Source organism: Calliphora vicina, chromosome 5 (assembly GCF_958450345.1).
Source record: "Calliphora vicina chromosome 5, idCalVici1.1, whole genome shotgun sequence".
Taxonomy (NCBI): Eukaryota; Metazoa; Arthropoda; class Insecta; order Diptera; family Calliphoridae; genus Calliphora; species Calliphora vicina.
Window position 1 is genome coordinate 104811997 of NC_088784.1, and position 264201 is coordinate 105076197.

At 29.1% G+C, this 264201-nt stretch overlaps 3 protein-coding genes across 8 annotated transcripts; all 3 read right to left on the reverse strand.

The window, feature by feature from the left end:
* Positions 1-2604: 2604 nt before the first annotated feature.
* Positions 2605-184477, reverse strand: Epac (Exchange protein directly activated by cAMP). 6 transcript variants are annotated; one of them, XM_065511855.1, is made up of 20 exons: positions 184340-184477; positions 172085-172227; positions 171661-171752; positions 63438-63584; positions 52662-52718; positions 46030-46081; positions 37907-38010; positions 34816-34902; positions 33058-33199; positions 29560-29746; positions 26512-26657; positions 23202-23346; positions 19515-19691; positions 19187-19348; positions 12708-13069; positions 12307-12560; positions 12014-12184; positions 3267-3400; positions 2813-3162; positions 2605-2748 (listed from the first exon to the last, which is right to left on the reverse strand). In XM_065511855.1, exons 1-20 carry the CDS (start codon positions 184372-184374, stop codon positions 2621-2623), a joined length of 3075 nt encoding a protein of 1024 aa, XP_065367927.1. In that variant the 5' UTR covers positions 184375-184477; the 3' UTR covers positions 2605-2620. The 6 variants fall into 6 exon arrangements, with proteins under 6 accessions (XP_065367927.1, XP_065367928.1, XP_065367931.1 ...); XM_065511856.1 differs by lacking the exon at positions 52662-52718; XM_065511859.1 differs by lacking the exons at positions 171661-171752; positions 172085-172227; positions 184340-184477 and adding an exon at positions 138035-138195.
* Positions 184478-234319: 49842 nt separating this feature from the next.
* LOC135961518 (cytochrome P450 6g1-like) lies at positions 234320-235939 on the reverse strand. The gene is made up of 2 exons (XM_065513019.1): positions 234683-235939; positions 234320-234622 (listed from the first exon to the last, which is right to left on the reverse strand). The coding sequence occupies exons 1-2, from the start codon at positions 235937-235939 to the stop codon at positions 234320-234322; spliced, it is 1560 nt and encodes a 519-aa protein (XP_065369091.1).
* A 4315-nt stretch (positions 235940-240254) lies between these two features.
* LOC135961933 (cytochrome P450 6g1-like) lies at positions 240255-241910 on the reverse strand. Its single transcript, XM_065513582.1, has 2 exons — positions 240632-241910; positions 240255-240574 (listed from the first exon to the last, which is right to left on the reverse strand). The coding sequence occupies exons 1-2, from the start codon at positions 241883-241885 to the stop codon at positions 240266-240268; spliced, it is 1563 nt and encodes a 520-aa protein (XP_065369654.1). The 5' UTR covers positions 241886-241910; the 3' UTR covers positions 240255-240265.
* Positions 241911-264201: the final 22291 nt, after the last annotated feature.

The following is a 264201-nucleotide window of genomic DNA, read 5'->3' on the forward strand; positions in this document are numbered from 1 at the left end:
AGTGGCTCACAAAAAGAATATTTAATTTACAAAAATGAATATTGGCGCTAATTGTCTTCTTTGATTGCCGCACTAGAACACAATAAATATTGGTGTATTTTTAACCTTTTGATTGGTGCATGTTGCCTATCAAGCATTAACATGATTGCCGCACCAGGGTTGCATTTGATTGGGCCAAATAAGCACAATATTATTGTGATTTGACATATGAGCCAATAAGTTGTGAAATCACACGATTGACGTATAAAATAGACCAATAATTGGTGCATTGCGGCAATGGTGTGATCCTACCTTTAGGCTCAATAAATTTTACTTATTGCAATAATTTTCAATTACTAATACATGCAATTTATATTACATGTAAGTAGTTTAGTAATGGCTACATTTCAATCTGATATATAAGTGCTTATTTATTAGACATAGTCTAGAGCACATACGAATAATTTAATATAATTCTAATTTAGTTAAGAAGCACTTCTTAGACACCCAGATTATTATAACAGTAGAGGCTGTTTTTTTGGAAGTTATTTTTAATAACTTGAAAATGTCAATATCACTCTAGTTCCTGCCATGATACAATAATTGTAGAAGGTAGAATCACTAGGGAGAGTTTTCAATATTTAGCCCTATAAAGTCAAACTTTGATTTTGATTTTTTTCATATTTTTTTTATATTTTCTTTTGTTTGACGTTACAAGAATTGTATAATTGAGAATTTATTTTCTACTGGAATCATGTTGTATCATGGTTCCTGCTAAAAAATAAAAAAAGTTAGAGAGCTATCCTTCACCAAGGTATAATTTAAGATAAAGATTGAAACATTTTTGGTGAAACTAATTTTTAGTTAAAAAAAAATTTTGGTTGCAAAACTTTTTTCACTGTTTTGACTTATTGTCGGTCTGAATTCCTATGGCGTGGGAAAAGTCTTTGTCATATCAATCATTAAAATTCCATATTGTCTATATTAATGACTCTGAAATCCAGATATAAATCCTGATTAGGTAAAAAATCGAGGTGGTCGTAGTTTTTTGCTTATATCCCAACCATTTGTGGGTCGGTTTTCCCGAAATTAAGTGGCAACCGAACCGGAAGTATAGCAGATATATTGATGTATGAATCATGTATGTCAGTTATATGGGGGCTTCGTAAAGTTGATTTCAACATACAGACGGACAAACAGACATGGCTATATAGACTATAATGGAATGACAAACTTTTAAATACCCTTACCACTCACGGTGAAGGCTATAAAAATAGAACTACGACTCTCCACAAATAGTTTTAAATTATTTTTCAATCTGTTGATTTCAACAACATCTATATCGACTATAATAGAATGACAAACATATGGTGAATGTTCTAAAATATAACTACTTCTTTTTCACTTCGTTAGAAGTTACTTTCTTATTCTCCACAAATAGTTTTAAATTACTTTTCAATCTCTTTTGTGTTTTAAAATGTTCAACAATAAACTTTTCGTTAAAATAATAAAATAAATAAATTTAATTTTTCAATAATATATTAAAAATTTATTATAAAATGTTTTTTTTTTAAATAAAATAAAAATTTCTTTAAACTAAAAACTAATTAAAAACAAATATGAATTGCTTAGAAAATTTAAAAATTAAAATCATAATAACAATTTACAAAATGGATTAACTAAAAATATTTAAAGAGATAATTTACAAAATTTACACCATAATATAAAATGAAATAAAAATAATGATAAAATAGATAAAGATAATTTTGAATATAAGATAATAATTTTATAGCTAATAAAAGTTTTGTAAAGAGTTTAGAAAAATATATGCTAGATTATAAGATGGATTGTTTTTTATACAAAGAAAGTATTTACATAATTTTGTTTAGGTTTTAAAGAGAATAATACTAAAACGAAGGTTTGAGGAAAATCATGGATTTGTTTTGAAGGAGAAGAAATGAGTTACAATGTTTCTTTAGTGTATTTTTGTTAGAATTTCAATGAAAGCATAATTTAATGCCACACCCCTTTAAAAAGGGCGTAATAACATATTTTCGTTATAAAAAAGCATATTATGTTAAAAATTATAAAAATTCAAATTTTAACACAATGTCCAGTTATTTTTTAACCTAAAGTTATACGGAAAGTATAAATATAGTTATTTTTTTTTAAATTTTAAACAAATCCACTTTTAAGCCCCTGCCCTTTTACATTTAAGATTTAAGAAGTCTTGGAAAAGTATATCATAAATTAGTTTTTTTGTTTTGTTTTGCATTATCACATATAAATAATTAAAAATACATATTGATTTAATATTAATAATATTTTAAATTTATAATAATATTGACTAAATGACTAATGAACAAATACAATATTATTTATTATTTAGTTATCATAATAATAATAATTAAAAAAACACATCATAATTGTTTTTCAACTCTAAGCTATATTTTGTTTAAATATTTTAAACTTTTTTCTATCAAATAATAAGAAATATTTGCATATTGAGAGATTTAACAACAATTGAAAAACCTTAGCATACCTAAAGGGGTTAGTTAATAACCTAAAAGTATGCTGCTGTTTATTATTGTGGTTTTAAGTAATTAATATTGTTTGTTATTGTTATAATATAAAAAAAAACTTAGATTTTACGATTTGGTTCGATTTTTTGAGACATGGCTGTTAAAACCCGTTGATTGTCTATAACACGTAGACAGCTGATAAACGAACGTACCTCGCCCTCACTTTTGGGTGAAGGTGGTTCAAGTCCTGCAAATAAAATAAACATTATAAATACATATTTGTAAATTATATTTTTTTGTGAACTATTTACCCAAACTTCTAGAACGACAAAATCTCAAAGTACGCATTGTTTGTGCCATCATGTGCATTTTTTCAAAATTCACCAAACCATCCAAACTGGTCTTGTTGCCCTCATGAGCAAATGTCATATCCTTGAGCAATAGCGGCATGAAAGGTATTAGTGGCGGCTGTAGTTTACCCACAAATACCCGATAGGCCCTGTGATTGCGACTGGGATCGATGAGAGCCTCAAATTCTTGATAGAGTTTACGAAACTTGGAGGGTATTTTCTCCCAAGTCTGCTGTAAACGTGATACCGCCATATTCGATAAACCCATGACAATGGCAAAGAAAGCATTTAAATTTTGATATTCTTTGCAGCTAGAAATAAAAAAGGAAAGTTTTTTTGTTTAATTTAAATTAGGTTAAAGTTTTCCTTTTCATTTTATTTGATTTTGGTTTATATCTATATATGTATGACTTACTATGCTGCCAGTTTAATAAACTTTCTTAACAAACCCACACGTTTGCTCATGCTGGCGGCGGACACAATTTCCGTTACAATCCAATATTGCAATTCATTGAATCGTCTTAAAAACACATCCAAATTGGCCGTAATCTATGTGGGCAATAAAAAAAGAAAATAAATAAATCAAATTATTAGTGGTTTAGTTTTAAATTGAAATCAATTTAAGTTTTTTTTTGTTTTTTTTTAAGGAACTGGAACTGGGCAACATCAACAAAAAATCAATGCATTAAATTTAAATTTAAGAAAATTAACTCAAATAGCAACAACTTTTAAAAATGCTTAAATACAGCAACACTTTAAAATTTATAAACAAAATTAACTTGAAATTAGCAATAAAGCAAATCAGATAAGATTTTAGGTTGGAGTTAGCAAACATATGACATTACTGATTAACTTTAAAATGAGTTGTAGATATTGTGTACATTACTAAGAAGTAGTTTAGTAATGTTTGATTATTAAACTAATAGAAAGGTAATTATTTATTAGACATCTGCATTTTTATAAATCAAAATAAGTCCTGACACATAACTGTGCTTACAATATAATTCTATATAGTTCTCATTTAGTTAATAATATTTTACGTATATGAAATTAAGCGGAGACACTGCGATTTGCCATTACATCATTCCAATATCGTAAATGTCTTAATAAAATATTGAATCTTTATATCTTTCCTTTTCTTTACGAAATATATTTGGCTTTACTATAAAGGAAATTTAAATAAAATTATGAGCTGTATAAATTTGATCATCTCCAATGCCCCAGGATGTTCAGCTCGAATTACAATAATAAAGTTACGATCATTTCTAATCAATGGCCTACTCAAACATGCAACATTTTCAAACTCGCTTGTGATATTTACCTCTTAAAGTTAGCTAGTTCACTATATCTTGGACCGTCTTTTTCAGCATAATGGACACAATTTATGACCGATTAGATTCATATGAAATGAGTTTCAAAGTAAGTCCAAAAATAAATGATTTTTAATTTAAAAATTAAAAAAATTTTCCTAGAAAGAAAGTTTCTTTAAGAATTGATATTTTTATATTTTTCTGAAATTCAACAGAGGATAGTTTTACAATAGAAGGTCCTTTCGAATTTAACCTATTTTGTTTTTATCTAAATTTTGAATTTAGGCCAATTGTTTTAAAACAGCTTTGGAGGCAAAGAACGAATTAAGCCAATATCTGATACTCTGTTCCTAAGTGAAACGTATCACAGAGAGAGCGTTCTGCATCGGTCGAAACAAATTTAGTCGAGCGGATCAAGGTCTGGACTATAAAGCGGGTGAGGCAAAACTTTCCAAGCTCGACATTCTAAATACTTTTTAATAGGTATTGCAACATGTGACCGACCGTTGTCATGATGGAATATTTCATATTCTGGGCGTTTTTCAGTTGCGTTCGGTACAGGTTCCCTGTGATGGTCTGGTCAGATTTCAGATGCTCATAATAGATAGGACCCGTTTGCTCTCACCAAATACAGAGAATTACCTTAGCGCCACGGATATATGGCTTTAGTGTCGAATCGGCTGGTTGGCCGGGGTTCACGTACGATCTCTTACGCTTCGGTAATCGTAATGATTCATTTTTCATCGCATGTAATGATTCGATGCAAAAATTATTTTCTTTTATAGCGTTTAAGCTGAATTTCTGACATAAAAAATCGTCTTTTAAGGTCTCTCAGCTTCAATTTGTATGGTACCAAATTTCCCTGCTTTTGCATGAATACTGTTGCTCGCAAACATTTTGAAATTGATGCTTGAGTAGCTTGCAATTATTTTGCAAGCTCCCAATGATTTTGCAACAATCTTCATGGAGTAATTCCTCCAATTCTTGGTCTTCAAACTTTTTTGCCTGGCCCGGACGAACTTTGTCTTCCGTATGAAAATCATTACTTCTGAACCGAACAGACCGTCTCTCGCATGTTGAAACCTAGGATCACATTCACCATAAGCTTTTGGTGAATAGTATTACTAAGCCATTTTGAAATGGCTTACACAATACAATATTTTAAAGTTTGTTACCTTTAAAAATCAAATTTTGATCAGCACTATTGAAATTGACAAAGTTTTTTATGGTTTCAGAAGTTTGGGGTCATTTTAACTTCAAGTGCTATTAAGGGTTAATTTTAATTTTTATGCTGTTTTTGTAAATACTAGACTTTGTGCTATATTTTTCTTAAGTTTCATCAAAATCGTCCCAAAAATATAAAAATATTGAATATTGAAAATTTTGACCTTTGAACTTCTCGATTTAAGGTTTTCGATTTTAGTAAACCTTTCAGACTATATATTAAATTACCTGGACTATAATATTCTGAACAGGCTTTACTTGAAATTCATCACAATAAGGAAATTCAGCTCATTAGCCAAAATATGGCCAAAAAATTTGGTTTTCTCGAAAATCGCAAAATTTAAATCGCAGGTACGGAAAAACTATAAGAGGTATGTCGTACTTTTTTCATATTTTTATTCCCTATTATGTTGACAATAAATCCCAATGTGATGATCAAAAAATTCTGAAATTTGTTTAACAAAATTTTAACCTGTGAATAGGTTAACTGTATCCTATGAAGATAAAAACTCATATACAATTAAATATAGATATATTTTAAGTAAGAATAATAATGTATTAATATTTCTCAAAATATGTTAATGTTCTAGTGGCCTAAATTTTTTAACAAATTTTTGTCTTTTACTTCTTATTAGAACGAAAATTGCGTGCACATTTCGATTCTTTTAAATTAAATTGCAAAAGGAATTATTTAGTGGCAAAATTATTACAAAAACTGAAAAAATTGCATTTCCCCCTTGTAAATGCACCTCAAAACTTCAGCATCGTTGCGCCACCAGTTATCGTTATTCTATCATCCTAATATTTTACACAGCATGTTTCTACAATACATAGTAGGGGGACGGCCTTTACCATGAATTTTTTCGTTCATACAATCTGGGAGCAGTGTGCATCCATTTCTGTACAAATGAGGGTCTAAATTCTTAAATTTATTTTGCACTCCATTTACTGAACCCATTATTACGACACGAATTTTGCTACAGAAATCGGCATTTAAAAACCTAGTGCTTTTTAATTTACATATTCAAGAACCTGGTAGATATGAAAGTTTGCAATTTTGTTCCTGAGTTAGATTGCATTCAAGCAAAGGAAGGCCTTATGGTACTTTTTCTATATTAATATAAATGTACTTTTTTATTTATATTTATTTATGAATCTGGGAAATATAAAAAATCTGGCAATAATTGATTTAATGACGATTTTGTTTTTTCAGCTAGTACTTTTTCTTAATTTGTTACATATTGTTACGAAATTGTACTTGAATTCAAATATAACGATTTTAAGGGCTGATTTAAAAGTAGCATAATGCTTTCAAATAACAGTGCTGTAATAGCAAACTGTAACATATCTGTGGGCATTATTAAATAAAAGCTTTCAGTTGACCATTGATCGTAGGTTGGCAACGCTGTTTGAATTCGAATATTCAGTTAAAGAACATTGTAGAAAGTACACCACAGATGGCGTATGATCTAGAATATTCGAACTTTGACAGTTAAAGAGCAATCTAGAGTGCAGATGGCAGTGTTATAAATAGTGGCAGAGGTTGCAGTCGTGAGTGAGTTTTATCAGAGATGCTTTTCGAATAAACATCAACTGAGTGCCTTAAAGTGTGTTGTGTTTTTCAAGTAAATTCGTGTACATTATAAATTGTGTCTGTATTTCTGAGAATTTATAAACGTGTATAAAAAAACATTGAGTGGCTATTTAATTCAGTTGTTGTACATTTCAAATAAATAAAGAGTTGTTACAATTTTCAAACTACTAAATGGCTTTTATTTGCAATCAAAAGTATCCGGTTTATTTAAAGGAAATAAACTAACGTTTTGAAAAGGTTAAAACGTAACAATATTAAAGATCATTTGCAACATAAAAGATTGCATTGGTATGATTTAGGCAAATATTATCTTAATGGTACTGTTTCTTTACTCTAAAGGTACGTTTTTGATTTTACTAAATTAATGAATCTTGAAATAAGAAATTAGTTACATATTTCCTGAGTGTATTACGAAGTCAACAAATTGTAAATTTAGTACTTTTTCTTTATTCTGTTTGGTACTTCTTTGAAGAGAAATTGAGAAAAACTGTTTATAGTTGGAACATAGAGAAATACACATTGCGGAAACTAGAAAAAAAACTCAAATAAAAAATCTTTGTTTTAACATAGTTTTTCACATAGATAAATACACATAGATTGGAAACTCTCCTATCAAAAACATAACTCAGTTGTCAGAAACCTAAGTGATGAGATTGTATTAGTAAAAAAAACTATGTGAAAACAAAAACAACACTCGGTTGTGTGATTATTTTGACAACTGAGTTAGGTCTTTGTCGGGAGAGTTTCCCATCTATGTGTATTTATGTAAGGTTTGAAACAATTCCATATATTTTACTTAATTTGTTTAGTTTTCATTAAAGACTTTTTAAAATTTTAAAGTGTTGCTTATATTTTGTTTGCATAAAATTTAAAATTTTCCAAATAAAAACACATTAAAGTTTATAATTTTATAATAAATACAATACAATAACAATATCCTTTTGCAATACATTTGGTAGTTGCTAGACTTTCGTTGGAAAAAGGGGTTTGATGCTGGCATCCTTAACACATGGTTCTTGGTAGTTTGCATTCCTAAGAACGTTGTTGGCAAAACATACACATTGAGGAAGTGGAAATTACACAGGGAATTAAATATTATTCAATGTCATTGTTGTCCTGGTTACTTAATGAACAAATTCTACGAATTTGGTTTCACAAAACACATTAAATGGAGAAGAGACATTCGATTTTTGGCCAAAGACAAAACAACAGCACTTAAAAGGAAGACGACAGACACAGCATCCACAATTTCGGTAAAATGTTTGCAATTGTGGTTTGCATATCAAATTACACTGTACGATGATGATGATGATATTTTGTAATTTGTTGGCAGAAAACAAAAACAATTTACAAGAACAATGACAACATTTAAATGATAAAGAAATTAAATAAATCAACAAATTGGCTCTAAAATCACTTTATTAAATTAAAAAAAAACGAAAAAAACTAAAAACGTTTTGAAACTTTAGCTAAATTTGTTATAAAATAAAATTGGCATGTAATCTTAAAGTTTAGGGCAACTTGTAACAAATAAAAAAACACCATTAAACTAATGCTTGATAAGTTTAATTTTAAAATACAATATTGTTTTCTTGTTTTTTTTTCAATTCTCTTTGGCCACAACTAAAATTTAATTAAGCATTCAACTGTAGTTTTTTGGAACGAATGAACGAACGAACACATTTAGTTTGTTTAATTTAATACCATTTACAACTTACCACACGATATCCTGGCTAAAAATATTTGAATAGGGGATGTGAGTTTATTTTTATTTTTAGTTTTAATTTTAATTTTGTATTGATTTTTCGGTTATTTAGTTTTATTGTTATTAAATTGTAGTTTTCTTATTCTTTATTATTGCAGGTTAAACAAATAAATGTTTTGAAGGGCTTTAAACCAAGGGAATTAGGTAAGTAAATTCTGATTTCTTAGAAATAGGTTAAAAGGAAGACCTGATTAAGTTTCTTTGTTATATCTTTAGAAAGGAAATTGTTTCTTTTATGCAAAAATTTTTTAAAAAAATCTTTTACTCTCACGGTGCACAGTGGTACAGAAAAACAAGTAAGAGAGATATATTCGACTGTGCCGAATCTTATATACCCTTCACCAAATTATACTTCAAAATACAAATTTTAAAAATTTTTAGGTAAAGAAAATTTATTTATTTTCCATTGTTTTTTTTTAATTTTTTGTAAAAAAAAAAATTTCGAAGTGTTATTTTAAAATTTTTAAATTAATTTATTTTTTAAATTTTAAAAATTTATTTTTTTAAATTTAAAATTTTTTTTGTGAAAAAATTTCGGGTTAAAAACTATTTTTTCCGATTTTGACCCATTGTAGGACCAACTTACTATGGTCTCATATACGTCGTTGCAAAGGTCTTTGAAATATCTATCATTAGATATCCATATTGTCTATTTAATGACTTACTAATCCAGATATAATCAAAAACAGGTCAAAAATCGAGGTTGTCTTGTTTTTTTTCCACATATCTCAGCCATTTGTGGACCGATTTTGCTGATTTTAAATAGGAAACTTCTCGAAAGAATGTCTTACAGAATTATTGAAAGATTTGGATCCCGAAGATATCTGGGGTCTTCAGGAAATTGATTTCAACAAACAGACGGACAGACAGACAGACGGACTTGGCTTAATCGACTACGCTATCTTTAAGGATCCAGAATATATATACTTTATAGGGTCGGGAAATTATATTGTGGAAATTACAAACGGAATGACAAACTTATATACCCTTCTCACGAAGGTGAAGGGTATAAAAAAGGGAAATAAATCTGTAACTTCTAAACCCTTAGTTCGATTTGAATGAAATTTGACGTGCACAAAGAAGATGTGTTATCGAGGCCTACCAGGGGTGCTGCCAAAGGTCCCCAAAGTAGGACACCTCGGGTATGTTCAATTTTTAAAACGATCCTATTTCTTCGTTTGTGTTCCGATTTCAAAAATTACATATAGAATCTACTCGTCGAGCGCTACAAAAAGCCTTGTCGTAGCTATCAATTATCTCTTATAACTTGGGATATATTTGCATTTGAAAATTAAATTTTCAACATTTTTATCCACCCTACTCCAGTTTTTTGATAACTGCGGGTTTAAATATTTCCCGATTTTCTCCATTTTTGTTTTATTGGATTAATAATAAAATAGTATAAATAAAACAAAGAAATATTTTTTTAAATATCGTGACTGACTCCAAAGTTATATGCATTTGAACTTAAAAATTTAAAAAAAGCTATTTTTCACTAGTTTTTGGGAAGAAATTACTTTTTCTCTTTTTAAGTTATCTAAAAAATTTCTAAGAAGATTTATAGGACTTTATACTTTTTTTTGAAGCTAACTTTACATTAAATATTTTAAATGAAAACAAATATGAAAATTCTAAATACCGAGGGAACCAGAACCATTCAAAAAAACGGCTATTTTTTTATGCAAAATTCAACATCAGAAAAAAGTACTTTTCTTCTTTTTAAGTTATCTAAAAAATTTCTAAGAAACTGTATTAGGAATTTATACTTTTTGTGAAGCTAACTTAACATTAAATATTCTAAATGAAAACAAATTTGAAAATTGTTAATATCAAGGGGACCAGGTCCATCCAAAAATTGGATATTTTTTATCTAAAATATAACTTTAGGGCAAACATTTTCAAATCGCATAGTAGATATCAAAATAAAATAAACCATTTTAGATGGTGAAATATGTTCTTAATTATTTTGTAAATAGTTCCGATAGCGCCGCCCCTGGTATGGATATTATAGTCAAAAAACTAAAAAATCCCATTTTTGAGATTTTTCAACACTTTTTTTGGAAATTTGGGGGATTGCTGATTACAAATTTCAAAATTTGTTTTTATTTTTCCATTATTAATAGGTATATACATATATAACGAAAAAATAATTGTTTTAAAACCTTGACTGACTCCAAAGTTATATGCATTAGAACTTGAACATTTTTAAAATGTTTCCCTAGTTTAGGAAAAAAAGTACTTTTTTTCTTTTTAAGTTATTTTAAAAATTTCTAAGAAGCTGTATTAGGAATTTATACTTTTTGAAAAGCTAACTTTACATTAAATATTTGAAATGAAAACAAATTTGAAAATTGTTGATATCAAGGGGACCTGGGACCATCCAAAATAATGCCTATTTTTAATGCAAAATTAAATTTTAGTGCAAAAATTCTCAAATCGCATGGTCGATATGAAAATATAGTAACCCATTTTAGATGGTCAAATATGTTCTTAATTATTTTGTAAAGGGTTCCGATAACCCCGCCCCTGGTAAGGATATTATAGCCATAAAACTAAAAAATCCCATTTTTGAGATTTATCAACACTTTTTTGGGAATTACGGGATTGCTGATTACAATTAACAAACTTTGTTTTTATTTTTCCATTTTCAATAGAAAAATCTCTATAACTGTATAATTTCATTAAAAAATATTCATAAATACAAATTTAATTTAAATTTGAAAATTTTTTATCTTTGAAAAAACTCAATAAAAAGCATTTTTGTCATATTTTTTAAAAAAAGTGTTCCATGAATTTATTAATTGGCAAAATCTATTTATGTAAATTTTTGAAAATTGGAAAAAATTCCCTATTCACTGATATATAACATGTCTACCTTATGTGTTTTACGTGGCAAATTAATTAGGGAACACTTAACAACTCGCAGAGAATTTACTTTGCCTTAATGAAAGTTCCCAACAGTTCTGCTCACTGTCCCTAAGCCAATAATCTAACCTATCTTTTTTTTAGGTTTAGAATTGATATTGGAAGCTAAAATAATGTAAAATTTACCCTTATGGTTTTTTTCATCAAAATTACCAGATCCCTTGAAAATGTTTAAAAATACAAAAACTCTATTTATTGTTTAAAACTTTGAAAACCCTAATGAAATAAAATGTGATTCATTTACTCATGGTATGTTTGTTATTTAGTTGTGATTGACTAAACTCTATTTTAAAAATTCAATTAAAACTAAGTGTCATTACTAAAAGCCAAACATAAAAACTTACCTTTCCAAAATGATGGCGTCCGAAGGTGTGATACAACAGCTCATACTCATGTACCGCCCAAAATAGATCCCAATCAAAGGTAGTTATATAATACGCTAATTCTTTGGTACTCAGCAATTCCAAATCAATTTCAATAGCTTCCGTGGGTCCTTCTTGCTCCTGCAAAGGCGTCTACACAAACAGAAACAAATAGCCAACAACATTAATATTCAATTGCAGCAACATTAAGCAAATTGTTTTGTCATTCGTGACATGACTGAAATGCCAACAATGGCACACACGCACACACTCACCAGTGCATCCAGATGATCTTTAACGGAGACAAAGAGGCGTCCATTTAAACTCAAACCTGTGGGTATGCTGACATCATTATCCTTGAAAACAGAACGTTCACCATTCGATTTGACTTCCACCAAACACAAATCCTCCGGGCCACGATTCAATTGTAGTTTGTCGGCAGCACAGGCTTTAATTATTTCCGCTGTCGTATGCAATGGAAAACGCAGTGTGCAGTACGTGTGGTCAGCACAATAGACACGGAATATGACTGTTTTGGAAAATTAAAAATGAAAATGAAAATTGTATAATGTGAAAACTATACTAAATAAATGCCAACTTTTGGCTGTTTAAAAAGCTAATCGATTTTTAGTTGAATTTTTTTAGTTGAAATTGAAATTATGCTATTTAAACTTACTATCATCATCCGGCCTTATAACTGTTTTCGAGGGTGTTAAATTGCCACTAAATAAACAGATAGGCTGTCCATTCGGTGGCAGTTTCCATTTTTGTCCTGCATTTTGATTGCGATCATCTTGATAGCGTGCCATTTGTGTGAGAATATTGTGTATAATACTGGTTTCTTCCTGTAGCTCGGGATCCGCTTCCACTTCGGCGGCCAACTCTTCGATAAAATCACAGACACTGGGCTCATCGAAGGCTGCATGTCTGACAGCCATCACCCATTTTTGCATGAATTGTATAACACGCTTCTTGAAATTTACTATGTATTCCCGATCGTCGGGAGTTTGCGCGCCATCATTGGTGTCACAATGGAAAGTGCAAAGAAGTTAAGTTAACCATATGAATTTTGGTGTTTTATTTTTGTTAATAATAAAAGAAATAAAGTTTCTGGTTTGGATTTTAAAAAAGAACTGGTTTTTGTTTTGTAAGAATAAAGGCTGGTTTACAATTTCTTTTTTTTTAATCCTAATGCAAAACAATTTAAATGTTTTTAAATAGAATTTTCATATATTTCCTGATAGCACTGTGATACGTTAGCCTCAATCATTCCACCGCTAAGCTGGCTCAAATTTAATTGCCCAATTCACAATCGCTGTCGTAACGTTGTATGTCGTAAATATCTTTCAATCAAAAGATATTTACGACATACCACACCGGTTGTGAATTGGACAAATAATATTTATGTGCCTTTAAAATTGGGCTATTTTGGACCAGTTTTCCTCTATGACTTAAAAATTAAAAAAATATTTATAAAATTATCAAAATTTCAAAAAATATTAATTGTTTCGTTATATTTGACCACTACTTTCTCACCGACTGTTGTGGAAATAAATTAAGAACTGTATCCGAAATCAAGAATCAAAATTGAATCTAGTACGACAATGAATACTGTTACGAAAAATATAACGATTTTAACGGCTTTATTAACATTGAATAAAAGCTTTGAGTTGATCTTATATCGTAAGTATGGCAACGCTGAATGTTTGCTGCGATTCGTATATTCGAATTCGAAATTTACGAGTTTTGTCAGTTAAAGAACATTGTAGAAAGTTCACCAGAGATGGCGTGTGAATTCGAAAGCTCTAGACTTCGAATATACGAGTTTTGTCAGTTAAAGAACATTGTAGAAAGTTCACCAGAGATGGCGTGTGTATAAATAGTGGCCATGGTTACAGTCGGGAGTTCAGTTTATGAGAGACGCTATTCAAATAAACATCAACTGAGTGCCTTAAAGTGTGCTGTATTTTCCAGTGAATTCGTGTACATTATAAAGTGTGTCTGTATTTCTGCGAATTTATAAACGTGTATAAAAAGACACTGAGCGACTATTTAATTCTGTTGTTGTACATTTTAAATAAATAAAGAGTTGTTACAATTTTTAAACTACTTTTATTTGCAATAAAAAGTATCCGGTTTATTTAAAGGAACTAAACCAGCGTTTTGAAAAGGTTGGTATCATTGATGTTGAAGAACGTGACCCGTAATTACACTATGCGACAAGTGTAATTAAGATTTTCAAATCAATTGAAGAATTTTCAAGAAGTTGGTGGAATTATTGCGATTTGTTAAAAAACTCCTCAACTATGATCTTGAACCGATAATATCGCAGCCTTTACTTCATAATGATACCGTTCCATGAATTGGAAATCTATGAGTCTAGATTGTGGGTAAAGAACTTTGTCTACTTCTGCAATTGTTCTCTGCTAAGGTTTGTGTAGCCTTTGCTAAAGTTAGTGGAGAATTTTGGGCAATTAGTCTCTGCTAAAGTTTGAGGATAATCCTGAACCTTTCAAGAAATTTAGAATTTAGTCAATATTCAGTGAAGAACTTGGCCACCTTAAAAGATGGAATTTAAAACCTCTTGATAATTTAAAGCTTCAACTTCTGCGATTATTCTCTACAAAAGATTGAAGAAAAGCTCTAATTTCATAGAAATTATTTTCAGCGTTCTCCAATTCTAAAGCTTGGACATGTTGTCGAGGATAAATTTAAGATTCATTAGGGAAAGGGGAATTGAGCGTTAATTAGTGGACTTGGTGTTTGTCTCTTGGGTAACTCAATGGGATCACATACGGAGGGACTGCTAAAAGAGGGGCTGTCCACGGAACCCAAACTTAAATGTTGCTCATTTTGGATTTAACAGCTTTTCCAATAATCTAAAAATGCTTTATTGGATAGCAATTCTACCTACATGTGCTTCAAAAGACTCCATTGCATCCACAAAAGCATATCCTGTGGATTGACTATCGGGGTTGTCATAGAATCCCATCGTTGTCGGAATCGGTTTTGAAAACGCCGGGAAAAGTACATTGGTCTCGTGATCTAGTATTAAATTCTTTATCGATTAAACAAAAAATTAGATTGGAAGTCAAATGTATCTATTTTTGTCGTTTTCCAAACCGATTCCGACAATGATTGGATTCTATGACAACCCCGTATGTCCCGGTCATTTTTTTTTGCTATCTAGTCATGGTGAGAAAACTAGTTTTGGGCAGAATTGGATAGAAGCGTTTTGCTGATACACTCAGAGTCTCTGGTGGGAATACAACCCGCAACCCTCAGATTCATAGTCCAGCGCAACATCGTCTAGTCTATCGGGGTTCCAACAAAATGATGCCATATGTCTCACAGTTGGTTATAAAATTCATCTATTGAAGAGGGAGTTCGGTGATCATGTACACTAGAGAAATTCACCGCTCTAATGTGATTGAATGGAAATGTTGGATTTCTTTTTTCAGAGTTGCTTTAGGTTAATGCCAACAACGTTAGAGAAACTCAGAAACTCGAAATTTCCAACCTTGCGGCCGATATGTGTGTAAGAGTTGTGGAAAGTTGACTCCAAAGAATCGAGATCAATTTCATATTTGAATTCAACATGCTCTCAATCATTTTGTGTTTTATTTAAACACAAAATTGTTGTGAACTTATTGGACAATCCTCTATATGTCAGATATTCAATATACAAGATATTTAGCTGAAACTACAAAGAACTTGTTCCAAAATAACATATTCTGGAACGATTAAAAGCAGAACTACCCAATTGAGCATGAAACATTAGAGAACGAATATACAAAGCCACAAGAGAACGAGCTCCTAGATCTCAACCGTTGCGTCACACTGATGCAGGAAAGCTTTCGATTGCGAATCTTTGAAATATCAATTGTTAATTTGAAGCATTTTTCAGTGTGACAATTTCTAACAAAAATCACCGATGAAAGAACTAGTTCCAATGAATATATGTTTGATTCATTAAAGAACTGGTGTAAAACGCTTCTTTAAAACTAGCTGGAATTGAGAACTACATAGTCATGGCATTACAATAAATAATCCATCTAATGCTTTCAAAATCATTGTGAAGTATTTGGAATAGGATTACCAAAGTTATAGTACATAATAGCAAACAGATTATTTGTTGGAAGTTCTTGAAAACAACTTTCAAAGAACTGCAAAAATATGCTGCATATGCTTCTACTTTTCAAGTAAAGGAAATGTAAAATGAACTATTTGAATTTCCATTGCTTAAAAGAAAACCAAACCCAAACATTACCAAAAAATCGTTTGTTTCTAAATTGACTGTCAAATGGTTTGTTAGTTCCAAACTTTCAACAAAATATCATATACATCAACAAATTAAACTCATAAATACTTTAAAATCAGCAGCACGTGTAATGTATATTTTCAGTTTTCTCAGTTTTATTAAGGAAGGGGAGTGTGTTCAACACATTATTTGAAACAATTTGTCTCTTCCAGAATCTTGTGTTGTCTTGGGTGCACTGATGCATGTGAAGACCATTAAATTGATTAATACATTGTGAGCGAGTGAGTGTTTTATTAATCATAAATATTTACCATAATCTAGTTTAAGCCAACAGCAGCAGCCAGCCAGCTAAAAGGGTAATAAAGACAGAGCAAGTCTGTAAGTAAGTCAAATGAAATGTGCTTAAAATGCTAAAAGCTTAGAAAGGTAGCAGTTTTTCTTTGCCATCATAAATCTAAAACTCAAGAACACAAACACTTCCAACACTTGATGATTATACTGTTATCAGGCTAGACAACATTGAAGTTCCCTCGTGAAGAAAATTTAAAAAAAAAACAGAATATTTATAAGGCTAAAAAGTTAAGTTAAGTAAAGAAAGAATCTTTGGTCAGAATGAGCAGAATGAATTTTGTTTTTTGCCTTAAGTTATCTATGCTGCCACAAAAATAAAAGAAAATCTTACTTCAAAAGCCAGTTTCATGGGAGAATGAGTGTTTCAAACACGTATGATTGTGAAACTTTAAACACAAACACTTGTGCTTTCAGAGTCCAGGGTAGCTATTGATACAGCCGGTGCTGCTGTGTGCAAATTAAGGCTGGTTTCTTTAGGTTTTTAGGGGGAAGTGGGTTTAGTGGTTTATTATGGAAATACTTATGTAGTAGAACCATTTTACACGATTTGAATTTTAAATATTTTTCCTTGTTCTTTCCTTAAACACACTTCATAGATCGTCATTTAATATTGGCATAGAGACTTGTTGTTATCCTGCCGCAATGCGAGGGATTTTCTTAAATGAAATTCTTTGCAAGTTTAAGAAAACATTTAGTTTAAGAAATACATATTTGTATGAAAATATTTTTAATGAGAAACATGTTTGGAAAATATTTTCTTATTAAAGCAATTTCTTAATATTTCCTCGAAATAGAGGAAAGAACAGAACTAGAACTGAACTAGAACTGAACTAGAACTGAACTAGAACTGAACTAGAACTAGAACTGAACTAGAACTGAACTAGAACTGAACTAGAACTGAACTAGAACTGAACTAGAACTGAACTAGAACAGAACTAGAACAGAACTAGAACAGAACTAGAACTGAACTAGAACTGAACTAGAACTGAACTAGAACAGAACTAGAACAGAACTAGAACAGAACTAGAACAGAACTAGAACAGAACTAGAACAGAACTAGAACTGAACTAGAACTGAACTAGAACAGAACTAGAACAGAACTAGAACAGAACTAGAACAGAACTAGAACAGAACTAGAACAGAACTAGAACAGAACTAGAACAGAACTAGAACTGAACTAGAACTGAACTAGAACTGAACTAGAACTGAACTAGAACTGAACTAGAACTGAACTAGAACTGAACTAGAACTGAACTAGAACTGAACTAGAACTGAACTAGAACTGAACTAGAACTGAACTAGAACTGAACTAGAACTGAACTAGAACTGAACTAGAACTGAACTAGAACTGAACTAGAACTGAACTAGAACTGAACTAGAACTGAACTAGAACTGAACTAGAACTGAACTAGAACTGAACTAGAACTGAACTAGAACTGAACTAGAACTGAACTAGAACTGAACTAGAACTGAACTAGAACTGAACTAGAACTGAACTAGAACTGAACTAGAACTGAACTAGAACTGAACTAGAACTGAACTAGAACTGAACTAGAACTGAACTAGAACTGAACTAGAACTGAACTAGAACTGAACTAGAACTGAACTAGAACTGAACTAGAACTGAACTAGAACTGAACTAGAACTGAACTAGAACTGAACTAGAACTGAACTAGAACTGAACTAGAACTGAACTAGAACTGAACTAGAACTGAACTAGAACTGAACTAGAACTGAACTAGAACTGAACTAGAACTGAACTAGAACTGAACTGAACTAGAACTGAACTAGAACTGAACTAGAACTGAACTAGAACTGAACTAGAACTGAACTAGAACTGAACTAGAACTGAACTAGAACTGAACTAGAACTGAACTAGAACTGAACTAGAACTGAACTAGAACTGAACTAGAACTGAACTAGAACTGAACTAGAACTGAACTAGAACTGAACTAGAACTGAACTAGAACTGAACTAGAACTGAACTAGAACTGAACTAGAACTGAACTAGAACTGAACTAGAACTGAACTAGAACTGAACTAGAACTGAACTAGAACTGAACTAGAACTGAACTAGAACTGAACTAGAACTGAACTAGAACTGAACTAGAACTGAACTAGAACTGAACTAGAACTGAACTAGAACTGAACTAGAACTGAACTAGAACTGAACTAGAACTGAACTAGAACTGAACTAGAACTGAACTAGAACTGAACTAGAACTGAACTAGAACTGAACTAGAACTGAACTAGAACTTTAGCTGCAATCGTAGGTCGTTATTAAGTCTAATGTTAGCGTCAATTATAGGTCGTTATGTAGCATTATTTTAGCTTAAATCGTAGGTCGTTATACAGTCGTATGATAGCTTCAAAATCAGATATTGATATTTTAAATCCATGACTGAAGGTGTTGAAAATTTGCTTCTTTACAAATTGGAAAATTTCTATAATATTCTCCTACTTATTTATATAAAAACCAGCACTTTTGTTTAAAAAATATTTAAAATATTAATGTAAGTAAAATTTCGTTAGAAAAAGGATATTAATTAGCCAATTCATCCACCAATTGTACAACGGGCATAAAGACAATATGGGTCAGCAGGAAATCATCTAAGAAAGGATCCACACCGCTGACTTGCGTACCCAAACGAGTCTCTAATAAATGTTCCAACATCTTTGAAGGTGTACCCGACATGACAGTGTATCTACAAAAAAAGAAACGTAAACAACAAAATAAATGTAAATTAAACTTAAAGACAAAACATTTAAAACTCAAAAAAACTGTTTAAAAAACTTTAAAAGTTTCAAGCAACACACGTACAAACTCTCTAGCTCACGAAACGAAACAAAAGTTACAGTAAAATTACTTACTTAAATGCCGAATGTTGTCCTCTTTGTTTTGCAACACGTTCCAAAACTAAAACATCTTTACCATGCTCCTGTAATCTTAAAGTATTTGCCTCAACATCACGTAGAATACGATTGAAATGTTCTTTATCCACACGCAACAGATGGCAATTGTTTTCTTTCAAAACTATGGTAGCAGCTCTGCAAATGGAAAAAAAAACAATATAATTCAAATATATTTGTAGCAAAAAAGAAGAGGGATTAAAGTGAATACAAAATAAATTATAATTTAAATCCTTTTATTTAAACTTATTTGCTAGAATTTACTGGCTATTTAAATTCTTTTACAAATAGTAGGCGTATTATAGCAATTACACTTTAATAAAATATTAAGCGTTTTAAGTGCTACCAATTAAAAATTTAATTTGATATTGTGTTATTTGTTCCGGTTTATTTATTTATTTATGTATTTGTTTAATTGTGTTTTTCGGCTTTAGAAAAATGACCCTGGTTGACAATAAATGCAGCCAAATGCATTTTGTTAATTGAAATTTAATCCTTGTTTTATAAAATTTTTCTTTTGTATAGTAAACATTGCTACACTATTATAGAGGACCAGTGTATAAGCAGTGTTTTTTTGTGCCACATTCACTTTCAAAACTAATCCTGTTGTAAAACTCTTGCATACTCGTAAATTGGTTTGAATGTCTATTTACAGTAGAAAGTTGCATGTGACCAAACTATTTGTACCCTGTAGTTTTAAAGTTAGCAATTGCTAAGTTTACACTCGATTTAAATACTAGCTTCAATTGTATGTTCTTATATAGTATTGATTTTGTATAATATAATCCCAAATTAGCTTCACTCCTAGGCCTTTATATAGTTTCAAATTAGCTTCAATAGGAGGCCTATAAATAGACTCAAGTTAGCTACAATCGGAGGCCTTTATACAGTCTCAAATTAGATTTAATCGTAGATCTTTATATAGACTCAAATTCGCTACAATCGAAAGCCTTAATATAGTCTCAAATTACCTTCACTTGGATGCTTTTATATAGTCTCAAATTTGCTTTCGTCGGAGGCCTTTATATAGTCTCAAATTAGCTTCAATCCTAGGCCTTTATGTAGTCCCAATATTGATTCAATCGGAGGCCTTTACATAGTCTCAAATTAGCTTCAATCGCTGGCCATTATATAGTCTCAAATTAGCTTCAATCGGATGCCTTTACATAGTCTCGATATAGCTTAAATCGGATGTCTTTATATAGACTCAAATTACCTTCACTTGGAGGCCTTTATATAGTCTCAAATTTGCTTCAATGCTAGGCCTTTATGTAGTCCCAATATTGATTCAATCGGAGGCCTTTATATAGTCTCAAATTAGCTTCAATCGGATGCCTTTACATAGTCTCGATATAGCTTCAACCGGATGTCTTTATATAGTCTCAATATAGCTTTATTCGGAGGTCTTTCTATATTCTCTAATTAGCTTCAATCGTAGATCGTTATATAGTTTAAATTTAGCTGTAGTCGTAGGTCTTTTTATAGCCTTAAATTAGTTTTAGCCGGAAGTCATATTTAGTCTCGTATTAGCTTCATTTGGAGGCCTTTATAGTCTCAAATTAGCTTCAATCGGAAACCTTAATATAGTCTCAAATTAGCTTCAATCGGAGGCCTTTATATAGTCTCGAATCAGCTTCAATCGGAGCCCAATATAGTCTTAAATTAGCTTCAATTGGAGGGGTTTATATAGTCTCAAATTAGCTTCAATCGAAAGCATTAATATAGTCTCCAATTAGTTTCAATCCTAGGCCTTTATGCAGTCCCAATATTGATTCAATCGGAGGCCTTTATATAGTCTCAAATTAGCTTCAATCGGATGCTTTTACATAGTCTCGATATAGCTTCAATCGGATGTGTTTTTATAGTCTCTAATTAGCTTCAATCGTAGATCGTTATATAGTTTGAATTTAGCTGTAGTCGTAGGTCATTTTATAGTCTTAAATTAGCTTTAGCCGGAAGCCATATTTAGTCTCGTATTAGTTTCATTTGGAGGCCTTTATAGTCTCAAATTAGCTTCAATCGAAAACCTTAATATAGTCTGAAATTAGCTTCAACAGGAGGCCTCTATATTTACCCAAATTATCTTCAATCAGAGGCCTTTATATAGTCTTAAATTAGCTTCAATCGGTGGTCTTTAAATAGTTCCAAATTACCTTCAATTAGAGGCCTTTATATAGTCTCAAATTAGCTTCAATCGGAGGCCTTTATGTAGTGCCAATATAGCTTCAATTGGAGGCATTTATATAGTCTCAATTTGCTTTATTCGTAGATCATAATTTAGCTTCAATCGTGTGTCTCTTAAGTCAGCTTCCATCATAGGCCTTCACATAGTCTTATGCTAGCTTCAATCAGTCATGGGTCTTCATATAGTCCCATGCTAGCTTAAATCGCAGATCGTTCGTTCAATCGTCTCAAATTAATTTAGTGAGTAACTAGTGGTGGAGTTTATTTCACAAAACATTCCATGGGCTGCAGGTTACTTTCATTCATACACCTGCAGCCAGTCACACTTGCATAATGAATTTTTAACTTTGGGATTTTATTGCTTCTGTGTATGAGAGCCCACAAAATATAACTACATTTTTCGCCTACAGATTCTATGGGGAGGACTTCCATGTTAGCAAACAGCATTAGTAATCAATTTGCCAGTGTTGTTTTTAGTTTTTTTGGGTGGTTTATTTAAAGGTTTGCTTTCAACAAATGTACAGCTGACCTTAAATGTAGCTACTGCTTTGCAAGTTGATATAAATTTTGGTTGTGTAAATATAATTTTGAGTAATAAATCGTGAAAAAGTAAAATGAAAGTATTTTAAAACAAATTTCCTCTGAAGATGATCGTTCATTAAAAACATTTACTTTATGTATTTTGAAAAAGATTTTGGTTTATCTAGGGGTCAAAGGTAAAACCTGTTGGGTTCATGGAAATCATTTATTTTTCCATGATTTTTGCAAACAATTTTGAAATATTCCCTGAAATTTATATAGAATTGAGATTTATTGTTGGTTCAAAGGACAAATTTGTAAAGATTTAATCCGGGATCAAAGGTAAAACGTTCTCTTTACTCGTATATGATAACCTATGATGTTTTCTAAATTGTAAATAGTTTTATTTAACAAATATTTGTTGAAAATAAATTACAATATTGATTTACGATAGTTAAACTTATTTGGTTTAACAAAGTGAACGTACTCTCAGCATTATTACCAAATATAATTCAATCTATTATACAAAAATTTAAAACAAATCCAATTATTCTAAGTATCCATAATATGTCTATGCTGGTCATTATAAATTATAATTTATTAAAACATTTTCAAAATATATTTATATTTGCAATTAATTTATTCAATAAATTTAGCACATTTTAATGGACAAATAATAATTGACTGTATGTAAATAGAATACAACACGTGCTTTGTTTTTTTTACGCATTTTAAGAATTTTATTTGCTGGCAAATTTTATTTTGACAGCTGAAGCTGTTAAATAGTAATTAAATTGTTGAAATTCCGTAAAAGGTAAAAAACAATACAAAAACAATGTCATAAATATACATTCATCGCAAGGTCCCCAGTGCATTGAAACGTATAAAGAATAAAAAAGAAATTTAAAAAAGGCAACGGAAAGAAAAAAAAAACGTGAAACTCACCTGGGTGCGTCGTTAATCAAAGCCAGTTTACCAAAGTCATCACCACTCTTGAGGGTGGCCACAGTACCTTTGCCATGTATTACAACATCCACAGATCCTTTAAGTATTATATACCAAGAACGTCCCTCGTCACCTTGACTGAATACTGTTCGTGTGTGCAAGCAGGCAGCAGTCGATATTTATATGTATATGAACCGATGTGTACGAATTGTTTTGTTTTTTTTATTTTGTTTAACCAAGAAAAGAATAAAAGTTAAAAAATACGTTAACGAAAGAAGAAAAGCATTGAAAAGAATTTCAATCAACATTTTTAAATCATTCCTCTCCTCACCCCCTAATTCTTCTTTACATTTTGAGCAGTAGAATTTAACAAGTTTTGCATTGTATTTTGGTATTGTTCCTTGTGGTTGGTTGTTTGTTTGTTGGCGGGAATATTTTTTTATCCACAAATTAATTTACTACCTCTACTATAGTCTAGTACTTGTGGATTTTCTTCCTTAATGCTCTCTACTCTCTACTCCTGTTTTCTCTTCTCCGCCTCTTTATGCTAACTAAGTATTTACAGAACAATGACAAAGTTTAATTCTATTAAACTTAAATAAAGATTATTTCTTTAAGGTATTTAATTAACTATAAAACAAACTTTTTCCCTACCAACGCAAAGAAAATAAAGTTGGCGAAACTTTATATTTGCTGTGTTATAATTGGAGTTTTTTTATTCATTAATGAATTTATAAGGAAATGGTGGTTGGCTTTCTTATGATTTCTCAAAATGATAATTACTGGAAATATTTCTATGATTTTATGCAAAATTTATTACTTATTGTTACAGTGGGTGGAAATTGTAATGCAAAAAGTTAATATTTTAAATATATTTTGTGGCATTTGCAATACAATTAGGTAGGATTAGGATTAGGAATTGGTAAGTGCAATAAAATCAACTTTCCGAAGGTCTCGAATAACTTACGTCGATATTTGTTACAATCAATTACATTTTAGACAATTTTTGTTACTGGAAACCAACAACATTTTTTTATAAAAGGCTGAGATATGCACAAACACCAATATTGCCTCTTTTTTAATCATAATTTCTTAAAAAATCTAGTTTTAGAAGCTCTTCTAAGTATGACAGGTTATATTGTACAAAAAAGAGCTTTAACCAAAGTTTTCTCCAGAAATAGTTAAAAATTGCTTTAAAACAAGATCTTTCTAAAAAGCTTTTTCTCGATAAAAGTGATTTTCTAGAAAACTCCATTAAACATAATATTTTAAAAAAGAATTTTAATAAATTCCAATTTGTGAATAGCTTTTTAACAAAACAATTTTGTTTTTCACTAAAAAAAATTCAGAAAAATTTAATAAAAAGCTTTGAACAAAGAAAATTATTGTTTTCCTAGAAAAGCTTTTTTAATATTATTCCCAATAAAACCGTTTTTTTAACAAAAAAAGCTTTATAAAAAGGAAATTAGTTTTCTATTAAAAAAGCTCTTTTAAACATTCACTCTTATCGTGGTTGGCGTAAATGTCTTACGCCTACGACAGTTTAGTAGTAGATTAAAGAAACAGTTTGCATTTTATCTTTAATCTAGTACGAAACTGTCGTAGGCATTGGACGTTTACGCCAACCACGATAGGGGTGATTGTTTTCAAATACAGATAAAAGTATTTTAATTATTTTTCTTAAATATTTTCAAGAAAACAGATTTATTACGAAAAGAACTTGTATGCCAAAAAAGCTTTACCCCACTTTGACTCAAAAATAATTTATAAAGAAATGTTTTCGCTTATTAACGATATAAATATTATAAAAAAAAGCTTTAAACTAAATAAGCTTGAAAAATACATATTTTACATAGAGAGCTTTTTCCCAACAATGGAAAATTAATTTTAAAGGAAAATAAATTTTTCACAAGACATTGTTTTTACTACTAAAAGTGATCTTTAAAATAGAACTATTTTAACAAGAAAGCTTTAACCCATAAAGCTTTTATTTAATTAAAACAAGTTTTTTCCACAAGAAACTTTTTTCTTCAAAAATTTAAAAAAGAAAGCTTTTTCCTAAAAAAGTTTTAAAGCTTTTGCTCTAAGAAGGTTTCCTCTTTTTATAAAAAAGGAGAAGAGCTTTAAATTAAAAAAGCTTGAAAAAATACATATTTCTAGTAGAAAGCTTTTTCCCAATAAAAAAGTTTTAAAAGAAAATAAATTATTTCACAAGATGTTGTGTTTGCTACTAAAAGTGCTCATTAAAATATAACTATTTTAACAAAAAAGCTTTAACCCATAAAACTTTTATTTATGGACTTTTTATTTGCAAAAAAGTTCGAAGTTGTAAGAAGTTTTTACGAAAAATATATGAAACAGTTTTTTACTAAAATAGATTTGTAATTTTTTAATAATTATTCAAATAATAAAGCTTTAAATTATGTTTTTTACACAAGATAATTTTTTATTCAAAAGTTTAAAAAAGCTTTCTTAAAATAAAGCTTTTGAACTAATAAGGTTTCCATTTTTTTGGAAAACAGAGTTCGAATTGGAAAAGTTTTTTGTAATTTTTGAATAAGAAAGCTTTAAATAATGTTTGTTACACCAGCAACTTTTTTTCTTTAAAAACTTAAAAAGCTTATTTTAATAAAGTTTTCCTACTAAAAGCTTTTTCACAAAAAAAGTTTAATTTAACATAAATAAAGTTTTTAACATAAAAGCTTTAATCCTAAACATTTTCTTATTAAAAAACCTTTATTCACACAAAAAGCTTTTTAATTTTTTTTTTAAATAATTAAAAAATAGTAATTTTAGTATAAATTGTAAGAAGTTGTCTCACAAAATCGATATGTCCTCTACAATTTTTAAACCAGCTTTTTATGAAAAAATAGTTTTTAACCCCAACAAGAAGTTGGATGTTTCACAAATAGCTTTTATCCAAACAAATTTTTTAAGAATATTTTTCAGAAATCATAATTTTTTTTTATAAAAAAGCTTTTCTTTTGGCACAAAATAATTTGTTAATGAAATTTTTCACAAAAAGCTCTTCCAAAAAAATTTCCCATACTCAAGCATTTGCCCAAAAAATGCTTTTTCTCCAAAAAGCTGCATTTACAGCTTTGATATAAAATCAATTTTCTAGATACCCACTGTATCTAGTGCAGCATTAACAGATCAAACATTTTAATTATTCTTTATTGTATGTAAATTTTCCAACCACAAAATTCTTCTCAACATACTTTTCACTCATTCCTCACAAAGTATTTAAAAAAAAGTGCAACAACAATAAGAAGGGAAGGAAGGAAGCAAACAAAAGAAAGATACTCACAGATGGTTCCAGCTTGTGCATGCGATTCGAAAACAATAATCGATGATAATTCACGTTTAATACTTGTTGATAAATGCGATAGTGCTGCAATGTGTAAAAGTTCTTCAAATACCAATTCTAATTCTTCTGGTGTGCGTTCATGGGAGCTATAAAGTAGAAGCAAAAAAAGAAAACCATTAGAAATGCAAATCATAAAATTTTTTAATTTCTAAATATTTGAAAAATCTTCAAGTTATACATTAGAGTGACAGCCGATTTTTTTTTCTTAGATTTCAAAGAGTGCCGGGTGGAATATTGTGACACTAGGCCTAAATGTTAAGTGCTGAAAATTTGAGCCAAATCGGGCAACGATTTCTGGACGCGCATCGAGGTCAAAGTTCAGATATATGCAAAATTATACTATTTATATGGAATAAATAGGTGAAACTCGTTAAATTTCTGCATTGTTTTCTAGAAATGTATAGATTTATTTATATTAATGAATATTACATTAAAAAAAATTTTTTGGAAGTTAACCCTGCATCTCCTTTGGGTCAAAATGACCCAAAAACTGTATTATCGCCAAAATTCGGGAAAAATGCAAATTTTTCAGATATTTTAAAAATTTTGCTACTAAATAAATACTTTTGCAATTGAATGCAAAATAATCGAAATGTGTACGTAATTATCGTTGTAATGAGATATAAATGACAAAATTTGGTTAAAAAATTTTAAAGTTATTACAAATTCGCCAGACCATTAACGTGTTTCAGGCCACTTGAACATAAAATTTAGAAAAAAAATTAACATATTTCGAGAAAATTTAAAATAAAGGCTAATTTTTATTTAAAATATATCCGTATTTACTTGTGTACGAGTTTTTGTCTTCGTAGGATATCGTTAACCTATTCGCTGGTATGGCCAAAAAAAAATATTTTTTTTAACGGCCGTTTCGAATCTCCATTTTCAAATTTTTAAAAATTTTGTTAAAGAAATTTCAGAATTTTTTGATCATCACATTGGGATTTATTGAGATCAAAATAGGGAATAAAAATATGAAAAAATTATGTCAATACCTCTTACAGTTTTTCCGTACCTGCGATTTAAATTTTGCGATTTTCAAGAAAAACAAATTTTTTGTCCGTATTTAGGCGAATGAGCCCAATTTCCTTAATGTTATAAACTTTAACTAAAACCTATTCATAATATTATAGTCCTTGTAATTTTAAATATGGTCTGAAAGTTTTACTAAAATCGGAAAACGATAACCTTAAATCGTGAAGGTCAAAGGTCAAATTTTTCAATATTTGGAATTTCTAAAGAAAAGATAGCGAAATGTTATATATTTTTGGGCCGATTTTAATGAAACTTGAGCAAAATATACATTGGGGTCTAACATTTACAACAACAGTGCAAAAATGGATTTAGTCCTTTAAGAGCACTTGGGGTCAAAATGGCTGTGTTTTTCGTGATTTTAAATGTTGAGGGTAATTTGGACCCCAAGTGCTGCTAAGAGTTAAATTCCATTTTTGTGCCGTTATTTTAAATTCTGGACTTTAAGTTATACTTTCCTCAAGTCTCATTAAAATCGGCCCAAAAATATATAACATTTCGCCATCTTTTCTTTAGAAATTCAAAATATTGAAAAATTTGACCTTTGACCTTCACGATTTAAGGTTATCGTTTTCCGATTTTAGTAAAACTTTCAGACCATATTTAAAATTACAGGGACTATAATATTATGAATAGGTTTTAATTAAAATTTATAACATTAAGGAAATTGGGCTCATTCGCCTAAATATGGACAAAAAAATAGTTTTTCTTGAAAATCGCAAAATTTAAATCGCAGGTACGGAAAAACTGGAAGAGGTATTGACATAATTTTTTCATATTTTTATTCCCTATTTTGATCTCAATAAATCCCAATGTGATGATCAAAAAATTCTGAAATTTGTTTAACAAAATTTTTAAAAATTTGAAAATGGAGATTTGAAACAGCCGTTAAAAAAAATAATTTTTTTTGGCCATACCTGCGAATAGGTTAACGGTATCCTACGAAGACAAAAACTCATACACAAGTAAATACGGACATATTTTAAATAAAAATTAGCTTTTATTTTAATTTTTCTCGAAATATGTTAATTTTTTTTCCTAAATTTTTTGTTCAAGTGGCCTGAAACACGTTAATGGTCTGGCGAATTTGTAATAACTTTAACATTTTTTAACCAAATTTTGTCATTTATATCTCATTACAACGATAATTACGTACACATTTCGATTATTTTGCATTCAATTGCAAAAGTATTTATTTAGTAGCAAAATTTTTAAAATATCTGAAAAATTTGCATTTTTCCTCAATTTTGGCAATAATACAGTTTTTGGGTCATTTTGACCCAAAGGAGATGCAGGGTTAACTTCCAAAAAATTTTTTTTAATGTAATATTCATTAATATAAATAAATCTATACATTTCTAGAAAACAATGCAGAAATTTAACGAGTTTCACCTATTTATTCCATATAAATAGTATAATTTTGCATATATCTGAACTTTGACCTCGATGCGCGTCCAGAAATCGTTGACCGATTTGGCTCAAATTTTCAGCACTTAACTTTTAGGCATAGTGTCACAATATTCCACCCGGCACTCTTCAAAATTTTAACAAAAAATTTTTTCCATACAACTGATTGTCACTCTATTATACATATGTTTTTTACTTATTTTTGTGTTTAAAGTTTAAATTTTTTTAGCATAAATTTCTTTATTTTTATGATTTTCCATAAACTTTAATAATTTCCTTCCTTCCGTTTGCTGACATTGAGCAGAAAAGTTTGCTTTTTGTGGATATATAAACATTTTATGGTTTTATGGTTGTTCCTGTTGTAGGGTTTTTCTTTTAAAAATTTCTTTAAGATGATTTTAATATTTGCACTTAAGAGTTTCATAAAATATGCATTATTATATTTTATTATTTTTATTTTTTTAAAAAATAAAATTGTTTACAAGAATACTCTTATTTAAACAGATTTATAAACACTTAAACTAGAAGTTTTTGTTCAGTTTTACTTACGGTTTTCTTAAAATCATACGTAACGTAGCATCGGGTCCACGTTGTAGCAGGCTGCCAATAGAGTCACGTATATGTTCATTACTTGCATTTATATCGTCTGTGGAGGGGTGACCGCCAGCGGTACCTTCTTCATCAACACGAAATCGATATAGAAAACATTTATCCTTAAAGGGTTGTTCTTTGTTAACTGAGGAAGCGAAAAATTAAATGAATACATTACATTAAAGGATTACCATTTTAGCAAATGTGTGCAAAAAAAATAAATAAAAAAACAAATAAATAGAAACAAATAGCCCGGAAACGGAAATAAAAGAAATGATAAAAACTCACACACAAATAGCTGCTAAATTTAATCATAAAGTAAATAAATAAGTGTTTACAGGAATAACAATACGAAAATATAAAAATCGTAAACCTAATTTTCCTTTAAAATACCTATCAAAAAATATTTAATGCACTGTCGTAATTTTAAACGCAATTCTACAGAGTTGTGGAAACTGAAAAGTTTAAATATTTAGAGGAAAAACTCTTTAAAATAATCCTCCATTAGTCATAGCCAGAGTAGAAAATATCTTAGATGTCGGAAATTCTACCTGAGATGTCGGAAATTCTGATAGAAAAGTTGCTATAGAAAAGTTGCTCAGACTCTGACTACTTTTCCAACAGAAAACTTGCTCAGACTCTGACTACTTTTCCTATAGAAAAGTTGCTCAGACTCTGACTACTTTTCCTATAGAAAAGTTGCTCAGACTCTGACTACTTTTCCTATAGAAAAGTTGCTCAGACTCTGACTACTTTTCGTATAGAAAAGTTCGTCAGACACTGACTACTTTTCGTATAGAAAAGTTCGTCAGACACTGACTACTTTTCGTATAGAAAAGTTCGTCAGACACTGACTACTTTTCGTATAGAAAAGTTCGTCAGACACTGACTACTTTTCGTATAGAAAAGTTCGTCAGACACTGACTACTTTTCGTATAGAAAAGTTCGTCAGACACTGACTACTTTTCGTATAGAAAAGTTCGTCAGACACTGACTACTTTTCGTATAGAAAAGTTCGTCAGACACTGACTACTTTTCGTATAGAAAAGTTCGTCAGACACTGACTACTTTTCGTATAGAAAAGTTCGTCAGACACTGACTACTTTTCGTATAGAAAAGTTCGTCAGACACTGACTACTTTTCCTATAGAAAAGTTGCTCAGACTCTGACTACTTTTCCTATAGAAAAGTTGCTCAGACTCTGACTACTTTTCCTATAGAAAAGTTGCTCAGACTCTGACTACTTTTCCTATAGAAAAGTTGCTCAGACTCTGACTACTTTTCCTATAGAAAAGTTGCTCAGACTCTGACTACTTTTCCTATAGAAAAGTTGCTCAGACTCTGACTACTTTTCCTATAGAAAAGTTGCTCAGACTCTGACTACTTTTCCTATAGAAAAGTTGCTCAGACTCTGACTACTTTTCCTATAGAAAAGTTGCTCAGACTCTGACTACTTTTCCTATAGAAAAGTTGCTCAGACTCTGACTACTTTTCCTATAGAAAAGTTGCTCAGACTCTGACTACTTTTCCTATAGAAAAGTTGCTCAGACTCTGACTACTTTTCCTATAGAAAAGTTGCTCAGACTCTGACTACTTTTCCTATAGAAAAGTTGCTCAGACTCTGACTACTTTTCCTATAGAAAAGTTGCTCAGACTCTGACTACTTTTCCTATAGAAAAGTTGCTCAGACTCTGACTACTTTTCCTATAGAAAAGTTGCTCAGACTCTGACTACTTTTCCTATAGAAAAGTTGCTCAGACTCTGACTAATTTTCCTATAGAAAAGTTGCTCAGACTCTGACTAATTTTCCTATAGAAAAGTTGCTCAGACTCTGACTACTTTTCCTATAGAAAAGTTGCTCAGACTCTGACTAATTTTCCTATAGAAAAGTTGCTCAGACTCTGACTACTTTTCCTATAGAAAAGTTGCTCAGACTCTGACTACTTTTCCTATAGAAAAGTTGCTCAGACTCTGACTACTTTTCCTATAGAAAAGTTGCTCAGACTCTGACTACTTTTCCTATAGAAAAGTTGCTCAGACTCTGACTACTTTTCCTATAGAAAAGTTGCTCAGACTCTGACTACTTTTCCTATAGAAAAGTTGCTCAGACTCTGACTACTTTTCCTATAGAAAAGTTGCTCAGACTCTGACTACTTTTCCTATAGAAAAGTTGCTCAGACTCTGACTACTTTTCCTATAGAAAAGTTGCTCAGACTCTGACTACTTTTCCTATAGAAAAGTTGCTCAGACTCTGACTACTTTTCCTATAGAAAAGTTGCTCAGACTCTGACTACTTTTCCTATAGAAAAGTTGCTCAGACTCTGACTACTTTTCCTATAGAAAAGTTGCTCAGACTCTGACTACTTTTCCTATAGAAAAGTTACTCAGACTCTGACTACTTTTCCTATAGAAAAGTTGCTCAGACTCTGACTACTTTTCCTATAGAAAAGTTGCTCAGACTCTGACTACTTTTCCTATAGAAAAGTTGCTCAGACTCTGACTACTTTTCCTATAGAAAAGTTGCTCAGACTCTGACTACTTTTCCTATAGAAAAGTTGCTCAGACTCTGACTACTTTTCCTATAGAAAAGTTGCTCAGACTCTGACTACTTTTCCTATAGAAAAGTTGCTCAGACTCTGACTACTTTTCCTATAGAAAAGTTGCTCAGACTCTGACTACTTTTCCTATAGAAAAGTTGCTCAGACTCTGACTACTTTTCCTATAGAAAAGTTGCTCAGACTCTGACTACTTTTCCTATAGAAAAGTTGCTCAGACTCTGACTACTTTTCCTATAGAAAAGTTGCTCAGACTCTGACTACTTTTCCTATAGAAAAGTTGCTCAGACTCTGACTACTTTTCCTATAGAAAAGTTGCTTAGTATGATTTCTCATTTGTTTAAGATTATTTTATGGTATAGTTAAGTATTAAAGCAAATTCAATCAGTTTCTTTATTATCTCTGTAGCTTATATTTATCATTGTAATCTTTATTAAATCCCCCTATTTACCTTAGACTCTGGCGATTTGTTTTATTCAATAACAAAAGTAAGAAATATATTTGCAAAAAATAAAATAAACAGAAGCAACCAATACTTAAATATATACATATGTATGTAAAAATGTGTAATCGTATTTACATATTTACTTTTAGTTAAACAAATATTAGAGAGGTTCAAATTTGAAAATGTAAATTTCGAATCATTTTAAGATAGTAAGTACTGTGTTCCGTAAAACTTCTGTTTAAGCGAAACTCATTGTTGGTTAGATCTACAGAAAAGAGCCAGTTAGTTGGCTTTGCTGCTTCTTAAATTTAATTACATGTTGAAATGATTTAAATTGAACCAACTACGTTTCGGTATTCATATTCTACTGATGAACCTCTCTAATATCTAACGTATATGCTTATGTAAGTAACCGTAAAAGTAAAGTAAGTTACGAAAAAATAGCTCATTTATTTACCATGTGATAATATGCCTTCCTCCAGTAAAGCCTGAAACATGCCAGCCGCTTGGGCTCTTGTATGAACAATGGGCGCTGTATTCAACAACCAATCTACCAGTTCTGTACCGGGGGCACACTTACGTATGAGTTTGCCAGAAACCTAAATGATAATAAAACAAATTAAAAAAAGAAGTAAATACAACAATATAATGAGCAACATTTTGTGGCAAAAAGAAAAACATCATCATAAAAATAACAACATTATTCAAATGGTTAAAATTAATCGCACTCTCGTTTTCTTTGCCACCAACTCTACATATATGTTTAATGCGAAAGAAAGAGCTATCGAAACACAGCCAAACATTTATTTTTACATACTTTTGGAAACAAAAGAATAATGTATTCAAATACACAAATGTTTTTATTAATTAAAAGCTTCTTAAATGTTAACAGCTGGCTTTTATTTAACACCATATCTGAGCATTTGAATACATATACATACATTTTCCTAATTCCTGTTGCCACCTAATACTCCTCTACCAATTCGTCCAGTCAGCCATCTAAACCATTGAAAAGTGTTCAGAGTCTGAGCTACTTTTATATAGGAAATGTGTTCAGAGTCTGAGCTACTTTTCTATAGGAAATGTGTTCAGAGTCTGAGCTACTTTTCTATAGGAAATATGTTCAGAGTCTGAGCTACTTTTCTATAGGAAATATGTTCAGAGTCTGAGCTACTTTTCTATAGGAAATATGTTCAGAGTCTGAGCTACTTTTCTATAGGAAATGTGTTCAGAGTCTGAGCTACTTTTCTATAGGAAATGTGTTCAGAGTCTGAGCTACTTTTCTATAGGAAATGTGTTCAGAGTCTGAGCTACTTTTCTATAGGAAATGTGTTCAGAGTCTGAGCTACTTTTCTATAGGAAATGTGTTCAGAGTCTGAGCTACTTTTCTATAGGAAATGTGTTCAGAGTCTGAGCTACTTTTCTATAGGAAATGTGTTCAGAGTCTGAGCTACTTTTCTATAGGAAATGTGTTCAGAGTCTGAGCTACTTTTCTATAGGAAATGTGTTCAGAGTCTGAGCTACTTTTCTATAGGAAATGTGTTCAGAGTCTGAGCAACTTTTCTATAGGAAATGTGTTCAGAGTCTGAGCAATAATGTCATACATGCGAATATGGCACTTTTCCTAGTTCGTACATTGTTGTTATTATTTTTATTTATTTTTCCTTTTAACTAGCATAATTCTTTAATAACTGATTTTAATTGTTTGGCTGTGTGAAAAACACGCTTTCTGTCATTCTTTCCTTTTGATACTTCGGTATTCCCAAGCGACCAAACAATTCTCGAACAAAAATATTCTCAAAAATTAAAAAAAATTGAAATTGTAGAGAATCTTGAAAATAAATATCGATATATAATTGCTAATGATTTGTTATTGACAGCGTTCTAGAACCATTCAGGAAGAATGAGCAACAGCTGAACATATTGAGAATCGTTTGCGATAGTCGTTCTCGAATGTTTGTAAGAGAATTGCTGGATGGTGATAAAATACTTTGGTCATGAGGGAGAAATGTATCTTAACTTGTGTATGGGTGTTTCTAAGTATTATTCGTGTCTGTGCTAGTAGTATTTAATTGTGATATTTTATCACCACACTTAAAACCAATTAAATAATCATTAAATATCATTATTATTTCAGTGTTTTTTTTTGTTGCGTAGACTAACAACACTTGTTGTCATTCGGTTAGCTGCTCCACTTCTTGTGTCTGTTACTTACTTTTCTATCCTTTAAACAACTTGAGCTGTCAGCAACCAATAATGTACGTAAAGCCCATCCCATACGATTCATAGCAGGACTAGGAGACTGCGAAAGTAGAAATGTAAAATAGAACCAAACGAAAGTAAACAATTAAAATTATTGTACTTAAACGAAAATTGGATTTTCATAATTATGATGAAAACTTAAAAGGAGTGTGGAGAGGGTTTAGGGGTGTATGAAAAATGTAAATTACTTAGGTTTGTAAATGAGGAAAAGAGGTCATAACAAGTATTTAGGTAAGTGGAGCAAAAAAAGTGTTTGGTTTTATTATTTAAATGAAGGAAATTCTTTGGAATTTGAAATACTTTGATTATAGGGTTACAAATAAAGAAGGGTTGGAAAGATTAATTTATCATTTCTCAGTTTGAACTAAATATTTAAGAAAGTTATGAAAATTCCATTGACATTCTATAGATCCATAACAAAGGTACGAAAAATTAAGAATTAGTTCAGGAAAGAACGTACTTCAGTCTGAGCAACTTTTCTATAGGAAAAGTAGTCTGCAGTCTGAGCAACTTTTCTATATTAAAAGTAGTCAGAGTCTGAGTAACTTTTCTATAGGAAAAGTAGTCAAAGTCTGAGTAAATTTTCTATAGGAAAAGTAGTCAGAGTCTGAGTAAATTTTCTATAGGAAAAGTAGTCAGAGTCTGAGTAAATTTTCTATAGGAAAAGTAGTCAGAGTCTGAGTAAATTTTCTATAGGAAAAGTAGTCAGAGTCTGAGTAAATTTTCTATAGGAAAAGTAGTCAGAGTCTGAGTAAATTTTCTATAGGAAAAGTAGTCAGAGTCTGAGTAAATTTTCTATAGGAAAAGTAGTCAGAGTCTGAGTAAATTTTCTATAGGAAAAGTAGTCAGAGTCTGAGTAAATTTTCTATAGGAAAAGTAGTCAGAGTCTGAGTAAATTTTCTATAGGAAAAGTAGTCAGAGTCTGAGTAAATTTTCTATAGGAAAAGTAGTCAGAGTCTGAGTAAATTTTCTATAGGAAAAGTAGTCAGAGTCTGAGTAAATTTTCTATAGGAAAAGTAGTCAGAGTCTGAGTAAATTTTCTATAGGAAAAGTAGTCAGAGTCTGAGTAAATTTTCTATAGGAAAAGTAGTCAGAGTCTGAGTAAATTTTCTATAGGAAAAGTAGTCAGAGTCTGAGTAAATTTTCTATAGGAAAAGTAGTCAGAGTCTGAGTAAATTTTCTATAGGAAAAGTAGTCAGAGTCTGAGTAAATTTTCTATAGGAAAAGTAGTCAGAGTCTGAGTAAATTTTCTATAGGAAAAGTAGTCAGAGTCTGAGTAAATTTTCTATAGGAAAAGTAGTCAGAGTCTGAGCAACTTTTCTATAGGAAAAGTACTCAGAGTCTGAGCAACTTTTCTATAGGAAAAGTACTCAGAGTCTGAGCAACTTTTCTATAGGAAAAGTACTCAGAGTCTGAGCAACTTTTCTATAGGAAAAGTACTCAGAGTCTGAGCAACTTTTCTATAGGAAAAGTACTCAGAGTCTGAGCAACTTTTCTATAGGAAAAGTACTCAGAGTCTGAGCAACTTTTCTATAGGAAAAGTACTCAGAGTCTGAGCAACTTTTCTATAGGAAAAGTACTCAGAGTCTGAGCAACTTTTCTATAGGAAAAGTACTCAGAGTCTGAGCAACTTTTCTATAGGAAAAGTACTCAGAGTCTCAGAGTCTGAGTAACTTTTCTATAGGAAAAGTACTCAGAGTCTCAGAGTCTGAGTAACTTTTCTATAGGAAAAGTACTCAGAGTCTCAGAGTCTGAGTAACTTTTCTATATGAAAAGTACTCAGAGTCTCAGAGTCTGAGTAACTTTTCTATAGGAAAAGTACTCAGAGTCTCAGAGTCTGAGTAACTTTTCTATAGGAAAAGTACTCAGAGTCTCAGAGTCTGAGTAACTTTTCTATAGGAAAAGTACTCAGAGTCTCAGAGTCTGAGTAACTTTTCTATAGGAAAAGTACTCAGAGTCTCAGAGTCTGAGTAACTTTTCTATAGGAAAAGTACTCAGAGTCTCAGAGTCTGAGTAACTTTTCTATAGGAAAAGTACTCAGAGTCTCAGAGTCTGAGTAACTTTTCTATAGGAAAAGTACTCAGAGTCTCAGAGTCTGAGTAACTTTTCTATAGGAAAAGTACTCAGAGTCTCAGAGTCTGAGTAACTTTTCTATAGGAAAAGTACTCAGAGTCTCAGAGTCTGAGTAACTTTTCTATAGGAAAAGTACTCAGAGTCTGAGTAACTTTTCTATAGGAAAAGTACTCAGAGTCTGAGTAACTTTTCTATAGGAAAAGTACTCAGAGTCTGAGTAACTTTTCTATAGGAAAAGTACTCATAGTTTGAGTAACTTTTCTATAGGAAAAGTACTCAGAGTCTGAGTAACTTTTCTATAGGAAAAGTACGCAGAGTCTGAGTAACTTTTCTATAGGAAAAGTACGCAGAGTCTGAGTAACTTTTCTATAGGAAAAGTACTCAGAGTCTGAGTAACTTTTCTATAGGAAAAGTACTCAGAGTCTGAGTAACTTTTCTATAGGAAAAGTACTCAGAGTCTGAGCAACTTTTCTTTAGAACATTTTTCCTATCAAACAACTGTTAGCTGTCTTTGTGATGTCAATTGAATGGTTTGGAGTATAAATATGACCAATGTTATGCAGATAATGCAGAAACGATCGAGCCAGCCAGCTCTTAGAAAATTTAATTGAAAATATGAATTTATGTTACAGAAATACTAGAAATATTTGTTGTTTAAATTTTGTTCATTTTTAGAAAGCTCCGTCTCAAATAGATTCCGGCATATAAAACACTCGTTTTTATTGTTTTAATTACAAACAAGTGTCAACTTATTTTATGACTGTCTAGCAAAGTTGACCACCACAATATACACAAAAAGAAAACCGTCACAAATGTAATGTCTGCAACACTTTGTGTAACTTAGACAAAAGAAATATATAAAAAAACACTAACATTTACAGACAAAAAACCATAATAAATGTCATTTTAACTTTGAAAATGAAATGGAAACAAATGAAATAACATAAAAAAATACTTGTATTTGAATTTACCTCTGTTATTGGTAGTGCCGGATTTGGATGATCGGGACTTAATGGTCGTTTTGTGGGTGATGAATTTATTTGATGTTGTTGCTGTTGAATAGCAGGACCAAAACCTGTAGATAAAAAAAAGAAAATATATAATTAATTAAAAGTATTGAAATTCATACTAACTAAAGCTACTTAGAATAATATGAAATGTAATTAATAAAGTAAATACTTGTACATAAATATACAGGGAGAAAAACGTTTTCATTGAGAATTTTTAAGTTGTATGAGAGTTTCAACATATGTTTTGAAGAAAAAAACAAGTTAAAATTAATATTTATCATAGAAAATTTCTTTAATGTTTCTTGTAATACTGCTAATGGTGTCTATGAGAGGCTATTTCTGATTTAGCGTTGGATTCACAATTAATTTTTGTATATTTTGACTTTTGTTTTGCAAAATCGAAATTTTTTCCAAAATTGTTCTCAAGGAAAGCTTAGATATTTCCTTTAACACCTATTTGATCGCGAGTTAGATATGTATCAAAAAAAATATTTTTTTATACATACCATTTTTGACTTTTTTTTTGTAAAATCGAATTTTTTTTCCAAAGGAATTAAGCCTATGAATTAATTCATAATGAATTCATTAACGTAAAGGTTAGAAGATAAAATGTATTTTGAATTCGAAAATTGAATTAAGAATTAATTCTTTAGAACCTTTATTTGTACGCCAAAAAATATGAAAATTCAATATTTTCTCATGTTTCAAATTCAAAATTTGGACCCAAAGATATTGCTTTGAAAGTTTTTTCGTATGATTTTTATACCCTTCACCTTCGTGAGAAGGGTATATATAAGTTTGTCATTCCGTTTGTAATTTCTACATTTTTCATTTCCGACCCTATAAAGTATATATATTCTGGATCCTTATAGATGTCCATCTGTCTGTTGAAATCAATTTTCTGAAGACCCCAGATATCTTCGGGATCCAAATCTTCAATAATTCTGTCAGATATGCTTTCGAGAAGTTTGCTATTTAAAATCAGCAAAATTGATCCACAAATGGCTGAGATATAAGGAAAAAATCAGGACAACCTCGATTTTTAACCTATTTTTTACCTATATCTGGATTACTAAGACATTGACATAGACAATATGGATATCTAATGATAGATATCTGGATTACTAAGACATTGACATAGACAATATGGATATCTAATGATAGATATTTCGAAGACATTTGCAACGACGTATATAAGACCATAGTAAGTTGGACCTACAATGGGTAAAAATCGTAAAAAAATTTTGAAGCTGATTTTTTTTGTTCAAAAAAAAAAAAAAATTTAAAATGTAAAAATTTAATAAAATGTAAAAAAAAAATTTAAAAATAAACTAAATTTTAAAAAAATTTAAAATAACAATTAGAAAATTTTTTTTTCAAAAATATGAAAAAAATAAACATTTAAAATTTTTATTTTGAAGTATAATTTGGTGAAGGGTATATAAGATTCAGCACAGCCGAATATAGAACTCTTACTTGTTTTATTTATGGTTTAACAAACAGGAAATTTAAATTTGAAGAAAATCGCTCTTAAATTGTGTTCTATATTTTGAATATAACAGATTAAGAAATGATAAAATTGTTAAATTTTAATTTTCAACTGCTTTTAACTCACAAAGTATGTATAAATTTGGTAAATTCGTCAGTGGTTGCTAAGTATGGAGTATAAAGTAACGAAATGTTGGTTTTTTGTAACAGATCACATTCGCCAAAGAGGAACTAGTTCCAATAGCAGAGCAGACTAAGCTCAGTTGTGACAAACACTCTCTTTTCTCTCTGTGTGTTTGAAAAACAAACAAACAAAAATAATTTCATTATAAATAAGTAGCAAATAAATTTAATTAATAATTTCCCTATAAATACATTACATTTTTTGCATTTAAAAATTGAAATTATGTTTTCCATTTTAATATTTATTTATTCATGTTTTATGTTCTAAAAATTTAACAACAACTATACATGAATATGAATATTTCATATATAATTAAATTATTAATGATGATAAATTAAAATTGGATTTATTATTCAATTATTTATTTCTTTATTTCTTTAATTCAACTGTTATTTATACACTCTCAACTAAGTACTATTTCCAATTAACGGCTTAAATGTGTGACAATTGCAAGTTTTTACTATTTTTAATTAAATTAAATTTGAAAATGTAATAAAATAACTATTTGCTTGTCGCTCTTATTTTATAAACCACAAACATTAATTAATTAATCTACTAAATGTGTCTCTTTTACGCTGCCAAAAGTTTGACAACTTTAAATTTAAATTTGTAAGTATTTGAGATATTTTGCTTCTAGGGGTTTCTAGAGGTAGGTTTTTAGAAAAGTGAGCAGCTGGGGGGTGTCTGTGCTGCGGTTTTCTTCCTAATGATTAGTGTGTTTTAAAAAATTAATTCATTTTCAATTCAAGGTCAAGATTAGTGTGTTATTTTATTTGTTTTCGACTGCGGTTTTTATGAGTTTTTGTTTATATATTTTGTTTGGTTTCCAGAGATAAAGGTTCATTTACATTTTACATTGAAATTTAGGGTGGTTGCGTCTAACAAATTCAACAACAACAACAACCGTCATACAAATATGTAAATAAACTGATAATAATGGAAACAAAAATAAACTTGTAAAGTTTGAAAAAATACAGTTTTGTTAAGAATTAATAGCATTAGAAGAACTTGAGCACAAATAAATACTTTACAGAGGCTACACTGTTTCCAAAAGCGAATTATCAAACAATTTAAATTATATGTCTATTCGGCTGTGATGAAATTTAAATAACCTTCAGCTTAGCAAATGAAAGATTTTAAAAAGTTAAACAAAAAATTGCACTAAAAAATCAAATTAATATCAGAAATACAAAATTATTAAATATTTTTGGAATTAACAAATTACACCAAAGCCAAATATCCATGGCGCTAAGGCAATTCTCTGTGTATTTGGTGGGACCAAAAGGGTCCTCTCTATTATGAGCTGCTGAAATCTGACCAGACCATCACAAGGAACCGAATTCAATCGAATGCAAGAGCTTTGTTTTAAGCGAACATTGGCCTAAATAAGCCCAGAATATGCAGCCAGACACGAAACCGTAATATTCTATCATGACAAAGCTCGGCCACATTACGCAATATAGAATGAAGTAGTTGGGAAGATTTCCCTCACCCGCCTTATAGTCCAGGCCCTGCCCCGTCCGACTAAGCCAGGATTTTAGTCAAAATTCGTTTTTTTTTAGTGCAAAATTGGATTTTTATTATTTGTGACCTCAGAAAGTATATATATTCTGGATCGTTATACATATATAGCGGAGTCGATATAGTCATGTCCCTATGTATGTTGAAATCAACTTTCCGAAGCCCCCAAATAACTTACATACATGATTCATACATCAATATATCGGGAATTCTTCCGGCTCTGTTGCTATTTAAAACAAAAGAGACAATCGGCCCACATATGCCTGAGATATAAGAAAAAAAACCAAGACAACCTCGATTTTTGACCTATTTTGTATCTATATCTGAATTACTAAGTCATTAATACAGACAATATTGAAAGGCCTTTGCGATGGCGTATATAAGGCCAAAGTAATGGGTTAAATATTTTTTAACCCGAATTTTTTTTCACCAAAAATTTTTCATAATAATAAAATTAGATTTTTTTTAAATTAAAAAATTTTTTCATACAATTTTTTAAATTCTCATAATTTTTTTTAGTTTATGACAATTTATGACAAAAAAAATTTTTTAATGAAAAAAAATTTCGGATTAAATAATATTTTCCCGATTTTGACCCATTGTAGGTCCAACTTACCTTATCTACATCGTTGCAATGGACTTTGAAATATCTATCATTAGATATCCATATTGTCTATATTAATGGCTTAGTAATCCAGATATAGATCAAAAATAGGTCAAAAATCGAGGTTGTCCCGGTTTTTTGCTCATATCTCCTTTATTTATGGACCGATTTTGCTGATTTTAAATAGCAAACTTCTCGAAAGCATGTCTGACAGAATTATTGAAGATTTGGATCCCGAAGATATCTGGGGTCTTCAGAAAATTGATTTCAACAGATAGACAGACGGACATGACTTAATCGACTCCGCTATCTATAAGGATCCAGAATATATATACTTTATAGGGTCGGAAATGAAAAATGTAGAAATTACAAACGGAATGACAAACTTATACATATATACCCTTCTCACGAAAGTGAAGGGTATACAAATCAGCCAAATCGCTCCAGCCGTTCTCACGTGATGCCATTACATACATAGACCATTTCATTTTTATATATCACTAGTTGACCGTCCCGGCTTCTCCCGGTAGCATTTACTAATGTTAGTTCTTCAAGTATCTCCAACCCACACAACTGCCTGTTCTTATTTATTAGCAAATAAAATATCTAAATTTGTACTGCAGACTTTAGGGAGATTTTGTATTACAGTTGACTGGACTCAATTTTTTCCAAGTCTTACCCGGAATTTTTTATTGTTTTTTCTTTACAAACCATCTCCTGAAAATTTCGAATTAAAAAAAAAAAAAAAACAAGCCAAATCGCTCCAACTGTTCTAACGTGATGCCATTACATACATGGACCATTTCATTTTTATATATGGGGCATTTCATGTCAAGTGAACCAACTTTTGAAATCGATGTCTTCCGATCGGGATGAAATTTGCACCAAGGTTAGCTCTATTGGATAGTAACTCAGACACAATTTTTCAACAACATCGGTCGAGAACTCTCTGAGTTATAGGGGGTAAAATTTTGACAATTTGGTCAAACAGGGGTTTTTTCTTATCCATGTAACTTATTACCTATTGTTCTTAGCAAAATGTGTCCCAAATAGTATAGATAGCTATTTCTTCGATCTTTCGAAAAAAAATATTTAAAAAAAAAAATAAAAAATTTTTAATATTTTTTTTCCGAAATCAAAAACTTTTTTGACTTTTTTTTAAAATACGTCGTTTTTTTTTTTTTTTTTTTTTTTTCTTAAAATAAAGTTTAGATATTTTCCTTGAACACCTACTTGGTCGCTTAGTGGGATGCGAGTGGGATATCTATCAAAATAAATATTTTGTAACTCAAAACATAAAATTTTTGACTTTTTTTGCAAAATCAAAAACTTTGTTGACTTTTTTTTTTCAAAATGGACCCTTTTTTAATCTTTTTTTTAGGTCAAACAAAAGCTTAGATATTATCCTTGAAGACCCTTTTGGTCGCTTAGTGGGATGCGAGTGGGATATCTATCAAAATAAATATTTTTTAACTCAAGACTTACAATTTTTGACTTTTTTTTTTGCAAATACGATTTTTTTTCCAAATGGGCCCTTTTTTTAAAATTTTTTTTGTAGTCAAAAGAAAGCTTAGGTCCATTCCTTTAAGATATTTTTAGTCCCTTAGTGGGATGCGAGTGGGATATCTATCAAAATAAATATTTTGTAACGCAAGACATACAATTTTTTAATTTTTTTTTTTGCAAAATCAAAATTTTTTTCCAATATGGGCCCTTTTTTAATTTTTTTTTTTTGCTCAAAAGAAAGCCTAGGTCCATTCCTTTAAGATATTTTTAGTCCCTTAGTGGGATGCGAGTGGGATATCTATCAAAATAAATATTTTGTAACAATTTTTTAATTTTTTTTTGCAAAATCGAAATTTTTTTCCAATATGGGACCTTTTTTTAAAAATTTTTTTTTGCTCAAAAGAAAGCTTAGGTCTTTTCCTTTAAGATCTATTTTGTCACTTAGGAAGATGTGAGTAGGATATCTATTAAAATAAAAATGTTGTAACTCAAGACATTCAATTATTGACTTTTTTTTTGCAAATTCGAATTTTTTTTCAAAATGGGCCCTTTTTTAAAAATTTTTTTTTAGTCAAAAGAAAGCTTAGGTCCATTCCTTTAAGATATTTTAGGTCCCTTAGTGGGATACGAGTGGGATATCTATCAAAATAAATATTTTGTAACTCAAGATATACAATTTTTGATTTTTTGGCAAAATCAAAAACTTTTTTGACTTTTTTTTAAAATGGGCCCTTTTTGTAATTTTTTTTTTTGGTATAAAGAAAGCTTAGGCCTATTCCTTTAAGATGGTTTTGATCGCTTAGTGGGATGCGAGTGGGATATATATCAAAATAAATGTTTTGTAACTCAAGACATACAATTTTTGTGTTAAAACATTTATTTTGATAGATATCCCACTCGCATCCCACTAAGGGACTAAAAATATCTTAAAGGAATGGACCTAGGCTTTCTTTTGAGCAAAAAAAAAAATTAAAAAAGGGCCCATATTGGAAAAAAATTTTGATTTTGCAAAAAAAAATTAAAAAATTGTATGTATTGCGTTACAAAATATTTATTTTCATAGATATCCCACTCGCATCCCACTAAGGGACTAAAAATATCTTAAAGGAATGGACCTAAGCTTTCTTTTGACTACAAAAAAAATTTTAAAAAAAGGGCCCATTTGGAAAAAAAATCGTATTTGCAAAAAAAAAAGTCAAAAATTGTAAGTCTTGAGTTAAAAAATATTTATTTTGATAGATATCCCACTCGCATCCCACTAAGCGACCAAAAGGGTCTTCAAGGATAATATCTAAGCTTTTGTTTGACCTAAAAAAAAAGATTAAAAAAGGGTCCATTTTGAAAAAAAAAAGTCAACAAAGTTTTTGATTTTGCAAAAAAAGTCAAAAATTTTATGTTTTGAGTTACAAAATATTTATTTTGATAGATATCCCACTCGCATCCCACTAAGCGACCAAGTAGGTGTTCAAGGAAAATATCTAAACTTTATTTTAAGAAAAAAAAAAAAAAAAAACCAAGTATTTTAAAAAAAAGTAAAAAAAGTTTTTGATTTCGGAAAAAAAATATTAAAAATTTTTTATTTTTTTTTTTAAATATTTTTTTTCGAAAGATCGAAGAAATAGCTATCTATACTATTTGGGACACATTTTGCTAAGAACAATAGGTAATAAGTTACATGGATAAGAAAAAACCCCTGTTTGACCAAATTGTCAAAATTTTACCCCCTATAACTCAGAGAGTTCTCGACCGATGTTGTTGAAAAATTGTGTCTGAGTTACTATCCAATAGAGCTAACCTTGGTGCAAATTTCATCCCGATCGGAAGACATCGATTTCAAAAGTTGGTTCACTTGACATGAAATGCCCCATATATAGATAGATAAATTTGAGCAAATCACTTCAAACTACTTTATTTGTTTTAAACGACATATGTATGTTTAAATATTGTCAAGGCAGCACTGTATTGTGTTTCGCTTAATTGATTATTGTGTCTTAGCTAAATATCAACGAAAATAAAATGGCATTCGTCAATGCATATTTAACAGCAGATTTCTGGTATAGCCAAAACAACTGGCACAATTTGACACTTAATATAAAGTTTCCATTTTATTGATTTGGACCAAGATCAAGTGGATTTGCTACATGATTTTTTATACATATAAGCAAACAACAAACTACTTAATTTACTTTAAACTATCTCAAAATATTGTCAATGCAACACTGTATTGTGTCTTCACCTAATTGCTTATTGTGTCTTAGCTAAATATCGGCGAGAATAATATGGCGTCTTTGAATGCATATTTAACAAAGTAATATCGCTAAAACAGCAGATTGTATAGCTAAAAAAACAAGAGGCAGAATTTGACAGTTAATCTTTATGACACAAAATTTCAGTGGCCTTTTTTATAATAATTATGTACACGATTTGGAAAATCATAATAACTAAAGTATTTTGTTATAGCGGAAACATAGTGGGACAACTTGGGTATGATTTGCTTAAAACAACATGTAATTAACCGGAAATGTAATAGCAGGTTGAAGTTAAATTTGACGTACCTCAAAATAAAAGTAGTAACTCTCGTTATCGCTATTAAAAATCAATGAAATCAGTTTATAAATTATAATTTCAAGCACACTTTTAGATCTTGCATTAAAAGAAAAGGGCGGTAACTTCTAACAGATATTTCCAACGATATTTTTACACTAAATTGTTAAAAAAAACCTTAATCTTAACTGAAAAAATCTTAATTTAAAATAAAAATTTTTGTTTGTTTTTACTTACCATTTTTCAATTTACAGCTGGTGATAATATCATTCATTAATTCCTTGTTTTTCTACAGAACACAAGAATAGAAGAGATAAACAAAAACATTAGTTAACTCCAGAAAAAAACAATGTAGAAAAACTAATTAAAATTGTAGCAAGACACGCGAATTTAAACTAAATTATTTGTTAAATACATAAACTTAATAAAAAAACTTCTAATAAAACTAGAAAAGAAAAACCTCATACATGATCACCGGGTTCGAAACATGAGATGGGTCGTATCAGTCTTCTTCTATGGCGGCTATTAATTTCAGCATACCTTTGTTGTTGTGGTGGTGTTTTTTGGAGACTTTGTATATAATTTTTACTATGACCACAACAAACATCATTATCACCATCAACCTGATTACCACCGTTATTACGAGAATGTAGCAAATTGCTATTTTTAGTTAGACCGGAAGTATTGGTTACAGTTTGAATTTCAAATGTTTGATTTCCATTAATATTTTTATTATTTGTATTATTATCATTATTATTGTTATTGGTATTAGATTTTGTATTTGAACGGCCACCATTAGAGGCTGCCAACACAACACAACTGTCAATATACAAGTTGTTTATATTATTGTTGTTATTTTTGTCGCTATTATTAGTTTTACTATGATAATGAGTGAGGGTGGAATAGGTTTTGGGAGGTACAATATGACTAATTTTTTTCACCAACGTCAGATCGTCTTGTGAATGACGTCTAGTTTGATATTTCAATAGAACACAAACATCATTATAGTCCGAAGCTACAATGTGTTGGGACCAACGTTTCTGTGTGGCACTGGAAGTTTTAGACCTTAAACAGGAGGTGTTAGAGGCCATGGCGCACTTGTTGTTTTGTTTCTATATTTGCTTTATCACTATTCAAATGTTTTCACGGTTATGATTAATATATTAATTGCAGCATTTCTTTTTTTTTTGTTGCTTTATTTTTGTTAATGCACGTTTGTGTTTAATTTTGTATTTATTTTCACTTTTTTTTGTATTTATTTTTGTTTTATTAAATATTCGCACTCCCTCTCCACTTGCAAGACAAAAATGCTGCAAAAAAAGCTCTTTGTATAACAGCTGTTTCCATGCTACTACCGCTTTTTTGTATTGAAAAGTGCCTGGCTGCCTGCCTGCTCTTCACAAAAAAACAAAACATTGTATGTGGACTACACTCGCTGTCATTAAAATAGGGGCATATTAAGCTAAATAGTTATTTTTGTTATCTTTTTTATATTTAGAAATATTTTCTAAATATTTAATGTTCAAGAAACCATCACCTCAGTACTAAAATGTTGGAGACAACATTTTCTATAGAAAACACTGTTGTACACAAAACTTTAAAAACTTGAAAGTATTAAATGGCACTTTAGAATGTAAAATAGTATCAATGAGCTACGATCGTGCGTTTCCAAGATCAAAGACGACGGCCAAGATCAAGTTGATTTGCTACATAAGTTTTCCATAAACATCAGCCAAACATTTCAAACTATTTTATTCACTGTAAATTATGTTGAACATTTCTAATGCAACACTGTCTTGTGTCTTCGCTTATTGTATCTTAGCTAAATGTTGCCAGCAGAATTTGATAATTTACCACCAATTTGTTTTGGGTAATTACATATTTTAAGGGCAGCCTTAGACCCCTTCCACACTAGGCAATTTAGTTGCGCAAGTCTCTTGTGTTTGTTGATACCAGAGGTAATGTCGGGTTAAGGAGAAGAAAATTTTACATGCTGTTTTGTTGTTGGGAAAGAGACTTGCGCAACCAAATTGCCTAGTGTGAAAGGGGTCTTATTTAGCGACTCCCATTTCTATAATATAAATACTACATTTTTTAAAAAATAGTAGTAGAAATACTACTTTTTTAAAATAGTAGTAGAAATACTAATTTTTAAAAATATTAGTAGAAATACTATTTTTTTTTAAAAATAGTAGTAGAAATACTACTTTTTTAAAAATTGTAGTAGAAATACTACTTTTTTAAAAAAAAAATAGTAGTAGAAATACTACTTTTTTAAATAATAGTACTAGAAATTCTACTTTTTTTAAAAAATAGTACTAGAAATTCTACCTTTTTTAAAAATAGTAGTGGAAATACTACTTTTTTTAAAAATAGTAGTGGAAATACTACTTTTTTAAAAATAGTACTAGAAATACTATTTTTTTTAAAAATAGTAGTTAAAATACTACTTTATTAAAAATAGTAGTATAAATAACACTTTTTTAAAAAATAGCAGTAGAAATGTTTTTTTTTTTAAATAGTAGTAGAAATACTACTTTTTTAAAAATAGTAGAAACAATACTTTTTTGAAAAAATAGTAGTAGAAATACTACTTTTTTTTAGAAAATAATATTAGAAATACTACTTCTTTTTAGAAAATAATATTAGAAATACTACTTTTTGAAAATAGTAGTAGAAATACTACTTTTTTTTAAAAATGGTAGTAGAAATACTATTTTTATAAAAAATAGTAGTAGAAATAATACTTTTTTTTAAAATAGTAGTAGAAATACTACTTTTTTAAAAATAGTAGTAGAAATACTACTTTTTTTTACAATAGTAGTAGAAATACTACTTTTTCAAAAATAGTAGTAGAAATACTACTTTTTTTGAAAATAGTAGTAGAAATACTACTTTTTTCTACAAAATAGTAGTAGAAATACTACTTTTTTCTACAAAATAGTAGTAGAAATACTACTTTTTTTTAAAAATAGTAGTAGAAATACTCCTTTTTTAAAAATAGTAGTAGAAATACTACTTTTTTAAAAAAAATAGTAGTACAAATACTACTTTTTTTAAAAAATAGCATTAGAAATACTACTTTTTTAAAAAAATAGTAGTAGAAATACTACTTTTTTAAAAAAATAGTAGTAGAAATACTACTTTTTTTAAAAAAATAGTAGTAGAAATACTACTTTTTTGAAAAATAGTAGTAGAAATTCTACTTTTTTTTTTTTAAAAATAGTAGTAGAAATACTACTTTTAAAAAAATAGTACTAGAAATTCTACTTTTTTTTAAAAAAATAGTAGTAGAAATACTACTTTTTTTTAAAAATAGTATTAGAAATAAAATTAAAAATAGTAGTAGAAATACTACTTTTCTTAAAAATAGTAGTAGAAATACTACTTTTTTTAAAAATAGTAGTAGAAATACTACTTTTTTTAAAAATGGTTGTAGAAATACTACTTTTTTTAAAAAATAGTAGTAGAAATATTACTTTTTTTAAAAAATAGTGGTAGAAATACTACTTTTTTTATAAATAGCCATCAGGGGGTCAGTTAACAACATAGAAAGAAAATTCAATATTTTTTATTATAATCCATGTTCTCTTTATGCCCACCACTGGTTTAAGGTCATTTGAGTGTCTAGAATTAATCTAATTTATGTGTTCCTGTGATCTGAGAAACTAAAACATTAAACTAAACGAGTTCTCATAACAACTAAACAACTGTGATATCATTCAATCGCCTTTAACTAAATTTCCCTGAGTATAATTGTTTGTAAATCGTGTTTATCAACAACAAATAATACAACAAAAAAAACACAATAATGTTTAAACATTAATAATGAATATGAGCAAAAGTTAGCTAAAACTCTCTATTATACTCTTTGTTTAATTGCCAGTCTTTTCATTTAATAAAATACAAAAAAAAAAAACAAATAAATAAATAAATTTAACTGTTTAAATTGTTTAAAAGAAACTAACAAAAGAAAAATAACAACAAAAAATTCTTTAAAAAAAAACTTCTTAAAAGATTCATTTCATTAGTTTCCCACTCATTAGACCCCCAATTACTCACTACTCTCTTACTCAATTGTTTTGTTCGGTAATTTCAATTTTTAAATGCTCAACATATAAATTGTAATAAATTTTGCTGATAATACGACGGACTGCGACTCTAGCTAAAAGTTTAGCTGATTTTTAGAGTCTTATTATTGTAGTATGTTGGAATACTACAACTTTTGATTTGAATTTTAGTATGCAGACTCGTTTTCCGGAGAAACCATTATAATTTTTAGTTTTTTTTTTTCAGTTCATTTGTTGATATTTAAGGTTGGTTACTTTCATTTAAAAAAAGCGTGCAATATCTACTTGAATTTAGTTTCTTTTCTGCTGTTGCTTTTGTTTTAGAAAGAGTAGGAGACCGACCTTATCAGCTGAAATGTTTAAGGTTTGTTTTTGACATTGTAATAATGCGACAAAAATAGAAAGAAACAGAAAAAAAATTGGAAACGATATCAGTAAATGTTTAACTAATGGGTAGTTTCATGAACTCAGCAGCAAATGGAGAAGTTGAAATTATCAAAAGATTTGAATATTATTTGAAGAATTTAAGATTAAATCAAAATCATTTTTGTAAATTTTCAAAATTTCTGCTAGAAATGTTGAATTTTTTCTGTAATTAAAAATAGTTATTTAAACTTTATCTCTGCTGTCTTATCTGTAAATCTTGTCACAGGAATGACATAAATAAACACATAGCTGTTGCGGATTTCTGCTTACAGCTTTAGCGAAAAATCGTGATAATAATTTCTTAATGATTAAACAGCAGCAGCTACATCATTGCTATTAATCAGTTTAAAAATACAACTTACACGTAATTAAATATTTGTTTGTAACTTTATAAATACTTTTTTATTTCATTTTATGCAAACAAAAAAAAAACCTGTATTTATTAACTGGTTTTTAATTAAAATTTACAAACATAATGAAGAAAACATTGTCATTTAATGCAGGAGAATCTCTTTTGGAATTGCATTGACAGCCAGAGTTCGAATTTTTAACAATAAATTGGCAATAGCACAGAAATGTTTTAGTAGCTGCTATTTTTTTAAAGAAAATAAAAATTAAAAGAAATCACAATCTTCAATATTATTAAGAAATTGTATTTTAATTCAAATACAATGGTTTCTAAAGCCTGGTTTAAAGTTGCATCATGTTTCTCAAACTTTCTATTTCTGGAGACTTCTAATTGTGGACAATGTTGTTTACTGGCCGATTAACAGCAGTTAACAAAACTGTGAAACATATAACATTGAATAATAGCTTTGAGTTAATCATTTTAGAGATGGAACTTTCATGAAGCTACTGGAAAGAAGATGGCGCTGTGTATAAATAGTGGCTGCGGTTACAGTCGGTTGTTAGTTTATCATAGACCAGTTTTGCTCAAAGTCATGCACTTTTTTTTATGGGCCCCGAAGATTTGGGGCCTCGCTGTCATTTTTGCAAAAAAGTTATGATTTTCTTAGGCTCATATCATGCAAACAGTTCAGAATTTTGATGTACCCGCTGAGGCAAAGTTGTAGTTCTTGTCATAAACAACAAAAATTGTAAACATATAAAATCAAAAAAACTTCATCTTCAAGATCAAAATCGGAAAAAAACTTAAAAAAATCGATTTTTTTTTTAAATTTTTTTCCATGTTCAGGTCCATAGGTAGCAAACCGTTCAAAATTCAAGGAAACAATCAATCACAAAAATGTATCTAAGATCTTAATAAACAACTTTCTAGAACATATGAACTTCCTAGGAATGATTCTTAATACCGTTTAGGTAGGTCAATATAAGTTAGTAAGAAAAACCTAAAGGAATTAAGGCAGCTATTATGTAAATTAGTACTATTAGGCAGCTTTAAAAAAAATATTTCAAAATTTATTTCGAATTTTTTAAAGTTTTTTGCGATTTTGGTCTTAAAAATGATGCTTTTTGATTTTATATGTTCACAATTTTTGTTCTTTATGACAAGGGCGACAACTTTGCCTCAAATTTCGAACTGTTTGCAAGTTATGAGCCTGAGAAAATGATCACTTTTTGCAAAAATGACACCGAGGCCCCAACTATTTGGGGGCCCATAAAAAAAGTTCATGATTTTGGGCAAAACTTTTTTGGTCTTTTATCAAGTAGTGGTGTCCGTATATGGTTATATTTCCATGACTAAAAAAATTAGACTCAGTGTTATTGTAGAGATAGAACTCTCATGAAGCTTCTGGAAGGAAGATAGCGCTGTGTATAAATAGTGACTGTGACAGCAGTCGATGGTTAGATTATCATAGGCGCTGTTAGAATAATCATCAACTGTGTGTTTTTAAAGTGTGTAAAATTGTTAAAAGAAATTAACTATTTAAATGTTTGTGTTACAATTTTTTAACTACTAAACTGCATTTATTTGCAATCAAAAGTATCCGGTTTATTTAAAGGAAATAAACCACCGTTTTTAAAAGGTAAAAAGGTATTAATATATTAAAATCTTTGAAATTGTTGGATATTTCATGACAATTCCAAAACAGAAACTATCAGGCAGTAAGCTAAAGCAAATAGTTTTTGCATTTGCTGATGTTCACTAATTTGTAGCACTAAAAGTAATTGCAAACCCTGATTTTAAATGTAAAAATGATTAAAACATTTTAACCCTTTTCAAACAATGAGACAGTGACATTGCAAGACATAAGATTCGTTATAAGCAAAATATTTAAAAAATGCCACAGAAACAGAAAAAAACATATGTTTATATGGGAATAAAACAAATCTGCTTTCAATTCGTTGGTATTTATAACTCTTATACTTACTGAGAAATTTGTGGTTGTTTAACCACATTAACTAACTCACCATACAATCTTTAGGAATATGTGTTTCAAAATGGCAATTATAATGATTTTTAGGGGCCTGAAAAGATTAGATTATGTAACAAATGCTTTTAATATGTATGTTATTTCATTTAAAACTCTTAATAACACCATTTTGTTAAGGGACATTTGGCCAGCCAGGGTTAATAGAGTGGGCGGGTTGATTGTGGTTGCAAATACGCATCAATTAATAAATAAGCATGCTGAAGACCTCAGACATTAAATAAATATGGGAGGTACGCAATTGTTAGTGTGTAAATAGCAAACAGGGAGAGAAATGGTTAAAAAAAATATATTAATATGTATTAAAATATATAAAAAAGACCACACAAGATTGACATGTATAAACGAAATTATCTGTGGACGCCATTAACACACATTTAACAAGCATTTTTGCAAATTGCAGTAAATATTAAGAGGATAAAAGGCGTTAAATTGGGTGGTTTATTGCATAAAGAAATCATTAAGATATGAGTTTTATATGAGATAAGCAAGTAATTATATTAAAGATTTTAATTACATGATTTTGGAAGAAGCTCAGGGGGGTTATTGTGTAATTCGAAACGAAATAAAACATCATTTTCGAATTTCTGAATAAAGCATACAATTGGAATGAATGAATTAATTGAATTAAATAGTAAATACATCAATATCATCCAATTTAGACAGAAGAGATCTGTCGTGATATCGAACACCACTAACAGTTACTCCTTGATCATTTGAATTTTTAAGAAATATGATAGCCGCAGCCCACCATTCGACTATCAAATGTGGGTTCTCTGATACGTGAAAGCTGAAAATGTGCTTTATTGCTTAAAAGAGAGGCCGCCAAATTTTAAATATTTTTTGAAATAGTGTTCTCTTGTAATGCTTTACAATGCTAAGCCTAAACTGTCAAACTGTTTTCTCTATTCATACTTCCCAAATGTTCAAATATTTTCATATTTTGTTTAAGTATCCAAATTATTCGAAAGTTTATTTTACCATATACATACATAACTTATCTTTTGCCTTTCAGCAACAAGTGTTGCGTATTAAAAATATTTGCAACATACCCACCATATCATAAATAATTAATCATTACAAAATATTTAATTAAATATTTGTATGTATGTAAACCCTTATTATTTATTACACCAAATGCTATAAATTACAATGGCAAACTCAAAAATTTTTCTTAGTAATACATTGAAAAAATCAAAGAAAATTTGCAGCTTCTTGTTTCAATTCAAAAATATCCTGATTTTAATTCTAATTTATGGAGAAAATTTTCAAAATTGTTAATACTTTTACTAAATTTTGATAATTGAATATAAATTTTCGATTTTATTATTTAATTAAACAATACTGAAAGCTAAATTATCGTAAATGAAAACACAAACAAAAGATTAATGTGCTGTTTTTCTATAGCGAACGAGTACTTTGAGTGGAAATTTAACATGTGTTTTGTTATTGTAACAAAAACAAAATACATGTAAAACGTCTACTCAAAGCACTCGTTCGCTATAGAAAAACAGCACATAAATATCGAAAATTGTCTTTTCAATATTTTTTTGTTGAACCTGTAAACATACATAGATCGGAAACTCTGCTGTCATAGACCTAACTCAGTTGTCAAAAACGTAAGTTGTCAAAAACCAAATGAAAACAAAATAAGTAAGAAAGTATGGTCGGTCAAGCCCGACCATATAATACCCTTCACTAAGTAAAAGAACAAAAACATTTTTCTTTTAAAATTTCAATAATTTATATTTTTGAGTGATTTTCGGAAGTGGGCCTTATATGGGGGCTATGACCAATTATGGACCGATCACCATGAAATTAGGACGTGTGATTTATGTCTATATTAAAGTTAACTATGTTGAATTTTGTGAATATACCAACATTTTTAAGCGATTTATGCACGTTAAATTGATTTTCGGAAGCGGGTCTATATGGGAGCTATGACTAATTATGGACCGATCGTAACAAAATTTGGTGACATGAATTTTGTATATATAAAACTTATTTGGAGCGCAATTTGTGGAGATACATTTATAAATTAAACATTTATGACCGATAAAGTCCAATTTCGGAAGGACATTTGTATGGGGGCTAGGTGAAATAATGGACCGATTTCAGCCAGTTTCAATAGGCTTGGTCCTTGGGCTGAAATAATAATAATGTACCAAATGTGATCGAAATATCTTCAAAATTGCAACCTGTACTCAAGCACACAAGCTTTACATGGACAGTCAGCCAGCCAGCCAGACAACCAGACGGACGGACGGACATCGTTTAATCGACTCAGAAAGTGATTCTAAGTCGATCGATATACTTTAAGGTGGGTGTTAGATTAATATTTTTGGGCGTTACAAACATCTGCACAAACGCATTATACCCTCCCCACTATGGTGGTGTAGGGTATAAACAGCAGTCGTATGTGTGATTATTTTGAGTAATTTTATGTTTGAGTTTTTTTTTCTAGTTTCCGATCTAGTTTCAATTTCAAATTTTATCATAATCAATTTTTCAAAAAAGGTTTACATATTTAACAAAATTTCCTTAAATTTTTTTTTTTTATAAACCACAACATTTAGTGGAGAATATTACAAACTCATATTTTTGAGCACATGAATACTGGTTCAACATCTAATAAATATTTGAATTGAAAGTTTTAAAAATTATTTTAATATTTTTTTCCACAATTTAGGGTTTATGAATAATAACCCGTTTTTAAATAATTTTTGAATGTTTTTCATACAAAAATTTGAAATTTTGTTTCCTTTCGTGTTTCTAAATCAGGCTCTAATTAAACCGAAAAGTATAAGAACAATTCCTTTCCCAATTTTTGGCAAGAATTTGATTAGTAAGTCAAAATTGATTTGCTATTGCTTTGTTTTAATAAACACATTTTAAAATTTTATGATCCAGATTATGAAATTTTCCACTGAATTTTGATTAAACTAGGGTAGCGTTAACGGCTTTCATTGCTGGCGTTAAAGTTAAAAATTTTCAATATTTTTAATTTTTAGAACAAATATGAGGATAATATTTCTATTTGTTAGTGTATTTTGATAGAACTTTGGAAATTATTTTGTTAAGTTGAAATTAGATTTTTCTATATATGAAAAAAAATCAAATTTTATTAACCCTCCGACGGTTGAGTAGCTTGTAGTGAATTTTAAATGAAAACGCATTTTTTAAAAATTTTTTTGTTTTGATTTATTATTTACTAATTATACATGTATAATGAATGTTAGAAAACAAATTTTCTTTTATATATAACATTATTAATTTTTTATGAGTTTTATATGAAAAAAGCTTAAAAAACTATTGTTGAAATTTCAGTACAAGGTCCCTTTTCATACGTTCCCGTACTAAACACATTTAAATCTCAATAGAAACTAAACTATGGATCGAATCGCTTTGATTTTTTTTTAAACGATTCTAGATAAAATTTCCTTGGAATAAATGTGGGGGGCGGGTATACTTCCCATGTACCATCAAGGAGATCTCACCCGCCGGAGGGTTAATCTATTGAAAACATACATATTTTTCTTAAAAACCGTTTATTTAACTTGCATTGTTTGTTTATTTAGGTCACCATGAATTTTAAATAAGTTTGCGTACACCTGATGACAATGCAATATTATGTTCGAAATAAAAAAAATCGAAAATTCGAACTTATGTTGGAAACATTTTTAAAGCTGTTAAAATAATCTCGAATTCATGCATAAACCTGATGACATGATAACATTATGTACGAAAATTGGAAATTGTATTCGAAAATTCGAAATTTCCAAAAAATTTTAATGCTGTTAAAATAATCTCTAAATCGTAAGGATTCGTACAAAAATAATTTTAGTTATTATATAAAGGACGTGTCAATAAGTCCGTGACTTTTTGAATTGACCACCTCTTAACAGAACGTTGCCCGTATTTGAGTACATTTCCATTTTCGAACATAAGAAAAACAAAACTATTCATGAATTTTAAAGAATTTTCAATGTAGTTTCAGAATATAAAAAAATTCGAATTTAAATTCAAAATATTCAAAGGAGCTCTAAAAAGGAGAAAATAAATTTATAATAATATAAACATTTTTAAAACAAATTTTTATTTAAATTCTGTATGTTCAGTAACAACATTGATAATACTTAAAAATTCATGAACACTTTTAATTTTTTTTTTTTTTCAAAATTTTTGTGTTCAAAAATTGAAAATGTAAAAAATTGGCCTCAAATAAAACTAAAATAATTTTTTTAAGAATCCTCATGATTTTTTAGCAGTTTTCAAAATTTTTCGAACATAAGTTCGAATTTAATTTAGGATTTTCGAACATAATATTGTATTTTCATAAGGTTTGTGAATGATCTTGGGATAATTTTAACAGCTTTTTTTAAATAACTTAAGTTCTAATTTTCGAATATAAGTTCGAACTTTCGAATATAATATTGCATTGCCATCAGGTGTACACTTTTATTTTTTTTCAGAAATTTTTAAGTTTGATACTGGAGAATGTGAAAAATTTATCCAATAAATGAGATTGTTTAAAATTTATTTTAATTTACATATTGTGATTTACATAATTCTAGTTTTAAGATTCTAATATTTGTTTAAAAACCTTTCTCGTAAATATATAAGTTCCTTTAATAATTCCAACTAAAGATAAATTCTCAAATGTCCTTAAATATTAGCATGTCATTATAATTTCTACTATGTCTTTCTTCGAGTGTTAGAATAATGAATAATTAAATATTTATTGTATATGGCAATTTAGGAATTAATAAATAAATATGTCGACATATTGTTTGTTATTGTTTTGAAACATAAACATTATAGGAGCTTATTCCCACCCTGCAGTACTTGAGACTAGATACAAAATGTTTTAGCAACAAAAACCTACCATTGGTTACTGTACCACCCACTTGAAAAGCTTTTAATCACTAGTGAAAGGTGATCGCAAAATTATTTGTTTATTTCTAGGACGTTAATTTACCACTGATGAAGTGTACTTTGACTATTTTATTTTTCTACGGATTGATATTCATACACTCATCTCATGTTTTGCATTTAAACATGCAAAATTTTTATCAAATTGGCTATTTTGTTGGTGAAAGGTAATACAGAGAGGTACTAGTTGTAAAGTAGTAACTATCCTAACATATACCTCAAAAAGACCTAAGTAAGTTGCATTATAACTAGCACAAAGTTGACAATGACCCACTTTAAAACTACTGATGAATAAAGGAAGTTTTCACATGTATGTTTGTATAAATTCTCTCAGGTATAAATAACCACTACATATGGAAAGCCACAACAACAACGAACAGAAAAGTTACCAAAATGGTAAATGGCTACAAAAAGGAATAACAGAAGCTAGCCATTAATTTGAACCATAGAAAACCCTTATAAATAAATTAAATATTAAATATTTTGTCGAATACATAAAATATGTACGAGTGGGGGATGTGCAAGTGAGTAGCCAGGTATTAGGAATTGACATTGAACAACAAGCAGCAGGAGAAGAAGAGTGTGATAGTAAACAGAGGATCAGGTATAAATACATAAATATTATTCTACCCAGCGAACAGAATTTGCGTTCAGTATTTAGGAAGGTGCTAGGAAATATTGGGTGTATGACATATGCGGGATTAACAATAACTTATAACTTATATGTCATTTTGAAGGGTACATATTTGTCATTTGTTCTCACTTAGTTATTGAACATTATAATGTAAACAATAGTTTGCTTCGAAAATGCCGAATTTTGTGCCAACAAAGCGTCGTATGCTGGTTCAAAAGTGGTTATTTTGACATGGATGACAAAAATCGCCCAGGCCAGCCATAAAAGTTTGAAGACCAAGAATTATTCCATGAAGATTGTTGTCAAACTCAATAAGTCCTTGCAAAATGATTGGGAGTTACTCAAGCAGTAATTTCAAAACGTTTGCGAGCCGCAGAATTCTCCCAAAAGCAGGGAAATCGGGTACCCCACGAATTGAAGCCGAGAGACCGAAATGATACTTGAACGCTATAAAAGAACATAACCTTTGCCCCCAATCATTACTTGCGATGAATTACTATAACGCGAAGCATAAGAGACTAATGTAAAACCCAGCTAATTTGGATAGACTCGATTTATTTCGAGTTCTTTCAGCCTAAATTGGTTGATATTGTTCAGGACGCCATGTGGTTTCAACATGATTGTGCCACATGCCTTACTACCACAGTGATACAATTCAAATACTGCATGGGACATTTGCTGATCGAGTACTCTCTCGTTTTTGTGATCACAATTGGTCCTTAAGATCTTGCGATTTCAAATTATTTGATTACTTTTTATGGGGTTATTTGAAGCCAACCGTGCATTGAAGAAGGAATTTCATAGCTGTATCAAGAAAATTCAGACACAATTATGAAAAATTATCATGCAAAAATGTTGACAAAGGAGTACGTATGTGCAAGACAAGCTGACCAATTTCCTGTTGAGCTATTTCATACGTAACCCTATCCTGTCTTCTTTATGATTAAACAAAATATAATTATTGCAAATCTTGCATAAATTTTGGGACAACCTTTACAGGCAAATGTAAACATTATTTCAAACTACAAACTCAGTGTTATTGATTAAAATGGGTTTGAGGCCAGCAACAAATTTAAGAATTTCTTAATTAATAAAATACTTTAGTAACTATAAATACAAAATAAGGAAAACTTATTTTATAATTTCTTTGTAAATTTCCTGAAAAACGATTAGTCATTTTCAGGATGTGTTTTTGTATGTACAAGAACGTATACGTAATATTATTGTAAATATAAAAATATTATTACTCATACGTCATAGTATAACTACAACTTAAAGAAAGCATGAAAAGTAAAAAATAAATTTATCATTTTGTTTAAATCCCATTGTGTTGCTTGTCGAAGACGATGCTTTTTTTTCTTGCTGTTACTATTACAATACAACTTTGTTAAGAAATAACAAACTTTTCATTTCCTTTTCTACAAAAATAAGAATAATTTTTCTTACGAACTACACGAAACAAAAAGTAGCAAAAGAAACAAACAAGAAATGGGAAATTTCAACATTAAAATTTTGGCATTTCATATTTCTGAGAAATTTTAACATACATAGAAGGAAAAACTTTTGGGTTTTATTAACAACATCTACTACATACTTCATGTGGATACATAAACTCATATACAACTTTGTTTTCTCGTTTTCTTTTTTTTTTTTTTTGAAAATATCTACCTTTTCTTGCCAACTAAAGTCAAAGTTCAATTTTTCATTCAAATTGGTTCAAATGATTTTAATTCAATTGTTGTTTAAAGAAAAGTTGGTTCTTGTAAGTAGCCATATACAAATTTGAGTTTGAAAATTTGATTTAAAACTCTAGGGATTTGTTAGGTGTTTATTAAGAGACATTTTTGTGGTAACTAATTTAACTCGCATTGCAGTACATATTGTAGTAAATATAGAATGAACCGTCGCCTTGACTGCAAAAAGGGTTATATGTCATTTTTAAAAAAAATCTGTTTATTACAATACTAGAATCATAAGTTTTATCAATTTATATCCGGTATCCAAATTAACTCATTTCTACATTATTTAAAACAGTGAAGATTTTCAGTCGGCTCTTCATTTGGTTCCATATTGCAACTGCTACCGAAAACATACCTAATAACCGGTAAATTACTTTAATTATCGGTAAACACTATAATTTTGCGAAAATGCGTAGTTCTAGGTTCTATTTAACACATTTCACGTTCATTGTCCATCCTACAAACTCATATTTTTCACGTATCAGTACAAATGGTTTCTTTATCCCATTTCCATATGCCACTTTTCCCTTTTTAATAGAAATTTCAATGTCACATTTGGTTTCGTTAATATCCCTGGTAGTCATTAGAAATGCTTTTAAAGGTGAAAACATTTTTTTACAGTAAATACCAAAATCCTTTTAAAAATATTCAAATTATTACAAATTCCCCTAGTTTTTGAATTTATGAATGTTTATGAAGGAATATTTTTAGCTTTTTTTTTGATTACTAAATTACTAAGTTATGAATTAATAACTCTTTTTACAGCTTTTTTCAAACTCTAATTTTGAACTTTTTGATATTTTTGATTAATCAAGTCTAAATATGTATGTCGTTTCATATATAATTTCAAATGTTGGAAATATTGAAGTGTTGCAAATTTGATTTGAATGAAATTTGAATTCCAGCCCTTTTCTCAATTATTTTAGAGCAATAAAATAAAAAAAAAAAACATCTAAAACAGTTATTATTCAACATAAAAATTAAAGTTCGCATGAAACTCTTAAAAAAATAGTTTTAAATAGCCATCATAAAAAAAAACTCATTTGAGGAGTTTTATTTTTCCCGTAAGAAAAAACTCATTTGAGGAGTTTTATTTTTCCCGTCAGAAAATAAAACTCATATGAGGAGTTTTATTTTTCTAGTCAGAGAATAAAACTCATGTTATGTAAATTGACACCTAAAGTTTGTCGCTGGTCAGATCATTACAATTTATAAAGCTAATTGCATTGCAACCGAATAAATTATTATTAAAATAAAATCAAGTGGGATTTTGGTTTAAATTGATTAAATTGTGGTTGCTTTTTTTTCTTAAAAAAATATATTAAACATTATATCAGATAGAATCAATAAAGAAAGTACTGAAAAAAGTAGAAAAGAAAAGGGTTATATTTTCTGACAGAAAAAATAAAACTTCTCAAATGAGTTTTTTTTTTCTGACGTGAAAAATAAAACTCCTCAATGAGTTTTTTATTATGGCTATTTAAAACTCCTTCTTTAAGAGTTTTATGCGAACTTTTATTTTTACGTTGAGATTATTTTTTTTGATAGTTTTTGATTTTAAATTTTCTGAATAAACTGAAAAAATTGTTTTCTCAAAAATTAAAAAAAAACAATTATGAGGCAGTGCCGAATCTTATATACCTTCATCAAATTATATTCTGAAATAAAAATTTTAAATATTTTTAGGTAAAAAAAATAGTTTTTTTTAAGAAAAAAAATTGGGTTATAAAAATATTTTTCCTGATTTTGACCCATTGTAGGTCCGACTTGCTATGGCGTTATATCGTTGCAATGGACTTCGAATTATGTATCATTTGATATCCATATTGTCTATATTAATGACTTAATAATCCAGATATATATCAAAAATAAGTTGTCCTGGTTTTTCTCATATATCTCAGCCAATTGTGGGCCGATTTTTACGATAGCGGATATATTGATGTATGAATCATGCATGTAAGTTATTTGAGGGCTACGGAAAGTTGATTTCAACATACAGCCGGACAGACAGACGGACATGGCTATATCGACTCCGCTATCTATAACGATTCAGAATATATATACCTTATGGGGTCGCAAATTAAGAATGTAGAAATTGTAAATGGAATGACAAACTTATATGTATATACCATTGCCACTCATGGTAAAGGGTATAAAAATCGTTATGAAATTAAAATTCAACATAAAAATTGTCGTACCGAAATTTTCTAAGATCGGTACTTGTATTAAAATTAGCATAGTTCTGTGGAACAAATGGTTTATATAAAATACTGTTACACAGAGAAAACAGATTCGTAATAGCAAACGAATTTGTAGCCAATCGAATGTTCTACCTTAGCGAAAGAATTGTACTGTTGTGTTAAGAAGGAGTAACAAAAGTTTGGTGGCTTCAACGGAAATTCTTCTACATCAACTGATTTAGAACCGAAAATTTCTATGTGTGCAAACGAAGCATTCGATTGGCAACAAATTCGGTTGCTACTAAGAATCTGTTTTATCTGTGTAGACATAATATTTTATATAGAAAATACTGTTTGTTATATCCAGATATCTATTGGAAATATGTCTGACTCATATGCGTTTCCTGGTGGCTATGAGTGTCGATCATTGATTGATATGGTATGACTTTAATGGTGAGTTATGCAAATGTGTTGCATTAAGAAGTATTTAAATGTTATGTTGCTTATTATTAATCTTCTTTTAATCAAGTATTTTTATTATTATTATCATTCATAAAACTTCTATCCAAAGCTTTAGCTTGTCATAAGTTCATTAAACACTATCACCTCATCTTATCAATTGATTACAAATAGTAAGACAAATCATTTCAAGCACAATGAACATTTCTTTCTATTGTAAAAAGGAAATTGAATCTAAATATAAACCAAAATGTATTTTAGAGAGATAGAAACAAATGGAAATGTTAACAAAAATGTAACAAGACATAAAAAATATTATAAATAATAAAGAATCTGTGACATAGAAATTAACAGCTAAGCAGCAAAAAGAAGTGTAGTCTAATTAACTTTTATCATTTAACAATGTTGCCAAAATACTTTGCTACACCTCCCCGTTCCCGCTCCCGGTCCGTATACTAAGAACTTTATCAAGCTAAAACAAAAGGCAACAACTAAAACAAACTTAAATACATTTTCATTAAAATGGTTGTGACAATGCTGCAAAATGAAGTGCTGAAGTACAGCTGCTGTATACAACATTTAACATTTAAGTAACGCAGAGATTTTGGAGAGTGGCAGGCAGGCAGGTGGATGGCAGATGCGAGAGAGACAGAGAGAGTACATTAAACGGATATTAAAATTAACTGTTAGATGTGTTTGGGTGTACGTGTACGTGCGTATACAAATATTTGTTTGTTTGTGTTAGTAAATGCTTAAAATAATTTTCATTAAGATAATTTAGAAAACAAAAGCATAAACAAGGTGTTTCTTACCTCCCAAATTAAGCGAAAATCCTGTTGTTCCACACGTAACAGCTCACAGGTTGTCTTTGTTACCACAGTGCTATCACGTGGCAAATCGTGTAATATTGATTCCCCAAAAGTTGCTCCTACACCCAAATTACACAAAGTTACTGGTGACTGTAATGAAAAAGATACCAAAAAAAGCACATTATTAAATACTATTTACAACAAGCTCGTTCTTTTTATAACAAAAAAACAAAACAAAAAACAAAATAGGGACTTCAAAGGGGAAGGAGCCAAAGTACTTTTTTTTGTAGTGTTTCGTCAGTTAAGGATCCCTGTATAAAATGTTTATGTTTATGGGTTTTTATGTAGACTTTTACATATAAAAACCACAATATATAGTATGTATGTATTTTATTTTTATTTATTTGCTTCTGTTATCTGTTATCTAGTCTAAAACAAAAAGTTCTCGTTTGTGTTGTGTTTGCTACAAGTAGCTACGTACGCAACTTGCAAAGCCAATGATCCTAATAGACGTTTATCGAGTAAAACCAGCAAAATATTGGCAGGAGTATAATTATCGTAAATACAGTTTTTTTAAGGTTAAATAAACAAGTGTACTCGTACATATTAATGACCTTGTTTTTTGTTACTGTGTTAAATGTTTGGTAGTACATACTTTCTGTTTGGTTTTCTAAATATAACAAACGAAAATCTTTAACATGTTTGAAAACTTTTAAGAGATTAGAAAGTTACAACTTTTACACACTGATAATTAAAGGTATACAAATGTTTTGGTTTTTAAGAAGAAAAAAAAAATAACAATGTTCTTGGCTTAAATGTAGTTGTATTTTAAAATATTAAAATGTAATGTTTGCTACATAATTGTTTCTATGAAAAGAGATTTTTTTCCAATAATAGCTTTTTCTTTGAAAAATATTTTTATTTTTATGAAAAAGTTTTATCTATAACAAGTAAGAGAGCTAAATTCGGCGAATCTTATATACCCTTCACCAAATTATACTTCATAATAAAAATTTAAAATTTAAATTTTTTTTAATTCCAAATTTTAAATTTTTTTTTATTTTTTTTTTGGAAATTTTTTAATTTTTTTTTTTTTAAATTTAGTGAAAATAAATGTATGACAAAAAAATTAGTTTGGTGAAAAAACTTCGGTTTAAAAAATATTTTTCCCGATTTTGACCCATAGTAGGTCCAACTTACAATGGTATAATATACATCCTTGCAAGGGTCTTTGAAATATCTATCATTAGATATCCATATTGTCTATTTTTCTCGATTTTAAATAGCAACCGAGCCGGGATTTCCCGAATATATTGGTGTATCAATCATGTTTGTAAGTTATTTGGGGGCTACTGAAAGTTGATTTCAACATATATACGGACAAGGCTATATCGACTCCGCTATCTATAACGATCCAGAATATACATATATACTTTGTGGGGTCGCAAATGAAAAATGTAGAAATTACAATCGGAATGACAAACTTATAGGTAACTGAGAGCCTATGTCTGTTGTTAAAAGCCTAATTCATGAGAATGTATTGCATGTATTTTGTTATTGTATCACCCGCATGTGTGAAAGGAGAGTAATTTTTTCCATTTTAATGCTCTCTCTTTCCGTTCTATGCGTTTATTCTATGGTGAAAAGTGTTTGTTCGAAAAAAACAATAATATATACCATCTCTCTGGCAAAATATGGATTCAGAACCAAAAGAACTGCTCATCTTTTGAGACCAAAAACGAAACCAAAGTGAATCGTATCTAGGGTTTTTATCCCGGGAATTTCCGGTACAAATTTCCCGGGAATTTTGCCAATTTTTTACTACCCGATTCCCGGGATTTTTAGTCGGGAATCCCGGTAATTAAAAACTGACGAAAATACATAGAAAACAAGTTAGAACTATGTTTTTTTCAACAAAAAACAGTGAAAAGTTTTTTGCTTATATCTTGGCAATAATAGACCGCTTATAATTATTATTTATCTGGGGTTTTTCGTATGAAAATTCAAAAAGAGAATTCATTATTTATAGAATTTATTTATTATTGAATCATTCTAATTTCTTCTTCAAATCCACAACAAAATGCTTCAAAAATTTATTAAATTATTAAATTTTTCTTCAATTAAAATCTAGTACAAAAAGGTTTAAGACAATTTTTTCAATTAATTTTGTAAATGATTTGATTTAACAAAAATTTAATCATTCAAAGTTTGAATAAATTCTGTTATTAATTAACTTTAAAATTAATTCAGTTTAAACAAAGGCTTTGGAATTAAATATTAGGAAGGGATTTATGGAATGAAAGGCTGACATTTTTTAATTACGGATTAAGATTTTAGTGAATTAAGCTCAAATTTTATTAATTAATTCGAAGATCTGATATTTAATAATTATAACACTAAATTTGTATATGAAATTTGGCTATAATAGACCTAATTTACAGTATCAGTATATATTTCGGGAATAGCCGGGTACCCGGGAATGTATACAAAAATTTCTCGATTCCCGGGAATCAAAAAAGGTCGGGAAATTAAAAACCCTAATCGTATCCCCGAGAGAGCATTCTGCATCGATCGAAACGTCGGACGGGGTAAGGTCTGGACTATAAGGCCAATAAGGTGAAGCAAAACTTCCCAACCACTTCATTCTGAATACTTTTTAACAGGTATTGCAACATATGGCCTAGCATTGTCATGATAGGCGTTTTTCGATCAATGTTCGCTTCAAAGGAATCAGTTGCGTCCGGAACAGGTTTCCTATTATGGTCTAGCCAGATTTCAGCAGCTCATAATAGATAGGACCTTTTTGGTCCCTCCAAATACGGAGCATTACCTTATCGCCATGGATATTTTACTTTGGTGTAGAAAAGCCTTTTTGGTCGGTTTTCGTATATCCGTTGTTCATCACAACTAATACAAAAATGATGCATCATTTCGGACAAGCAAAAAAGTCTTTCAAGGTCTCTCGGCTTCAATTCGTATGGTACCCAATTGTCCTGTTTTTGTAAAAAATCCTGCTGCTCGCAAACGTTTTGAAATTTGCTGCTTGAGTAGCTCCCAATAATGTTAAAAGGTCTTGTTGAGTTTGACAACAATCTTCATGGAGTAATGCCATCAATTCTTGGTCTTCAAACTTTTCTGGCTGACCTGAACGATTTTAGTCTTTTGTATCAAAATCACCACTTCTCAACCGCACAAACCATCTCTCGCACATTGAAACCGATGAAACACATTCACCATAAGTTTCGGTGAGTAATCGGTTTGTTTCAGCTGCACTTGAAGAAATAAAGCAAAACTTCCCGCATATGATGATGGTACAATATTCGAGAATTTTGAAGAAAAAAAAACTTTCTTGTTTATACTATAATATTCAATGAGAATAAATGACAGATATGTACGATTTTTGCTATTAAAAACAAAAACGGCGTTCAAAAGATGAGCCATATATTTTAAATCCCGTATTTTCAAGTCAGACACCCATTATATCGCGATATCGAACATCAGTAATAGTCATTACTTGACCAACCTCATTTTCGACTTCACTACAATATACAGGATTCTAAATCCTTTATACCCAGTCACATATATAATTAGGTCAACTTAACCACAAGTATTGAAGACTAAGTTTTTCTAGCAGTTCATCTATGACCAGAGTCCAGGATATCGACAGTCATTAGTCGCCTGTATGATATTCTACGACTTTCATAAGTCCAACTTAAGAACTCTAGAAGAAATATTCAGTTCACGATGAATGATTTAGATTTATGTGGTTTATAGGAAAGCTTGTCCTGAAAATTTAACGGATGCTTGAAATTTCCGACTAAATTTTCTTATCATTACTTTTATTTTGATTTATTTTTCTATGAATAGTTATTTTAAACTCATTTTATATGAAAGTCCGAAGGACCATCCAGAATGCATTTCAAGGTATTCAATAGAATTCATGATTTTTATATTTAATTTTGCTCTTTATTCATTTTATACAATTAAACATATGTGTATGGAAGAATCCATGCCAAAACGGACAGATTGTGGTTGTTGAATGTTGTACATTGTATGCAATATGTAATAACTGTGGTAGATTTCCTTAAAACCATAGATTTTACTGCTGTCCGCTTAGGGATGGATCAGTCCATATATTTTACTTTTTTCAACTAAGAGCCAAAATCTTAAAAAAATACAAAACAAAAGCTCTTGATTTACTTAATGAGCAAAAAGTAAAACAGCAAAAAATACAAAAAAAAAAAACAATTTGTAATAGGAAATGAACAGGTGGATGGGTGGTTGTTGGCTGGATTTTAGCTAGTAAAAACAAGTGGTTTGAAATATTGAATAAATATTGATTTTCAATTTCAACTAAACCCTGAACATTTACACAAATATATACCTGCTGCATTCAAACAAATGTTAACTAAAAGATGCATCCTTTTGCATAAGGTCTGATGTTTAAAAATAAACAATAAATTGATTTAGTTTTAAAAGTTAATGGACTCAAAATAAAACCAATAAAATGCAAACATTTATAGCAATTAAAGGATTCAAATAATTAAATATTGCTGGAATTAAGTTAACATTGATTAAATATACAAAATTCAGGTTATGGTCTCTATTCCCTTGACCTCTGATGATGTTATTAGAGTTATTATGTGTTTTTTTTAATAACTTCCTTATAAATTTTCCAGTTCTTAAAATATAAGAAAACATGACTTTTCGGTTTATTACAATAGGCCGGAAATTTACTACCTCATAAAATGTAATTTTAAAGTAAATTAATGTTGGACTTAATAACGAGTTTTTTTCTTATAATAAAAATTTCTAATGTACATTATAACGTACTTACAAGCTGGCTATTGCAAGTTATGGCATTTAATGGAAAATTGTTAAAATATTAACAACAAAAAAAATATGTTTAAAAACCATAAAAAAAGTTATTAAAAAAGTATGAGGAAACCCGAAAAAGAAAAAAAATAAGAAGTATGTACAATAATAAACCACTACTACAAATTTGGATAGAAACAAATTGGTTGTCAGTACATTTGCTACGTTATGCACAAAAAAAACAAACAGGGGGATTCATTAACATGTTGCAACACCACTACGTGATGAAAGACAAAACAAAGAAGACCTGTGTCTCCCATTTTTGCCCAAAGTCATACAATTTTTTTATGGGCCCCCAAAGATTTTGGCCACCGATGTCACCTTTGCAAAAAAGTGATCACTTTCTCAAGTTCATATCTTGCAAACCGTTCTTAATTTTGATTTACTCTCTGAGGCAAAATTGTAGCGCTTGTCATAAAGAACATAAATTGTGAACATATTGAAGATCAAAATCGCAAAAAACTTTAAAAAATTCGAATTAAATATTTTTTTAAGGCTGCCTAAATGTATGCTTTAGTTTATAATAATTTAATAGTTTATGACCCAAAACTAGGGTTTTTAATTTCCCGACCTTTTTTGATTCCCGGGAATCGGGAATTTTTTTTCTACATTCCCGGGTTCCCGGCTATTCCCGAAATATATAATGATACTGTAAATTAGGAATATTATAGCCAAATTTCATATAAAAACTTAATGTTATAATTATTAAATATCAGAGCTTCGAATTAATTAATAAAATTTGAGCTTAATTCACTAAAATCTTAATCCGTAATTAAAGAATGTCAACCTTTCATTCCATAAATCCATTCGTAATATTTAATTTTTTATATTCATTCCAAAGCCTTTGTTTAAACTGAATTAATCACCCCTATCGCGAATCAATTTCACATGAAATATGTTCCATTTTGCCATTTTTCGTTCATAAACTTTGTTCACGTGAACAAATTCCCCATGTTGTGAAATTTTTAGATGGAATTTTGTAAACAATAAACCGCTGTTACGAACAAAATCAACTATTCTGAATGAAAAGTTTAGGGGTATATCACGATAGCAATTTTCCTTTCGAGGGAAATGGAATTTCATGGGAACAAAAATGTCACATGTTTTTCACGATAGGGGTGAATTTTAAAGTTATTTAATAACAGAATTTATTCAAACTTTGAATGATTAAATTTTTGTTAAATCAAATCATTTACAAAATTAATTGAAAAAATTGTTTTAAGCCTTTTTGTACTAGATTTTAATTGAAGAAAAATTTAATCATTTAATAAATTTTTGAAGCTGTTTTGTTATGGATTTGAAGAAGAAATTTAAAGAAATTAGAATGATTCTATAAGAAATAAATTATATAAATAATGAATTTACTTTTTAAATTTTCATACGAAAAACCCCAAATAAATAATATAGAGGTCTATTATTGCCGAGATATAAGCAAAAAAACTGTAAAAAACTTTTCACTGCTCTAACTTGTTTTCTATGTATTTTCGTCAGTTTTTAATTCCCGGGATTCCCGACTAAAAATCCCGGGAATCGGGTAGTGAAAAATTGGCAAAATTCCCGGGAAATTTGTACCGGGAATTCCCGGGATAAAAACTCTACCCAAAACACTCAATTTTCCTTTAGTTTGTTGAGATCTTAGGTACGATTTTGTAGTTGATTAGTTCCTTGAATTTTGAACCGTTTGCTACCTATGGGGAAAAATGGTAAAATTTTTTTTTTAAGATTCTTGCGATTTTGATCTTAAAGATGGATTTTTTTTGTTCACTATGACAAGGGCTACAACTTTGCCTTAGAGAGTAAATCAAAATTCCGACCGGTTTGCAAGATGTGAGCCTGAGAAATTGATCACTTTTTTGTAAAAATCACACCGAGGTCCCAAATCTGTGGGGGTTCATTAAAAAAAGTGCATGACTTTGTGAAAAACTGGGAGATCATATATATGATTGCTATATGTTTATGACAATCATGTTCATCATTATATCACAATAGTATGGAAACCATAATCCGAGAACAACACAATATAGTGAAGTAATACATCATAAAAATGGTTGTAAATGGTAACTTTAACATATTATGGTTACCGCAATCATATAAATAATAACAGTGACTATAAAATTGCTAACAAAATTTTAAAAATGTTTAAATTGTTAATTTGTTGTCTTTTCCACTGAATACCCCTAATGTGGTCATTCGGTTTTCTTTTATGACTAATACTTAATTTTTGTTTGGTTATTATTCATTATTGTTACAATGTTGGTTGGTTGGTCATTTATTTTGAGTTAGAGTTTGTGTATATTCATATTTTACAACTTCTTTTTTTTTTTTGTTTCTCTCTTTTCGGTCATAAACCAAAACTGACATAAAATAAAGCAAGAAACCAATTTTAAACCAAATTTTTTCTTTTATTACATTTGTTGTTTTTTTTGTGTTCTCAGTAACTCAATGTACTCGATTTCGAAAACTCTAAAGTAAACTTTTAATGATATTTTTCTCGGTTTTTTTACACTTTTTTCCAGTTGGTTATTATTGTTGCAATGCATTGGTTAAATGTGTTTATTTCAGTTTGAAAAGATGATTTCCAGTAAATAGACTTTAGTTAAAAGTATGAAAGTGTCTTTTTTTATGGGCGGATGTTAAGTTAAATGTAGCAAATATCAGGTTATAAATAAATATTTTAAGCATGAAGATTGTGTGGAAATGATAAGAACGATTTTTTAAAGAAATGGCTAGCGGCTTTATATACGCAAAAAAAGAATTTAATTAAAAAATATTTATGAAATTACGCACTTTTTTTGTTGTTAAATTACATTTAAACATGAATTCTTCAATTATCTTCTAGTTTGAAAATTGGGTCAAACGTGAGTTTATTTTTTGTTTGTTTGTGACATTTCTTTATGAAATGTTTTTGCAGACCTTTAAACATTTTTAGGCATTTGAGTGTTTTATTGAAAAAAAAACTTTAATTGTTTATAGGGTGTAATTGTTTTACTTTTGATACCCTTCACCATTAGTATTAAAAGTATATATAAGTTTGTTATTCCGTTATAGACTTGCAGCAAAAACTTGATAATACCTTGCAATTACTCAATACCTTATTTGTCAATGACTATTTCATACCATCTGCATTACTTAGAAGTAGTTTGGTAATGGCTGGCATATAAACTGATATACAGTATTGTAATTTTAAACCAAATTCATAATTAATTCATTCAACCTATGAATGATAACATTTATGTTAATTCAGATTGATTTAAACAATTTTTTATTCATTCAATTTCTTTTTTAAAGAAATATATTACTTATTTAAGTCCGTATTTGTAAACGAACTTGATAATGACTTTTTTAAGCGGGACTTATGTAATGGCCTTCAATGACATCACCGAGTTTTAATTCCAATGTATAACACCATGTTTTTTTGAGTCATGGAAATATAACCATATACGGACACCGCTACGTGATAAAAGACCAACAAAAAAACTAAAGCATACTTTTAGGCAGCTTTATAAAAATTAATTTCTAAATTTATTTCGAATTGTTTAAAGTTTTTTGCGATTTTGATCTTGAAGATGAAGTATTTTTGATTTTATATGTTCACAATTTCTGTTCTTTATGACAAGGGCTACAACTTTGCCTCAGAGAATAAATCAAAATTCCGAACTGTTTGCAAGATATGAGCCTGAGAAAATTATAACTTTTTTGCAAAAATGATACCGAGGCCTCAAATCTATGGGGCCTAAAAAACCAAAAAAAAACTAAAGCATACTTTTAGGCAGCTTTATAAAAATTCATTTCTAAAGTTATTTCGAATTGTTTAAAGTTTTTTTTTTGCGATTTTGATCTTGAAGATGAAGTATTTTTGATTTTATATGTTCACAATTTCTGTTCTTTATGACAAGGGCTACAACTTTGCCTCAGAGATTAAATCAAAATTCCGAACTGTTTGCAAGATATGAGCCTGAGAAAATGATCACTTTTTTGCAAAAATGACACCGAAAAAAGTGCATGACTTTGGGCAAAACTGGGAGAAACGGGTCTTTTATCACGTAGTGGTGTCCGTATATGATTATATTCGTGATACTTTTACAATTTATTAGCATTTTAAGTCATTACTTTGCAATGTAAGTTTTGGCAGGGTAGACATTATTGCTGTCAGACGAAAGACATTTAAAAGATCTTTCCTACACCAAAAATATTTGTTAACCCAGATTTTTAAAATTTCATGCGAAATGCTGTCAAAACATGTGAAATAATTTGACAACCTTATTTTTTAACTACGAAATAATATAAGCAGCACTTCTTTCGCACTAAATGTCAAAAAACCATAATTTTTCACAAATATGAACTGAGTACTAGGCTTAAGACATGTACGAACTCCTAGGACTAAACAGTAGAAAGTCTTCTAAAATTCAAATGTTGAAAATTGCAGCAAACTCGGATGACGTTTAGAGGTTGCATATTTTATTTGAAATTTCATATTTTCGGTCAAATATTTTTCGATTCTTATAAACACTAAATGAGGATTAAAAATGCAAATTTTAAAGATTCTACCTATTACGGGTTAGCGTGGAGACCGAATTGAAACTAGTGGATCTTAAGGAAATTTTGTTTTTTGTGTCAATTTTGATAAAATTAAAAAATTACAATATTTAATTGTAATAATAATATTTTAATTATAATTTTGTTAAAATTATAAAATTACAATATTTAATAACAGATTGCTTCTTTGGATTACTAATAGGACTTTATTAACCCCTTTGCAGCTGGGGCCAAAACTGACCAAGACATCAAAGTTTGAACTCTATCAAATTGATGAAATTTTTATATTAATATTTTAGTGCAGAGGTCTTAACTTTAATATCGTGCACAATTTTGACCCCAGATATTAAAAGGTTTAACAATTTTCTAGAAATTTAAAATTGTAAAATTATGACGCAAGATGTACATATAAATTTAGAGCCTGATTCAGAAAACAATTTTCAATTTATGTGTATGAAAATCAATAAAAAATTATTTAGTATAAAAATCTGAATCAGGACCAAATTACCAAATCGTAAATAAGTTTTTTTTTTAGTTTTGTACCCTCTAACAAACCCAACAAACCCACTTAGAGCTAGTTTCTTACTTGTCAGTTAAACTCAGCTTAACACGCCGTTATATTAATCCTGAAACATATTTTGCCGGAATTTAACCAATGATTGTGTTTCTCACTAGTGGATTAATTTTGTTAGCATTGCCATACTTTTCAGTCAAATCACATGTTTATTATTCAAATTTTTTCATATAAATATGGCAATACTATACATTTTATAAGAAAAAGCAACCGCGTTACATAACTTTTTTTGTAAATTTTAACTTTCTAAAAGAAAAAGCGACATAAAAGTATATAAAATGTATATTAAAAATTATATTGATGTTAATAAAGCAAATAAAAACAAAGAGCTGCTGTGCTGAATTGTTTATTTTATTTTCCATCTGTTTGTGCTTTGGCATTTTATACTTAGGTTTAACTCACCAATGATGCTCAGTTAAACCTAGATTATATAGCATATAAACAATAAGTGAGAAACACAATTTTTAGTTTAATTTAGGTTTAAGCGAAGAATGTAGATTATCTCTATCCCAGAAACTAGCTCTTAATCATTTAGCTAATACTCAGTAGCACTGTGCAGTATTTAAATAAATAAAAACAATTAAAATTCTACTTTTTTTTTCGAAAATATTCCAAGAATTTGTTCGTTACTTTTTGATTTACATAAAAGTAGCATACTTTTAGGTATTTATGATAAGAAGTAAAGTGTGCTTTTGAAATTAATGAGAAAATGGATTTAATTACACTATCATTACATTCAGGAAATATATAATTTTCCATGATACGGGTATATTTTTAAAATATATTATGAAAATCAGCTGTAATTTATTACTATTTATATAAGTTCCTAAAAGTATGCCACATTTTTAACATTAAATTTTAAATAATTTAATTGTATTACTAAATTTAGCTGACAAACTTAAATTTATTAGCAATAAAAACCAAGTACGCACACATTTAATTATTTAATTATAACATACTGGTAATTTTAATTGCCCCAAACAATTTCCCTAATTGTATAACAAATTGTGTGCGAATGTTGGGGGTTTCTCTAACTGGCTTGCTTTCTTTATAGACAAATTTTGCAATTTAATAATAATAATTGTATGGCAATAAATTTTGTAAACAAAAACTAACATATACAAACAAGATACACAAAATATAGTTAGTAAAAATAATTAATATGTAAGTAAGAGTATAACGAGATTGTTTGTTTTTTGTTACCTTTGCATAACGACGAGTCGACTGCTCCACATCATATAAACCGCGACGTGATAACATGTTTAAATTTCAGTAACTGCTGAACTGCCAGGCCAACATATGTACGTGCAACTAACTACATACAAACAGCCATGTGCATGCCACCAATAACACTATATAGTATTTTCAATTGAATCGTAACTTGCTGCAGCAGCTGCACAGTGTTACGAGTTTCGAGTACTCTTGTGTTTCAATATGTATGCGTGCTACAAATACTGCTATTAAATATTAAACTACTGGCGCTTTGCAACTACAACTATTGACATGGTATCACCATTATGTTTACAAAAATATTTACAAAAAGAAAAAAATATAAATAATTAAATAAAAGTGGCCAACAAAAACATTTACCACTGCTAATGAATAATAGACGTTATTATGTTTAAACAAATAAAAACAACAAATAAATAAATGAATGTTTGAAATAAAACGGTCAATGAACAAAAATAAATAATTTCAATTTGTTTTTTCTTTTTTTTTATTAGTTTTGTTTTTTTTTGCCAAAATAAATACATAAATAATTTAATTTAATGAATTTTTATTATTTAAATAAATTTATTTCTTGTTGTTTGTTTGTTTGTTTATTTTTGGCTTGAACAAAAACATTCACATAAAATTTAATCAAATTTTAGGTGAATGTAACTGTAAAAAGCACGTATTTTTTATAAACAAAATATAATTCGATATTTACCCTGAATTTAAAGTGTAAAATTATTTAACTAGTGTTTTTAGTTTGATTTATTTGTTTATTCTTTGCAAATATAATTTGTTTGGCAGACGTTTTGTTAGAAAATGGATTTTGCTATTGCTATATAGAGCAAATCAGTGGTCGGCATAAAAAATATGGAATAAGAATTATTATGCACTTTCTATAAATTTTGTAACATGACCAGTAATCTTTGTTTCTTATTTGGTAATTTTATACCAACTTCCTTGACTTTCTTATTTTTTACAGGTCAATAAGCGATCATGTTCGGTCCCTGCTTACTATCAGTAACCTATATTGAATCGTTTATTCCAAAAACCAGTCAAGCAACAAAAAATCCAAAATTGAGTTATTGGGCGATTACTGTTTTGTTAAGGTAAATGCATCGTTTAATGCAGCAAAAATAAATATTTCACCCCCTATTAGGTTGATGCAAAGAAGAGAAATCCATGTTTAGTGCAGAAAGAAGTCAAGGGACAGGGCTTTACTTGTTTTATACTATGTAATAGAACCTTTTTTATAAATGTTGTAGGTCTCAATAAATGTGAAAAAATTAAAGATTTACTAGCTCTAAAATCCTACTGGGTTGGTTATTTGTTTGTTCCAGAAACCAGTCAAATGAAAACTTTATATTATTATTAAAATATATGTTAATGTAGATAAAAATAGGAAAATGGATAACTTTCATAGGAAAAAATATAAATTTTTTTTAATTTAATCAAAATTTATTGCTGGACTGGTTTTTGAAATTAACGATCAAATTAAATAATTACACGGTGCTACGATGGAAAAAAAACTTGGAAAACGGCCTAGCGTGGGTCTTGCTGAGTACACTACAAATTGTCTCTAAAAATTTCAGAAACACCCTCAAATTCAGAAGTTATTCTGAAAAAACCGTTTTCAGTGATGTTCGTCGACTTATCGACCTGTAGCTTAGTCAGTTTTTGTCCGACTTTAAATTTTTTAACGGGTTTGGAAAGAAAACTGATCACGCTTTAAAATGACGTGCATTTTTTGATACATTTTTAAGTTATAAGTATTGTTTTTGTTAAGAATATCTAAAAGAAAAACAAAATTTATCAACTTTTTTGATTTTAGTCGCTTTTCATTGCTTATTTTGATATGAAGTTTATAAAAATTTATACCCACATATAGTTCTTAACAAAGCATGGTTATTATTGAAATCGGGTGAAAATTCTAAAAGTTATTCAACTTTTAATTAACATCATTTTTAGTATTTTCTCCCCCAGCGCATATAAATAAAAATAAACAAAAAACTGTAAAAAAAAATATTTGTAAAATTTTGAATTTAAATTTTTTCGAACTTTTTTCAAAAAAGTTGAATAACTTTTGCAAATATAAACCGATTTTAACAAGTAATATCTCATTTTTTCCCATATAAAATTATCTTTAAAACATTGTGCAAAAAAGAATAGGTTTTCATAGAAAAAAATTAAATTAACTATTGTTGAATATGAAAAATTACGAAAAAAATAAAGTAAAAGTTTTTATAAAAACTCGCAATTTTTTTTGATATAAATTTTGTGCATACATTTTAAGAAAGCGTAATTCTTTGTCTATCCATAATTGTTTAAAATTTTCGGTCTAAAAATGTGTGAGTTAGAGGTACTAAAGTACTACGACCTACCCTAAAACTTTTTTTTTTCAAAATATCTCAAAATTTTTAGGGTGTTTCAAAATCTTTGAAAATGATTTTAGTATTTCCTCACCTAGGCCTACAATCCCCATTAGGTCGCTTTTCAAATTCTGACAAAAAGTGTCATTTTGTAGCAGAGTGTTATCAACAATACAAATATATATTATTACAAATTAAAGGAAAAGGCCTTGTCAAAAAATGTAACTAATTGCTAACCATGCAGAGGCTCTCATAATATTTCTTCTCACTAACAAAGCGTCATATGCGAGAAGTTTTGCTTAACTTCTTTAATTTGAAAAAAGTGCCGCTGAAGCACACCGATTGCTCACCAAAGCTTATGGTGAATGTATTTCATCGGTTTCAATGTGCGAGAGATGGTTTGTGGCGTTCAGAAGTGGTGATTTTGACACGGAAAACAAAGTTTGATGACCAATAATTTGATGCATTACTCCATGAAGATTGTTGTAAAACTCAAGAAGAACTTGGGAGCTACTCAAGCAGCAATTTTAAAACGTTTGCAAGCAGCAAGATTCATCCAAAAGCAGGGAAATTGGGTACCATAAGAATTGATGAAGGACTTATCATATTATGTTGCTCTTTAATTAAGGCTTATCATAATCTGAGAACAACATATTATGATAAAATTATTCATCATAAATATGGTTACCACAAACATGTATTTATTTACTGTAACCATATATATGGTTGATGCAATCATGTGAATCATAAATTAACCATATTATGGTTACCACAATCATGTAAATGGTTACTGTGACTATAATATTGTTAAAAATCTTGTAACACTATTTAAATGGTTACAGTAACCATGTCCAATTATATTTTTTCTCTGCGTGTATAGACCGGACCTTGCCACGATCGACTACTATTTGTTTCGATCGATGCAGAACGCTTACTTAGGGATACGCTTCACTTCAGAACAGAGTATCCGAAATTGGCTTGATTCGTTCTTGGCCTCAAAAGATGAGCCGTTATATTGGCCACCCACTCATATATGGGTGGCCAATATTTTTAATAAATTTATATTGTACAAAAGTTTCAATATAAAAGTGAACAATTTGAAAAAATCCCGCATTTTAAAGTTTTACCTTCCAAACAGAAGACTCTTTGTGAAAATTTGTTGGCAAATGTCCGTGTTACGGTTGTTTATGATTCAAAAAGCGCACTTTTTTTAAACAATTTTTATTTTCTTCATGCTCTAAGTTGATCGTGAGGCAGTAAAATATTTTTTCTTATTGTAGTGAAAATGCCTACTGAAGTTAGCATTCCAAAACACTGAAGTAAATAAAAAGCTATTTAAAAATGCATGAGTTATGCTAATTTTTGTGATAATATGGTTTTCGAAAAATCATAGCTTACAGTAATTTGCTATTTATAGTCAACTTTTTGGAAATTTGCTATTTATAGCTCGGTTCTGAAAAAGAGATTTTCATGATCTTAAAAAAATCAAAAAAATCGCTGGTGTTTACTCACTTTTGAGGCTGTGTATATTTATTAAGCTTTTAAGTTGTAACTTTAAGAATACCATAATTTCACTAAAACGAAGTTATCGAGAAAAAACTGTAAGTATTTCCGTACTCTATGGACTCCAACCAAACAGAATTGCTACATGAGAGAGAACCCCTGCATAGTTTTTCGATCTCTTATGTATACACAGAAAACAGATTCGTGATCGTGATATCAACCGAATTTGATGCCAATCGAATGATTTTACCTTAGTGACCGAATTTTACAGTTGTGACTACATAATTTTAGAAGGGTTAACAAAAGTTTGGTTGCTTCAACCGAAATTCTTCTTTATCAAGTGACATTCTGTTGATGGAACCGAAAAGTTTTATTTGTGAAACCGAAATATTCGATTGGCGACAAATTCGGTTGTGTATCACTGCGTAATAAGTTATTCTTAATCTTATCTGCAGCCAAATCGATATAGATTTGTAAGAATTACTCTAGGGCTCTTGAAGCTATTTCACATTTGAGGTGGTCAACTGGTAGATCACAATGTATGTCACAATAATGACTACAAGTTAGATTTTCAGAAAGTTTAAGACCTGATGTATGATTTTCGTTTTTCGTAATAGTTGAGAAGATACCCAGAGATTTAAAATTAGGTTGTCGCGTTTTCGAGACTAAAACCCACCCGAACCAAATATTACTCGAATGATTTTAGCTTAGTGACCGAATTTTACAGTTGTGACTACATAATTTTAGAAGGGTTAACAAAAGTTTGGTTGCTTCAACCGAAATTCATCTTTATCAAATTACAATTTGTTGATGGAATCGAAAAATTTTTTGTGTTCAACCGAAATATTCGATTGGCAACAAATTCGGTTGCTGTCATGAATCTATTTTCTCTGAGTATCACTGTGTCATTAGTTATTCCTAGTCATATCTGCAGCCAAATATATATGGATTGTGTAAGAATTACTCTAGGGCTCTTGAAGCTATTTCACATTTGAGGTGGACAAGTTTGACATCTAGTAGATTACAATGTATGCCACAACAATGGTTACAAGTTAAATTTTCAAAAAGTCAAGGCCCTGATGTTTGATTTTCGTTCACATAATTTTTAAATCCATGTAGTAGTTGAAAAGATACCCAAGCATTTAAAATTTGTCGCGTTCTGCATATAATTTTATTATTTTTACTAGAATCTCAGTTAAGTAATTTCAATTTAATCAATTTAAATACATACTGCAATTTCAATTGAAAACACTAGTTGTAATTTTTTGTTATTTATTGTATTACTTAGGAAAAGCAAAAATATTTAAAATCAAATAATAGTAATAATAATAAAAAATAATAGAAAGAAACAATAGAATAAAAGGAAAGTGTTAAATTGTATGCTAATTAGTTGTACAATAGTTTTTTTGTTGTTTATAGCTTTTAAACAAATTTATTTTTAGCAATTTGTATTTATTTATTACGTTTTTGTTCATACTTATTTATATATGCAAACGAACTAATAACAATGAATATTAAATATGAGTAGTTAGCAAAAAACTATGTATAATTATTAGTTTAAACGTATTTTTTCATGTTGTTTTTAATTGGCCAATTTATTTTAATTAAAGGTTTAGGCAACTTTAAAGAAATATTTTAAACAAAAAACGCACTTTGTTCAGTATTTTTTTTTAATTTTTTTTAAATATTTTTCTAATTTTCTACTTTAGTTTTTTTCAGTTATTTTAAGCGTTTTCTACAGATCTGTATTTTTGTATGGCCGCACTTGTTAAAGTTGGTTTTAGCACTAAAATTTTCTTTAAAGGCAGCGTTGCATGGCAGCTCCAAAAAAAAACGACCAAAACAAAAAAAATTTATTACAAAAAAAAAAAAAAAACTGAATAAAAAAGAGTTTTAAAGTCACACTGTGTTAGCGTCTGTATTTCCCATTGCTGTATTTTTCAGTTGTGCGAGATGACAATAAAGTTAGACATGCAATGCATTATTTAATACATTTTTTTAATAGTTTTATTTTTTTTTAGTTTTTAGTTTTTATGATTGTGTTTCTTGTTACTATTACTATTTTTAGTAAAAATAAAAAATGCACCCAAAACTATGGTTTCAATGCACTAGTTTGTTTTTCTTTTGTCTTGTCGACTCAAACAAGTTTCTCTGAAATTTATATAACGAAATACTATTTTGGACAGAGTTTGAAAAGGTGTCAGAAATCAGATTGTGCTCATAGTTAAAGATTTTTGACTAATAATAATCTAAGTTGTATGAATTTAGTCAGGCTTTTTTTGAGTCCTGCAATAAAATCCACAAGATAGTGGTGGCAAATGTACAATAGTTACAAACGAATTACAAAAACCACAGGGATTTTAGTTTGGTATATCGCCTGTTGTTATTGTAACTTGTTTAGCGGTTGTTGTATAACTGCCACTACCTTGTTGTCTGTTTTTAATGCAATTTAGCTGGATGACGTCTGTGTCTGTGTCCATTTATTTGGCATGTGGCAAAGTTATGTTACATAAATTTTATTTACAGCAATAGGCAAACTAAATCTACTTCTGAAAAATGTGTAAATAATTAGAATACATATTTAAATATCGCACTGGTTCCTCTAAAGAGAGTCAACTAAAAATCCCGTATAACTCTTTAAAAATTTTTAAATTTTTACTTTTTGCAAGAATTTGATGTACAGTGGTCATATCTACCCATCATAAAAATCGTACATCATTTTCTCTACTCTTTCTCCAGAAAATATAGTTGTATCCGTCTTCAACTTTTATTGAAATTTAAAAAAAAATGTTTTTTGCCTCTACTGAAAATTTTTAGATTTTGAGTTGAATCTCTTTACAGGAACCAGTGCGATATATTAAAGAGTTATGAAAGGGTTTTCCCAAAAAACAATTCGAAAAGAAACCAGATTATTTACAAGATATTTAATTTTGAATATTTAATCCTCCGTTAGTCGCAATCATTTTCAATCGAGACTAGTCGCAATGTATCAAATTGATATCAATAAAAGAAAGGCGCGTTTAATATCTTCACATTTTATTTCTAAAACATAAAAACATTATTAAATTCAAAGTAATACAAAAAAAATTGCAGTAAAAATATTATTTTATCAAAGAATAGCTTAAAACTCAGGTTGTTTAAAAAAATTTACCATAAAAAATATTTTGCTGTATCAACTAGATCAGTTGCGAGTAACGGAGGGTTAAATGTTCATTTGCAAATTAAATTTTCGTCGGTTAAAGGAAAGTTTCTGAAATAATTCAGAGTAATTTTTTTCTATTTATCTGTTACCCCCTGTCTATACTTGACAAATATTTATCATAACAATAAATGACATTTGTTGTCAAGACAAAGTTGTCTTATCAAAAGCACTAACAATTTTGTCATAACGAATCAATAATACTAATAAATGGAGACTATACCTGATAATTTTTTATCATGACAACCATTTTGACGTTTATAAAAATTTGTCAAGTATAGACAGGGGGTTATAGTTTGAAAATTCGAATTCTGAATTTTTACGGTTTTTTTTCAAAATATCGGCGACAATTTATGAACGATTTCATTCAAATTCGTCGTGTTAGTTAAAGAATAAATAAAAAAACATCATGTTAAACAAGTTTCAAAGCAATATATTTTATTCGTCCAAAACTTAACGATTTTAATTTTGAAATTGAAGAAATTTTGGTTTTTATTGGGTGTATGACTTAAAAATGCGGAATTTTTTTAAATTTTTAGCTTTACTTTTGAGACATTTGATCAATATTAAATTATTCAAAGTGTTTACTCCACACCAAAAGGACTGCTCATCTTTTGAGGTCAAGAACGAATCTAGACAATATCGTATACTTTGTTCTGAAGTGAAGTATATCCCAGAGATAGAGAGTTCTGTATCGATCGAAACAAATAATAGTGGGACGGAGCAAGGTCTGGACTATAAAGCGGGTGAGGCAACTATTCCCAACCACTTTTTTCATAATAGTTTTTTACATGTATTGCATCATGTGGCCGAGTGTTGTGATGATGGAATATCACGGTTTCATGTCTGACCGTTTTTCGGTCAATGCTAGTTTCAAACGAATCAGTTGCGTTCAGTAGAGGTTCCCTGTGATGGTCTGGCCAGATTCCAGGAGCTCATAATAGATAGGACCCTTTTGCTCCCACCAAATGCAAATAATTTCCTTAGCGCCATGGATATTTGAAAGGTTGGCCGGGCTTCACATGAATATTTGGTGGCGATTCGGCCGGTTGTCCGGGCTTCACATACGATCTCTTAAGCTTCGGGTTATCGTATGGATGCATTTTTCATCACAATTAATGATTCAGTGCAAAAATGATTTTCTTTCAAGCAGAATTTCAGACATACAAAATCGTCTTTTTAGGTCTCTCAGCTTCAATTCGTATTGTACCCAATTTTCTGGCTTTTGGATTAATTGAGTAGCTCCCAATGATTTTGTAAGCTCTTGTTGAATTTGACAACAATCTTCATGGTGTAATGCCTCCAATTCTTGTTCTTTAAACTTTTTTGACTGGTCTGGGCGATCTTTTGTTTCCGTGTCAAAATCACCACTTCTGAACCGAAACCGATAAAACACATTCACCATAAGCTTCGGTGAGCAATCGGTGTGCTTCAGCAGCACATTTTTTATACCCTTTACCACCATAGTGGGGTGGGTATAATGCGTTTGTGCAGATGTTTGTAACGCCCAAAAATATTAGTCTAGCACCCACCTCAAAGTATACCGATCGACTCAGAATCACTTTCTGAGTCGATTATCGATATTTCGATAAAATTTAGTACATATTATTTTTTCGGCCCAAGGACGGAGCCTATTGAAACTGACAGAAATCGTTCCATTATTTCACCTAGCCCCCATACAAATGTCCTCCCGAAATTAGACTTTATCGATCATAAATGTTTAATTTATATTGGTATCTCCACAAGTTTTGCTCCTAATAAGTTTTATATGTACCGAATTCATGTCACCATATTTCATGGCGATCGCTCCATAATTAGTCATAGCTCTCATATAGACCCTCTTCCGAAAATCACTTTAACGTGCATATATCTCTTAAAAATGTTGGTATACACATAAAATTCAATATAAATAACTTTCATATAGACATAAATCACACGACCTAATTTCATGGTGATCGGTCCATAATTGGTCATAGCTCCCAAATGTTTTTGCTCTTTTACTTAGTGTAGGGTATTATATGGTTGGGCTTGAACGACCATACCTACAGCTTGTTTTAAATTAAAGAAGTAAAGCAAAACTTCCCGCATATGAGGCTTTGTTGGCACAAAATTCTACATTTTCGAAGCACAAAAAAACTTTGTTTTTTACACTGTATTGTTTAATAAGCAAGTGAGAAGTTAAGCTAATGTGTTTCTAAAAATCCCAAATCCTTAAGGCCGTAAAGCTTCATATGCCCTTATATGTTATGAATATGTTATGTTGGCCAAATTGTGTCAGAATGTTACCAAATTTGTTACCTATACCTATTATTAAACCGACATTAAACTGTTTAAACTGTTTAGGTTACCTAAAACATCAAACTAGATCACTTTATAAAACACTTAAATATTTATTTAAGTTTCAATAGAATAAAAACTATTTTGTTTAGTTTCTTTAAACCACCAATTGTTATGCACTTGTAGTGTGTGTTAGAAAATGACCATTACGATGATGATGTTAATGATTATGTTTATTATACAAGTGAGTGTGTTGTCAAAACGCCTTTGAAATTTTAGACTTGTCATACTCAAACACACAGTGGTGAATGTTGCCAACAGAAAACAACAAATATCTATATTAACAATTACTAACTACACTGTTACCGCAAGTTGTTGGGGATTTCATTGCAGGCCGATAAGAAGCCAAATTCGAATCAAAGTCTCTATCATATTTTGACCTGAGCCCTGAAGGTATGTCACCGAGCACCATCATCAGATCGAATTGATCCTAATAATTCTGGTCTTCGTCGGGTTCAAGACTGCAGACACATTCGAAGGTATACCTTTGAACTAAATATCTTCAATTTATTATTCATTGAGTAAACGCGGCATCCTTACAAAATAACATATTTTGTAGAGAAACACATTCAGGGTTATTCCTGTTCTCACTTTCACCATTCATCTTATTTTTGGAAGCATATTTACAACAATAGTATCTAATTTTCTCTGCACTTCTAATTATAAATGTTTACACGGAATTTTTTTAACCTTAATTATATAATTTTCGAAATTTTATTTATTTTATTGTTGTAATTATACTTTCAAAAATATGGTGAATGGTGAAAGTGAGAACAAGAATAGCCATGATTATATAAAGCCTATTTCAGTCACAGTGGTTAGTAATCTAACCACTCTATTACTTACGTTATTTATCAAACAGTATAGAATAAAATATTACTTTGTTAGCACAAGCCAACAAAACAAACACAAAATAACACTAAATTTGATGAACAATAAACACTCTGACCTTTTTTTATTGAGCTCTGAAAACCAGAGCAACCTGACGGCAAAGTTTTGCCAAAAAAGTAAAACGATTACTTAAAAAGAATTAATTATTTAGCAAAATGCCAATAGGTGTCACTAAAAATTGTTTAAAGACTCTAGAAAAGGTGGTTAGAAAAGTGACCACTAAACCGGAAAGAGTTAACTCTTACGTTCTCCCCTACGATTTGTTGATTTATCGTTTTGAAATTGAAGCAGTTTAGCAGATTAAGATCTAAGAAGCAACATTTGCGAAGTACGCGATAAAATGCTTCTCTTTCTAAACTATTTTGAAATGGAGCTCAATGTTTTACTGGGAGTGTCCGCATAAATACTAAATTCTTCTCAGTTTTTTAAAACCCCATCAAACTTGTCAAGGTCGGATTGTCAGATTTGACTTAATAAGGAGTAACCCTCGTACAAAAAGTTCTGAATATATGACTTATTTAGTCATAGAGAGGAAATGGTGTAACATTTTGTTAGTTGGTAAATTGAGTAGTGTATGTAATTGTTATTTATTGTTGATGACTACTACATCATACTTTTTGATAGTTGTTTCAAATGTCATTGTTTAGTTTTAGTGCTTGTTTTTGTGTACTTCTACTTCTGCTGCTAGTGCTACTGCTGCTGATGGTGTTCGGGCTGATGGTCATTTATGGGTTTCAATGATTTTCACTAACAGTTTGTGTGTTATTTTTTTTTGTTGTTTCTTGTAGTTTTCATTATGCATTTGCAGTTATTGAAGTTTGCATTTTTTTTTTGTTCAACCGATGTAGCTGATGTTTTTTGCTCTTGAGGTTAACTGAAGTGTAACACTACCATGTTTTTGTAAGGTTCCTGCTGCATAAACACTCACACACTTACCTACCTACATACATACATAAACATTTTTACAACCAACTTTTGTAGGTTTAAATGCGTCCATTGTGCTGACGTTTGGTTATTGAGTGAACGAGTGACTGAATGAATGAATGCACATGCATGAAACCATTCATTCGATAACCACCAGCCACCAACTCTACATCCATACATACAAACAAATAATGCATTTTGTATCTGTATAAAAATCTATGAGTGTGTGTATCTATGTTTGCATGTGATTTTAAGCTTTATTTCTGTAACAAACACTTAACGATGCGTAGCGTCAACTCTCGTAAAGTTAACGTGATAATGTCGATGGTCAGTAACATGAAAATAGTTGCTTGCCTCTTGTTATTTTACTATATGTAGTTGATTTTTTGAATTGGTTTGCCATTGCTGCTATTGTTTCTTTGTATTTATAAACATTGTTTTTTTTTATTTGTTTCATATTAACACATCCACAGATACTTGTAAACTTTTTGCACTTTGCTGGCAAGTGCACTACTTGTTCATACTTAAAGCCCCATAGTGCTTACTAAGCACTCTCGTATTCATGGAATACATGAAGAAAAAACACATGTTAATGTGCACAAAATACTTCACTTGATTGATCAAAGTTTAATTAAAACAATAGAGTGTGCTAGCTGCACTTGTAAATGGGTTTCTTTAAACAAATATTATTAAATAAATGTTCTTTTAATGGGGGTTTTTATGGTTACAGATTTACGGTTTAGGTGATATAAAAGGATTCATGTTTATAACTATTAAAACTAATAGAAAATTTAGTTTTACAACTAAGAAAAGTTCTCATATTTGAATTATAGTGCACCGTGGGGCATACTACAGTTCCAGTTCAGTTCTAGTTCAGTTCTAGTTAAGTTCTAGTTCAGTTCTAGTTCAGTTCTAGTTCAGTTCTAGTTCAGTTCTAGTTCAGTTCTAGTTCAGTTCTATTTCAGTTCTAGTTCAGTTCTATTTCAGTTCTAGTTCAGTTCTAGTTCAGTTCTAGTTCAGTTCTAGTTCAGTTCTAGTTCAGTTCTAGTTCAGTTCTAGTTCAGTTCTAGTTCAGTTCTAGTTCAGTTCTAGTTCAGTTCTAGTTCAGTTCTAGTTCAGTTCTAGTTCAGTTCTAGTTCAGTTCTAGTTCAGTTCTAGTTCAGTTCTAGTTCAGTTCTAGTTCAGTTCTAGTTCAGTTCTAGTTCAGTTCTAGTTCAGTTCTAGTTCAGTTCTAGTTCAGTTCTAGTTCAGTTCTAGTTCAGTTCTAGTTCAGTTCTAGTTCAGTTCTAGTTCAGTTCTAGTTCAGTTCTAGTTCAGTTCTAGTTCAGTTCTAGTTCAGTTCTAGTTCAGTTCTAGTTCAGTTCTAGTTCAGTTCTAGTTCAGTTCTAGTTCAGTTCTAGTTCAGTTCTAGTTCAGTTCTAGTTCAGTTCTAGTTCAGTTCTAGTTCAGTTCTAGTTCAGTTCTAGTTCAGTTCTAGTTCAGTTCTAGTTCAGTTCTAGTTCAGTTCTAGTTCAGTTCTAGTTCAGTTCTAGTTCAGTTCTAGTTCAGTTCTAGTTCAGTTCTAGTTCAGTTCTAGTTCAGTTCTAGTTCAGTTCTAGTTCAGTTCTAGTTCAGTTCTAGTTCAGTTCTAGTTCAGTTCTAGTTCAGTTCTAGTTCAGTTCTAGTTCAGTTCTAGTTCAGTTCTAGTTCAGTTCTAGTTCAGTTCTAGTTCAGTTCTAGTTCAGTTCTAGTTCAGTTCAGTATATATCACTGTACATTGTATATAATTTAAGATTTCAAGTCATCTTTAATTTTATTTCAGTTCACCTAAAGTTAACAAAAGGTCAGATATTTAAAGGACAATTTTTATAGAATTCTTTATAACTGCATATCATGGAAAAATATTTTAGTAAACATTATTATGTGTAATAATTTCAAAGAATCCGTACTCTTAGTTCTCTTAATTCCAAATCCCACTGATATTAAGTTGATTGTAAAAGCATACGAAATGTTTTATTTATTTATTTTATGGTTCATGAGAATTTCTTTCAATATCACATGCCATCAATCTAAATTTATTAAAGTTCATAATATTTCGTGCAGAAATACGAAAACAAAAAATGAGGTAAATAAGTAGTTACCGGCAACATTTGTTGTATTTATAAAATCTGCTCATTAAAAATTCTGTAAATTAATTATCGCAAGAAATACATACAACAAAAACAAAAACAACAGCAATAGATACAAAAAGTAATATTAAGTATTAATGTGAATTTTCAACACTTCACTCAAATACACACACTTAAACATGTCATAACACCAACACATACACTTAGCTAAATTTACAAGATAAACCGTTAGAAATGTATCTACAACCCGGTAGTTTCAAAATGGGAAATATTCCAGACAGTTATTAATTCAAAACTTACTTTGATTATTGTTAATTCCACATATGAAGGGAACTGACAAAACTAATAGCATGACTGGTAATGTTCTAGATCTAATACTTGATTTTAGAGGCCACTTGTTGAGTATCGGCTTCTAGTTATTGTTTCAAGAAAACCTTGAAATAAAATTATAAATTCTTCTATAAATTGTCTATTTGTTCATTTTCCCATAACATAGTTATTTACTTTTCTGATGTAAAGTTATAAGGAGGCATGGTTCACTCTGCATTACCATTCACCAACAAAATCGTTAGTTGGTAGATAATACCGTTTGACCCCTTGTAATAACATGATCGTATTCAATTCGCCAGTTTTAATTCTTGCAAGTAGGTTGTTGGGTAGTCTAGTGGAATCATTATTTCCATGGCTTGCAGGGAATTTATCGTGTCATCTACACATTAATATTTACAACAACTAATAACTATAGCAAAACAAAACTATTTGAGTAGTTTACTTTTTTTTTCAAATAAAAGGTGTAGGAAAAACTGATTATAGAGATTTTCTTGGGATAAAGAAACTACACCTTTTCCTAAAAAAAATTCCAGTTTTTTAAATCTCTCTCATTGCTTAAATCCCTCCATTTTTATAAAAACAAGTAAGAAAGTATGGTCAGTCAAGCCCGACCATATAATACCCTATACCAAGTAAATGAGTAAAAATATTTTTCTTTTAAAATTTCAATCATTTATAATTTTGAGTGATTTTTGGAAGTGTGCCTTATATGGAGGCTATGACCAATTATAGACCGATCACCATGAAATTAGGTCGTGTGATTTATGTCTATATGAAAGTTTACTATGTTGAATTTTGTGAGTATACCAACATTTTTAAGTGATTTAAGCACGTTAAAGTGATTTTCGGAAGCGGGTCTATATGGGAGCTATGACTAATTATGGACCGATCGTAACAAAATTTGGTGACATGAATTTTGTAAATATAAAACTTAATTGGAGCGAAATTTGTGTAGATACATACATAAATTAAACATTTATGACCGATAAAGTCCAATTTCTAGAGGACATTTGTATGGGGGCTAGGTGAAATAATGAACCGATGTAACTACGTTCTAGGTTACTTAGAGACACTAAAGTGACAATTGTCTAAAGGCTAGATTACATGGGATGTATAAAGTAACCAATTGATATTGAATATTTTGAGAGCACATGATTCTACTAAGGCTTTTATGTGTAAAATTTAGGTTTGGAAAAATGGCTTTCGATCATCAACTCCAAATTATTCTATATTTTATAATGAAGAAATGGATACGGCTAAAAACCGAAGCGATGACGCACAGTGCTTTGTTCAATGGACAAAAATCAAAAACAAGATCATGTCTTTGATGTTAATGAAATTTATATTTTTCAATAGACAACTAAATAACTCATTCGTGTAAAAAAGACCTTTTTATAAATATCTTTTTTTGTCGTCACTAGAGGTCGCTAAAATTAGTACATTTTCAACATAAATTTTATGGAGAAAAATAAATTTTTTTTAAGGTTAACTAAAATCATTGTTAAAAGTTCGTTTTAAAAGATATAAACTCGCCATTGGCTGCAAATGAAAGAATATGAATGTGGAATTTTGGAAAATTACCGTTTTTGTCAAAAAATGTTTAACAGTTTAATCTGCGCAATTTTTAATAATTAAAATTTTTTTATTGTAAACTTGAAATTCTAAAACTTTGTTGGAATATTAGTAAAATACGTGTTAATCTATTTTGATTATGTTTTACTATAGAATAGCCATAAGCATTGTCTATAAGAAAATGTAATCATTAGTTGTCCTTTCGTATGAAAACTATTAAAATTTTGTTTTTGTTTAAATGTATAAATTACCATTTCGTAAATTTTCAATTTGATGGTTTAGGGAAATAGCTCCAGATTTTTGGTTTTTTTATAAAATAATACCGTTTTTTCTTTTAAATAACTAAGAAATATTGCGTTATTTAACAAAAGTAGTTTAATGGCATAAAGTGTATTAATAGGTCTTTATTTGGTTCTTGATGTTGTATGTTTTTTTGCTGAAATCAAAAAAAATTCTAAAGTTTGATTTAATTTTGAAAAAAAACGTGTTAATAAATTTTGATTTTTCTTTAATTTTATCTAATGCCTATCTCTTATTTATTATAATGTGAAATCATTATTTGTCCGTTTTGACTAGAACTTTAAAAAAAAATTGTTTTGATGGCACCCATAAATAATACATTTTTACCGTAAATGTAAGTAACTCAATAATTTAATATAACCTACATATCCTTAGATTTAGATATTAATATGAGCTTCTGCTGATATTAGGAACACTTAAAGTATAGTCCAACATCCAGTTTCTAATAACAGCTGAACCATAAGGCTATCAATATTTGAAAATGTCCGTCCATCCGTCCTTCCGAATTTAGAAAATATATAAAATATTTCAATATTTTTTTTAAAAAAGGATATATGGCAGTTATGTAAATCCTTGCTAGAATTGAAATGTTAATAACTAAATTAATCTGCTATTATAAGAGAACAATAATTTCTGAAAATGAATAATTTTATTCAGGTTCATAGGTTTTTTAAGGAAAAGGATGTATGGCAGCCACCCGAATCCTTGCTGCGATTGTCATAAATATTTTCACAAACAACAATAACTTTATTAAAATGATTATAACCAAATTGGTTCCAAAATAAGAAACGATTTTTACGAATTTTTTAAAAAAAAACAAACGCATAATACCCTCCCCACTATGGTGGTGTAGGGTATAATTATATGTTATACAGGATATTGAAATCTTGATGTCTTGGAATTATGAGTATCCTTTCGATAAAATTTTCATAACTTTGCATCTAATATTATAAGAGAACAATAGTTTCTGAAAATTAATAATTTTATACAGGTTTATAAGTTTTTTAAGGAAAAGGATGTATGGCAGCCACCCGAATCCTTGCTGCGATTGTAATAAAAATTTTCACAAACAACAATAACTTTATTAAAATGACTATAACCAAATTTTAAAATGTTAGGAGTATAACTGTGAATTTTATTCAAAATTATATGTTCAGGATATATGGGAGGTACCCGTGTCCTTTCACGGATTTTTTCAAAAATTATATTTTTTCTTAACCTTACCAAAGGGTAATGTTCCACAAATTTTTATTTGTCTGCAATAACTCCTTCTATTTTTGTCCATTGCCTATATGAAAACAAAGCACTGTGTGACGTATGGGTGCTGAGAAGTATATGACAATTTATTCTAACATTAAAGAGTTTAAACAAAAACAATGCTATGATGCTTTAGTTAATTCCTTGATTAGCGTGTGCTAGCTATCATTCTAAGGGTTGCGAGTTCGATTCAGGCAAGAGAATCTGACTGTATCTGCAGACAAGGAAAAAGCTTCGTAGTTTGTGTTTGTTTAAAAAAAAATTAAAAAAACATCACGAAAAAAGTGGGCCGCGCTTTCAATGAAATGGGTCGGGGGGGAGGGGGCGTGAAGCAAGATTAGTGAGAAACCCTCGTAAATGAATATTGAAGAAATTGCAAACGGAATGACATACATGTGTGTTCAGTTCTAATTCAAAAATACTGAACATTTCTATACCGAAACAGTGTAATAATAATTTTAGCTGAAGGTGGTTATCACCTTTACATAATCTGATTGCCTTTATAATCAAGTAATTTTTCTGCAGACGTTTTTCAAGATGTATGTATAAACTGATAATTAATTTCCTCATTAGATAAAGGGAAAACAAGAAGAAAAGAAAAACTCAAACTATGTTCGCTATCGAATCATATTTTGCCAAACAAAGCAACAGTTGAATAGAAGATAAAGTTGTTGTTGGTAATTACATGTTACCTGCTTATATCTTTACATCTGTTGGTTTAACTAGTGCGTATATAAGTACTACATCCATAGATACTTATTGTGGCATGTAGGTATTTCGTATGTAAATACAATTAAATGTTAAGTATAATGAAGCTGTTCTAGATACAATTTTTCTTAACATTTCTGCTCCATTCTTTCTTTTGATGTGCTAAATTAATGTTTACTTTTGCGCTTAACGGTGCTTGAGTTTTATTCATCATTCTGGTTGTGATTTTGCTCAAGATAAACCCACTAACTTGGAATTTTTAATTATATACATATTCCTATGTTTATACTCATCTTTATACATGAGTACTTACATATAAATCATACATACATAGGTACTTACTTCACATACATATGCAGGTATAAAGATTTACAATTTATTATATTTTTATTTTTTTTTTCAGTTTTCATCACATCACGTCAAAGAATTGATGTAATTACCTTTAGTTTTAATTATGTATCTGTGTGTACCCCCAGAAACCTCTAGATGAATTTATTCCTATAGCAACTGACTATATTTTATTACATTCATGAGTTTATGGCTGTTTGCAAGGTTTTGTTTATTATTTAAATATTGTACAAGTACATATTTACATCCATACATCCATCTATCCATCCATATGTAATTATTAATGTAGGTTGCATAATTTTATATTTAAATACATACATATTCAAGTACTCATAGCTATTCGTACTTCAACGCTCTTCTTCATAAATAGTTTCATACCTAGAAAGAAAAAAATATATTACAAGTATTTATTAGTTAAGTTTTATAAACAATTTTGTAGGTGATTACTTTATAATGTTTGAGTATTAAAATGTTTTCTTAAAAGCTGAAAACTTCCTTATAATGTACTTTTAGTTATAAAAAAGTTTTTAGCAGCAATTTGTTTAAACTTAAAACATTTAAAATAATTTTAATTATTGAAATGGCTTCGTAAATGTTTCAAGTGGTTTATTGTAATAAACATAAACTATTAAAATAAGGATATTTGGCATAAAGTAACAAAACAAGTAAGAGAACTATATTCGGCTCTGCCGAATCTTATATACCATTCACCAAATTATACTTCAAAATTAAAATTTAAAATATTTTTAGGTAAACAAAATTTGTTTTTTTTTGCAGTTTTTTAATTTTTTGGAATTTTTTTTTTAAATTTAAAATTTTTTTGTTTTTTCAATTTTTTTTAATATTTAGCGAAAAAAACTTTTGGTGAAAAAAATCGGGTTAAAATATATTTTTCCGATTTTGAACCATCGTACTATGGTCTTTGAAATATCTATCATTAAATATCCATATCCATATATTTTTCTCATATCTCAGCCATTTGTGGACCGATTTTGCTAATTTTAAATAGCAAACTTCTCGAAAGCATGTCTGACAGAATTATTGAAGATTTGGATCCCGAAGATATCTGGGGTCTTCAGAAAATTGATTTCAACAGACAGACGAATGTCTCAGTTAAATAAGGATTTAAACATTTGTGGATATCTGAACTAGAACTGAACTAGAACTGAACTAGAACTGAACTAGAACTGAACTAGAACTGAACTAGAACTGAACTAGAACTGAACTAGAACTGAACTAGAACTGAACTAGAACTGAACTAGAACTGAACTAGAACTGAACTAGAACTGAACTAGAACTGAACTAGAACTGAACTAGAACTGAACTAGAACTGAACTAGAACTGAACTAGAACTGAACTAGAACTGAACTAGAACTGAACTAGAACTGAACTAGAACTGAACTAGAACTGAACTAGAACTGAACTAGAACTGAACTAGAACTGAACTAGAACTGAACTAGAACTGAACTAGAACTGAACTAGAACTGAACTAGAACTGAACTAGAACTGAACTAGAACTGAACTAGAACTGAACTAGAACTGAACTAGAACTGAACTAGAACTGAACTAGAACTGAACTAGAACTGAACTAGAACTGAACTAGAACTGAACTAGAACTAGAACTGAACTAGAACTGAACTAGAACTGAACTAGAACTGAACTAGAACTAGAACTGAACTAGAACTAGAACTGAACTAGAACTGAACTAGAACTGAACTAGAACTGAACTAGAACTGAACTGAACTAGAACTGAACTAGAACTGAACTAGAACTGAACTAGAACTGAACTAGAACTGAACTAGAACTGAACTAGAACTGAACTAGAACTGAACTAGAACTGAACTAGAACTGAACTAGAACTGAACTAGAACTGAACTAGAACTGAACTAGAACTGAACTAGAACTGAACTAGAACTGAACTAGAACTGAACTAGAACTGAACTAGAACTGAACTAGAACTGAACTAGAACTGAACTAGAACTGAACTAGAACTGAACTAGAACTGAACTAGAACTGAACTAGAACTGAACTAGAACTGAACTAGAACTGAACTAGAACTGAACTAGAACTGAACTAGAACTAGAACTAGAACTGAACTAGAACTGAACTAGAACTGAACTAGAACTGAACTAGAACTGAACTAGAACTGAACTAGAACTGAACTAGAACTGAACTAGAACTGAACTAGAACTGAACTAGAACTGAACTAGAACTGAACTAGAACTGAACTAGAACTGAACTAGAACTGAACTAGAACTGAACTAGAACTGAACTAGAACTGAACTAGAACTGAACTAGAACTGAACTAGAACTGAACTAGAACTGAACTAGAACTGAACTAGAACTGAACTAGAACTGAACTAGAACTGAACTAGAACTGAACTAGAACTGAACTAGAACTGAACTAGAACTGAACTAGAACTGAACTAGAACTGAACTAGAACTGAACTAGAACTGAACTAGAACTGAACTAGAACTGAACTAGAACTGAACTAGAACTGAACTAGAACTGAACTAGAACTGAACTAGAACTGAACTAGAACTGAACTAGAACTGAACTAGAACTGAACTAGAACTGAACTAGAACTGAACTAGAACTGAACTAGAACTGAACTAGAACTGAACTAGAACTGAACTAGAACTGAACTAGAACTGAACTAGAACTGAACTAGAACTGAACTAGAACTGAACTAGAACTGAACTAGAACTAGAACTGAACTAGAACTAGAACTGAACTAGAACTGAACTAGAACTGAACTAGAACTGAACTAGAACTGAACTAGAACTGAACTAGAACTGAACTAGAACTGAACTAGAACTGAACTAGAACTGAACTAGAACTAGAACTGAACTAGAACTGAACTAGAACTGAACTAGAACTGAACTAGAACTGAACTAGAACTGAACTAGAACTGAACTAGAACTGAACTAGAACTGAACTAGAACTGAACTAGAACTGAACTGGAACTGAACTAGAACTGAACTAGAACTGAACTAGAACTAGAACTAGAACTGAACTAGAACTAGAACTGAACTAGAACTGAACTAGAACTGAACTAGAACTGAACTAGAACTGAACTAGAACTGAACTAGAACTGAACTAGAACTGAACTAGAACTGAACTAGAACTGAACTAGAACTGAACTAGAACTGAACTAGAACTGAACTAGAACTAGAACTGAACTAGAACTGAACTAGAACTGAACTAGAACTGAACTAGAACTGAACTAGAACTGAACTAGAACTGAACTAGAACTGAACTAGAACTGAACTAGAACTAGAACTGAACTAGAACTGAACTAGAACTGAACTAGAACTGAACTAGAACTGAACTAGAACTGAACTAGAACTGAACTAGAACTGAACTAGAACTGAACTAGAACTGAACTAGAACTGAACTAGAACTGAACTAGAACTGAACTAGAACTGAACTAGAACTGAACTAGAACTGAACTAGAACTGAACTAGAACTGAACTAGAACTGAACTAGAACTGAACTAGAACTGAACTAGAACTGAACTAGAACTGAACTAGAACTGAACTAGAACTGAACTAGAACTGAACTAGAACTGAACTAGAACTGAACTAGAACTGAACTAGAACTGAACTAGAACTGAACTAGAACTGAACTAGAACTGAACTAGAACTGAACTAGAACTGAACTAGAACTGAACTAGAACTGAACTAGAACTGAACTAGAACTGAACTAGAACTGAACTAGAACTGAACTAGAACTGAACTAGAACTGAACTAGAACTGAACTAGAACTAGAACTAGAACTAGAACTAGAACTGAACTGAACTAGAACTAGAACTGAACTAGAACTGAACTAGAACTGAACTAGAACTGAACTAGAACTGAACTAGAATTGAACTAGAACTGAACTAGAACTAGAACTGAACTAGAACTGAACTAGAACTGAACTAGAACTGAACTAGAACTGAACTAGAACTGAACTAGAACTGAACTAGAACTGAACTAGAACCTGAACTAGAACTGAACTAGAACTGAACTAGAACTGAACTAGAACTGAACTAGAACTGAACTAGAACTGAACTAGAACTGAACTAGAACTGAACTAGAACTGAACTAGAACTGAACTAGAACTGAACTAGAACTGAACTAGAACCTGAACTAGAACCTGAACTAGAACTAGAACTGAACTAGAACCTGAACTAGAACCTGAACTGGAAGAACAAAAGAGAGCAAAGGGCTCAACCATAAGGAGCCATAAAGAAAAAGGACTAATTGTCACAAATTTCATAATATAAGTACATAGTTACAGTTTTTTTTTATTTTCCTTTAATGTTTGCTTCTTTCCTGATAAAAAAAAGAAAAGTTCAAAGGACATCTGATGATTGCCAAGACAAATAAAAATTACGTACAAAATTACACAAGAATTTTAAAACATTTTTTTGGTTATAACAAAAAGCCCTGAATATTTAAAAATTTGTGTTAATTAGCACCAAAGTTTTTATATTTTCGGCAAACATATTTGATTGATTGATTTGATTGGCCTTGGCCCAATTTAAATGGTCAATTAATTTTATATATATTTTTTTTGTTATATCAAAGTTAGTTCTTCTTCTGAATATTAATTTCTTTGCTGTACAAATAAAATATAAGAAAATGAAAGAAAGAAAACCATCCTTTGAACATAATTTAACTGTCACATTCATTTATCAGCTTAAGGTTAAGCTTTTATTGCAGGATTTATGGCAGGAAAGGATGCCGCCATAAAGAAAAAAAGGCTACATTGTAGAAAATATTAAGACTTTTTTTATAGGGTTTTCTTGGGCTGCTATATTAAGTGATGGTACATCGTGAGATAAGGAATGAGAACAAGTAATTCATAATTTGCCAGCTTAAATAAGTCACGACAATGTTTTTCAGTTTAATCAATGTCATAATTTTGAAATTGATGTGATGCTTATTTTCCCATTGGCAATAAATTATTAATTTTTTGTTGTTGGTATTTCTTTCTTTTTAAATAATACGCATTTTCATTATATTTATTATTTGTTAAGTGCTTTTATTAAATCAATTTTAATATAAATGAAAATAAAGTCTGGCATTTTTATTTTTCATTGGGTATTTTAAATACGATAATGATTCGATTAGCAGATATAATTTGGTCATTATCGCATAATGTTAACTAGTGTAGCTGTATCTCCAGACCTCATGAAATATTTCCCTATAGTTTCTTCAAATAATTCGTTATTGTTTATGAAAAATCTTTAGAATTGAACAATTTTACCTTTGACCCAGGTGGTGAAAGGTTGACTTCGTTCTATTTCCGTGAAATTTTTTTCTTTAAAATGTTAATCCTCTAGTCCTAGTGGTAATATCTAGCCTTCAGGAGACTCACAAACCTTGACCCCTCTTGAAATTTGAATAAGAGTTTTTGTAGAACAGTATCGTTAATAACGCTTAAATTTTATGCAATGTTTTAATTTTCGTTAAAATGTTTTTGTACTTTTGTTATAATTGTTTTTTTTTATTAAACAAATATCACCATCAGCAATTTGTTTATTTCAATGGAAACGTAAAAGAAAAACACACAATTTAAATAAACAAAAACGATAAAAAAAACTTCCTTTTGAATGCCAGTGATAGCAATTTTTGCAACAAATAATCGAAAAATAACACGAGTATTTACTTAAACTGCAGCAGCAAAAAACAGCTAGACTTCTATTTAACCATAGAAAAACATACAAAAACTTTTTGTGAAAAAATAAAAAAAAACAGTCAGGCTATGAGCATAAAATGTTCCATTATTAAGGAGAACTTTAAAAGTTCTGCTTAATATTTTTTTAAACTTTAAGGACAAGTCATTTATTTTTAACCCAACTCATAAAGGTACCTCCTACAAATCAACAACCCAAAATTGTTTGAAATTTAAACAAATTTATGCACAAAATAAGAACCTTTAATTAATATTAATAGCTTCACCATTAAAAACACAACACTGCCAGCCAGAATAAAAGAAAAGCTAGAAAAGGAAAACATTTTTCATTGTCAACATTTTGCAAAAGACAAATACAACAAAAATTTTACATATTTTATATTCAATTTTGTGAAACTTTAAGGAATCTTTCAACTCTATTCACACTATGTAAATGTTGAAAAAAAATCATTTAAATTTATTCACCCTTTTAATAATTTTCAACTGAACCTTGCAGCCTTTTAGCAGCAACAAACAGCATTTGCAAACAGACTCTTCAAATACGAAGCGTCAAGTCAATCATTGAAAACAAACACAATCAGCGATACACTCACTCTCAAGTTACTTTAACAGCCCAGCAGTTAGGCAAGTAGTCAATGTATCCCTTATAGACAGCTGACTCCAATTTTTATATTTTGGGTCATTTGACGCGTATGTGCTCTTTGTAGTGTAGAGAACCAAGTTAATTGGTTACTTTATACATCCCAAGTAATCAATCGTGAAGTCAATTGTCACTTAAGTGTCTCTAAGTTATCTAAAGTTTAGTCACTTTAAACTATTTGTGAGTAATTCATACAATCTTAGCTTGAAGTCAATTGTCTCTTTAGTGTCTCTATGTAACCTATAGAGTAGTCACTTTAAACGTTTATTTTGTACTGCACTTTATAGAGAGTAGTTATTTTACCCATCAATTGGAGACATGTCAGAGGAAGGTTTGTTTACAAACAATCGGTTATTACACTGTCTATTGTATTTTTAACTGACTATTTGAAGTCAGTTAGATTCCGCTTGCATTCGTACATGTTAAAATACAGTCTCCTAAATCCTTGCAGTTTTAAGGTAAGCAATCGTTAACTTTGCATTAGCTATTTCGCTAGTTAGAAAGGTCTTTGTTTAAAGTTATTTGTTACTTTTCCAATTAAGTTATACAGAGAGTGATAATTGGTTTCCTCTGCATTACCTCTCGCCTATTAAATCGCTAGTTTGATATCTACTTTAATGGTGTTTTCTTTTCTGACACAAAATGTTGCCTATATATTGTGTACCATTTATTAAATGTTACTCATACCCTCATAATGTGTTACATTTTTAACCATCACATTAGAACAAAATCATTACCATTTATGCAATTTTCTTTTATGTAGGTACTAAATATTAAAAAACTATACTTTTTGCTTACAAACAAAGTGCTGCATTTCTAACCCTTTGATAAAATTGAGGGTGAAACATGTAGCATATATTCAGGGTTTTAGGGTAACATTATTAGAAAAGAACACGACCAAACTACTATTTTTTCAGAAAAGAACACAAAGAAGGGTAAAAGGCAGAATAAATGCAGCATTTATACCAGAAAAGAAAACACCATAAGTGTGTGACATCAAAATGAATGAACAGCAAACGTTTAATTAAAATAAAAAACTGAGGTTGAGTAAAATTAAATGAACCTGTTAAATTCGCCAGTTAAATGTCTTGCAAGTAGATTAAATGGTAACCAATGGTAAGGAGCAACTTGCCACCAGAACTGCAAGTATATCAAACAGAATGTTCTCAGTCTCAGTTTATCTGACAGTTTGTAATTTACTTAGTTAGTTCAGTGAAATCATATGCAGCCAGTCGTCGCTTTTATTTCGACAAAATTTCAAATGATGACATTTTTGGTAAAATTTTGTATTTATTTCCTTCTACACACGGTAGTGCGAGGATTATGCGATAAGTTTATAACCTAGATGGAATTTTGTAAAGAAAAGTGTTGTTGAAAAGGAAAACTTCTTCAATATAAAATTTCCAAAAAAAATTCTAAACAAGTTGGACAGTTTTCTAAGACAAAAATCTTAAGATTTTTATCTTTTTCATTTTTTCTAAAAAGCTTTTTTACTTTTATTTTGGAAAACATTTAAACAAAATAGTTGTTCCTTCTTTTTCGAAAAAGCAGTATTTCTACTACTATTTTTAAAAATTAGTATTTCTACTACTTTTTTCATACTTTTTTTCTAGCACTTTTTCGAAAAAGTAGGTTTTTACTACTTTATTGAAAAAAGTAGTATTTCTACTATAGTTTTAAAAAATAGTATTTCTACTACTTTTTTCAAACTTTTTTCTTCTACTTTTTCGACACAGTAATATTTCTACTACTATTTTTAAAAAGTGGTATTTCTACTACTTTTTTTAAAAAAGTAGTATTTCTACTATTTTTTTCAAACTTTTTTTCCACTACTTTTTCGAAAAACTAGTATTTCTACTACTATTTTTAACAATTAAAAAAACTATTATTTCTACTACTATTTTTAAAAAGTTGTATTTCTATTACTTTTTTCAAAAAAGTAGTATTTCTACTAATTATTTGAAAAAAAGTGGTATTTCTACTACTATTTTTAAAAAGTAAAATTTCTATTACTTTTTTTCAAAAAGTGATATATCACTACTTTATTAGATAGTATTTTTACTATTGTTTAAAAAAAGTAGTATTTCTACTAAAAATAGTATTTCTACTAATTTTTTGAAAAAACTAGTATTTATACTACTATTTTTAAAAAATAGTGTTTCTATTACTTTTTTTTTAAAAACTGGTATATCACTACTTTTTTAAACAAAGTATCATTTATAATACTTTTTAAAAAAAGTAGTATTTTTAATATTGTTTAAAAAAAGTAGTATTTCTACTAATTTTTTGAAAAAACTAGTATTTCTACTACTATTTTTAAAAAATAGTATTTCTACTACTATTTTTAAAAAATAGTATTTCTACTACTATTTTTAAAAAATAGTATTTCTACTACTTCTTTCAAACTTTTTTTCATCTACTACTATTTTTAAAAAGTAGTATTTTTACTACTATTTTCAAAAAGTAGTATTTTTACAAATATTTTTAAAAAGTTGTATTTCTACTACTATTTTAAAAAAGTAGTATATTTACTCTTTGTTTTAAACTTTTTTCTACTACTTTTTCGAAAAACTAGTATTTCTACTACTATTTTTAAAATGTAGAATTTCTACTAATTTTTCAAAAAAGTAGTATTCTACTAATTTTTTGAAAAAAGTGGTATTTCTACTAATTTTTTGAAAAAAGTAGTATTTTTAATATTTTTAAAAATTAATATTTCTATTACTATTTTTAAAAAGTAGTATATCATTACTTTTTTCAACAAAGTAGTATTGTTACTATTCTTTAAAAAATTAGTATTTTGACTACTTTTTAAAGAAAGTAGTATTTTTAATTTTTTTTTTTAAAGTAGTATTCTACTACTTTTACGAAAAAGTAGTATTTCTACGATCTTAACCAAAAATTTTTTTTCACATAAAAGATCTTTTTGTTAATTTTTTACTTAGAAGCTATTTTCTAGAAAGTTGTGTGTACTTAAAAGCTTGTTTACTTTTATTTTGAAAAACATTTTAACAAAATAGTTGTTCCCCCCATTGCTCTGTGTGTGGAAAATAGAGTTATTTTTTCATAAAAATATTTTTTGTATCCTGTTGACAAGTTTATCAATATTTCTCAAAGAACAAATTGTTTTTCTATTAAATATTATAAATTATTAAAAAAAAAATAAATCAGTTCTAAGGTCTCACAGTTATCATACAACCCACATAAAGTCAAACATCTTAACTTTCAACAGCAATATTTACTCTTAAGAGTATATGTACACAGGTATCTCCTTTTCTATGTGTTTGTATTGAAAAGCATTATAGTAGTAGTGGGAGTACCTAGGGTACGTACGTACTAGTATTATGTATGATTTTGATTTGCATTTTATGGAAAATTTGCATAATATACAAGCATCAACTTGACTACTCCTTTCTTCCTTGCTTTTTCATTCACTCGTTAACTGAAAGCAATAGAGACTTGACTAGTAAGTAGAAACATATTCAAGCCCGTATGTGACTATAGTTATGCATACATTTGATTAAATCGAGCCCTAACAGCGAAAATGACTTAACCAGCAATATATTCGATTTTAGTTTTTTAATGCAAATGGATACATAATCTGTTGAAATTTTATAGGTGTCCCAAGTACAGTTACAATTTAATAACATAAACAAATCGGTCGTATTTTAATATTGAATTAAAATATGCAAAAAAGCTTCTCATGTAAAGTTTGTTACTATGCAATTAAGCTATTTTCGCGGTTAAGTCTCGAAATGTATGTCTAGGTATTTGACTACCCAGTTGGAAACATTTTAAACACTTCCTAACTAAGCACTTAATGATATGTTTCTGTTTCAAAAGAATCAAAATCCACTCCCAGATTTTGTGCAAAATTTTAGTAAATGTCAACACTTGAAAATCCTGGAGATTGTTGAAAACGAATATTATTATTTTTTTTTTCATTTCTTTCAAGACCCCATTTCCTATTGGGTAATATATATGTCGTTAACTCCATGTAGTTTATTGGTAATAAATTTTATGTATAAATACATATATTCCGTTGATAAGGATAAATAAAATGTCATCTAATAAAAACTCATAGAAAAATATCTGGCCAATTTTAGTCAAAATATTACAGCAACTTCGTCCTTATCGAGTGTAAATATATAGCATTATTTCTCGAGTGTATTAAACTAGAAGATTTTCATCATGTGCAAGAGTTCTTGGATATTTTGTAGAAAGTTTGCTTGAGATCAATTTACAGCTAAATATTAACATCCTTTACCACAAATGTTGAGTTATGTTTAAATTTATGTTTTCTAGGTAACTATGTATGTATATGTATTTTGAATTGAAATTTTCTTTGACAACAGACATAAATGGCTGAAATATTTGTGAATTAAAACTGGTATTCAGAGAATAAATGATTTTAAGATTTCTTTAAGGAAATACACAGGAATTGGAACTAATGTTCAATTAATTGTGCTAAGCATTTCTCATTAATTGTGAGTTAAATTTATAGATTTTTTTAACGAAAACCAAAGTTCATAAAAAGTGCTGACGAACGTTATAGAGGACCACAAAATAATACATAAAGAAAAAAAATATTCTTTAAAAACATTCATTTTCAAATACTGCTTCACCTAGAGTTTATCAAGTTTGTCAATTAGGCCAATTGCAGGAAAAATGTTCGTAAAAATTTGTTTTTATTGTTTGGTGAATTTGGCACAGAATTGTTTTGCCAAGGTATGTATTATTGTAGAAACTTAAAAAAGATTTTTTATTAACCATATTATGCGAATACCTAAAGCAAAATAATAAAATGCAACCATTCTTAAAAATTAGTACGTCTCTTTTTAATACTACTCTTTTTAAAAAATAGTGGTAGAAATACTACTTTTTCTAAAAATAGTAGTAGAAATACTATTTTTTTAGAAAAAAAAGTAGTATTTCTACTACTATTTTTTTAAAAAAGTGGTATTTCTACTACTATTTTTTGAAAACAGTTGTGTTTCTACTACTATTTTTAAATAGTAGTATTTTTACCACTTCTAAGAAATAGTAGTAGAAATACTACTTTTTTCAAAAAAGTAGTAAAAGTATACTCTTTTTAAAAAATAATAGTAGAAATACTACTTTTTTTTAAATATTAGTAGAAATGCCACTTTTTTTAAAAAATAGTAGTAAAATTACCACTTTTTTAAAAAAATAGTAGTAAAAATACTACTTTTTTAAAAAAATAGTAGTAGAAACACTACTTTTTAAAAAAAATAGTAGTAGAAATATTACTTTTTTAAAAAATAGTAGTAGAAATACTACCTTTTTTTAATAGTAGTAGAAATACTAAATTTTTTTAAAAATGGTAGTAGAAATACTACTTTTTTTTAAATAGTAGTAGAAATACTACTTTTTTTTGGAAAAATAGTAGAAGAAGTACTACTTTTTTTTAAAAAATAGTAGAAGAAATACTACTTTTTTAAAAAATAGTAGAAATACATTTTTTAAAAATGGTAGTAGAAATACTACTTTTTTGGAAAAATAGTAGAAGAAGTACTACTTTTTTTTCAAAATTGTAGTAGAAATTCTACTTGTTTAAAAAGTACTACCACTACTATTTTTTAAAAATATATTATTTGTAGTACAATTATTTTAAAAGAGTAGTACTACTATTTTTTAAAAGAGTAGTACTTCTATTACAATTTTTAAAAAAAGTATTATTTGTACTTCTATTTTTTTAAAAGAGTAGTATTTTTACTACTTTTGTGAAAAAAGTAGTATTTCTACAACTATTTTTTAAAAAATATAGTATTTCTAAAGTTGTATTTCTACTACTATTTTTTTGAAGTTGTATTTCTACCACTATTTTTGAGGAAAAGTAGTATATCTACTACTATTCTACCTTTTCAAAAAAGTAGTAGAAAACTATGTAGTTTTGAAAAGTATTAACAATTGTTTCTACTCGTATTATAGGGGAGCTCATAGACAGTTTGGTTTAGCAATCTAACTTATTTTTCATCATAACAAATCATAAAGCAATAATAAATTTTTGTAAAATCATCAAAATAAATTTAGTGAAAGTGACACGCCAAATATGATAGTGATGATAGAAAAAGTTTTTCAAAGAACTACGTGTAAAAGTAAAATTGTTCAACCATATTTTATCTATACATTTCAACAAACATTTAAAAGTAAAATATGTAATATTTAACAAGTAAGAGTGTTCTATTCGGCTGTGACGAATTTTATACACCCATCACCAATATGATAAGGACATAGATTTTTGTGCAATTTGTATAAAAACAACTAGATAATTTATATACTATATACAATTTTGTGGATCTATGACCAATATTTTGATGACTTATAACGAAACTAAAAATATCAATATATCCCCCATGTTTTTGGTGGAGGGTATACAAATTTCAAATATGTATCTAATAACTGTGCAACAAACTGCAAATAAAGTTTCCTAGTATGAACGAATGAATGAGTTTTTATATAAGTTTTACAACATCAGCTCTTATGAGCAAATTTTTTTATTTTAACTAACAAATAACCTAAGTTAAAATATTCTTACTCCTTACAATGTCACTGCACAAAAAAAAAAGAATCCAGTTACGAGTACCTGATGCAATTTTTTTTTAACATGATAAAGTTACCTTAATCGAATTTATTTTTTTCATATAGTGATACCTTACTCCATTTATGTGTAAATATGTATGATGTTTTGTGCCAGATTTCCTAGAAATTGATTTTGTATTGACTTTTATATAAATTATATTATTTGTTGAGTGCATTTATAAACTTATGGAAAAAAATATACATAAAACATAGTAGAAAACTATTTATTTATTGTATAAAAATAAATTTATAGTTTAAAATTACAAAAGTAAACAATGATTTAATGAAAATTGAATGAAAGAGGGATGGATGTACTTATTGTTTATATGAAATAGAAAACTTAGTTGACATTAAAAGTATTCATTACCTAGTATTGAGTTAAAATCCTAATATATTGATTCTTAATCAGTTAGAAATTGGCATTTTACGCATTATTTTAACCACGCGATAAGATTGGAAGTTACTACCTTCAACCCATACTACAATACACAGTGAAAACAGTTTTGGTTGTGATAACCGAATTTGTAGCTAATCGAATCATTCAGTCCAGAACTTTTTTTTGGGGCCACCCCAAGTCTCATATATCTTATGAAAAAAAATACCAGCGTATCATGATTACCTATCTAATTTAACCTAATTTATTTAGACATTCTCTACAAACCTAATACCACTTCATTCATTCTTTTATTTCCTGAAATTGTCTTCAATCATCTGACAATTTAAATTTCATATTTCATTTGTTAACAACACACTGGCACATATACAGCATACCTAGATTTGTCTGGGTTAAAGTACGAGTATTCTTAAAGGTTCATGAAACTAGTTGCGGGTTCAAAACCCCAGAAGTTTGATTTCGATGTGATACTATCGATTTTACTGGCGAAAAGTAGTATTGTAATAAACAAATCACACCAGCTACTTTACTTTATGTTAATGAAGTACCTAGTGATATAAATAATAGTATTACGAAATTACATTATCAATTTGAATTTAACATCATCATGTTTATAAAAATGTCTATTAGTAGAAACTTCTACTTATCAACAATGTTGATAACACGCTGTTATTAACATTGTTTATAAGTATGACAACTACATGCAGAGAAAAAATATAATTGGGCATGGTTACTGTAACCATTTAAATAGTGTTACAAGATTTTAAACAATATTATAGTCACAGTAACTATTTACATGATTGTGGTAACCATAATACGGTTAATTTATGATTCACATGATTGTATCAACCATATATATGGTTACAGTAAACAAGTATATGTTTGTGGCAACCATATTTATGATGAATTATTTTATCATAATATGTTGTTCTCGTATTATGATAAGCCTTAAGCCGAGAGCAACATAATATGATAAGTCCTTCATCATATGAATGGTTGTCACAAACATATATTTGTTTACTGTAACCATATATATGGTTGCTACAATCATGTAAATCGTAAATTAACCATATTATTGTTACCACAATCATGTAAATGGTTACTGTGACTATAATATTGTTAAAAAACTTGTAACTATATTGAAATGGTTACAGTAACCATGCCCAACTATATTTTTTCTCTGCGTGTAGGGGGCGGATTTTCATGCATGTACTATTGGAAAATATGCTTCAAAAAAATCAAAATATGACCTAAAATTTTTAAAAATATGCACTTATATTTTTGTGCAGAAATATGGAATAATAAACTATGGATCGCGCAATGTTTAAAAATACACAGGACTCTTTAAATTATATCCGGAAATAAATAGTTAAAGTTTTAAAATTATAATTTTTCTTCTGAGAAAACGGTGGATATATTAATATGTAGAGTTTCTATCTTACGACTTGCCTTTTAAAATCATGACAATGTTGATCGTGATGTAATGTAGCATCCAACCTTAATTTTTATCTCGTCACTTAAGTGTCTCTAAGTAATATATAGTGTAGTCACTTTAAACTTTAATTGTTTAGTGCATTTGTCTCTAAGTTATTTAAAAGGGTCAATTGACATGCACGATCTCTTATAAATCGATATAGCAATGAAAACAAATATGAATGTTTTCGATATATTTATGTGCTGTTTTTATAATACAAGCGAGTTTTTATAATACAAGCGAGTTTATGTGCTGTTTTTATAATACAAGCGAGTACTTGAGTACTTTACATATGTTTTGTTTTTGTTAAACTTCCACTCAAAGCACTCGCTTGTATTATAAAAACAGCACTTTAATGAATTGTTGATACTTAAAAACAACTCGAAACATTTTTGAAGCAAAATGTTTAGAAACGATAGTTTTCAATTGCTGATAGAGAAATGAATAACTTAATGCTAGTTTCTCAATTTTGAAAGAAGTTAGTCGATAATATTTTTATAACAAATTCGACAAAAAACTTTTTTCCAGGCAATATGTTGCCCATTCACGACAAAAAAATATTTTTTTATTAAAAACTTGGATAATATGCATATAAATATGCATTTTGAAGTAAAATATAACAAAATAAGCCAAAATATGCACTAACAAATCTATGCCATTTTACAGTAATATGTGCGATTCGGATCGATAGTCTACAATGTATTTGAACGTTCGAGAAAAAACATGCATTTGCATATAAATCCGCCCCCTAATGACAACATTAACTTGAAACAGCTTTAAAAGCTGTAGGTGATTATTGTGGAAATATACTATTCTAGTAAGTATTTCCGTTAGATTATTCATTAGACTTCTAGAAGATGGCGCTGTGCATTCAAATAGTAATAGCGAATTGTGAGTGAGTCAGTGTATAGTAGGCGCTGTTATAGTTAATATTAACTTTATTACCAGTGTGTTTTTAAAGTGTTTAATATAAGTGTGTGTATTAAAAGTGAGTGATTATTTTAACTGTTGTGTTATCTATATATATAAAAATGAAATGGTCCATGTATGTAATGTCTTCACGTGAGAACGGCTGGAGCGATTTGGTTGATTTTTTTTATTCGATTCGAAATTTTCTGGAGAAGGTTTGTAAAGAAAAAAAAAAATTCCGGGTAAAATTCGGAAATTCTTTTTTTTTGTGAGTCCAGTCAACTGTAATAAAAAAAGCTCCCTAAAGTATGCACTACAAATTTAGATATTTTATTTGCAAATAAATAAGAACAGGCTGGTGGGTTGGAGAAACTTGAAGAACTGACATTAGTAAATGCTACCGGGCGAAGCCGGGGCGATCAACTAGTATTTTAATAAATAAAGAGTTGTTAAAACAGTATTATTTATTTAAAGGAAATAAACCATAATTTTTAAAAGGTAAAAAAGTAACAATAGCTTATTTGTTAAAATTATAACTCAAACCAGTACCCTACTTGATACCAGTGGCTTTAAAGGTAACTAGTGTGTTGTATTTTAAATAACTACGCAGCTAGTTTTAAAACTGCAGGGTATCTACATTTGTTTGTATGTTTTCATAAATATTGGTTCTATTGCAGGTTCTATATGTTAACGTTTTGCTTTTACATTATTTCTACCTCTAGTTAGCATTTGCTTTAACTTTCACACAACTCCTCTCCATTTCGTCTTAGCCACATTTTTATTTTCCTTCCTGACACTTGTTTATTTTTAGACACTCACATACAAATTCAAACATTTTCATTCGGCTCTCTTTTCAATTTACAATATACATATTTCCTGCAAAAGAAATACTGCAAAGACAACAATTGATACCCGTATATATCATTTCGCTGAGTCCTTTTGTTTGTGTTATACCCAGCCGTTCTGCGTGACTGTCCCAAACTACTAATTTTACCCTAAACTGAAATGAGAGTAAAAAATTCAAAATACTACACTTCAGATTACAAAGGAACATTAAGTAAAAATTTACTCTTCAATAGATTACTACTGGTGAATAAAAAAACTACTTTCCAAAGTGCAGTATAAAAAATGGTTTAAAGTGACTACACTCTAGATTACTTAGATGCATTAAGTTAACAATTGACTTCTCCATAGATTACCAGGGATCTATATAGTAAACAATTAGTAACCATAAGTGTAAAATGAGCCTTTGGAGTTAGCCTAGCTACAAGACATTGTGAAAAATCCTGTCTAAAGCGGGATACCTTAACTACTTGTGAAACTGCTGGTATATATTTGTCGTTATTTCCAAATTATTTTTATTTTCCTTCAAATACAATACATTCATTATTTTTGTATTTGTATGAATTGTAAACCGCTTTTAGGATTAAATGCAAAATATTTTTATGTACAAATATTTTGTAATTTTACATTTTTCATGCATATGTAAATGGGATTTAAATAAAACGTACAATTGTACAACAAGAATTTTATTTATTGAGTGGAAAATTTATTACAGAATAAAAAGTATGTATGCAATTGGCCTCCAGGGTGTTTTGCAAAACATAAATGTTCTGAATTTAAACATTTCAAACACATGTCACATTTGAGTTTACACTGCTTACAATTATTTTGAATTTTGCTATAAATATATGTGCTATTATTTTGCATTTAATGCGAAATGATGAATATTTAATTGAGGTAGTAAAATTTGTTGAAATTTGAGTATAATTAAAGAAAATTGATGTACAATAAATTGACGTGTAAAAAATATTATTTGATATTTTGCAAAATATGAACTTAAAAGAAATCAATGAATTTTAAATCTTATAAAATTTATATCAAATTTTAAAATTTGCCATGGGAATTGTTGTGTCTTGCTAGGACAACTCAAATAAATTTGCTAGTAGTTTCATGAATTATCTATCGGATATAACTAGAGCGTTCTATTTCCATAATGAACACTTAAGGCTTTTGCAGCTTTAATGTTAATGTTAGCAGCTTTAACAGTTAATGTTGTCATACTTATAAACAATGTTAATAACGACGTGTTATCAACATTGTTGATAAGAAGAAGTTTCTACTGATGGAAATGTTGCAAGCAGGGGTTACAGACTGTTAAATACAAATTGATAATTCAATTTCGTAACAATATTAATTTCCAGTCCAGCATCTTTAGCTTGTAAGATTAAGGTAGTGATAATTTCTTGAATATCATTTAATATTCGAAGTCTTCAAGGTGCGTAAATGAATTCCAATTTCTTCCCGTAATTGTCATTCTCAATACTTCATCAATAATTATAATAAAGAGAATTAGTGAACTCCGGTTACAACATCAATTGGATCCGACAACATCAGTCGATGTTAAACTTAGCAGGGGAATCCAGTGTACAAGGCATTCAACAATTTATAATTTTGGAAGACATCGCTCTCATCTCCAAAGTACACGACATGAAGTTTCTGTTGATATTGTTAAAAGCCTACGTAAAATCAATGAAAGCTGCATATACATAGCTTTGTTCTATATAAATATTAATTTGACTTTTTTTCCAGTTGTTTTTTCGAAATTGTTTTTTAAATTTTATATTTTTTTTAATTTAAAAAAAAAAATTTTTTTAAATATTTAGTGAAAAAATATTTTTTCCGATTTTGGCCCATTGTAGGTCCAACTTACTATGGTCTTATAAACGTCGTTGCACAGGTCTTTGAAATATCTATCATTAGATATCCATATTGTTTATAATAATGATTTAGTAATCCAGATATGGGTCAAAAATAGGTCAAAAATCGAGGTTGTCCTGGTTTTTTCCTTATATCTCAGCCATTTATGGACCGATTTTCTCGATTTTAAATAGCAACCGAGCCGGAAGAATTTCGAAGATATTGATGTATCACTCGTGTATGTAAGTTATTTGGGGGCTTCAGAAAGTTGATTTCAACACACAGACGGACATGGCTATATCGACTCCGCTATCTATAACGATTCAGAATATATATACTTTGTGGGGTCGCAAATGAAAAATGTAGAAATTACAAACGGAATGACAAACTTTTATACACCCTTGCCACTCATGGTGAAGGGTATAAAAAGGAAAAACTGTAAAATAAAGCTGGTCAGCTCTTTTCATCAGTTGTTTGTCAGCTGCAGTATTTAATTTCCCATCAAGATCTCGAATTGAGGCACATCTTTAAGTAGTTTTCCCTGAAATATATCACTGATTCATGCAGCTTCTTCGGCTAAACTGGCTTGATTTCCACCAAGCCATAACCTTTTGTCATTTCGGGCAGATTTTTTTCACTTGTTTGGACAAGAACTGATAATTCAGATCGGTAGTTTAGTCGAGTTGTAATTCAATTGCATCAATTTAGTTTCTCTACGTTCTTCTTCCAGTAATCTAGATTTATGAGACTAACATCAGTATATTGTTAAGTTTTTACCTTTTAAAAACGGTGGTTTATTTCCTTTAAATAAACCGGATACTTTTGATTGCAATAAAAGCAGTTTAGTAGTTTAAAATTTGTAACTACTCTTTATTTATTTAAATTTATACAACAATTTAAATAGTCACTAATTTAATACACACACTTTATAATGTACAAGAATAGACTGCTAATTCAGTTGATGTTTACTCTAATAGCGCCTACAATAAACTCATTGACTGCAACTTGCTGTACCAATTTATATACACAGTGTCCTATTCTAGAAGCTTCATGAATTATGTAACGGACAAAACTAGAAGACTCCATTTCAAGAGCTTTCGGCAGATAGTGCAATTTCGTAACAATATATTCCGATGAGTGCTGCTCAAGGTTAATTTACATCCATGTTAGCATAGTCAATATTAAGGGTTTGGTGTTTGTCCTTGATGGCGTCACGATATCTTGTACGATATGGCTCCAAACGAAGTTTGGTAGTGTAATTTCAAGGCAACCATGATGTGTCAAAAAGAATAATAAACTCTACAGAATATCTATTACAAACATTTTTATTTTGTATTCAAACTAATACAGATTGATTTCTAGAACAAATATTTTCATAACGTTAATTTAAACATAATTTTTTGAAAAGTTAGTGAAAAGATTAACTTATTTCGTATGTAATTATAGCTGGTCTAATATATAGTCATGTCATTGTTATTTAAATTAATAACAATGAGAATATTTTAAAATTTGTCACAAAAATATGTATAAATTATGCACTCGCACATACAAACTTTCAACCAAAATGACAGAAAAATATCATAGCAGAAAAGACAAAAAAAAATGCTTAAAATGACATGAAAATATTTAACAAAAATAACACTATATGACAGTCATGGTATTTTAAAAATAATAAAAAAAGAAACAATAGTGATATAAAATGTGAAATGTATCTGAGTATGACATTTATTTATGGTATAATTGGGGAGCAACAACGAACAAAAAAAAAAATAAGAAGTGAGAAAAAAATTTAAGGTAAAACAAATTATAGTCGTATTATACAATTAAACCACAGATACGAGGGTGAGTACTTGAGTATAAAGAAACTTGGACATAACATTTTTTGCAAAAAAATCTCCAGTTTCCATTACCAACCAAAAAATTAGTGCATTTTTTCCTGTAAACTGGTATTATATTCTCTGTTCTTCCAAATTGTTATCTGATATGTAGCAGTGAAAGCAGTTTGAGGAAATTGTAAGTGAGTTTTACGCCTCTCTTAATAGTTTAGTACGTACTTGTAACAGTATTTTCCAAAAACTTTTGCTTGTAAAGTTTAACATTCAATTTGAAAAAACCTACGCTATATAGTTTCCAGTTGTATTTAATATTTCTTTGTTTTTTTTTATTTTTGTAACATTAACCATACTGGATTTTAAGATATTTTGAGAGAAAAAACCAAGTGCAAATAGCGCTTGCTTGCTTGTTTCTTTCAGCTTCATTAAAATAGTTATTTTCAGAAATAATTTACAAGTGGTTGCCACCACTATTTATTTCATTGGTTTTGAGTTTACGCTGCCCATAACAGGAAAACAACCATGTTTCCGTTTCAGTTGGTTTGAAATCGATATTATATGTGCGATTAGTAGGGACATTCAAATACTGTTAGATACAAAGTTTTCTCAAATTCGGTTGTGCCGAATCTTCACACATACTTCAAAATAAAAATCTATATAAATAAAAATCAAATGTCGTTCGTTGGTAATTGCATCAGTAGAGAACGGCCGGACCGCTTTAGACAATTTTTTTTTTAAAATGTTGGTCACAGCCCAACTTAGGTTTTTACGGAATGCTAAATTGACCACGCCTACTTTTACGCCCACTTTTTTCGATTTATCTAAAATCGGAAAACGGCTACACCGATTTGGCCAATTTTTTGTTTAAATGTTCATAATAATGCAAGTTTTTACTGAAAGAATAATTGACCATGCCAATTTGTTTTCGATATATCTAAAATTGCAGGACGCCTGGACCGATTTAACTAATTTTTTTTAAATGTTCGTAATACATAGTCCGCAAAAGTTTTTACATAAATAAAAATTGTCCACGTCCACTAATATGCCTACTTATTAAATACATCGGTCTGTGATCAATCATATTTCAGACCAAAATTCGATTACTTATATAAAAAGTCACAATGCTTAAATCGATAATAACTTGGCCAATAAGCGTTTAATCAAGAAAAGGAGCTCGATCTGCGATCAGTCATATTTTTGACCAAAAATCGATTTTTTATATAAAAACTCAAAAAATCTAAATTTGCTAATAACTTGGCCAATAAGCGTTTAATCAAGAAAAAGAGTTCGATCTGTGATCATTCATATTTCTTAACAAAAATCGATTTTTTATAAAAAAAACTCAAAATATCTAAATTTGCTAATAACTTGGCCAATAAGCGTTTAATCAAGAAAAAGAGCTCCATCTGTGATCATTCATATTTCTGACCAAAAATCGATTTTTTATAAAAAAAAACTCAAAATATCTAAATTTGCTAATAACTTTGCCAATAAGTGTTTAATCAAGAAAAGGAGTTAGATCTGTGATCATTCATATTTCTTAACAAAAATCGATTTTTTATAAAAAAAACTCAAAATATTTAAATTTGCTAATAACTTGGCCAATACGCGTTTAATCAAGAAAAGGAGCTAGATCTGTAATCACTCATATTTCTTAACAAAAATCTATTTTTTATAAAAAAAACTCAAAATATCTAAATTTGCTAATAACTTGGCCAATAAGCGTTTAATCAAGAAAAGGATCTAGATCTGTGATCACTCATTTTTCCGACCAAAATTCGATTACTTATATAAAAACTCATAATATTTGTGTTGTATGTTATGTATTCTGTTGTTTTTTTTTTCTTTTTAACTATTTTTACCCTTTTCAAACTGCTTCACACAAATTCACAAATCGAAAACAAGCATTTTTTTAACGTCTGTCGGGTTTTAAATATTTTTAGGTAAAAAAAATTATTTTTTTTTTCAAAATTGTTTTTTTCATTTCTTGGAAAAAAATTTTCGAATTGTTTTTTTTTTTTTTTTTAAATTTAAATTTTTTTTTTTAAAATTTAAAATTTTTTTTTTAATATTTAGCGAATAAAAAACTTTTGGTGAAAAAAAAATTCGGTTTAAAATTTTTTTTTTCCGATTTTGACCCATTGTAGGTCCAACTATGGTCTTTATACCAGCCATTTGTAGACCGATTTTCTCGATTTTAAATAGCAACCGAGCCGGATGAATTCCGGATATATTGATGTATGTAAATTATTTGGGGGCTTCGCATAGTTGATTTCAACAGACGGACGGACATGGCTTTATCGACTCCGCTATCTATAAGGCTCCAGAATATATATACTTTATAGGGTCGGAAAATTATATTGTCGAAATTACAAACGGAATGACAAACTTACATATATTTTTCTTTCTTGGAAAATAAATTTTCAAATTAAATATTTTAATATTTTTTTTAATTTTTTAAATTTAAAAAAAAAAATTTTAAATTTTTAATTTTTTTTTTAATATTTTGCGAAAAAAACTTTTTGAAAAAAAAAAATTCGGGTTAAAAAATAATTTTTCCGATTTCAACCCATTGTAGGTCCAAGTTACTATGGTCTTATATAAGTCGTTGCAAAGGTCTTTGAAATATCTATCATTAGATATCCAAATTGTCTATATAAATGACTTAGTAATCCAGATATACACACAGCCTCAGAAGTGAGTATACACCAATGAAATTTTTCATTTTTAAGATCACAAAAATCATAACATTCCGACTTAAATCTTTTTTTTTAGAACGGAAACTTTTAAATTTTAATCGATGGATAGATTTTAGGATTTTCATTATCTTAAAAAAAATCAAATAATTTTTGGTGTTTACTCACTTTTGAGGCTCACTGTATGTCAAAAATAGGTATAAAATCGAGGTTGTCCTGGTTTTTTCCTTATATCTCAGCCATTTGTAGACCGATTTTCTCGATTTTAAATAGCAACCGACCCGGAAGAATTCCGGATATATTGATGTATGAATCGTGTATATAAGTTATTTTGGAACATATTTTGGACGGACGGACATGGCTTAATCGACTCTGTTATCAATAAGGATCCAGAATATATATACTTTATAGGGTCGGAAAATTATATTGTGACAAACTTATATATAACCTTCTCACGAATGTGAAGGGTATAAAAATCGGGTGTATAGATTTTCATTAAAAAAATACTATCTTTGCACATCATTTTGTATAGAAAATACTGTGTTTGACTGCCTCTGACCTTAGGGTTTGTGGGTTATCTGTTCCCCAAATGCGACTACTTTTGGGATTAAAAAAATGTCCCGTACTCTTGTTAATACTTAATTTGTTCCCAACCTAAACTGTCAGCTGTCAAACACTTGAATTTTTTTTTGGTGGGCAACACTTTACTGAATCTTTATAATGAAATATGGAAACTCATGGAAAAATTAATAAACATTTTGGATCATTTAATAAATCTACAAATAACTAATTTTAACTTGAACAGTCATAAGAAAACTGACAACTGCAATAATTTGGAAACCGTGTAACTCTGTAATACCCCTAATAAAAAAAGTAAATTAAAGAACTGAACTGAACCGAAAACACTTAAAAATTGAACTTTAAACAGCCATTTAAGGCAACAAGCTGTTGTTCAACACAAAGTACCTGCATTAGACATAATAAGAGAACAAAAAAACTTAACTTTAATTTATATTTTTATATACAACAACCTACGAACATGTTTAAACACGAATAAAAATTATTTTAAATACAATAAATAAAAAGAAAAATATTTCAACACACTGTTTCTTTAACTCTAAAAAAACTCCCACCTAAAGGTAAAATGAGTTGAGTTGAGCTGATTTGATTTGTATTTAAAACGTAATAAATAAGAAGTAGAAACACCAGGTGCGTATGACATTTGTCACTCAACTTTAACGAGTGCTGTTTTGCTGGTTACACAGAAGAAAACAAAATAAAGGCACATTTGTCATATGATTTGAGGTATCTTTTCTTTAAAGCAAAAGCAAATGATTAAATGAATTTGATGAATTGATTTTCATTTCCAGTGTTCCAGGCAAAGACTGCATTCCTTTAATTTTCCTCTAAAGAAAAAACTGCTAGGAAGCATAGGTACTTAGAAACCAAAGGTATTTGTATTATGCGTGTAAAAGTTAAACATTGTAAATGTAAAAAAAGTTTTCTTTAATCATGATAAGGTGTTTGTTTGTATGCATGTGGATCCAATTGTTATGTTAAAATGAAAAATCATGTTTTGACAGCCAATCTTCTTCTACTTTTGTAAAATATTTACCAAAAAACCCAACTTCAAAAGGAAATCTTGTATTTTACACCATTCCCTCACACTTGGGCTGCTTGTGTTCCCTGACTTGCCAGTAAATCTCTTTTTAACTGTAAACATCTTACAATGTCTGTCAATCGTTAAATGTTCCCAGCTGTTTTTGAGGTGACAATTGACAACTTTGCATACCAAAAGTCTATTTAGGAAAGGTTTTGTTGTCGAATTTATTGGGATTTACACTGCACAAAGTATATATGTATATTCTGGATTGTTATAGATAGCGGAGTCCATATAGCCATTTCCGTCTGTCCGTCCGTAGCCGCCAAATAACTTACATACATGATTCACACATCAATATATCCGCTATAGTAGCAGTTCGGTTGCTATTTAAAATCGGAACAAAAATTGCTGAGATGTAAGGAAAAACCACTACACCTTGAATTTTGACCTATTATTGATCTATATCTGGATTAGTAAATCATTAATATTTACAATATGGATATCTAATGATAGATATTTCAAATTGCAACGACGTATACAACCACATAATAAGTCGGACCTACAATTGGTCAAAATCGGGAAAATTATTATACCCTTCTCACGAAGTTTGTCATTCCGTTTGTAAATTCTACATTTTTCATTTCCGATCCTATAAAGTATATATTTTGGATCCTTATAGATAGCGGAGTCGATTAAGCCATGTCCGTGCGTCCGTCTGTCCGTCTGTGTGTTGAAATCAATTTTCTGAAGACCCCAGATATCTTCGGGATCCAAATCTTCAATAATTCTGTCAGACATGCTTTCGAAAAGTTTGCTATTTAAAATCAGCAAAATCGGTTCACAAATGGCTGAGATATGAGGAAAAACCCATGACAACCTAGATTTTTGACCTATATCTGGATTACTAAGACATTAATATAGACAATATGGATATCTAATGATAGATATTTCAAAGACATTTGCAACGATGTATATAACATAGTAAGTTGGACATACAATTGGACAAAAACGGAAAAATTATTTTTTAACCCGAATTATTTTTCAGAAAAAAAAGAAAAAAAAAAAAAAATTTTTTAAATTTAAAAAAAAAAATTAAAATTTAAAATAAGAACCGAAAAAATCTTTTTTCCAAAAAATTAAAAAACAACTGGAAAAAAAATTTGTTTACCTAAAGATATTTAAAAATTTGAATTATAATTTGGTGAAGCGTATATAAGATTCAGCGCAGCCGAATATAGCACTCTTACTTGTTTTTACATGGTTTTTTTCCCAAAAAAATAAAAATTATTTTAAAGTGTGATTTGGTATGTTCACGAACTGCAGGGTAAATATAGTCTTTATTCTGTTTACTTGACTTGTATGAGTTTACTTTTACATGCTTGAGTTAGAGGGAGGGAAACAACTTAAATACTCTGATTAGCAAGGTATTTTATTGAAGTCAATTCCTTTTAATAAGCATTTCTTAGTTCATTCGAGTGTTTAATTTCATTCAAAAATATACGAAATAAAATAAAAAGAAAATATTTTATTTTTAATTTTGAAATTAAAAAGACTTTGGGGTTAAATATTTAAGAATATAGAATTCCTTTAACAAATATTTAATTATTCAAAGGATGGATGAGTTGTTGTATGCTTTTCTTTTTTAAAAACTTCAGATAAATATCACAAATATCACATAAATCATTTGTGTATTACGCAACTATTATTAAACTTGAATCGAAGCTGATCTGAAATGAAACTAAACCACTAATCCATTGATCAAAAAATTTAGTATATGGGAATTATAGAATGGCCCCTAAGCTTTCAGAAAATTAGTTTGATTACTAATAGTTTAAGGCATTGTTGGCCATTTCATAGCACATTTGTGTATGCTAACCACACTTTTATACTTATTCTCTTTTGTTTAGTCGTCACTGAGACAGCGTCGGATGCACATCCTATGCGAGTGTATTGATATTTGGAAATATTTGGATTATTTAATATACTTATGTATGTATGTATTTCGAACTTAAAAAATCATTGATGTGTTGTTTCGTTTCTCAACATGACAACAGAGTTTTTGACTAAATTGAATGATATTGATGTGGACGACAAGTGGTTTCAACTAGATGATGATCCATGTTATACCTTTGAAATAATGCAATTTCTGCATGAGACATCTCGTTTTGGAGATCAGAATTTGCCTTTTAGATCGTATGATTCAACATACTTGAATTTATTTTTTTAGGGTTATTTGAAGACAATTTCGTTCTTAAACAACAATCTGTGCAACGTTTTCATTTAAATTCCAACCAATAAAGCTGTTAAATATGTTGCTGTGCCAAACATCTATATTTTGTTCTATTTTATTTAAGCTTTATTTATTAACTTACAGACAATCGAATAAAAAGGAAAAAAAAATATAATAAAATATGACCTGCTGTGTAAATGATATAAATGACATGGATAATGTGTTATAATTTGAATATCACACATGACATACATACATTTTATAAATACAAACCAAAAAAAATAGGAATAATTTTTAGATATCCCAATAAACACGAGGATTTGCTATACCATCAATATGTGACAATAAAATATTTTTCAGATACTGGGGTTATATGAGGGGTAGGGTCAATTATGGGTCGATACTAACAAATGTTGGTATAAAGATCTAGGTTCATATTGGATGTGTGACTTAAAAATGTGATATTTTTCAAATGTTTAGCTTTGATTTTGAAACATTTGTACAATATAAATTTATTCAAAGTATTGGCCATAGGTAGCTATAATCTTTACCCATCTTTCTGACGGTATATGAATTCCGAGCCAAAACAACTGCCCATGTTTTGAGGCCAAGAACGAATCAAGAACATGTGGCCGAGCGTTGTCATGAGATAATGTTACAGTGTCATGTCTTCAAACGAATCAGTTACGTTTGATACAGGTTCCCCTTGATGGTCTGATCAGATTTCCGAAGCTCATAATAGATAGGATCCTTTACTCCCTTAGTGCCATGAAAATTTGGCCTTGGTGTCAATTCGGCTGGTTGGCCGGGTTTTACATACGATCTCTTTCGTTTCGAGTTATCGTATATCGTTATCGAATAGTACCCAATTTCCCTGCTTTTTGATAAATCCTACTACTCGACAACGTTTTGAAATTACTGCTTGAGTAACTCCCAATGATTTTTCAAGCTCTTGTTAAGTTTGACAACAATCCTCATGGAGTAATGGCTCCCATTCTTGGTCTACAAACTTTTTTGTTGGCTTGTCTGGGCGATCTTTGTCTTCCGTGTCAAATTCACCACATCTGAACCGCACAAACCATCTCTCGAACGTTGAAACCGATGGAACACATTCACCATAAGCTTTGGCGATTCAGCGGTACTTTTTTTTCAAAATAAATAAATAAAGCAAAACTTCCCGCATGTGACGCTTTGTTGGTACAAAATTTTACATTTTCGATTCAAAAAAAAGTTTGTTGTTTACACTATAATGTTCAATAACTAAGTGAGAATAAAATAACAGATATGTATCCTTCAAAATGACGCATAAGTTATGAGAAACTGAAACCGCGTTCTTTTTCGCTTCTAATACGTTGTTTGAACCTACTGAAAATGCACCAATAAGTACAAAATATTTCGCTGTATTTTAATGAGAAATCCCTCGCAATAAGCACCAAAGCCTCAACAATTCATGTTAATGTTGACTTTAAAATTACACATTTACCATTGCCCAAACCATGGCTCATTTTGCATCCATCTAAATAAACGACTTAATTTTCATGTTTTTAGCTTCTAATCACATGTTAAAACCTAGTGAAATATACACTGAATCAATTAAGTCTCCGTACAGACATACTCATAATATAAACTAGCAATTTATGGTCACTTTTCAATACATATTTAAAACTTTTTTTAATTCATTTTATAAAAAATTTTATAAACTAGAAATCAACATAAAAAAAATACAAACGTTTTCCTTAAAAACATAAAAATTTACATAAATTCAATAATTGTACGAAAAGTATCACCAAAAAAGTCTCCGTACAGTTAACCGTTTTAAGGCTAGGAATCCCAATATTAAACTTAATTGCATTTAATATGTGGTAGGTCCTCCTTTCTAAGCAATTGCTTAATTTTAATGGCTGTGCATGGAATGGACCAGCTTTGTTGTTGTCAGGGAATCCAAAAATAAGCAAATTTTAATGGATAGAAAGAAAATTATTATTAACTTGCAAAATGAAGGAAAAAATCTGACCGAAATCAAGGATATTGTAAAAAGACCACGCTCTTCCATTCAGTACGTTATTCAACAGTTCAAAAAAACCGGAACAATGGCAAATAAACAAAGAACTGACCATCCAAGAAAAATAGATCACCACTTAGAGAGAAGAATTGTACGATTTGTAGAAGGTAATCCAAAAATTAACGCATGTTTAATTGCGGGAAACTTGAAAACTAGTGATGAATTAACGGTAAACCCCCAAACTGTAAGAAACGCTCTTAAACTAAATGGATACAATGGTCGAAAAAGAGATTGGATTACGCTATCGAGCATATTGATAAAGATTTTTTTATTTTGGGATCGAGTTATTTTTAGCGATGAAAGTAAATTGAATGTTTTTGGTTCTGATGGAAGAGAAATGTTATGGAGAAAGCCAAATACTGAAATGAATCCGAAGCATTTGACGCTAACCGTAAAGCATGGAGGAGGTAACGTTATTGTTTGGGGTTACATGGCTTCATCTGGGGTGGGATAACTTATTTTTGTTGAAAACACTATGGTATAATATGCATACCTTAATATATAAAAGAAAACTTAAAACAAAGTTCTGGAAAATTAGGCTTGGGACGTTTGTATTGCTTCCAACAAGACAACGATCCTAATCACACCTCTAGATTAGTAAAGGAATGTCTTATTTATAATGTTCTTAAGCACTTAAATCGCACAGCTCAGTCACCTGATCTCAACCCGATTGAGCATATATGGGATCACTTGGAAAGAAAGGTTCGGCAGCACAATATAACAAGAAAAGATCAGCTAAAAGCCGTTATAATGGAAGAGTGGTATAAAATAGATTCCCTGACAACAACAAAGCTGGTCCATTCCATGCACAGCCATTAAAATGCTGCAATTGCTCAGAAAGGAGGACCTACCACATATTAAATGCAATTAATTTTCATATTGGGGTTCCTTGCCTTAAAACGGTCAACTGTACGGAGACTTCTTTGGTGATACTTTTAGTACAATTATTGAATTTATGTATTTTTTATGTTTTTAATGAAAATGTTTGTAGTTTTTTTATGTTGATTTCTAGTTTATAAGATTTTTTATAAAATGAATTAAAAAATATCTAGTTTATATTATGAGTATGTCTGTACGGAGACTTAATTGATTCAGTGTATATTTGAGGTTATAAATAAATACATTAAATATTGTTTTATCTTAATAAAAACTCTATAATATTAAAAATTAATTTACTTTGACCCCTGTGATAAAAGATTTAAAGTTTACCGTAAAAAAACCTAATGTATATTTTGTGATAAAATAGGGAGTTTAAACTGACGGGTGCGTACATTTTTGCCACAAATGAAATTTAAGTAAATGTGTATTTTAAATTTAGAAAGTATTTAAAATTACATTGAATACAAGGCTGGTTATAAAACTTCAATCGTTTTACGGTTACGTTAATTTGGAATTATTTCGGTAACGGTATTTCAGCGGCAACCGTAGTCACAGTTATTTCGGTAACGGTAAACAAGCTAATTGAGTATTTTAAGGATAACAGTAGAGCTAATTTTATCCCACATTGATTTGATGTTTAAAGAAAACGTTTTAAAATTATGTTTGCTGGCATGCCAATCTACATATTAATAGATAAAAAAGGTGGTAAATATTGTTGTTCTGATATCATATTTGTTTCATTCAATATTAAATAAAGAGAAAAAACAATAACAAACGATGAATAGGAAAACAAAACAAAAACAATGAATGACTTTCGTATTAAGTGATATTTATAGTCTCATCATAAAAATTGATGGGGGATCACACACAGCTAGACAGACAGGGCTGTGTGATGTTGTTGATGACAATGTCGTCGACTCTGAAAATCACAGGCAGACAGACAAAAGTGATAGACTGAACAACAGACTGGTAAAACAGATTTGACATATTTTATGTCTATAAATTGTCAAGGGGTGACAGACAGCCAACACAAAATTTCAGTCTATTTGTCTGCATGTGTGAGTGACTAAGTATTTTTACTTAAAATAATGACACTTTATTTCTTTCTCATCATCAGTCAGTCAGTGAGAGCAGTGTAGTTCATTTTACAAAAGAAAGGGGGAGGGAGGGGGATTTGTTTTATTTCAACTTTTTTTTTAAATATGTACTTATATTTAAAATACAAGCATGTTGCAACAAGCAGCAACATGCTTTTATTTTGTTATAGTTTTTTGTTGTTGTTGGTGTATTAAAGGTGACAAGCAATAATTTGTTGCTGCATAATTGTTAACATTGTTGGTACATGAAAAGTTCATTGATTTTATGTGTGTTTTTTTAAAAACATTTTAATTTCATTTTTAAGTTGTTAATAAATTTATTCAAAAATACTTTAACCTGTTTTGGGTTTTTTTTTAACAATTTATGTTTTTAAAAAAGGTTCAATCAACTTGCTGGTAGGCAGGTGTATTGCACTATTGCTGTTTAAATTTTAAACTAAATTACTTTTGTTTAATGAAAATCATGAACTTGAAAACAAAAATGTTTTTAATTTTAATGTTATCTGCTGTCATATGATAATATGTAGCAAATGATACAAGTTCATTTAACTGCATGTAGCAATTAGGAAAGTTTAATTTTAACGCATGTAAATGTCATTGTAATGATAAAGAAGTTGCTACCGACATTACCACAAAATTTCGTTTACCAAATTAGCGTTGTAGCCACAATATTAAAATAATAATGTTTAATAACACAGGGCAACAAAATCGAAAAATTTTAAAGGCTTTTTAAACCACTACACAATTGTTCGATGTTATTAAAATAAACTTAGGTGAGTTGAGATTTGCATAACCTTTAATCTGTTTATGTATTGTGTTTCAATCGGTTCAGTAGTTTCGTAGTTATTATAACAAATTGAAGCAAAAAATATATTTTTTACATGAAAATAGCTAATTTTTTTGTTTTAAAGAAATCATGAAAAATCGAAAATTTTTCAGATTTATTGTTGTAATAGGAACAAAGATGAACATCAACAACTAAATTTTATGTATATCAAAAAAAAAAAAAATTTGTGAAAATGAGCGAATTCACTTAATTGTGAATAAATTCGAAAATATTAAATCTATTTTTATGGTCGATACCTTATTTTGTCCCCATTACATGTGGCTTTGTGATAAAACAATAAAACTGAAAAATTTTTGACGTTTTAGATTTTTTATTATTTTTTTAAAACAAAAAAATTTCCGATTTTCCAGTAAAAAATATATTTTGTGCTTCAATTTGTTATTATAACTCCGAAACTACTGAGCCGATTAAAACGCAATATATATGTGAAAATTTGAACATAGCATGGGGAAAATGTTTTCAAAATTCAATCAATCGAAAAAAGAACATTAACTACTCAATTTTATGTATATCTAACAAAAAACCAACAATTTTGTGAAAATTAGCGAATTCACTTAATTGGGAATAAATACGAAAAGAATCAATAAATTTTGATGGTCGATATCTCATTTTGTTCCTATTACATGTTGCTTTGCGATAAAATAATAAATCTGAAAAATGTTTGACGTTTTAGATTTTTTATGATTTTTTTAAAACAAAAAAATTTCCAATTTTCAAATAAAAAAAATATTTTTTGCTTCAATTTGTTATTATAACTCTGAAACTACTGAGCCGATTGAAACGCAATATATGTATGAAAATTTGTACATAGCATGGGGAAAATGTTTTCAAAATTTAATCAATCGAAAGAAGAACATTAACTACTCAATTTTATGTATATCAAACAAAACACCAAAAATTTTGTGAAAATGAGCGAATTCACTTAATTTTGAACAAATTCGAAAAGAATCAATCGATTTTGATCGTGAATATTTCATTTTGTCCCTACTACATGTGGCTTTACGATAAAATAATAAATCTGAACAATTTCAGTCGTTTACGAATTTTTATGATTTTTTTAAAACAAAAATATTTGCTATTTTCACATAAAAAATATATTTTTTTGTTTCAGTTTGTTATTATAACTCCGAAACTACTGAGTCGATTGAAACGCAAAATATATGTGAAAATTATTACATAATATGGGGAACATTTTTTCAAAATTAATCAATCGAAAAAGGAACATTAACTACTCAATTTTATGTATATCTAACAAAAAACCAAAAATTTTGTGAAAATGAACAAATTCACATAATTGTAAATAAATTCGAAAATAATCAATAGATTTTTAAGATCAGTATCTCATTTTATTGCTATTACATGTCAGTTTACGATTAAGCAATTAATCTGGACAATTGTTGCCGTTTTCGATTTTTCATGATTTTTTTAAAACAAAAATATTTGCTATTTTCACGTAAAAAATATATTTTTTGTTTCAATTTGTTATTATAACTCCAAAACTACTGAGCCGATTGAAAAGCAATATATAAACGGATTAAAATCTATGTAAATCTCAACTTTTCTAAGTTTATTTTAATAAGATCGAACGAACTCTTTTTGAGTTATAATTAATGTGGAAAAACGTGTAAAAAAAATATATAATTTTAATTAAACATTTTTTTTAAACCTCTCCATAGAATTTTAAATTTGGACCATATTTGTACTACTGGAATAATAAAAATTGTGTGGTGGTTTAAAAAACCTTTAAAATTTTTTCGATTTTGTTGCCTTGTATATTGAGTTAATTGCTGCTTTCTATCTCTACATTAACCACTTCCATTTTACTACTAAAATGTTTGTATTTCATTTGAAAATCTTCCAAAGCAATAAAGTCCTGAATAATAAAATAATTTCCATAACTTTATAGAAGAAATGTTTGTTAAACAAAATGACAAAGTTTGCAGCAGCTGTTACAAATACTTTGACAGCTAAAGCAAATTTTAACAACCGGAAATCAGTTTTTTTTTCAGAATTACATTTTTAAATCTAACAAAATATTGATGTTTCATTAAACTTAATTTCTAAATACTTGAGCAGTCTCAGTGGTAACAACAGGTGGCGTCAGAATGTTTTTCTGGTTTTTTTGCTCTAAATTGTTTTCCAAAAGAATTAATTTTCATTCAGCAAATGCAAAACTTTTCCAATGTAAACACATTTTCTATATTAAACATAAAGATGAAGAGTAACTAAACAGTATTTACCATAAATTATAAGCAGCGTAAAGAAAACATTTCATAAATTGAAGACAAGCACGACTACCCCACCCACACGAATCAAACAGTTTTACAAATCATCTAATGCAGTGAATATTCTTAAAGAAGTAAAGGAAATTTTGAAATTGAATGTTGAAAAAGAAAATTGATTTGATATTAAAACAAACAAACGAAGTTGCCATTTAGCAATTTGCTGCTTTCTACCAGTAGTTATTTGAGGGTATTAAGCTCAATTTGGAGCTTAATGGCAAAAAGTATCTATAAGTTTCAATAGCAAAACATTAAGTTCGTTGCCTGTTTGCCTTCCACGTACGTACGTAAGTGGATAGATTGTAAAAGAAGAGAAAAAAAAGTTCATTGGCATAAAACTATTTTGCATTGGGGAAATGCAAATGTAATTTAAGATGACTCTGCCAGTATGAGTTTGAAAGTTTGTATATTTAAGCAGCCACATGGAGGAATTCTCATACACAACACTCTGCAAACATAACAGCACTAGATGCATGTAGTAGATACTTGCAGTCATATCGCATCGCAGTTTGTTAAACTAACTAAAGTTACGGAAACAGGGCAAAGCGTAGTTTAAACCAACAGATACTCTTAGTTGCTTGCATAGTTACATGCAAATTTTGAGGTTAACAATCTTTTTATAAATATGTAGATGCATCATACTTTTAAGTACCAGTATTATCAACATTTTCTTCACTTACAATATTTTTGTGTCTTCAAATAGTTATGCTCTCATCAAACCCTCAACTTATTCGTACTTGCAATATAAAGCTGGAGGTGTAAAATTTCTATTATTCATTTTTGAGTTTTAATATTATTTGATTTGGTTTTTTTTGCTTTCCAACTGAACATGTTAAATTTTAGCTTTAAGGGATTAAATAATAAAAGTATTTGTTTAGTTTATTGTAAATGTTTAACAGTAAATTTCTGTTTTTTTATTTTTAAAAGTAATTAACATCCAAATCCGCTTAATACTCGTACTAACGCAGTTTTTCTGCATAATTTAAATTGATAAAAGTTTGTTTATGCTATTTACTAACCCAACAAACCTAAAGTTAAACCTTTGAGATATTATGTTATTTTCATTTGATATCTTGTCTCAAACCTAAACCTGTTGGAGCATACACATTTAAACCCAATTTATCAAATTTGAGGAATATGGATTTGATTATCACAATTTTAATTCAAACGTTATTTTAAAATTAAGAATTTAAATTGAAAAATTGTATTTTCTCAATTTTATATCAAACTAGTTGATCGCCCGGTAGCATTTACTAATGTTAGTTCTTCAAGTTTCTCCAACCCACTCACACCAGCATGTTCTTATTTACTTGCAAATAAAATATCTAAATTTGTACTGCATACTTTAGGGAGCTTTTTTATTACAGTTGACTGGACTGACAAAAAGAAGAATTTCCGAGTTTTACCCGGAATTTTAGAATTTTTTTCTTCACAAACCATCTCCTGAAAATTTTGAATCGAATAAAAAAAAATCAGCCAAATCGCTCCAGCCGTTCTCACATGATGACATTACATACATGGACCATTTCATTTTAATATATATAGATGTTTATGATCACACATAAACAGGATTGTAAATGCCGAAACCAGACAAAAAAACAAGTAAGATTGCTATATTCGGCTGTGCCGAATCTTATATATCCTTCACCAAATTATACTTGTAGATAAATTTTAAAAACTATTTTTGGTGAAAAAATATTTTTCAGAAAAAAAAATTGGTGAAAAAGAAATATGAAAAATAGGTCAACAAATCGAGGTTGTCACAGTTTTTTAATTATATTTCAGCCATTTGCGGGCCGAGCAACGTAAGGTGGACTATAGCGGATAACTCTGTTATTCCATTTAAAGTGCTTGGAAGTGAAAGATATCAACAACTAAAATGTAGTAGTTTGTAAGTCCCTATCTGACCCCAGTTGCCATCTAAGGGTCCCAAAAGTTTTTCATATATTGACTCTTATTCAGGAGATTGCTTTAGAGCTAAGACTCAGTTATTATTGGGGTCCAACATTTTAAAGGTCAAGCTTCTGTAAGTTTCAACATATCCACGGAAACTCATTGGCAATTACCCTTTTCTATGGGTCCGCCAAAAAAATTTTGTTAAAATTGGCCAATTGTCGGTCCGAATTTCTAAGGGAAACGTCAGTAAAAGGGTCTTTGAAATGCCTTTAATTTGATATCCATATATGAACAGTACAGATTTCCCCATTTTATTGGGTATATTATTTAAAAATGCGGGATTTTTTAAAATTTTTAGCTTTTATTCTGAAACATTTGTACAATATAAATTTATTCAAAGTGTTGGTCATTATTAGCTCAGAATTTTTCCTATCTTTCTGCCAACATAAGGCTTCCGAGCCAAAAAAAAATACTCATCTTTTGAGGTGAAGAACGATTCAAGCCAATATAGGATACCCTGTTCCAAAGTGAAGCGTATCCCAGAGAGAGTGTTCTTCATCGATCGAAATAAATAGTATTCGGACGGGAAAAGGTCCGAGACTAAATTCTAAATAGTTTTAAACAGGTATAAGAGCTGTCATCATGGAATATTACAGTTTCATGTCTGGCCGCATATTCTTGATGTTTTTCGACCTATGCTCACTTCAAGCTGTGATGGTCTACCCAGATTTTAGAAGCTCATAATAGATAGGACCTTTTTCCTCCCACCAAATACAGAGAGAGCATTACCATGGCGCCTTGGATATTTGGCATTGGACTTCACATACCATCTCTTACGCTTCCGGTTATTGTAATGGATTCATTTTTATTTTGTAGCGTTCAAACGTCATTTCGGACATGCAAAATCGTCTTTTACGGTCTCTCGGCTTCAATTCGTATGGTACTCAATTTCTCTGCTTTTTTGATGAATCCTGCTGCTTGCAAACGTTTTGAAGTTGCTGCTTAAGTAGCTCTCAATGATTTTGCAATCCCTTGTTGAGGTTTACAACAATCGTTTTGCCTCCAATTCTTGGTCTTCAAACTTTTTTGGCTGGTCTGGGCGATCTTTGCCTTCCGTGTTAAAATCATCACTTCTAAATCGAACAAACCATTTATCGCACGTTGAAACCGATGAAAAACATTCACCATAAGCTTCGGCAAGCAATCGGTATGCCTTAGCGCCATTTTTTTTTCAAATTAAAGAAGTAAAGCAAAACTTCCCGCATATGATGCTTTGTTGATTCAAAATTCGACATTTTCGAAGTCTCATCCATCTCCTCCTTTATATGGTGAACTTTTGCTTAATTCCAACTTGTAATTTCTTTTTTTGCTGGTATAAAGGGTAGTTCGAAACCGAGTATGAGATCGAAATCTCTAACTCATTCTCAAACTTAAGGAAAAGTAAAAATAAACTACGGGTCACTTTTAACAAAATTTGCAGAATAGACACAAAATGTAACCTTGGAATAAATGTACATGGTAAAGCTCCACACCTTGGGGTTATGCCTCAAGGGAAAATATTGGGCGAAACCGGAGACCCTGAGTCCCGGAGACCTGGTAAGAATATAAATTTTAAACTCGCAGCTGACTAGAGCCTTTATCAAGATTCATATCTAGATCCATTGAGCACCAAGACTTATCCTTTTGGATCATTGGTGAGGTAACTTTTATGCCAAACCCAAAGCGTATAGAAGATCGTTGGTTAAAGGACTGATTTTTGAGCTAGTGTTAAATTTCGGGCCACCAATTGTATCCTACTAGGTGATGTTAGCCGAATCATCGGGGCATTAAAAGTAACAGATAGCAGTACTCAGGAAACATATTGGAGTGGCTTTGTCTCAGTCGAAGTCAATTGTGTGTTTGATTTTTATCTGCCGGAAAATTTTGAAGTCAGAGATCATATATCGGACTGGATTACAAGGCCGAATTTTGCTGCTTTGATAATTGCACTGGTCTTTGCTGATTGACTAGCTAGCTACGATGGCAGGAATTAGATAGACCGAGCTCTCGAGTAAATGGCTATCCTTTCAAGTTAAACAATGGCGGTGATAGACGAGTTGATTCTATCCAGCATTAAGAGCACTGTGTGATTGGTCCGTCAAGGTAGTTAGCCACGATAATCTTAGACACAGTGTCTATGTACATGATTTAGTAATCGAGATATAGGCAAACAAAATTAACAAAATCGAGGTAGGTTTTATTATATCTCAGATATTTGTGGGCCGATAGAACCCGAAACATATTCCCAATATATTTATGTATTAATCATGTTTGTAAGTTATTTTGGGGGTCTTCGGAAAGTTGATTGCAACAGATAGACGGGATTCGCAAACGTTTGTCAAATCCTGTGACCAAAGATGTGATTTGAAAACACTCCTTATTGGAAATCAAATAGGATTGTTTGTTTGGTCTATTGGGTTAAGTTAATTTTATTAATCGATAAATTATTTTTTAATGTAAAAGAAAAAAGTCAATATAAAATTGAGAGTTTTCAATATTCAGTTTTGCTAATAGAGGAGAGTATTGCTAAGAAAAGGTGTTCAAAATAAAAAAAAAAATGAATTTGCAACCATTTCTGCAGTAAAGTGTTGTATACAAAATAAAACAGTTTGACAGCTGTCAGTTTTGGGTTAGTAAAAATGGAGCTTTACACACAAGACCAAAGTCTTTTCATTTTCTAATAATATTTCAAAAATAATGGTAGCTTTTAGCGCAAAACTATCCTTTATTTCAAAAACCAGTCAAGCAACAAAAAATACAAAATTCTGTTATTGGGCGATTACTGCTTTATGAAGGTAAATGCATCGTTTACTGCAAAACAAAATTAAATACAGCCCCCTAGTGATTTAGTGCAGAAAGAAGTCAAGTGACAGCGCTTGACTGGTTTTATACTATGTAATACTATTTATTTTGTTTGCATAAATTTTGCAGGTCTCCATAAATGTGTAAAAATAAAAGATTTACAAGCTCTAAAACCCTACTTCATTGGATATAAAGAGGTTTATGGGAATATTTTTCAATGGTCTACAAGGGAAGCAGAATGCACTGTAGAACGAGTGTATTATGACGAATAGTTATTTCAAAACAAATATGAATTTGATGTTAAACTCTTTAAAAAGTTCATTTGTCATTTTACATTTGAAGTTCGTAATAAAATTAGAATATTTCATATGAAATTTACAATAGTGATGATTGTTTGTTTCAGAAACCAGTCAAGTGCAATTTTTATATTATTTACAGTTACAGTTACACAAATGCATAACTTTCAAAGGAAAAAATATAAATTTTGTTAAACTAATTTTTGAGGTTGCTAGGAAGTTCTATTTGTTTTACTATAAATCAATATTTTGTTACTTGACTGGTTTTTGAAATAAACGATTCATTTAACAGCATTATACTTCTATTTACGTCGTTCTTTGAAGTCAAATCCAGCCACATTTCTGCAAAAAAAGTCATGGACAATTTCGATAATAGAGTGATAATGTGGCACCATTTCACCGATCTGATATTCCATACACAATCCTATTCTATCTACTTTTCGATTCAATTAAAACATAAATGGAAGTTATCCATATAATTTTCAAAGCGACACTGAAAAAATGTGCAGCAGTCTATCTATGATCTTTATTGGCAGTTAGGCATTTACATATAATATTTTACAATGCAAAATATTTAAACAAAAAATTTCAATATTTGTCATTGGCTAGGCAATAAACTAATGATTGATTAATGTGGTTTGCATTTTGATTTCACAAATATTTTAAAATGTAGCTAATACACATTTATACATACATTTCATTTCTATGTAAAAAAAATATTCTCAAGTGTGCATTTATAAATATGTATATGATTGACATGTCAATAATAAATGTTTAAATTTCAATTTCCGTTTGGTATTATTATTCGGAAGTTTATTATTTTTAAAAGTTATGCAGCTCTTTTTTTCTGTTAATTACTTTATAATTAACTTTAATAAATACAGAAATTTATTTATTTAATAATAGTTATTTTTGAACTTTTATTATTGATTGTTTTAAACTTGTTTTTATGTTTATTGTTTCAATGAAGCTGAAATGAAATCCAACAATTTTTAATGTGTATTTCTTTATTATTTTTTTTAATTTTAGCTGATTCTTGCTAGTAGCAACAAAATACAAGGTAAGTTTTTTGTTTAAATTATTAACATTTCAAACAAAATATTTAAAACTATAAATTGTGTAATGCCGTTTCATTTAAAATTCATTGAAATGTTTTAATTTTAAATTCAAATTAATTAATTACATGTCAAACAAATTAGATTTTTGTGAAAATCGGTTGCGGTAGTTGTCAAAAGTTAAAAGAAATAAAATATTTAAATGAAATCAAAACTAGAGCTGCTTGTTTTTTAATTTAAGCTAATTTTAAACAATGTTATCAACAATTTATACATAAATATAAGGTTTATGGTGTAGATATATACTCTTTGACATTTTGATCAAAACAAATATTTAAGGAATTTTAAAGTTATGGAAATATAAGAAATATTGAACAGCTGATGATTGCTAAGAATGATAGAAACTGTATTCCAGTTTGCTAAGTGTTAAAATAACTTTAATTTCAAGAAATTTATTTAATTCACAGCTCTTAAACCTATATTTAGTTAATCAGTTTTTATTTAATTTTTTCTCTTAAACTGATTTCTATTATGAATTTATATTTCCTTGCGTATAACAAAAATTGCTCTAAATTTCAAATGGAGACTAAAATGTGCAAAAACAAGAACGAGAGCTAATTTCAGCTGTGTCGAATCTAATTTACCCTTCTCCAAATTATTCTTGAAAATAAAAATTTTAAATATTTTTAGGTAAACAAAATTAATTTTTTTTTTTTTTCAAAATTTTCATTTCAAAAATTTTTTTTTAAAAATATTTTTTTTCAATTTTTAAGTGAAACAAATTTTATCCAAAATTTTTTTAGTGAACAAAAATTCGGGTTAAGAAATATTTTCCCGGATTTTGACCCATTGCAAGCTCGACTTACGATGGCGTTATATACGTTGTTGCAAAGGTCTTTGAAATATCTATCATTAGGCCAATATCGAGGTTGTCTTGGTTTTTTCCTTATAACTCAGCGATTTGTGGGCCGACAAATATTTTTCCCGATTTTGACCCATTGTAGGACCAACTTACTATGTCTTTTATATACGTCGTTGCAAAGGACTTTGAAATATCTATCATTACATATCCATTAGAGTGTCTAAAAAACCGGCAAATTTAAAAAACCGGTTTCCGGTTTAACCGAAAAAGTGTGTTTTTGAAAAAACCGGTTTTGATTATTGACTTTTAAAAAAACCGGTTAAACGGTTTCGGTTTCCGTTTGATATTGAACTTTTCTTAATATGAAAAAGGTCTCCTTAAATTTATTTTTATTTGTGGACGCTAATAGAAAATGTGTTAAGAATTGTGTACTAAATCTTCGGAAATTTTGCATTTTTGAATTCTTAAGGCTCTATCTTTATGCAATTATTTTATATATTTTCGAAATATTGTCAAATGCTGTAATTTTCTATAAAATAAATCAATTTTTTTAAAAATGGTATCAAAGTTTTTCATAAATATGTTTGCATGAGCTTTAGAAAATATATTTCATTAAAACCGGGTAACCATCTTACAAAAACCGGTTTGTCAAAAAACCGAAAAGTTAAAAACAACGAAACCGCTGGAGTTTACAGATTTCGGTTTCGGTTTTGGATACTCTAATATCCATATTGTCTATATTAATGACTTAGGCCATAATCAAGCCATTTGAGGGCCGATTTCCTCGATTTTAAATAGCTACCGAACCGGGTCTATAGCTGATATATTGATGTATGAATCATGTACGTAATAGGGTTCTATAGCTGAAACAAAAAGTCGACTTTTAGACTTTCAACTTTTTCCGTTTTTTAAAAAGTCGACTTTTCGAACTTTCGACTTTTGGTAGTTTCTGAAAAGTCGACTTTTCGAACTTTCGACTTTTTAGTTAATCGACTTTTTTCGGCTTTTCGACTTTTTTCAACTTTTTACCATTTCTTGTAAAAAATACATGGTTTCTACATTTATTGATGCGCCTTTTGCAAAGTTTAGCAATGAAAATGAAATTTATCAAGGCGATAATAGTTAGAATAATGTTGTAAGAATTTTGTGTAAAAAAAAGCTTTATTTTATAAACATTTATGTATTTATTTATTATTTACTTATACTAGCATACACTACAAAAAATGCAAGTGCAATATTTTTTTTAACAATCTAAAAAGTCGACTTTAATCGACTATTCGACTTTTTTCGACTTTTATCGACTTTTATCGGCTATTTTCGACTATTCTACTTTTGAGATAACATAATCGATTGTTCGACTTTTTTCCGACCAAAAAGTCGATTTGGACTTTTCGACTTTTTTCAGGAAATAGTAGATTGTTCGAACAATCGACTTATAGAACCCTAGTACGTAAGTTATTTGGGGGCTAGAGAAACATGATTTAAACACACAGACATGGCTATATTGACTCCGCTATCTATGAAGATCCAGAAAAAATATAGAAATTACAAACGGAATGACAAACTTAAATATACACTTGCCATTCATAATGAAGGTTATAAAAACAATGATTTATGCAAAATATTTCAACACATTATTTAGCCCGCTTAATTAGCACAAATATTCAACCAAATTAGATTAAATAATATTTTATGTAAGTTACAAAATTTGCATTAATTAAAATGTATGGTGCGAATAGTCACTAATTCCCCCCTACAGCTACAAAGTTTTGTGTTGTCAGTGTTCATGGGAGTTGTAAATTATTCGAGTTAAATGTTAATCGAATACAATAGTTCATACTTTCAAGAAAACTCATGAAGTTTCCAGAGAAACAACAATGAATTTTACATGTATAAATTTGAGTCAGTCAAGTACCTAATTACATTAACTACTTGTAAAAATGCTTGGTTTTAGACCTTTCTTACTCGGATGTATACAAATATTTTTTAATCTCTATTTGATTATTTCAAAATGCTTACTATAATTTCTCTTATTATTCTAATAGAAAATCAGTTGTAATCTGTCTCGAATGATGATGAACTATTGTTTTGGTAATTCTTTTTTTATATCTTTGGTGGTTTTCTTTTTATACACAACGGCTGTTGAATGTTGTACAGGAGGTCAATAGCTTGTCTTAAAAAAAATAAACGTGTGGGTTTATTTATTTTTTATCTTCTAATATTTATACACAATAATTTCAAGCATTAATATAAAAAAAATTCCTTTTCCAAGAAATTTGTTTACAAAAGAATTATTTCAAAAAACAAATAAACTCCATAAATAAGGCAAGATTTTTATTTATTTTTTTGTTATTTTCTTAAAATATTTCAGTTTTTTTGGTTGTGTCAATAATAGAACTCATCAATTCTAGTGTCAATGTCAAAACTCCAACATACAAATACTAGACATTTGCAGTAGCCCCAATAATAATTAAAAATAATTTAAAACTACAAAATTATATATTTTGTTTGTATTGTTTATATGAAATTGAAATTTGTTTCAAAACGTGTACATTAGGTTGGTCTTTAATTTGCACTATTTAGTTATTCTTTACTCCAAAGGTCATAAAACCAAATAAGGTTTTGGTCAATAAAGCAATATTTTTGAAAGAATTGAAACAAATTCAATTCAAAATAGTTTTGTATTTTACATCTTACCCTATGTCTACACCTGATAAATTTTTGTAAAGATAACAAATTTTGCACAGAATCATTACTTGCGATGAAAAATAGATCAATTACGATAACCCGAAGCGTAAGAGGTGGTATATGAAGCCCTGCCAACCAGCCGAATCGACACCAAAGCCAAATACCCATAGAGCTAAGGTAATTCCCTGTATTTGGTGGCAGCAAAAGGTTTCTATGTATTATGAGCTGCTGAAATCTGACTATACCATCATAGGGAACCTATACCGTATTCAACTGATTTGAAGCAAGAATTTGCCGAAAAACGCACAGAATATGCGGCCAGAGATACAATAGTAATATTTCATCATGACAACACTAAGCCAAATATTACACTACCTGTTTAAAACTGTTTATAATGAAGTGCTTTGGAAGTTTTGCCTCAACCGCCTTATAGCCCAGACCTTGCTGAGTTCAATTACTATTTGATTCGATCGATGCAGAACGCTCTCTCTGGGATACGCTTCATCTTAGAACAGAGTATCCGAAATTGGCTTGATTAGTTCATGGTCTCAAAAAATGAGCAATTTTTTTGGCTCAGAATCCATATGTTGCCAATAAGATGGGATAAGGTCATAGCTAAGAATAGCCAATACTTTGAATAAATTTCTATTGTACAAATGCTTCAAAATAAAAGCCTCGCATTTTTAAGTAATACGCCCAATAAATAGGAAGTTGTTTATAGTTTCTGAAATTTTGATTTAAATTTACTTGACAAATCGGTTTTCTTATTAATTTTTTAAAAAAAAAACACAAACTGCGAAGCCTTTTGCTTGTCTGAAGAAACGCCCAGAGACCCTGGCAGGAATCGAACTCCGAACCCAACACACTAACGTCTAGTCTATCGGGACACCCAAACATGATGGAAAACTATGTCGCGTGACAAATCATTTTAAAGGTTGCAAAACAAAAATCAATGCAAACATTTCAACAAGATAACATTCATTTGCTTACATTATTCCATTTTAATTTGAAAAGAAATCTTCAATAAATGATGTTCAAATTCGCTGATTTTGTAGTTTTCTAGAGGCAGCTGAAAACGAATTCTTTATTTTGTTCGGAATACCATGTTTAATGGTAATATATTGGAAACAACTAATCGCCAAAACCTATATTTGCACAAAATGTAGTGCTAGTTTGGGTTCTATATTCGGCTGTGCCGAATCTTATTTCTCTTCGCCAAAGTATGCTTTAAGATAAATATTAAAAACCATTTTTTTAATGAAAAAAAAATGCTAATATCTAAGCTTTATGCCTTCCCATTTTCTCTAGTTTAAATATCAATCTAAGTTTGACTATAGCGGTTATATTGATGAATCAATCATGTATATAAGTAATATGGTGGCTTAGAAAGTTCCAACAGACAGACGAATATTCCGCTGTCTATAACGATCCAAAATATTTGTACTTTATGGGAAGGCTACACAACATTTTTGAGGTTTCTTTATTTTCTTCACTTCAAATTCTTACGAATGTCGCATTCTGGATTGTGGAAATGCCTGTATATGTTAGCTTATTTCTTTTATTTTGTAAATTTTATTATAAATTTCAGTCAGACCGAAATAACCGTTATCATTTGAATACCATTACCGAAATAACAGGAACTTCCGTTATCGCTAAAAATACGGTTTCCGAAATAATCCAAATTATCGTTACCGTTTGGAATCGATAGTTTGATAACTTGGCCGACTTATACATAAATATTTTTAGTTATATAACTTTATAAAGATAATTCAATAGATTACTTTACTCATCTCTAGTTATCTAACGTAGAGACAATTGTCACTTTAGTGTCCCTAAGTAATCTAGAGTGTTCATATTAAACAAGTCACAGTGCTATATATTTAGCTGTGGCGAATCTTGTTTGTGTTAAAATCCTCTTGAATTTTGGGCAAAATTTCACTTTTAAATCTTTTAAATTAAATTGTAATTAAATCTAAGCTACATACCTTTTAAATAAAATATTTAAAATCCAGCAAACATAAAAATTCGTTGTATAGGTATTTGTTGCAATTTCATTCAATTGAAAAAGAAGTAATCCACTCTAAAGTAAATAAATAACACTCTCACATACACTTTCACAAATGCAAATTTTATACAGAAAATAATTTTAAAAAACCGTTACAAAATTGAAAGGATATTAAGCAAAATCAAATAAATTTTAAATAAAACTTGGGAAATACACTTTTTTAACTTTTCTGTTTTTTTTTATTTTTCAATTAAATAGAAATGGCTTAAACGGCAAAAATTCACAAAATATTGTTAACAATTTTATTTACTTTTTAATTGAATGCAGCAGACAGCCAGTACATATTTATTTTTCGCGTATTTTTTTTTTTGTTCGTTTTCGCAGACTTTTTTTGTGTAAAGTAAATATTGATTTGAATTGTTTTTTTTTTATAGCAATTTTATCATTTCTTATTGGGTTAAATGTTGTTGGTATAAAAGTGATTAATTTTGTATTTTACGATTTTAATGGTGGAGATAAATTTTATTTAAACATTTTTAGCACTTCTTAAGTTGTAGGCCTTTAAAGTTACAAATTTTGTTATTCCTTTTTATTAAGGTAATAGGTAGTATACACAATTCTAGAAAAAGAAAACTCTTTCTATTTTTTATTATTATTGGTGTTATCTGGTGTTGCGAGTATTAAGATTATTTGTTTATTCGATGTTTTAACTTTAGAAGACACACGAGACGTAAATTAAACGCATAACGCCCGCGCATTAGTTGTTGCCTCTACCCACTCGTAAACAGCGTATTATTGCCATAATATCACTTCTCGATCAGCGTGGCAATAGCAACAAACTCACTCACTCGCGTTACAATACAGATTGTTATGAGACACCGGTTTAGCTTTCATTTAGACGCCAAATTAAAAACCACAAACGAATAATAAACAACACAAAAGCACCAAAACCCGCAAAACAGAATTATTAAAAGAAAGCCCACACTTGCATTTGAAAGTAACAAAAAACCACCAAATGTATTCATAAAAAAAATATTTAATTTTTTCTTAATAATCACTTAAACACACTCACAAACAAATTATTATTGCTAAAACTCGCGATTTTTTTTTGGTTTGTTTTCAAATGTAACGCACTTTTTTTATGGTGAGCGTAAAAAAACGTAAACAAAACTTCAACGATCACGTCTTCTTTTTTGTTTGGTTTGTCGACAAACAATATACGCGCGTTGCCCGTCGTATATTGTGTAGCGTAGTGTTGAGCTACAACGTTCAATTGGTATTAAGAATCAAAAACAAAACAAAAATATATTCAACACCAACAGATTCAGACGAAATGTAACAACATACAAACACACACACGCAGATACACATAGATACAAACATGTAAAGAAAAACTAAAATACACAGATACATACGTCCATTTACCTCTGACTTGAACAAATGCTGGAGAGGTGTGGAAAACGATATAAACAAAATCATACACAAAATGTAAACAGAGAACTAAAAAAGTAATTTGCCATAAACAAGATCACACACATGTGTTCTCTTTCTGATTCTCTTCTAACAACCCACTTGATCTTAGGTTACGCGTATTCTAACTCTTTGAAACTTATGGCGAACAAATATAGTTGAAAATACACAGCAGTTGTTGGGGAATGTCCCGAACTAGTGATTTTATCCATCACTTAGGATGACAACCAGTTACATAAGTAGTTATGGACCAGGGGGTCGATTCTGGTTCTGTGAAACGGTGAAATGAAAAAACTTTTCATTTTCGTTTTCATAAGAACTTTTCATATTATCATTTACACAATTACACAAATTGCGATTCCCGTTCTTCAATTTGTTTTATTCAACTTTTTCTTTTCATATGAAAACATTTGAATTTATTTATCATTTTTTCACTAAACGAGAATCAGAAACTCTATGAAAAAACTTTTCATTTCACCGATCACAGAACCAGAATCGACCCAAGTTATTTAAACTTTTGCATGTCCTAAGCATTGACCCTTTTTGATTACTATAAGACTGTCAGATAGCTGGTCTAAAGTAGTCAACGTATTGTATCTATATACCTGTTATATACTATCTATCTAACTGGTTACTTGATAAGCTACATATGTAGCTAGATATTCTAACATGTACGGATACGTAATTACCTCAAATAGTCAGTTGAAAGACGGTCCAGTAACCGATTGCTTGTAAACAAAGCATCCTCCGATAACTCTCCAATAGATTTATACTGGTGGATAAAATAACTACTTTCTAAAGTGCAAACTAAAGTGACTAAACTATAGGTTACTTAGAGATACTAAGTGACAATTGGCATCATGCTATTTTTTTTATTTAAGCAAAAATAAAATAAACGGTATGAGAATTATAGCAAAACAATTTGTATAAAACCAATAAGCGCTTAAAGTGACTACACTCTAGATTACTTAGAGACACTTGAGTGACAATTGCCTTCACTCTAGATAACCTGTGATGTTTAATGTAACCAATTGATTTCTCTCTCTGCACTACAAATAACCTAAAATATAGAAATTGGATTCAACCAAGTGATCAGACATTAGTGATAATTACTGTCTATAAGTGATACATTGACTACTTGTAAAAATGCTGGGTAGCTTTAGCAACTTTCTGAAGCCCCCAATTAACCTGAAAACATCAATATCTTGTGTATTTTGCAAGATTGGCTCCGATTCGAAACGGTTAAAAGGTAACGGTAACGATACATATTGGATTATTTCAATAACTGCTGTTTAGCGGTAACGCAAATTTTGGTCTTATGACTTAACGGTAGCTAAGCAGTAACGGTAGTTGAGCTGAAAAGGCATTTTAGGGTTAATGGTTGCTCAGCGGTAACGGCAATCAAATTTAAAAAACCGATTTCCGGTTTAACCGAAAAAGTGTGTTTTTGAAAAAACCGATTAAGCGGTTTCGCTTTTTCCTTCAAAAAAACCGGTTAACTGGTTTATATTAAATTTTTATTTAATGGAAATTTAACATTTTTAAATTATTTATGCAATTATTTTATATCTTTCACGAAATGTTGTCAAATGCTACAATTTTTCATTAAAACCGATTAACCGTCTTACAAAAACCGTTTTGTCAAAAATCCGATAAGTTAAAAAAACCGAAACCGGTGGAGTTTATAAAGATGAAAAAACCGGTTGACCGGTTTTCGGTTTTGGATACTCTAGTTGGTATTTTGTTATTAAAAATCGCCATAATCCGACCATAAATGGTAAATTTATGATCAATTTGTCACAAATTTCAAATAGCAGAGATACTGATCTACAGAACTGTTTTTCTAGAACATGCCCCAAAAAATTTCTACTCAGTCTAAAAGTGGGGAGAAATTGGAGGAAGTTCGTAAAAATCTCCGGTTTTCATAAAATTGTTCACCAAAATAAAACCAAATTTCTTTAAAACTCAAAAACTATTTTCGATTATAATAAATGCTAAAAGAGGATGGAAAATGCAAATTTTAACTGTTTAACGTGGGTCGTTGGTCGATTTCGAGGAAATTTTGTTTTTGAAAATAAATATGTTAAAATTATTTACTAATATTTAATTTCAGTTTGCTTTGTTAGATATTTTCACAATTTAAATTTTACTTACAGTGTAATTTTTGACATTTGTAATAATTGCTTGCTTTAGTCAGCGTTTGTTGTTTGTTGAAACTTTGATCATGTGGTTTACTTACAGACATTCATGTGTGTTTATTTTTGTTATCTTCCTCTCTGCTCAAAAAGTTCAATAATTCATAAATCTGTTTGTTTTGTGATAAAACGGAAATACTTTTATTTCCCCCTTGTAACTTGCTGGTGTTTAAGGTACAGAAGAGTTAAGAACAGCTATGTAACCTTAATGTAAAGAAATTTAATTGATATAAGCAGAATAATCGCACTATATTTGAAGTAAAGTTTGCAAATATTACCCACCAAAATTTTTAAAAATGTCAAATCGGCCACCATACATGAGTGACAAGGGTAGATATAAGTTTGTCATTTCGTTTGCAATTTCTACATTTTTCATTTGCGAACCCACAAAGTACGTTTTGGATCCTTATAGATAGCGGAGTCGACATAGCCATGTCCAGTCTGTCCATCTGTATGTTGAAATTAACTTTCCGTAGCCCCCAAATATCTTAAATACATGATACATACTTCAATATATCCGTTATAGACCCGGTTCAGTTACTATTTAAAATGGAGGAAATCGGCCCACAAATGGCAAACCAGGACAAACTAGATTTTTATTCCCCATTTTTGATCTATATCTGGATTACTAAGTCATTAATAACAATAAGACAATATGGATATCTAATAATAGATATTTCAAAGACCTTTGCAATGGCGTATATACCGCCTTATTAAGTCGGATCTACAATGGGTCAAAATCTGGAAAAATATTTTTTAATCCGAAAAAAAATTTATTTGTCATACAAATTTTTTCACTAATGAATTAAAAAAAAACATACAAAAAAAGCATACAATTTTTTCCACTAAAAAAAATTTTGTAGAAAATGTTGAAATGAAAATTTAAAAAAAAAAATGTTTACATAAAAATATTTAAAATTTTTATTTTAAAGTATAATTTGGTGAAGGGTATATAAGATTCGGTATAGCTCTCTTACTTGTTAATCCACATTTAGAGTTTATTAGAATTGAAAACTATTTTATTAAGGCCCGGATATCTGACAAACTCTCATTTTTATTACACAGGGCAACAAAATCGAAAAAAATTTTAGAGGCTATTTAAACCACTACACAATTTTGATGTATTGTGGTTCCAGTAGTTCAAATATGGTCCAAAATTTAAAGTCTATGCAGAAGTTTTTTTTTTTTTTTGTAAAATTTTGGACGTTTCTACACATAATTTATGATAACTCAAAAAGGGTTAGTCCGATATTATTAAAATAAACTTCGAAAAGTTTAAATTTACATAACCTTTAGTCCGTTTATATATTGCGTTTGAATCGGCTCAGTAGTTTCGGAGTTATAATAACAAATTGAAGCAAAAAATATATTTTTTATGTGAAAATAGCAATTTTTTTGTTTTAAAAAAATCATGAAAAATCGAAAACGGCAGAAATTGTTCAGATTTATAGCTTTATCAAAAGCCACATGTAATAAGAACAAAATGAGTTATCGACCATAAAAATCGATCGATTATTTTCGAATCTATGCTGTTTTTTGCTGTTGACCTGTGTTATCAGATATTTATAACTTAATTTTCAATCATTCTTAGGTTGTTATCAGTTCAGAAACACAAAAAAAGGAGAAAAACTTTATTTAAAAAGAAAATTTAATTTTAATTTAATTTATGAACCAGTGTATTGTGTATAAATTAAATTAAATTTTGTGTTTCCTTTTTGCTGTGTTTCTGAGCTGATAACAACTAAAAAGAAACAAATTCAAAAAATTTTTCGAAATTTAAAAGCATTTAGCCAGAAACTTTCCTTTTATTAACATTCTTCTGCACTACCCACCTCTAAGGTTCTACCACTTCAAGCTAAAAAGTTACCAACAATTGTAAAGCATTTGTTTTTCACACTGGTTTTGGTGTGTGATGTTTTTGGCACGTTACAATTTTTGTTACAGAAACGCCAAATCAGTAGACAATTTCTTCGTTAAATAAAGCACGTACACTTGAGCCTCAATCTACCATCCTTGAGGCAACTTGTTCTTCTTTCACATGTATGTATGAGATTTTCTTGCTCTGTCATTCTATAATTATGATTTACATTTATTTGTGTAGATTTTTATGTAGATATTTATGTTTGCCGCTTTTCTGTTTGTCTGTCCGTCCATCCATCTGCATTTTAAGTACCCGTACATGTGTTTGTTTTTATTGTTTAGTAAACAATTCATTAGTTTATTTGTTTGAATTTATGTACGTTTGTATTTATGTATGTTTATTTATTTGTATTTTAATATTGTCATAATATTTTTATGTTTTAACTGTTGTTGTCTTGTCTTGTCATGTCTTGGGTTGTTTTGTGTTGTGTTGTCTTATTGTCGTAATTTATGTCTACCTCCTCTGTGCCTGAGTATTGATTCTAATAAAATGAGAAAAAAAAGTGAACCAAAAGAATGACTGAACGAATGAGTGACTGAATGCTCTCAAGTTATTTGCATTTATTTAAAATTTAAATGTATTTATGTGTAAAGTGTATGACACTGTTTGGTGCAGTAGTTGTCTGTCGTTATTTATTAGCAAATCGCTAGTTTAGTTGCTGTAACATGTTTCAGCTTTTTATTGTCAGTCATTCCAATTGTGGAGAAGTTAAAAAGGAAATTCCATTTAAGTGATAAGCGAGCGTATCACAAACACATAATTCTATCATGTAAATATAGAATAGACTGACTGACTGAATCTTAAAGTATTAAAAATGTAACAATACAGAAAATGTAGGTGAAATAATAAAGAATGTAACTGACAGGAAATGACATAAGAATGTAAAGACAATTTCTTAAATCTAAATAAAGCGTGTTAGGGATTTCTGTATTTCCCGAATAAGCTTAAGTTTTGGCCATGTAATGAATTTATCCCCTTAAAAGTGCTCCTAATATTTATAAAAAAAAAAACATTTTTAAGTTACGTTATTTAAGTTGATGTACATATTTATTTAATTGAACAGTTAAACCAAATTTAACAAAATGTTGACATTCAAGCTTGTTTGTTTAAGATCCTTTCTGATGATTTATTCTGATTACAAATAAAATTCCCCATCCCGAAAATCATGGGATTTGAAAAAAACAAATCCACGCATTTTTCCGGATTAACAAATACCGAATTTTTTGTTTATATCCCTGGTAATTCTGGGATTTTTAATATTTTAGAGCTAAAATTTGCAATACTTATTGGGTGTAAAAATTACTTAAAATTACGGAATTTTTCAAACTTTTAGTTTTTATTTTGAAACATTTGTACAATAAAAACGTATTCAAAGTATTGGCCATTGTTAGCTATGACCTTATCCCCACTTTCTGGGAACCTATGGATTCCGACACAAAAAGAACTGCTCATCTTTTGAGGCCTAGAACGAATCAAGTCAATTTCGGATAATCTGTTCTAAGGTGAAGCGTATCCCATAGATGGCGTTCTACATCAACCGGAACTAATAGTAATCGGACGGGAGAAGGTCTGGACTATAAAGCGGTTGGGGCAAAACTTCCCAAACACTTCATTCTAAATACTTTTTAACAGGTATTGTATGTGGGCGAGTTTTGTCATGATGAAATATTATAGTTTCATGTCTGGCCGCATATTCTGAACGTTTTTCGGCAAATGCTCGCTTCAAACGAATTAGTTGCATTCGGTAGAGGTTCCCTGTGATGGTCTGGTCAGATTTCCGCAGCTCATAATAGATAGGACCCTCTTGTTCCCACCAAATACAGAGCATTTCCTTAGCACCATAGATATTTGGCTTTGGTGGCGATTCGGCTGGTTGACCGGGCTTTACACATGATCTCTTATGCTTTGGATCTCTTAAACGGGATCAGTTTTGAATGGACCCAAGTGAGCTGCTTGAAGAGTGGCTACCCATGGAACCTAATAGATCCATTTTTAATCGCAAGTAATGATTCGGTGCAAAAATTATTTTCTTTTAGCGGCTCTTTTTTTCAAATTAAAGAAGTAAAGCAAAACTTCCCGCATATGACGCTTTGTTGGTACAAAATACGACATTTTCGAAGCAAAAAAAAAACCTTGTTGTTCGCATTATGATGTTCAATAACAGGTGAGAATAAATGACAGATATGTACCCTTCAAAATAACATATAAGTTATTAAAAGCAAAAAACTCTTTCAAAGGATACGCCATCTGTTGTGAATTCCGCATTTTTACAATTTAGCTGAAGAATGAAATGAGAAATCATCACTTGAGTTAAAGCTGGAAAACTAAGTAAACAAAAATCAAGATAAATCAAAAATATAAAAGGTCATTACAGAAAAGTTTGGAATGAGGACTATACTGGGCTAGTATTTTCACTCTGACTTAGAATAAAAATCGAACAAAAATATGTTTTTTCTTAGATTATTCGAATAATTTGTATTCGACTGACAGCTTTAATATCATATTGCTATTGAAAATCATTTAAATCGGTCAGCCATTATAAAGAATTTTCAATATGTTCACGATAAAACCTATTATATTAATTGTATAATATTTTTTCTTTCAAAATATAAACGCAATATGTATAAGTATCAAATTTGTAAAATACTTAAATATTTTTTAAAATTGGAAATGCCTTTTATACAAAATATTATTCAAACTTTACTTTGTACAGATTTTGAAAATTCAAAGCATCCTACACAAAACTCAGCTGTGCTACCTACCTGTCAAAATTGTAGTAATTACCCGGAAACGTTAAACTGTTGTAGAGTGGGTTTAGAGTTTAATAAATCAAAATATTTTTTTCAAATTCGTGTTCTATTAACAATCATTGTTACCTAAAGAATTTCTACATTTCTACAGTTTCCAAAAAAAACATAGTTTTTAAATTCTACTCCATTTCTGTTCCTCCTCTGAGACTAACAGTGGTGGTGGCATTTTCATTAGTAATAACTTGGCGGTATGCGTGCAGCACGTTATTTTTTCAAGCATAGATTTTTATTTCCGTTTTCTACCCAAAACGAAGAAAAAAAACCCAAAATATAGAATAGAATAGAATGATGAAAAACAAAATAATGAAAACATGTTTTCACTGAATTTTAAAATACATATCAGCCAATCATTCACACATTCCGTCATTCATTCATTCAGTCACTAACTCGTCCATATGACTAGCCAAGTCAACTCAACTCACTCTTGCCAATCAACCAAATATTTCGTTCGCTGATTAATGTAGACACACGATACAACACATTTTTTCACGTGACATACTCTTCATCGCCAAAAACAACGATAACATCACCAACAGCAGCAGCAGCTACTTTAAAAATAATTCCAATAATAACAACAAAAACAACAACATCAGCACCATGCAAGTTATTTTTATCATTATAAGCAGCAGCAACCACAACAACATCAGCATGCTCACAACATCACACTGTCGTCACACAGTATTTCTAATTATAAATCTAATTATCATTATCATTTGTGATGTTATTGTTGTTGTTACTGTTTATGTATTAAATGTGTTTATTTGTATTTCTAACGATTTGCAGAAGTCTGTGTGTAAGTGACAGAGTGAAAGAGAGAGAGGTGTTAAAATATGTATTTGTTTCAGAAACTAATATTTAATCGCGAGGATCGATAGATAATTCCCATAACCGATATTTGTAATTTGATGGTTCATTTGAAGGTTCTCTGTATATAGGATCGTCTTTTACGATGCGTTATATGATCGTTCCCCATGCTAAATTAATATTTTGGAATATTTCTGGCCACATATAGATTTCGAGCCAGAAGAACTGCTCATCTTTTGAGGCCAAGAACGAATCAATCCAATTTCGAATACTCTATTCCATAGAGTATTCAAATTTCAGCTGCTCACAATAGTTAGGACCCTTTGGTCACACCAAATACAGAGCGTTATCTTAGCGCCATGGATATTTGGCTTTGGTTTCGATTCGGCTGGTTGATCGGGCTTCATAATTATTCGGTGTAAAAATTATTTTCTTCTGAAACCATCTCTCGCACGTTGAAACTGATGGTTTCAGCGGCACTTTTTTCAAATTAATGAAGTAAAACCGCATATGACGATTCGTAAGTACAAAATTCAACAAAAAAACGTTTTTCTTTACACTATAATGTTCAATAACTAAGTGAGAATAAATGACAGATTATTAAAAACTAAAACAGCTTTCAAACGATACGTCGTCTATTGTAAATCCCGCATTTTTAAGACAAGCACCCACATACATTACACTTTTTGTTCGAGAATTGAATTCGTTGTATTGGACTTCTTCAGAGGCCCTGAACTCTATTTTCCAGAACATATGGACACGCAATGGTATGGATTTGTTTCCCTCATTCAAAAAGCAAACCTCTGATTGCTCTACGCCCTTCACGGACTTTATAGGATAGTTTTATTCCTTTCAGATAGAAACAGAAGGGGGTAACAAGATTATTGGATATGACATTAATCTTGTTACCTGCCTTCTGGCACTGATGATTCCAAGATGAATTTTTGCGTTAGATTTGGTAACTTCTGTAATTCACTAATTCACATTAAGGTTCTTAATACGTTCTTTAATACGAATATTCGTATTAAGTGCTTCCTCTTTTCACATGATCTCTAATATGAAAGACGATGGCATTATATGGAAAACGTATTAAGAATCGAGTTCATCACATACCAAATCTAACGCCGAAATTCATCTTAGAATCATCAGTGTTAGAACGGAACATCTAATTTAGTCAGACAGTGTAAGGAAGATCCATCAAGGCTAGGACGTCTATTTGAAATCACCTTCGTTTATGTTCCTGGGACAGACAACATTGGTAATGAACTGATAGAGAAGGATCGATATGGATTATTAAAAGCGAAATCTTCAGAGACTGTCTGAAGACTACTAAAAAATTGTGACTCGTATTCAATGTAAAATGCTATATAAAACTCTAGAATAGGACAGAAAGGACATTTTGAAGCTACTAGCAATGGGTCATTGACTGATTGTTAAGCATGCGTAAAGGAAGAAACTGTTTTTTAACTCCTCTGTGAATGTGTGGCTCTTTATTTGTTGAGATACAGATTTCTGAATATACTGCTACTGAACACCTATCAGAGACTTCGGGTAGCACATTATGTTGGTAGAGAAGGATCTGCTTTAAATTTCTTGCATTTTTTCATAAACGGCAATATGAAAACATGCAAGACTGCTAAAACATTGTGACTCGTATTCAATGTAAAACACACTATAAAACTCTATAATATGATCGGAAGTACATATCGAGGCTAATAGTCATTGACTAATCGTTAAGCATGCGTAAAGAAATAAACTGCTTTTTTGATCCTCTGTGAAAGTGCGGCTCTTCATTTGTTGAGATACAGACTACTGAACATCTATAAGAGAAATCAGGTACCACTTTATGTGACCTATCCTGAATGGGATAGATTGGCTTTGGTACTCTTTCCACTAACATCCAGACTTAATCTAGTTTCTCCGATATCATTGAGTTTTATGGTCTTGACAAAAACGGAATCAAATCGATTCAACTTGGTTTCAAATTCAGGTGGTGTCACTAAGAAAAAACAAAATTTCACCAAAACTCCAACCACCATCCTCGTACTAATCTCCTATTGCTAAGATGGTTTTTGCATGACGACTTAATGTAGTCATTATTATTATTATTATTATTGTTGTTTTTCTTTGTTTTTCAACACCACAAATAACATTTCTAATAAATTCAATACATTCTAGAGCACAAAAAGAATGTCTTATTCCACACCAATGAATTGAAGATGTTTTCCTCCCTAAAACACCCATCCATAGACATTTTCTTAAGCTCAAAGTGACTAATTCATTTGTCAACTGCTTTTATTATTTATTCTTTGGTTCAAATTGTTTCCTGCACGAGTGAAAGAACAGAAATATGAAAGGAACGAAAATAGCATAAAGTGTGATGAAATATTTAAAAGAGAAATGTACAATTGATATGGATTATTATTGTTGGATCTATTGAAGTATTTTCCAATTAAGTCTATGTAATTAGTTTTGGTATTTTAGTAGGAAACTTTAAGCCAACAAAAGGGTGGAAGAGGGCAGAGGGTTGAGTTTGTTTAAGTGGTAAGAAAGGCAAGGAATAATATATAATTACATACATGTGGTTTTAATAGAATCTGTGGACAGCACAAGGAGAACTCACCTTATTTGTGTGTTTGTACTGAAAGAAAGCTATGTATTTTCAGTATCTATATTGGCTGAAAACTGTATATTTTAGGACCATGGTGACCCACTAATTTAATTGGCCTTTTCCCCGTCTGACATTTGACTATTTCCCACATCTGACTATTATTTTATCGCCTGTTTTCAATTGCCATTGTTATTTCAGGCTGTTGATGATGATGTGTGAATAGAAAATGTGAAAATATTTAAGTGATTTGAAATAAAATCTATGTCGGTATATTAGTTAGGTAGGTACTATTGTATTCCTTTCTTTGTAACAATAAAAATAAGTACCAATATATGTATATGTATGTATGCATATGTGGGGTATTTATTTATTTTTCCTTTTTTTTTCCTCTATTATTTATCTATTGTCATTTTGGAAACATTTCATTCATTGTATGTTATAAAAATACAAACACGCACAGATACTACTCCACTCATTCATGCATTCGATCTTATTTTGATTTGTTTTCAATACTTTTGGGGAAATTGATTGTGGCAAAATAGAAGCTCTAAAACACAATCCAGTGGCAGGCAGCAGCAACAATAGCAACCAACACACAGCATAGCTGTATTCACCAAGTGCTACAATCAGGGGGTTTGCGTGTTTCACGCCACACATTGTTTTTGTTCAAAAACAAAAAAAACACAAAAAACTCTACTACTTACAAGTTCCCTACGAATATTTTTGTACCAGTACACAAGTATTGTTTAGACATTTGAATTTGGGTTCAATTTCATTTTGATTTTTGTTTATTTTTTTGGCACTTGAATGCAAAGAGTTCAAATTTCTTTCTTTTTTTTTGCCTTGTGCTATTATTTTAGCAGCTGTAGGGGTGAGTGCTACTGCTGTCGTTAATGATTGAATAATTAACAATGTGCTAAGAAAATTAATTGCCAATTGTATTTTTATGGTTTTTACAATAGTACCTAGTTAATTTATTAGTCATTAAAACTAAAACAAATTTTAATAAAGTAGAAAGTAAATTAAAGCATTTGTGAAATAAATAATATAGGCCAAAGAGACATGAGACATTTTTATACCCGCCACCATGAGCAGTGACAACGGTATATATATATAAGTTTGTCATTACGTTTGTGTAGTTCCTACATTTTTCATATATTCTTGATCGTTATAGTTTTCGGATTCGATATAGTCATGTCACTCAGTCCATCTGTATGTTGAAATCAACTTTCTGTATCCCCCAAATAACTTACATTCATGATTAGTACATCAATCAGCCCAATTATGAAAAAAAAATCCCCTGGAGTTTTTTCCCTTTTCTCATTTTTCATATTCAAATTCTATGTTAAAAAAACGAAAAGTGAAAAAAATCCATGGGAATTTTTTTTTCATAATTGGGCTGAATATATTCCCTATAGACCTGGCACGGTCGACATACAAATGGCTGAGATATAAGGAAAAAAACAGGACAACCTCGATTTTTTACCTATTTTTGATTTATATCTTGATTACTATGTCATTAATATAGACAATATATATGTTTCACAGACCTTTGAAACGACATATGGGCAATTCCACGAGAATCGCTACCACTACTGACAACACAAAAACACTTGAAACTTTTTTCAAGATGATTTGAATAGAAGAAAATAATAAAATGTTACTATTTGACAAAAATAATAGTTTAAACTGATTATATTAAATTTTTTAATGTTTTAATTTAAAATTATCTTGTAGTATGAAATGAATTTGACTCTGATTGTTTTTTTGCAATTGTCAAATTGTTTATTGAAACCGAATGTATATTTTCTATTCACTTTTTTAGTTTTTGTATACATATGTATATTTACAGAATATATATTGTTTTATTATAACAGAAAATCTGTCACGTACGGTATGCCACGTACGATATTAAATTTTATTTATTATAAAATCATCCAAAGATTGTTTTTTATTTAAATATGACGGATTGTAAAGCCAAAATATTTCACGATTCGAATATTTTCGCATATTTCTACATGTACCTCAAAATGATTTCCGTTTTATATCACGTACGATATACCCTTATTTCGTACAATATTTTGGACAACAATATTTCGAAAGAACTTTTTATTATTTTAAAATATTGTACCTCTGAATGGAACATAAATACCAAATTATTTTTCAGTTACTCCTTTTTTTGCAAAATATATTCCACTCTATAGGTCTACAAATGACACGTACGATGATATGGAATTGCCCATATGTATATAAAGCCATAGTAAAAAATTTTTAAAAATTTTTAAAAAATTAAAAATAAATTTTAAATGAAAAAATTTTTGCAATAAAATATTTTTCTCTAAAAAAGTAAAAAAAAACTTTTTTTTTTAAAAAAATTTTGAAATGAAAATGAAAAAAAAATTCGAAAAAATTTCGAAGATTTCGAAAATGTCGAATTTTGTGCCAACAACTTTACTTTACTTCTATAATTTGAGAAAAGTGCCGCTGAAGCACACCGATTGCTCACCAAAGCTTACGGTGAATGTGTTTCTTCGGTTTCAACGTGCGATTTTTACACGGCAGACAAAGATTGTCCAGACCATCCAAACAAGTTTGAACACCAAGAATTGAAGGCATTACACCATGAAGATTGTTGTCAAACTCAACTAGAGCTTGCAAATCATTTTGAGCCACTCAAGCAGCAATTTCAAAGCCTTTGCAAGCAGCAGTATTCATCCAAAGCAGGGAAATTAGGTACCATACGAATTGAAACCGAGAAACCTTGAAAGACGATGTCCGAAATGTTGCTTGAACGCTATAAAAAAAATAAAAGAAAATAATTTTTGCACCGAATCATTACTTGCGATTAAAAATAGATTCATTACGATAACCCGACACAAAAGCCAAATATCCATGGATATTCGGAAATTTGGCACAAGGAACCTGTACTGAACGCAACTTATTCGTTTGAAGCCAGCGGCCAAACATGAAACCGTAATATTCAATTATGACAAGCCAAAAAAGTATTTATAATGAAGTGATTGGGAAGTTTTGCCTCATCAGCATTATAATCCAGACCGTGCCCCGTCCGACTACTATTTGTTTCGATATATGCAGAACGCTCGCTCTGGGTACGCTTCACTTTGTAACAGAGTATTCGATATTGGCTTGATTCGTTCTTGGCCTCAAAGGATGAGCAGTTCTTATAGCTTGGAATCTATATGTTGCCAGAATGATGGAAAACGGTAATAGCTAACAATTGCCAATACTTTGAATTAATTTATATTGTACAAATGTTTCAAAATAAAAACTAAAAATTTAACAAAAAATCCCACCTTTTTATGTCAAACACCAAATAAATATCACAAAAATTGTATATAGATATTAAATGTCTTAAGAAATTTACTCTAGATAGTAAATGTCTCCAAAAATTTACTATAGCTAGTACCTAAATGTTTAAAAAAATAACTGTACATATTAAAAGTCTCCTAAAATGTACTATATATAGTAAATGTCTCCAAAAAAATATACGATTGATAATGAATGTCTCCAAAAAATTTACTATAGATAGAAAATGTCTCAAATAATATAGTACAAAAAGTAAATGTCTCCAAAAATTTTCTATAAACAGTAAATGTCTCCAAAAAATTACTATAGATAACAAATACCTCCAAAAATTTACTATCTGCAATAAATTTCTCCAAAAATTAACTTGCTGTAGTAAATTTACCACAAATTTATTCCATACAAAATTTACCACATTATTACTATAACTAGTAAATTTAACACATATTTACCACGTATAGTAAATTTATTAAAGATTTATATATAGTAAATTTACCACAGATTTACTATGAATATAGGAAATGTTCTACAAATCTTAATGCATGGTAAATTTACCACTGATTTACTATGAATAGTAAATTTACTAAAGATTTACTAATATATATTAAATTTACCACATATTTACTTTGCATAATAAATTCACCACATATGAATAGTAAATATACCACAGATTTACTAAACATAGTTACTATACATGGTAAATTTACCATTTATTTACAATGAATAGTACATTTACCATAGATTTACTCTGATTATAGTAAATTTACCACAGATTTATAGATAACAAATACCTCCAAAAATTCACTATCTGCAATAAATTTCTCCAAAAATTAACTTGCTGTAGTAAATTTACCACAAATTTATTATCCATATTAAATTTATCACAAATTTATTCCATTAAAAATTTACCACATAATTACTATAACTAGTAAATTTAACACATATTTACTACGTATAGTAAATTTACTATGAATATAGGAAATGTTCTACAAATCTTAATGCATGGTAAATTTACCACAGATTTACTATGAATAGTAAATTTACTAAAGATTTACTAATATATAGTAAATTTACCACATATGAATAGTAAACATACCACACATTTACTAAACATAGTAAATTTACCACATACTTACTATACATGGTAAATTTACCATAGATTTACGATGAATAGTACATTTACCACAGATTTACTCTGATTATAGTAAATTTACCACAGATTTACAATGAATAGTATATTTAACGCAGATTTACTATGCATGTTAAATTTACCACATATTTATTGTGTATAGTAAATTTAACACACATTTACTATCTATAGTAAATTTACCACAATTTGATTAAAATTTTCAAATTTAAAAATTGTTCTCGTATAACATTTCAAATGAAGTATTTGGTTTTATATCCTCGAAAAAAAATACCTCTAAAGTGTTAGGGTATAGGTAGCAACAAACAAAAGTGTCAATTTATCTCAGTTATTGCAAGTATAAAATTGTTTGCCTTTAGTTAAATTTTACCCATTCGCACAGTGCGTGTTCATGAGTTTGTGTTTCTGTTATTCATTTGTGAAAAAAATTCTTATATTTTTTGCTCACTTGAAATATTACAGACAATAGATTCTATGAATTTGTATTCCCTCAGTGAGTTCGCTTTAGTTTCTACGCTCTTTTGAGTCACTAAAAACAACATTTATAATAAACAAAAAGGAAAAAAAGACAAAATAAAATGAAAAATGTTGGGAAAAAAATGTAGAAACAATACATTTTAACAAAGATAAAATATATTTAGAATAATATGCATGAATATGAGCTTAAACCAAAGTTGCCAAAAGCAGATTTAAAAAAATATATATTTCAGGAAGGATTACAACTTAGAAATCAATTTTCCCCATAGATTTATATTGGGAAAAAGTTCTTAATAATTTTAATTTATTAATTTAAATATTGTGAATTTCGTTATTTGATAAATTTGGTGGGGAAAATATTTGCCTTCTATTTTCCATTTTAAGATGACACTAATTTATAAAATCTACTAATAATATGCAAATACCAATTGATTAAAAAATTGGTATCCAATTTTTGGTATAAATTTCCCAAAAATGGCAGCCCTGCTTGTAGTACAATCACAAAGTATGCAAGTTGGTGCACAGTAGTAGTTGTTGTTGCTGTTGCATAAACGAATTTCAATGCATAAAAGGGATACACAACAGCATTTTGTTGCAAAACAGGAAAAACTTATACGAAAGTAGTTCCTTCTATGCATACGTGCACAGTACTGCACTTAACTCCTACTCAGTATTGAAGTTGCAAATAAAGGAATAAATTCTCCAATATAAATATTTGAATAAACTGTTTTTCAACTACATAATGTTACAATTAATTATAGTTTACAAAGTAAGCTACAATCAGTAACCGAAGATAAGGGGACCATTAATTTTCAAAACATTTAACATTTAAAATTCATTAATTGCACAAAATTTTTATCTGAGAAATTTGCTAAAAAATTATCACAGCAAAAAAATAAAACAACTAATGAATAAATAATAACCTTAATGCAATAATTTTCTTTGAAATTTATATTGTAGTTCCCATAAAGAATTAAAGATTTTGCATCTCTGCCTCAAAAAAATACTAGTAATTTACACAAGAACTTGCAAATTTATGCACAAGTACAACATCCATTTGTAAACAGCAAACAATATTTGCTGTAGTCAATAACTGAGAGAATTGTTTTTTTTTTAACTTTTTTTTTTGTAAATATAGTTTTACTTAAAATTTTTTGGAGAATTTAAAAATTGTTTGCAATTTATTAGAAAAAATGTTTTTCATAAGACTTGTAATAAATGTAATAAACTATCCAAAAGAAAGTATTACAAATTTATTTACTAATGGATTATATAGAGAATATTCTAGAATATTCTAAGGGAATATACATACATACATATTTACATAAGTAAAGACAAAGTGCTTGTTTGAATAGGATAAATTAATATTTAGAAGATAAAATGTTTTCGGTTTTTTTATAAAGGATTTTATGTGGCTATTACTCGTAAAAAATATATAAAAGACGGGCGAAGAGTTTACGATTAATCCGATATCTTATTATTCGTGGCTATATCTTTTTGGAAGTCCAAAACCAGTTATGCTCCCAAGATCTAACGGATAAAAGGTTGGACATTTTATTTGAAGCTTCAAGGTAAATGTTAAGCTAAATTGTTGAAAACAATTCAAATAAGATTTACTTTTTAAACCGATAACCTTTTTAAATCATAAAATTCTATGCATACAGCCAGCGAAAAAATTAACACATCCGGGTACAATTTGACACCATTCGGTGTCCATTTGGAGTTGTGTGTCGTCACTGGATTCGGTGGTCTTCTCTGCCTGGATCTTCACTGACTTCACTGCCTGGATCTTCATCTGCATCAACACAAATTCGCGATTAAACACAAATACACTTTCTTTTATATTTTGGGTTTTAAACCATTTATTTGCATCACTATTACCCTTTATTATTTATTAAAATATTTTAAATTTTTTAATGTAAATAAAATTAAAACACAATTATATAAAGCAAAAATGCGTAAAATACGTCGCGAATAATTTAACAAAATTGCGTTGTCGATTCGTACCCGTTTGTTTACAAATTATAAACGTACGGTGTCGGAAAAAATTTACACCGTATGGTGTCAAAGTGACACCAACCGTTGTCGATTTTGCAACGTCGTTTTTCGCTCAGTGTATTTCAAATTCCATATTTTAAATTTGCCAAATCTTTTTTAAACTAAATATTAAAAAAAATTGCACAAATTGTATTCGATTCTATTGTAATAACTAGGGGCGGATTTATATGCAAATGCATGTTTTTTGTCGAACGTTCAAATACAATGTAGACTAATTACACAGTGCAACAGTGCAGTCATAAGAGTTCGCCAAACAAATTTTGTCATACTTTTTTTTTAAAAAAATATAGGAACATTTTTTTTTCTTACTTTTTTACAATAATTTACAGGGACTCCTAATTTTTCACTAACAATATTTAGCAAAGTTAAGCTGAACAACTCTTGTGAACATATTAATGCATTCTGAACGTGCCTAGTCACTCTGAATAGCACATAAAGATCACTGTGTACCTTAACAATTTTCGTTTTTACTATTGGTCAATTCACATATTGTCATAGTGTCCTAATATTTCACAATGGTTTTTATAGCTTTTTAAGCAAAAAATGTCCTAAAATAATACTACTCTGTATGCTATGTTTATTGTGCTATCGTAACCAACCAGCAGAGACCTGCTCCGAATGCCTAAGAGTCGGTTAAGCCGAGCCGCTGAGTCGTGATATATTAGGACATTATGACAATATGACTGATAAGAGACCTTGTGAATTGACCATATATTTTTACGCTTAAACAAAGATTTTTTGTTAAAATAGTATTATCAAGTCCACACTTCTATGTTGTGCTGTATTATTTACTCGGCTGAGGTGTTCGGAATGGGGATCAGTGGGTGGACCATTAAAGCCATTTTTGATCCGAATAAGCCGAAATTTAAAATATAGATAGTACTTAAGAAGGTCTATAAAAAATATGTTTATATCTAGGTTATCTCTTTTAGTTCAACAGATATTTAAGTTTAATTCTTTTTTTTAAATTTTGCTCGATTTTTTTTAGTATTTTATATATGATGGGCCTACGGAAGGTCGAAATTTGTTTTTTATATATGACGTACATTTGCGATAAAATTCTAAAGAAAGGTAACATGATGGGCCACCCTAATGTTTATTTATTAGCTGATTCAAGTCATGTATAATAAATAAATAATAAGTAGACAGTCATCGTTAAACCGGCTGTCCTGATGAATTTATAAACTAATTTCTAACCAAAAATCTCTTTTAAATTTAAACATTTACTTTTGCCTAGATGATGGCGGGAAATATATTTAACATTATCGATATGTTTCCCTCGGGTGCAGTAAAGAAAAACTGTGGAAAAATTGCGGCGTTATATATATTTCATTGCGGTAATGCTTTACACACATACCTGTGACTCTATGAAGTTTTGTCTGCTGCTGAATAATCATACATATTAGTATGGTTGCCAATTTCCGAAGCCCTTAAATAACTTATGATAGATCAGTCGATAGTGTGCTGAACTATTAATCTGAGGGTTGCGGGTTCGATTTCCGCCAGAGACTGTGAAGCGTTAAATTGATTGATTTGTAAATAAATAATTTTTAATGAATTTAAGGTCTAGATTTGTTTCAAAATATTTCGAGAATATTTCTCCATAAAAATTTTCCAATTAGATTATTAAGGACAAAATTTGTATGATCGTAAAGATTTATCGTAGATCGCCTAGATATTTACATCATGTCGTTCGATAAAAACAAAGTATTACATTTTTCTTTTGAATATTTATAAATGTGTTTTTGTTCCTGGATCTAATTTCCTCCACATACATGAGGACACCCTATTATCCCACTATACATTTTACACTTCTGGTGAAGGGTATAAAATAATATTTTTATTTGCCATATATGTCGATATCATGTATTTAATTACATTTTCTTATTTTTTGCATTCAGTTTATTTGTTTGTATGAAAGAAATAAAATTACCTACATATTTTATGCACAAACATAAAAATTGGCATATGGGCAATTCCACGAAAACACAAAAACACTTGAAACTTTTCTTCAAGATGATTTGAATAGAAGAAAATAATAAAATGTTACTATGTGAAAGTATTTAGATCATATTACAACATTTTAAAAACAAAAATAATAGTTTAAACTAAAATTGCGGCGAAAACTAGGCTACCAATTAGCTTGTAGTATGAAATGAATTTGACTCTGATTGTTTTTTTGCTATTGTCAAATTGTTTATTGCAGGGACCCGAAATAACTGTTATTGTTTTGGTTATAGAAAAAATAAATTAAAAAAATAGGCCCCGTAATAACAATTATAAATAACTCAAACAAATTTTAGTCTTTAATAACCATTATGAAAAATTTAAATTTTTTTAAGGGTTTAATAACCATTATGAAAGATTTTTATTTTTTTGGTCTTCTGTAGACTACATTACAAATATTTATACCCTACACCACCATAGTGATGTAGCGTATTGTTCCCCAAGTATGAAGCCAATTGAATTTGGTTAGAATCGGTCTATTATTTCTCATAGACCCCATACGATTATCCTATCTGAGAATAGATAATCTCTCATAAATATCTTAGTTATATAGATATCCAAACCAAATTCAGCACAAATAAGTTCTATATAAGTCGAACTCTCACTACTAAATTTTGTGACGATTGGTTCATAATTTGTCGTAGCTCCCATATAAGGCCCACTTCCGAAGAAACCTTTCATAATGTTTACAGAAGACCAAAAAAAATAAAAATCTTTAATAATTGTTATCAAAGACCAAAAAAAATAAAAATATTTTATAATGGTTATTAAAGACCTAAAAAAATTTAAATCTTTCATAATGGTTATTGAAGACCAAAACAAATATAATGGTTATCAAAGACCAAAATAATATTGGTTATATTTAACTGTAATTCAGAGACTCTTTTTTAAAAATTCTTGATAGACAATTATTTCAAGATTTTTTCCAAATTTTTTATAACCAGGGAAACCGGAAATATGCTCTAAAAAAAAGCGTAAAAACTTTAAAATATGCTCTTAAAATTTAAAAAATATGCTCTTAAAAAACAAACTTTTACATAATTTTTAACCAAAAAAAATTTAAAAATTTTTAATTTTTTGGAAAAAAAATTTTTTTTTAGGTGAACATTTTTTTTCAGTTTTTTAATTTTTTGGATAAAAAAATTTTTCGAATTGTTATTTTAAATTTTAAAAAAAAAATTTCTGTTTTTTAATTTTTTTTTTTTTGGTGAAAATTTTGAATTTTAAACAAAGGAAGTAAAAACCTGTAACACAACAGCGAAAAATAAGTAAGACACAATTTGTTTTTGATAAACTCAAAATATGCTATTAAACAGTAAAATATGCTCTAAAAACGCAAAATATGACATAAATATGCTCTGAAAACAAATATATGCAAAAATATGTATTTAAGGGTAAAATATGCAAAAATATGCACTAACAAATCGATGCCAAAATTCTTAAATAGTTCTGAAATGTGTAAATATCTTATCCATGTGCTCATTAGACGCACCAGAAAAAACATGCATTTGCATATTTTGGTTTCCCTGGTTATAACAGTTATGTCCCTGGTTTATTGAAACCGAATGTATTCATTTTTTTTAGTTTTTGTCTACATATATTTACAGAATATATATTGTTTTATTATAAGAGAAAAATCTGTCACGTACGGTATGTCACATAATATATTAAATTGTATTTATTATAAAATCATCCAAAAATTGTTTTTATTTAAATATGATGGATTGTAAAGGAAAAATATTTCGTTTAGTGTAAGAAATTAAAAGAAAACATAACGCCTCTCACGATTCGAATATTTTCGCATATTTCTACACGAACGATATACCCTTATTTCGCTTAATATTTTGGACAACAATATTTCGAAAGAAATTTTTATTATTTTCAAATATAGTACCCTCTGAATGGAACATAAAGACCAAATAATTTTTCAGATACTCTTATTTTTGCAAAATCTATTCCACCCTATAGGCGTACAAATGTCACGTACGATGATATGGAATTGCCCATATGTACTTTTGAGCAAATAAATAAGTAATAATAAAAACGAAATACGAAATATATTTTCCCAATAAAAACAAAAAAAAAGTAATATGTACAAATACGAAATTATGCCCCAGTGCATATTAAATACAAACATCTCATTCATTCTTTCATACATTCATTGATTCGTAATAAGAAGTCAATGGGTTTTTTTCTTCTCGTTTTTATCATATTTTAAGTATTTTATTACCACTTTCATATTGCTATAGTTAGTGGCTGGTTATTAATCTGAAGAAATCTTCCGCTTGGTTTGCAACTTCATACAATGTATTTTTCGCTGCATAACTGCAGACAGCAAAATAATAAAAATAAATTTTTGCAATCGAATACGTTGAGAAATGCAAACGAAATCGTCAATTGCATCAATACTGCATATATATTATTGGAAAGTATAAAAAAAACAAATCTTATTTATTAAAAATATTATAAATATGGTTAAAAATGGAAAATTTTATTGAAACATTGGAAGGATTTACCTTCCACACAATAAATTCCCCAATAAAATGCCTTGTAAGTAGGTTAGTGGGTAACTAGACATTTTGAGAGTGCCTAAGATCCCATTAGTTGTAACTAATAAATTAAGAATTGGTGCTCAGAATAAATTGGCAATTGTTTTCTCCGTGTACTAGCAGAAATCTTAAATATAGTCCCTCATTTCTCTTTTTTTTGTTGATTTTTTACTTTATCATGTAATTTCTTTGCATTTCATGTCTGAATTTCGAATTACTTACTGTTGCTGTTAATTTATACCCTTCAGCTTCGTGAGAAGGGTATATATAAGTTTGTCATTCCGTTTGTAATTTCTACATTTTTCATTTCCGACCCTATAAAGTATATATATTCTGGATCCTTATAGATAGCGGAGTCGATTAAGCCATGTCCGTCTGTCTGTCTGTCTGTCTGTCTGTCTGTCTGTCTGTCTGTCCGTCTGTCTGTCTGTCTGTCTGTCTGTTGAAATCAGTTTTCTGAAGACCCCAGATATCTTCGGGATCCAAATCTTCAATAATTCTGTCAGACATGCTTTCGAGAATTTTGCTATTTAAAATCAGCAAAATCGGTCCACAAATGGCTGAGATATGAGGAAAAAACCAAGACAACCTCGATTTTTGACCTATTTTTTTTACCTATATCTGGATTACTAAGACATTATATAGACAATATGGATATCTAATGATAGATATTTCAAAGACATTTGACACGACGTATATAAGACCATAGTAAGTTGGACCTACAATGGGTAAAAATCGGGAAAAAAATTTTGAACCCGAATTTTTTTTTTTTTTTAAAAATTGAAAAAACAAAAAAAAAAATTTTAAAATTTTAAAAAAAAAAAATTTTAAAATTTTAAAATTTTAAAAAAAAAAATTTTTTTAAATTTAAAAAAAAAAATTTTAAATAACAATCGAAAAATTTTTTTTTCCAAAAAATTCAAAAAACAACTGGAAAAAAAATTAAATTTTGTTTACCTAAAAATATTTAAAATTTTGAAGTATAATTTGGTGAAGGGTATATAAGATTCGGCACAGCCGAATATAGCACTCTTACTTGTTTTACATTCATTTTTGTTATTTATGTAGGTGACATTTTGTCATTTATTATAAGCAGTTGTTTTTTTATGTAGTATTTGAAAATTTTTCAAAACTTTTATTGTTTTTTTATTTACATTTTCTTCGCTTAATACTTGTAACAATTGCAAACTCATTCAGACGTTCATTTATTCATTCATTCATATTTCAGTTACTTTTTTTCTTTATTTTTTGAGTTTTGCTTAAAGAAAAAAAAGTAATATGCAAAGAAAAAATATACTCACGTAACTTTTGTCGATTATAAAACTCATATTTTTACTTTGTTGTGCCCTGCATTCTAATGTTAACGAACACATAAGTATGTAAGTACTTTGATACCCTACTTGCATATGTACATATTTATATTTGACAAGTCACTCGTGCTGCTAAAGTTGCCAGCTATTTTGACATCAATTTGCTAATAAATAGTTTTTTTTTGGATTTATTCAGATTTTATCATATTTGTTCCAAAGGACAAATACCTATCTATCTAAATATGTACTTCAATGGTGGATCCTTCATTAATTCAATTTCTATATCAATAGTTGCTCTTTCTATTGGGTGTATGACTTAAAAATACGGGATTTACAATAGATGGCATATCTTTTTAATTTTTGAAGGGTAGACATCCGTCATTTATTCTCACTTAGTTATGGAACATTATAGTGTAAACAGCAATGTTTTTTTTTGTGCCAACAAAGTGTCATATCTGGGAAGTTTTGCGTTACTTCTTTAATTTGAAAAAAGTGATGCTGAAGCACACCGATTGTTCACCGAAGCTTATGGGGAATGTGTTAAATCGATTTCAACGTGATTTTGACATGGAAGACAAAGATGGCCCAGGCCAGCCAAAAAAGTTTGAAGACCAAGAAGACCATGAAGAGTGTTGTCAAACTCAACAAGAGTTTAAAAACTCATTGGGTGCTACTCAAAGAGCAATTTTAAAACATTTCAGAGTAGCAGGATTCATCCAAAAGCAGGAAATTGGATACCATACGAAATCAAGATGAGAGACGATTTTGTATGTCCGAAATTATTCATTACGATAACCCGAAGTGTAACCCGGCCAATCAGCCGAATCGACACTAAAGCCAAATATCCATGGCGCTAAGATAATTCTCTGTATTTGGTGGGAGCAAAATGGTCCTATCTGTACCTGTACCGAACACAACCCAGAATATGCGGCCACAGGTTGCAATAACTGCTAAAAAGTATTAAGAATGAAGTAATTGGGAAGTTTTGCCTCAACCGTTTTATAGTCCAGAACGTGCCCCATCCGACTACTATTTGTTTTGATCGGTGCAGAACGCTCTTTCTGGGCTACGCTTTATTTCAGAACAGAATATCCGAAATTAGCTTGATTCGTTCTTGGCCTCAAATGATGAGCAGTTCTTTTGGCTCGGAATCCATATGTTGCCAGAAAGATGGAAAAAGTTCATAGCTAATGATGGCCAATACTTTAAATAAATGTATATTGTACAAATGTTTCAGGAAAAAAAGCTAAATACTTGAAAAGATCCCACAATGTTTATATTAATTGTGGTGCTTTCTACACTTCAATATTTCGTCAATCATGTTAGGTTCTATACTTCAATATTTACATCAATACTAGGGTATTCAATTAATCGGGTTTCTGGTTTAATCGGTTAATCGAGCAAATAATTAATCTTTAGACTTATTCGGTTAATAATCGGTTAATTTAAAATTATTCGATTAACCGAATAATTTATATTTTCATTTTGAATTGAAAATACAACAACGAATTTTGTGTACAAAAACATAAAAAACAGCAAATAAGGTATTTGAGATAATTTTTGTAAACATATCGCCTATTTGCTGCAACAACGTCATAACTCAAATTCCGTGTTTTTCCGATTTTTTTCTTTAGATTTAATAAAACTTTTCTTGGAAAAAACTCTCGCTGATTGTATATGTTGAAGAAATCAAAAGCATGATAAAGAATATTCCTTTTTGGATTGTTTTAGATTTTGATTAATTTAATAGTTTCGTTTAATTATGATAAACGACTCATTTAAAAAAAAGTTTCGTCTATACATGTAAATACAAACAAAGTTTCAAATACATGTAAATTAAATATGTCAGTTGTTATACATACTCCCTAATCATGCTTATTGGATGTTCAAAAAATATCTAAATTTAATTTGAATTTTGTATTTGAATTGAAACGGAAAAATAAATACAAAAAAATGTTTAAAGTGCAAAAAAAAGGAAAATCGGTTAATCGACACAAATTAATCGGTTTATTTATTTGAAAATCGGCAATTTCAAATTATTCGAACAGTTAACCGTACAAAATTAATCGGTTAACCGATTAACGGTTAATCGATTGAATACCCTAATCAATACTGACTATTTATAAACTTAAATTTCTACGTCAGTATTGGCTATTTAATTGCTTAAATTTTTAAGTCAATCGTCGTAGCTCCTTGTATACAGCAGTTTTTACATCAAGCGTGGGTCTTTGTATGCTTAAATTTTTACGTCAATCGTGGTTCATTGTATGCTTAAATTTGTTCCTTAATCGTGGCTCTATGTTTGCTTCAATCTTTACCTCAATCGTGGCTCTTTGTATGCTTAAATTTTAGCCTAAATTTTTACGTCAATCGTGGCTCTTTGTATGCCTCAATTTTTATGTCAATCTAAGCTCTTTGTGTGCTTCAATCTTTACCTCAATCATGACTCTTTGTGTGCTTCAATCTTTACCTCAATCATGACTCTTTGTATGATTCAATTTTTACCTCAAGCGTGGCTCTTTGCATGCTTCAATTTTGATGTCAATCGTGGCTCTTTGTATGCTTCAATCTTTACCTCAATCGTGGCTCTTTGAATGCTTCAATTTTTACCTCAATCTTGACTATAACTCATTTTCTATGTTCCTGTAATGTTCTTTTTATACCCTTCACCAGGAGTGGCAAGGGATATATTCTGGATTGTTATAGATATCGGGGTCGATCTGTCCGTCTGTATGTTGAAATCAACTTTTCTGTAGCCCCCAAATAACTTACAAACATGATTGATACATCAATATATCAGGAATCTTCCCCACTCGGTGGCTATATAAAATCAAGAAAATCGGTCCATATGGTTGATATATAAAACCGGGACAACCTGGATTTTTTGTCATATATTTTATCTATATCTGGATTACTAAGGCATTAACATATCTAATGACAGATATTTCAAAGTCCATTGCAACGATGTATATAATGCTATAGTAAGTTGGACCTACAATGGTTCAAAATCGGGAATAATATTTTTTAACCCGAATTTTTTTTTTACATAATTTTTTTTTCACTAATAAATTAAAAAAACATATTTTAAAATAAAAAAGATTTGGAAAAATTTTTTAAAAAAAATTAAATAACAATTCGTAAAAAAAATAATCTTATCTCAGCTAATTTTGCTGATTTTCAGTTGCAAAATGCTCGAAAATATATCTGATATATTGAATCGGACTCGGCATTCGTAAGATAACTGAGCTATTCGGAAAGTTGATTTCAACTAACATACGGAAAATTGTATAATTTGGAAATGGAATGAAACAAGTACTTTTACAATTATTCGTTATAAAGTGTACAAAAATGGTGTTTCAACGGTTTTATAACTTTTTGAAAACAAAGCTGAAAGGGTTCATATAATTCGGCTAAGCCGCTCATACTACTCTAACTTGTTGAAATATCTGCTGCCAGTGACTTGTAGTCTAAATATCGTAGTGGCATATTTTCGCTACTGTTGTTTTGTTGTTTGGTTGTTCTTGTTTTTTTTTGCCATAATCTAGAAAGGGTATATCAATTTTCTCCAAAGTGTCTTCAATTGTTGTTGCCGTTGTTGTACTCGTATTATGACATTATGATTGTCATGTTGTTAAATTAAATTTGTTCTCATTTCTTTTTTTCTATTTCCATTCATTCCATTTTTTTTTCTAGTTTTTATTGTTGAAGCTTGTTTTGTGGAGAGTGCGTGCGTGTCTGTAGGTCTAGGAACTACTGAGCGGGTGTATGTGCAAATACTACTGGGGATTTTCGCACAAAAAAAGCAGTAATAAAATAAAACGGAATTTGAATTAAATACTATATATTAGAACATATTTATTTGAACATTCAATATGGAATAGTTTGGCTTATATTTGTTTTAATATTCATGGCTCATATAATTCATTCATATTCATATTTGTTTGTAAAATGTCTGTAAATACACACAAGTATGTTTGTTTGTTTGTATCTATGTGTTTCTAACAGTAAATTTATGCATAAATATGAAATGCATTTGATATTTTTTCAGTTGATTGTTTTTTGACATGTACAATGTTGTATGAAATATTTGCTTTTTTTCGTTGCTTCTCAAATTGTTTGTGAATTTGTAATTGACACCCGTATTTGTCAACAAGGCTGTCTGTCGGTCTGTCTCTGACATTTGTCATTATATGCACAACAGTAGTACATACATAGTAGAAACGGGGGAATACTAAGAACAGCTAAATTATTTATAATTTGATTGTTAGCAGAAAAAAAACATGAAATAAAGCTAGCCAGTTGGAAAAGTTTTGAAGATATTTTAAACGTCTCTAAACGTTTTTTAGATGAGGAGAGAAATTTAGACCTTGGGAGCATTGAAAATCTAAAAAGTGCAAAATATTGTTACCCACCTGCAAAAGGCATGCTGAATTTTCCATAAGTCTGGCATTAATTCCAAAAAAATTTTGACATCCTACACAAGCATTACAGCATGTTGTAAAATGTTAATTTTTTAAAAATCTTTTTCTAAAATTCTCTTTACAACTCAATTTTCAATAGGGTATTTTTAGCATTACTATATTCTACATATAAGCAAGTACGTATTACTTACATAAAAATAATCGTAGTTCTAAGTCAAGGACATATTCATATACAATTTTTTTTGTTTGTTTTTTATTATAATTCGTATTCGTTGTATATTTTATTTTATTGATATTGAAAGCAATTCTTTCATCCATTTAGATAGTAATAGTTTATTATATTTTTCTATTTATTTTTATCACCAAAAATAAAAAAGCTGCTACTATTGCCACTTAAGTACTTGTGCATATAAATAAATAAGTGTTTGTACTCATGACTAGCGCTGGTAATAGTTAATTCGAGCATCTTGCCATTCATATTTGTATTTTATCACACTCATCATCAACTTTTATCGCTGAAATACATACATATATCAAGTGTCATAAAATTGCTTTTATACTAAATTATAATTTTCGTTAAAAGAAAATGTGTGTCGGTCTGGCTTCTTAAAAACATTATCGATTAAAGTTGGCGTCAGTTAACTAACTTGCTACTACTTAAATAAGAAAAAGAACTTCCAAAGAAGCGAAAGGGTAAGAAGAAGAATTTCGAAGTACTGACAAAATTCACATTGCTATTCTATGATTTCAATAATGGATTATCAGAAAATGGAAGTTCTTCTTTACAAAAATTTTTTAATTAAGTTTAATTTAACAAGATTACAAATAGTTAGTTGATTCCCAAAAAAGTCCCAAACAATTATAAAACAAATCTTGGTTCGAGACTGATAAAATACTTACATAGCATATCCAAAACAAACTAGGGCATATAAAACTGTATTGTTTTTGTAATTCGCACAACAAATGGCCCAACTCCGAAATTTCATCCAAAACTGTATTAAATTTGGTAGGACCTGTGAAGGACCCTATACAAAATTGGATACATTTTGTATAATCTCTGTAATAATATCTTTCTTATAATTCTGAAAACATATTTTTCCAGGGGCTAAAGTTTGTAAAAGGTTTTTTTGACTTAAAATCCATGAAATTCAACAGTTCTGAAATCTTCAACTTTAAAATCACCTGTTTTTGGACTCGTACAAACGTATTGATTTGAAACCGTTTTGGTATGATCGGCAAGAGACTTAATTAATTATTATAACAGGTACGGGTACTTATTGTCCTCAAATAGTCAGTTAAAATGAAAAATCTCATAGACAGTCCAATAACCGATTGCTTGTAAACAAGATTACTCCTGGTGGATAAAATAATTACTTTCTAAAGTTCAGTAGAAACTAAAGGTTTCAAGTGACTACAATCTATGTTACTTAGAGACATTAAAGTCTCAATTGACCTCACGCTAGGTTACATGGGATGTCAGTATACTTAAGCAAAAAGAAAATAAACTGTATGAGAATTATATCAACACAATTTGTATAAATCCATTTTGTGCAAATTACTCACAAAACATTTAAAGGGACTACACTTTAGATTACTTAGAGACACTTAAGTCGATCTACCTTAGATTGCATGGGATATATGAAGTAACCAATTGACTTCTCTTTACACTACAAGGAGCACATATGTGTCAAATAACCCAAAATATATAAATTCAGACAAGTGGTGAGACATTAGTGACAATTACTATCTGTAAGGGATACATTGACTACTTCCTTAACTGCTTGGATGCTCTAAACAAACAAAGTTAAGTGGAATTCGAAGTAAAATTGTGCCCGATATTTCAAAAATACTGCATAATTAGATAAAAACAAGTAAGAGTGCTAATTCGGCTGTGCCGAATCTTATATACCCTTCACCAAATTATACTTCAAAATAAAAATTTTAAATATTTTTGGTAAATAATATTTTTTTTTTTAAAGTTGTTTTTTTCATTTTTTGAAAAAAAAATTTTCTATTTGTTATTTTAAATTTTTTTCTTATTTTTTTAATTTTTTTTTTTGGTGAAAAAAAAATTCAGTTTCAAAATTTTTTTTCCGATTTTGACCCATTGTAGGTCCAATTTACTATGGTTTATAATACATTATAGTACGAGGGTAGATCAAAAAGTCCTTGTCGTTTTCAATGAAATGCAGGTTTTTTGATGAAACATTATTTTATTTTCCAATATAGTCTCCTTTGAGCTCCATGCTATTTGTCCCTTCCAAAAAATAAGATTTGTCGATGTCACCAAAATAAGTATTTTTTGTGAGATTATTTCATCGTTGAAATCAAATCTCTTTCCTCCGAGGCATTTCTTCAGGTTTGGAAACAAGAAATAGTCACTAGTCATTTCGTAGCTTAATTCATGGATTTTTGCCTTGCTATCAGTGGCTGTCAAACACAAATTTCGACAGGAGTCAACTGACATAATCCTGTTTACAGCAGCAGTGTTGTCCATTCATTTAAGAAATTCAAAATGTCGCGGACTTATTGACCCACCTATGTATCTAAAACTGTTGGTTGTTTTTGAATCACAGCTTCCAGATTTTAGAACACTTAGATTGAATTCAAAATTTCGATTCTAAATAACGTAAACCCCTATTTGAAATTTTAGGCGATTTCTAGTTCAAAAATATGCCCGACCTTTCAAAATCATATAAAAAACACCATAAATTCCTAACGAAACATTATTTCTAAGAAACAAGAAGTAAACTCGGTTTTTCGGCCAAAAAAATTAAATTTCAAAATTTTCTAAATTTAAAATCTTTTTTTGACGCGCAAAAGATATTTCTTTGCTCAATTGTTTAATATTTTAAAAATGGAGGGGTAGTGATCTTTTTATTACATACACATGTCCCAGAGACCTCAAATATCTGGTGCGGCAATTAGAGTATGGTATTTAATGCGTGGAAAATCTGCAGTCCGACCCCCATTTTCTCAATCTCTGGTTATTTTTTATCGTGACGATAAACTGACAGTTCTCATACAAAAAAAAATTTTAATTGGAGGTTTATCGTTACGAAAAACGATAACCAGATATTGAGATATTGAAAATGGGGTTGAATATAATTTTTACAATATTAGCCGCTTAAGATGGCTCTCTCAGTCACACATAGTGTGACAATTGAAAAAAAATTTTTTATAAATCGGAATCTTCTAAACTACTATTTTGATTCCAAAACTATATATGAATGAATCGTAGAAATAAATGAAATTTGTCACCACCCTGTTAGATCAAAGGGTGTAAAAGTCGACCAACTCTGATTAGGGAAACTTTGTACAGCTTGTAACTTTTACAAATATGGACAGATTTCAATCAGTGCTAGTTTGTTATAATGAAAGGAAACTAGATAAATAATGCCTGTATATTTCACTAGATTAGCCCTTATAGTTTCATCATTAAATTCTCTAAGAGCTAGTTTCTGGGATAGAGATAATCTGCATTCTTCGCTTAAACCTAAATTAAACTAAAAATTGTGTTTCTCACTTATTGTTTATATGCTATATAATCTAGGTTTAACTGAGCATCATTGGTGAGTTAAACCTAAGTATAAAATGCCAAAGCACAAACAGATGGAAAATAAAATAAACAATTCAGCACAGCAGCTCTTTGCTTTTATTTGCTTTATTAACATCAATATACATTTTATATACTTTTATGTCGTTTTTTCTTTTAGAAAGTTAAAATTTACAAAAAAAGTTATGTTCGCGGTTGCTTTTTCTTATAAAATGTATAGTATTGCCATATTTATATGAAAAAATTTGAAGAATAAACATGTGATTTGACTGAAAAGTATGGCAATGCTAACAAAATTAATCCACTAGTGAGAAACACAATCATTGGTTAAATTCCGGCAAAATATGTTTCAGGATTAATATAACAACGTGTTAAGCTGAGTTTAACTGAAAAGTAAGAAACTAGCTCTAACAAATATATTCCAAATATTTTGCATAAAATTACAGCTCATTTTCAAATCTGATGTCAAAAAAAAAACAATTTCAAAAGAACATCGAAATTATTAATTGATTTTGCTTCGCTAACATAAACTTTAATATTCATTTTCTGTTTACTAGTTATATTTTAAATTGGCGTAAAACTATTACAATATATCATATTAAAACACTTTTTTCAAAACATTTAAGTTATCTGCAAGAGACTAAAATAAATACGTTTAAGATTACCTCGAAAAAAACAAACACTTTATAAAAGAAAACTTTTACCAAAGACTCTTATTACACATGAAATTCAAAATAAATTTGTTTCTTGTTTCAACTGGCATACTATTTTATATTTTTTTTATATATATAGTAGACAAAGTTGTTCAAGGAACAAGCAAAAAAAAAAATATGAAATCTTATTAAAAATTTATGATTTTCATAAGATTTTTCTATCAACTTCAACAGCCATTTACAAGGAGAGGCTACTACAACTGCAACTACTTCAACTAGGTACTTTAACTAACCTTTCCATCAGCATCAGTGGCATGATAGCGCACCTCCAAAGAGCCACCTAAAACAGCATACCAAAAACGACCTTGTTCGCCGGCACGAAAAACTAAAAAGTAAAATAATGAAAATTTGTTAGCATACATTTAGGCATTAAGCCAAAAAAAAAAGAATGAATGAATGGCAGAAAGTACAACAAAAATAATACGAGAGAAAGAAAACTGTAAAAAGCCATTAGAGCAGAATAACAAATTGTTATTCTGCTCTAATGTAGTAGTTGATGTTTTTGTATTTTAAATCCACCACTAACAATTACTAATTCCCCACTTTACATATTTAGTGTATGTGTGTGGGTGTGAAAAGTGGGTGGTTTGGTGGTTATTTACTCTTTTATTCATTCCTCCGTTCATTCATTCATATTTATTGCTTTGGAGCACTTACGTGTAACGCCTTTTTCAAGATCTTCGTAGAAACCGCACATGGCCAATTGCTGCAATGCTGAGCCAGGAAGGCGACACAGCGGCTCCACGCGACGCAGACGACAGGATATCAATTCAACATCTCGCAGATTACGGTCACAAGGTCTGCAAAGAAGCAAATAATATGAAGAGAAAAATACATGAATAACATTAAAATCAACTACCAGCAATAATACGATGAGTTTCAACAAAAATTTATTTTAATAGTGTTTTTTAAAAGCAAAGCACTATGGGATACATGGAATTCTAACAAATATAGCTATTAAATAATCAAAAATTAAGTTTAAAAGTGCCCTACTATCTTTAAATATTAAGTGTTTTATTGTGCATCTTAAAATTTCTACAAAGATTCTGTAGAAATTTAGAAAACTTTTTTGGTTTCCATAACCAACCCATAGTGCTCAATAACTACTAGTGGTTAGAAAGGTAATGACTTCAAACGAATTCAACAAACAACATTAACCTTCCAACAATGGGGACACATTAAACTCAAACTAAAATTGATACAGAGACACAGACATTGTGGCAAAATAAAGAAGAAAGTGGGGTAATGAGTATCATCATACAAATTGCTAAAAAAAATTTATAAAGTCAACACAATACAAAAAATATCTATATAAAACAAACAAAAAAAAAAAAGCAACTAAAGTAAATATTTGAAAGTTAAATTTGACTTCAAGAACATTGAGATGAGAAAAAAATCCCAAAAATGTGCAAAAAATGTATATATATTTTTGATGTTTTTTCCATTTTGCTTTTATCTTTAACTGAAAAACCATTTTGTAAAGTAGATTTTTTATTGGTAGTTTTTTTTTTGCTTCTTTCTACTCCAAACTCTTACAACAAGTTGTGTGTTTATATTATTTCTTGCCACTATTTCTCAGGGCAATATCTTCGAAAGTGTAGTATAATTTATGATCCCTTTGTTTTGGTTCTTTTTTTTTGTTCATTTCTACTAAAAACAATAACGAAATATAGATTTCAACTTGTTTTTGTTGCTATAATAACTAAAACAATCATGTTTGTTGGCACAGAATCATAGACAAACTGGAGTTTTCTTTTGAACCCTGGCCGAGAAATGGTTCGTTGATCACAAATATTAAATGCGAAATTATTAAGGGTACTGATTTAAACGCTTAAGTTTTCCATTTGTGCAAATTTGAGAGACGTGTTTCATAAAACCACATTAAAATTTCGGGTACCATACGAATTGAAGCTGAGAAACCTTGAAAGGCGATTTTATATGTCTGAAATGCTGCTTGAACGCTATAAAAGCAAATAATTTTTGCACCAAATCATTACTTGCGATGAAAAATGGATCGGCTCGGCCTATCAGTCGAATCAACACCAAAACCAAATATCCATGGCGCGAAGGTAATGTTTTGCATTTGGTGGGACCAAAAGGGTCCTATCTATTATGAGCTACAGGGTATCAGTATCGAATGCAACTGATTCGTTTGAAGCGAGCGAGCATTTGTCGAAAAAATTAGGTATCATTTTAACGAAAATTATCTGGCTCTTTTAGTGGGTTAATATGTTGTTGGAAACCATTGTTCTTCTTTTGATATTTTAATGCATTGTGTATTTTTGTAAATACCCAATAAATATCATCCATAACTATTACAATCGATAACCATCAACAAATGAAAAAAAATAACAAAATGCCTTCTCTATGTTCATTGTTTACTTTAGTTAAATTCTCTCAATTCATTTAAGTAGTGCCTCTTGCCATAATAATTGCATTAAGAATTAATTAAAATTTAATTAAATTATACAGTTAAATAATAGTCCAAAGTTAATCATAACTTAAAAGTTGAACAAATATTATATTTTAGTATTAATTTTAAGTTAAAAGTAAAAAGTAAAAACTAACTAGAAAGGTGTGAAATTAGTATTTTCTTTTTTGTTTTTCTTACAACAACAAACTTTGACAACTTTGTTGTGGGAGAGAGCTCAACATGTAAATCAACCCGTTATCTTTGTTTGTTTATCTTTATGTTTATTTTTTTAGTTTTATTTACGTTGTTGATTGAATAAAAGTAAAAAAGGTGAATGAAAGAAAAACTGTGCAAAAAAAATATGTTGAAAGCAAAATATTAAAATAAATATATGAGAAATTATAATTAAATAAAATAATGTTATTGTTCTCCTATAAAATACTAATATGTATTAATTAAAAAGTGTATAATGTGAATAATGTGTGCTTTATCTACCTAATTAATGTATCAGATATATATATAGGTATTTATGATGCCGCCAGAGTTTCCATTGTTTTAAATGGTAAGTTTTTTATTATTTATTTAATTTAATATTAGTGAAAATTAGCTGAGAAATTAATTCTACATATACAGTGCATGACAATATATTAGGAACTTTGCTTGAAAAGTGTTTTCCATAATTTAAATTTTTAAAAATATGACCTTTTATCAAATAAATATGTAATTTCTAAGGATATCTTCAAATTTACTAGGTTTTCTATTAAAATTTTGTAGATTTCCGCGTTTTTAAAAAGTTTAATAAAATACATTTATAGAAAATGGTTATACATACTTCTTAGCATTGGCAAAACAATGGACACTTTTAAACTTCTGCAAGCAAGAAGACTAAAATAAAAATACATAATTAGTCAATTCACAAGGTCTCCTATCATTTCATATTGTCATAACGTCCTAATATTTCATAATGGTTTCTATTGCTTTTCAAGCAAAAATGTCCTAAAATAATACTACTCTGTATGCTATGTTTATTGTGTTATCGTAACCAACCAGCAGAAACCTGCGCCGAATGCCTAAGATTCGGTTAAGCCGAGCTGCCGAGTCGTGATATATTAGGACATTATGACAATATGACTGATAAGAGACCTTGTGAATTGATCAAATGTTTTTCCACATCCACCATATACATATTTTCATAAGTGGATACTTCTATTTATCACAGTGATGCCAACATTAACTGTTAAAGCTGCTAACATTAACATTAAAGCTCTAGAAATAGAACATTATTGTTTTGCCCGTTTGAGACTTCATGAAACTTCTAAAAGACGACACTGTGTATATAAATAGTAACAACAAGTTTCAATCGATTAGTGTATTGTAGGCCCAGTTAGACTTAACATCAAACTCCTGATAGATCTTATTTGCAATTAAATGAATACAGTTTATTGAAAGGAAATAAACCATCTTTTTTAAAAGGTAAAAAAAATAGAATGTATTATTGTTATTTTTTTGCACAATAAGATTTTTAAGTATGTAGTGAATAAAAATGGCTAGGGTCCAGATTTGCGAAAATTGTGAAAAGTTTACATTTGGCAGGAAGGCCTCGTAAAGATTTTAAGAGTAAGAGAGTTTAAGAAATTCCCAAAAATTATTCGCCGGTAGGTTATCAATAATCTAAAATTAAAAATTATTTTTTAGCTTTAGCCGCAGAGGAAATGATGGAGGTGTTGTTTGCTATCCCCCTGAAAAAAACAATGTTTTCTTAAAAATTGTACTGTTCATATACAAATTGTAAAACAACATTTAAACTTGTCGAGACAGAAACAGAATACAGTTCTCTTTTCGGATGATGTGTGAACATTTGTAAAATGACCGAAGAGGATGGATCAAGTACACAAGTAAGACACTCAAGTTTGGCGGTGGTGGTGTTTACCCCTAGTTTGAAGATTCCAGCACGACAATACGTCAAACACACCTCTAGAGTTGTAACCGAGTGGTTACAATCCAATTAGGTACGAAGTGTCTAATCGCCTGACCTCAATTCAATAGAAAATGGGAAAATATAGATCGCAAAATACGGACTTTGATTTTTTTTGGACTGTGGCCTTTTAATTGAATATTTGGAAAAGTTCCCATTGTATTGTTAACCACTGTATGTATAATCGAATTTCATTTGTTTTGAAAAAAAAATTGGTCCTGGGTAAAAAAATATTTCGGGGACTACTTTTTTCTTATTCTGTTACTTTTTGAATATTTTATAATAATAAAACTTGAATGAGTAGAATCTTAAAAATTTTCAAAATTGTGCTTTAGCAAAATTAATTTTAATATTGTAGGTGTAGTTACAATATATTGTTTTAATTTGTTTTATTTAACATTAGAAACAATTAACGATTCCGGGTTAACTGCTAATCAAAATAACGTAACAACTATATTTAAACAATTTCTTAAATTTTCATATAATTCCAAGTTTGTGGTTATAAAAACTGTTTGTTTATCTTCAAAAGAACAGTCAAACTCTTCAATTTCTAAAAATTTAATTTCTCACTTGACTCATAACATAAAATTTTCCAACATTATTTACTTTATGAAACAATATTCTGCAAACACACACTTGACGCCACAGTGTATGTAACAAAAAACGATAAATAAACAAGCCTAAAAGCACACCACACTTTGCCCAAAGTTAGCATTCTTACATCCTAAGCAAAAGGGAAACCTTTGTTAACCCCGAAATACATCCTCGTTGTTTACATTTGACCATAGAAATTTTCTATTTATGTTCTCATTTGTTCAGGCTTTCGTTCAATTGATTAATTGCATAAGACAAGCTTATTTGTTAAAAGAGAACGTGTGTCTAAGTGTGTGAGAATTAAACAACTAAATTCAGTAGAAAGTGTGTGTGTTTATTACATGGATAGAGACGTATATATTCAGCCTACATTTCCTATTCTACTATTAACTTTTGCATGTAATTTATTGTTTGCCTAAAAGTCTGCCATTAACTACATGAGGTGCCTTTTGAAAATCTTTGCCATGTGTTAAAATACATGGAGTACATGTTGTACATTTTAATGATGAGCAATGTAACTGAAATAGAAAAAAAGAATATGCAGACAGACATACACATATGTATGGCTTAAAGGATGCTGTTAAATGGTCATAGAATAAGGTCCTTAGTTTGTTCTTTCACAAAAGTCAAGTGCTCAAGAGCAAAAAAGGTTAATTATGGGATTTTTCCTCTTTTTTTTGTATAGATAAAAGTTATGTGGATTTTGCATTTCAATGGTTTTAAAGTAATATGTTTAATTATAATTAAAAAAACCAAAAATGGCATAGAAAATATTTAACAAAACAACAAGTTAGTAGAAAAAGTTTTAAAATAAGTAATTCAAGCAAGAAATGTTAAGTAATGTTAAATAAATATACTATAACTCGGAATATGTTACGCAAACATGATCTGTAACTGTAATATAGAAAATTGTATTCTCTAGAAATTGTCATCACTCCTAACTTCAATGGGATATAAATTTGGTTGATCTTCTAAACTCCTAGACCGATTGCAAAATGTAGCATAAACGAATCGTAGTGGAGGTCATAGGCTTTAAGAAAATTAAATTTGTAATCACCCTGTTAGAATACAAGGCGAGATACAGGATACCAAAATCTACCACCTCTGGTTTGGAAAACTTTGTACAGTTTGTAACTTGTACAAATATGGACAGATTTCAATAAATAAATTTTGAAATTTTCGTTTTTATACCCTTCAGCTTCGTGAGAAGGGTATATATAAGTTTGTCATTCCGTTTGTAATTTCTACATTTTTCATTTCCGACCCTATAAAGTATATATATTCTGGATCCTTATAGATAGCGGAGTCGATTAAGCCATGTCCGTCTGTCTGTCTGTCTGTCTGTCTGTCTGTCTGTCTGTCTGTCTGTCTGTCTGTCTGTCTGTCTGTCTGTCTGTCTGTCTGTCTGTCTGTCTGTCTGTCTGTCTGTCTGTCTGTCTGTCTGTCTGTCTGTCTGTCTGTCTGTCTGTCTGTCTGTCTGTCTGTCTGTCTGTCTGTCTGTCTGTCTGTCTGTCTGTCTGTCTGTCTGTCTGTCTGTCTGTCTGTCTGTCTGTCTGTCTGTCTGTCTGTCTGTCTGTCTGTCTGTCTGTCTGTCTGTCTGTCTGTCTGTCTGTCTGTCTGTCTGTCTGTCTGTCTGTCTGTCTGTCTGTCTGTCTGTCTGTCTGTCTGTCTGTCTGTCTGTCTGTCTGTCTGTCTGTCTGTCTGTCTGTCTGTCTGTCTGTCTGTCTGTCTGTCTGTCTGTCTGTCTGTCTGTCTGTCTGTCTGTCTGTCTGTCTGTCTGTCTGTCTGTCTGTCTGTCTGTCTGTCTGTCTGTCTGTCTGTCTGTCTGTCTGTCTGTCTGTCTGTCTGTCTGTCTGTCTGTCTGTCTGTCTGTCTGTCTGTCTGTCTGTCTGTCTGTCTGTCTGTCTGTCTGTCTGTCTGTCTGTCTGTCTGTCTGTCTGTCTGTCTGTCTGTCTGTCTGTCTGTCTGTCTGTCTGTCTGTCTGTCTGTCTGTCTGTCTGTCTGTCTGTCTGTCTGTCTGTCTGTCTGTCTGTCTGTCTGTCTGTCTGTCTGTCTGTCTGTCTGTCTGTCTGTCTGTCTGTCTGTCTGTCTGTCTGTCTGTCTGTCTGTCTGTCTGTCTGTCTGTCTGTCTGTCTGTCTGTCTGTCTGTCTGTCTGTCTGTCTGTCTGTCTGTCTGTCTGTCTGTCTGTCTGTCTGTCTGTCTGTCTGTCTGTCTGTCTGTCTGTCTGTCTGTCTGTCTGTCTGTCTGTCTGTCTGTCTGTCTGTCTGTCTGTCTGTCTGTCTGTCTGTCTGTCTGTCTGTCTGTCTGTCTGTCTGTCTGTCTGTCTGTCTGTCTGTCTGTCTGTCTGTCTGTCTGTCTGTCTGTCTGTCTGTCTGTCTGTCTGTCTGTCTGTCTGTCTGTCTGTCTGTCTGTCTGTCTGTCTGTCTGTCTGTCTGTCTGTCTGTCTGTCTGTCTGTCTGTCTGTCTGTCTGTCTGTCTGTCTGTCTGTCTGTCTGTCTGTCTGTCTGTCTGTCTGTCTGTCTGTCTGTCTGTCTGTCTGTCTGTCTGTCTGTCTGTCTGTCTGTCTGTCTGTCTGTCTGTCTGTCTGTCTGTCTGTCTGTCTGTCTGTCTGTCTGTCTGTCTGTCTGTCTGTCTGTCTGTCTGTCTGTCTGTCTGTCTGTCTGTCTGTCTGTCTGTCTGTCTGTCTGTCTGTCTGTCTGTCTGTCTGTCTGTCTGTCTGTCTGTCTGTCTGTCTGTCTGTCTGTCTGTCTGTCTGTCTGTCTGTCTGTCTGTCTGTCTGTCTGTCTGTCTGTCTGTCTGTCTGTCTGTCTGTCTGTCTGTCTGTCTGTCTGTCTGTCTGTCTGTCTGTCTGTCTGTCTGTCTGTCTGTCTGTCTGTCTGTCTGTCTGTCTGTCTGTCTGTCTGTCTGTCTGTCTGTCTGTCTGTCTGTCTGTCTGTCTGTCTGTCTGTCTGTCTGTCTGTCTGTCTGTCTGTCTGTCTGTCTGTCTGTCTGTCTGTCTGTCTGTCTGTCTGTCTGTCTGTCTGTCTGTCTGTCTGTCTGTCTGTCTGTCTGTCTGTCTGTCTGTCTGTCTGTCTGTCTGTCTGTCTGTCTGTCTGTCTGTCTGTCTGTCTGTCTGTCTGTCTGTCTGTCTGTCTGTCTGTCTGTCTGTCTGTCTGTCTGTCTGTCTGTCTGTCTGTCTGTCTGTCTGTCTGTCTGTCTGTCTGTCTGTCTGTCTGTCTGTCTGTCTGTCTGTCTGTCTGTCTGTCTGTCTGTCTGTCTGTCTGTCTGTCTGTCTGTCTGTCTGTCTGTCTGTCTGTCTGTCTGTCTGTCTGTCTGTCTGTCTGTCTGTCTGTCTGTCTGTCTGTCTGTCTGTCTGTCTGTCTGTCTGTCTGTCTGTCTGTCTGTCTGTCTGTCTGTCTGTCTGTCTGTCTGTCTGTCTGTCTGTCTGTCTGTCTGTCCGTCTGTCTGTCTGTTGAAATCAGTTTTCTGAAGACCCCAGATATCTTCGGGATCCAAATCTTCAATAATTCTGTCAGACATGCTTTCGAGAATTTTGCTATTTAAAATCAGCAAAATCGGAAAAAAATTTTTAACCCGAATTTTTTTTTTCAAAAAAAAAAATTTTAAAAACCAAAAAAAATTTTTTAAAATTTAAAAAAAAAAAATTTTTAATTTAAAAAAAAAAATTTAAATTTAAAAAAAAAAAATTTAAAATAAATTTTTTTTCAAAAAATGAAAAAAAACAACTAAAAAAAATTAAATTTTGTTTACCTAAAAATATTTAAAATTTTGAAGTATAATTTGGTGAAGGGTATATAAGATTCGGCACAGCCGAATATAGCACTCTTACTTGTTTATCTTGACTTTATTTTGTTTTTCGCAAATAACTCCAGTAATGCATGTCTAAATATTGGGTGTATGACCGAAAAATTCGACTTTTTTTAAATTTTTTGCTAAAGTGAAGCGTATTCCAGAAAGAGCATTCTGCTACGAGGCTAAAGGCGGGTGAGGCAAAACTTCCCAACCACTTGATGCCAAATTGTTTTTAATAACTAAAATGTCATTTTGAAGGGTACATATCTGTCATTTATTCTCACTCAGTTATTGAATATTATAGTGTAAACAATACATTTTTTTACTCAAAAATTTTGAATTTTGTACCAAAAAAGTGTCATATCAGGGAAGTTTTGCTTTACTTCTTTAATTTGAAAAAAGTGCAGCAGAAGTGCACCGATGGCTCACCACAGCCAATGGAGAATGTGTTCCATCGGCTTCAACTTGCTAGAGATGGTTCGTTCGGTTCAAAAGCTTGCAAAATCATCATCGATTTCAATCAGCAATTTCGAAACGCTTGCAAGCAACAGGATTTATTCAAAAGCAGGGAAATTGGGTTCAATACGAACTGAATCAGAGAGACCCTGAAAAACGATTTTGCATGTCCGAATAAATGCTTGAACGTTATAAAAGAAATAAATTTTTGCACCGAATCATTACTTGCGATGAAAATGCATCCATGCGAAGCCCGGTCAATCAGCCGAATCGGCACCAAAGCAAAATATCCATGGCACTAAGGCAATGCTCTGTGGGATCAAAGGAGTCCTATCTATTATAAACTGCTGAAATCAGAACACACCATCACAAGGAAGCTGTGCTGAACGCAACTGAATTGTTTGATGCATGCATTTGCCGAAAAATAGCCAGGATATGCAGCCAGATATGAAACCGTAATATTTCATAATAATAACTCTCCGCCACATGTTGCAATACCTATTAAAAACTATTTAGAAAGAAGTGGTTGCGAAGTTTTGCCTTACCCGCTTTATAGTCCAGACCTTGCCCCGTCCTACTACTATTTGTTTCGATCGATGCAGAATACTCTCTCTGGGATACACTTCACTTTGGAACAGAGTATCCGATATTGGCTTGATTCGTTCTTGACCTCTAAAGATGAGTAGTTCTTTTGGGTCGGAATGCATATGTTGCCAGAAAGATGGGAAAATGTCATAGCTAAGAATGGCCAATACTTTAAATTGACTTATATTGTGCAAAAGTTTAAAAGTAAAAGCTAAACATTTGAAACCACAACCATGTGAGGTCTACTTCAATACCCTGTATCTGTACTATTCGATTCGAACATACATAATTTTGTAATAGATTTGTTAACACATTTTTATCCATCGAACCCACTGTAGGTAGGTTTGCAAAATTCATGATAATAATCTTAAAATTAGCATAAATTATTCTAATTAGTTATTCTTCTTTATTGTGTAATTTAATGTGATTATAAAACCTATAATTCTTTCTTAACTAAAACTATAAAATAATAATTTAAAGAGGAAGCAAATTAAATTAACTTTTATTACTTATCCTTGCTCTAAATAACACATTATTAAGTTCAATAAAATTACTTGCCAAAGATTTATAAGCAAAAATACTTATTTATACAAACTTATATTACCGAAAAGCATTCATTAAATTCTTAAACCTACAAACAAGAAAATGAAAATATGTACTTGACAAAAACAAAATTGCAAATATTTGAATGTCAGTAAATTTCTTGTAAAAGCATAAACACAATAATGAAAAAGACATCTTTTGGAATTATTTTTGAGATAAAAAAACCAACAAGTAAATAAATATTTAAAATTCCAACGTAAGACTTAATGACAGGAAGAATAACTAAAACATACTTAGCTTTTCAAAGCATAACTTCCCGGGGCAAATAAACTCATTTACATTTTATAACCCAGAAGAATGGAAATTTTGCAAAAAGGAAGCAAAACAATAATGAGTAGAGAGATGGGATAATAAAAACATTAATGAGCTGGCCAGCTAAAACACAAATGTTCTATTGTCGTAAAAAATAATGTTAAGTATGTGTTTGTTTATCCCAGCGTAATTAATTGAGCAATAGAAATATTTGCTAAACTCCATAAAGTGCTAAGGAAAATGTTGGTGCTTAGCAACAACACCCAGGCTCAATTTGCCATATTGTTGTTAATTTGCTCTATTTATTTTTAGGTTTATTTTCTTTGATTGTTCATTATAATTGTGCTTTTTTTTCTTTTCTACGTCATATTGCTAATTTTGTTAGATTTTAGACAGAGTTGCTATTGTTACCAAGATTTTATTATTATTATAAATATTTAGCATACTTTTAGGGTGTTATAACTGTAAATTCTCATTATTATGTGTGATAAGTGGAAAATCTGTTGTTTGTATGTTAAGAAAATTCTCTATATTTTACAATAACTAAAATCACTTGAAACTGTCACTTTAAATTGTATTATTTATATTCATTGCCGCATTGTGCTTTTAAGCCGAGAAGTAACTAAGTACTTAAGTATAATTTTAAATGACAAACACAACTAACTAAGTTTTTTATATAATGGAACATAAAAAAATAAACATTTTTATTTCTACGAATTATTATTGTTAAACAATTAAGTACCACAGATGGAGTACCATTTATTACTCATGTATTTGGTGTAATTATTACAATTTTATTACTTTTAACAAAGAGCTCTTAAAATGGCAGCATATTTTGAGGGTTTAATTTATATTATTATTTAATAATCGTTACATAAGTATCCTAAAGTGTGCTTTATATTATTTTTATGATGCGGTCATGATGTATTATTTCCTTTTGACAAAAGAAAAATTACTAGTATTAAAACTGCAGATTTTTTCATATTTTTAGCTTTAATTTTGAAACATTTGTACAAAATAAATTTATTCAATGTATTGGTCATTGTTAGCTATGAGCTTTTCCCATCTTTTTGGCAACATATGGATTCTACGCCAAAAGAACTGCTCATCTTTTGAGGCCAATAACGAATCAAGCTAATATCGGATACTCTTTTCAAAGTGAAGCATATCCCAGAGAGATCGTTCTGCATCGATCGAAACAAATAGTAGTTGGACGGGGCAAGGTTTATTCTAAATACTTTTTAACATATTCTGGGCGTTTTTCGCCTTCAAACGAATCAGTTGCGTTTGGTACAGGTTTCCTGTGATGGTCTGTCCAGATTTCAGCAGCTCATAATAGATAGGAACCTTTTGTCCCACCGCCATGAATATTTATCTATGGTGTCGATTCTGCTGGTCGGCCGGGCTTTCTGTTATATAAAATCATGGTACCGAATTTCTCTGCCTTTGGAAGAATACTGCTGCTCGTTTTGAAATTGCTGCTTTAGTAGCTCCCAATAATTTTGAGAGCTCTTGTTGAGTTTGACAAAAATCTTCATGGAGTAATGCCTCCAATTCTTGGTCTTCAAACTTTTTTGGCTGGCCTGGGCGATCTTTGTCTTCCATGTAAAAATCACCTCCTCTCTGGCACATTGAAACCGATGATACACATTCACCATAAGTTTTGGTGAGCAATCGGTGTACTTCAGTAGTAATTTTTTTTTAAATAAAACAAGTAAAACTTACAGCATATGATGATTCATTGGTACAAACTTCGACATTTTTTAAGTGTGAATAAATGACAGATATGTTCCCTTCAAAATGACATATAAGTTATTAGAAACAAAAACCGTGTTCAAAAGATACACAATTTATTTTAAATCCCTCATTTTTAAGTCATACACCCACATAATAACATAGTGGAAGAGCTTTAACTAATGCAATGACTATTTTATAAAGGTTTTTATATTATTTGGTTTAATCTTAGAAACAAAATATAGTGATTTCTGTTTTCTTGCAATTTTTATATGCATAAGTCATAATATGCATCATATTTGTTTTATTTCAGCACAGTTCTTTACCTTTTTCTTAGTGAAATAAACAGCATACTTTTAGGCACTCTTAAATATATTGTATGAAGCATATTTTTGTCAGTTAAATTTGTTGTTACTACAATTGGATTTATATTTAATATATCATTTCTCCTCTTTTAATCCATTTTACTACTACTTAGTCTTTTTTATAAAATGAAAGCCCACTCACCTTTTATCCATAGCAGTTATCCATTCCATCGCCATGTTGCTGAATTTTATTTATTTCACACACTCACACACTTTAAAACAAATTTGTCCAATGTATTGTATTGTATTTATTTGATATTTTTATTAAAGTAACTCAAACATTAACACGTACTTTTGAGCTCGTTGTCTCCCAGAAGAAAAATACGAACGAATGTATAATAAAACACTTAACACGCACACATTGCCACAACTCAAAACTCACACTCTGGCAATTGGTAAAATAACAATAATAACAGGAGCAATAACGAAAAAAAAACTTAAATAAATGTAACTTTTAGAGCTGAAGGTTAAACAAATATTTACGGAGAACAAAAAAAAATCTCAACAAAATATTTACTTTACTAAAAAGGATTTATATTAAATTTTTTTTTTAGATTTTTTCTTAGATGCCCTTTTTCTTTTGTTTAAATCAACGGTATCAAATTTATTAATAACATTTTTGTTTCTGGGCAAATAATAGAATTTGGTAAAAACAGCAACACAGCTGTGTTTTATAGACAATTTTTTATAATTTTTGTTTTATTTTGTCTAATTTAATATGTATTAAATTATTGTATTAAAGGAGAGAAAACACGAATTAAATGAATTTAACCACTGGCACATTTATGTTTAAACAACTAAAACTTTTTTCCCCGCTTGTTAGTATTTTTTTTTTCTTTTTGCAACATTTAAATTTCCTCCGTGCATAATTATATTTTATTTCAATGTTTTAAAGTTGTGTCTATTATTCTGACAATATGCACAATATGTTGTCAGCATAAACATCCTGTTTAACTAGTGCAGCAGCATCAACATGAGTACAATCTGTAATGAAAAATACAAAAAAAAATAATAAATATAAATGTTATAAAATTTGATGAGATGGAAGTCAAATTAAACAAAACGTTATTTTTATAACAAAAACTGAAATAGAAAGTTTGTTATTTCCCAACTAAAAAAAACAGCAAAAACTTTTAGATTAAACCATACATACTATGGTTATACAGCTTTTTTCCTATTTAAATCCCTAACGTTATGCAGCACGAACTATTTTAGTTTTTTGTTAAGCCATTTATGTATGCAACACTTTTTATTTTGTTTTAAACTGAATTGAAACTGAATAAAATAATATTACAAGTGTTATTTTTATTTATACCACAGCAAAAAATAAAAACAATCAAGGATATATTTTGTTTTAGTTTCAATATTTTTTTTTTAAATTTAATTGAATTTTATATGATAGGAGGAAATTTAGAAGAATATGCACAAAAATAAAAATAATAAGGCTTTTGTAATAAAAAAATTCCGACAATGATTGGATTCTATAACAACACCGATTAAATACAAATTTTTATATAGAAAATTTCTAAAAAAAAAAAAAATTTAAATCTGTATAGAAAATATGGAAAAACTGTATACATACATTAATTTTCGAAAAATGTTCTTAAGAAAATTTAAAAATAAAATTCTATATGAAAATTTTTTAAAAAAATATGGAAAATTTCGGAATAAAATTCTATATAGAAGATTTCAAAAAAACTTTAAAATCATTTTCTATATGAACATTTCGAAAAACTTTCTATATAGAAAATGTCGAAAAAAAATCTATATTACAATTTTCGAATAAAAATTTAAATTTAAAAAAAAAATATAAGAAAATTTTTAAAAGAAATTTATATAGAAAATTTGGAAAAAAAAAGTTATTTAACCAAGGTCAGTTTATTATAAACAAGTAAGAGTGCTATATTCGGCTGTTCCGAATCTTATATACCCTTCACCAAATTATACTTTAAAATAAAAATTTTAAATATTTTTAGGTAAACAAAATTTAAATTTTTTTCCAGTTGTTTTTTCGAAATTGTTTTTTAAAATTAAAAAAAAAAAAAATTTAATTTTAATTTTTTTTTAATATTTAATGAAAAAAAATGTTTTAGTGAAAAAAAAAATTCGGGTTATAAAATATTTTTAATAGGTCTTTGAAATATCTATCATTAGATATCCATATTGTCTATATTAATGATTTAGTAATCCAGATATGGGTCAAAAATCGAGGTTGTCCTGGTTTTTTCCTTATATCTCAGCCATTTGTGGACCGATTTTCTCGATTTTAAATAGCAACCGAGCCGGAAGAATATTGGAGATATTGATGTATGAATCGTGTTTGTAAGTTATTTGGGGGCTTCGGAAAGTTGATTTCAACACACAGACGGACATGGCTATATCGACTCCGCTATCTATAACGATCCAGAATATATATACTTTGTGGGGTCGCAAATGAAAAATGTAGAAATTACAAACGGAATGACAAACTTATACTATATATACCCTTGCCACTCATGGTATAAAGGGTATAAAAATAGGAAAAAATTAATCAAAACGTAAAAAACCAAACCATTAGAAGTTTATTTGTGGAGTGGTTAGTTCACTAACCACCCTGGCGGTTGGCATTAAAAATAATTGTGATAAAAATTTTCATTTCGAATAAATTATTTTGAAATCGAATATTTTTGACTAAATTTTCTGACCAAACAAACGAAATAGTAAAGCAACATTGAATCTCTTACTAAAACTGCGGTATATTTTCAAATTAATATATTTTCTAACCAAATGACTAACCCCAATGATTTAAATAAAACTTAAACCGTTCAACATAAAGATTCTCAAAAATACGTCAATTTATTCAAATATTGTACTAATTCATTAAACATTAAAATATTGGCTTATTACTCGGTATTTATAAATTTAGTTACTTTTTCCGGAAATCCTCTTTTAAAGATTTAATAGCTGTTTCCGTTACCCTTTGGGACGAAGTGGTCGACTTACGCTTAAAATCGGACAAGTCCTGGGATACATTTCCTGTGTTCTTTAATTATTTTTTTCCAAAACCCAATACCTTTCTAGAGGCTGAAGTTCTGGACAGTTGGGTGGATTTGCCTCCCGTGGTACAAAATTTACATTATTGTTTGAATACCACTCAATCGCCTTTTTCCATAGTGGCATGCTGTCAAATCTGGCCAGAAATATGTAGGCACTCTGTGCTGTTTTAAGAAAGGTTAAAGCCGTTTTTTTATTCTTTCCATAATATGTATATATTTATGTGTTTATCGTGCCTGATATTACAAATGATTGGCTTCTTTAGTCACAACTGCAAATGGCTTGTCACACAAGAAACTTCTGGATTAATTTTGTTTGTTTTTTTTTTTGTCCGATATTGTTCTTGAACATTACCACGTCCATCAGCCACATACAAATTTTGACCCGGAAGTTGTGAATAGTCTGCCAGTACATAAGTTTCATCATTCTTCACACAACAGGTGTATTTTGTCAATTTTTTCACTCGTTCTTTTTCTTTAACGCATTGAGATGTGGAACTTTTTGAACTTTTTGAACTTTATTCGACTTCAATACAGCATTAGCTCACAAACGAATCGGATCATTTAACTTTACGAGCTTCTTTTCTGATAGAAGTGTTCGGTGCTCTTCGAAAGAGTTGGAGCTTTTTTTCTTCCTGATAAAAGTTTTCATTCAATCTTCAAGTCTTCCTTATACTGTTTAATGGCTTTTGAAAGAGTGTGATGATGAACCTTCATATCTTTTGCTATATTTTTGAAATTTTTTTGATTTTGGATTTTTTTGAAAAGTTTTAATTATTTTTTCACGAACTTTTTTTCGGTGACCATTTTGGCCGAATTAACAGTTGATTTAGAAAAGATAATATTTGAAATAAGTTTTAAAAGCTAAAGTGATTAAACAAATAAAAATTTTGAAAAAGAACAATTACGCTAAAGAACCTTCATTTTAGCAGGAAATAAATGTTATTAAATAAATTTGTTTTCAAAATTTTTTAATTTAAACTTTTAATGTTGCAAGCTTTTTTATATATATTTCAAAAGTAGACACAATTTCCTTTTTTCTACTATAAAACATGTCTATCTTTCCTCTCGCACATATCAAATGGAAACAAACTTAACGTCAAGCAAGAAAACTGCACACTTTCTTGTTGAAACATGAGAAAACATGTTTCTTGTCATGCTTCAGCGTGCTGCATTTTCAACCACTTGACTTGTTTGTAAAAAAAAATACATTTTGTTTTGTAATAAACGAACAATTATTTAATTCGCTTGAAACTTGTAGAATTCAACAATAAAAAAAGGAATGAAAATAAAAAAATTCTTTATCTGGTATAACTATACAATACGTGTCAAGTAAAAAACGCATACTACATACATATGTATATTACGGACATGAATGGCTAAAAGTATGCTACATTTTTTTGTATACTAATTCATATTTAATTTTTTAATTTTAATGTAAATAATAATAAATTCCATGCAGAATCTCAAGAAAATGTTGACATTTAAATTTATTGTGTATTTTATAAAGAGATTTAGATAAGTTAACCTAAAAAGTAGAAAAACATTTTTAAATTGTTTAATTTAATGTTGCTCTTATTACAATTAATTTATTTAAATTTCAAAACCCTTTAAGTATGCAACAGCTACTGCTCTAAGCTTCTAACACACCTTTGACTCAACAGCATTATAACAATTAATTAAAATGCACTTCTTCCACAGTGTTTAGACCTTTTATGATGCTGTTAATGTTGCTGTAGCTAGAAAAACAATTAAATTTATCCTTTTATTAGCAGGTAAAAAAAACGAGAATGAATAATGTTGAAACAAGAGAAGCAAAAAATATATTGTGTTAAGCTGAACTAACAAAGTATATACAACAAAACTTGTGTACTCGTTTGAGGATTTAAAACTATATTGTATTTAATGTGAACTTTAACAAAATAGGAAGTGAAAACAATGGTTGACCTTTAGAACAAAATAATGTAAAACTTTTAAAATGAGAAAGTGAAGTTTTGTTTAGATTTCGGGAAAATTTTTCGGTAGTTTTTTTTTAATTTGCCTAAAATATTGACTTACGTTATTTGCAAAATAAATTTGTTTTTAAATTGCCAATTTGCCTACAGTTTGTGTGAATTTTTAAAAATTTTATTAAACGAGGACATATCCCTTAACTTGTCCAATTATGGCAAAAAGTTGAAAATTTGTTAATAGAATTTGTAAAAAAATTAATCTTAATAAAATTTCTAGACTAGTACTATTATACATATTCGAAACAGAACAAACTCTGGCCTGTCACAGAAAGTCTGAATGTATCAATCCAAAATTTTTTTTAGCAAAAATTTATTTTTTCGCCAAAAAAAAATTGTTTCACCAAATATTTTTTTTGTCTAATTACACTAAAAGTTATGTTTGAAAATTTATAAACCCAAAATTAAAAATGCTAAATATTCTTGCTGTCAAATATTTCTTAAAACATGTAAAATATTGAAATTTATAATAATAAAGCATATAATTAAAATGTATTTATTTAATTTAACGTTTAAATATGTATTATATGTAGTAATCATACGCATAGTTTCAGTAGTTAAAATTATTATAAAATTTTGTTTAATTTACCATTTAAACATTATTTAAAATATTTGTTACTTTTTAAAAACAGAAAGAAACACATTTAATAGTGGTGTTTTGAATTTTAGTTGTATGAAATTGTATTTTTAATAAACAAGTTAATTTTATCACTTTAGTATTTTTTAAGAGATTTATTTACTTTATTTAAAATTAATATTTTTTTTCAAAATCTTTTATTATATTTTGTTAATTACTTTACTTAATAATTATACTTATAAGTACATTTATTTATTCTTTTTCCACTTTCCGTTTTTTACATTCTTTAACGTTAAATATTCAAATACAACTGAATTTGTGAATTGTGTGTTGTCTACTCTTTGGCGCTGAAATTTATACAACTTTATATAGCGAGGTGAATTTCTTTGTTTTCCTCTGTCGCTCTCTCTCTAACAGTTAGTTTTTTGTATGTATGAGTAGAAAATACAGTGTGTAGAAAATACTGGGAAATTTTTATTAACTTTATATTATAAGTGGTTCATTTGATGTTTTCATTGTTTTTAAACTCACAATTGGTTTAGGTGCAATTGAAAGTAAAATTTTAACTTAATGAATGTATTTTCAAGATATTGTGGTTTTAGACATGTTAAATTTTGTATCTGCATGACTGCTTAGCATTCACACATACATATGTTTCTAAGGAGTTTAAAGTGGCATAGGTCAAGTGAGACATGAAAGTGCATGAGATTTGAGATGCCTTATTTGGCAAAATGATTAATTGCATTTTCTTAGTTGTTTTATTAGACTTGATTATACCACAAAGCATTGACTGATATTGCGTATTTAAACTTGTAGTCCCTAATTAATAAAAAATAGTAATAACGTTTCGGTAATTTCAATTGGCCCCTTAACGCATTTGAATTTCTTTTTATGAGATTTTTTTTGAAGTCAAAGACATCAAGAGGCATAAACTTCATTGAAGAAGGAAATTTACACCTGTTTCAACGCAATGAAAAAATTTGACAATATAGTGCAGAATATCTGTGGAAGCCATTTATTCGTTGTACAGTGGATTCAAATGTGTCCCAGGTAGCGATTAATTCAGGGAAATCGTAATTTTAAAATATTTATATTATTTTTAATGATAAGTAATCGAAAATAAATAAAAAAACAAAAAAAAAAATGGAAAACAAATTTGTTTTGCCTTTTAGTGCCCAGAATATGCGGCCAGACATGAAACCGTAAAATTCCATGATGACAACGCTCGGCAACATGTTGAAATACCTGTTAAAAACATTTATAATGAAGTAATTGGGAAGTTTCGCCTCACCCGCCTTAGTGAAGGGTATAAAACCTGTGTTTTCTATTTAATTTAAATCTTGCATACATTTGGAGACACCCTTTATAAGGAAATATTTATAATAATTCCAGCTGTTATATTTATTTGAAACAGATTTACATCAACATATTGTTATTACTCGATATAACCAAATACAGAATTTTAACTAGTTTGAATTTTACATTACTTGCGGAAATATAAACTAAAAGTTTTACTAATTAAAAATTAAGTTTTAGAGAATTTATTATAGGGTTATTAAATTATATTCATAATCTGAAAGAAATTTTAAAATAATTGGTTTAGAACCGAAGTTATGAAATTTTAAAGTTTTATAAAACTAAAATTGGCGGGGAAGTAGTAATGCTCTAAATGGAAATTTCAAACAAAATTGCAAAAATATTAATTAGAAATGGAATTAATATAATTTTTAGTAAATTTAATTATCTAATATAATTAAACTAATGTTGTGGCTTGAATATTTATAAATCTAAAAACAGTAATTGAAGAATATTTTCTAAAATTGGCGGTGGAGTCCTAGTGTTTAAAATACAAATTTCAAACAAACCATCAAATATAAGTTAGAAAAGGAACATTAGGGTGGCCTTTCATAAACGAAAGTTGGATTTTGGCCATTCTCACCCCCTAGTTTGGTGAACATTGGTAAAAAAATCATCTTGAAAAAAGTTTTAGGTAAATCGGTTGGGGTTAAGACGTGCCGCAAGCCCTCTGAAGTTTTGAGATGCATCTACAAGGGGAAAAAATGCATTTTTTTCAGTTTTTGTAAAAATGTTGCCATTAAAAAATTACTTTTGCAATTTAATTTAAAAGAATAGAAATGTGTACGTAATTGTCGTTCTAATGAGACATAAAAAACCGAAATTGGTCAAAAAATGTTTAAGTTATTAAAAATTCGCTGGCCATTAACGTGTCTCAGGCAACTAGAACCAGATATGCAGGAACAAAATTAACATATTTTGATAAAAATTAAAATAAAAGCTCATTTTTACTTTTTTTTATCTTCGTAGGATACCGTTAACCTATTCGCAGATCTGGCCAAAAAAATAAAAAAATTTAAACGGCAGTTTCAAAACTCCATTTTAAAATTTTTAAAAATTTTGTTAAACAAATTTCAGAATTTTTTGATCATCTCATTGAGATTTATTCAGAACATAATGGGGAATAAAAGGATGAAAAAATTATGAAAATATCTCTTATAGTTTTTCAGTAGCTGCGATTTAAATTTTGAAATTTTCGAGAAAAACCAATTATATGGCCATTTTTTGGCCATTACTGTTATGAATTTTAAGTAAAAACTATTCAGAATATTATAGCCCAAATAATTTTAAATAGACACTGAAAGTTTTATTAAAATTGGAAAACATTAAACCTTAAGTCGTGAAGGTCAAAGGTAACATTTTTCAATATTTGGAATTTCTAATTTTAAGATAGCGGAATGTGATTTATTTTTGGGTCGATTTTGATGAAACTTAAGAGAAATATAACATGAAGTCTAGTATTTATAATAATAGAACAAAAATGGAAATTAACCCTTAAATGGCACTTGGGGTTAAGGGCCACCCTAGTGTACATAATTCTTAATTGATTTTAATCTGTTGTAAATTATCCTAGTTACACTAAAATTTATGTTTGAGCTTTTGAAAATGTAAAAATTTAAGTTGAAGAATATTTTCAAAAATGAGAGAAAAATTTCAAAATAAAAGTCTGTTCAATAACTAAAGAATAGCACAGGGTAAAAAAATCGAAACAATTTTAGAGGCTTTTTAAACCACTACACAATTTTTATGTACTGTGGTACAAATATAGTCCAAATTTTAAATTCTATGGAGAGTTTTTTAAAAAAAATTTTAAGTAAAATTGTGAATTTTTTTAGACGTTTCCCCACATAATTAATGATAACTCAAAAATATAATATTAAAATAAAAATAGAAAAATTATTCAAGCATTTTTTTTGCTATTGTCCTGTGTAATAATCACAAAATGTTACAAATTCTTAAAAAAAAAATTATTGAAACTGTTACAAAAACATGAACATTTTTAACAATTTTAAATAATTCGAACAAAGCTAATGTAAGCCAGAAAAAATTTAATTATTATTAGTCAATTTTTTGTTTAAGACTTATAATGGGGAAAATATTTTTAACAAAATTTGTAAAATAAAAGAAACCTTTAAAAATTCACATAATATTTTTCCACGAAAAAAGTTCGTTTGTGTTATTTTTTATCATTTCATATAAAGGATTCTATGAAACAAAAAATACATTTCAACATTGTCTATCCCAGATAGTTAATATCTGGGATAGACAATGTCCAAATGTATTTTTAGTTTTACCGAATCCTTTCTATGAAATGAAAAAAATTACACATTGTTTTTTAAGATTTAATAATATGAATTAAAATTTATTTAGTTTTAAATAATCATTAAAGAAAAGCAACAGCACATAAATAATACCCTTTACATGAATAACTAGAACTCTGCCCAAAAATCTGTAACCTTTTTTTTCGGCTACTCAAAAAACTTTGTTTTTGTCCTTTGATTTCACTATTTAAATTTTTGTACTATATTTTTTGCTTAGAATTTAAATCTATTTTCTTTTATTTTTAAACATTCTATTTCCCTTTTGCCAACATAATTTCTAATTCAAAATGCAGGATGAATGTGTTGAAAAGGTTCTTTGAATGCTAAAGTTAGGAAAAACACAAACATAAAATCCTTTAAACTTTAGAAAAGCATTAAAAGTTTGAAATGTGTTCAGTTTACGCTTTACTTGTCATGGTAACATGTGTTTCCTTCAAGTGATTTGCATGCTCTTCAATATTCCTAGAATTGAAAATAAAATCAAGGAGTTTAGTTTACTTTTGTTCCAGTTGTAAGAAACACACATAGAGATTCATATAAATTAACTGGGTTTTAAAAATGTCTTAAAGCTTTAGGATCAATGTATTTGTCCCTTAAACAAGTCTTTTGAAATAGTAGATATTATTTTAAATACCCCCCAGAAAAAGGGAGACTATCCTGTGGAATATGATGATACATCTATTTGTTTGTATTGTATGGAATGTGTACACAATAAAAGCAAAATGATTTAATTTAAAGATTCATACATTTTGGTTATTGATTTATTTTATCTCTTCATTTGATTGGGTCTTCGGACTACCACAAGGAATGGTTGCTCATTTTTGTTTGTAGGGTTTAAGTGGGTTTTTTTTGTATGATAAGATGGTTGGGAAAATATGAATTAAATATGAGTAGTAGTGGGTTAATATTTATTTTAAATTAAATGAATAATAAGTGGTGCAATATATAATGATTTTTTGAAGAAATGACATTAAAATTTCTTCTTAAATATTACAGATAATTCCAAAATTAAAGTGTTTTAAAATTTAAAAGAAATCAATTAAGAGAGATGTATTTGGCTGTGACAAATCTTATAAACTCTTCACCAAAGTTTTTTCCGATTTTGGCGCCTTGTCGGTTCGAATTTCTATGTCGTTATATATGGAACCTGAACGTCTAAGGCAGCTATTGCTTTTTATGCCTATAGAAGGACCATTGGGACTTGCAGGTTCACGTCTGCAAGTCGACGAGATCGATCATGTAGACGCTCTCGTGTTGTAAGTTTCTCATACACCGCAAATTTTTGGAGTATGTAAGGCCGGTATCGAGGCTGACATTTCCCGTTTACGACCATCATAGATCAACATTCCTCACGGGTCTAGGCTACGAATTTTGATAGCCGTTCTTACAGGGCAATGCTTAATTGGTGCAGGAGATTGAACACTCCCTATAATGACTCGTGTATAAGCTGTCATGACGAAGACGAGGAGGAAATGTAATTCAGATATTGATAAAACATAGGTCAAAAATCGAAGTAGTCGGGTTTTTTTTCTTTTATATTTGCCATTTGTGCGCCGATTTTCCCGAATTTAAATAATAACTGATCCGGGACTATATCGGATTTATGATAATGTACTCTTATAAATACATATATTTATAAACAAATATTGAGAATCCCATAGAGATTTAAAAAGATATTGACGATATTCCACTACGAGGCAATATTTTTTATGATTTAAATCGAATCCTCTTTTATTAAATTTTCTTCAGCTAGACCTCGTTCAGGAGTACAGTTACTTTTTTACTCAACTCTTTAATGAACTCTAGTCATTTTTGTAAAATCTAGCTCTGCTCTTACTTTAGAATATTCAATTTATTTTTTTAAACAATTTTTTTTTTTTGTTTAGTTTATTTGTGTTTTCGATACTACATATTTTATCTAAAGTTATTGTGATTCGTATCAGTGTCCTTCACAGAATAAATAACAAGTGATTTTGCTTTAAACATTAGGTAGTAGCGAAATGAGTTTCTTATTAATAATTTTTAGAAACTATTAAACATTTTAGGGTAGCATTTTAGATCTAAATAAATAAAACTTGAAACCAATCTTTTGGAATACAGGGTGGACTCCCAAAATTAACCACTTGAATTTGTCATGGGCCTCAGAATTTTACAAGATAAAAATTGGGACACATTTAAAACTCATTTGTGTCTGACCAGACTCATACGCTCATAGGAGGGTTAAGATTGAGCCAAACTTATAAAAAAATCACAACAGTACCAAAAATTTACTTTTTTGTTATTTAAAGTAAATAATCGAATTTACTTAACCACCATCCTAATAATAGTACCCTATGGCTGTTGGACTCATGTCCTTGTATACATTATACATTTTCTTTATAGTTACTTTAACTGTCTAACTTAGTAAATTGTTTAGTCCTCCACCATTTATACAAAATCTTTTATTTTTTATCTATGAGTTTATGTTAAGTCTGTGCCCGTGTCTGTCCATGCCAACAATTCTCCTGTCTTTATGTGTCTTCCATCTACAATAAAAGAATTGCCTACGGCTCAGTTTTGGTTTTTTTTTCCTCTTCTATTATTTCCAACTGACAAAATACAAAGAGTAGAGGGGAAAAAACCAGAAAATAAAAAACGGAAACAAGTGTAGACAGCAATGGATACAAAATAAAGTACCTACAGGGATTTCTTTCACTTTAAAAATAAACCAAACAAAAAATACAACAAAATACTTAAATAGAAATGTGCCAAATAATGGCAAACAAAATCTAAGACATGTAATACATGTCTTTGGTATGCTAACTACACATAGTATTTCGATTATTTTCGAAATTTTATGGTTGAAATATACGAGTTTGATGATATTTTGTTAAATGTTTTGTTATTAAGTACCACAATTTGATAACATTATTATTTGTGTTCTTTGAGAACAAAGAGAAATTGCAAATATGAGTATTTTTCTCATACTCAGACTAATGAAGACAATTTGAAAAGTATTTCTTTGAAAAAAGTTTTAGATAAAGTATTTTTACATATTTTAATAAAGTTAAATTTTATAATCTTAAACATTTCTATAAGCTTTAAAAATGGTGAAGAAATATTTCGATTATGATTTAGAATTCTGAATGCAAATATTTTTGATAAGACACTTTTTGTTTTTTAAGGTTGTTTTTAGAAAATATTGTAGTAATTAAATAATTTCTAAAAAAAAAATTTCACACAATTTTACATATCAAAATTTTTAGTAGTTTTAGCTTTTAAGATAATTGGATATAGATATTTGTAAATTTAACAACAATTTTTTTGGAGAATGAAAACAAAAGGTCGAATCATTTGTTTTTACATTATGTTAGAACAAATGATTCCATTCAATTTTATTGAAACTAAAAATTTAAGAAAAAAAAATTATTTTGAATTTATTTTTATTTTTCTAACACTATCTATAAAACTATTCAAAATCCAAAAAAAAAAATTGGTTCAAAAACGAAACTATGGAATTTTTAAGTTTAAAAAAAAAACAAAATTGGTGGGGAAGTCGTTATGCTAAAAATCGGAATTTCATACAAGACATTAACATTTTGAACTGTGCTTGCTTTGAATGCTCAGTTTGAGTAAAAAAAATTAATGGTAGCAGGTGTATTAGATACTTCACATCGTTTGTTAAGAAATATTTTATAAAATTTTTTGAAATTTATGTAGAAAAATTTTATTTTTTTTTAAAGATTTTGGACACAATTTTTTTTCTTGAAATAATAGTAATTATTTACACTATTCATAATCAACAAGAATATTTAAAAAAATTTAGCTGAAAACCATAGATATGGAATTTTTAAGTTTAAAAAACCAGAATTGGTGGGGAAGTAGAAATCTTTAATTTGGAAAATCGTTGTGTGGTTGCTTTTCTGTACGAAAAACATTTTGTTTGGTCAAATTGAGAATGAAAACAGAAAATCGTATCGTTTGTTGTAAGATAATGTAAAAATTTCTTTCAATTTTATTTAAACTAAAAATTTTACAAATTTTTTTTTTAATAATTTTGAATTTATTTTTTTTTCTAAAACAGTTTTTTAAACTATTTAAAATCAAACAAAAATTTAAAAAAAAATTAGTTTAAAAATGAAACTATGGAATTTTAAAGTTTGAAAAAAGCTAAATTGGTGGGGAAGTCGATGTGCTAAAAATCGGAATTTCATACAAAACATTAAAATTTTTAACTGTACTTGCTTTGAATGCTCAGTTTGAGTAAAAAATGCATGGTAGCAGGAGTATTTAATCGTTTTTTAAGAAATATTTGATTAAATTTTTGTAAATTGCTGTTGAAAAATTTTAATTTTTTTTTAAGTTTTTGGATAAATTTTTTTCTTTAAATAATAGTAATTATTTAAACTATTCATAATCAACATAAATATTTAAAAATTTAACTGAAAACCATAGATATGGAAATTTTAAGTTTAAAAAAAAAACAAAATTGGTGGGGAAGTCAAATATGCTGAAAATATATAATTCATACAAAACATTAAAAATATTGTCTTTGTACTATGATAAATTGTAAAAGAATGAGGCAGAGATTTTGCAAACAGCCAGTTATCTTAAAAATTTTAAGTTTTCAATTAACCACAACAATTTAGTTTACTTTTTATGATCTCTTCTACAACTGCATAGGTTAATTTGACCACCTCTGCATTTCAAATGTTTCTGACATCTAATTAAAAAGATATGAATGCTTAAAGCTACACGCCCAATAAAAGTTTGTGCCAAAAATGCATTATGTAAAAAGTTTTTTGCTATAAATATTCAATAGAATGACTAAAATATTTTTTTAATATTTTCATTTTAAATATTGTTATATTGATTTTGGGTTAATAAAGATGAATCCTTTGGGCTTAAATTTAATATGTTCTTAGAATAAATTTATTTTCTGAAGTAAAAAAACTCTATTTTATTCTTTATTCATTTTTATTACTTATTTATGAATCATTAAGTTTATACGTCATGCTTATATAAAGTTCTTATTAAGAGTTGACTCTCTCATTTCTGTATTTGACAGCTAATAATATGTAAGCAAAAAAATTAAATTAAATATGACGTAAAACAGATTTTTAGACGTATTTATACTGAAGCCTTTATTTAATATGTTCAAAGTCATTAGAAATTAAATAGAAATGTTTATATATATAGGACAGTATTCACATGGTTGAAATCATTTATAATTATTTGTTATAATCACGTATAACATGCAACGTGTTCAAATTTTTTTTTAAATTAAATTAACAAACTTTTAAAAACTTTTCATTTTCTTAGCTACAATGTTCTGCTTTAGATTTTATTAAATTCCAATGATTGCTAGCCATACAAAAAAAACAGACTAAATCAGCCTTTTTAACATTTCCAGCCTTAATTTTTTAGTTGTGAATTTAATAAAGGTAAAAAAACAACTCACAAACTTTTTCTTGCTTCATAAAAAACTGCAAGAAAAAAACAGAGCAAAAGAACTTAGCATTTTAGATATAATCTTAATGTCAAGACAAAATAGAAAAGTGAAACAAAAAAGAAAGAAAAAAACTTTTATTGGGTAAACTTTTTCATTTCCGGTTGTAATTTCTCTTGTTTCTTTTGTTATTATTTTGTTTAAAACTCTAAACTATCAACTGGAGTATTAAAAGTATAAAAAAATGAGAATGAAAGTATTGAAAATAAATAAACATTTGATTAAAAAGTTTGCTTGTTTTGAACTAAGAATGTCAGCAAGCATAGCATAAAATTTAATAACTACATACATCATTTGTGCAACTGCAGTTTTCATCTATTCATTATTACTTTTTATTTTAAATTGTTTCTATTGTCTGTTAAATATTTATCCAACATTTTGTTTTCTAATACAATATATAATAGTTGTTGATTATTGAAATTTAATTCTTTTAAATTACACAATTCTAAAGATAAATATTTAGAAAATAAAATAAACTACTAGCAAAAATATTTTGTTGTTTTCCCCAGAGCTTCTAAGTTATTCAAAAGTTTTTAACACACGCCAACACACATGATATATTTTATATTTTTATAAATATGCTACCAAGAAAACACTTGCATAAAATAATTGCAGATAAAAATGTGAAAATAAAAGTTTTATTCTATAAAAACAAAACATGTGGATTAGTTTTTGATTAAAATTCATAATCCGGAAATGTTTGTTTTCATTTGAAAACGTGCGTAGAAATGTGAAACGCATTTCTAAAGTTTACATATAAAAGTGGTTTATATTTTTTATAATCTAAAAGAGAATTTAAAAAAAAAATTTTGAAAATAATGTTTTATTAAAAGATTTTAAAAAAATTATGAAATTTTCGTATGATATTTTTTTTGTTCAAATTAATTGAGATTTTTTTTACTATCCTAAATAATAAAGAAAGTTTATAAAATTTAGTTTAGACAAAAATTTAAAATTAATGTTTGTAATAAAAAAAATTGGTGGGGAAGTCGAAATGCTTAAATAATGAATTTCATACAAAACATTTAAATGTTGAACTACTCCTGATTGGAATGGACAGATAAAAAAAATAATGATAGCAGGCTTATTAAATATTATTTATTAGATATTTAAAATTTTCATTTGATTTTATTAAAATTTCTGTTAAAAATTTTACATTTTTTAAAAAATTTTGGATAATTTTTTTCTTGAAATAATAGTAATTAGATATACTATTCATAATAAAACAGAAAGTTTAAAAAATTTTGCTCAAAATCATAGATATGGAATTTTCAATGTTTCGAAAAACCAAAATTGGTGGGGAAGTTAAAGTGCTGAAAATATAAATTTCGTTCAAAACATTAAAAATATTGTCTTTGGTTGCTTTTTAGTATGAAAAATTCGTTAAATACATAAGTGATAGATAGCTTTAAGATGTCGGTATTAAAACATATTAATTTTTCAATTTTTTAGTCCGAAAAAAGCATAATTGGTGGGAAAGTAGAAAATATCAAAATAAAAATTTTTGTAGAAAAAATATTTAATATATTTTCCTGTTAAATTGTGATAAATATTTATAATGTTCATAATCAAAAAGAAAATTTTAAAAAAGTGTTGTATAGAATCCAAGATATGAATTTTAAAGAAAACAAAATTGGCGGGGAAGTCAAAAAGCTGGAATTATAAACTTCATAGTGTGCGGTTGCCTTTTTTGGTTAATTTGAGTAACATTGCAGCTACATTTCGTGGTTTTTTACTTAATAAAGTAAAACACTCTACCAATATTATTAATACTTTTTTGAAACAAACGTTTTATAATGCATAATTTTGCTTTTTAAAAAATTCGATATTAAACAAAAAAATTCTTCATTAAGAATTTTTTTTAATTTACTATTAATTAGTGAGGTGGCTCAAAAATAATATTAGTACATATAACTCAAAATAATATTTGATTAATTCATTTATATTTTTTTTTTTACTTTTCAAAATTTATTTCTTTTTATTTCGGCACACTGTGTCTCAATTTTAGTAGAAATTTGACTCCTTACTTATAAAACATAAGTAAAGAGATTTTAAATAAAAATATTTTCATTACCTTGTATTTCTAGCAATTTCTTTAAAAAGATTAATTTAGTTTTCTATTTCTAAAATGAAACAAAGCAATTTGAAGTGGCAATAGAATATTCTTTTGTTAAATAATTAATATTTGAAATATGTATGTAGATAAATTCAAGTTTATAAAAAGTAAAACATTTTATAAAAGGAAACATATAACAAAATTTGTATAAGATCAACTTTCATAAAATGTTGAAACAATAAACAAATTAGTTGCAAATATTTTGTATTGTTTTAACAGATGAAATTTATTAGTTAAAATAAATGAAAAAAATTGCTTCAAAGATTCAATAATAATGAATATTAAAAGATACAAATCTATAAACCCTAATCCAAAAAAAATACATAAATTTTCTTAAAAGATTGAACAACAATGAATATTAAAAGATATAAATCGATGAACCCTAATCCGAAACCTAAAACCATAGATTTCTAAAATTATTTTTTTTTATTTCTTTATATTTTATTATCTAAAAATAAAAGAAACTTATTATTCAAAATCATCTGCAATCAATAAATCTTAATTGATTATCGCTCGGCAGCAATAACAAAAGCGGCCAGACAAAACTGATAATAAAACAAAACCATCTATAAATTTTTATTGTTTATTTATCCAATTTTTTTTTATGAATATCACAAAAAAAAAAAAATAAACACAACCACACCTTTGACTCCTGTTGCAGAAAAAAGGACCCACAAAATAACTATACACATTCACATATTTTCAAAGCACAGTCACGCACTCATATACACAAACACACGCACGTAAACCTAACTATCAATAACATTTTTTACACTTGGCAACAATTTTTGGTTCACCGATTTTGTATCTTACCAGATATCAACGGGAAAGGAAAGCAGTTCAATGAAAATTTAAAATTTTTCCATTTGGGGAGTAAACTAAAATAGTTAATGATCAATTAATGCCCCTAAAAAGTTCGATATATGATTTCTTATTTATTTTAAGGTTTAAATTATCTGCCCATGTTGTTGTAAAAGATCTAAAGTTGTCAAAAGTTCATCCCTTTCAAAAGAAACTTCCGGTTGATCAGTTGTTGTGTTGATCAGACTTGACAATCTTTGATCGAGTCAGCCTCGTGTCGTTCTGAAGATAAGAGCCAATTGTCATCAAATCTGGGTCCATAATGGAAAATGCTGTAAAAATTATGTTGGAGCTAAAATTTCGTTTCCGTCTACTATAAATAATTGTTGCTTTCATTCAGGATATAATTTCGTGCAGCTAAGTGTAATTTGTGTGAATGACACTAAATATTGCTGCTGATTTAACATGTGTATTTTGGGCAAGAATACGCATGTATGTTTATGTTTGTTCATGTTACAAATAATATTCGTGGTTTAGTTAAGTGGCTTTATATTGCGATGCACAATGGAGCTGAATCAAAGATTTTCGAAATATTTAAAATGAAAGTATATAGACAAAACTTTGATTTATCCGAAGTGTATATTTTCATTTCGCATTACTGCTTCTCGTTTATTGTGTAGAGTTGCGTCATTCATGAACTAACCTTCTGTTTTTAGCTTATTCAGTTCATCACTGTAACTAAGGAAATTTAGTTTTCATCTTTATTAAAAGTATTTTATATTTCTCAAACGAAATTCTTTGAATATTTCAAATTTTTTGCATAAAAAATTAATGAAAACATTTTTTCACATTTTTAGCTTTTATTTTAAAACATTTGTACAATAGAAAATTATTCAAAGTATTGGCCATTGTTACCTATGACCTTATCCCATCTTTCTGGGAACATATGAATTCCGCAACAAAATAACTGCTCATGTTTTTCGGCCAATAGTCGCTTCAAACGAATCAGTTGCTTTCGGTAAAGGTTCCCTGTGATGCTCTGGCCAGATTTTAGAAGCCAATAATATTAAAGGACCCTTTTGGTCCCACCAAATACGGAGCATTGGCTCGACTCCAATCTCTTACTATTTGGGTTATCGTAATGTATCCATTTATCATAGCAAGTAATGACATTCTTACCTCATAGATTTTTGACAACTGAGTTAGGTTTTTGACAATAGAGTTTCCGATCTATGTGTATTTATCTATGGTAGTGGCAATTATACAATACCCTCAAAACAGTTACAAAATCGTGAAATATCAAAACAAATCATTAAAATTAATGATTTCATTCATGAACGACACAACAAAAATTAATTATTCTATTTCATTACAATATTTTCGTATTGATACATTGACAGTGGTATTTTTAGCCATTCGATTTTAAAAGCTAGAATTTGTAGAAGCATTAGTAAGTCCAATTAATTATTATAATCCTTAATGTATGCTCATTATTTGTCAGCTACGTACCACCCTAAAGCAATGAAGTGTGAACTAGATAAAAATAAAGATTTTCTTTTTGTTTTTTTGGCTTTCATCTTAAATGTTTTACTATTGCTGATTTTAGCAAAATAGAAAGAAAATAATAGACAAATAACAAAAAAGAAAATATGAAAAAAAAAACTCTAACAGCAAATAGTTAAATATAGTACTTGACTTTCGTTAATGGATAAGGTCAATTACAACATAAATTGGTTACATTAAATTTAATAATATGAACTTAAAATTAGTGGAAGGAATAATAGAAATAATAGCCTTTCTCCTATATTTTACATTATTTTATAGTTGTTATAAAAGCATTCAAAAATACTAGATTTTTGCCACAGATTGAGATAAATATTTTGTTAAAGCCTTTCATTTGAAATTATTATACCATGTTTGGAGTAGCTTGCCTTCATCGCTTTCCACTCTAATAATCCTTGAAAAAAGATTATGACAAAACTTATTACTTAAACTACACAATTGCTGCTGTGATTGAAATTTTACTCTTTTGAATTGGATATTTCGTATACATGTTTCCATGGCCATACAAAATGTTGATAACACGCTGTTATTAACAGCGTTTATATGTATAATATCATTAACTGTTAAATTCATGAAACTACTAGAAGATGTATAACTGTGTATATAAATAGTAACAGCAGAATTAATTAGTTAGACTTAACATCAACTATATTACCAGTGTGTTTTTAAAGTGTGTAATATATGTGTGTGTATTAAAAGAGAGTGCCAATTTAAATTGTTGTTTAAAATTTAAATATATAAAGAGTTGTTACAAATTTTAAACTACTGATCGCTTTTATTTATTTAAAGGAAATAAACCAACGTTTTTAAAAGGTAAATGAACCTCTGTATCAATGTCTTATCGAAAATGTTTGTAGTGTCTTCTCATATTTGTGGAAAACCACATATCAGTAGAAGCAACATCACTTTTTAAATATATCATTAATCTGTGCTAAATTTCAGTCTTCAAAACAACAAATTTCTAAATTTCAGTCTTCAAAACAACACTACATCGGTTGGGATTCATGAAAGACACAACAGGGAGGATCCATGTGAAAGCAGTTGGATTTACAGCAGTTGGATTTACCATATCTGATTTTAATGAAATTATCAGTGACTTATAAAATTTAAGCAAATAGAAATAGAATGAATTTGAATTTATATTGTAAAACAAAGGTGCTTAAATTTATATATGAATTTATATCAAAAAACGTACTTTTAATAACGTTTTTCTTTATAACACCTGAACTAATTGATTCTCCATCGAAATATTTTGCTCGAATATGGTAGAAAGTTTAGTTGTCCTTATACCATGTTTTTTTTAATTTTTAGCACCGCGATCTTTGATATTTATACCCTACACCACCATAGTGGGGAGGGTATAATGCGTTTGTGCAGATGTTTGTAACGCCCAAAAATATTAGTCTAACACACACCTTAAAGTATACCGATCGACTTAGAATCATTTTCTGAGTCGATTAAACGATGTCCGTCCGTCCGTCTGGTCGGCTGGCTGGCTGGCTGTCCATGTAAACCTTGTGCGCAGAGTACAGGTCGCAATTTTGAAGATATTTCGATGAAATTTGGTACTGGCTGAAATCGGTCCATTATTTCACCTAGCACCCATACAAATGTCCTCCCGAAATTGGACTTTATCGGTCATAAATGTTTAATTTATATATTTATCTCCACAAATTCCGCTCCAAATAAGTTTTATATATACAAAATTCATGTCACCAAATTTTGTTACGATCGGTCCATAATTAGTCATAGCTCCCATATAGACCCGCTTCCGAAAATCACTTTAACGTGCATAAATCGCTTAAAAATGTTGGTATACACACAAAATTCAACATAGTTAACTTTAATATAGACATAAATTACACGACCTAATTTCATGGTGATTGGTCCATAATTGGTCATAGCCCCCATATATGGCCCACTTCCAAAAATCACTCAAAAATATAAATTATTGAAATTTTAAAAGAAAAATGTTTTTGATCTTTTACTTAGTGTAGGGTATTATATGGTCGGGCTTGACCGACCATACTACCTTACTTGTTTACACTTTGAAATATATACTCCGAAAATTGACCTTTAACCTTTCGGATGTAAACTATTTCATTCAAACCATTTTAAAGACAATATCTTTACTTTTAAAATGGAATCAAATATTATGTTGAACTTTGAGTAGTTTCATAGTTATGGACAACTATCTAAATATACTTTTAGAACATTTTAACATATTTTTCAGTTATCAAATCGCGATATTTTTTAACTGGAATGGGTTTTCCATGGAAAAGTCATTATGTTGAGGAACCCCTTGGAACCATAATACATAAGTATGGTAAATTTCATTAAAATCGAAGATGTCAAATCCGAAAATAGCAGTTGTCTGCCCATTTTGATATGGATTCTCCCAACAGTCCTTCTCCGTGCAATATAAAAGCCAGCACACACACCTTCTTTCGTTTTTGAGGTTAAAATAAAGACCAACAATGGTAATTCCCCAAATCATGAATCAATAGCCGCTTTGGACACTCTAGATTTAATATAAATATGCCAAGACAGTTTCGTATCCAGCTTCACAGAAAAAACTATTATACTTAAACCGTTTCAATTCAAATATTTGTCACATATTTAACTGGTTTCAATTATTTCATAATTAAATCAAGTATTCATTTGCTCAAAAACAAAATTTCTTGATATTTTCTATTGAATTTTGAGTTTTGAATTTGATTATTTTGACAATTGAATATACAATTTTCGTTATTGGTTGAATTTCAAATACAAAAATTATTGAATAGATAATTTTCGTAATTGAAAACACATTTTTGTTATTTTTTGTGTTTCAATTACGAAAATTATCTATTCAATAATTTTTGTATTTGAAATTCAACCAATAACGAAAATTGTATATTCAATTGTCAAAATAATCAAATTCAAAACTCAAAATTCAATACAAAATATCAAGAAATTTTGTTTTTAGCAAAAGAATACTTGATTTAATTATGAAGTAATTGAAACCAGTTCAATATGGGATAAATGTTTGAATTGAAATATAATTTTTTCTGTGTTTATAAAAGTTATAAAGGTTATATAAAAGTTTTATTAAAACAAACATTTTCATACAAAATTTGATTTATAAATATTTGATTAATTTAAAATTTTATTATGCATAAAAAGTCTTAAATCTATACTTTCAAATGTATAACAATTAATGAATTACATATTTACAACACTTTTATCACTTGTCTTCTCTTAGTTATAATGGATGCCCTTAATGCTTAATTAACTTAGTTTCATTTCATTGATTTTATTAGCAAAAAAAACTTTTAAATTATGCAGTACATTAGCAATACACAATATTTGAATGTAGAAATACAACTAAGTACAGTTTGATGAAAAGCCTTGAAGTTTTCCTTAAAAAAAGAGAAATCAAACTAAAAACTATAGCAGAAATAAAATCTTCAATTATTTAATTACACAAATGTATATTTGGCCATAAAACTTATACTCAACGATAGTTAAAAGAAAAATTTTAAGTAATTACTTAAAATGCAAAGAACTTAAGAATACTTAAAATTTTAAATCTACATGTTTTTAAAATAAATAGTTTTTTATAGGAAAAGTAATATGCATCTTCTCTATAATATAATATTTGGGTATTTACTTTTTTTTTGCCACTCATGCTTCAAATTAAATGCTTGTTAACATTTCCATTTAAGAAATAACTTTTTGTTGACTGTTATCGCCCGCCTAAAAGTATGCTCTTATAATTTATATTAGATTTTTATTACAAGGCCAAAGAAATAAAAAAAACGCAATTTAAGCAAAAGCCTTAGAAAATCCTGGTCACATTTACAGAAAAATAGAGGGTGTGAAATGTACAATAATACAAGCATTTTAATCGTACTACGAGTATTTAATTTATATGATTATTATGTATTGTATTACTAGAAATCCAAACAAATGTCTTTTGTTATGTGGGGAAGTATATAACAATACTGTTATTGCCATTACTTAACAATTTAAGGTTTTTATGGTAAATGTTTTCTTTTATATTCAACTACATAGAAAATTCATGATTCGTATCAAGTTTATCAGCAACTACGCCTGCAACACCAACAATTAAAACAACAATTAGTTGGCGTTAGCCAGCCCATTTGGGACCATGTTTTTAGCCAACTGTTGAAATAAAACGAATTATGATTAATGAACAGAAAATCAAATTATTACAACTGAAATGGTATAGCTAACAGAAAAAACCAAGTATTTTATGATTCATAGTTGTGATAAAGCTGAATAATAAAGCATACTTTAAGGCTACTTTGGTATTGTTAATGAAAAGTGTTAAATGGTTGCTAAGATTCTAAACAAAAGTGAAAGGCTGCAATGTTTGGCTTTTAATTAGTAAACAAAAATTCAGTATCATTATAAATATGGACATTTTTTTTAACACAAAAACTTAAGCATACTTTATATTGTAAAGAAAATGAAGACTTAAAGCATATTGAAGAGCTGAAAGAAAGAAAAAATCTGCAGATTTAATAAATAGTCAGTAAGTTGTAATTTAGAAGTACAATTTGTAGTATGTAAATAAATCCTTAACACTTGTTGCTAGTCTTGTGCTTACCCAGCAAATAATTGAGAAGTGTAGAAATTGAGATTTATTTACCGGAAAATTTATCAAAAAAGAATTGTTACAAACAAATATAAAAATTAACTTAGTATTTAATGAAGGTTTTCTTGCAGCAAATTCTTGCAAAAACAAATTCATTTAAGAGCTGAAAAAACAATCTAATTCAGTGGCCGGTACACAATACGAATGCCAGCCAAACTTGCCAATTTTAGGGAAACAAACAGATAATGTTGTATCGAAACAGATACAACATTAGCCACATAATAAGGCTTGTTCTGTTTGTGTTCAGAAAATTCTAATAGCAATACAAATAGAAATTTCTGAAATACAATTAGAAAATTCTGAAATACAATTAGAAACTTTTTAAGCGTAAATTAAATACAATTGGAAAATTCTGAAATAAAATTGGAAATTTCTGAAATACAATTAGATATTTCTGAAATATAAATGGAAAATTCTGAAATATAATTGGAATATTCTGAAATTCAATTAGAAAATTCTGAAAAATAATTTGAAATTTCTGAAATTCAATTGGAATTTTCTGAAATATAATTAGAAATTTCTGAAATACAATTGGAAATGGTGTAGTTTTCACCAATTTTATTTAAGTCATTTGTTTAGTTCTCAAATTTAATTGTTTGATTTTGAAATTAAACTGAAAAATTTATACTGAAAAATCTTATTTCCAATTCTTCTTTTCTGAATTCTCAATTGAAATTCTCAAAAAGAATTAAATTTCGTCTTTTGGAAAATTGATTTTCAATTAATCTATTCGTACTTTGAAATGGGAAATCTGATTTTCTATTGCAGTCTTCAGAAATTCAACTGTAAATTCTTATTCTCAAGCACTGTTTTCTAAGTTCTAAATGGAAACACTTATTTTCATTCCAGCTTTTTTTTTCGTATAGTAAGAGCTAAAAAGAGATTGATTTGGACAAATAATAATTCAACTAAATTCTACAATCCCTGTTTCTAGTTACTATAAAAAAGGCTCATTAAATTTATTTATAGCTACCTAGAAGTAGACATGCAACGAACATTTTTCATGATAATTGCTCTTAAACTATCACATAGAACTAGGTTGTTAAATAATTACTTTTTTGTAGCATACTTCTAGGAATCTATGTGATTTTTGATTAAAAAAATTTCAAACAATAAACCCAGCAAAAATTTGATAATGACTAGTCGATTTGTATTGACTACCACACACCATCAGCATGACTTAAATGTAGCTTAGTAATGCTACTTTCTCGAAACTACCCTTTCACCTGTTCTGTGACCGTATTGTCGGATTACGACTTGTGGAAGTCCTTACGATCAATGATTTATCAAGTTGTTGTTTTAATGACAACAGTTATTTTACTACTTCTATAGATGTTATACTAGAAGCAGTAACCTAATTAGTTGTTTTCAACTTGCTGGGTTAGTTACAAAACCTAAGCCAATTATTTAAAAGCTCTAAGTTGTGCATATCTTACGGCTTTGTGTTGAAATTATGGTTATTTGTTTATAAATTCTAGATAAATAAATACAAACTTGTGAAAAGATTTGTATGTTCTGGTTTTGGTTTTGGTTTTGCTGTTGTTCTGTAACAAATCCAACAAAAGTGTTCATAATCATTATTCGCTGTCACACAATTTAGCAGCGTGTACATTACTTACTTATGTTGTCATTAAGAAACTTTTGACACTTATTCCTGATGAACTAAAATGCAGGAAATTAAGATCAGCATTGTAAGTTTGAAAAGTTATAATTGTGGCTAATTAAGTTTATTTCTAAGGAAGTCATTAAGTAATACATACAATCATAAATACCCCCAATAAAAGTTTTGCATCAGGAATTGAAATGTTATTTGTAGAGTAAATAAATTAAGTCTTTTTGTTTAAATATCGTGAAAGATTAAATATTTAAATATAAAATCTGTCTTCTGTTCATGGTTGTTTCAATATTGAAAAAATGGCTGGAATTTTTGTAGTTGATATAAAAACTTGGATATATTTTGTGCCTCAATACAATTGATATTTCAACTTCCAACAATTTTTGAGGGCTGGTCTTTCGAATAGGAATTTACGAACCACAAAAACTTGTCTATAATTTTTGTATATAAATTTCTTTTTCAATCGAACCCAACTGACCTCATTATGCCTCCCCCTTTAATGTATGCTGTTAAAAACCCCTAAAAGCTAAAATGCTTATTAAAGCATCATAATTCTACTTAACATCAAAATTCTACAATTCCAGTTTCTAATTACTAAAAAAAGTGCTGATGTTTGTAACCTTACATCCAACACAAAACTCATTAAATTTATTTATAGCCGCCTAAAAGTATACATGCAACGAAAATTTTTCATGAAAATTGCTCTTAAACTAGCACATACAACAAGGTTGTTAAATAATTACTATTTTGTAGCATACTTCTAGGAATCTAGGTGTCTTTTGAAACTTTCAAACCGGAAACAAAAATAGAAGCCAAATAGTGTACACTGTAAGCCATTACATATAAAGATAAATTCTAAATTAATTCACCGAAAACTCTAGTCTTTTAAAAATACATTTACAAAACTTTACATAATGATTTATAAGCCAAATCTACTGGCACTATTTTTATGTTCCTAGGAGAATGACTGAGTGCTTAAATATAAACACACAAAAACATTGTTAGAGGAAAGAAAAAAAACCCAAAGATGAAACATTTAGTAAATATTATTTTTATCTCACACAACATGTCATGCATCTTAATAAATCACTGTTTGAATTCAATGTTGTGGAAATTCATTTTTATTTATTTGCGTATGAGTATGAAAGTATAAAAGCTGAAAAAAATAAAAATAAAAATCAAAATAAAAGGAACTGAATCTATAAAATAAAATACACAGACTTGCACGAAATATTAAATCAAGCAGAACAACCTGTAAAATGAGTCACCCCCACTCACACACATGCCAACCTATGAATTTTTTTAGACAGAAGGACAGACAAACGAAGGTCATATGCTTTATATCTTACTGATACTTAAATAAATATGTATGTATTTGTATTTTAGTAAACAAAAGAGGATATAAAACATATTTCTAAAGATTTGTTTTCTTTTTTTGTGGCAAATCATTAAGAATAATACATTTTGCAATCGCAGTGAAACAGATGAAACAAATATTGTAAAAATACATAAAATAAGAAAGAGATTCAAAATTGTTTCTTTGTTTTTTTTGGTAATACCACAAAAATATTATTCACATTCACTCACACCTTGCTATTTGTTATCAGCTACAAACTCAAAGTCATATTAAAGTCAAAAGAAACAACTGGTTTCTGTTAATGATTTTCTGATTAGAACTTTGACTCAGAACATTTGTCGCCTAAATGCATGCAATAAAATAAATTCTTTTAAAATGTCTGCAAGTGTGTACGTGTTTTCGAAGCCAAAGAGTGCTTGCATAAGTGTGTTTTTATATATGTAAGTAGATGGAGTATATATCCCAGCAATAGTATGGATTAGTGTTTGTCATACATTTTAATGACTACTACATACTATTTGTAATAACTAGAAATAGTACAGTAATGGCAGGCGTGTAATCTAAGAGTTGTTATCAATTAGACATCTGTATGAGTGTATTCGATCCTCAATTTACACTAATGCATAGAACTTAAATTAATATACGAGTATATTTTAAGCTAACGAGTTAGGTTTTCATCAAAGACGGTACAAAAAAATAAAAAAATAAACCTGCATCTTTTAAACTACTGGCCCGATGCCAAAATACTGTAAAAACAAATCGAAGAGAAGGACATAAGCTTTAAGATTTGTGATGACCTGTTAAAACATAATGTGAGTTACAGAATGTCAAATTCTAACACCTCTGGTTTGGAAAACTTTCCTAACTTTCCTAATAAGTAAAACCTTGATATAAAGCAAGTGGTAAAGTCTGTCTAATTCATTAAGTTATCTTTTATATATTGGGTGTATGACTAAAAAATGCGGGGTTTTTTAAAATTTTTGGCTTTTATTTTCAAACATTATCTAAACTATTTGGGACACATTTTGCTAAGAACAGTAGGTAAAAGTTACATGGCTGAGAAAAAACAACTCTTTAGCCAAAATGTCAAATTTTGGCCCCCTCTAACTCAGAGAGTTCTTGACCGATCTTGTTGGTTTTGCCTGAATTACCATCCAATAGGACTAACCTTCCCGATCTGAAGACATCGATTTCAAAAGTTCACTTGACATGAAATCCCCCATATATTTCATGCCGCAAGTAATGATTCGGTGCAAAAATTATTTTCTTTTTTAGAGTTCAAGCTGCATTTCAGACATACAAAATCGTCTTTCAAGGTTTATCTCTGCTTCGATTCGTATGGTATCCAATTTCCCTGACTTTGGATTAATCCTGCTGCTTGCTAAAAATTTTGATATTACTGATTGAGTAAGTAGCTCGCGATGATTTTGTACGCTCTTGTTGAGTTTGACAATAATCTTCATGGAGTAATGTTTTCAATTCTTGATCTTCAAACTTGTTTTGCTGGCCTAAGCGATATTTGTTTTCCGTGTCAAAATCACCACTCCTGAACCGCACATACCATCTCTCGCACCTTGAAACCGATATAACACATTCACTATAAGCTTTGGTGAGCAATCGATGTGCTTTAGTGAAACTTTATCTCAAATTAAAAAATTGAAACAAAACTTCTCGCATATGACGATTCATTTGTATAAAATTCGACATTTTCGAAGCAAAAATAAACAATTCTTGTTTACTCTATAATGTTCAATAACTACACGCAGAGAAAAAATATAATTGGGCATGGTTACTGTAACCATTTATATAGTGTTACAAGTTTTTTAACCATATTATAGTCACAGTAACCATTTACATGATTGTGGTAACCATAATATGGTTAACTTACGATTCACATGATTGTCTCAACCATATATATGGTTACAGTAAACATATATATGTTTGTGGCAACCATATTTATGATGAATAATTTTATCTCAGATTATGATAAGCCTTAAGCCGAGAGCACCATAATATGATAAGTCCTTCATCATATAAATGGTTGTCACAAACATATATATGTTTACTGTAACCATATATATGGTTGAGACAATCATGTGAATCGTAAGTTAACCATATTATGGTTACCACAATCATGTAAATGGTTACTGTGACTATAATATGGTTAAAAAACTTGTAACAATATAGAAATGGTTACAGTAACCATGCCCAACTATATTTTTTCTCTGCGTGTAAGTGAGAATAAAGAACAGATATGTACCCTTTAAAATGGCATATAAGTTATTTAAAACAAAAACTGCATTCAAAAGATACGCCATCTATTGTAAATCCCTCATTTTTAAGTCATGCTCATAAAAACTTTGAAATGAGTATGAAAAATTAAAAAAGAAATACAAAAATTTAGGTAATGGTTTCAATATTTTTGTATTAAAAATCTGAAAAATCGGCCCACAAAGGACTGAGATATGAGCCAAAAATCACGATTACCTCGATTTTTATACGCTTCACCTTCGTGATTTCTACATTTTTCATTTCCGACTCTATAAAGTATATTCTGGATCCTTATAGATAGCGGAGTCGATTAAGCCATGTCTGTCTGTCTGCCTGTCTTTTGAAATCAATTTTCTGAAGACCCCAGATATCTTCGGGATCCAAATCTTCAATAATTCTGTCAGACATGTATTCGAAAAGTTTGCTATTTAAAATCAGCAAAATCAGTCCATAAATAACGGAGATATGAGCAAAAAACCGGGGCAACCTCGATTTTTGACCTATTTTTGATATATATCTGGATTACTAAGTCATTAATATAGACAATATGGATATCTAATGATAGATATTTCAAAGTCCATTGCGACGATGTATATAAGGCTATAGTATGTTGGACCTACAATGGGTCAAAATCGGGAAAAATATTTTTTAACCCGAATTTTTTTTTTTCATCAAAAAATTTTTTTGTCATAAATTTTTTTTCTAAAAAAAAATTTTAGAACAATTTTTTTAAAAAAATTAGGAAAAAAAAATTTTTTTAAAAAAATTAAACAATTTAAAAAAAAAATTTTTTGAATAACAATTAAAAAAAAATTAAATTTTGTTTACCTAAAAATATTTAAAAAAAATTATTTTAAAGTATAATTTGGTGAAGGGCTCTCTTACTTGTTTAAAATAATTTCGGATATTTTACGAATATTAAGTAACGTACATAGACAATATGTATTTCAAATGGAAATTATTTCATTTTAAAGGTGAAAAAATTATCATCAAAAATTTGTTTTTATAAAAAGAATAAATTTTTACTCAACAAAAATGTTTTTTAATTTTTTGAACATGAAAAGAAATGTATATTAGTTTTTTTTTGCGATTCAAATCTTATTTACCACCTTTGAAATTGAAAATTTTTTAAGCCCTTTCACTTTCCTGGCAATACAAAGAAACAGTTTTATACATTTCTAAACAAATTTCAGCTTGATTTCAACAAACACTAAGAAATTCCATGACTTATTCAAATACTTCACTCTAAATGCCACTAAGAACAAATCATCAAAGTAAATAAATGACTACAATTTAAATAACAAAAATAAACTTTAAAACCCTCCCAAAAGTATGCTTTGAATTCATGGCTGCTAAATGTATGCTACTCAAATAAAGTAACAAATTTTAGTGTTAACTTAAACCTATGTTCATTGATTTATGCTGAGCATTCCCTACTTAATAAATCCTGAGCTATAACATTATTTCATTTCAATTTAAAATGTGATTTTTACTGCCAATATAATTTTGGCGTAATTTACTTATAAGTACATTCATTCATTTCAATTTATCAATTGGCAAATTGCCGCCTGCACCAAACGAATATAAATAACTTTGACTTTATGTTGTCTTTATGGCATATAATTTATTTAATTTTCTGGGAAAATTTCTCTGTTTTTTTGTTCGTTGCTTCATATCAATGTTAAAATCATAAAAATTACCATAGATTACAGTTTGTTATTTTTATTTTATGATGAAAATTCATATGACATTTGCTATTCAAGTATGATTACAATTACTTACATAAATATGTTCATATGTATTAATGTATTTGGGGTAATTCCTGTAGCTCTGTATAATGTTATAAATATATGTATAAATAAAACAAACATATTAATATTTAGTTTTAGTATTAAATGTCACAAGATGATGATGATGATGATTACTGTAATCAGCTCTTGCCACGAATTTTTTTTATATTAGTTATCTTTACGTTTGTTGACTGTAATTTTAAGCATGATTTAAATAAATGTATATTTAATTTCCTTGTCAATATTTATTGATAAACATGTGAAGAGACTCATCAGGAGTTATATTTATTATATTGCCAATTCATATTAAATTAATGATGTACGAATTCGATTGCGTAAATATCACCCCCAATTTGGTTTGTCAATTGCGTCATTCAGTTTTGTGTGTATTTGACAGATTTTGTATTTTTTGTTTGCTTTTTTTTGGAAAAAACTTGATAAAGTTTGTCAAAGAAAACAGTTAAATAAATATTAATGTAGTTAATCTTAGTTGAATTGGGAAGAACCGTAATTATTTAAAAATAATTGTAGTAATTAAGTATATTATGTTTGTGGCAACCATTTTAATGATGTAATACTGCATCATATTGTGCTGTTATATGGTTATAACAGTAATATGGTTATCATACTCTGAAAAAATATTATGATATAGTGATTCATCATAAACATGATTGGCATAAACATATATTTATTTATTATAAGAAAAAACCAAGACAACCACAATTGTATCTGGATTACTTAGTCATTAATATAAAGAATATGGATATCTAATGAAAGATATTTCAAAGACCTGTAATGATGTATATAAGGCCATAGTATGTTGGACCTACAATGGGTCAAAATCGGGAAAATATTGTTTAACCCAAATTTTTTTTCACCAAAAAAATTTTTTTTCTCACAATTTTTTTTTAAATTTAAAAAAGAATTTTTACCATACAATTTTATCCCCTAACAAATTAAAAAAAACAATTAATTTTTTTAAATTTTTGTTTTGAATTTTCTAAATTTGAAATGTTAAGCAAATAATCGTAGTTTTTAAATTAAACTAAGATACAATTATTAATTTATCACATTTTTACTATTTCGAAATTAAGTTCGAATTTCCGAAATTAAATATTGTGTGCCAAAAATAGTATTCCTTGAATAAAATCGTGATTGTCATACAAAATTATAAATTTAGCATATTTTTACTGTTTCGAAATTAAGTTCGAATTTCCGAAATTAGAAATGTTATGCAAATAATCGTAGTTTTTAATTAAACTAAAATAATGATATAAAATTATTAATTTATCACATAATAAGTATTTCGAAATCAAATTCGAATTTTCGAAATTAAAAATTCTGTTCCAAAAATCTTATTTCTTGAATAAAAACGTGATTGTCATACAAAATTATAAATTTTGCATTTTTTTAGATTTTCGAAATAAAGTTTAAATTTTCGAAATTAGAAATGTTAAGCAAATAATTGTAGTTTTTAAATTGAACTAAGATAATGATATAAAATTATTAATTTATTACTTTTTAGTATTTCGAAATTAAGTTCGAATTTCCGAAATTAAATATGTATTGTGTTCCAAAAGTCTTATTTCTTGAATAAAATCGTGATTGTCATACAAAATTAGCAATTTAGTACATTTTTAGAGTTTCGAAATTCAGTTTGAATTTTCGAAATTAGAAATGTTAATTGAATAATCATATTTTTGTTAATTACACTACGATAGTGCTATAAAATTTATTTGCATTTAAGGGCTAAAAATTTTGTTTGAATTTTCGAAATTTAAAAAAGTTTGCCAAAATTGGTATTTTCTAAAGTTATGTATACTAATAACAATAATATATTATTAAATTTTAATAAAAATTTTTGTTTTTAAATTTTGCTTATTATATATTTATTTTAAAGTATAATTGGTGATGGGTATAAGATTTTGCACAGCCGAATATAGCTATCTTACTTGTTTAAACTCAATTAAATATTTTGATTATTTTTCACCAAAGAACTTTTCGCGTGTTATATTTGATTTATTAGAAATAACAGGATATTTTTAGAAAAATATTTAGAAAAACATTACCGAAGTTATGCTTAATTATCTTTTAAATTATAAACACGAATTTCTTTAGCATTCTTTATCACAAAGTTTTTTTATTCAATGAAATCAGTCCACATTTGTACAACATAATGGTTTTTCTAACCAGAAGTGGTCGATTTTGACACTCTGTATCGTACCTTGTATTCTAACAGAGTGATCTTAAAGGCTATATCCCGCTCTAAGATTCGTTCATACATCATTTTGCAATCGGACCAGTAGTTTAGAACACTCAGATTTATTATTACTTTTTTTATCGACCCCAATGTGAGTCATTGCCTTTAAAATATCTCTCATTGGATATACATACATATTAAAAAAATCAAGAATGTTGTGTTTTTTGTGATTTTCTATACCAATTATTTATCATGAATATGCCTAAATTCCGAAATAAAATATTTCTCCATTATAAAGATTAATTTGTTTTAGTGTAAAAGGTATTCAGCACATTCGAATATATTACTTCATTTTCCATCATTGTTTTGTTGCTTAATTTATGCACTTTTTCATTGACAGCCTAAAGGTATGCAGTGAAATGCAATTACTTTATGCGCCTTAAGTTAGAAGTGATTTTCCTCAACAATTTACAAATGTAATTAAAGGTAAACATTAATTTTAAGCAAAAGCTATACAATTAAGTCATTGCTGTTATAATAATTTCAAAACAATGGAAATTTATGTCATAGAAAAGGGTAAATGTTAGCACCTAGCTAAAATCATTGGAAGGGTAAAGTAAATATGAACAAATATTAATTTAATTAATAAGATTTTGTAATTTAAGAAAGTGTTTTCTTCCCAGTTTTAAATATTATGGAATAAATTCACAGAGATTTTATTACACTGAAGAAAATTGTATAAAACAAACACAGAAAACTATATAAACATTAATAATACAAAATAATAACGTCTCCTAAATCTACCAAAAAACGTTTGGTTTGCATAGATTTTTTTCCAAATTTTTCTTTGGCCATGCTTTGTTAAACAATAAGTTAAATAAATAAGAGACACAAAATATGAATTTAAATAAGTCAATATTAACTGTATTGATTTACAAGTTTACTTAAAATTTATAAAATATTAAACTGCCTATAATTTACTATGATATGTTAAAAGTGAAGGTTTATTATGATACTTAATAAAAGTAGACTGACGCCACAAGAAATTTGCATTTGAAATATACTGTTCTAAGGCTCTAGGCAGTATTTTCTAATTTATGAACTACCTAAAAGTAGGCTTTAATATGCTATATTTAACATATATGCTATAAAATACAGTAAAAAACTGAACCTAAATATCAACTTTTTTAACATAAAAAACACTTATAAACCCAAATTTATGTTAATATGTGAAAACAAACACTACATAATTTAAAAATAAAAAACAGCTTTAAACAAAAAAGCGAAACATAAAACCTACACTTTTAGCACAAAGTATAATATTTCTTTTGAACATTTCTGGAAATAACGCAATGTATACTTTTTCAAATATTCATTTAAACAAAGTATGTACTTCAACCTTGTGGTTTTAGCAAATATCTTTATAAATTGTTAAAGAATTTCTAAGCAGTAATAATAGTAAGTGAGTAACAATTTCTGTAGTTTATATAAAAATACACAGAAATTTCTTTTTCTTACCACAAAGTATGTTTTGTATTGCGAGTATAAGAAGACTGATGGAAAACTTTAAATAAACTTTTAATATAAAAATAACTTATTCATAAAAAAAATAAAAAATCTTTGGAATTTTTATTGCTACCTACCAGCCTCCTCATTTTCTCACAATAAATACCTCTATACCAATGCTTTTGTTTTGTATATATTATATTGCATACTTTAAGGCTTGATATCGTAAACAACAAGAACGAGATGAAAAACAAACAGGTGATTATTTTTAGATTTTTTTTTCACTTTCAAAACCTACTTAACATAGTAATTCAAATGGTGGCACAATTTTTAAACTTAAAATGAGATTTACAAATTCATAAAATATTAAAGTATAACCTTAGGCTTTTCTTTTTGTTGGTGGTAGTTTAGAGAAACTTGAATTATATTAACTTTTTTGTTTGTTTATGCGTTTAATGCAGTATTTATATTAAACTTATTATATTTTTATTAGGTTTTCATAGTATTTATTATATTTTTTTCACAATTTTTTTTTTTGTTAAACATAAAATTGTAAATTTTATTTATTCTTTTTTTTTACTTAAGTTAAATATTTTTTAATAATTTCTTTAATCAACACGACCGTTTTATTTAAGAGTTCAACTAGAACTGTTTCATTTGGCTTTAACAACTAAGAGAACTCGTTTGATTCAACAAATACTACAGTAACTTGCCCTGAAATTCACCACTGGTAATTCCTTTCGTATTTCTCAGTTACTTCCTTACAAAATTTATTACTCTCTACACGTTGTAAGTTGTAAAGTTTTATTTGTAATTTTGTTTTGTTACCTTTGTTTAGGAGTGTTTACATATTTATGCATACATATTTGTAACTGTATATATGGAAATACATTTATATGTATGTATATATTAAGGTGGCCTCTAAAAAAGTATACTTTTTATTCTTGGATCCAGCTCACAAATTATTGATGCCAGAAATAACCTGTTTAGAAATATTCTTAAACAAACTAAACTTGTTTATTAGTAGGGAACATAGAGACCTAATATTTCCTCCTTACAAACAGGTCCACCCTAATATATGTACATATGTATGTAAGGTATACATAGTTCACATAGTAAATTTGTACAGTGACATATATATTTTGTTTATGAGCCGTTTTCTGCATGTAAAGCAACAATTTAGCATTAAAAATTGTTGGTATCTATCTGACACATAATGTTTTACATACATGCATGTGTATTTGATTCCATACATACATACACATATGAAGTAATAAATAGTAAAGTTAACACAATGGCTCGGGATGGTGCAATAAATAGCAGGATTTTTACTTAGCCTTTGCTTAAAAAAAAAAATAAAAATTCAACTAATTTTTTCGCTTTTTCCAGATTTCTGCTGTATATAATTTGGGTAAGTAATTTTATGCATTTGCATAAACTCCCAATATACTTTAGTAATAATTTATTGTAATGCTACATTTTCAAGCATTCCAAATGTGAAAAACTCTAGCTTCCTATGATGTAAAAATCCTACTAGACAAATATCATCTAGAAAAATACCTACATATCGATGGCTTAATATAAAAAGGTCGTATCTCGTTTTTTTTTCAAAATCGGGTTTTTTACATATTCTGGTAGACAAAACTCAAATAGACCTCTCTTAAAAAATTCAGTTTCCTATGTTGACGAAAAACAGATTTACAATAATTATAAAAAAGCCCTAAATCGTTTGAAAGAAAAACCCCTAACTCATTTAAAGTGAAAATCGATTTTTGTTAAGAAATATGAGTGATCACAGATCGAGCTCCTTTTCTTGACTAAACGCTTATTGGCCAAGTTATTAGCGAATTTAGATATTTTGAGTTTTTATATAAAAAATCGAATTTTGGTCAGAAATATGAGTGATCACAGATCGAGCTCCTTTTCTTGATTAAACGCTTATTGGCCAAGTTATTAGCGAATTTAGATATTTTGAGTTTCTATATAAAAAATCCATTTTTGGTCAGAAATATGAGTGATCACAGATCGAGCCTTTTTTCTTGATTAAACGCTTATTGGCCAAGTTATCAGCGAATTTAAATATTTTGAGTTTTTATATAAAAAATCGAATTTTGCTCAGAAATATGAGTAATCACAGATTGAACTCTTTTTCTTGATTCAACGCTTATTGGCCAAGTTATTAGCGAATTTAGATATTTTGAGTTTTTATATAAAAACTCGATCTTTGGTCAGAAATATGAGTGATCACAGATCGAACTCTTTTTCTTGATTCAACGCTTATTGGCCAAGTTATTAGCGAATTTAGATATCTTGAGTTTTTATATAAAAAATCGAATTTTTCTCAGAAATATGAGTGATCACAGATCGAGCTCCTTTTCTTGATTAAACGCTTATTGGCCAAGTTATTAGCGAATTTAGATATTTTGAGTTTCTATATAAAAAATCGATTTTTGGTCAGAAATATGAGTGATCACAGATCGAGCTCTATTTCTTGATTAAACGCTTATTGGCCAAGTTAATAGAGAATTTAGATATTTTGAGTTTCTATATAAAAAATCGATTTTTGGTCAGAAATATGAGTGATCACAGATCGAGCTCTTTTTCTTGATTAAACGCTTATTGGCCAAGTTATTAGCGAATTTAGATATTTTGAGTTTCTATATAAAAAATCGATTTTTGGTCAGAAATATGAATGATCACAGATCGAGCTCTATTTCTTGATTAAACGCTTATTGGCCAAGTTATTAGCGAATTTAGATATTTTGAGTTTTTATATAAAAAATCTAATTTTGCTCAGAAATATGAATGATCACAGATCAAGCTCCTTTTCTTGATTAAACGCTTATTGGCCAAGTTATCAGCGAATTTAAATATTTTGAGTTTTTATATAAAAAATCGAATTTTGCTCAGAATTATTAGTGATTACAGATCTAGCTCTATTTCTTGATTAAACGCTTATTAGCCAAGTTATTAGCGAATTTAGATATTTTGAGTTTTTATATAATAAATCGAATTTTGCTCAGAAATATGAGTGATCACAGATCGAGTTCTTTTTCTTGATTAAACGCTTATTGGCAAAGTTATCAGCGAATTTAGATATTTTGAGTGTTTATATAAAAAATCGAATTTTGGCCAGAAATATGAGTGATCACAGATCGAGCTAATTTTCTTGATCAAACGTTTATTGGCCAAGTTATTAGCGAATTTAGATATTTTGAGTGTTTATATAAAAAATCAAATTTTGGCCAGAAATATGAGTGATCACAGATCGAGCTAATTTTCTTGATCAAACGCTTATTGGCCAAGTTATTAGCGAATTTAGATATTTTGAGTTTTTATATAAAAAATCGAATTTTGCTCAGAAATATGAGTGATCACAGATCGAGCTCTATTTCTTGATTAAACGCTTATTGTCCAAGTTATTAGCGAATTTAGATAATTTGAGTTTTTATATAAAAAAATCGAATTTTGGTCAGAAATATGAGTGATCACAGATCGAGCCCTTTTTCTTGATTAAACGCTTATTGGCCAAGTTATTAGCGAATTTAGATATTTTGAGTTTTTATATAAAAAATCGAATTTTGCTCAGAAATATGAGTGATCACAGATCGAGCTCTATTTCTTGATTAAACGCTTATTGGCCAAGTTATTAGCGAATTTAGATAATTTGAGTTTTTATATAAAAAAATCGAATTTTGGTCAGAAATATGAGTGCTCACAGATCGAGCCTTTTTTCTTGATTAAACGCTTATTGGCCAAGTTATTAACGAATTTAGATATTTTGAGTTTTTATATGAAAAATCGAATTTGGGTCAGAAAAATGAGTGATCACATATCGAGCTCCTTGTCTTGATTAAACGTTTATTGGCCAAGTTATAAGCGAATTTATATATTTTGAATTTTTATATAAAAAATCGATTTTTGTTAAGAAATATGAGTGATCACAGATCGAGCTCTATTTCTTGATTAAACGCTTATTGGCCAAGTTATTAACGAATTTAGATATTTTGAGTTTTTATATGAAAAATCGAATTTGGGTCAGAAAAATGAGTGATCACATATCGAGCTCCTTTTCTTGATTAAACGTTTATTGGCCAAGTTATAAGCGAATTTAGATATTTTGAATTTTTATATAAAAAATCGATTTTTGTTAAGAAATATGAGTGATCACAGATCGAGCTCTATTTCTTGATAAACGCTTATTGGCCAAGTTATTAGCGAATTTAGATATTTTGAGTTTTTGTATAAAAAAATCCATTTTTGGTCAGAAATATGAGTGATCACAGATCAAGATCCTTTTCTTGATCAACCGCTTATTGGCCAATTCAGATCGAGCTAATTTTCTTGATCAAACGTTTATTGGCCAAGTTATTAGCGAATTTAGATATTTTGAGTTTTTATATAAAAAATCGAATTTTGCTCCGAAATATGAGTGATCACAGATCGAGCTCTATTTCTTGATTCAACGCTTATTGACCAACTTATTAGCGAATTTAGATATTTTGTGTTTTTATATAAAAAATCTAATTTTGCTCCGAAATATGAGTGATCACAGATCGAGCTCTTTTTCTTGATTCAACGCTTATTGGCCAAGTTATTAGCGAATTTAGATATTTTGAGTTTTTATATAAAAAATCGAATTTTTCTCAGAAATATGAGTGATCACAGATCGACCTCCTTTTCTTTATTAAACGCTTATTGGCCAAGTTATTAGCGAATTTAGATATTTTGAGTTTTTATATAAAATAATCGATTTTTGTTCAGAAATATGAATGATCACAGATCGAGCTCTATTTCTTGATTAAACGCTTATTGGCCAAGTTATTAACGAATTTAGATATTTTGAGTTTTTATATAAAAAATAGAATTTTGGTGAGAAATATGAGTGATCACAGATTAAGCTCCTTTTTTAAATATTTTGAGTTTTTATATAAAAAATCGAATTTTGCTCAGAAATATGAGTGATCACAGATCGAGCTCTTTTTCTTGATTAAACGCTTATTGGCCAAGTTATTAGTGAATTTAAATATTTTGAGTTTCTTTATAAAAAATCGATTTTTGGTCAGAAATATGAGTGATCACAGATCGAGTTCCTTTTCTTGATTAAACGATTATTGGCCAAGTTATTAGCGAATTTAGATAATTTAAGTTTTTATATAAAAAATCGTTTTTTTTTCTCAGTAATATAAGTGATCACAGATCGAGCTCCTTTTCTTGATTAAACGCTTATTAGCCAAGTTATTACCGATTAGATATTGTGAGTTTTTACATAAAAAATCGATTTTTTGTCAGAAATATAAGTGATCACAGATCGAGCTCTATTTCTTGATTAAACGCTTATTGGCCAAGTTATTAGCGAATTTAGATATTTTGAGTTTTTATATAAAAAATCGAATTTGGGTCAGAAATATGAGTGATCACAGATCAAAATCCTTTTCTTGATTAAAAGCTTATTGGCCGAGTTATTAGCGAATTTATATATTTTGAGTTTTTATATAAAAATCGAATTTCCTTTTCTTGATTAATCGCTTATCATTGCTGATTATTATGCAAATAATGAACTTAATTTGCATAATAATACGAAAACATTGTAACACGGCAACTCAGCTCAAACCATTAACTATGTAAACCACTGCAATGACAGCAACAGGATGAATGTTTACAAACAACATTTTGAGTTAATACTGAATTTATGACACATTTTCTACTTTTTTATGTTTGTTATTCGTCGTTAATACAAAAACAACTATAAAAACGAAAGTAAAAACCCCCAAAACCTTAACAATTTAAGCAACAGATGAAAACTATGGTGAGCAAGCGCCAGCAAAAACAAGTTAAAAGAGAACCAACCTAAGAGAAAATTTCCCTTTATTATTTATTTATTGTATTCTACAGCTAAAAATAAAATGACGACATAATCTAGTAACGTGTTAACAATAACAAAACAAAAATATTTTGAAGCAGCAATTTTTTTTATAGAAAATAACATAAAATCCTTAAAGCAGCTCCAAAAGACAAAAAAAAAACACAAACCTAAAACTTGTTGTTTTTTTTCAACTACAAAAGGATAAAAGCTCTAAGGGTTGTTAGGTCGCTCGGTTGGTTTATTGTTGTCTAAGGTATTTTCAATATTCTTCCTTTTTTATTATTCTTTTATTCCTTTATTTTTGCCAGTTTTTTGTGGTTGGGATTTCAACGGCCTGTTGAATATATTTCTTCTTTTTTATTTGTTTAAGGAGTAAAAGTTGTACTTCCTTTTTTGATTTGTGTTATGAGTTTTCGAGACTGCTGACGGGGTTGGGTGCAAGAAAGGTGTAAGTTGTCTTGCTATGTGGATTTTGTGTAACATCTTTTTTTATAAAAGATTTTTTATGACCCAAATATAAAAGAAAAGGACAGATTTGGAGGGTTTTTTTGTGTGTCATTTGACAAATTTATATGGGTCATTGGTTAAGAGGTTAAAATGATTTATGAAAATTTAAATGAATGCTTTTACGTTGAAGAAAAAAATTAACGAACAGGATTAGGAATTACATTATTAGAAGAATTTTATATTCTGGATCCCAATTATTATTCTTATCAGCTTTTAAAAAAAAGTTTATTAGAATTTTGAATGAGTTATTATCTGCTTATCTTTTATTAGGAATTTTGAAAGTTTACTCCTTGTATAACATAACTAAGAAGGAAATAGGACAAAGAAATTTATTTTGAGATACATATTTCTGACATAACTATATTTTGGTTTTTGAATAACCGTAATAATATATACAATTTTATGAGTAATGATAGCTTATTATTCAAATTTTTCGATATATCGAAAATTTTTGATTTTGGGAAATTGTTATTGACATTATTAGCATAAATTCTTACAGAATAAAATTTTTGAGACAAGTTTTTTTAATTCGAACTTAAATTTCAAACACCAATAATTGTGGTTAATTAAGAATTTTTTACAACTTTTTAATATTTAAAAAAATTATGTTAATTAAACAATTCTTTTGTCGTCACATTTTTTATTTCAATAGCTAGATTCTAATTTTGAAACACAATTAAAAAATTTGTATAATAATCTTGGTTTTATATCAAAAATAATTTTAATAGACGCTACAAATTTAAAAAACGATATTAAAAGTAAAATGATGACTTCAAACCCCTAAAAATAAATTCAATTAATAATATGGTATTGTTATTAGTGTAACTTTAGAAAATACCAATTTTGGCAGACATTTTTAAATTTCGAAACCCTTAAAATGTGGTAAATAAACGATTTTATATCATTATACTTTGTTTATTTTAAAAAATATTATTATTCGCTTAATATTTCAGATTTCTTAAATTCAAACTTAGTTTCGAAGCATTAAAAATATGCTTAATTTATAATTTTGTATGACAATTGTCATCAGTAATTAATTACTGATTTTATTAAAGAAATAAGATTTTTGGCCCTTGACATTTAATTTTGAAAATTCGAAGTTGATTTCGAAACACTAAAATTGTGGTAAATTAATAATTTTATATCATTATTAATTTATCATTAGCATAATTAAAAAATTACGATTATTTGCTTAACGTTTCTAATTTCGAAAATTCAAACTTAATTTCGAAACTCTAAAAATATGCTAAATTTATAATTTTGTATGACAATCCCGATTTTATTTAAGAAATAAGTTTTTTGGCACATAATTTTTTATTTCGAAAATTCGAACTTACATTCAAACCACTAAAAATGTCATATCACTATCTAGTTTAGTTTAAAAACTACGATTTTTCGCTTAACATTTCTAATTTCGAAAATCGATCTTTATTTAGAAACTCTAAAAATATGCTAAATTTATAATTTTCTATGACTATCGTGAATTTATTCAAGAAATAAGATTTTTGGCACATCATTTTTAATTTCGAAAATTCGAACTTTATTTCAAACCTCTGAAAATATGCTAAATTTATTATTTTGTATGACAATCTCGATTTTATTCAATAAATAAGATTTTTGGCACAAAATTTTTAATTTCGAAAATTCGAACTTGATTTCAAAACACTAAAAATGTGACAAATTTATAATTTTAAATCATTACCTTAGTTTAATTTAAAAACTACGATTATTTGCATAACATTTCTAATTTCGAAAACTCAAACTGAATTTCGAAACTATAAAAATATGCTAAATATATAATTTTGTATGGCAATCCCGATTTTATTCAAGAAATAAGATTTTTGGCATATAATTTTTTATTTCGAAAATTCGAACTTACATTCAAACCACTAAAAATTTGATAAATTAAAAATGTGATTAAAAACTACGATTATTCGCTTAACATTTCTAATTTCGAAATTCGAACTTTATTTCGAAACTCTAAAAATATGCTAAATCTATAATTTTGTATGAAAATCGCGAATTTATTCAAGAAATAAGATTTTTTGGCACATAATTTTTAATTTCGAAAATTCGAACTTAATTTCAAAGCTAAATATGCTAAATTTATTATTTTGTATGACAATCTCGATTTTATTCAATAAATGAGATTTTTGGCACAACATTTTTAATTTCGAAAATTCGAACTTGATTTCAAAACACTAAAAATGTGATAAATTAATAATTTTAAATCATTAGCTTAGTTTAATTTAAAAACTACGATTATTTGCTTAACATTTCTAATTTCGAAAATTCGAACTTAATTTCGAAACACGCAATCTTAATAATTTTTATTTCATTAAAAAAAAAATACCATTGAAATTCGATTATTATAATTTTACAAATATGTACATTAGGCTGGGTCGATTTTTTTCATAAAAAATCGTATAGCAGAAACGCATTCTACGGAAAATTCTAAAGTCGAAATGCGCAAGATAGGATTTTATTTTAGACCTATGGTTTCTTGAGGAAACTTTCTTAGAATTTACTTTCTTAGTTGCTATTGAAAATTAATGATGAAAAATTAATAGAAAAGATTTTAACTAACTAACTAATTTTAGACCAAAAGCTTGGTCATTTAATAATTTCAAATTATACATCTTATTTTATAGTTTCAAAAACATCCATACATTTTTATTACAAACTCAAACTCTTAAAATTCTAACTAACGCACATTTTACTCAATTTATTATTCCAAGCTAATTTAAATCAATTTAAATTAAAACCGCAAAATTTAAATTCAATATAAATTTAAAATAAAACAAAATCTACTCAACACTACTTAAATAAACTTGAAGACGAATTGTATTTAAACGGGGATTTACATATACAAAACAATCATATATTTTGATTTGTTTATTTAAGAGCTAAAACCGCAATTAAACTCATCAAATTTAATTACTCATTTCAAACTGAGAGAATTTAGCATATATTTATTATTATACTCTCATTCTCAAATAAAATATTCGCATAATATTCCGTAAAAAATTTAGTTGTTTTTCTACTCTCTATAGAGTTGGTACTAAGGCCGCTTAATGGCGATCAGCACTTCAAACCAGATAAACTGGCAATTAGTGGTACTACTCCTCGCCTTGCCCACGGTTCGCCTACAAAGTATCAACAACCTGACCGCATGTACTAAGGAGACACTTAATGCAAAGACAATCTTTGAGTTTTGGCAGGAAAACACTCTAGGCTGTGAAATTGATGCTGAAAATTTATATAAAATTCATAAGAAAATAATCTTAACTAACAATAATGATAAAATCACAGACTTAATAGGTGACCATGTCAGCTCGTCATTAATGGAGACATTATTTAATCAATTAATAGCAACAATCTCAACAAAAAGTTTAGCCAGCAAACCTGAATTGGAAAAAGTGATTAATCAACTCTATAATGAGCAAGATAAAAGTTTTGTACTCAAACTTTGGCAAAAAACTCTAGATGAATCTTTGTTATTTATGAGTGTGGAAGATATATTACAACAAATTCTATTGCTAACAAATGGAGATTTAAAATTAAATATTCTAGAATATTTTCTAAATAAATATGAACAGCTATATAAAGGTAATGAGAAATTTTTGCCACTCTTAACTTTTGGTGTAACAAGTGTGCTGAAACAGAGACAGCAAACCAAGTCACCCATAGGAGATCCCTCTATAGGCAGACTTTTAAGCAAATTGCCAGAACAACTTCTAACCATGTATCAATCATGGAATTATAATGTTTCTTTGCTGAATCGTCATTACAATGAATTTATATTTCCGGAACGTAATAATGGACCGGCCGCTAATAAACGTTATTTATTTAATTTTCTACCCTCTAAAAATTATTATCGTGTTAAGGGTAAATTCAAATTGCAATTTAATCCAAAAGGTCTGTTAACATTGGGTGCTCCTTATGATAACTCTTACAAGTATTTGTCTGCCGAGAAGAAAACTGCCTTTATATGTTTGGATTGTGCTATAGAGGCGGCACAATGGTGGCAGGTTTTGTGGCCAAATGATGATCAGCAATATTTATTGCTGCAAAATATTGCAACTCAAGAGTTGCTATGTTCCACCAATAGTATGTTTAATGAAAATTTAGTATTAATAAATACTTCAGATTTAGCTGAACATATGACGGATTCGTTGTGTCAGTGGAAAGTTGTGAAAAGAGATAAATAAATTTATAATGTATAAAATAAAATGTTGGTTTTTTAATGAGTAATTATAAGATAATTGGGTTTTGGGTAAAATAATGATTTGCAAAAACCGAATGCGGTGAAGTACACACTAGGAAATTTGTTAATTTGATACTTAAGCTAACTACTAACTATTACTACTACTAATAAATTACAGTATTTATAACTCTTCTGCTTTAAAACTAGCTAACTAACTAACTTTTGGAATTCTGAAATACAAATAGAAAATTCTGAAAAACAATTTGAAAAAACTAAACAGAGAAACAGATTCCTAGTAGCAACCGAATTCGATTGTCAATCGAATGATTCGGGTGCAGAATTTGTCGGTTATAGCAACAGAGAGTCAGTTAGTTGATAAACAAGAATTTCGGTTAAAGCAACCAACATTTTGTTATCCCTTCTAAAATTTTGTAGCCACAACTATAAAATTCGGTCACTAAGGTAGAATCATTAGAGGGGCAGCAAATTCGGTTGGCACATCGAATCAGTTTTCTTTGGAAAACAGTAAAACTAGTAAAAATTATTGTGTAAACGAACACAATTATAGTAACGTGCAAAAGAACAATATGTAACTTTGATCATAACTCGTTTTTTTTTACTTAACAGTATGACCATGAAATAAGAGAAATATAAAACTGCAAAATTTATTTAAAATATTCGAAATAAATATATTTATTTTGTTTTAAAGAAATTAAATGAAAAAGGTTTTTTGGCGTAAAATTTTAAATTTTGAAACTTCAAGTATTCACTTTGCATTATTACTGTTCTTAGTATATAACGAATTCCAACAAAGAGCACAGAAAAAACACAAGTTGTTGCCCTAGAGTCTTCCGATTCGAGTCCTTTTGGCATTTCCAGTTTAATTCTTTCAAATTTTAAAAAATTCGCGAATTTATTCACGATTAATTTTTTTTTTAAACAAGAAAATTTACGTGGTCTGTAAATTCTCGTATTTTATTAAGCTGATGTCGGATTTTATTAATTTAAGATGCATTAAATTTTTATTCAAATAATCTTAAAATGCGTTTAATTGAAAAAAAATGTAAATGTTAAGTGGAGAACATTTCCAAAAGAGCATCTGCATCAAGAATGTAGTCTAAAGAGGATATAAATATCTTTCAAATGAATCATAAATCAGTAAAATAGGACACTACCTAACTAATTTTCCAAAAATTAAAATCCAAATAACTTTAAAAAGCAGGTATGTGTTTTTACCGAATATGATGAAAATCGGAAGACCCAAAGTCAATTTGTTTGTGATTTCAAATATCAAAACTTCGAACCTTTTCGAAATATTTAAAATATACTACAATATATTAAAAATATTGTATCCTTAACAAGGTTGAATTAAAAAAGTTCAAACAAAATATCGAAATACAAAAAAATGTTGCAGTTAATCTTGGTGTCATTTCAAAAATACGAATTTTTGGGCTAAAATTTATGTTTCAAAAATTCCAAGTTGATTATCAACATTATCATGGTTTTATATAAAAAATAGATATTTCTAACAAAATTTTTAATTTTGAAAATGCGAATTTTATTGAACACTTTTTTTAATTAAAAATTTTTTTTTTTTTTTTTTTTAAATTTCGAACTTAAACCCTAATTCCGAAACACTAAAATGGGATATAACAATGATTTTCTATCATTATTAAGTATTTATTTAAAAAATATAATTTTTATCATAACATTATAAAATTCGAAAATTCGAACATCATTGCGAAATACTAAAAATATATTTCATTATTAATTTTATATCATTATCATGGTTTTAATTCAAAAACTAAAATTTTTGTTACATCATTGTTAATTTCGAAAATTCGAACTTAATTTCGAAACATTAAAAATATGTTTAATTATTAATTTTATTCATTATCATGATTTTCATTTAAAAACTAAAATTTTTAAATTTCGAAAATTCGAACATCATTTGGAAACACTAAAAATATGTTTAATTATTAATTTTATATTTTTAGGATTTAATTCAAAAACTAAAAATTTTTCCACAACATTGTTAATTTCGAAAATTCGAACTTAATTTCGAAACATTAAAAATATGTGATATTAATAATTTAGCATCATTATTAATACTTAAAAAATATATTTTCAATTTTGGAAATTCAAATAAGTTATATACAGCACTATAACTTATATGAATTAAAATAAAGTTTTTGTATAAAGATCGAGTTTCTGATGGGTTTGGGAACAAATTTTATTTATCCCCCAGCTTAAGATTTTGAAAAATACGGTTATTTTCCTTTTATTTAATTCAAAAGTAACTACGTCTTAAAATTATATTTTATTCCCTTTTTATTCTTACAAATACAACAAGTTATGCCTAATACTATTCTTACAACTAAAATCTAGTAACCAACCAGAAGCAAGCCGGATTATCCATGTTTTCCTTGGCATCAAGCAGTGTAACATAACGTCTATTCTCATCATAAGGCGTGGTGGCACATAACAGCTCCTTGGTATCTTCATTTTGCAACATTATATAACCAGAAGTTTCCCGCGTATTTAAGGCATGAGGCCAAATAATCTGCCACCACTGACTGGATTTTAAATCTGAACCAATCCAGAAATATGCAGCCTGATGTTCCACATCGGCATATAAATATTTAATAGCTGAACCAAAACGACTGCCAAATGCCACTAGACCTTTATCATTGAATAAGGCCAACAGATGACCATCTGAATCAGTGGAATTCTTATTTTCACTCCAGGTCAAAGCCACACGTCTTTCACTATCTGGACCATTATCTCGTGGAGCATACATGTATTCAAAGTGATGATAGTTGAGAAGGCCAATTGTTTGTTTGGTTGAGTCATATAATAAACGCAAAGGTTTTGGTAGACGACCATACAAAAGATCTAAACTTTTAGAAGTTTTCTTTTTATATATAGCTGCAATATGAAATGTCAAGAGCGGTACTACAGTTTCAGATTGCTGAGCATCTGTAAATAAATATTTATTCAATACACTTTGAAAAGCTATAAACTGAATTTCTTCCTCGTTAAGCTTTACAATTTCATTAATAATCTCTTTAAGGCCAACAAACAAATACACTTCATTTATAACTCTCTCCCAAATGACTTGAGTCACTCTTTTATCGATCTTTTGCAGCTCTTTTAAATCAAGTTGTAATTCTCTATTATTTTGTAAAGATTGTACTATAAAAGCCTCTTCCAGTTGAGTAGCCATTACATTAATTAGCTTTTTTCGCATTTGATGCTTTAGCAAGGCTGAACATTGATCTTCATCGGCATCTGATCTCGCCATTAGCTGGCTGTACAGCTCTATAAGACGTTTTAGTTCCAGTTCACATTCGGCATCATTGGCATTTTGCCAAAATGTTTGTAGAGTATTTGACATTGTGTGATTTTGTATACAAAATTTTAAATCTTTATTTGTTGTGGTGCTCCGCACATTTTGTTGATAAGACGGTTGTATGAAAGTGGAAATTATTAAAAATGCCTGTATGGAGACGAATAGTTTGAGCAACATCATGGTTGTGTTGATGAATCGAGACTGATTTTAAAGTTTTCTGTAGTTGATTAGTGAGTTTTTCGTTATGAATTCAAATAAACACAAAAACGATATTTTTTGCTTTTATTTTTTGAGATTTAAAACTTAAACTCTTTAGTATAAATTATGCTTATTTTGTATAATTAATAGAGAGTTTAAGCCTCTTTTAAGAGCTTACTATGAGTTGAAGAGTATTAGTGTGCAAATGTGCTAAGTCTACTTTTTTTATAAAAATTTATATTCTTTAACAAAAAGCAGTCGGATTTATCATTTCAGATTTTAACAAAATTTAGCACAATTATTTAGGGTATTCACACAGTAGTCATAAAGTCAAATGTCATAATATAATAACAGCTGAAAAAAAAAATAATTCAAATTTTTTTTAATTTTCATTCAAAATTATTAAAAAAAAATGTTTTTGAATTTTTTAGTGAAAAAAATTTGATGCCAATTTTTGAAAAAAAAATTATGAGAAAAACATTTTTTGTTGAAAAATTAAATTCGGGTTAAAAAATAATTTTCCCGATTTTCACCCATTGTAGGTCCGACTTACTATGACGGTATATATATCGTTGCAAGGCCTCGATGAAGAGAATTTTTTACAACTATTGTAAAACTTTAGTACTTCATGACAATATGACTTGATAGCACACCGTCTGAATATCCCAATAATGTATTGCAAGTTTTGATCAAATAGACTTTTTACTTCAAGACCCTATCCGATCCGAGCCATTTTTTAATGCAACAGTACAATTTTATTGTGTGTAATTTTTTAAGTCGAGACTAAATCGCAAAAAATTCGGAATAAATTTAGAAATTCATTTTTTAAAGCTGCCTAAAAGTATGCTTTAGTTTACTTTTAGGCAGCTTTTCTGATTCGAAACGGTGTTAAGAATCATTCCTAGGAAGTTCAAATGTTTATTGAGATCATAGGTACATTTTTGTAGTTGATTGTTTCCATGAATTTTGAACGATTGAACCTATGGACTGGAACATAGAAAAAAAGTAAAAAAAATCGATTTTTTTACGTTTTTTCCGATTTTGATCTTGAAGATGAAGTTTTTGTTGATTTTATATGTTCACAATTTTTGTTCTTTATGGCAACTTTGCCTCAGAGAGTAAATCAAAATTTCGAACTGTTTGCTAGATATGAGCCTGAGAAAATTATCACTTTTTTGAAAAAACGACACTTAGGCCCCAAATCTTTGGGGGCACGGGTCTTTTTTGTTTGGTCTTTTATCACGTACTGGTGTCCGTATATGGTTATTTTTTACGTGTTGCATTGTGTTTTAATAAAACTACAAAAAGATTGAGTAATATTTTCCTCTCATTTATTAACTTCTTTGTCATATAAATTATCTCGAACAATCTCCACATGCAAACCACCCTTTATTTTCAAAACTATTGCTTTGGGTTCAAATTCAGGTTTAACAATAGTCTCCGCACAAGCTCGCACATAATGATTCTTGAGAAAATAAGCCAGACCAATTTTCACCTTCAGCAAACCTAAACGTGAGCCAATGCACATATGGGGACCCTCACCAAAGGGTAAGTATGACATGGGAGTCAGCAATTTCTTGCGAGCAGGACTAAAACGTTCTGGATCAAATTTGGTGGGATTGGGCCAGTACTAAAAAAAGTTTTACTTAAATAAGTTATTATTATATTCTATTAATATATCAAAACTTACCTTTGGATCATAATGCAAACCAAATATTGAAACATAAACCGGCATTTCATTACGTAATTTGTAGTCGTAATAAGGCTGTAAATTAAATTCTTTAGATTTATTTGCTGGCAATTCATACAAACGCTCCAGTATGGGTAAAACTGGATACAATCTTAGTGTTTCATCAATAACCATTTGTAAGTACTCCATTTTAGTAAGAGTTTCATAGGAAATTTCTCCATTATTGCTTAAAAATGCTTGCAGAATCTCTGCTCTTAATCTCTGCTGCACCTGATGATTTTTGGCCAATTCTAGCAATGTATTTGCTATTGTATTGGTAGAGGCATCAAAAGCTCCACCAATCAACACACATGCTTGGGCAGTAAGACCCTCCATGCATTGGGATATATCTTCGCCTTTGATTTCAGCTTCATGTTTCATTCTGACAAATACATCTATAAGATCATGACGTTTACAGCCCGAACGTTCTCTCTCTGCCATTATATATTTTATAAAAGATCTCATGAATGTTTCGGTGGATTTATAAAATACTCTCGGTCGTAGGAGTCTGTTAAGCTTTGGCGCAAAAAAGAGTATTAGAAATTCCAAAGCTCTCTTCAAATTAAAGTCTGTAAATTTCCTGGCCTCACTAAACATGACATCTTTAGCATTTTCCAAGGCATTGGAGGCTATTCCCAATATAGTGGTAGATATAGTATCTGTTACATAGCGTCCAAATAGTTGTTTTAATTCGAGTTTAAAACAATTTCCCTGCTTGTTGAGATAATGCTCCAAATTGTTACCCACTTTTTGCACCAAGGGATACATAAATCTTAATTTTGTACCAGAGAATATGGGGCTTAATTTCAAGCGCATCTCTCTCCAATAAGAATATTTGGCAAAAACCAAATTCAAAGCACCTAAAGGATCATGACGAGCATCGCTGCGACACGGACGACTGCTGAAACTATCAAAGTCTTTAATAAATATGGATCTTATCAGTTCGGGTTCACGTATTAGTAAACTGGGCTGATACAGGCCATAAATCCCCACAACTGCTTCATTTTTAAAATTCGCATCTTCATATAGAGTTCTCAGATGATAACCAAAGTTTGTCTTGAATGTTATGAAATCTTTGAAATTGCCACTTAATATTCTACCCTTTACACTGGGCACTTGTGGATATTGCGTCCAATAATTAAAGTTTATTTTAAACCAAACCAACAAAACACTTAGAATTATAATAATTAATATTATTAAAATAATTAACAGCAACATTTTCTGCCGCGCGTCTGTTGTATTTACTTTGCTAAATCGTTTTGAATAAATAATAATTTCTGCTAAATCGACATTTTTATCATTTTAATAAATGCAAACTACCGCTTCTGGTGAGAATGAGAAATAAAATCAGTTAAACAATTTGAAATGTTTTTAAGTTCCACATAATAACCTCGTACTGCACAATGGGGTTGTTTGTTATAAAAATCGTAATAAATTTGTGTTTTCAACACTGCTGGTCCGATAAAAGATTTATACAGAAGATTTAAGCAAATTTAATTAAGAATTAGTTAAATTTATTACAGATTTATAAAAGTAATCTTCTTTATATATATAATTATTCTGTACGTATGTTAGTAACTAAACTCCTCCTTAACGGCTGGGCCGATTTCGATGAAATTTGTTGTGTGTGTTTGAGTGGGTCCCTGGATGGTTTAGATTCACAATTGACCTATATAGGAACTATGGGCATGGCACCTCCCATACAAAGTAAAAATTCATTATTGCATATGTGGAGTACTATTATAGTGGGAGTCTTCAAACTTTTTGTGATCTATGGCAGAACAACGTTTGTCGGGACAGCTAGTTTTATATGAAACTTTAGTTTTATAAACCTTTTATATCCTACTATTAAATCAATAACTTTTGTTCAATCAAATTTGTAGATTATGAATTACAGTTTGTTTGATATGTTTGTACGATTATTACCACACTGTGCTTTCAATTAAAATAAATTTTAATAGTTTTACATCGATATTTGTCAATTATGTTTAATTCAACTGGTTAATTAACAGCAAAAAACACAGTTTAATTATTGCACTTTATCACAAAAATCGAACAACTTTAACCCTTCAACCACCAACGACATATCTCGACATATGTAAATTTACTGTATAAGACGCTTCTTTTTTGATTTTTAATTTTTATCAATAATCAATATTTTTGTACCCTACACACCATCCTAGTCTATACTAGGCGTTTGTGATGATGTTTGTAACGATCATATCACTTTGTAAGTCGATGTCAGAATAAGGTTTTTTTTTGGTTTTGGAAATGGGCAAGTAATATCGGTCCATGATTTCACCGAGCCACCATGCAAGTGTCACCCAGGAATACTGTTTGAGCAGTCATAAATATGTTGATCCTGATACGGCAATCCTGATAAAATTCCCAATACTCTGAAATTATATGTACTGTAAAGTATGCCAAAAATCGGGCAACATTTGTTTCTAATCTCCATACAAGGTCCCCCTCAGAAAATGACTTGAACATTTATAATTGTCTTATAATAATTAATATCGCGATGGAATTTGACATAAAATAAGTTTTATATTAACCTAAATCTCTCTAATAACTTTTGTGAGGATCGGTCCATAATTGATCTTGTCAATAAATAATTTATAAAATTTTTTCTCGTAAAATTTTGTTCACTAATAAATTTAAAAATAAAAAATTTAAATTTTGAAGAAAAAAAATTCTAAAAAAATTTTGAAAAAAAAAATTCAAAAATTTTGAAAAAATAAATAAAAAAAATTGTTGCCATAAAATTTTTTCACTAATAAATTAAAATATTGAAAATTTTTATTTTAAAGTATAATTCGGTGATGGGTATATAAGATTCGTCACAGCCGAATATAGCTCTCTTACTTGTTTTAAATTGACTTTAAAATTTCAATGGATAAACAATTCTCAAAATAAAATAAGATTTGATCCCAAAATGGGTATCAATCAAAAGCTATGAGGCTAACGGTATAATAAAGTTAAAGTTTTCTTGATTCAAAAATAAGGAAGAAAAATAATTTTTAAAAATTTCCCTTCTGCACAATTGTAGTTATAGACTAGGAGAAAAAAGAAACAATATTCCTTATAATATTGTTCATAATTCTTCAGAAAAAATACCATTTTTGGGATTTTTGACAAGTTTTTTAGGAATTGTGGGATTGTCAATAACTATTCACAAAGTTTCACATTTTCATTTTTCAATAAAACCGATTCATAAACAAAACTTTTTAATAAAAAGTTTTTATGCATTTTAAAAATAAACATTTTTCAAAAAATCAGCTACCATTTTTAAAAAAGTCTTTTATCAATTTTTTTAATTCTTTAAAATTTGAAGACATATTTTCCTACACGTTGATATTAATTAATGGCATCAAAATGCATTACTCACAATAATTAACTTCATCTTGAAGTGTTCTCCGTTTTTTGGTAATGTAGAGTAGATGGCAATGCAGTGCACAAAAATATATTGCAAAACGGCAAGATTCTGTAAATTTTCTTTTTGTTGTTGATTTTCAATCCATAAAATGTACTAATGGAAAAGATAAAATGCACATATTATAGGTGTGTTTGCGTACTGTCCAGTAAAAATTATCCAGTAACTTTTTTGTACTAATTTGAGAGAGTAAAAATAAATTACTCTCAATCTGAAAAGTAACAAAAAAAAATACCCGAACAACAAATTGTAAAAATGAGTTGTATTTTATTATAAATCAATTTAAAGCGTTTGTTTTGTACTATTTTACTTCTTTTCTTTGCAAAATTTGTAAATTGTATTAATTTTTTAATTTTTTTTAGTTTTTTTTTGCATTTGCAACCATATGTTTTAAAAGTTTTATGTTGATATTTTTTACTGGACAAAAAATGTTCAGTAAAAAATATCATGTTCTCTATCTTCGAACTGTCACTTTTAACACTTTCTTACTCTCTCGTTACAAGTTTTTAAAAGTAAACGAACGGAATCCCGTAACATCCAGTGATAATAAAATATAGAAATAATTTTTAATTTTTAAAATTTAATAAAAGTTTTGTTTATGAATCGTTTTTAATGAAATTTTGAAAAATACTAAAAATGGTATTTTTCGATTTTTGAGTATTTAGAAACATATTGGGTCATACAAAAGAGGCTTCAGTTATTTGAAAGCAACTATGCGATTAGAGAAAATTTGGCATAAAGTTGCAATTTACACAAAAAATTTTCACAAAAAATTTTGAAATTAATATTGAAATTTCGAATCTCCAAATACGGGAATATCCATCCACAATTTTGAAATTCATATTCATAATGGGCCAATTTCGGGAAAGTTTTTTTTTCCAATAAAAATTGTTAGCAAATTTATTTTTTTAAAATTGTTTCTTTTCACCTTTATATCTTTTTTGACTTATTTATTTTTAAATTTTATTAATAGTTCATGTCAGACCAAAATTACAGCTATTTTTCAAATATGTACCGCAATAATCAATATTCGCTACACCAGATTCATAAATATATTTTAGATCTTCATAAATGGTAACCGAAATTTATTTGTATTAAATGTTGACATTTTTTATTTTGGTTTATAATTTAAACATGATAACCTAATGATAACGTGTACAAATTATGAGTTTGTAATTGATACCTGTGTTTGTATATTTTGTGCATGTTTCAATTCTAAAAAATATTTTGAAATAATCAAAATTATAAAACCAATTAATTTATTAATTAATTAATTTATTATTAATAAAAAATTAAAAATGAAATTGATAAACAAGAGGCAGTTATGGAAAGGAATTATTTTCACTAAAGCAAAAATCATATTAAACAAGTGAGAATACTAGCCATAGAGAAACATAGAGCGGAAACTAGAAAAAAACTCAAACAAAAAAATTACTCAAAATAAGTACATATACGAGTTTTGTTTCCACATATATTTTTCTACTAATACATTCTCAACACTTAGGTTTCTGACAACTGAGTTAGGTCTTTGACAGGAGAGTTTCCGCTCTATGTCTATTCTCTATGATACTAGCTTCGAAATTACACGCAGAGAAAAAATATAATTGTATATGTTTACCATTTCAAAATTTCAAGTTTCTGAACAATGTAATTATTTATATGATATTACCATAATAATATAGTAAATTTAGGATTCACATGATTGTATCAATCATATATATAGTTGCAGTAAATAAGTATATGTTTGTGACAACCATTTTTATGATAAAATAATTACGATATTATGTTTTTCTCGGCTTATTGATATAATAATCTAAGAATATGATTACCATAAACATATATTTGTGTACTACAATCATGTATATGATTGCGACAATCATGCGAATCTCAACCTTACCATTATATGATTACCACAATAATATAAATAATTACAATGACCATAATATGGTTCAAGAATATTTTGAAATGGTTACATTAAACATTTACAACTATAGTTTTTGTGTTTGTACGTTTGATGTTATCTAGTTATAGCCAAAATGGGCCGTACAACAACTTCATACTCACTTAAAAGTAATATTTTCGATCGTCATTGATTAATCATTGTTTTTCTCTTACTCTAATTTATTAACTAAATTTTCACACAGCATATCCTTTATAAACTCCACATGTATACCACCCTTGGTCTGTAGAACAATGCTCATGGGCTCAAATTTAGGTTTCAGTACAGTTTCCGCACACACTTGTACACGATAATGCTTCAGCAAATGTACCAAACCGACTTTGACTTGCAACAAACCTAAACGTGAGCCAATACAATTATGAGGGCCGTCTCCAAATGGTAAATAGGTCAAGGGATTCAGCAATTTCTTATTGGCCGGACTAAAACGTTCCGGATCAAATTTAGTGGGATTTGGCCAATACTTAATAAAAAAAAACAGATATTAATAAAAATTTCTTGAATTTCCAAACAAAATTACCTTTGGATCATAATGCAAACCAAATACTGAAATATAAACAGGCATGCCATCTGGTAATTTGTAGTCATAATATGGTTCTAAAGAAAATTCCAAAGATCTATTTGCAGCTTTACAATATCTACGATCCAGAATGGGTAAAACAGGATATAGACGTAATACTTCATCGATTACCATTTGTAAGTATTCCATTTTGTTAAGAGAGTCATAGGAAATTTCACCTTGTCCCTGGGTAAATGCTTGTAGAATTTCCTGCCGTAATTTCTGCTGCACTTGTGGATCCTTAGCCATTTCGAAGAGAGCATTGGCTATGGTAGTTGAGGACGTATCAAAACCTGCACTCATAAATATACAAGCCTGGGCTATTAAACTCTCCATACATTGAGCCACCTGTTCCCCTTTACTTTTCACTTCTTGTTTAATTTTGACAAATGCATCTATAAGATCATTACGTGATCCAACCAAACGCTCTCTTTCCTCCATAACACATGCAATAGACGAACGCATAAATTGTTCAGTGGACTGATAAAATATTCTGGGCCTTAGCAGACTATTTAGTTTTGGTGCAAAAAATGTTATTAAAAAATCAACAGCTCTTTTCATATTAAATGCACTCAATTTGACAGCTTCCTGGTATATATATTCCTGATTATTTTCCAAAGCCTTCGAGGTGAAACCCATTAAAGTTGTGGTTATAACTTCCGTTGTATAGCGGCCACACAACTGCTTCAATTCAAGCGTAAACCGGTTACCTTTTTGTTGAAGACAATCTTCCAGTCTAACACCAACCTTTTGCACTAAAGGATACATAAACTTTAGTTTTCCTGTAGAGAATACAGGGCTCAATTTCAAACGCATCTCTCTCCAGTGAGTATATGAGCTAAAGAATAAGTTCAAAGCACCCAAAGGATCATGGCTCAAATCTCCTCGGCATGTACGACTATTAAAGCAATCAAAGTCTTTGATTAATATAGATTTAATAATTTCAGGTTCTTTTATTAGCAGACCCGGTTCATAGAGAGCATAAATTCCCACAACTGCTTCATTGCAATATTTCTGATCTTCATACAATGTTCTCAGGTGATAACCGAAATTAGTTTTAAAAGTCAAAAAGTCAATGAAATTTCCACTGAATATTTTACCTTTTACACTGGTTATTTGGGGATATTGCAGCCAATAGTTAAAGTTTATTTTAAACAATATATACAAAATACTCAGCAAACCTATTAAAACGATCAATATTATTGTCAACAACATTTTAGATTAATGTTTGATTGTTCTATTCGAAGTGTAAAATTATACTGAATGCATAAATTAAATACTTATTTATAGATATGGTTTATTTCATTATTATTTTGCAAGAGTTTGTATTTTCTGTTATCATTTTTTGACTACACCATTTCCCATTATATATTTCAAAAGTAATGTTAATCAATTGATATTTTATTAAAGATTTTTCTGTCTGCTATTTTTTATATTTACTGTTTATATGTATGTGAAAATACCACCACTACCACTGAATGAATCTTTTCAATACCCAGTTTTCATTTCTTAAATTGATTGAGTTTTCCTTGAGTATTTGCGAAAATTTTTACATGCTTAAACCTATCTCATGTAAAGAATAAACGAAGAATTTTTCACATTTTTTCAACAGGCATTTCATACACGCAGAGAAAAAATATAGTTGTACATGTTTTGTTTAACCATTTGAACATTTTTAAAAGTTTTTGAACAATATTATGTTCACTGTAATTATTTATATGATTGCGCTAACCATAATATATTAAAGTTACGATTCACATGATTGTAACAATCATACATTTGTTTGCAGCATAGAAATATATGTTTGTGACAATAATTTTTATGATGAAGGATTTACCATATTATGATGTTCTCGGCTTAGGGATATCATAATCTAAGAACAACATATTATAATATAATGATAATGATTTATCATGAAAATTATTGCCATAAATATATGTATATTTATTTACTATAATCATATATATGGTTGCTATAATCATGTGAATCTTAACTTTATCATATTATGATTACTACAATCATATAAATAATTACTGTGACCATAATATTGTTAAAAAAGTTTTAAATTGTAAAATTTTCTTTTCTTTATTTTTTCTCTGGGTTTACATGTCACTTTATTCAACAGGTTGAATTTGTGCTCAAAGTTTGAAACATATGGGCAATTCCATATCATCGTACGTGACATTTATACGCCTATAGATTGGAATAGATTTTGCAAAAATAAGAGTATCTGAAAAATAATTTGGTCTTTATGTTCCATTCAGAGGGTACTATATTTGAAAATAATAAAAATTTCTTTCGAAATATTGCTGTCCAAAATATTGAGCGAAATAAGGGTATATCGTACGTGACATAAAACGGAACTTATTTTGAGGTACATGTAGAAATATGCGAAAATATTCGAATCGTGAGAGACGTTATGTTTTCTTTTAATTTCTAACACTAAACGAAATATTTTTCCTTTACAATCCGTCATATTTAAATAAAAACAATCGTTGGATGATTTTATAGTAAATAAAATTAAATATCGTACGTGACATACCCTACGTGACAGATTTTTCTCTTATAATAAAAAAATATATATTCTGTAAATAGTATATGTATACCAGTGTTGCCACCAAGACAATTATAAACTACACATGCCTCATGTCAAAATTACACATACGAGAAAAAATTACACATGTAAATAAATTTTCGTGATTTCAATAGGAGAAATTGTCTAAAATTGTCATGAATATAAAAGGTTTGTCACAGTGAACTCTGGGATGTTTGGACCAAATACGATCACTTTATTCTCAATGGACAATTTTCACTTGCGGTGATTTTAATTTATCCAGGAATTGGATTTTTTAGTGAACTTTTCTAATTTAATGAATTCTTGAGATCAGTCAAATATGTCAATCCCAAATACGCCTTTAACAATTATTAATCATGTCCATTTTAATTTATTTCTAATTTATATTAAGTGCTTTGAAATCAGTTTTGTTTTCAGTTTCAAAGATAAATATTTTTTACTATTTGTTTAAAAATTATAGCTCTGATGGGTAGTCATCTGATGACTACCCATCATCATAAATTCAAAACGGTTCTTACGGGTATAAAAAATAACTGGAAACAATTTGTAAATAAATTTTTCTCACACAAATTCTTAAGATTGGCTAACGTTACCCCGAAATAACTGCAATTACCGTTACCGATATAATAGTTTATACCGTTATCTGTAAATACCGTTACCCTTATTCTATAAACAATTTAAAATTATAAAAATACAAATTTTCGATTTTGGTTATTACAAATTGTTATTGGAAAAACGTTAATTTCCAAGATAACGAAAATTAACGTTTTTCCAATAACAATTTGTAATAACTTGTAAAAATGTACATTTATTGAATAGTATTTGTTGTTTTATATTTTTTTCATGTTAAAAGTCTTATATGTATATAAACTAAAATTCAGTTTCTGTTACCAATGTCTGCTTTTACACAGGGCAAGTTTACTTGAAGCAAGTCTCGTCGATTCCCTTTTAAACTTGCTCGTCTGTTTATACACAGCAAGTCTGTGAGCAATTTTGTATGTCAAAACATAATAGACGCCATATTGAAAATGAGAAAACAAAAGAAATTTGAAGAGACTTGCCAGTACAAGCAAGTGTGTACCCCTCTTCTTTCTTCTTGCCTCTCTCTCCTATAAACTCTAGACTTGCGCAAGAAAAGTTGCCCTGTGTAAAAGCAGACAATCTGTTACAAAACTATCACAAACGCCGAAATATCCATCTGAAAAACCAAACATAGCAATCTCCAAATTACTTATCGTATTTTTCTGCAAACCTTAATGTTAATTTAGTTCAAACTTGATTCATATCTTCATCTTATATATAAATAGACCAAACGTTTTTTTGTGGTACACTTTTAAGTATGTTATTGTCCACCAATATTAATAAAACATATTGTTTTCGAATTTCGGCCACCGGGATTTCCTAGTACATATAATTCCATTATACTGAGTAACAAGCGAGTACAATATAATAAATATGAATACATTTAGAGATACTGGATTTGTATTTATCAACTAAAATAGAGGATATAGCTACTTTCCCTCATATAAATGTACATATTTATTTCAGTCGGTTTTGAAATCTGAACAATCCATAAGTCATTCATTCAATTAAAATCCAAAATATAGATAAAAGACATACATTGACAATATATTTTGGATATAATTGGAATTTAAAATTACACATGAATTACACATTCACTCAATTACACATGGGCTACACATCCAAGATAAAATTACACACAATATGTGTAATTACACATGAAGTGGCAACACTGATGTATACAAAACCTAAAAAAGTGAATAGAAAATATACATTCGGTTTTTATAAACAATTTGACAATAGCAAAAAAACAATCAGATTCAAATTCATTTCATACTACAAGCTAATTAGGATACTAGTTTTCGCCGCAATTTTAGCCTAAAATATGCCTAAAACATTAAAAAATCAAATATAATCAGTTTAAACTATTATTTTTGTCTTTAAAATGTTGTAATATGATCTTAGTAAAATTGTATTATTTTCTTCTATTCAAATCATCTTGAAAAAAGTTTCAAGGGTTTTTGTGTTTTCAGTCGTGGTAGCGATTCTCGTGGAATTGCCCGTATGTAGCCTTATTGTTTCCCTTTTATTTAACTGTAAATAAAAGTTTTTATTTAAAATCCAGGTTTGTATTTTGTTTTACAAAAAAGAAAATTACCGAACAGTGGAAAGACTATCTGCCTATTTCTATATCCCAAAGAATTGATTGAAAAAATTATATGAATTTTGTTTTAGTTGCAATAACAAAACACAGTTTAAAACAAGTAAGAAAGTATGGTCGGTCAAGCCCGACCATATAATACCCTACACCAAGTAAATGAGTAAAAATATTTTTCTTTAATCAATAATTTATATTCATGAGTGATTTTCGGAAGTGGGCCTTATATGGGAGCTATGACCAATTATGGACCGATCGCCTTGAAATTAGGTCGTGTGATTTATGTCTATATTAAATTTAACTATGTTGAATTTTGTGTGTATACCAACATTTTTAAGCGATTTAAGCACGTTAAAGTGATTTTCGGAAGCAGGTCTATATGGGAGCTATGACTAATTATGGACCGATCGTAACAAAATTTGGTGACATGAATTTTGTATATATAAAACTTATTTAAAGCGAAATTTGTGCAGATACATAGATAAATTAGACATTTATGACCGATAAAGTACAATTTCAAGGGGACTTTGTATGGGGGCTAGGTGAAATAATGGACCGATTTCAGCCAGTTTCAATAGGCTTGGTCCTTGGGCCGAAAAAGTAATATGTACCAAATTTGATCGAAATATCTTCAAAATTGCGACCTGTACTCTGCGCACAAGGTTTACATGGACAGCCAGCCAGCCAGCCAGCCAGCCAGCCAGCCAGCCAGCCAGCCAGCCAGCCAACCAGACGGACGGACGGACGGACGGACGGACGGACGGACATCGTTTAATCGACTCAGAAAGTGATTCTAAGTCGATCGGTATACTTTAAGGTGGGTGTTAGACTAATATTTTTGGGCGTTACAAACATCTGCACAAACGCATAATACCCTCCCCACTATGGTGGTGTAGGGTATAAATAGATAAATTGGGTAACCTTATCTTCTAAACTAATACAGATATAGACACAAAAATGAAATGAATGCATCATCATCGACATAAAAAAGTGGACAGCTTTTAGGTCCCATGTATATTTTAAGCCAATATACAGAAATAAATTTTAAATTAATAAATATCAAACACAAATTTGGTACCTTTTGGAAATTTAAACTCTTAAAGCTACGTTTCCGCATACACCGTAATCGGCACCGAAAACGAAATTCCAAACATTTGCACCGAAAAAAAATTCGTTTCAGAACATTTTTTCGGTGCAAATGTATGGAATTTCGTTTTCGGTGCCGATTACGGTGTATGCGGAAACGTAGCTTAAGGGGTAAAATTTTTATTTATATATGGCACCGACTTTTTTCATAAATTATATTTTTCTATAAATTGACTATTTGAATATATAGTCAATACTAATATGAATATTTTATTATATGAATAATTTTTCGTATCATCTCAATGAGGAAAAAAGTACCAAAAAGGGGTAAAAACAAATTTAATTTAAACCTATTAACTCAATTTTAATAAAATGTTATTACTAAAATTAACCAACAGAGTGTTATTTATAAATCGAATGTGAAGGACTAAATCCGGGTAAATAGTTTGGTACTTTTTTAAAACGTATTGTTTTCATGAGCAATATGAACACAGCAAAATGGAGTATTTTGAAATTTCGAATTTGAAGGTTATGGAAAGCAAATGGAAAGTGGTACTTTTTCTTCTACTGGCACTTTTTTAATATTTTAAATTATTATAGACATGAAAGTATGCTGATATGCTTCTGAGTGAAGTAAGAATAAGGTACTAAAAATATAGAACTAATAGTACTTTTTTATTATTCTAGTGGTACTTTTGGAATTTGCATATATGTTTCAGAGTAAATGGGATTCCAAAGGGGACAATTATTGGTACTTTTTATTTATTAGAATAGTACTTTTTGAATATTTTATAATAATGAATAAATAATTATGAAATCAGACACACATGATCCTGAATGAGTTAGAATCCACGAAGGTTGACTTAAACGTACTTTTTTATAATGGTACTTTTTGAATTGAGGTAATTAATGATATCTTTTCTATTTTCTAAGGTTACTTTTGAATTTTCTTTATTAATGGACGTGAAAACAATAAATAAAACTTTTCGATATCTCTATTACAATGAACCTAGAAACATGAATTTATAACGAATTATTCTGAATGGGTGGGAATGGAGACTTAAACGTAGTTAATGTTCAAAATCCCACACACACATATTGTTTTAATAAAATTATTCAAGGGAGACAAGGGGATTTTTAAATATATTCATGAACCTTGAATGGGAGACAATCCAAAAAAATGTCTTATATTTTTGAAAATAAAAAAAATTGTATTTTTGAAATAGGTGCACATCCAAGTGAACTTTATACATTGAAATAAACACCCTAACACACCTTTCCAAGTTTATTTACATAATGACCTTTGTATATTTATTACTCGTTATTATTGATATAAATACTTAAGAGCTTCTTAGTAATGAGTTATATCATTAAATACATTCACATTATGTACATACACACACACATACCCCCACTCATTAGTAAACGTGCTAATATGTATTTACATAACAGATTTGTTATGTTTATTTGTTTGACAATTTCAAATTTGAATATTTAAAATCCTTAAGGTGTTTGAGTAACACAAACTTGATGTTGGCCCACCATCCCAGCAGTTTTAGGAGACTGTTCCGAACTAGTAATTTAACGTATCATTTAGGGTGACAACTAGTTACATAACTAGCTATATGTGGGTAGTTATTTGAACACGAGCTTGTTCCAAGCAGGAGGTTAATTTACTCTTTTTTACTTAAACATACTGATTACATAGAGTAAGTTATCTTACTAGCTACCTAACTGGTTACTTGATCAGCTACATAACTTGTTATTTTAACATGTACGGTCACTAATTGACCTCAAACAGTCCAATAACCGATTGCTTGTAAACAAAGCTCCCTCCGACAACTCTCCAATAGATATGATCTGGTGGTTAAAATAACTACTTTCTAAAGTACAGTACAAAATAAACGATTAAAGTGACCACATTCTAACTTACTTATAGACACTAAAATGACAATTGACTTCACGCTAGTTTACATGGGATGTCAGTTTACTTAACAAAAATAAAATAAACTGTATGAGAATTATATCAATACAAATTGTAAAAAATCCAGTTTGTACGAATTACTCACAAAACATTAAAAGTGGATACACTGTAGATTACTTAGAGACACTTAAGTGACAATTGACTTCACGCAAGTTTACCTGGAATGTATAAAGTAACCTATTGACTCCTCTCTACACTACAAGTAACCAATAAAGTAACCACTTTTGTTATATTTTCATCACAAAGAGCAATTGCGTTATCTTTACATCACAATATATAAATTGGAGTCAGCCAAGTGACAATTACTGCCTTCAGGGATACATTGACTACTTGCTTAACTGCTGGGACCTGAAGTGTAGAACATTTGTGTGATGGTTTGTGAATTTAAATAAACATGTGGTTTGTGTTTCTTATAAATATTTATAAATTAATTTATATGCAAAAGGTCACAACTATTATTGTTAATAATACATAGATTACAATTGGCATATGCTAGCAATCATATATTTTATAATTTTATTATGCAAAAATTTAATTACCTTTAGGCAAAGTTTTCATGAACATTATGAGAATTATAGGAACACATTTATGAAAGCAGTTTATTAAAGTGCATCAAATTGCATGTAGTAAAAAGATGAGGAGAGTATGTTTTAAAACGTTTGCTAAAATATTTCTGTAATGGCTATGTACTTCTGCATTACTTGGTTATGAGAGGTAACGCTAGCGTTAGTTTTGAATCGATAGCCAAACTTGGTTAAAATAATGGGTTGTTAATTGGTTAAAATGTATTCACAATGTTCATTAGTAATGAAATTATTTTCTGTGAATAGCCCACATATTTAAGTCGTCTCTATGATCTATAACTTCAATACATGTAGATATACACACAATTGAAAAACCAATTCAATAATGCTGCTACAAAACATCAACTTTAAATCCAATTACTATTTCAAATAATACAAAATACACACACTCCCACAGCATGTTTGAGACTTGACAATAGTTGAATTCATTGTTAAGAGAGAGATATATAGAAATAATAGTAAATATGTATTAGGGTGGCCTTTATATTGGATACTACCGAGGTTTAAAATTGTTATCCTTCATCTAAAAACTAAATTCTGAAGAATTCAATTACACTGTCCACATCATTTTTGTAGAATAAAATTATAGTCCAGCTGGTTTGAATTTTTTATTTTTTACAGTGGGTCAAAGTTTTAATTTTTTGATCGAAGGTAGCATTATATTAACTGAAAAAAATGTTGTAAATTAATATCTGAGAGAATTCTTATTGTCAAAGTTATATTGTGGAATTTTATGGGCATCATTTTTGTGGAAGATCTTAACCCCCTAACTCCTATCTTTAGGGGTCAAATTGACATCTTTTTCGAGAAAATCGAAAAAAGTTCTTTCAAAAAGGATATTTAAGGATTAAAATATTCTACGAAACTTTTTGCCGTAAAATTTCATTGGGGGTCACCAAAGACTTAAAAGTTGTAAATAGAGCCCTTTACGCTTAATTACCAAAATCACACGCCATATCGGGTCTCACATTTTTTAAAAATATCTCCAAAAATCCAAGTATGATCCGAATGAGCTGAAATTTAAGATATAAATAGTCCATAAGGAGGTTTTCTAAATATATGTAAGTCGTCTCTTTTAGTTCAAGAATATTTAGGTTTATTTATTTTTTTATTTTTTAATTCTTCTCGATCTTTTTTGGTTTTTTAGATATAGCGGGCCTACAAAGGTTCGAAATGTTATAAAATCGTACACGAACGTTGTCAAATCGACAACGGATGGTGTCAATTCGGCTACGGAATGGTGTCATTTTTTCGTTGTCAAATTGACACCGTTCGTTTACAATTTGTACACATACGGGGTTGATACACTATTGACACCGAATGGTGTCAAATTATACACGGATGTGTTCATTTTTTCGTTGGGTGTAGGAGTAGAAACAGGATTCTTTTAAAATTTCAATAAATGATTTTTTCGTGAGTGATTTTCGGTGTCATGAACGTTTTCTTTTATGGCATAAATAATGCCCTTATTCTGCCTTTTACCCGTTTCTGTGTTCTTTTCTAAAGCAAATGTATTTTGGTGAGGGTATAACGTCTTCTTTTCAAATAATGTTGCCCTAAAACCCCGAATATATGCTACACGTTTCACCCTCAATTGTATCAAAGGGTTAGAAATGCATCACTTTTTAAACAGCAACATGTATAGTTTTACAATATTTAGAAGGTACATAAAAGAAAATTGCATAAATGGTAATGGTTTTTGTTCTATTGTGATCGTTATGAGGGTATGGGTAACTTTTAATAAATGGTATAAAATATGTTGGCAACATTTTGTGTCAGAAAAGAAAACACCATTATTTGAAATGTTATCTGATTTGGCTCAAATGTTCAGCATTTGGTTTTTAAATGATGGAGAACATCGAAAATCGAAGAAGGGCCATCCTAATATGTATGTAGTAGTTAAATACGTATTTGTATACATATACTGCACACATGAATACTTATGTACTTATAGCTAGATAACTATTTGTACAAGTGTGCCTTTGTATTGAAATTGAAATTGGTTAATATGTAGTAAATTTTGTTAAGTAGTCATCTTATCCTCTTTCATGCAAGTACTTGTACTTAACAATAATTGAGATAAAATTTAAACTGTTAATATGTAGACATTGGCAAACATTGGTTTGGAATTAAACTACAAATGTCCCTAATAGTTATCTTGACATGATTATTAATTAAGTTTTTGATTTTGTTAAAATGACATTTAATTTTAAATATGTAACTTCTAAAGAGTTTAAAACCCCTTCAAAGTATGCTTTAATATTAATACAAATATAAATAAATCAAATATATTTTCATTTAATTTCTATACATAAATATTTTGTATTAAATACTTTTCCCTGGAATCTTTTTTATCCTTTTTACACATCAATGTGTTTATAGAATTTTAATAATATTTTATTATGATTTAATGTTTGTGGTTTTGGAGCAATTTAAATCATTGTTGATCCTAGGTTTTTTTCAAATATTATTATATATTTTTTTCATTTTAATTTATACAAAAGCAAACAAAATAGTAATGGAATATTGTGGTGTATAGGATAAAGTGAGGTTAGTTTGTAATGTGTGCATTTTAAATGTTATATATATTTTTAAATATTATTTAATATTTAATAAATCAAATGCAAATGTGAAATATAAATTAATTAAGCTAAATTTAAGTGAATAATCCTTCCAGAGACTTTGTTATGTTATGTCATTGCAACACAACCATGTTCTTGTGATCTGTCATGAAAAATTTCTTTATAATACATCTAGCTTTTCTTTTCCTCTACTCAAATTAATGGATTAAAAATCAACAACAAACAGGAAATTGGCTTAATCTATCTATTTTGTAATATTTTTTTTGTCACTGCATTACCGACTACTGCATTACCAAACAACAAGATGAAACTGAATTACTGCTAGTTGAAGCCTTTAATGAGACTAGTGGCAAAGATTTATTATTCTCTTAAAAAAACCAACAATTCAAAACAAAACAATTTTAAAATATCCCAAACCAACAGAGCGGGACGAAAAATTAAATTTTCAAAATAATTATTCACAGCATATTAGTGCATACAAAACACGCTATAAACTTTTTATTCCATCTATGCGAATGGGTAATATTTTGTATAAATTTAAAGTTTACATCAAAAATCGATCCTCGGAGTAATAAAATTTTTTTAATTATTTTTAATATTTCGAATATTTAGGTGTAAAAATTGGTAAACACTACTATTGGGTTTATGACTTAAAAATGCGGTATTTAAAATAGATGGCATATATGGGCAATTCCACAAGAATCGCTGCCACGACTGAAAAAACAAAAACCCTTGAAACTTTTTTTCAAGATGATTTGAATAGAAGAAAAAAATAAAATGTTACTATGTGAAAGTATTTAGATCATATTACAACATTTTAAAGACAAAAATAATAGTTTAAACTCAATATATTTAATTTTTTAATGTTTTAGGTATGTTTTAGGCTAAAATTGCGCCGAAAACTAGGATCCCAATTAGCTTGTAGTATGAAATGAATTTCACTCTGATGGTTTTTTTGCTATTGTCAAATTGTTTACTGAAACCGAATGTATATTTTCTATTAATTTTTTTTCTACATATATTTACAGAATATATGCATATTGTTTTATTATAAGAGAAAAATCCGTCACGTAAGGTATGTCACGTATGATATTAAATTTTATTTTTTATAAAATCATCCAAAGATTGTTTTTATTTAAATATGTAAAGGAAAATATTTTGTTTAGTGTAGGAAATTAAAAGAAAACATGACGCCTCTCACGATTCGAATATTTTCGCATATTTCTACATGTACCTCAAAATGAGTTCCGTTTTATGTCACGTACGATATACCCTTATTTCGCTCTATATTTCGCATAACAATATTTCGAAAGAACTTTTTATTATTTTAAAATATAGTACCCTCATAAAGACCAAATTATTTTTCAGATACTCTTATTTTTGCAAAATCTATTCCACTCTATAGGCGTACAAATGTCACGTACGATGATATGAAATTGCCCATATGTCATTTTGAAGGTTATATATCTGTCATTTCGAATTTTGTGCAAAAAAGCGTCATATGCGAGAGTTTTGCTTCACTTTTTTAATTTGTAAAAAGTGCCTCGGAAACACACCGATTGCTCAACGAGTTAGAGATGGGTTGTGCGGTACAGAAGTGGTAATTTGGACACGGAAGACAAATATCGCCCAGGCCAGCCAAAAAAGTTTGAAGACCAAGAATTGAAGGCATTACTCCATGAAGATTGTTGTAAAACTCAACAAGAGCTTGCAAAATCATTGGGAGCTACTCAATCAGCAATTTCAAAACATCAGGATTCCTCCAAAAGCAAGGAAATTTAGTACCATAAAAATTGAAGCCGAGATACCTTGAAAGACGTTTTTGAATGTCAGAAATGCTGTTGGAACACTATAAAAGAAAATAATTTTTGCACGGCATCATTACTTACGATAACACGAAGCGTAAGAAATCGTATGTTTAGCCCGGCCAACCAGCCGAATCGACACCTAAGCCAAATATACATGGCGGGACCAAAAGGGCCTATCTATTATGAGCTGCTGAAATCTGGCCAGACCATCATAGGGAACATGTACGCAACATATTCGTTTGAAGCGAACATTGAGCGAAAAATTCCCAGAGAATGCGGCCAAACATAAAACCGTAATATTCTACCATGACAATGCTCGACCACATGTTGCAAAAAACTATTTAGAAGGAAGTGGTTGGGAAGTTTTGCCTCACCCGCCTTATAGTCCAGAAATTCCGAAATTCCGAATAATTTATTGGAATTATTGGAAATTTTTTGAAATTTCTTTCAAACTAGAATTGACAATCTGTGGTCAAATGTAGAATATTTCATTTGTATGTCATATATTTTCTTTTTAAATTTATTTTTAACTAAAGGTGTTAATAATAATATAACAATTGAGTTTTAGCTCCAGCCTTACATTTTCCCAATAAATCCTTTTTTATATATAAATTAATACAAAAAAAAAATATGTAAATTTGTTGGCCATTAAAAAGCGACTGTACCAAATTTTGCATACATACAGGCACCAGGCCAAACGTTTTCTATTGAATTTACAGCTGAAAAATGTAAAACATTTTTACAATTGAATGAATATATTGAATGTATTTTCGTAACGTTTTTTTCCCAAGTACTTTGCAAAATAATATATTTTGTGGCAAAAAAAGTGAAGTTGAAATCCACAGTAAGCTATTGCTTACTAAATATTAGTACTCGAGAACCCACGTTGCTGCTACAGCTGCTTTTGTTGGCTCCTTTATGTTGAAAAACATTATTGAGGTGTTAACATGCAAATTACCATTTGAAATGGAAATTTGCTAAAGATAAACAAAAATAAATAAAAGCAGCAACATCAACATCAAGTGCGACTAAACAACAAAGAAAATTCAATGAACTTTTCATTTAATTTTAATATTTATACATGTTTTTCATTCATTTGTCATGCAATAAATTCGTTAAAATAAATTGTCTTCATAACAATAAATGGCTTTAAATTCAAGTTCAAATTTATTCCCTGCTAAAGTTTTATGTGAATTAGTCTTACGAAAAAAATGTTCAAGTAATAAATTCGTTAGACTGTGTTTAAATTCAATTAATGTGTATTACTTTTTTGAGTACTTCAATTTACCATCGAATTTTATTCACACAAATTTTATTTAAATTAAAACCGTTTGCAAATAAATCTTATTGATTTTCTTGGGCTTACACGCGTCTCGCCAGTAACATAAACAAATTCCCATGATGCAAATATTTCTGTAGTCGTCTACACGCAATTAAAGAGGAAGAAATGATAAAAAAACAATAATAACAATAACAACAGCAACAGCAACAGCAATAACACAAGGCAACAATATCGAAAAAAATGTTAAAGGCTTTTTAAACCACTACATAATTTTGATGTATTGTGGTTAAAATTTTTAAGTAAAATTATAAATTTTTTAGACATTTCTCCACATAATTAATTGGACACAGAGTTCTATATGCATTTTATATGGAAGGAATCATTAACTACTCATAAACATTAACTATTAAACAAATAACTAAAATTTTGTGAAAATGAGCGAATTCACTTAATTGTAAATAAATTCGAAAAGAATAATTCGATTTTTATGCTCGATAACTCATTTTGTTCCTATTACATGTGGCTTTGCGATAAAGCAATATATCTGAACAATTCTGCCGTTTTCGATTTTTCAAGATTTTTTTAAAACAAAAAAATTTACTATTTTCACGTAAAAAATATATTTTTTGCTTCAATTTGTTATTATAACTCCGAAACTACTGAGCCGATTGAAACGCAATATATATATAAAAATTTGTACAAAGCATGGAGAAAATGTTTTCAAAATTCAATCAATCGAAAGAAGAACATTAACTACTAAATTATATGTATATCAAAGAAAAAACTAAAATTTTGCTAAAATTAGCGAATTCACTTAATTGTGAATAAATTCGAAAATAATCCATCGATTTTCATGATTGATATCTCATTTTGTTCCTATTACATGTGACTTTGCCGTAAAGCAATAAATCTGAAAATTTTTTGCCGTTTTCGATTTTTTATGATTTTTTTAAAACAAAAAAAAATTATTTTTACATAAAAACTATATTTTTTGCTTAAATTTCTTATTATAACTCCGAAACTACTGTGCCGATTGAAACGCAATATTCATATGAAAATTTATACATAGCATGGGGAGAATGTTTTCAAAATGCAATCAATCGAAAGAAGAACATTAACTACTCAATTTTATGTATTTCAAACAAAAAACTAAAATTTTGTGAAAATGAGCGAATTCACTTAATTGTGAATAAATTCGAAATTAATCCATCGATTTTCTTGATTGATATCTTATTTTGTTCCTATTACATGTGACTTTACTGTAAAGCAATAAATCTGAACAATTTCTGCCGTTTCCGATTTTTTATGATTTTTTTAAAACAAAAATAAATTGCTATTTTCACGTATTTTTTTTTTTGCAGCAATTTGTTATTATAACTCTGAAACTACTGGGCCGATTAAAAGTTAATATATAAACGGATTAAAGGTTATGTAAATCTAAATTTTTCCAAGTTTATTTTAATAATATCGGACAAAACCTTTTTGAGTTGTCATTAATTATTTGATGAAACGTATAAAAAAATTTATAATTTTACATAATTTTTTTTTTTAAATCTCTCCATAGGTGTTAAAATTTGTCCATATTTGTACGACTGGGACCACAATACATCAAAATTGTGTAGTGGTTTAAAAAGCCTTTAAAATTTGTTCGATTTTGTTGCCTTGTTTAATGGTATCAAGGTAGAGAAACGTATGAATAATAAACACAGGATGTAGTTTATATGTATTTGCAATAAAGTGTACGTCAATTGCATAGATACGAATTAAGGAAGATTATGAATATTACATTCATACATAATAATTAAGAGGTCGAATAATCAATAATAAGAAACAGTGCGAATGAGTGATATACATTTATTATATCATAGTTTTATTACGTATACGCCCCCAACAAACTAATATCTAATTTGGAGTATTATTTTCAGCTAAACAACTTAAACGTATTTATAATTCGTTATAGCCCCAATTCCTAAAATCATTCCTACAGCATTTTTAGCTTGTTTGCCACAATATATAAGATTTAGTTAAAGATTTCAACATTTATTTTTTAGTTCAAAATTAAGCACTTTAATGTACATATATTTTACAATTTATAGCAAGTTTAGCATAATTTCTACGATTTCCTTTAATACCTTAATACCTTTATACGTATTTTATTCTATTTTCTTTTTGCTCTTCCTGTTCCATCATTAGTAACGCCCTTCTGCAGAAATGTGTGCCACAAGAAAATTTATTTAAATCTAAATGTGTTTTTATTTCATTTGTTCTGTTTCGCTCTACATTTGTATTTTTATGGTTTTATATTGTCATAAATATTTCGTTAGTCTTTGTGTTGTATTGTGTTTTGTTGTTCTATTTCCGTTTGTGTTTCTTTCTTTTTTTCCTTTTACTTCCGTCATTTTGGTATAATTTGTGTCTGGTTGAAATACATATTTACATATTTTTGTATTTGTACGTGCTACTATTCTTTTATATTTATATATTTCTTTTCCTTTTTTGTGGTTCACCTGGGATTCTAATGTTGTGAGTATTAAGTATATGTGTATGAAAGTCGACCTCCCTAAAAAATAGTCCTTGTTCTTAACTAAAATATATATTTACTTAACTTTAAGATATCATTTCCCAAAATGTTTTTCCTAACTCTAATTGTATGAGGCTTGAATCTGCAGATAAAATATATTTTCGTTTTGTAATTATACTAAATTTGGTTTATATTCTAGTTGAATCATAATCTTATATAATCCAATGTTTGAAAACAATATGATAAAGAATTGTTGCATTTATTTGAGATTACATTTTTCCTCAAATTCAGTTGCGAAATGAATGTGCTAGTTGTGCAATTTTTGTTAGATACTGGGTCATTGTAAGCGTAGCAATATAAAAAGTACATACATACATGTTAGTATATACTTACTTACTTTATAATTTAGCAAGACAAAGTTTGAAAATGAAATGTCAGTGTCAAGACACGTTCACAAGTCCTGGTCAAGTGCCTTTTAACATGCCACACAAAACAAAAGTATGTACTCGTAGTTTATCAACAGTTTAGGCGTTTTAGTATAATTATAAAACAAGAAAGACTGCTATATTCGGATGCACCGAATCTTATATACCCTTCATCAAAGTATACTTTAAGATAAATATTGAAAACAATTACTAATGAAAAACAATTTGGGTAAAAAAAGTAAGTGAAAAAAAATTGTTGAACAAATCGAGGTAGTCGCGGTTATCTCAGCCATTTGTAGGCCGTTTTTCAAGTATTTAAATAGTAACCTATGCGGGACTATAGCGGAAATCTATATCGATGTAAACTTCATGTGAGTAAGGTAAATAGTGAAAAAAAAATCTTATACTTGTATTTAGTTAAATTAAACTTCAACCGTTCAATATAAAACTTCTCAAAAATACATAAATTTATTTAAATATTGTACAATTTCATTAAACATTAAAATATTTGCATAATACCCGGTATTTATAAATTCATACACTTTTTCCGGAAATCCTCCCATTAAAGATTTTTATATCTGCTTCTGTTACCTTTTAGACGATGTTAAAATTGGACATATCTAGATATACCTTTCCACAAACCGAAGTTCTGGTTAGTTGAGTGGATTTGCCTCCCGTGTTACAAAATTTACATTTTTGTTTGAATTTCACTCAAGGGCCTTTTTCCATAGTGGAATGATGCCAAATTGGGCCAAAAATATTAAGCTACTCGTGTCTTTTTAGACACTCCGTAATATATATTTCTGTGTTTATCGTGTCCAGCTGTATTTTTAAAAAAAAAAAATTTGACCTCCATTTTTTCGTTCGTTCTTTTGCTACTAAGTTCTTTGCCGCATTGCAATCTGGAACTTTCTGAACTTTATACGACTTCAACCCAACATTAGCTTTGGCTCTGCGTACAAAAGAATAAGAGCATTTAACTTTGCGAGCTGCTTTTCTGATAGAAGAGTTCGTTGCTCTTTGAAAGAGTTGTTCGACTTCCTTTTCCTTACCAATATCTGTTAGGCATTTTTTTCTTCCTGATTCGGGTTTTCTTTCAATGTTTAATTCTGAAACAGTGTGAAGATGAACCTTCAAGTCTTTGCTATTTTTTTTAAAAAACTTTTAACTATTTTTTCACGTAATTTTTTTCGGTGACCGAAATAATAGAACTGTTTGGAATGAATGATTTAGAAAAAATAATATCTGACATATTTTTAAAAGCTAACGTGATAAAAAATAATAATAATTTGTTGAACCAATGATAAGTTTTGGTTGTAATAGTGTGTATACGTTTTTTTGACTCACTCTTTATGTGGGTGGCTTCGAAAAGTTGATTTCAACAGACAGACTGACAGATGTAATTAGTGTGTCCCAAAAAAGTTTTTTTTTTGTATTTTCATGAGTGCTCAAGCATAATTTAAAAGCTTATAAGGTAAAGTATTTTTGAGATTTTTTTCAGATTTTGCGGACGTGGTTTAGAGGTTGCTCAAGTCGAGTTTTTGCCAAAAATCGGATTTTTCGGCATTTTTTGGAGTTTTCTTCATAACTTTGTCAACCCCCACGATTTTCATTGCTTTTGAGGACTAGTTTAAAAGAAAAATGTCCATGCTTTACTTTTTTGTGCAACAATTTTAAGGTTTTGCAATGAATTGACTCATTAAGGTGCCCTACATTACAATTTTTCGTAATTTTTCCATAAATTTTGTAAATAAGACTTTATAACTTTTAGAATTTTTATGAAAATGAAAAAAACTAAAAATTAATTTTGAAAGATCAGTTAATTCTTAATAATTATATATATATATTAAGAATAGTAGTGTTGAATCATAAGACATTTGTCTGAAGAATGCTAGAAAAAAGGTTTGAAATTTGAATCAAATCTTTTTTTACGATATTTGTATGAATACTGGAACAAAGGTTTGAAACTAGAATATTTTTCACAACTAAGCTTCATTTTATAAAATAAAACGTTTTGAAACGTAAGAATTCTAACGTTTGTCGTTTCGTTTTACAAAATTATGCCCTAAGAAAAGGGGCCTAGATTTACGGCCTCTTTTTATAAAACGAAACGTCTGGGTAAATGATTTGAAACTGGATATTTTCCAGTTATTATGTTATTTAATTTTATAAAATGAGACTCTTATTTAAAGTAATGAATTAAAATAAATAATATTAATAATGTTCATTGAAAATTTGAGTATGTATAATGAAATGAAACGCCAAACGCTTGAAAATGTGCATGGAAAATATTCAAGTTTAAAATCTTTTCCCAGTATTCTTCATACAAATATATTACATTTTAAAACGTTTCGTTATATAAAATGAGGCCCTAAATTTTGTCTATATATATTTTGTTGAACGTTTGTCGCTTCGTTTTTCCAAATCAGAAAAGTTAAATTAAAAAAATATCTAAACGGTTGGATGGATTTATACATTTTACATCCATTTATTGTTTGTGATATGTACGAGGTTAATATGATAAGGTTTTTTGATGAAAAATTTTCAATAATTCACAATAATTTTCAAATTGAAAGCCATTTTATAAAACGAAACGTTTGGACACGTAAGCAATTTGTATGAAGAATACTGGGGAAAGGGGTTTGAAACTTGAAGGTTGGCTATGGATTCGAAACTGTTAAAAGGTCACGGTAACTCTAATTCGGATTATTTGGGTAACGGTAGTTTAGCTGTTATTTCGGTAAGTATAGCTTAAGGGTGAAAGTAATTTCAGCCTGGTGATTTAAATGATTAACAAAGTTTACAAAAACTAAAAATAAGATAACAGTGTATCAGAAAGTGTCTCATTTTATAAAACGTAACGATAAACGTTAGACATAATTTTTATGGAAAATAAAAAAGTTTCAAAAATGTGTTTCAGTATTCTTCACACAAATTGCTTAAGTTTCTGAACCCTTTTTAGACTACTGGGAAAAGGGTTTGAAACTTGAATATTTCATTAAGGTTTTTATAACGTTCTATAAAATGGATCACATCAACAGATTTCATATAAAATTAATAAGTTTTTAAATTAAATTTGAGACACTTTAAAATGACTATGCTGATAACTTGAAATTGGTTAAACCTTATTTTTATTATTTTGGAAATATGTACTTCTTAGTCAGCCCACATATTATTTATACATTTACTTATAGTTGTATAATATATTCCTCCATCTCTTGTTTGTAAAATATTTTTTTCCATTTCATAAAAATAAGTAGAATAGAATCATGAGAATACGTTTAAGTATGTCATTTTATACAAAGATGTTTTGCTGTTGCATAAAAATACTTACATACATTTGTTATTTTATAAGTATGTTTGAGTGTCTTGGTAAAAACTGTATGTGTAGTTAAGTTTATAAAATATTGTGCTGACATAGCATTCCTTTCAATCCTTGTACCGTTTTTTTTTTTTTGTTTTTTTGAAGCAGACACAAAAATTTGTCAGCTTTTTATGTAGTAACAACTAACAATTTTATTTTTGTAGTCGTTGTTGTTATTGTTGCTTTTATATTATTTTAACATTCTGATGCTGTCACAGTTGACAGCTTATGGCATTTTATGTCTCTGTTGCAAACATAACAATGCAACATGCAAACATACTTATAAAACAACAGCAACAAACATACGTATGTGTACGTTCAAATGAAACAGGTTGTTGAATAATAAACTCGCTCTTAAAAGCACACTTGCATTTTTACTATACCTTAGTATATACTTATGTATATTAACTATAGTGTGCATGCTGGGATTCAATCATTCTCACTTGCACATGCACTCATTTATTTACCCAACAATCGGTGTGATACCAACAAATACACACTTGCATAAAATGGTCAAATAAAAAATGCATGGAGAATGAGAGAATCCTTTCTAAGTATTTATTTATTTACTTTTTGTTGCCTCTTATTATAATTGGGTTTATTTAGTATGTAGTTGGTGCGAGAGAGGGAGAGATTATGAGAAAAAGTATGGAAATTATTTTAATTACATTTTGTATGCATCTTTGTATGTAAATAAACTCATTCTTTATTTTAATGTAGTGTGTAAATATTAAAAAAAAAGTATTATTATAAAGTTTTTATTTAATTAAGATTTGTTATTGCATGCCAAGGGTATCATTTTGCAACTTTAATCGAAAAAAGTTTTATGTGAGAAAAATTCAAATTTCGAAAAATTGCCGAATATTCTTGATAAAAATGTATTGCTTTTCAAAACATTGCAATTTAAAAAATAAGGATATAAATAAATGTATTTATTTTAAATTTTTTACATATGAACTTTTAACAATTAAGAGAACTATATTCGGCTGTGCCGAATCTTACATACCCTTTACCAAATTATACTTTAAAATACAAATTTTAAATATTTTAGGTAAGCAAAATTTAAAAAAAAACGTTTTTTTTTTCGAAATAATTTTTTAAATTTGTTTCCATTTTTTTTTAATTTATTACTGAAAAAAATTTACGACAAAAAAGTTTTGGTGAGAAAAAAAACCGGGTTACAAAATATTTTTCCCGATTTTGACCCATTGTAGATTTAATTTACTTATAGCCTTTGTTGTAATGGACTTTGAAAATATCTATCGATTTTCTCGATTTTAAATTGCAAACAAGCCGGGAGAATTCCCTGCATATTTATGTATCTACGAAAGCAAGTTGTAGTCGGACAGAGCAAGGTCTGGTCTATAAAGCGGATGAGACAAAATTTCCCAACCTCTTCACGCTTCGGGTTAGCATAATTAATACATTTTTCATCGCAAATAATGATTCGGTGCAAAAATTATTTTTTTATAGCGTTCAAACATCATTTCGAACATGCAAAAACGTTTTTTAAGATCCCTCGGCTTCAATTCGTATGGTACTCAATTTCTCTGGATGAATCCTGTTGGATGAATCCTGTTGCTGGCAATCGTTTTGAAATTGATGATTGAGTAGCTCTGCATGATGACAACAATCTGCATGATGTAATGCCTCCATTTCATGGTCTTCAAAAGTTTTTGGCTGGCCTGGGCGATCTTTGTCTTCCGTGTCAAACCAATGGAACACATTCATCATAAGCTTTGGTGAGCAATCGGTGTGATTCAGCGGTACATTTTTTCAAATTAAATAAGTATAGCTAAACTTCCCGCATATGACGCTTCGACAGTTTCGAAGCATAAAAAACTTTGTAGTTGCCACTATAATGTTCAATAACTAAGTGAGAATAAATGACAGATATGTACCCTTCACAATGACATATAAGTTGTTAAAAACATAAAACCGCGTTCAAAAGATACGACATCTGTTGTTGTCGTTGTTTTAGAAGCAGTGGTTGCTAAGTTGACAGTCCTTGGCCGAGTGTACGGGTCATTCCAGTGCTTAGAACCGGCTGTCGTGGTAACGCACGCCATCTGTTGTGAATCACGCATTTTTAAGTTATACACCCAATAGAAATAATATGATGGACCGAAAAAGTAACAAAATGGCGCAATTTTTTTTAAATTTAAATTGTGGAATTAGCGATTAGTAATTTTTATATAAAGTTAGTGAATTTTTCAACAAAATTTTGAATTTTTTAAAAATATTTTTTTTGGAAAAATTTTATATTTCTATTAATTTTTTGTTTTTTAAAAATGTAATTTCCTAAATTAGCGAATTGTTTTTTTTTTAATTATTGAATTTTTGTTAAAATTACGATTTTTTGCAAAATTTTGTGAAACCGTTATTTTCGGTCTCTGATTTATGATTTATAATAATAATCTTATTATTTGATTTATCAACTTTTTTTAAATTTTTTTATTTCCAACAAACATTTACATATTTAAAGCTAAAACTTTTATTTAAACTGTTTATATTTTTAAGACACACAAAACTCTCTTTAAATTTGTTCTAATTACTTTTTGCAGCTAAAAAAAAAAATAAAGTTGAAATCATTTCCTTCTTTTATCATTTTTTGTTGGTAGAAATCATGTGGTTGTGTTGTACAATTTCCGTTTAATTACCAGCATCAATGTCGTACACAGGCACACATTTATACATATATGCTTTAATATTCACACAGACAAATCAAATACTTACATAAATTCCAGCAGTTCTGGGTGAATGTCTGGAACTAGTGGTTACAGAATTGGATATGTGTGGAAATTTTTATTTAGAAAACAAAATTGAAATCAAGAAATCCAAATTAATGTTGAGAGATAACAACTTGAAATTCAGAATAGTAAATTAATTTTGAGAAATTTCAATTTTAATGTTTTGAATATTAATTTCGATTTCTGAATTTCAATTGGAATTTTCTCAATATCAATTGGATTTCTAAATTTATATTTGTTTTTCTTTTCTCAATATTAATTTGTTATCTGAATTTCAATTTGTTATTTCTCAACAATAATTTGGATTTCTCAATTTAAATTTTTATATTTTCTATATAAATTTGATTTTCTCAAAATCAATTGTTATTTTCTCAATTTCAACATAAAATTA

Coding starts and splice junctions, on each gene's coding strand:
- Epac (XM_065511854.1), bottom strand. CDS start 46,883: ATGGCCTCTAACACCTCCTGTTTAAGGTCTAAAACTTCCAGTGCCACA. Junction 19,692..23,201: donor TTGATTAACGACGCACCCAG/GTGAGTTTCACG, acceptor TTCCATTTGCAG/AGCTGCTACCATAGTTTTGA. Junction 3,163..3,266: donor TTTATTAAACTGGCAGCATA/GTAAGTCATACA, acceptor TTTTATTTCTAG/CTGCAAAGAATATCAAAATT.
- LOC135961518 (XM_065513019.1), bottom strand. CDS start 235,939: ATGTTGCTGTTAATTATTTTAATAATATTAATTATTATAATTCTAAGT. Junction 234,623..234,682: donor GTTTGCATTATGATCCAAAG/GTAAGTTTTGAT, acceptor AACTTTTTTTAG/TACTGGCCCAATCCCACCAA.
- LOC135961933 (XM_065513582.1), bottom strand. CDS start 241,885: ATGTTGTTGACAATAATATTGATCGTTTTAATAGGTTTGCTGAGTATT. Junction 240,575..240,631: donor GTTTGCATTATGATCCAAAG/GTAATTTTGTTT, acceptor TTTTTTATTAAG/TATTGGCCAAATCCCACTAA.